The sequence below is a fragment of the Dermochelys coriacea genome, chromosome 3 (assembly GCF_009764565.3).
Source record: "Dermochelys coriacea isolate rDerCor1 chromosome 3, rDerCor1.pri.v4, whole genome shotgun sequence".
Classification (NCBI taxonomy): domain Eukaryota; kingdom Metazoa; phylum Chordata; order Testudines; family Dermochelyidae; genus Dermochelys; species Dermochelys coriacea.
The window spans coordinates 64,907,383-65,151,175 of NC_050070.1; the positions used below are offsets into that span (position 1 = coordinate 64,907,383).

The 243,793-nt window shown below is 39.8% G+C and overlaps 3 protein-coding genes across 19 annotated transcripts; 1 reads left to right on the top strand and 2 right to left on the bottom strand.

Moving 5' to 3' along the window:
* Nucleotides 1-11,801: 11,801 nt before the first annotated feature.
* Nucleotides 11,802-124,954, bottom strand: UBE3D (ubiquitin protein ligase E3D). 8 transcript variants are annotated; one of them, XM_038397236.2, is made up of 10 exons: nucleotides 124,562-124,954; nucleotides 122,086-122,282; nucleotides 119,221-119,311; nucleotides 110,978-111,209; nucleotides 106,503-106,572; nucleotides 101,331-101,400; nucleotides 100,189-100,297; nucleotides 92,218-92,387; nucleotides 58,078-58,216; nucleotides 11,802-14,183 (listed from the first exon to the last, which is right to left on the bottom strand). In XM_038397236.2, the coding sequence occupies exons 1-10, from the start codon at nucleotides 124,621-124,623 to the stop codon at nucleotides 14,163-14,165; spliced, it is 1,161 nt and encodes a 386-aa protein (XP_038253164.1). In that variant the 5' UTR covers nucleotides 124,624-124,954; the 3' UTR covers nucleotides 11,802-14,162. The 8 variants fall into 8 exon arrangements, with proteins under 8 accessions (XP_038253164.1, XP_043366499.1, XP_043366498.1 ...); XM_043510564.1 differs by lacking the exon at nucleotides 11,802-14,183 and adding an exon at nucleotides 51,694-52,062 and having other exon boundaries at nucleotides 124,562-124,776; XM_043510563.1 differs by lacking the exon at nucleotides 11,802-14,183 and adding an exon at nucleotides 57,516-57,578 and having other exon boundaries at nucleotides 124,562-124,777.
* A 7,698-nt stretch (nucleotides 124,955-132,652) lies between these two features.
* On the top strand, nucleotides 132,653-219,937 carry DOP1A (DOP1 leucine zipper like protein A). 7 transcript variants are annotated; one of them, XM_038397691.2, is made up of 38 exons: nucleotides 132,653-132,864; nucleotides 149,298-149,489; nucleotides 151,721-151,902; nucleotides 153,804-153,974; nucleotides 156,926-157,115; nucleotides 157,839-157,937; nucleotides 160,322-160,421; nucleotides 162,916-163,025; nucleotides 165,515-165,623; nucleotides 167,210-167,330; nucleotides 168,494-168,613; nucleotides 170,234-170,348; nucleotides 171,618-171,851; nucleotides 174,806-175,424; nucleotides 178,419-178,693; nucleotides 181,191-181,343; nucleotides 185,654-185,754; nucleotides 186,946-187,205; nucleotides 187,890-189,879; nucleotides 189,994-190,105; nucleotides 192,072-192,254; nucleotides 193,966-194,091; nucleotides 194,606-194,740; nucleotides 195,549-195,604; nucleotides 197,296-197,400; nucleotides 198,413-198,479; nucleotides 202,022-202,166; nucleotides 202,458-202,537; nucleotides 204,212-204,321; nucleotides 205,036-205,185; nucleotides 205,611-205,672; nucleotides 206,472-206,624; nucleotides 207,938-208,074; nucleotides 209,880-209,935; nucleotides 211,853-212,017; nucleotides 214,667-214,796; nucleotides 217,129-217,188; nucleotides 219,342-219,937. In XM_038397691.2, exons 2-38 carry the CDS (start codon nucleotides 149,352-149,354, stop codon nucleotides 219,645-219,647), a joined length of 7,425 nt encoding a protein of 2,474 aa, XP_038253619.1. In that variant the 5' UTR covers nucleotides 132,653-132,864; nucleotides 149,298-149,351; the 3' UTR covers nucleotides 219,648-219,937. The 7 variants fall into 7 exon arrangements, with proteins under 7 accessions (XP_038253619.1, XP_043366504.1, XP_038253627.1 ...); XM_043510569.1 differs by having other exon boundaries at nucleotides 132,736-132,864; nucleotides 162,943-163,025; XM_038397692.2 differs by lacking the exon at nucleotides 132,653-132,864 and adding an exon at nucleotides 146,038-146,123.
* PGM3 (phosphoglucomutase 3) lies at nucleotides 216,679-240,051 on the bottom strand. Of its 4 annotated transcripts, none has more exons than XM_038397704.2 (13): nucleotides 239,875-240,051; nucleotides 233,748-233,966; nucleotides 232,880-233,064; nucleotides 232,188-232,255; nucleotides 231,037-231,170; nucleotides 230,634-230,829; nucleotides 226,597-226,754; nucleotides 225,639-225,722; nucleotides 224,522-224,620; nucleotides 224,072-224,188; nucleotides 222,976-223,098; nucleotides 222,525-222,698; nucleotides 216,679-221,708 (listed from the first exon to the last, which is right to left on the bottom strand). In XM_038397704.2, exons 2-13 carry the CDS (start codon nucleotides 233,949-233,951, stop codon nucleotides 221,619-221,621), a joined length of 1,632 nt encoding a protein of 543 aa, XP_038253632.1. In that variant the 5' UTR covers nucleotides 233,952-233,966; nucleotides 239,875-240,051; the 3' UTR covers nucleotides 216,679-221,618. The 4 variants fall into 4 exon arrangements, with proteins under 4 accessions (XP_038253632.1, XP_038253631.1, XP_043366508.1 ...); XM_038397703.2 differs by having other exon boundaries at nucleotides 239,773-239,912; XM_043510573.1 differs by lacking the exon at nucleotides 239,875-240,051 and adding an exon at nucleotides 236,601-237,791 and having other exon boundaries at nucleotides 233,748-233,953.
* Nucleotides 240,052-243,793: the final 3,742 nt, after the last annotated feature.

Consider the following 243,793-nt stretch of genomic DNA (forward strand, 5'->3'; position numbering starts at 1 on the left):
CCTCTGCTGATGAGCTCTGCATGGTCACCTGCAGCTTGCCACACTGGCCAAACAGAAAATTGAAATTCAAAAGTTCGGCGGCCTTTTCCTGTCTACCTGGTCAGTGCATCTGAGTTGAGAGTGCTGTCCAGAGTGGTCACAATGGAGCACTCTGGGATAGCTCCCGGAGGTCAATACCATCTAATTGCGTCCACAGTACCCCAAATTTGACCCAGCAAAACCGATTTCAGCGCTAATCTCCTTGTCGGGGGTGGAGTAAGGAAATCAATTTTAAGAGCCCTTTAAGTCAAAAAAAAGGGCTTCGTCATGTGGACAGGTGCAGGGTTAAATTGATTTAATGCTGCTAAATTCGACCTCAACACCTAGTGTAGACCAGGGCCAAGTCACAAAGAGGTTTGGGTAGAATACAGATTATGTGGTACCCCTTGACCCTAGATATTTTTTTACTAATGGAGGATTGCTTTTCAGTATGAAATTATCTGATGTTTAAAATTAAGCTGTTAATGTAACTTTCTTTTTAATATATATATATTTTTGGATGTATTAAGTGTCCTTGAATAGTGCCTTGCAGATATTTTGGCAGCAGTTTAAGTAGTGCATGGGGAGCCACTATATTATTCTAAACAAGTAATATTTGATTGCAATTTCTACAAAAATGACATCATGAGATCTGTGTTTGTTGCTCTGCCCTACTTCCTGATCCATTGTGATCAGTTTCCCAGTATAAAGCTGTTTTTTCTGTCAGTCCCTGCAACCTCAGCCTGGAATGGAAAAGTCCAGCTAGGCAAAGATTACCAAGAACAGATTCTGCATCAGAAACTATTTAACAATTTGGCTGATAACATGTGATCAGGGGGGAATCCATCTCCCTGCACAACCTCACTGAAGGCATGCACACTGACCACAGACCAACCCCTATGGGGGATCCACAGAAAAATTAATGCGAAGGCTACCTTAAATTCTCTGGAATCCTCTCCACATCATCAGTGCCCTTTGGGAGAGGGAGGATTACTAGGGAAGCCATCGCAAATCTGCATGAAAGGATCCAGAGGGATGCAGGTGAGTAAGCAAAGGGATTCTGAAGGGATGGAGCTGTGCCTCCAGAGGAAGTGTAGACTGAGAATACTGAGTTGCTTGCTCATTCCACAGGAAACAAACCTGCCCCCAGTAGACTAATCCAATAATATGTGCATGGAGAATCCCAGAAGAGGAAGGATCAAAATAGGCTTGTAACACCATGAAATTGATCCACCTGCTAAAAGCACTCATGAGTGTAGGACAGAAGGGGGCTTTTTTTTTTAAATCAACACCTACAAAAGTGATAATCACAAGGGTTTTGTACAACTAGAGTGTTACTTGGCTTCCATGACTTAACTTGTGTTTATGCACATTTTGGATTCCTCAGAGTTGGCAAAATGATGCTCAGAATTAAAAAGCTCACAAGCTTGTTTAGTAATTCTATTTCCCACTACTATTTTTAAACTTCCTTTACAATCAGTGCACAGGAGATTTAAGCTGAAGGACATTTTCTGCCAAGAAGAGAAGAGGTTTTTATGCTGTTTTGACTCTTGTATGTGCAGAACACAAAACTCTGATGTCTTTATAATGTTCTCATGCCTTTTTTCTCCCCAGAGCTCTTATAGGTTTGCTTCATTGTAGTTGGATTTTTAAATTGTTCTTTAAGATCAGTACAATAGTACTGCATCAGATCTAGAACTAAATGGCCAAAATAATGACACAATGAAGTTGGTGTTTCTTTCTGAGGTTTTATCTTATTTATACATGATATTCAATCATTCTTAATGGCATTAGAGATCTTGATGAATGGCTTGCACAAATAGAAGATTATTATAGGCTGCATTTGTGAAGAATACCAAAGAAAAGAAAATCCCAGTAGCTATGCAGAGTCACCTTATAATAAGAATTCAGGTAGGTCGGTGTGTTTCACTATAAAAGACAAACTTGTATCTTTCAGAGTGTTTCCCTGAAGATGGGCACATAACTATTCATTGTTAACTCTGTAGCTTCCTCACCCTGCCCCTCTCCTCAGTACTTTCAGAGTACGCAAACAGCACAGGAAAATCAGTGAATGTGACAAATCATTGTAAGTCTGTGGAGGACAGAGATAGGGGTTTTTGCCTACGATAACTATCCATCCTAATCCTCTCGAAGAGGGATGCATATCATAGGTAATGAAATTATAGTAATCTTATATTTTGTAAATTACCTTTCATCCCATAGGAACTCAACATGCTTTGCAGACTTAAACTAGCATACAAAATGTACACAGAAAATGCCACTGAAATACAACTATATTCTGGCAGATAAAATAGCAATAGGTTAACACTGTACAAAAATACTAAAGTACAATTTGTAGCAAGAAAGGGATACTGCAGGGGGAATTCTAGGCAGGCAGAATGCAATTAGAGGTGAAATCTCAACTAGACCTCAGGGTTAAAACCCACATTCCTGTGGAAATCCCTTGGGATCTGTAACAACCATAAGTGGTTGGGACTTCATATACACAGAGAGATACATAGATTAATGACTCTAGAAGCCTTCGTGCTTCTGCTCTCCTAGATATTTAGGGCTCAATGATGTCTCTCCCGAGGGTCAGTTGCATTGTGGAGGGAGGAGTAGTGTGGTCAGATCTGGAAATAGTCAAATACTGCAAACACTTTCCATGAATACTTGGGTGATGCCTCTGTCAAATTTGCTGTAGTAGTGGGTGGCCCTTTCTATTAATTTTCTGTGAATATTCATGTGAAAAAATTTTTGGTCACTGACAAAGGAAGCCTCACAAATACCCATGTGAATGGTGACTTTCAATGGTATTTCTTGGTATCCTGAAGTGTGTGCTGAAATGGAAAAAGGGGAAGGAAAAGAAATGCAAATGAAGAGAAGCAGCATTGAGGATGTGGGGTTGTGCCTGTAGGGAGGCAGCAGCAGTGGTGTCCCTAACCTGGTAGCAGCAGGGTGCAGGGACACATCTGGTAATTTGGCTGAATGCCTGGAGTACAAGTATTATACAAGAACTGTATTCAGGTAGGAAATGAGCCTCATGGGATGCAGGCTTCCAGAATTGCCTGGAACAGTAGAATCTACAGATGCTTGCCATTTGGCAGCCACTAGGCCCCAGGCAACAGCGTCAGTGGGGGAGAAAGGGAAAGGAAGAGTAACAGCAACCAGGAGCACCCCAAGAGGAAGTTGGGGGAACAGCAGCAGGTAGATGTGGTGGAGAAGCAGGATAAAGGCCTCCCCCGTTGCATCTGATGCCAACATTTACCAGGTGCTCTCATAAACTACTAGGATTTAAAGAGCTGTTGTTCAATTTTATTTCTAGCTGCACTGGTTGTTGTATTTGTAGATTAGATTGTAAATTCTGAATTACATTGTAAACTCCTTAGAGTGGTGACTGTTTCTGCCGATGTGTCTATGCAGCGTCTGAATGGGGACTACGAACACTACATAACAATATCGGCAAAAATCATTCCAAGTCATTTGGAAGCAATTATTTTGTAGAGACCCAAAAATGCCTCTTCTGGGTCTGGACAGTATAGCAGGAAACACTAGCTGGCCCTCCAGACTAGGGCACTGATAGACACTTTATACCTAGCTAATCCCTGCACAGATTTAGTGCGACCCCAGCACACCCACATAGGACAGGCATAATTTTACCTCTCAGATTTGAATGGAAAAATATATTTGCAGTTTTATACTTTACCTAGCTTCTTTACTTAAAAAGGGATTTTCCTAGCCCATCATTAAGGCTGCAAGTCTGTCATGGAGATCACGAAGTCATGGATTCTGTGACTTTCTGGGACCCGTGTGACTTCTGCAGCAGCCACTGCAGCTGACCCCAGGGCCGCCTAAGCAGTTGTGGCAGCCTGGGGCCAGCTGCACCAGCCCCAGGCAGATGTCCCAGGGTCTACCGGAGAAGCAGCCATACTGGGTGTAGCCCCAGAGCAGTGGTCCCAGGGGTCACCCCACCCTCACCGAGCAGCAGCAGCACCTGAGACCATGCCCCTCCCCCCCCAACCCAGAGCAGCAGTGGTGTCCCAGAGCAGCAACGGCACCCCGAGGGCTCCCAGAGCACCTAAGATATAGTCATGGGGATTTATCATACAAGTCTGTGTAATTCATGGGCTGTGAATTTTTGTTTATTGCCAGTGACCTGTCCATGACTTTTACTAAAAATACTCATGACTAAATCTTAGCCTTACCCAGCATCAAACCAGTTCACACAATTCAAACATTTTAAAGTACTTAAAACTTTTTACTGAAGGGAAACAGTAGTACAAATTTTAAATGGATTAATTCTAAGTCATTGTGAGTAAATATAAGGTGTTGCAGAATAATAGAAAGCAGAATTTTGTAGACAATCATAAAATCATGATGTCACGATGCCTGGAGTGGCTCATGACTGAGAGTGCTAACCTCAGGGCAGACTGTCCCGATGCTAGGGTACAAACCTCAAACTGGTTGTATGTTCTATAATTAGATTTCACCAACCCAGTAACAAATGTGAATTCCTGGATCACTGTAATAGTCTTACCATGGAGTCACAGACAGTCCCCTTGTGCTCTCCAGTCTATCTTGCCACATAGGCAAGCTGGACTTAGTGATAATTGGTCACTTACAGACAAACACACAAAGTACTCAGGTTGCTCCCAGTCCCAAGAGATCAGTCACTTATCCCAGATCAATTTGCACCTTAGATCTCACACCAAAGACAAACGCTTGTAGCCAATCCGGTAATAAACTAACTAAAGTTTTATTAATTAGGAAAAAGAAATGAGAATTAGTTACAGGTTAAAGCAAGCAAGCATATATATACACATAAGTGAGTTTCAGTCTGTGATTCAAAAGGTGACAGAGTTGTAGTAATCTGTCAATTCAAAATGTCTTTCAGGGCTAACCCATGCCAAGAAGCAAGGGGATCGCTTTGCTTATGTTTAGGAATCTTTGCCTCTCAGAGTCCAGACAGCAGAGTTACAGCTGCTCCTTGTCAGGGATTTTTATCCCCTCCACCCCAAAGTTCAAGCAGAAGGGATGAGTTCATACATAGATCTCTCCTTCCTGCAGAGTTAGTAATGCAGTTAACAGAGCCTCTGTCCTCTGATGCTATGCAATACCTTATTGGCCTTCAGTGGGCCATCTTGTATGCAGGATGAGCACTGTCCCTTAATTAATGCTTCTTCTCTTGTTTGGGGAGTTACACAATTACAGAGGTTTACAATGCAAACACTCAGTATAACTTTATACCATGGGCTACAGAGGTTATAAGTGGGATCAATACACGCAGTATCCTACAAGTATTTTATAAGATTTAAATATTATACACATTCTTAGCATTATCAACATAGATATTAGAGTTGATAACACAGGTAAGCAAGACTGGTTTCCAGCTATGCATTTGTAAATGTTCAGTGAAGTCCGGGGCCCTGGCATGAGCTGGCAGCTGTTCTGCCAGCATCATAGAATCATAGAATATCAGGGTTGGAAGGGACCCCAGAAGGTCATCTAGTCCAACCCCCTGCTCAAAGCAGGACCAAGTCCCAGTTAAATCATCCTAGCCAGGGCTTTGTCAAGCCTGACCTTAAAAACCTCTAAGGAAGGAGATTCTACCACCTCCCTAGGTAACGCATTCCAGTGTTTCACCACCCTCTTAGTGAAAAAGTTTTTCCTAATATCCAATCTAAACCTCCCCCATTGCAACTTGAGACCATTACTCCTCGTTCTGTCATCTGCTACCATTGAGAACAGTCTAGAGCCATCCTCTTTGAAACCCCCTTTCAGGTAGTTGAAAGCAGCTATCAAATCCCCCCTCATTCTTCTCTTCTGCAGACTAAACAATCCCAGCTCCCTCAGCCTCTCCTCATAAGTCATGTGCTCTAGACCCCTAATCATTTTTGTTGCCCTTCGCTGTACTCTTTCCAATTTATCCACATCCTTCTTGTAGTGTGGGGCCCAAAACTGGACACAGTACTCCAGATGAGGCCTCACCAGTGTCGAATAGAGGGGAACGATCACGTCCCTCGATCTGCTCGCTATGCCCCTACTTATACATATCATATATGGTTCATCAGCAAATAGGCCTAAATACGTCTACAAACTCCATTTGCAATAGAAACCTTGCTATTTCCTTGACCTATCAACAGCATAAACTGTGACTGATAATATCTAATGTCACTAAGATCACATAGTGTTATAAAGGGAGATGTCAACTATTTTTAGAGAATTCAGACATATCAAAGTAATGAAACTCCTCCAAATAATATTAAATACATCCACATTTAAAGCATTCTATCAAAAGACATTGTACTGGGGATTATAGTGTTGAAAATTTAGCTGTAGGCTAATAGTTTTGGTATATGCCCACAATCCATCCTCTCCTGGGTGTAGCACTTAAGATCTTATTCATAGTTACATAAATCACAGAGAGTATAAATGCATTACAGGTTAAGAGAGGGAAATAACATCATCTTCTAGCAGACACTTGGAACAGAGGCATTTCACATATGTGCTCAAATGCCTAGCAATTGTTAGTGGAGGCTAAAATAGTTAGACATTTTTAATAAAACAGCGTATGGTGAATTAATGATCTAACTATCAATCTATGTATTTATAGCATCTCATAACCTTTAATGTATTTTATCCTCACACCATCCCTGTGAGGTAGGAACGTGCTAATGTTCCCCCATCTTACAAATGGGTAACTGAGGGGCCCAAGGCAAAACAGGGAAGAGAGCAGAGAATTGAACTCAGATCTTCAAGTCCCAGGCTAGTGCCATAACCACTGGACTATCCTTCTGCTCTGATCAGAAAAAATGTTGGTGTGAGAGCTCTGGAGGATCATTTGCTTCCCATTTTCTAGAGAAAGAAAGCAGTGGCCAGAGCATGACAAGCTTCCCCGAGTGTCCACCAATGAGCATCATCTCTTTTATGAAAGAACCATGTCTAGGGATAAAAGGGGGCTTAAGTCTCCACGCCCACTCTATTCTTGATCTATCCGCTGAGACTACTAGGAAGGGTAAACGTGATTTATTTAGGGGAGGGCAAATTCTCCGTATGATTTACTTGTACATATACTACATAGACTAATCTTTTTAATATATGTATTTCATATCAAAATGTCTCAGGCTGCCCTTTTCCAAACAAGATGGAAAAAAATTAGAGAGAAAAACAACAACAGAGATCATAGAATCTGAGGGTTGGAAGGGACCTGAGGAGGTCATCCAGTCCAACCCCCTGCTCAAAGCAGGACCAATCCCCAATTTTTGCTCCAGATCCCTAAATGGCCCCCTCAAGGATTGAACTCACAACCCTTGGTGTAGCAAGCCAATGCTCACACCACTGAGCTATCCTTCCTCCAAGATCAAGCAAGCACAAGTACACTACATAGCTACCAACTGTGTTTTGGAAGTTTTCCAATATGTGGCATGAGACACTATGCCACATGGTACACATGAAAAACATGGCAGCTAGACACTCCCTCTAAATAAACTGCCTTGGTAATAATGTCTGAGGCCAGCCATAAAGCACACGCATGGCTTTAAACTGGTGGCTCAGGGTGTGAGGTCATCTCCTAGTGGATGTACTAATAAGCATCAGATTCGAATAAATTTGTTTTGACAAAGAATCAGCAGTTTTTGAATACCTGGCATGACCAACACCTAAAGAATTATACAAATGAGAGGCACTGTATAGCTGAGGACTTAAAAACCAACCAATAATATTTTCATCATAATCATAGAGAGAGTAAATGATTGCAATGCTTCAGATAAGATTGTTTCTAAAGTTCATTTGGCCCAAGGAGGTCACTAAGGGAAAGCTGCAGTGGTCAAAGATGAGAAAGAACATGCTCTGATGTAATTTGACATTGAACAAGCATTGACAGGTTAAAGTCCACAGATATTTCTGACAGGTAACAGCTCCCTCAGGATGGTGGAAGTGGGTGACCGACAGTTTGTACAAAATTCACCACCTTGTCCACATTTTGTGATTACGAATCAGTTTTTGTTGACAGAGCTCATTTTTCATTGCAGCATCTTGGTCTCCAAGCCTGTGCCAAACTGTTCTAACTTCATCAGTGCAGTCGGGAATCCATTTCACAAAACTGCCTTTTACTGAAGAGAGAGAGAGTACCAAAGCAATGTAATTCTGCAAAACATTAAAGGAAAGGAAGGAGAGAAGCCATCTAGAGAAACTAGTGCAGCTGGCTCTCAATTTTCTAATAAAACAGCCCCCGTATCATGGTCATGGAAGATGAAAATTATTTTGCTCCTGTGATCATAAACTTGATTTCTGGCTGTGAGCAGCTATGACAATAAGATTACAGAAGAAACTGCTGAGTTATATATTACTGACAGTATTTGGTGGAAACGGAAACTAGTGACATGTAGATTGGTAAAATCACTGAATATAAAACCCCTGATTCAGCAAGACTTTAAGAAGACTACTCATGCTTAAAGTTAGGCCAATGTTAAAAGCCTTGCTGAATTGGGGCCAAAATCTAGAAGAGGGGAGAAGATGCAGATTTTAAAGTTTCATAATTAAACAACCAGTGTTTTCATATATTTGTGAAATAACTCAGTAGTATATTTTAAAAATATACCCGCCAGTCACATGGTGGTACTGAAGAAAGAATCATATATAAATATTCTATTCACAAATTATTCACAAAATTTCTATTCACAAATTTAATCCCCCCTCACCCACCCTCCCTCACCACCACCACAACCATCAAAGATGCTTCTTCACAGTAACTGTAGCTGTCAGGAAAAAATTTGCAGGAGTAGGCAATAATTCCCTTTTCAAAAAAGTGGTTTAGTTTATTTTACTTTTAAGCATATTCTGGAGCCCGCTGCTGCATCATGCTTACAGGTATACTACTGGGTTCCCCCATGCCTTGTTTGCTTTGCTAAACAGAGAACTGCATAAATGCCAGATCTGCCACAGCTGTGTTTGCTGGACTGGAACATTGCTCTTTGTCTATTGAAGATAAGAGCTCGCAACAGACAAGCCATGTTTGCACATCACGGGCTCAAAATATGATTTTAATAATTATCCTGAATCAACTAAAATAGTGGCTCAAACCGTCTGAATAGCCATGTATTTAAAAAGATACCCTTAATTTAATGCATTTTCAGTTTGCTTCATCAATTCTGGCAGATGTGTTCCAGCAATTTAACAAAAACACTTTTCTTCTTCAGCGACAAAGCACAAGCTGTAAATTGTCCCATACTCAGATTCCTTTCAAAGCTCAGACAAAGGACCATGCTTGCTCTGCTCTTATTAGGTCCACATTAATCAAAACCCGGTAAAGGGCATGTCTGGTAATCTGAGAAAACAGCCTACACTAACTATACAATTGGATCACTGTGCGTCTCACCCTTCATATTAGCCACAGACAGTGCAACAGCTGACAAAGTTGCTAAAGCAGTTCGGAGAAGAGCCAGGACACTGCATGAATTTGTAAACTCAATAACCCTGTTAATCTATAATTTAACCATCCAGCGTTGAAAGGCATTGACTGGATTTCTCTTTCCCCTCTACCTGTTTTATAGCCAACACCTTTCTACAGTGGTCAGCAATTATGAGCTGTACTGACCCTTCAGGCCAATGGCATGATGATCACACTTAAGCCATGTCTCCTTAGACATGCCCCATGCCCACACTACCATTTTTTATTCTACACTGTTGAAGGCAAGAAAGAGGGAGCACTAAGGGCTTCTGACTTATGTCTATCCAGTGCAAAGGAACTGGTCTAGGGAGAGATCCTCAGCTGGTATAAATTGTCATTGCTTCACTGAAGTCCTGCCCCCCACTGCTTGTCTTCACTTGTGCTGGTATTTAATCTCCACCCACACTGATGCTGGTGTGAAGCAACTTGTCATCCTGACTCACTATGCACAGCAGGATCAAGGCCTCTGTGATGCTTAGAAAAGTTTTAAAGGAGAACATAGTTTCAAATTATGAATGAAGCTTGACACATTTTTAAAGGACAGGTTCTATATTCAGATTTAGATATTTTTTGCAGCTCTGCCAGACCGTATGGTTATGTTTGTAAAATGCATAGAAATCCTCAGATGTAACGTAATAGAAAAGGACAAAGTGGCATTTTACAATTAAATTAAAACCAATTTTATACATGCTCACACTTTAAACGCTGTTTTTATCTAGATTTATTCGAAGTAACAGTCAATTAACTGTTGAAAGACAGCACAAATATGGAAAAGGGAACCGACAAAAGCATGTTAAGGTACATCTACACTGCAATAAAACATTTGCAGCTAACCCGTGTCAGCTGACTCAGGCTCGCAGAGCTCAAGCTGCAGGGCTATCCAATTGCAGTGTCACATCCAGGCTTTGGTTTGAGACCGGATGTCTACACTGAACTTTTATAGCTTCTCAGCCTGTGATAGATCACAGGCCAGCCACAGGTGTTTTACTGCAGTATAGACATACACTGTGTGTTTAACCCAAAAATGCTTCTCTGTGGAATCACTCTATTTATTTTAAACCAGAATTGAAATGCTTTATTTTATCTTGTAACTAAGGGCTTGTAGGTATTGTGCAAAAAATATATTTTTTTTGTTCATGTGTATGAGGTCTTCTGATGTGCACCTTTTATAAACTTGAAAAATAAGCAACATTTCTATTTTGGACACATATAAACGTGGAATTTAAAAGATGACATTAGATTTACCATTAATTGTGAATGATCACAAGGATGTTGTGACAAGAAGTAGTGTGCAAAAATAACCTGCTCACACGAAGATTGCCATATTTTTATAAAGCATTATAATTAATGAGTTTTAAAACGGCAACAACTGGACTCATCAGGATTCAAGTACACCAGTGCCTATGAAAAAAGATTAAAAAAATGCTGAAAGATTTAAAAGAAAAAAAGTAGACAACTTGTCTATATAAACAGTTACAAGCTGAATAATGCATCACCTATCATCACAATGAATACTCGTAAGGGGACATTATTGACTTTTCTCCCCTTCTTCTGAATACTGGCAAATAAACTTATTTTCAGACAAGAACACTTCTGATACATTTATACATTACTGTATGTGGGCTGATGTTTTCTGGGTACCTGTCCAAATAACTTAATAATTGCAGGAAAGATAACTCAACCAGAACCAGAAATGCTTGTCTTTGGCAGCTCACAGCCCTCACCTTTCTAGTAAGTGGGACGAAGACTGGGTTTAAAAACAAAAAAAGATTCCTGAAGAACATGGCTTTGTGAGGCTGCACATTTGGCCTAATGCTACCTCTGTTGTCTCCTCTCCCATATACTTTCCCAGGAATCCTTTCAAGCTGAACACACTAGAAGCATGACATTTCACTGTGATATTGTACAAGGTTTTCTGAGAGTGATAAACTAGCCAGGAGGGGTTTGATTTATATTTATTTATAGTGCCCCACTTCATGCAGATTTTTTCTTCTGTATTGCTGATAAATCAAGTTAATGATTTGCCTGCACCTGCCATCTCAGAAACTCATTTGCCATTAGAAGTATATTAACTATTTATGTCCCTAATACCATATTATGTAGGAGAAACTGACACAATGACAGATTTTAAACATACAAAGCATAAATACTCTCTGGAACAGATTGCTCTATTGATGCAAAATCACAACAGGGGGCATTTAAATAGGAGGAAAGTGGCTTTACAATCACAGTGTAGCAATCTGTCATTTCAGTGTTTTCCCTCCTTGATTGGCCTAATCATATTCTGGAAAGCAGAGACCAGCATACAACAGAGCACAACAAAAATGGAAAAAAATTAGTGAAAAATTTTTATTCATAAGAGAAAAATCAAAATGACTCACCATTGTTATACAGACAAATTGTCATGGAAGTACAAAATATAGCCCCAGAATATATATGTGAAAAATTCCACACTTCCACTTTTATTTGAATAGTTAAATCTAAAATGAGGAAAAGTAGGATAGAGCCTAAACTAGTTGCTGAGTGGTCTTAACCCCCACTGATATCCCATATCTCACAGGAGATGCTCAGCATTTTGCAGTATGTGTTAGAACAATATTATTGGCAAACATGTAAAGGAAGTGCTGTCTTCTCCTGGAATCTCAGTGTTTTAAAAGAAGCTCTTTGTAACAAGAATCTCTCCCTCTAAACCCATTCCTTTTAAAGAGTTGCCCTTTGACAAGCTCACAGCTTTCTTATTTCTTAATTGTTTGCAGTGGAGTTGTTGCTGTGTTGGTCCCAGGATATTAAAGAGAGAGACGGTGGGTGAGGTAAGCTCAAAAGCTGTCTCTTTCAGCAACAGAAGTTGGTCCAATAAAAGATATTACCTCACCCATCTTGTCTCTCTTATTTCTTAATTGTTTAAGGAAAAAAACAGCCTGTACAAACAGGATTTCTTCCACTATTTTCAGTAGAAATGCTTCTCCCAAGCATCTTCAGGACATAAGAACAGTGAGACTGGATCAGACCCAGGGTCCAACTAATCCAGTATTCTGTCTCCAAAAGTGGACCGCACCAGATGCTTCAGAGGAAGGCACAAAACAGAATAGACAAATGTGGGCTAATCTGCATCCTATATTCAGTCTCCTCATAACCCTTAAACTTAGAGATTAGTTTAAAACCTGAATCATGGTGTTTAATAACTCTAACCAAAATGTATGGTAGCATAAACTAGTATAACTCTGGATCATCTAGTTATCCATATAAATGTGTGACCCATTTTTGAATCGTGCTAATTTTTGGCTCCAATGGCATTCTGTGGCAATCTTGAGGACACATAAGAAAATAGATTAAAGTTACAAAATGGGCAGAGTTCTGAATATGTGTTAATACAGGGCTCAGATATACAATATAAAAGGGATCCGCAATACTAATTTTCTCATACAGTTCAGCCATATCCTTAGCTTAGGCAGAGTACAGGGTGGCTGCTGAATTATGGTAGTAGTAGTGCTTATGCAGAGATGAATAGCTCATCTTTCCCTCCGCTGCCCACACATATATACAAATCCTCTCTGACACTCTCTCTGCACAATAGGGACCAAAGTGATTACTGACAACTAAAGAATGAGAGGTCCACTCCAAAACTGGAAACAGTGCAAGGTTATTTGTTCCACATGGAATGCATTTGGTGGTATCAGTCCAATTACAAGTAGATAAGTGTCTACAACACAGAAACTGCCACCAACTCCAATCAGCACTAACTCGCTTGTCAACTTTTGTTGACAGTCTCATAAGAGAAAGTACTGAATGGGCCATAAAGACTGAACTATTCCATAGATATGGTCCCTCCAAGCCAGGATTGAGGCACCTAGGAAAGTTTAGAAAGGGCTGCGTGGGGAAGTTTATGTTGTCACAACCTGAGATGCACGTACTTTGCAAACAGAGGATTTCTATCTCCAGGATTCTCAATTTAGCAACTTCTATGAGGCCTATTCCAGACACCCTTCTTTTTGTAGTTGCAAGATCATTTCTTTTAAGTAATCTCAAAAACTTTTTGTTTGTGAACTTTAACTAATGCATTATCAATTTCATTCAGTTTTACATAGGGTGCAGGCATGCAAATACTACTTTCTCTCTTGATTAGGGAGTAGGATTTAATATGGAAATAATGTATATTCTACATACATAAGGTTGCTGGAAAACAACAGTTTACATATTACAGTTCTAGTTGTCTGATTACCTCTGCCAACTCAAAAAAGTGAGAAAAATGGTAAAAGTTGCATATATATTTCTTAGTTGGAATTCACTATATTAAATATTTGATACCCTCTCCTGGCTGCCAGTTCTTCATTTTCCACATAAAATATATAAGTTACTATAAACCACTGCTCCATCTAGATAATTGATTTCTTCTCCCCTGATGATTAAGAGGTCATCATTAAGGTCACCCCAGCCATCAGACACAAGTCACTCTCAGAACTCCAGTCTTGTACTGTATGCCTGTCTGAACCAACTTTCTCTGTTATTGGCTTTGCTCTTTCAAAACCAAAAATCCAAAAAATATCAAAGCTAAAATAATAATTAAATATTATGTTGAGGTTTTGCACCCTCAGTGACTCTTGCTGGAAAGTCACTCCAGTGGAAACAATCCTTATATTTCTGTATTTTATTTGAAGGTTAACTTGAGAATAATTTTCAGTTAATATGTCTGGATTCTTCACATCTTCAAAAAGGCAACCTGTAAAAGAGAACAAAACAAAAAAACAACTGTTAGCTTCAGCATGGCGAGAAAAAGGACTCCTGCAATTCAAGAAACGTTGCACTTATCACTTCACAGAAAAATACATTTACCCAAAGCTGTGCAGTACTTTTCCCAAAGAAGTGATTGTTAAATGCTGAAGATAGTTTTAATATGTTTATTCTACTTTTCTGTTTATCCCCTTAATATTCTCAAACTCACTTTTCAATGCTTGCTGCTGAATTAAATCAGCTGTAGGATTTTTCACAGTTGCAACAAGGATTAGCAAGATTCTCTGGTCTGTATTTATTTCTGTGAGGGAAAGTCATATGTGTACACATTTTTGTCCTTGCATCAGAAATACAGTTGTTTCTAAATAACAAAAGTAAAAGGTGTTCATCTTTTCTAATTTAAAAAGACATTTGACTGTGTTCTGAAACTGGTTTTGATTTTAATCCCTGATATACTCCCCATTTTGCCCAAAATATTAGCTTTTAATGTTTTAAGAACGTTGTCTCTATCTGCTATGAAATCCTGACCTCATCAGAGTTAATGGAAAAACTCATTCTGATTTCAAAGTGAATAAGAAATAGTCCAAGACACATCTGTGATGCTGCATAAAAAGGAAGATAACTAATTACACTAATACAGTCACCACTGTTATAAAGTTGCAATAAATCTTGTACAAAGTATGTCATGTAAGGTGTCAATGGAAAAGTTATAGACTGGTAAGTATTATTATCCTGTTTAAATCCATGTATCATCTTTGTATATGAAGTTATGAATATTGGCTAAGACTTTGTATCTCAAACATGTTGTTTCTTGGGTGGTGCCCCAATACAGATTTGCATCTAAACTAGGCAGCCTGCTCGATGGCCCATTAAGGACAATCAGCTTACCCAGTGAACCCCTCCTGAAGATGTTTTAGAAGGCATTGAGGCAATGGCTACCCCGTGATTCAGCAAGGCACATAAGGACATGTGATTTAAAACTCCATCTTTTGCCAGTAACTTTCCATACACTTGGGCTAAAAGTATAAAAGGAGACAGTGACATCACTTCTTTGTCTTCAATTCTGCCCCATATCTTTGGACACGATTTCTAACAAAAGGAAGCTTTGGACAATGGACTGATGACACCCAATCTATTTGAGTGAACCAGAGAGAATTACTATAAGGTAGCAGATTTAACATCACTGCTATTATCCTGACCTGCAAACTCTGAAATAACTGTAATGTACATGTTTCCTTTAACCAATTAATAACTCTTATTTTCTTTTTGTATTAATAAACCTTTAGCTTTTAGTTACTAAAGGATTGGCTACATGCATGGTATTTGGTAAAATCTCTCTCTCTATATATAAGTAAGTATATATATTGACCTGAGGGAGTGGCTGATCCTTGGGATTAGAAGAACCTTATATACGATGAATCTGTTTTTCAGTAACCTCTCATCATAAAGATCAGATGTCTGGGTGGGGCTAGGGGCTGGGCTATGTAAGGGGACTGTATTTTGGCTTCTTGTTACCCAGTGTGGTGATGCAGGAGCTCACTTTTGTTACTGGTGTGATGAACTCTAATGCTAGAATGACCACCAGTTTTAGGGTCCACACACCAGGCACACTACATTTTTTTTTTTTTTAACAGAAAAATCCTGGAAGGAGGAAAACTACATGACAAACACTGCATGGAAAATGATGCACCTTCTTCCCTTTGGTGTGCAGGGCTAATGGCAATACAGAAGGGACAGAGTGTGTAACCTGCCAAATACAAAAAGCCCAAGGATTTGTGGGAGTAAATGGGCCGATTCTATTGGCTATTGGTTCATCTCCATGGAGTGGCTTTCCCTCCATGTTCTTTTCAGCCTTCCTCAGAACTGGCAACCTATACTAGAACACATTTAGAATGTGATGTTAAACAACTGGGAACAAAGTATGAGCAAAGTGGACCTCCAGAGTAAGCAAAACAGCTAACTATTAAACTGGGGAAGCTTAATGCTATGCTGATCAAAAAGGTAGTTCAGAAAACGCATTAAAGCCACTATGGAAAGATGAAAAAGCCAATAGGGCATTTAGCATATTGCTGAAAACACCCAGCGAACAGAACTGATGTCTCATAAAAACACAGCAAGAAGAAGAGTCAATAGACACATGCTGACCTTTTTCCTCCATGCACCTTGCAACTCCAATGGATCAACTACACAAGCAATTACAGCTCTAGTAAAGCTCAATATCATCTTGGGTTTGTAAATTAGACTACATGTATGTAGGTGTCATGCTGATCTTTAATCCCCAGACTGTTTGATACTGTATTTAAAGAATGTACTAAATATGATGAACTGGCAGGGATTGAATATAGAGCTGCACAGAATAAAAGATTTCTTTCTGATCAGATGGCCAAAGGAATACTCAAAAGACACTCAAATGTTTGCTTTGAATCGAGAAATGTATGCCAGGAGCCAATTATTCATGGAGATGTTGCCTGGACAAGATGCAGATGGTTTGCTCCTCCCTCTTCCTAGTCTAGCTTGATTTTATGCCAGTGCAAACTGAGCACAAATGTTGTGATGAATCAGATAGGATTGCCTACACGCTAAAGTTGTTTCACTTTAACTTTACAGTTGTAGTTAAATGAGAAAGAACTTAAGTACATTTCCCCCTGTGAAGTGATAATGAATAGGGGTTGTATTGGAATGCCATGTACACCTGTGTATTTTACTGGTATGAAACATATAGGTATTAGAAATCCTGTGTCCCTAACCTTTAAAAGCACACACTCCCCTTTATTTATGCAGCATTCTTTCACTTTGGAGTGAGTAAAAAGTAGGAGCAGTTTGAAAGTTTGTGATCCCCATGATTATATACTGAAACTCAGCTTTTGACTGAGGTGTTTTTGTGTTTTGATGAAATAAGCATGTAGCTTAATCTCTGCTTCCTAAAGCTGATTGCCTCAAAGAAAGAACTGCTTGTCCTTTTCTTAGCAAAGAGGAGAATTCTCTACAACTCCATCTCCCTCAATTCAGACAGCCCTTTTGCCTCCACTGCTTGTAACTTTGGCATCATTTTTGACCTTTAACTTTTCTCTTACTCCTGTATCTACTGTCAGCTCCACAGAATTGCCTACGTACTCTGAACACACAAATCTTGTGTTTTGTTTAAATACATTGCTCATCTAGCTGGAGCCTTGCCTCTGCTCATCTAACACCAGACATCCTCTCTATCTGTTCTATCCAGAATGGTAATACGGTGCAAAGAGATTTCTTTCCAGCAGCTTCTGCCTTCTGGAACAGTCTTCTTTTATCTCTCTGGCTTATTGAGTCTCCATTGCTTTTCAAACTTTTTCTACAAATAACAGCTTTTCTCCCTCACCTATTCCTCTTAATTTTTTTGTTGAACCTATGACCAGATCCTTAATTTATTCATTATGGAATGCCTTTACAACACTGTATTCTGGTGTTCTTACTAGACACTCTGTTGTATTCTTTAACTCTGTGAAACACTTTGAGATTACAGCTTGTATGAAAAACATGTGCGGAATAAAATGTTATCAGAAAGTTTCAAGAAGGTCTAAAATTAAACTGCACGGACATCTATTTCTTCCTGAGCAAACCAGTATTGCTAACACTATCTTTAACTATACATACATCTAAAAAACGTATATTAGCACCCAATTGTTATAATTTTTTTAAAAGTACGAACAACATTAAAGGTCCAGCAATTACCCCTGTCATTCCCAACTAACACCCAATCTCTTATAAAAATTAAGGCAAAAGTTTAAAAAAATTGACAAAACAATTTGTCTGGCACTAGGGTTACCAGACATCCAGGTTTTCCCAGACATTGCCTTTTTTTTTTTTTTTTGAGGCTCCGTCCTCTGTCTGGACAAATTTATCAAACAACAGGAATTGTCCAGGATTTTTGCAGAGCAGACACTGCAACTCAGAAAGAATCCCGATTGGTCCACTTCCTGATTGGTCCCTCCTCTGCATCTGTAGCTGATTGGGAGACAGCTGCTGGATCCTGCCCACCCAGGCTCCATTCCCAGCCCTGGGGAGGGGGTCCCACAGAAAGGCACTGACTGACTGCTGTCACTGCATCCCAGACTTGCACTTGCCAGCATGACAGAGTGACACTGCCCCCAACTTCAAGTGAGTACCCCTGCTACAGGTACCTCCTCCAGCTTCCCCAACTGTGCCCTCCCTCTAGATCCCCCACCCCAGAAGTGTTCTCTTTTTGGGAACCTGAAATATGGTAAACCTATCTTGCATTGTACGCTGAATTTGGTTAGCATTCTGGCAGACCACAGAAGGAATCAAGTCCCAGGGGCATAAGATCTCTAGTGCAGATAGAGATATTAACCTCAGGAACTAATAGTGAGATCAGCCCAGTGGCTCATAACTGCAAGGGAACATGGAGAAAGAGACTACTTAGGGCTTTGTACTTCATGACTAACCATGTTGAACTGTGCCCAGAAATAAACAGGATGCCAAAGCAGGTCATAAAACACTGGTACTATGGGCTCATAGCTATTTGTCCCACTGAGTGACGAGTGTTGGGTTTTTTCAGTGCTAAGCTAAAATAGGGAACATTGCAGTAATGTAGTCTGGGGGTTACAAAGGAAATGATTGCTGTGATGAGATCTACATTTCAGAAAGAAATGGTCACAAACAATAGGACTTCAATGAAAAGGCACTATCTGCCACCAAGATTGGAACAACAGCATCAACGGATGGAATACGATCATGAAATTGCAACCAGATTGCTGGTGGTCTGGCACATAGAACTAACATAAGTGGACTCACTATCTAGTTAATTTCTTCCTACCTATCACCATCATTTCCCCATTTTATCTGGATTCATCTTAACCCAGTTTATTCCAATGCATTTGTCACAGTCACTGGAAGAGTAAAAAATGGCAGCTTCCAGTTGTGATGACAATCGAAGAGATACTGACTCTTGGTAAATACAAAATAAGCCACCTTTCTTAACCTTCTGAGAATTTGTGTCAACATTTCTGCCATTTTACCATTTACAATAAATTCAAGCTGGTGTGATTTGTCTTTTACCTGTATGTATGTACGTATGTATATGGCTGTGCTGCACTACACTATGTATCTATAAAGAACCTGAAAATGGAGAGTTTGTATTCATTCATTATCTGAAGTTGTTACCAGCTTCTTGTACTGTGAAAACTAGCAAGATGCAATGCTGAGACTTCACTCAATATTGTGAAATAGAATAAAATTATAATATTTTGAAACAAATAGTAGATTAAAGCAATTTTTCTTGGCACAAGTAAGGATACATAGAATACAAACTCTGCATTTAAAAGATGGCTAATATAAACCAGATTTCAGAGTAGCAGCCGTGTTAGTCTGTATTCGCAAAAAGAAAAGGAGTACTTGTGGCACCTTATAGACTAACAAATTTATTAGAGCATAAGCTTTCGTGAGCTACAGCTCACTTCATCGGATGCATTTGGTGGAAAAAACAGAAGGGAGATTGATATACACATACATAGAACATGAAACAATGGGTTTATCATACACACTATAAGGAGAGTGATCACTTAAGATAAGCCATCACCAGCAGCGGGGGGGGGAGGGGAGGAAGGAGGAAAACCTTTCATGGTGACAAGCAAGGTAGGCTATTTCCAGCAGTTAACAAGAATATCTGAGGAGCAGTGGGGGGGTGGAGTGGGGGGGAGAAATAACATGGGGAAATAGTTTTACTTTGTGTAATGACTCATCCATTCCCAGTCTCTATTCAAGCCTAAATTAATTGTATCCAGTTTGCAAATTAATTCCAATTCAGCAGTCTCTCGTTGGAGTCTGTTTTTGAAGCTTTTTTGTTGAAGGATAGCCACTCTTAGGTCTGTAATCGAGTGACCAGAGAGATTGAAGAGTTCTCCAACTGGTTTTTGAATGTTATAATTCTTAACGTCTGATCTGTGTCCATTCATTCTTTTACGTAGAGACTGTCCAGTTTGGCCAATGTACATGGCAGAGGGGAATTGCTGGCACATGAGGGCATATATCACATTGGTAGATGCGCAGGTGAACGAGCCTCTGATAGTGTGGCTGATGTGATTAGGCCCTATGATGGTGTCCCCTGAACAGATATGTGGACAGAGTTGGCAACGGACTTTGTTGCAAGGATAGGTTCCTGGGTTAGTGGTTCTGTTGTGTGGTTGCTGGTGAGCATTTGCTTCAGATTGGGGGGCTATCTGTAAGCAAGGACTGGTCTGTCTTCCAAGATCTGTGAGAGTGATGGGTCGTCCTTCAGGATAGGTTGTAGATCCTTGATGATGCGTTGGAGAGGTTTTACTTGGGGGCTGAAGGTGATGGCTAGTGGCGTTCTGTTCTTTTCTTTGTTGGATCTGTCCTGGGGTAGGTGACTTCTGGGTACTCTTCTGGCTCTGTCAATCTGTTTCTTCACTTCAGCAGGGGGGTATTGTAGTTGTAGGAATGCATGATAGAGCTTTTGTAGGTGTTTGTCTCTGTCTGAGGGGTTGGAGCAAATGCGGTTATATCGTAGAGCTTGGCTGTAGACAATGGATCGTGTGGTATGATCTGGATGAAAGCTAGAGGCATGTAGGTAGGAATAGCGGTCAGTAGGTTTCCGATATAGGGTGGTGTTTATGTGACCATCGCTTATTAGCACCGTAGTGCCCAGGAAGTGGATCTCTTGTGTGGACTGCTCCAGGCTGAGGTTGATGGTGGGATGGAAATTGTTGAAATCCTGGTGGAATTCCTCAAGGGCTTCTTTTCCATGGGTCCAGATGATGAAGATGTCATCAATGTAGCGCAAGTAGAGTAGGGGAATTAGGGGACGAGAGCTGAGGAAGCGTTGTTCTAAGTCAGCCATAAAAATGTTGGCATACTGTGGGGCCATGCGGGTACCCATCGCAGTGCCACTGATTTGAAGGTATACATTGTCCCCAAATGTGAAATAGTTATGGGTGAGGACAAAGTCACAAAGTTCAGCCACCAGGTTAGCCGTGACATTATCGGGGATACTGTTCCTGACGGCTTGTAGTCCATCTTTGTGTGGAATGTTGGTGTAGAGGGCTTCTACATCCATAGTGGCTAGGATGGTGTTTTTAGGAAGATCACCAATGGATTGTAGTTTCCTCAGGAAGTCAGTGGTGTCTCGAAGATAGCTGGGAGTGCTGGTAACGTAGGGCCTGAGGAGGGAGTCTACATAGCCAGACAATCCTGCTGTCAGGGTGCCAATGCCTGAGATGATGGGGCATCCAGGATTTCCAGGTTTATGGATCTTGGGTAGTAGATAGAATACCCCAGGTTGGGGTTCTAGGGGTGTGTCTGTGCGGATTTGTTCTTGTGCTTTTTCAGGGAGTTTCTTGAGCAAATGCTGTAGTTTCTTTTGGTAACTCTCAGTGGGATCAGAGGGTAATGGCTTGTAGAAAGTGGTGTTGGAGAGCTGCCTAGTAGCCTCTTGTTCATACTCCGACCTATTCATGACGACAGCACCTCCTTTGTCAGCCTTTTTGATTATGATGTCGAAGTTGTTTCTGAGGCTGTGGATGGCATTGTGTTCTGCATGGCTGAGGTTATGGGGCAAGCGATGCTGCTTTTCCGATGAAGTGAGCTGTAGCTCACGAAAGCTTATGCTCTAATAAATTTGTTATTCTCTAAGGTGCCACAAGTACTCCTTTTCTTTTTGCATAAACCAGATTGAGTTTCTTGAAAAGGACTCAGTACACTGTACTATCTGCAACAACAACAAAATTCTTGTGTAAACTATTCAGAAAACTAATTATCTTGACAACTTAGTTTGTAGATCACAGTTGTTTTGTATGGTTACTTCTCTTTCATAGCATTCTTCTTAGCGTATGTGCAACACGCCTCAGGTGGCATGTGACCAGGATTCATTACTGAATTTTGTCCACTGGTGGAATCATTAGCTTCCCCGGCCCGGCCTGGGTGCTGACAGGGACTGCGTGAAATACCATGTTTGCAGGCTTTGGCAAGATTATCTGTGGTGATCCCTGATGAGGCTAATAGTCTGTGTGGCTCAGAAAGGCAATAGGATGATAGATGGGGCAAAAACTCCCACAAACCCACAGATCTCTAGTTGAGGAGGTAGAAGAAAACTGCAACATTAACTTTTTTGATACTTTATCGCTGCTAAGGTGCATGAGTACATCTACAATGATTGTGATACCAACATATAAGATATAATTCCTCCTGTCATTGAACAAATAAAGGGTGGATATTATTAGTTTTTTCCAGCTTACTATTATTGCATTTTATAGGCTTTCCCTTGAATCCATAGAATTTAATAAATTTTAATCTTTAATTTGTATGTATTCTACATAATTTATTGTATTTAAAATATTGTAGGTAATTGTTAGCTATTTTTATGATTTCCCGGTGTTATTACTCTTTTGTTGTTGGAGACATCAAATATTCTGATGATACTGTGGGTTTTTTTCATTCAGTTTGGTAATATTGTAAATGCAGTCACAAAGCATTCTTTTCTAAATTTTACTTTCTATTACACAGCAGGGAAATACAACAATACAAAAAACAAAACAATACAACCTCTACTGGGAAGTATTTAAATGCATATAATCTTCTCCAAGGAATAAAATGGTCAAATTAAATAAACACATCAACTGTAATGATATTACCAGTACTACGTACTGAAAGATAGAAGGAACCTGCATTGATACAAGAAAAAAAAATCTATCTCAAGTTTTGTATTGAAATAATTGTTGCTTCTCTTTCTTGTTTCTGTCCTTCCCTTTTTCTGCTAGATCTCTAGAGTGGCCCCACTGAAGTCAGTTGGAGTTCTGCATTTTACTTCAATGGAACCAGGTTTTCACCACTAGTCTGGTTGTCTCTGACTTTTCCATTAAGATTATTGATTAAGTTGCTGTCTCTGTTCATACAGATAGCTAAATCAGGAGCAAAGGTGGAAAGTATACTGGGTTTCCTGGCCATTTGAGAGTGAGAGTCAGTAGTTTAGAGGATTAATATCTTCCATCGTTAATATTTTCCAGGCTTTGTGGAAACCCTAAAAATGTTCAAATTTTTTCCAACAGAACAAGTTTTTTTTAATTGGAAAATGCTGGTTTGCCAGAATCAAAATGTTCTATGGGAGCATGTCGATAGGATGAAACTTTTGAAAGAAACCCATTATGCAGACAGGTTTCCCTGGGCAGTCGTCTTCTTGGGTAACCAGGTTGGTGGTGGTCCAGCTATTTGCCTGGAATATTTAAAAAATTTCTATTCCATTGAAAAATTTGCATTTTCAACTTCTTATTCTGATGCAAAAAACTTTTTTTAATGCAAACTTTTCCACAGGACAAAAATTTCAGTTTCTGCGCAGCTCTCCCATGTAATAAAGCCCATGGACATGTGGAACTTTCTAATGTGGTCCTACTGTAATTGTTGCAGACAGCAAGTGGATACTGAGCAGTTGAAATACTGGCATTCAGATTTTTCCATTATATCCAAAAAGTGTCATAGTCTTGGCTTATTCGTTGTCTATATTCAGGTTATGATTGATGCAAATTCTTTCCTAGAACAATTTTAAGATAAATCCTCTAGATGTGTCAGAAGACACCAAGTATTCTGCACCTTCTTAATTAAGGTCTAAATCCTATCTAATTCATCACAACATTTGTGCTCAGTTTGCATTGCATAAGATCAAGGTAGACCAGGAAGTGGGAGGAGCAAACCATCTGCATCTTGTCCAGGCAACATCTCCATGAATAACTGGTTCCTGGCATATACTCTCAATTCATGTTCTGGAAATACATTTGCAAAAACAAAATGAAAATGACTTTGAAGGAATATTATTTAACTGTTAAACCTGAACATATGCCCACCTCATTCTGTCTCCAGTGAATGCAGGGCCCAATAAAAAGGCAGCTGCCTTTATCAGACTAAAGTGCTAGAGTAAGCAGTTATTTATTACCTTAGTATCTATGAAACTCCTTCCTTGGGGTCTGCACCTTGGCACAGGGGGAAGGCTTGTTTGTTTCAGTGACCCTGAAAACTATGCTATGGAAGTTTTAACTCTTTGCAGGACCACCCAAACGGACAGGTCAAAGGGTAGGGACCAGTGGAAAAGCAGTCCATGATCATCCAGGAAGGGGTTGAGCAATAGCAGCCAACAACCTGTCCTTGTAAAAAAGATGAGTTATAGAAATACAACATAGCAGCCATTCTGGCAATCAGCATGACAGACAGGGATGACAGAGCTTTGCTCATGCCCCAAGCAACATCTGATGGCTTGGGAAAGATTCAAATCTGTGAAACTGCTTTTTGGAAGTGCACAGACATTTCTAGATTTGAACGTTACCATTTGAAAGGAGTGGGGCATATTTAGTACTAGGACAGTGAGAATAATGTAGTAATCAAACACATGCCTATGTTAACAATGGGATTACTTTCCTCAGGTCAGCCTCCTGATAGCATGCAAAGCTCTGATCCAAGCTACACCAGCTACAGGGCTGCTCTAAATTGTGCTCTGACTATCCATTCTCCAGGCTCTGGGGAGAATATCAGCAAGTTATGTTTGGCTTTGCTATGTCCCCACGTTCTCCTATGCCAGAGAGGAGACAAGCAGATGACAAGAGTGCCCTGAAGTTCACTTTTCACCTCTGATGAATCACAGACAGAAATTACAACATCTGAGGAGAACTGCTCCAGGTTTATGCTCAGATTGGGAAGTTTCATGGCATACTTTGAACATAACGCACCGATGATCCAGGCCCTAAGTATGTATCAGAATATGAATAAAAGTTCTTTTCATAATTACTTTATCCCTGGCACTTACTTCTGCCCTAAGCAAACTGTAGAAGGATCAGCTTGCGCTCGTAGGGCCTGATCCACCAAGGATGACAGGATCATGCCCTTAGCATGGTAAAGCCAATCTAATTGCTTTACTTCTAACAACAAACAGAATTTAAAATACAAAAATATTACATGAGGGACAAGATACCATGAAAACCTCCATGAAACAATCTTACAAAACCACTAAAAAGCGTGGCTATTAAAAGGACACTGCCAGTTTCAAATGAGTTCCAAACACTGGACCTTATAAAAATATAGTTTTACAAAACCTAGGACTAACAGAAAAGTGTCAATAATCATAATCATTTTTTCATTCCAATGGCATTGTGTACTTTAACAAACTAATCTATTTCCTTGAAGTATCAGGAAACTAAACATTACAGCATTGTGCTAGTGCAGGGGAACACAGACATGAAATTAAATAGAAACCAAATAGAAACAGACGTGATGGGACTAAATAGGCCTGATGGGTTACAAGTGGAGGGAAGGAAAACCCAGATCATTTGGAGTTAGGAGCAGGGCTTTATGATATTGTTCCATCATTCCCCCCGTCACAGTGGCTCAGCTGGTGCTCCAGATATTGGAGGGAAAGGAACCCTCTGTGAGATCCTTCATCCACCCAGCCTCATGGGAATTTGAGAAGTTAATGCTGACTCTATCAATATTAATTTACATGGGTCCATCTGTTACACTTAAGCAATTTGGCAGCAGCACCTGTGGGAACCCAAGGGAAGCATATTTTTGTCAGAGCCACACTGTCATGGAGCCCAAAGAGAGGTTGGATGCAGTGCAGAGCCATGGAAAAGCTGGACCTCAGTAGATCTGCTACCTAAGCAGCCAAATTCCCTGCTGCTTCTGCGAGAAGAATGAGGAGGGAAAACTCCACATTCCAGTGGGAAAGATATGAAGGGAATCCCACAAGTGCAAATTTGTGCTGTTTCCTGTTCCCTGGAGCAGGGATAAACTGTGTGAGAGACAATATGACCCAGTTACCGTAGTTCCATTGTCCAAACTGGGAGACAAGTAAAATGTAAACAAACAACCCAGTGGAAAATAAAAGAGATTTCAGTTGTAATTTCTGCAAGAATTTTTTTTAAAGTATGATTTTCAACCTGATAGTGTCCCTTTAAAATTGAATGAAATAAGTCAGTCTATAACTAACATACATGCTTTCAACTTATCCCTCTTAACAGTGTTAATTTCTCAGAAGTATTGAGTTACACTAGGCTGTTTGTACTTGCGATATAACAAAGGTAAATATGAAACAGAGAGCAATCCCTTTGAAGTTCCAGGCTGCGCTTTTTGCCAACATAATAGCAGCATGCTGAAGCATGACCAAGCTTTATAAGGAAGTCTAAGAGCCGCCAAAAGAATAGACAAAAGATCAATCTCTACTGGCTTTTATTTTACATCAAGACAAAAGTCCTTGCAGCATACTGGAAAATATTGTTTAAAAATGTAAATGTTTTAAGGGAAGGATAAAAGTGATTTTTTAAAATCCAAATTTAAATGGCTACTAACCCTAACTATTTTTATTTTGTATCATTCCCAACCCCCATCGTTGACCTGTTCCCATTTTCTTTCTAGAGCAGCCATTATTCCTGGTAGCATGTGTTATGTAGAGAGGCACAGATAGAACAACAGTATTTACTTTTGTTAGACTTAAATACAAACCATGGATATAGATGAAACTTGGTGCTGATGCTGCATTGTAATTACTGATCTAAATCCAACCAGATTAAAAAAAAAATCCACAGAATTTAGGATTTTCCTTCTCAAGATCAGATGCCATTTGCTTTATACTGTTATGAAGTGCAAGCCTCAGCTAATCATGCACTTATTAAGCAGCAATTATTTTCTACAGCAAATGATTTAAACTGCTGTAGAAAAAATGTTTGCCTGAGGGCACATGTGTGGGGGCAGTCTGAAAAGACACGTTTAACGAAGGCTCTGTTGAATCCCAGCAGTTCCAAGCCAAGTAACTTGTGCTTTGCATTCTTGTGCAACCTTCTGTTTTAGTTTTCCCCTGGGACAAATACCAAAGCAGAAACTTATCTCCTTTATGAGGGCTGTTTCAGGGAGGGGAAAGATGGCAGCTGTGCTTCTGCTGTGGTATTTAACTCTGGTCTTAATGGCATTTAAATATGTAATGGAGAAAAGAATGAAAGCCCTGAACAAGAGACTAGACATGGTTCAATCTTTTTTAAAGAAATGGACAAAAGGAAGAAAGATTTTGCAAATTCAATTCATGGATTTAGTATGGAGATCCTGGGCCAAATTAATGGAGTTGTGTCTGTCAGAGCTCCTTTGTGGTCTCAGGCCGCTAACTGCAACCTCTCTTGAAGTGGGAACCTATGTTCCTCTCCCCCCAGACCAGGGATTTAGATGCCATTCCTCCTGCAATTCACTGTGATCACCTGAACAAGTCTAAGGCCATGTCTACGCTAGCACTTATGTCAGCAAAACTTTTATTGCTCAGGGGTGTGAACTCCTCCCCCACGGCTTAAGTTTTGCCGGCATAAGCACTCGTGTGCACAGTGCTATGTCAAAGGGAGACCACCAACATAACTACCACTGCCCATCGAGCTCTCTCCCGTCGGCATAATGCAGCTACATGAGTGCTCTTACAGGAGCACAGTGGTAATGGTACCATTGTAAGCTTTAAGTGTAGACATGGCCTTAGTTTAGTTCAGCACCTGCCTCCTGTTCTCTTTCAGGGCCAATGACAGGGTTAACCAGTGACCAATCCACCTTCGTAAAGCAAACCATTCAGAACAAAAACTTTTACAGAGAAAGCACATCATAAAAGAATAAACAGCTTACACACATTCTTATCTGGCCATACTGATAGGTTTTAAAGTCCTTCAAACCCTTTCTGCAGGGTATGTGCCTTCTGTCCCAGTGCCCACTTCTGCAAGAGCTAAATTTAACCCCACAAGTAGTACAAGTTCTCTGTATTTCAGCCCAATAAGGAAAATAAGACCCTTCATGGAGATATCCCAGAGAATGTGGACTATGCTCGTTATCACAGTTTTCTTTGTAAAACTAGATACCTGACCTTGCTGGGGCTGACAGACCGAACCTGTTAAGTCTTATTTTTTTCTTGAAGGCTACCATTTAAAATACCACTCATAAAATAAAATCAATGTGAGTGGCTTGTAGAACACTGCACATGTATAATAGTATCCTCAAACACCCCAGGATAAAGAACATGTCATTTTGACTGTCTCTTCCCTGGAACACCAGAGGGGATAGTTTAATGGTCTAAGCATCAGGTGTGGAAACCACAGGTTTAAATTCCAGTAGGGTCAAATCAGCTCTTGCTCCCTCCTAGGTAGATTAACAGAGTACGATGGATGTTATGTGTGTGCGTGGGGGGGGGGTGTCTAAAACCAACGTGCTATGAACTCTATATAGACATTAGAGATCCCATTCACTTTTTGTAAAAGATGGGGGCTTGCCCAGGTGTGCTGTGCAGTGTGCCATACGCTGCTTATTTGCATGGCTGCTACTCTTGAGCCCAGGTGTGGGTGCCCTTTGGTGGTTCCATGTGCATGTATATTGTGAAGTATTCCAGGCTTCTCTGGATGAAAACTGCTATCTAAATGCAATTTATTGTCACTGTATTCACTGTCACTGTATTCTGCGTCATGCCTCACAATAATTAATCACCCCACAAAAATCAATCCTCCTCCAATCAACGTCCATCTCCATTACCTCTTAGGGTTCAGGGACTTCTTTGCTGTAGCTGGAGGCTCAGTTCCCTGGCAATCCTACTGAGAGCATAGTTTCCAAAGGGAGGGGAGATTGCTGGCCCTACAAGATCTCCAGTTCCTGCTCTGCAGCCCCAGGTCCTCAGTGACGGGTAGGGGCTGGGAGGCAGAGAGCCCCTTTTAGGGCCAGGAGGAAGAAGACCCTTTCTGTCAGTTCCCAGTTCTGCTTCTTAACCCTCCCTGAAGCAGCATCAGATTGAGATTCTTATTATTTTTGTATGTAACCAGTGAAGAATCTGGAGATAGCAGAGGATGGATTAGCAGTCCGGAAACAGAAGTGGAAAGCCGAAGTCTCTCACTAAAAGATGGAGTTTAGACAGGTCTACAAACTAGGTCAAATTGAGAGTTGGGGACTGGTCATTGCATCATCAACATGCTCATAAAATCTAGAAACAGGATTTGTGGTTCCTCAGACTCTCCACAGAACAAGTCCTTTCAGTGTTACATTAATCCTGTTATCAGTAAGGTACTGCACTGACAATATATCAGAGTTATTTGATATTAACGTTTGGGGTCAAAGTATTTTTGTGTTTTAACATTAAATCAAAACCTCTCTCTCTTTACTCCCCCCCTCCTCCAACTCAAACTATTTGTCAGAAGTTCATTTGTCCAGGGATATGCTGAGGACACTGGTTTCACCATCTTATCAGCTCTTAGTGATGCACACTATAGAAAAACCTAAGACAGATAGGTAACACAGATGGCTATTATAGTTAATTTGAGGACCAGCAGTAGAGGTCACACCCAGGGCCATACCATCTTTAGATTTTAGATTGGCCAGACAGTTCTTTCAGATTATGCTAAAGTTGGATTGACTATTTAAGGGAATCTTAATAAATTTGTATGGGTGGATTTCATTTTATTTGTTTACTATAATATTCCAGCAAATATGTTTACATCAGTTAAGTTGTTTCTTTAACTTGCCATTTCTGTCTTTCATTTCCTCTCCTTCCCCATAAATCTGAAGGCTCAGAATGTGCACGTTTATTCCACTTGTTTCCCATTCGATCTGACTGCCAGTAAAAGCTGTAATAAGGAGCAGGGAGATACAGTGATGTGAAGAAAAGCTGTTTGGTTAATATTCCACCTGCTGTTGGCACAATGAGAAAGGGTCTAGTTTATTTTTATTTCCCCACAAAGTGTCTCATTACATCTGAAATGAAACTGTGTGCTAAAGACTGAGGGCTGAATAATAGTGTAACATCTCTTAACCTCTTATTTGTTTGAGAGTTGGTGATGCTCGTAAGAATGATAAAGTTTTAAAAGGCTCTGCTACATATAGAAATATTTGATATAACTTGGGCTAAAAATAAAGCTATTATAAGCCACCTGTGACATTTGCATGTAGCCCAATTTTTAGCCTCAGTTTCTGTATGCCAAATTGAGACACCAAAGAGCTGATTTTAGAAGTCCTGAGGATCATTGCAAGAGAGTAAATGTGGATATCCACAACACCACAATCAATTTTTATAGCGCAACCATGCTTTGAGAAGAACGGAACTTTCTTCTGCAACACTGTTAGAAGGGAATTCTAGGTTTAAGGAGCAGCATGGAAGAAGACATGGACATGAGCGAAGGAGCAGGATACAAAGGGAAAGGTGTAGTGGGAGGCACTGGCAGACCAAAAGGAGAGAAAGGAAACAGAAGGAAATGAGAGCAGACCAGTAGACAGGATAAGGTTGTGGAAGAACAATCACAAATCTATTTTTTTCCACAATAAACCAAACATAAAATTAAGTTCCACAAATAACAGACTAGAAAAAGTACTCTGACCTACTGTGATATATTAGGTAGAGCGTTGAGAGTGTCATTTTTATGGCGGAAAGGCCTTTCCTAAAATAAAGGTTTCCCCTAAAGATGACCAGACTCTGCATTCACTTTAACTCCTTCAGAAGTTTGTTCCATGGTTAGATCCCCTCGACTGGGAATGCTTTATTCCCCATTCACACACTCTTGTCTTGGACTTTATGATCTGCACTGTCCCAGAGGAATGCAGGTGTCATGGTGGTTCATAGATCTAAAGGACACCAGAAGTTGCACCATGATGGAAGATTCTCTTCCGTTTGCTTTGCAATTAGACAACGTCTGTAGTTCTAAGACTTCAAGTCCCCACTGCTTTGCTAATGGGATCATCACAGATCTGAGTGTAATGAGCTAATTCTCCCATAGATAATGTACTTTCAAGAGATGCTTGGAGAAGATGCACCCTTAAACACAATGAAGTCAAATATAATTATATTAAAACTCCTTAAAAGGCAAAAATCATCCAGCATGGACAACATAAAATAAACATTTAATATCTAAAAACTGCATACTAAACTGCCTAATGAGCCATTCCTCATGCCACTGAAAGTTTTTAAATAGAGAATAATAAAAAATGACTTTAATAAAACTTAAATACCCATTACCAGAAGTCACATAGTGGATTCTGTCTCAAGAGTAAACATGTTTGTTCAGAGAGGGAAAGACAAAGGTAATAGACAACGAAAGAAGAAAAGCAAGAATTCATTCTCTCTTTGATATGGGTGACTGATGTTGCAACAACAGCTAAATTTGTCTGTGAGTAAAAATCTTTTTTTTTAAAGTATAGTGTGTAGGATGGAAAAAGACATGAACAAGGCAGAAAGACAAGAAAGGAAAAGAACTGAATAATATTTTATGGAATTCTCATTTCTTAGTCTGGTTGTGAACTTGAGCAAAAGTTCTTTGGGTTTTCTTAAGAGAAAAGGAATTTAATCACTTTGCTTTACAACTCTGGAAATGAAGCGTTCGACTGGGAATGGGCATTGGAGCAGGAAATTCACATGTTTGAAGAGTTAGATTTGGGATGCTTTCATTTCAGAGGGATTGCTGGATGGGTGCAGTTACACTCAGCACCCCAGGACTTATGCAAAAATCAGCTAGGGCATAGTCAACTGTTTCAGTGGCGAATTTGACTACATTTCAAAAATATCCTGAGAGTATCCTGCACTACAATAGTCTGTTTGACTTGGAAAATCTGTTCCCTCTAGACCACCTATAATTAGCAATGGATGATGCACACTTGGAAGACAAATATAGACACCGCAAAGGTGATGCATCACAGCCTGAAAATAATTAATGCTCATCCTAGTAATGCTACCTACACCAAGTGACTTTGGAACAGTTTACCAGGCCAATAATGTCACAAAGGAATGGGGAAATAATTTTTCATATCCACAGAAATAGGTCACCATAAACATTATGGTATATGAGTGAAAATAAAATGCATTTTGTGACAAGATGTACTCATTATCACACAATATAAGACTTGCATGTGGATTTTCAAGGCACTCTAGCCACTCTGCTTCAAACATGAGAGACATTTCAAAACAAAACAGATAATGAAGTAATTAAAGTGATTTTGCAGTTAAAAAAACATATACGTCATTCAGGAACCGAACAGCTCAAGAGGGCTGTGCGCTATGTAGAGACTGTTGCCTCTAGGTTACAGGTTCAAATCCAGTCCAACACACAAGTTACCCAAAGTCTTTACTATTTGTTCAGCAGTTTATTATCATGATTTGCATTACAATGGTCCCTACAGGCTGGACTTACATGTGAAGAACATTTGTAATCCGAGCCCAGCTCTTACGGGATAGGTGCCCAAATTGCAAAACAACCACCGCCACAAACAACAGCCTTGTTAGCAGTCCCAGCAAGAATTGAATGAATCCTGAGGTCTGAAACATTTGTTCACGCTTATAGGTGGTCCTTTTCAGGTTAGCAATGAGTAAGGCCCTACCAAATTCACAGCTGTGAAAAATGCATCATGGACCATGAAATCTGGTCTCCATCATGAAATCTGGTCTTTTGTGTACTTCTATTCTACACTATACAGATTTCACCAGTGTTTCTCAAACTGGGATCCCGACCCAAAAGAGGGACACAGGCAGGTCACAAGTTTATTGTAGGAGGGTCGCGGTATTGCCACCCTTACTTCTGCACTGCCTTCAGAGCTGGGTGGCCTGAGAGCGTTGGCTGCTGAGCAGGGGCCCAGCTCTGAAGGCAGTGCTCCGCCAGCAGCACCGCAGAAGTAAGGGTGGCAATACCGGATCACGCCACCCTTACTTCTGCACTGCTGCCTTCAGAGTTGGGCGGCCAGAGAGTGGAAGCTGCTGGGCCAGAGAGGCCCCGCATCTGAAGCCAGCAGCGCAGAAGTAAGGGTGCCAATACCATACCACACCTGCCTTCAGAGCAGGGCTCCTGGCCAGCAGCTACTGCTCTTTGGCCACCCAGTTCTGAAGGCAGTGCTGCTACCAGTAGCAGAGCAAAAGTAAGGATGGCAATACCATGACCCCGTGCCCCAATAACCTTGCAAACCCCGCCACAAGCCCCTTTTGGGTCAAGACCCCTACAGTTACAACCCTGTGAAATTTCAGATTTAAATATCTGAAATGATGAAAATTATTTTTAAAATCCCATGACCATAAAATTGACCAAAATGGACCATGAATTTGGCAGGGCCCTAGCAATGAGGCTCAGTTAGCAGGTCAATGCATTGTTTACTTGAATACAGTTTCGCTGCATTAATTTTAAATGCTATTTAGAGTGAATTAGCACATTTAAAAAGCCTGGTTCTTAAAGTATCACAAGGCACAGGGAGTAAAAAGTTCTGGAGGTTTTGTGAACACCAAAACATTTCTGAGTTCCTCCATAACTACTCACATTTTGTCCTTTTTTTAGGATCTTACAAAGCTCTGGAAATTCCAGCTACTCTCACCAATTAGCTCCTTAGGTTCCTTTCCATACCAGGTTCTTTGATTTATTAGAACGATACTCTGATTGCTTATTGGATAAAAAATAAAAAGCCTCTAGTAAAACATTGCTCTGAAGAAGCCACCTTGACACACACACACACACACACACTTCCTCTCTCTCCCTCTCCCTCGTGTTTTTTCCTCTTTTTAAATTTTTCATAGTTTGTTCTTTTTGCTCACTTCCCAGCAGTTCAATTTTCTCCAGCTTCAGGCAATCACAACAATTATATCTCACTATTCTGTGACCACTTCTTGAACTGATGTAATGCTAGAAATAGTATTACTCAGAACAAAGCTAACGTTTCTCTTTCACAATGTGGAATTTTCCAGGTTAGGGTTGCCAATTTTGGTTGGATGTATTCCTGGAGATGTCATCACAGGACATAATCTTTAATTCCTGGAGACACCAGGCCAATCCTGGAGGGTTGGCAACCCTATTCCAGGTTCATTTTTTAATCTTCCTTTTTACAAAGCATTAATGACAGTCAATGATACTCAGTTTTTCCAGGTCTTCTTCCTCCTTCCATACTCACTCTTATTTACTCCTTTTAGTATCCAATTTATCACTCAAAGACAAGTTTATAATGAATAAATTGTACGCTAGTGTCATAATTCCCTAAAGGTATCATTCTTCTGCTTGGATTATTAAACTACAAAATAGAGACTTTGTCAGAGAACTGCAATCATCATAGCTTGTTTGACTGACCTAAGACTTCATAAGTACCATGTAAAACACTTTCCTTAGAGAGGTCACTTACAAATGCACTATTAAAACATTATTTAACTGTATTAAACAATTGAACCAGTTTTTAAAAATTCAGTCATTGAAAACTATTGTATCAAATATGTCAAATATATCAAAAAAAATCGAAATACAAACAAATGATTAACTAGATATTGACAAGCCTGTTACCTGGATATGGTATCAGATAAACTACACTTAATTATAAACAACATGAATAAAAAACCACAAGCTATTAAAATCATCAAAATTATATTAGCCATTTTTGTTTTGTAAACATGAAGAGCTGGCAAACATTTAAAATTAATTTATATGAAATGTTTGTATGAAAAGCCATTCTCTTTAAAATAACATTTTATTTACCTTGTGAAAGAAATTAAAAGGTATTTTGTCTTCAAACTGTAAAAACAAACTTTTTTCTGAACTCTTCCTTTACAATCAGTTCCATGAACATCCATACACTGGCACTGCAACTTTAGTGATTTCATGTTGAATGTTTATGTGTATATAGGTATTTTGCAAGTGTATATCAAAATACATATACTGCAAACATATACAAGTTAAACTGAATACACAAGTCAGAACATGCTCTGGCCTTTCAGTCAATATATTCTATGATAATATAAAGGATAATTATTCCAAGAACCACGTTTATTATTTTAGCTTGCTCACTTTAAGGCAAAATTCTGCTACTCTTACTCACAGCGAGTAGTATCTTATCCTGCAATGTAGGAGTAGGTACTATAAAGTAAGGTACTACAATCAGTAAGAAACGATGTCAAAATCTGTCCGTTAAATATTTTCAAGTCGCATTAACTTGGTGTTCAGACACAAGTTATGCTTTTTAAAATGTATGTATGTATCAACTAGAGCAGTGGCTCTCAACCAGGTTTCATGTACCCCTGGGGGTATGCAGAGGTCTTTCAATGGTACATCAACTCCTCTAGATATTTTGCCTAGTTTCACAATAGGGTACATAAAAAGCACTAGCAAAGTCAGCACAAACTAAAATTTCATACAGACAGTGACAGACTTGTTTATATTGCTCTACATACTATTTATATTTATATTCCAGTTGAGTTATTTTATAATTATATGAGAAAGTAAGCAGTTTTTCCAGTAACAGTGTGCTGTGACACTTCTGTATATTTATGTCTGATTTTGTAAGCAAGTAGTTTAAGTGAGATGAAACTTGGGGGTACACAAGACAAATCAGACTCCTGAGAGGGGTACAGTAGTCTGGAAAGGTTGACAGCCACTGAACTAGAGTATTCTAAAATATGTATTTGTCATCTATCTTAAGTACGTATATGGCCCCTAACACCATAGTATCTGAGCACCTCACAATCTTCCATGTATTTATCTTCACAATCCCGTTGTGAGGTTGAGGAGTGCTATTATCCCTATTTTACAGATGAGGAGCTAAATCAGAGAAAGTCTAGGTGTGTCTATACTGCACACTAAGCCTGGGTTTTGATTGAGATTTGAGCCCAAGTCCCCCTTCTGTCCACACACAAATCAGTCTGATTCGGGTCAGCAAATGCTCATGACTCATCTAGTACCCTGTTAGGAGTGCGGGTGGGGTGTCAAGAGTCCAAGTCCTGCTGAGACTTGGGTCCAAGCCCTGTCATCTTTCAATATGTATACAACTCAAGCTGCAGAGCTGAATCAGAAGGTATGCAAAGTGCAATATGGACATGTTAGCATGGCTGTGGGACTGAGGTCCAGCATTTGTAAACACAGGCTTATAATGCCCAAAGTCATCCAAGAAGTCTGTGGTGGAGCAGGAACTTGAACCTAGGCATCTCAGATCCTAGGCTACTGCCATAACCACTGGAATATCTTTCCTTTTCGCCACTTCGGTACATTATATATTCTTTTGCACAACTGAAATAAACAAGGGGCCAGATCTGATGCCCTTAATAGCATATTACTCCAGTCAATGGGACTCTTTATGGAATAAAGTATTATTCAGTGTGAGTAAGGATATCAGAATTTGGCCCAAACCTATGTCTACAGATTTACATTTTTAGCTAGAATATACTAAACTTGTACCAAAAGCCTCTCCCCGTACTGACTATTTGCATAGCAATTAATTGTTCATCTTGAATGCTTGCCAATTTTTACTGGTTTTGTACCATGAACATGTTCACCTCAAAACCAAATGCACAGTATTATATATACATACCAAGATGAACACATATCTGTGGCCTGATCCTGCAAACACTAACATGCATGAGCAGTCTCTCTGAAGTCAATGGGACTACTTGCATGGGAGACTAAAGGACATAGGATGTTCCAGATGTATCACTTTTTAAGTTCTCTATAATCATTTTTTTCTCATTGGCTTTCTGTTGCTTAAATCTCAGAAGAGATTATTCCAAATATCTCTTGTTCATTGTTTTAATTTGTTTTATTACTTCTCTAAAATCACAAATATATTGTATATACATATACACAGGCATACGCACTATGCATTTGTTTTAATGCTCTGGCTGATCTACCATTTCTAGTAATAAGTAAAAAAAACCTGTTTTCAAAAAATTAAAACAGACCTTTAACACCAGGAGTGAAATTAAGTTAGTTAACTGTTAGGAGCATGAAGCATTAATTAAATGAACTAGAGAATTTCCCCTCATGAGGAACATTTATTCAGTGTAATTACATTCCTTCTATTCAAAATCTATACTTATCCAAGTGTAAAATATAACATTATACCAATAACTGCAGAGTATAAGCAAGTACTTAACTCTAAGGATCTATTTTTTCTAACAGACCGAACACATTAAATCACCTTCACTGTTTGAAGTATTCAAAATAGTGATGGAAAAACCCTTCCCTTAACCAGCAACTACAGTTCCTAATTCATTTTTCTAACAAATACCCAGCTTTAAGAGACTAGCTCCAAGTATTTTCTTGCGAAGTTCATATCCAACGGTGTTAATGAGAAACTTTCACTACTATTTCTCCACAATATATCCAGCTAGCTAGTTTACTCATTTGCATCTGTTCTGCACCACTGAAGCCAATGGGAGTTTTGACATTAACTTCAGTAGGGTCAGGTCCTTGGCTAGGATGTGGGGATAATATCACAAAAGTTTTAGGTAATAATGCATAAACAAAATACATCAAAACAACAGGAAGTTAGTGACTATGGCTATGATTTGCAAACCTAGAAGCCTAAAACTAGACTCCAAATCTATATTAGAGCACCAAATATGGCGACCAATTTTCCAAACTGCTGACTTCAATGGGAGCTGTTGGTGCTCTGAAACAGAGGAAACTTTCATTTAGGTGACCAAGTATGGATTTCATTATTCAATTTTGAAAATATGAGGTTCTCAAACTTTCTTTTCCTCGATGGGCTCCTTTTCCAATGCAACGTTAATCACAGACCACCAACTGAGAAACTGACGGACAAAGGTATATGTATACTTCATATAAACATGTACTGTTACTAACGCTTTAAGAAAAAGATTTCAGCTTAGCAGCCGTGTTAGTCTGTATTCGCAAAAAGAAAAGGAGTACTTGTGGCACCTTAGAGACTAACAAATTTATTAGAGCGTAAGCTTTCGTGAGCTACAGAAATGCATCCGATGAAGTGAGCTGTAGCTCACGAAAGCTTATGCTCTAATAAATTTGTTAGTCTCTAAGGTGCCACAAGTACTCCTTTTCTTTTTTTAAGAAAAAGAGCATCAGAGTACTTACAGATTTCAGTGAGATGGGTGTGCCTGTTTCTTACTGCAGAGTCTATTGTTGGTTTGATTGCTGGCATTTTGAGGACCCCCCGTTCAATCTCTAAGGACTCCTTGCGGTCCAAGAACCCCAGTTTGATAACCGCTGGGCTATTATTTTCAAGGCTGAAAATGGCTCTGAGTCACTTATAACTTATTATGAATTGTGACCTTTTGGGCTGAAAATGTTCATGTTTGGTTTCAGGCCAGAAGGAAATGATTTTGGAAATTTTCATAACCTGAAAAATGGCTCAATAGATTTGTATCTCAATGGTGGGGGAGGAAAAGGGTGTATTCCAGCTGCTACATTTTCAAATACTTTCTTCTGCACTTTAACTCCTAAACAGAAGAGCGAGACATTGCCAAACTTGGTTTCTACATAATCCTGTATTAAGAATGTGAGCTTTGCTGAGGAAACTTGTTTGTGAAATAATAAGATTACTGATGTTTGACTATAACTCTCTTACTGGCAGTTCTTCAACTTCAGAAGTGTGTACCTGGGTATATTTAACTCTTCTGTAACAGAGGTTTTCAACTTATTACAAATTGTGGGCAGCGTATGTGTTGCCTGGTCAGCAGGGGCCTGGTGGCAGGGCAGCGGCTGACTGGACTCCAACCCTGGACACCCGCCGCACAGCTGCCCGGAGCTCGTGGGGCTGGGCAGCTGCCCGGAGCTCGTGGGGCTGGGCAGCTGCCCGGAGCTCGTGGGGCTGGGCAGCTGCCCCGGATTCCCGCCCTGAAACCCCGCACCCCACCACGTGAGGCGAGCTGGCTGCCCCAGAGCTTGTGGGGCTGGGTGGGAGCTCCGACCCCAGACTTCCGCCACATGGAGCGGGCTGGCAGCCCCAACGGCACCGCACTGGGCAGCCCAGACCCCTGCGTGCCAGGCAGCTGGGAACCTGGCTGGACCCTGGCTCACGGGCTGCCATTTAGCATACAGCTGAGTTTGGCCGCAGTTGTGTGCTAATTGGGCCACGTGCGGGCTGAGAACTGCTGTTCTATAGGCTAATATTCACTCCTGTGCAGAGACCAGTAAAAGGTTTAGTCACCACTTAAGTCTCACTAAACCCTTATTTTAATCTCGTTTTCCATTAGCTTTAAAAGTATATAAACTACTGCATGGATGACAGGACAAAGACTTAAACAAGGTTTAGTTAAGGAGAAAGGGTACTGAACTCACTTATACTGTGCCAGTATTTTATGTCCTCCCTCTTCTGAGAGTATATTTTAATTAAATACCAGGAAAACAGTAAATTGCCACACTGGATCAGGCCCATAGTCCATATAGTCCAGTATCCTGCCTCCACTAGTGACCAGCTCCTGATTTTTCAGAGGAACGTTCGAGAACCCTTGCATTAGACAGATGTGGAATAATCTGTCCCCACTTTAGGTCTTCTCCTAATTCCTTTAGTCAGGCTTAAGACCTGAAGCATGGGATTTAATAATGCTTCCAAAATTTATGTTAGCATTAAAGTAGTAAACCAAGAGTATGCAGAGTTATCTATAAAAGTGTTTACTCCCTTTCTGAATCTTGATAAATTGCTGACCCCAATTACATCCTGCAGCAGTGAGTCCCAAAGTAAATTACTTGCTGCGTGAAAAAGCATTCTCTTCACTGGGTTTCCTTTCCTTTCTAAAGGTAAACAATCCTAGTCTTTTTCCTCTCCCTTCATATGAATTTTTCTATTTCCCTACCCATTTCCATTACTCTTATGAATCCCTTCTAGTTCTGCAATACCCTTTTTGAGATGAGTACACGATATTGCAGTCCACTGACCATTTAGAATGACTTTCTTGGTGTGAGGGCTTAAAAAGGGCTTGAGAGGTGTATGGGTTCTGAGCTTGTCCTCTGCATAGAGGTGAATTTCTCCCGTTGGGCTTTACTTCCTCACAGCACTGTACAAATCATCCATGAATCTTCACATGCTGTAACTTCAACAGAGTCACACAGATATGAATTTGGACTAATAGGATTATCTTCTGGGATGTTCACAGGTTTGAAAGATCATTCCACTATACGACTGCACAGTCTAATATAAATGATTCAGCTAAAAATGTACATAGAAGCGTGAGGGCTCTTATCAATACAACAATGTGAAGTACTGCTCATTAGTCTTTTCCTATCATTTTATCCGCTCTTTATGTCTTTGTGTCATCACCTGCACAATAGTTAATAGCTTTGTACATTAACAATATAACGGACTTACATAAATGTATTGTAGATGTACATGTTAACCTGCGGATGGGTAAATTATGGAAGTAAAAATAGGGATCAGCTGAATGGGGCTGAGTCTTGATGCTTGAAAGAAGAGACATATTGGTCTGAATATGCCTCATCTGATAGCATCTGATTTTTACAAACAGATTTGTGTGATTAGTAATTGACTAGGAGATCACCAGGGCCAGACTCTTCTCTGCTCCAGTGCCTTCTCTCGCCATAGTTCCTTGTGTCTGTGCTATAATCACCCCAAAGATCCTACTGCTGGGTCAGGATAGAAGCTGCTGCTGCATCTTTATACGAGGGCTCAGAAGTAGGCAGCACTTACGTGTCCTGATCCACTTGATAACAGAGGCAGGTGAGGAAAAAGTTTAACTCTGAGGCCTTGTCTGCACTAGAAAACTAGGTTGGTTTAAACTCATCCATCGGGGGATGTGAAAAATTCACCCCCCTGAGCAGCATAGTTAAGTCAACCAAAGTCCCCATGTAGACAGCACTACATCAATGGACTAATTCTTCCGTTGATCTTGTTACCGCCTCTCCGAGAGATAGATTTACCTAGGCAGTAGGGACAATCCCTCCTCTTGGTGTAGGTTGTTTCTACAGTGATGCACCAAGCAGCACAGCTGTGCCTCTGTAGCATTTTAAGTGTAGACAAGCCCTGAGTTTTCTAATTTTTGCACAATAAGTCTCAGCATTGAGGCTTCTTTCACTAATTGGCACATAATATGGACACATTAAGTGGATTTAAAACTGCCTAATTGTTTGGTCTCAATGTAATTAAAATGGGTACTCATTATCAAACAGGTGTTTCTCTAGTGGGGTCCAACAGGGATCAGTTCTTGGCCCTATGCCATTTTTATCATTGACCTGGAAGAAAAACATAAAATCATCATTGACAAAGTTTGCAGATGACAAAAATTGGGGGGAGAACAAGTCACTGAGGGTACATCTACATAGCCCGTGGCAGCAAATCTCAGAGCTTGGGGCAACAGACTTGGGCTCAGGAGGTTCAGGTTTTCATGTCTGAAATATCTGTGTAGATGCTTCAGCTTGAGCTGAAACTCAGGCTCTAACACTAGGGAGGGGGGTTGGCTTCAGAATGTGAGCTGCAATATCTACACAGCTAGTTTGGTGGAAGCCTGAGCCCCACAAGCCGCAGTTGACCTGGGCGCTGAGATTCGCTGCTGTGGGCTGTGTGTTGACATACATTAATACAGAGCTACCTGGATCACTTGGTAAGCTGGGCACAAGCAAATGGTATGAATTTTATTATGGCCAAAGGTAAATGTAGATATCGAGGAACAAAGAATGTAGGCCATACTTACAAGATGGGGGACTCTCTCCTGGGAAGCAGTGACTGAAAAAGATTTGGATGTCATGGTGAATAATAAGCTGAACATGAGCTCCCAGTGTGATGCTGTGGCCAAAAGGGCTAATGAGATCCTTGGATACATAAACAGCAGAAGCTTGAGCAGAAATAGAAATAGAAATTCACTTCTGTATTTTGTACCAATGCAACCGCTGCTGGAATACTGTATCCAGTTCTGATATCCACAACTAAAGAAGGATGTTGAGAAATTGGAGAAGGTTCAGATAAGAGCCAGGAGAATGATTAAAGGACTAGAAAACATGCCTTATAGTGATAGACTCAAGGAGCTCAATCTATTTAGTTTAACAAAGAGAAGGTAAAGGGGTGACTACCAGAGTCCAGAAGTACCTACGGGGGGACAAATATTTAACAATAGGCTCTTCACTCTAGCAGACAAAAGTCTAGCATAACAAGATCCAATGGCTGGAAGTTGAAGCTGGACGAATTCAGACTGCAAATACAGTGCGATTTTTTTTTTTGGACAGTGAGGGTAATTAACCGTTGGAACGATTTAAGAAGAGCCACGATAGATTCTCCAACACTAGCAATTTTTAAATCAAGATTGGATTTTTTTCTTTTTAAAGATATGCTCTAGTTCAAACTGGAATTATTTTGGGGGAGTTCTATGGCATGTGGTATACAAGAAGGCAGACCAGATTATTACTGTGATCCCATCTGGCCTTGGAATTTATGCATTTTATTTGCTGTTAAGTAAGTGTACTAAAAGTTCCTGGGTTAAATCCTAGGAGTTGATAAAAGTCCCTTTGACTTCAGTGGAACCAGGATATAGCCCACACTTCACAATATGTTGAAGAAACGCACTGTTTTGGGGGCAGGGATGCAAGAAAGGGAAGAGCCACTAAACAGAAATATTTCTAACACAGAAAGTTCTATAGCTAATATTTAGCCACATTCTAAGTATCACCTTTAAATAGGAAAAACAGCTACCGCAAATGGAATATATCCACAGGATATCCATAAGGAATAGACATTTGTGATTAATTTAAGTAGTCACTAGCTACTGCTCTATAAAAATACAGCTGAAAATGCATTTACTCTCTGTGACAGTAAAGAATGCAACTTAAAATAAGTTTTTTCTGTTTGTTCAGCAAATCTCCTACACTTTTTTTAAAGTAGTAACATTTCGCATTGTTATACAGAAGAAAACATTTTGTCCTTCTCAGCTTTTCTGCCTTTCTTTAAAGGGAAGAGACAAGTGCAACTAAACACTGCAAACATTAAAAGCTAGTTACTAATTACTGAAACAGAAGAATTGAGTTACATGAGTTTCTGCTTAAAAGATACAAAGGGGCTAATCCAGTTGTCCCAGGTGATGCAAGAGGACACATGTCCAATACCTCTCCATCATAAGCCCACTGAAATCCACTTTTATCTTAGTTTACACCAAGGAAACAGAGTAAAATGGTATATAATAGAAATGAGAAATGTATGTGGACACAGATCATTGCTGAAAACCTGAGAAAGCAAAATGAAGGAAAAACATGAAGAGGTTTATTGGCCATCTTTTCAAAGCTCCTAGCTGAACAATATGGAGCCATAGACTGTCTGGAAAGCGATTCATGAGAAAATAAAAATGTGTTGGCCAAATTATTAAGTTATCTGAAATTCCACAAATAACTATGTTCAATTTTGATTGGCTGGAGAATCTCAACATGGAAACAAAAAAGGGTATCAGTAGTTTGGAGGACCAACAAGCAAAGAACGTTATATCCAACATTAAATTATCTGTATAAAGTATTTGATGATATAGAGAACAAGATTAGGAAAAGAGTCAACCACTAAGACTAAAGGTAAGGTCCAACTGTGTGCAGAAGATGATCCCAAAGCTTCTGCAGTCCTATCATTTCCAGCATCACTTATCATAGGGAAGTGCTCTGCGATCTGGTACTCATCCCAGGAGTGGGCCAAGCAGCCAAGACAATTACATGTCGTGTTCATAAGCACGATTAAAGACTACATTCTCAGTTACTTGATTCAACAGGGCAGAATTTTTTTCAGGGCGCAAGGTATTTAAAAAAATACTTGTAGATAATTTCCTCTTATCTACTTTTCAGGACCAGATTTCAGATTTTGTGTTTCTCCAGCAAGGGTTGATAGCATCGCTATTACTGAAATAAGCTCCCTGATCTGTTTGTTATTCCTACAAGCATGGGTATCATAAAAAGCCTGGATTGGGGTCTCGGCAGGTAGGGAAAAAAGTATCAAATTTGAGTCTACCAAGTGATTAGTTAATATATTAATAAGTTTTTGGATATTTATTTCCTTTCCAAAAAACAAAAATCAGTTCACCTTTAATGTGTTAGGCTGCTGCTAAGCAGAGCAAGAGAAAGGAATGTTAACCCAAGTGGCCTGACAAAATCCCAATGATTATGTCTGTCTACCCAAAACTCTTCCTGCAGTTTCAATTGGCTATGGCCTTCTTAAACTGCTGCATGTTGTTCTGTGCATTATTAAATGGCTACCAGGCTTTACCTTAGGCACAGCAGCTTCTCCATTGAGAATGAATTAATCCTTGTGTATTAGTGGGCTTTTTTAATACTTAACAGCTGTATTGTCCTTTCCTGCATAAAAACCCATGGAAAAAAACCCCAAATGCTCACTTGACAGGCTGTAAAATGAATTTACTATATTGGAATACCTCTGTCTCCTCTCACACTATTATGTATAAAAGCCTTTGAATTAGAGAGTCATTTTATCCTCTCTTTTGATGCTGCTGCTTAAGAAGTCATTGCATTTATAATTTTCCATTACTGATCACACCAGCATACCATTTAGAGAGGAGGAAATTAGTGCCCAATCCTATTCACAGTATAGTCTGTGGGAGTTTTCCATTTACTTCAATGGGAGCAGGAATAAGCCATTGGCAAGGCAGGTTGGCCATCTCATCTCTTGTATCTTTCTTCAAATCCTTCCCTCACTTGTTGGATGGTCGATTCCTTTTTGTGTTTCTTCATATACTTCATGTCTTTTCCCGATTCCAAACTTTAGTTTGTTTTCTAGCATCAACCACTACATTTATCATCATCTATCAATCACAGATCAAGGACCAATGATTTAAATGAGGATGATGTGATTAGATGACAAGATTCCTAAAACTGCAATGAATGATGGACTCTGATTTCTGATAGCAGGCAAGTTATATGTATGTCACTGGAGGCATTATGTCAAGGCCATGATAAAAAGCATCACTCCAGATTCATCTTCAACTGACAGTCAAGAACAAAGAGCTTTAATAGCCCATCTTTCTTCCACAGTGCACTTTACCATAGCCAAATTGCTATTCCATTTCATAACTACTACATATGATACTTGGTTGTATGCCCTTTTAATTTGTTTATTTCTCCATTTGATTCTTTGAAGACCTGTCATTACCACTTCGCTCTTCTTCAGATGTTGTGGTCTCAAACTCCTCAATGTCTTGTCAAGCTGCCTTGCCTGCCAATACAACTCTGGAGTTGAGCAGCGGCTTCTTTTCACCAAGACACATTTCTCAAGGTCCCTGTAATCTACAATAAAATTTGCCCCATTATGAACTACAACAAGTTGATACAGTTGAATACCGGTGTTTTCAAAGCATCTTTTACTCTATTCAAAAACACTACAATGAATACATCTCTTTTCCATATGTTCTAGAATACCCAGACTCTTAAAGGAAGCAAATTGCAATATAGTGTAAGCTTCTGCAACGACTATCATCCACGCAGCACATATCAAGTATATGAAACATTAAGGAGAAGCCTTCATTATGGAGTCATTGCTTTATAATCTAAGAATGACTTATTACTCCCCATAAATTTTATGGCTGAATAGCTTGTTATATATGGATCTCAGGTCAGATCTCTGTGCAGTGTTGACTGGCAGACTGTAAAATACCCCTCACTTAATCAGTCTATTAATTCTGAACTTTCCAGAGCTAAAACTAGCTTATAGGAGGTAAACTTCTGGGAATAGAACCCCGAATAGAAATAAGTTATCTATTTCAGTGGAACAGGTACCACATTCCTTCACAGAATCACAGACATGTAGGGCTAGAAGGGACCTCAAAAGATCACATAATCCAGCCCCCTGTGCTGAAGTAGGACCAAGTATGCCTTGGTATGATCAGGTATATAAACTCCACACTGGGCCTGAAGGGGTTAAAAGGCAATGCTGGGTCCAGGTAGCCCTGCCCCTCTGGGCCCACCAAGCATGCACTGGCTGGAGGAGCCGGTTAAAAGGGAGCTCAGCAGCCCAAGTAAAGGGTGGGTAGACAGGCTGCAAAAGGGAAGGTCCTTCTCTTGGAAGCTAGACAGAAGGCTGAGTCTGAGAGGGGACCACAGAATGGGCAAGGCCTCCTGGCAGCACCTTCCCCAATTGCCACCCCTTTTGAGAACCAGCAGATTAATTGTCTGCAGGGCCTCACTCCTTTGGACTCTCTTGTTTGTTGAGAGACTGTTTGGACTATAGGTAGGAAGTAGCCCAGGGCACTGAACTTGGACTTAGATTCATAGATACTAAGGTCAGAAGGGACCATTCTGATCATCTAGTCCGACCTCCTGCACAGTGCAGGCCACAGAATCTCACCCACCCACTCCTATGAAAAACCTCACCCATGTCTGAGCTATTGAAGTCCTTAAATCATGGTTTAAAGACTTCAAGGAGCAGAGAAGCCTCCCTCAAGTCAACCATGCCCCATGCTACAGAGGAAGGTGAAAAACCTCCAGGACCTCTCCAATCTGCCCTGGAGGAAAATTCCTTCCCGACCCTAAATATGGCGATCAGCTAAACCCTGAGCATATGGGCAAGATTCACCAGCCACATACTGAAGAAAATTCTTTCCTGGGTAACTCAGATCCCATCCATCTAATATCCCATCTCAGGGGATTTGGCCTATTTACCCTGAATATTTAAAGATCAATTACTTACCAAAATCCCATTATCCCATCATACCATCTCCTCCATAAACTTATCAAGTAGAATCTTAAAGCCAGATAGATCTTTTGCCCCCACTGCTTCCCTTGGAAGGCTATTCCAAAACTTCACTCCTCTGATGGTTAAAAACCTTCGTCTGATTTCAAGTCTAAACTTCCTGGTGGCCAGTTTATACCCATTTGTTCTTGTGTCCACATTGGTGCTGAGCTGAAATAATTCCTCTCCCTCTCCTGTATTTATCCCTCTGATATATTTATAGAGAGCAATCATATCTCCCCTCAACCTTCTTTTAGTTAGGCTAAACAAGCCAAGCTCCTTAAGTCTCCTTTCATAAGACAAGTTTTCCATTCCTCGGATCATCCTAGTTGCCCTTCTCTGTACCTGCTCCAGCTTGAATTCATCCTTTTTAAACATGGGAGACCAGAACTGCACACAGTATTCTAGGTGAGGTCTCACCACTGCCTTGTATAACGGTACTAAAAGCTCCTTATCCCGACTGGAAATGCCTCTCCTGATGCATCCCAAAACCGCATTAGCTTTTTTCACAGCCATATCACATTGGCAGCTCATAGTCATCCTATGATCAACCAATACTCCAAGGTCCTTCTCCTCTTCCGTTACTTCTAATTGATGCATCCCCAATTTATAACTAAAATTCTTGTTATTAATCCCTAAATGCATAACCTTACACTTCTCACTATTAAATTTCATCCTATTACTATTACTCCAGTTTACAAGGTCATCCAGATCCTCCTGTATAATATCCCGATCCTTCTCCGAATTGGCAATACCTCCCAGCTTTGTATCATCTGCAAACTTTATTAGCACACTCCCACTTCTTGTGCCAAGGTCAGTAATAAAAAGATTAAATAAGATTGGTCCCAAAACCGATCCCTGAGGAATTCCACTGGTAACCTCCCTCCAACCTGACAGTTCGCCTTTCAGTAGGACCCGTTGCAGTCTCCCCTTTAACCAATTCCTTATCCATCTTTTGATGTTCATATTGATCCCCATCTTCTCCAATTTAACTAATAATTCCCCATGTGGCACGGTATCAAATGCCTTACTGAAATCTAGGTAAATTAGATCCACTGCATTTCCTTTATCTAAAAAATCTGTTACTTTTTCAAAAAAGGAGATTAGGTTGGTTTGGCACAATCTACCTTTTGTAAAACCATGTTGTATTTTGTCCCATTTACCATTGACTTCAATGTCCTTAACTAATTGCTCCTTCAAAATTTTTTCCAGGACCTTGCATACTACAGATGTCAAACTAACTGGCCTGTAGTTACCCGGATCACTTTTTTTTCCTTTCTTAAAAATAGGAACTATATTAGCAATTCTCCAATCATTCGGTACTACTCCTGAGTTTACAGATTCATTAAAAATTCTTGCTAATGGGCTTGCAATTTCAGGTGCCAATTCCTTTAATATTCTTGGATGAAGATTGTCTGGGCCCCCCGATTTAGTCCCATTAAGCTGTTTCAGTTTTGCTTCTACCTCAGATATGGTAATATCTACCTCCATATCCTCATTCCCATTTGTCATGCGACCATTATCCCCAAGATCCTCTTTAGCCTTATTAAAGACTGAGGCAAAGTATTTGTTTAGATATTGGGCCATGCCTAGATTATCTTTAACCTCCACTCCATCCTCAGTGTTTAGTGGCCCCACTTCTTTTTTAGTTTTCTTCTTGTTTTATATAGCTATAGAAACTTTTACTGTTGGTTTTAATTCCCTTTGCAAGGTCAACTCTACTCAACTTTTAGCCTGTCTCACTTTATCCCTACATGTTCTGACCTCAATTAGGTAGCTTTCCTTGCTGATCCCTCCCATCTTCCACTCCCTGTATGCTTTCTGCTGCTTCTTAATCAGCTCTTTAAGATGCTTGCTCATCCAGCTTGGTCTACAACTCCTTCCTATGAATTTTTTCCCCTTTCTTGGGATACAGGCTTCTGATAGCTTCTGCAGTTTTGATTTAAAGTAATCCCAGGCCTCCTCTACCTTTAGATCCACAAGTTCTTCAGTCCAATCCACTTCCCTAACTAATTTCCTTAATTTTTGAAAGTCAGCCCTTTTGAAATCAAAAACCCTAGTTGCAGATTTATTTTTCTTAATCCTTCCATTTAGTTTGAACTGAATTAGCTCATGATCACTTGAGCCAAGATTGTCCTCTACAACCATTTCTTCTATGAGGTCCTCGCTATTCACCAAAATTAAATCTAAAATGGCATCCCCTCTAGTCGGTTCAGCAACTACTTGATGAAGGAATCCATCAGCTATCTCATCTAGGAAAATCTGAGCCCTATTATTATTACTAGCACTGGTCCTCCAGTCTGTATCTGGGAAGTTAAAGTCTCCCATGATCACGCAGTTTCCATTAGTATTTACTTTATTAAAGACATTAAAAAGGGCTCTATCCATATCCAAATTAGATCCCAGAGACCTATAGCACACCCCAAGCACTATCGTAGGAAAGGCTTTACTAGTTTTCTTTCCCAATGTAATTTTTGCCCAGACGGACTCTGTCTTATCCATTGCATCACTTCTTATTTCTTTACATTTTACCTCATCATTGATGTACAATGCTACTCCACCCCCTTTACCTTTGTTTCTGTCTTTCCTAAACAGCACATACCCTTCAATGCCTGTAGTCCAGTCATGACTACTATTCCACCATGTTTCTGTTATCCCTATAATATCTGGTTTCACTTCCTGCACCAGTAGCTCTAGTTCCTCCATTTTGTTACCTAGGCTCCTCGCATTGGTGTATAAACATCTTAATTTTTGCTGTTTGGCCTCGCTCACATTTTGTACCCTATTAGGCACAGTCATTCTACAGCCAGTATAACCTATTAGACTAGTATCCACACCGCCCTCGCTCCTTATATACATTCTCCTACCTGACTTGCTGCAGGGAGGACCCTTGCCAGTGATGTTTCTCACTGAGCCAGGACCCAGGTCCCCCTACCACTTTTAAAGGCCAAAGCCCAGATGTGGGTGGAAAGTTGAAGATTTCCAGCTTAAGGTCACAAACAGGCACCTCTACTGCCCTGACAGAGGGGCAAGAGGCCAGAAGCTGGGTGCATTAACCACTAAGCTGTCTGGCCCTCCAAGTCCCCTATCACAATTGGTTTTAGGTATCTTTTAATTCCTTAATTTAAAACTGCCTGAAGTATGCAAGTGAAGTTTTGTTTGTATAAATAGTTGTGGGAAATGGCGCAAACATTCTTTGAAAAGTAGATTCTATGCTTTGTCCAGATAAAACAGTTTCTTTGCAGTAAATCACAAAATTCTGCAACTAGCAGCAGCCTGAGGTTGTGATGATGAAGCTATGCTAATTGTGTCTATGTTAAGCCCCATACAGACAGCATGGCAAAGTCCTAAACATACCTTTATGGAGAGTTCCTTTCTCACTGTTTCAAACAGGACAATGAATAGTTAACACAATAGAGACAGAGATGTTGAAAAGTTCCCTAGAATCTCTGACGTAGAGAGATTTATTTTATTTATTCAGACTAAAATATAATATGGAGAATTGACTGAACCATTTCCAACACACATACCAGCATGTGACAATTACCATTTGCCCATGACTTCGGGGAATGGTGATAGACAATAGAAAACTAGAAAACTACCATATTGTAATACAAATGCTAAATAATTAGAATATAACAACTACCTGAACAGGTTCTGAAATGTGGGGAAAATGACTAACAATTAGAACCATCTTAATGAAAACGAATATGAAACTATACCAGACATAGCTCTAACATCATTCGTTATTGTGCATCAGGTAACATGAACTCTAATCAGACCAATCTATTCCGGATTTTTACAACCAAACCTATACTATTCTTGTCTAAAAGAACATTAGTACTTTTTCACGTGTTCCGAGAATATTGTTTTCGAAGATGTCACTAAATGACAAAATTACACTTAATCTTCCAAATTCTTTTTCTTAGTGTGCAAGCAAATATTCAGTCCTGCGACAACATGTTCTGTGTTGTTATACAAGATTCTGGGTAGAAGGAGTAGGGTGAAGAGAGTTGGAGTTAGGCTTAGATTTCTGAAAAAAGGGAATTGCTTGTGTGCTTTTGGTAACCACCTCTCCTCCAGGATATGTGTAAATAAAACAAGTTACATTTAGAATTTACCCACACTCCATGTCACTGATTTCTCCTTCTCTGCAAAGCTGACCTGAAAGGCTATGGACATCTGGTACTGCTCAGCAAAGGGGTGACGCTATAATTTGGTTCCTGATTCTGGATCCCAGTTTAGGATTTTATTGCTGCTTTCTGAACTCTGATTCACCGTTATCATCTCAAGTAATTACAAGAAATGGGCTTAGCCAACTGCGAACATGGGGGGCTGTAGACACCACAAAAATTGAGGATTTGGATTAATAAAGCAAGAAAAACATTGAGCTTGGAACAGAAGCTTGTTCATCTCATTTTATTAAAAATGAACAAATTTAATCACATAGAAAGCAATTCATTAAATCTATAGTCAACAACTTTTTTTTTTTAAACTCTGGACCCTTCCCCCGAAATATAAAGTTGTGTATGGCCCTGGAAAAACATGTTTTACATACAAAGTATCGTCACACATTAAAAAATTGATGGATGGCTCTAACAGTTGCTCTAATAAATGTTATGGAAAAACTACAGAAATATCAGAGTTTGAGTGATGATCTAATAAAATCAACTTAATAAAGTATGATAAAATGGTAGAGGCACAAAAATAGCATCATAATCTCTTAATTGAACCTGGAAAACTCTCTCAATCTTCATAGAAATATTTAAAGTAGTATAATTCTTCCAGTATTGCTTGTTACTTCCAGTGGTGGCTGGTCATCATATTACCACTTCTTTTCTATTTATTCTGAAGTGTTTTTATGCAGTACAATAACTTTTATTTTTTTTTTAACAAGTGTAGCCTTTGTAATTGTACTAAACTGCAAAACTGATGTTTGCATGAAAGATATAAAAGTGAGGTAATATACGGCATAAATCACCATAAATGAGAAATAATCAAACTTAAAAAGAGAGTACACAAGTGTTATCTAAATCCTCACAATAAAGAATTTATTTGCAGATGTAATGCAAGAGAGAGTTGAGGATTTTTTTGTTTTAGATCATTTACCACAGAAAATATGGTTTAAGAGGGAACAATAATATGGTTCCAGACAAGATTAAGTCTTATATCATCCCCTGTAATACTGATACCTTGGCAGAATTAGCTGAAACCAGCAAAAGGTTACTACAGCAAGGGCGTCCATGCTGGGCTGCTATAGCCAAGATAATCTTTTTGGAGCAGCCGAAAGAGACTGGCACTAATATTATTGTTATTTCTCACTTTAAGAGCGATTTTAGCAAAACTAAAATATACAGTCACTTCAAAGAAACAAAACTGAATATATGGATATCAAGGAAGCTACGTTATGTGTTTTAACACCAGTTTCTCCACTTGATTATCAACACTGGTTGAGAACTTCAAAGCACCTTTGCAGTCAAGGAGATTTAGAAATGGAAATTAATGGAATGTCTCTCTAAATCCCCTAGATAGTTTTGAAAATCTGAACCATTTTCAGTAAATGAATCAAAAGGTATGGATCCAGATGTTTGCAAAATATAAACATTCACAAGTACATACATAATAGAAAATATCTCCATTCCATTTTATGGCAGACTCCATACCTCAGTAGCTATTGGTAGGAACGCCCAATTTTAATTTTTTTTTTTTTTTTTTAAAACAAGAGGTGCAAGATCTGTATAAATCTACTTCATTTTCCTTTCTGGTATGGGAGGGTAGGAGACCCATTTTTAAGTCAATTTCTCTCCCCAGTCTTCATCATTCCCTACTTCACTGCCTGTCAACCATCTTGAGCAGCAGTAGCAACAATATCGTTTTTCCCTGCCTCCAATGTTGCTTCCCAAAATGTTTCAAGGCAGCAACAGAGTCAATCTTACAAGAATATGGATAAGTTCACTTCTGTGGCTCAGATTGCTCAGGAGGAGCAAGAAGAGTGAAACTGACCACATCCTTCAAAGTTTTACTCTGCTATTGCTCCAGAAAGGACTGGAAGAAGTAACAGAAGTATCTACACATTTCCTCTCAAAGAAATTTTATTATTTGTGGGAGAATGTGCAAGTGCTTTTTATAAGCTTCAGGTGATGGGAAGCCTCTAATATATCAAGGCATACAGTTCAATTCAGCCCCTGTTGTGCATATATATTACAGAACATACTAATTCTGTATCTATATCCATTCTGTAATAATTACTGTACAAAATGGAGTTATCAAGCTATAATGAATGAACTTAAAAATTCTGATGTTCCCTAAGTAACTTGTTTCTTGAGCTACCAAATGTTACTGTGCATTACGAATTAAGAAATAAATTACAAATAAAGAGAACTAAATATTTCCCTATCAACAGATAATTCAAAATAGTTACAGGTTTAAAACAATAAATAGATTAAAGTTTTTTTTTTTTTAAGGATGCTAACTATTATAATCACTTAGTCTAACCTCCTGCATGACCACAGAATTTTAGCCAGTAATTCCTGCATCCAGCCCATAGTTTATGGTTGAGCATGAGCATATATTTTAGAAAAAGACATACAATCTTGATTTAAAGACTTCAAGTGATGGAGAATCCACCACATTATTTGATAAATTTTTAAAATAGGAATTTATTCACCAGGACATACTGCTGGCTGAACCTTAACTATAGAGGTACCATTATGATAAATAATGCAACAAGGTGAAAATGATCCTTTTGTACCATCAGCTAATTTCTCTTGTCAGAAAGGGCTAGTGCAGCTACAAACTTTCCCTTACACTGAATTAAACAGAAAAGAAATTCTAAAATTGTAGCAAATGAAATGCTGACATCGCTCTATAGTCCTTAAAACACAACTTTCTTTCAAATTCATGCAGCTATAAAAATAAATTAAAACAAATTCAAAAAGCAATCTGTTTAACTCCCAGAATCACTGTTACAGTCTATGGCCATAAGAGCCGATGCTTGGTACTGAAGCCTGTTTTTCCACAATAACAAGACAGAGAAATATGCTAAACACCCCCATATATCATCATAAGAATTCAGTATATAAGACATTTTCTGTTCAGTGTGCTGGAATTCAAAGAAAGGCAAGATACGTTAGCAAAACATAACAGATTACTTGTCACTTTAAAGCATCTCCCAGCATTAACTGCTTTGTGCTGTACGTACAAACTTACCAACATATCTGACCAACTTTTATGCTCAGAAGTAACAGATGAACAGTTCAATAAGAAAGCAGATGATGGGTCAAATGGGTGCTAGCTATGGGCACTTCCCATTTTTCAAATAATATATGAAGAAAAGTTCAGCCAGATAGTAAAGCAAAGAACTGCCAGCTCCTGAGGGAAGAGAGGCAGAAAGATCAAGAGTATAGTGAGCTAAAGCAGTTTTCTGAACAATGTATATGAGCCCAACAAAGGAGGACAAAATAAGGCTCACTGCAAGCACAGGATAGGAAACTTTACTCATAACCTTCTGAGTCTTACTCCTCAGCCCTTCATAAATCCCCTTTGTACTGCTCCAGAGGAATCCACAGTTGGCTCAGTGAGCCCTAGAGCACCTGCAGGCACCCTTGGTAGAGGAGATGGGCCATGGGTTTGTCAGGGACAGAAATCAATGTTCTCCAGTAATCCTGGTTGCTGAAGGGGCTCCTTGGAAGCAGTTATCTACCAGTGCAAATTAAAGCAGCCCCTGTTGCTGGACTAGGTGAGCCAATGTTTAACTTTTTCCTCTTTATTCCTGCCACGCACTTGTCTTCCTATGTCAGCTACAGACAACAAAGAATTTCAGTGCCATTACACAAGAATGAAGAAGATACGACCCACAAAAACTGACAAGAATTGATGTTCTGCTCACACGCAAATAGGCAATGTGGAAACCTGCTGTAGTGTATATACTTGATCAGTAAATTCAGACAGCTAGTGTTATGATGCCTTCTGGTGCACTCCTGTCACATGCAACTTCAGTGATACAAACCACATTGAAACATTTTCACAGGGTCATACCAGAATGAAAAAATATTTTAAATATTATTTTGCTAAGCGGTGTTAAGCAAGCAGTAGCACACTGCTAGAAAATAGAAGAAAATTTATAGTGAGCACAGATATGAAGACCACTAAACTGGCCCCAGAGAACTCTTTTAGAGCACAAGGCAGAACAGTTTATTATTGAGATTATTAGCAATTAAGCATATTTCCTTTGTGTGCCTTTTTATACCCAGACGTAATCCAATCCATACTTATGCCAATCACATTTATACGGTCTTCAACATTGCACTGTAACACAGAGAGGATTTGATGCAAGAATCTACATCCTTTACACAAAATTTGGTCTCTGTTAGCACTGGGATTTGGAAAAGATTACTTTATGTCCATTACTTCCGAAAGCTGAATACATGAATCACTCCTATGCTACAGATGAAATCAGGTGCTAACTTGTACCTTGTCTAGGTCAGCAATTAGGGATTCAGAACTACCTACTGCATATTTTTCTAAATCTACAGCAGAAACATACACGTATATTCTGTGAAGAAAATACTCTGTTGAATAAAACATTGACTTTCTACTTGGGATGGCTAGATGGGTTGAAACACCAATTGTTGAGGCAAGAAGAAATTTTCCAGGTTCTTTTCGGCCCAATTCCAAAAAGATTAACTCTATCTACTTTTTAAAAAAATCTGTCAAAATGCTTTTGTAGACCACTGACAATCATATATTAAAGGTGCACTGCAAAGGAAAACAAATATTGGTTTTGCCCTTTACTTCTTCTTAATGACATTTAAAGTATGACTGTCTTGTTTAACAAAATAACCCAGTTTTTTCCACACTGTGTTTAAGACTCAACATCCTTTTCCCCCTCATTCCGGTCATAGGGTACTTCACCTGGTGTGATATCACTATTCAGGACTCCTGCATATCTTGTCAGTTTTTTCCATGAAAGGTATGGAAGAAAGGATATAATATTCCTGATATCTGTGGTGCAGAAGGTGAACAAGCAGCAGCAAAATCAGAAAAAACTTTCTGAAAAATGAATTTGAGGCAGATTTAAAAGAAGCAGCTGATACAGGAAGGCAAGCAAAGAGCATAGACAAAGGGTATCTTTAGCATGAAAGACTAATGTTAATACTATCATTAGAACAACAGGGTGGTGACTGCATCTGCATTTTCATTAGATTTACACACAAAGTAAGGTTTCAACAATTTACTAATAGAAACCATTAGCCTTGCAGTGCTCAAATCGGCAAAAGCACATGCTTCGAACTAAGCAAGTGAACAGCCCCATTGAAAGTTAGCCACATCGGAATGCTTCACTGGATCAGGACATAAAATTAACAAACAAGGACTCTGGGGGAAAAACATGTTTCTCACGTGCACAGTAATATTTGGAAAATGAATTTACAAATAGATCACCAACAACTAAAAGAATTCAACCGGCATCTCAGGAAAGAACCTTCTCTAACTCCAGATGCCATAGTGAACTTTGGCAACGCGAGTATAGGATAGGAGTATAGGATATGCCAAGGCTCTGATCCTGCAAAGAGACATGCACTTGTGCCAGTGCTGAGTACCAGTGAAATCAGTGGGGCCCAAATTAACCATACCAGTGCACTGAAATCAACAGGGCTTTCCAGAGGCGCAAGGATTCTTCATATCAATCTTCAGGATTACAGTGCAAATTAACACCACTAGCTACTCTAAGGGCCAAGTCCTGAAAACATTCACAACGTGAGTAATTTTACTCACAAGGGTAGTCCTATTGAAGTTAATGGGACTAGTCATATGAAGGCAGGTACTCACATTTTTTTCAGGCATAGGCCCTAACCTTCTGTCTACAAAAGGGATAAGATATTTCTTGAATTTACTAATCCATCTTTCTCTGGGTTTGCTAATCATTTCTCCATTCCCATCTACATCCAGATAAAACCAAAGAAACCTCCCACTACAGAATCTCAAACACTAAACGCAGAAATGGCGCAAGGTGTATCCCATCAGCATACAAAAACAGACTTTCATTCAAACTATTTCTTAATCCCAAATAAAACTGGGAAGATTTTACCCCATATTATGGGCAGTAAACAAGTTATATGAATGTTCACTGTTTAACAGGAAACCCAGATTGTTCAACTGCATCAATCTATTAAAAAAATTTAATTTTGCAATATCATTCCACCAGCATATAGAAGATTCCTCAGTTTTATGATCCAAAAAAAAAAAAAAAGCACAATTCAGTAACTGTTCTGACCTTGGGTAAAAAAAAAACACCGTTCTGAAATAACCAGCAATAACTGCTGTTCACTCAAGAGTTCAAAAGACTACAGACCCCTTTTAAAGTTCACAGAGGGTAGATGATAAGCCAATTAAAAAACTGCATGTTTAGTTATTTCACAACTCAGTGGGCCAGATCTTCAGATGGTATATATCAATTTAACGCCATTACAGTCAATAAAGGTACACCACTTTACACCAGCTGAGGTTCTGGCCCAATATTTCATTTATGGGCATTTCTTTTCATTTATTTATTTTGACCTTAACAACGGTAAACACAATTAGAAAGAAATCTCAGTAAAACAGAAAAAATAGTTTACATAAATTACTTAAACTATAGAACACAATTTTAGGTTAACTCCCAAATCAGACATAGATTTAGATATATTTATTGACCTAAACCAATCAACTGTTGATTCATATAATTGATGGACTGAGTCAAGGATAGACAAAGAATATTTTAAAGGAGGCTGAATTAATACATTTTATTATCATGAGTTAAAATGACTATATATTTCATTTGTAAACTGTACATGCTTATTCGTAAAGAAGATAAAATTTATACATGTTATATTATCTTTTCTTCAATAATTAGAATAATTCTAATAATTCATTAGAAATGTTAAAAGCCCCATGTCTTTCACTGGAGAGGATTTGGTGTTGTGGTTTGGTGTTGTTGAACAGTAATCTACAATAGGACAGATTGTGACCATTTCACTGCCATGCACATGCACTTACTTGCATGAGCGATCCCATCATTCAAGGGAGTGATCACCCAAGGAAGTAAGGGTTCATAATCTGATTCTTTGTTATTACCACAATTACTTTAATTTTCTTTTTTATAAGGGCTTTGACATATTGCTGTGTTTTAATGGAATTGTACTTTAACTGTTCTACCTATTCAAGATTCCCCTTTTTAAAAAGTCATTGGTGGCATTTATTTAAACATGCTCTTTAGCTTGGACAGTTTAAAAATCTGCTATACCTTCCCACCTTGGTCTAAATATTAAAATTCTGGGGAAAACTGCATACTAAAAAAATTAATTATTCATTGCTGTATTTAGTATTATGACTAGCTGTGCAGCTCCAACTAATAAGCCTTTAAGTTGAAGGGTTTTATGAATCCCCAGGGGCCTGCTCTTTCCTACAGATAACATCTCTATATTGGATGAAAAACAGCTCATTACCTGGAAGGAGTTCATGCAGCGTAGTGAAGGTGGCAGACAAGCATTACTCAAACTCAATATCAACAACAATTCCAAACATGTTTTTGATGGAAATGTTAGAGGATGAACTCCAATATCATTTTCCCATGCATCGGCAAGGCTGGAAAGTAACAAGAAATCCTGTTAATTAATTCATATAAAGTTAATTCACATAAAATACATAGTGCACAAAGGGTTCAAACAAATGCTAAAAAATACTGTATTGTTTTCTATACCCTAATAGTTCTACTTCATGTGCATATTCCTTTAGGAGTCACAGGTCAATATATTTTCCTTACAAGGTGGTAAATGTGAGAGGTATTTTGCTATTATCACCAATTTTACAAAAAGATACATAATAAGACAAGACAATTTAGCACCCATCAGAACAATTCATTTTTACATTTGTAATTCTAAGTTTTAACAATATTCTGAATCAGATCGCAACTGTCACTGCCAATTTCCTATCATACAGTACTTTTGCATATATAATATTGCAAAAAGAACAGCTAGTATATTATTAGGAATCCTTTTTATTTTAGCCGGTAGCAAAACTGTCACTCATCACTGATGAAAAGGTAGGAGGGCTAGGACTCTAATGCCAATTGATTTTTTATGATATAGCAATGGAACAAATCTACACCAACCAAAATCAACCCTAGTTTACTTTATATGGCTTTCTGGTTTGAATATAAAATGCACTGAAATTCTCAGAGCTAATCACACTCAAGCACAGAAACAGCAGCCAACAATTTTTTTTTGTAAATATTTTTGCCAATTTACACTGAGGAATAACAGATTATTTCAGCAAAATCAACTCAGAATGCCAGCACAACCAGTTTGCAAACGCATGTTAATCTAGGCTTCCTTTTCTTCCATGTAAGAACTGTCAGATCAGATTAATGGTCCATTCAGTCCAATAATCTGTCTCTGACAATGGCCAGTACGATGCTTGAGAGCAAACTGCAGTTACAGATTTAAATACATATTTTTATTAGCAGGTCAGCCACTTCATTCTTGTATTTCTTCAGTGTTCCTGGAAACATATCAACCAAACCTGGTGACAGGTTGCTAGTTTGTCCCTCCTTTTTCAAACAGCTGAATCTCTATAAGTACCTGAAAAGAGCAGGTACCATCCCATCATTCTCTGTGGCACAGACCAAGACAAACTCACTCACTCATTCATTCAATCTGTAATATCCTTACCTTCTTTAATTGCTCCCTTTACCGCTGGTCCTCTAGCTGACCCACTGATTCTGTGACAGACTTACTGCTTCTTATGTACTGAAAACATTTCTTGTTATCTATTTTCTCTTCACACTCCCTCTTAGCTTTCCTAATTTCCATTTTATGTTTTACCTTCCACGGTTTATGCTCCTTTCTATTGGCTTCTCAGGGATGGGGATTTTTACTTGAGAAATACCTGTTTCGCTTGAATGGCCTCTTGAACCTTTGCATTTGACCATACTGTTTTCCTCCCCCCTTGCCTCCTTTTTCCTTTTTTGTTTGGAAGTAGGGAAGATTCCAGTGGCTCTATTATATACACTATGCTGAAGTAGCTGCCATACTGCATCCAAGGATTTTAACTTTCTCAGTTTTGACTTAAGTGATTTTTTACTTTATTTTAAATCCTCTTCTAAAATATGTCAATGTGCTCATTTCTGGAGATGTTTTTTTCCACAAGGATGTTGGGGAAGTTCTATGGCCTGTGTTATACAAGAAGTCACATAGGATGATCAGAATGGTCCCTCCTGGACTTGGAATGTATGACTGTATGGATTTAATTATAGAGTGGTACAATTATAGTTACTTCTTAAACCAACTCCTTAGTACTCCTTAGGATTTCTTAGTACTAAATCAGGAATAACGTCTCCTTTTGCATGCTCTCAGACTGATCCAAGAAAGCATGGTTTACATTGTTGAAAGTTGTTTCTCTAAACCTTCCCTGATGTGACATTTGACCATTTATATGTGGTCAGTTACTACTGTTTTATTAGACTTCTGCTTCTTTGTTCTTCTTCTGCTCTCTCACTCAAGGTAGTATTAAAAAATGTTTTTCTTCTTCTGTAATTGTCCTTGTGGATGAAAGAAAAGCTCCTCTTTGCTAAAAATGGAGTATTTCATTGTTTTCTAATACAGTTATTGATTTTACAGAGCCTGTTTTTATTTTGCATAGACTAGCTGTCTCAACTGCCATCTAGGAGAAAGTATTGCTTGCTTTCACGTCACTAGCTCTGGAAAAGGCTCAGTCGTGTGAGGTGAGTGCCTCCTGGGAGGTACTAAGCATCTAGTGGGAGCAGCATCCCCAGGAAGCACTCTGCTCCTTGCAGGATCAGGTCGAAGACACTAACACAGAATGAGTACCTCAACACTGTTCATTATTTATATTTCCCTATTTCGACTAGTGTATGCATCTCACTGCTACTGCCTCTTCTGTCACAAAATGCCATGAAGGTGAACCAAGATTAGAAATGGATAATAGAGGGGTATAAACACAAGTCCCTAGTTTGGACTAAATTTTATGATGGGAGAACTCACCGCTGAAAATAAACCTGGACAGTTGACATGAGTCAAGTTTAGAAACCAACCCCCAAAGCAGGTTGATATAGTAGAATGTACTCAACAAAATGGTTCTGAACTAGAAACAGCACACATCTTGAGTTAAGCAAAAAGGACATGAGTGTGCTTTGCAGCTGGACACTAAATCCTTGCTTCTAACCTTATACATTGTTATAATTCAGTCATGCCTGTCAGCTATTTCCTTATTAGGAAAATTCTTCCCAGTCATAAGTTAAAAGTAAAATCACTAGCTTTCTTAGCTAGAAGCACCATTTACTGTAAATATTCAAAAGGAGGTAAAAAACTCCAACTTAGAAATCAATTAGAATAGTAGAAATTAAAAGTAGAATATACTGTTACTGTAGAGATCAACTAGTACACTCATTGGAAAAAAAGGCTTACATTTAAAGTAGCAAAGGCAATTTTCCAAATTACTTGAATATACTGAGGTTAGCCCAGTGTGAATTTCCAGATATCACCCAAAACAAATTCTTCTACTTTACCAAAAATATATTAATTACTCTCCAACCTCTTATTATAAATTCTTTGCTTCACAGATGACTGGATTCCCAATGAACGTTAGTGTGAAGGGTTTATTTATAAATTTGTTCAGATATGGTTGGTTACTTATAGCAGATCTCAGTCTTCATGTGACATCTCTTTTTAGGGGAAAGTAAACTTTTTAAGAGGCTTGCCACAGAACTTAAAAAATGTGTGTCATTACCCAAAAGCAATACAGCATAATCTTCTTAATCAGGCGGTTCAATATTGGGATGTCTCTCTGGGCACCTATGTAGTATAGCAACAGGGAATGGCAATGAATACTGCTTAATTGGGATAGTATTAGCATGAATTAGATAACACAGAAAGCAGCAATGCATGCCTTAGCAACACAAGCTACCACAAGTACATGAAACCTGTCCTTCACTCTCCAACAGGCTTCCCATCTATCAAATCAAATTCGAGATCTCAGTCCTTTATCTTCAAGGCATTCAATGGTCTGGGCCCAGTACAAATGAAAGATCTCTGAAGCTCTGGGATGAGGACCATAGTTGACAACTTGGCTCCTTAAGTACAATGAAGCTGTCCATTGCAAGGATAAAGCTCGTTTATGCAAGAGTAAGAGCTTTTTCTGGGGCCACTCCAAATGCAGTGCAACAACTTTCACAGGATCTAGGGACAACCGCCAACTGTAAGGTATACTTCTTTGACCTTGCCTACACTCCCCCTCTCAGCACAGAAGACATAAAAAAATTAAAAAAAAAAAAAAAGAAATAAAATAAGAACTGCACATAGGTTTCTGGAGAGAACAAAATCTGTCACATGACAAATGCTAATCACATTGCTTAATGCACTTCCAGGTGGTGCACCAATACTATAGTGATGAGGGAGGTATAAAAGTCTAAATGGGGGCCCACAAGACTACTGCTTAATCGGGGCCCACAAGACTAATGCTATAAAGTATGTTTATTTATGCTTTGATCTTTTAAAATGGAGAATAGAAAACAATAATTAAGAAATAAAAAATTAAATGCCATGAACAACATTTTACTCTTTTTTTTCCTAATAGTTTTGCATATTGTGCCTTTCCAGAATTTTCTCTAAGGGCTTCATTCCTGCAGCAGGGATTCAAGTAGTGATACTGTAATCATGTTACCATACTGGGCAAAAGATACAAAGCAAGGAAAATAATGTTGCTGTTATATGTATGACAGAAAAAGGATTTAAAACAGTAAGAGATTTTTTCAAAGCTGTCTCAAGGATTTGTCTGTCTTCAATGAAAATGAATGAAAGATAGTGTCTAAATCACCTAAATTGCTTTGAAAATGTCAACCAGTATTTTCTGATGTTTAACAAATTGATTCTAACAGCAAATGTGAATTTCACAAAAAATGAAAATGACTATTCAGATTCAACTAGTGGTGAAACTGTCAAAGATCTTCAACCAAAACAGCTGACCAGACTCTTTAGGTAAGCACATCCAACTTTCTATACTCCAGAGAACAATGATATCATGCCAATAGTAATTATGGGTTATACCGTGTGAGCAGCTGAGAACCCTCTATTCCCAGTTTCGTCAAAATAAGACTCAGAAGAAGCTCTCCTCAACCTGATAGAGCAAGATTTAAGATATCAAAATTGTGAATTATGTATTTATTCTGTCATTCCCTGAACCCACATAAGAAGTTGTGACAAAGTTCCTCCTTTACCTTGGTGGGTTTTGCACTTATTAGCGGATTTGCTTGCCTCAGAGATTCACGGCAGCCCTCAGTTTGGCCATTTTCGTGGCTAAAATCTGCTGTTTTACTCAGATAATCTCATCTCTGGCCAGCCTGGGGAAAAGTAAGGAGAACAATCCCCGCAGTCTCTGCTGATCCACCATGTGGGCCGGAAAACAGCCCAGAGACTTTCCCCTCTGGTGGAACCCACAGTCCAGGTCAACTCCTCCTTTGTCTGATCAGGAGTTGGGAGGTTTGTGGGGAACCTGGGCCCGCCCTCTACTCCGGGTTCCAGCCCAGGGCCCTGTAGACTGTAGCTGTCTAGAGTGCCTCCTGGAACAGCTGCACAACTGCTACAACCCCCTGGGCTACTTCTCCATGTACTCCTTCCTACACCTTCTTTATCCTCACCACAGGACCTTTCTCCTGGTGTCTGATAATGCTTGTACTCCTCAGTCCTCCAGCAGTATGCCTTCTCACTCTCAGCTCCTACTGCCTCTTGCTCCCAGCTCCTCGCATGCACGCCACAAATTGAAGTGAAGTCCTTTTAAACTCAGGCGCCCTGATTAACCAGCCTGTCCAAACTGATTCTAGCAGTTTTTTCTTAATTGGCTCCAGGTGTCCTACTTAGCCTGACTGCCTTAATTGGTTCCAGCAAGTTCCTGCTTGTTCTGGAACTGCCCCTGTTACCTTACCCAGGGAAAGAGATCTACTTAATCTGGGACGAATATATCTGCCTTCTAACATGCTCCTGTAGCCCTGGCACACACATATCTGGAGTGTGCCAGGCTGCAGCCCCTATTCCAGCTCCTCACCAATATTTTATTATGTTTTTGGTTGCACTTTTCTCCTCATCTTCTTATTTATGCACTCCCTATCCATGGCCCCACAAAGTCATGGGATCTCCTGGTCCTAGCTAAAATGGCCATCTATAAAACCAGAGTGAGGAGGTTGGCCGATGGAGTCTCCTGTGACTGTGGGGCCTATTTCTGATCCTCGGTCCGTTCACGTATCCGGGCAGAGTTCCTCTGGGCAACACCCACTGACTCCCTTGACACCTTTGAGGAGCAGTGGGTGCTGTCCGAGGTTCTCTGCTCGGGGTCCCCGTCCGGTTCCCTTCGTTTGACCCTTTGACCACACTCCTGTCCCTGTTATTTCATTAGTTGTCCCCCGGATAAAATTAAAAAAAAAAAAAAACCCACACACACTCCTGTAGCCATCTGGCCTGACCGTGTCACAAAGTGTTAACAGACAGATGAAGTCTCGCTCCCATCAATACGTGGAAAATGTGCACACAGTCACTAGTCTTAAACAGTACCTGCTTAAATTCCCTTGCACATCACTAAGAGATCAGACCCTTTTATGTTTCAAGTCAAGAAAAATGTTACTTATATCATTGGAAAACCTGCACTGGACTTTGTTTTGTTACATTATTTTTCTCTCAGGTATTTACATACTTTTTGGAGCATATCAATGGCAACCATCTTTCAGCCAAGGAAGTTTGGGTGCAACTACAGAACTCATCATCCTCAGTAATGGGCCAGAAAAGTTGCTTTTGAACAATATGAGGCAATCCCTTCTTTTCCCAGCTTTCCGCTGTCACAAATCAAGATCACTGTGCTGCCTTGGAAATCATAGCCTATGATACTCTAAGGAGTGGTAGACCATGACTGAGAAATGAACCAAGTTTTACATAAGGCACTGCTGAATGCGAGCACCAGGGCACAGGAATAGTTTGACTTCTTTGGCTCTAATCTTACTACATAAATTGTATATTTAGGCTCCGGTGCAAAAAAAAAAAAACACATAAATGAGACTATGCATGTGCTTAAAGTTAAGCAAGTGCTTAAGTGCTTTGCTGAATTGGGGCCTTACTGAAAAATCTGATGGGAAGAGCTAACAAATGCTCAGTTCTGACTCTCACACTTCATTAGTACTGAGTTATCTTTTCCACCATCCATAGCACTTTTAAAGGATAGGTGACTTTACTGAACTAAAGGACAAGCTTGTTAAGTAAAATGTCTTTGTTGCCTTCATTTTTAAAGCAGTTTAATCGAAAAACAATTATGGTATGCTAGATGTGAAAATACATTCAATATGCTAGGAGGCTACATTATTCACACTTTTAAGTATGATTATTCTTGAAATGATCTGAAGATGGCATAAAATTAATGCTGATTTGTTAGTCACTAAACTCTTGCCAACGTTTAAATGATATGGAAGACTAATAAATGCAATTCTTCCATAAAGAACCTGCAAACTAAATTCCTCTGCAAATGTTTAATTTCAAGAATGGAGACACTATTTTTTTTCTAAACTAAACATCTGCACTCCAGTAGCAGCCCAGTTAATTCTTTACCTTTATGGCAGGAAGGAAGTAACTTATTTGCAAGTACATAGACTTTTACTAGGATCTGAATTAGTTAACAGAGTACCCTGGACCCAAGAGGATTTTCCCTCCCATAGAAGATCATACCTGTTGAAATGTCAAAGCATAATGAAGATGTGACAGACTTGTCTCAAAAGGATGGGGGAAGGGAAGTGGAACAGACCAATAGGAGGGAGAAGACAAAAAAGGACCTGCACCAGGAGGGTCTGACAGGAGCTGGGCATTCTACAGAGGCAGCATTCTTGGTATTAATGCGGCAGCATGCTTCTTAGGACATGTCTACGCTTACCGGGGATCGACGCTGCAATGATCGATCCACCGGGGGTCAATTTAGTGGGTCTAGTGAAGACCCACTAAATCGACCGCAGATTGCTCTGCTGTTGACTCCAGTACTCCAACGGAATGAGAAGCATAAGGTAAGTCGATGAGAGAGTTTCTCCCATTGACCCAGCACGGTGTAGATACTGCAAAAGGTTGACCTAAGCTATGTCAGCTCCATGTTATTTACATAGCTGGAGTTGCATAACTCAGTTCGACTAAGCCCCATAGTGCAGACCCTAAGTTCCTATATCTTAGTTTCTCAGTTCATCACTCTGGGTGCAGAATTAAGATAGTTTGGTGTATCTGTGAATTTCTATACTTTCAAGTCATCTTGATCATTCTTTTAAAACATTCTTCCCATTCAGTTAATGATACATATTCTCAACAATGGTTAGGCATACCTTATTGTTTCTGGGAATATATATTTTAATTGAGACAATTTGGGTGTCTGGACCTTGATTAAAAAAAAGGTATCAAGTGCCCTGTAAAAAAGAATTTAGCAGGTTTAAAACATTTTATCCTATGAAATGTAAGTCCTAAATGAATTTTCAGCTTGTCGCAATTAGAAAGGACATATTATTTATATTAAGAAAAGGGGTTTATAATGAAAATTCAAACTTAACCTGACTAGAGTAACATCTGTTCATTGCTGTAAACTCCTTTCAGAAAGTCTGGATTTCACAGACATAAGAAAAATCAAGTTGATAAAATGTTCTTATAACTTTTCAAATGGTCCTATAAGTATAATTTTGCCATTTGCTTCAATAATGGGTTCTATGATTTAGAACAATTCTAAATTTTACTCATAATTTTCTAATTTCTAACAAAGCTTCAGAAAATACATTAAATACTTCTCAGTGCTAAAAACTACAGTAAGAAACTGTAGATTCTAAAGTATTCTGTTTATATTAAATGGCTTAATACAAGTCTCAACTACATCCATTTTCTTATATTACATGCATTTTTAAATTGTTTGTTACTTCTCAAAGTATTTTACCTAATACAGTCATCATTTAGGAGAAGTCGGACTCAGAAAAATCAAACCGTTACATCTCACCTGCAAAGTATAAAGTAAATCTTGCTCACTTTACTCATGTGAGTGTCTTTACTACCCCCAATTCTGCTCTTAGTTATTCTGGTGTAACTTCATTAGTTTCAAAGGAGTTTCTCCAAATTTGCAACATTATAAATGAGAATAGAATTTGGCTTGCAGACATGAAATTTTGATTCCAATAGGATTACTCATATAAGTGAAGAAAACTGAAATGACAAGAGGAAATCCCTGAATCTGGGATGCATCATCAGTTCCAGATCATGGACGTCAAGTCATCTTACCACACAGTTACATCCTAAGACACAGTAAACAATCACATTAGGAATAGTGTTACAAATTTAGCAATCTACTTGAATTAGTACATTTTAAATGTCAATTTGATCTAGCGAATAAAATGTTATAAATCTAAAAATCAATCCCAATATTATATATTGTTACAAAAACCGCTGATGTTTTTACACTGAAATGAATCTCAAAAGTGGAAAGGGGAAAAAGAAAGCGTGAATTCCTGTAATGTAGGAGGCATAGAAGGCAACTGAGGAGCAAAGCACAGAAGTGTATATGCAAAACAAGGAGTTCTGAACAACAAAGCTGAACAGATCCTTGTATATAACTATTTTCTTTCCTTCCTTTTTTCAATTGTCATTCATGATTTATTTCCCTGAACCTAATTCTTAATTCCCAGCATCATTTTTGCCTAGGTAGATACAAAAATAGAACTTGCACTTTCTTTTAATTCAGAAGCTCTGCTACTCAGAGCCTACAAGAGCAAGAAAGTGCAAAAGCTCAGCTCCTACTGGGCACTGGCTGAAGGTTGTTGCGTCTGCTCATAAATATCTATGGTATGCAAAGTTATTGGCATAGTTCCAGAGTACAATGTAATTTGCAGAATTCCCAGCAGTGAACCAATGTGCCTCCCATTAAAAGGGGAGCCAAAGTACTCTCATAATGTTGTGTGGACAGTGATTTACAATGTGCTGTCTTTCAATTTAATGTGTCTGTTCTGTGAAGAAGAGGCAAGGCTGCTATGCTTTTAAGTCACAACTTGTTGAACTTCTTGTTGAAACAATTCCAGTAGTTCTGACTGGAGCCGATTCAAACATGGACTACAATAGCTGCATCACTGCCAAGGAGGAATGGGATAGTCAGTGATAGAAGGTGGCACTTTGGATTATAGTTGCACTTTTGAGTATCTAGGATTAACAAGTATTCAAGCATTACCCAAAGCTGCATTTTTCTTGCCAGCAGTAGGGTATATATATCCACAGCTCAAAAGGAAATGGTGGCATTTTCTAATTCCTTGAAATGTTTTCCTCTTCCATCTAGTACCATTTCATTCTTTCCTGGATACATCTTAACCTATGTGAGAACAGCTGGCTTGTTATTTCCTTAACGTATGGTAATAACTGTAGACTGTGCTGTCTGGAATGGATGAAAAGACAAAGGAGCATGTCACTGACACACTGCTAACGTCACAACCTGTATCATAGAATGAAAGAAACATAGGGCAGGAAGGGGCCTCAAGAAGTCATAAAGTCCAGCCCCCTCTGCAGAGACAGGACCAAGTAAACCTAGACCGCAGCCCAACCAACACACAGCTGCGACCCATTTGACATCCTCAGGGCCATACAGGTAGCAGATTTATAATGTGTGGATGCAGCCCATGTAACACCTAGAGAGCTGCACATGCAGCCCACAATGGTAAATAGGCAGAGAATCATTGACCTAGAGACCACCCCGACAGGTGTTTGTCCAACATGTTTTTAAAAACCTTCAAAAAAAAAAAAAAAAAAAAAAAAAAAAAAAAAAAAAAAGGGAGATTCCACAATCTCCCTTGGAAGCCGATTCCAAAACTTAATTTCCCTTTTAGTTAGAAAGTTTTTCCTAATCTCCTTTGCTGCAGATTAAGCCCATTACTTCCTGTCCTACCTTCAGTGGACATGGGGAACAATTAATCACAGTCCTCTTAACATATATGAAGACAGTTAACAGATCCCCTCTCAATTTTCATTTCTCAAGACTAAACAAGCCTAGGTTTGGGGGCTCTTTTTTTTTTTTTAAACCTTTCCTCACTGGTCAGGTTTTCTAAACCCTTTATTATTTTTGCTACTCTCCTCTGGACTCTCCAATTTGTCCACATCTTTCCTAAATTGTGGCACCCGGAACTGGACACAGCAATCCAGTTGAGGTCTCATCAGTGCTGAGTAAAATGGGAATATTACCTCCTAGGTCTTACATACAACACTTCTGTTAATACACCCCAGAATGATATTAACCTTTTTTGCAACTGTATCACATTGTTGACTCATTCAATTTGTGATTCACTATAACCTCCAGATCCTTTTCAGCAGTACTACCACCAAGCCAATTATTCCCCATTTTGTAGTCATGCGTTTGATTTTTTACTTCCTAACTAAAGTACTCTGCACTTTTCTTGATTGAACTTGATCTTGCTGAATTCAAACTAATAGTCCAATTTGTCAAGGTAATTTTGAATTCAAATCTTACCCTGCCAAAAAAAAAATTCTTGGTGTCATCCACAATTTTTTAAGCACACTCTCCATTCCATTATCCAAGTCTTTAATGAAAATATGGACCAGGACTGACCCCTGTGGGACCCCACTAGACCATCCTCCAAGTTGGACAGTGATCTCTTGTTAAATACTGATTGAGTGTGGTCTTTCAACCAGTTGTGCACCCATTTTATAGTAATTTCATCTACATCCATTTCCCTAGTTTCCTTAGGAGAATGTCATATGGAACTGCATAAAAAGTCATACTAAAATCAAGATACATCATGTCTACTGCTTACCCACATCCATTAGGCCAGTTACCCTGTCAAATAAGGAAATTAGGTCGGTTTGACATGATTTGTTCTTGACAAAGCCATGCTGGCTATTCCTTATAACCCTATTATCCTCGAGGTGACTACAAATTGATTGTTTAATACATTGTTCTAGTATCTTTCCAGGTACCAAAGTTAGACTGACAGGTCTATAATTCGTTGGGTCCTCTTTGTTCCCCTTTTTAAAGACAGGTACTACATTTGCCCTTCTTCAGCCCTCTGGGACCTCACCCATCCTACGGGAGTTGACAGAGATCATTGCTAACAGTTCTGAGATTTCTTCAGCTAGTTCTTTAAGTACCCTATGATGAACTTCATCAGGCCCTGCTGACTTGAATATATCTAACTTTTATAAATATTCTTTAACCTGTTCTTTCCCAATTCATTCTCCCTTGTTGTTAATATTAATTATGTTGAATAACTGGTCACCATTAAACTTTTTAGTGAAGATGGAAGAAAAATAGGCATTAAACACCTCAGCTTTCTTGATATCAATTATTAGCTCTTCTTTGCGTCTAAGCAGAAGACCTACACTTTTCTTCATCTTTCTCTTTATTTCTATAATGTATTTAAAGAACCTCTTTTTATTTCCTTTTATGTTTCTGGCTAGGTAAAACTCATTTTGTGTTTTAGCCTTTCTGATTCTGTCCCTTTGGAGTTGTGCTACTAGTTTGCACTCCTCTTTAGCAATTTGTCCATGTTTCCACTTTTTGTAGCATTGCTGAATGATTTTCAGGTAATTAAAGAGCTCTTGATAGAGCCCTATTGGCTTCTTTATATTCCTCCTATCTTTCCTTTGCATCAAGATAATTTGCACTTATGCATTTAATATTGTCTCCCTGAGAAACTGCCAGCTGTCCTGAACTCCAATTTCCCTTAAGTTTTCTTCCCAGCAAATCTTGCCTACTATTTCTCTCAGTTTCTTAATGTCTGCTTTTTTGAAATCCATTGTCTTTATTCTGGTGTTCTCACTTTTTGTGTCCTTTAAAATCATTAAATCTATCATTTTATAACCATTTTCACTCAAATTGCCTTCTCTTTTCAGATTCACTACCAATTCCTTCCCGTTCAGAATCAAGTCTAAAATGGATGTCCCCCAGGTTACTTCCTGCACTTCTGAAACAAATAGTTGTCCCCAGTACATTCCAAGAACTTATTGGAAATTTTTTGTTTTGCTGTATGACTATTCCAAAAGATATCTAGGGAGTTAAAATCCTGCATTTCTCCCCAGATCTTATGTTTTGGATATTTCTGTTTTGTGTTCGGATATGCCTGCTCTTCCTGATTTGGGGGTCTGGTAGTAGACCCCATCATCATATCACCACTATTTTTTACCTCTTTTATCTTTACCCAGAGACTCTAAACTGGTCTGCCTCCCACCTCCTGCTGGACCTCAGAACAAGTGTATAGTCGGGCCTCGATTTACACGGTATTTTTTGCATGGTTTCAGTTATGCACAGTCATAAAATTATGACCTTCTATTTTTGTACATAGTAAGGATTCACTTTTACACAGTGCAGCATGGTTCCCAAAATGCACAGATCACTGGCATAGCCAGAACGGAACACTTGGGTGGGCCCCGTCTTCGGGTGGGTGGGTAACAATGGAGGTGGGGAAGGGGAGGCAGGAAGGATGGGCAGGAGCAATCAGCACTGCCTCCAGCTGGCCTTGCGGGGGATAATGGACCTATCCCCCCAGTCCCAGGTGTGCAGCCGCGGAATAATGTCGGGGCGTGGGGGCTTGTCCCGCTCCGCCCAGGGCTCCAGCCGGAGAGTGGGGTCAGGAGCTTACCTCGCTCCACCTGCTCTGCGTTCCAGCCGAGGAGTGGGGTCAGGGGCTTGCCCTGCTCTGCCTGCATGGTATTCCAGCTGGGGAGCAGGGTCAGAGCGCAGGGGCTTGCCCGCTCCCTGCCTGGAATGCCAGGTGGGCAGAGTGGAGTAAGCCCCGGTGCTCCAACCCTGTTCTCAGGAATGATATATATGAGACTAGACAATAGTAAATTGGGGGCTAACACCGAGGGATTTCTTTTTAAGAAGATCTAGACTAATATGTCTTTCAGGGAGATTGGAAGAATATCAGTCTCCCTGACAGAATGCACTCTGTTACAGCAAGGGGATGAGGCATTCCTTGCTAGTTTTGATCAGCCAGGTGTGCCACAAGTCTCAGCTTGCACTGACGTCTTTCAGTATTTCTAATACTGCAACTCCATCTGCTAGACTGGGATATTTTTTAATTCTTCTAGTCCTTATGATTGTGGAGAGGATTTTCCAAAATGTAAATTAATGTAGTGATTTCTTCCTGAGTCTGCTGTTAATCAGAGCTTTCCCAAGCAGCAGTAGAATCAATATATTTTTACACTGCTGCTGCTTGGAACTTCTAAAAGTAGCAGTGGAGAAGCAATTATATTGCAGCCAATATTTTAACAAGAGGTTCTCAAAATTACTCCCCTTTACTCAGTGAAACTCTCTGTCTTATAGAAGCATGTGCTCAGAGACAGGAGGAGAGAAAGACTGGGGAACCTCTTATTTACTTCTTCCATTATATGATCTCCAAGATTAAGTCATCACCAGTCAGTATGATACAGTAATGCATAAAAAGCAGGGCTGAGCTTCGTTATACACAAGGGACTCCAACCCTCCCACCATGGGGTGGTTGAATTTTTGCAAGGAGTTGCCATATGTTTCTCCCAGCACACAGCTGCAACAGAAGTAAGTGCAGGAGCAATTGCCCAGGGGAGCAGCACCTAACGAATGGACCCAAAGAGTGGGAGAGTAGACCATGCTGTTATCAGTAAAACTGCAGTCTCTCTAGCCAGCCCCTGGGAGCAGTATTTGAGTACCTCACAAATGATGGTATAGCCTACAAAGGCAAGATGTCCAAAAGAATGAAAAAAATGTACCTTGAAACAAGTAGAAATGAAGAAACCACTGATGACATTATAAATCACATAGGAGTACCAGTACTATGGAAAGAGGAAAGGATTTTAGAGGATGGAGAGGGGACATTAACTCTGCAGTTTTTCCTTTTCTAGTTTGATTGACAAAGTCACTCAAGATGACCTCAGAGTCTTTTGTAAAACCTGTATTAACGCTGCAAGGTTCACTCTGTGGAAAGTATGCATGTGCTGCTTAATGGTTAGCTGCGTAAGCCAGATCAGCCCAGTGGTGCACCTCTTCAGAAAACCTTCAAAATCATTATAATGGGCTGCTAGGTCTACTCAAGTTAAGATTTATGGGTTTATCAAGTGGAACATTATGCAGTGTAACCTTTTCCACACCCCACTATTAGGTGGTGCACAGCCAACCTGCATGCACCATCCCGTTGTGTGTGGAGCAATCCATATTGATGAATACCATCCCTTTCAGCAGATACTCATTATATATCCCTTCAGAGCCACATACATAGAAACCTCAATGAATGGGATCCTTCACAGTGAAGATACAATGTATTACTGTATTTTACACTGTCAAGGTCCCAAATAAGGTTTCTGACATTGACTTTAGAAAATTTGCCTTTTTTTGAGTGGCTTATACCCTTAAGGCTTTCCAGCAATGATGCAGTTTTATGGATTTTCCTCCTGCTAAAAGGAGTTTGAAGTTTGAGAAAAGGTTTACTGTGGAATGTCCTATGCAACGAAATCTGGACATGCTTGCAGAGGTGATGAACTCAGCTTCAAGAGATTGCAATATCAATTTCCTTGATGCTTCAGCAGTCCTGCTGGATGATTACAGACTGGAATTCATCTGTTAGTTTTGAAATGTTAGCAAGAGAGACAGATCATGCAATCTTTGGTGCTAAGGAATAGGAATATGAATAAGAGGTTAGAGGCAAAGCTTATTCTGAAACAGCAGACAGTGGGGTGAAAATGGTAGATACCTACACAAAAATAAATATATAAAAAGAACTGATACGGTATAGGCATTTATTAACATCAGTCTGCTACAGAGGATAATGTTAGGAATTAATAATTCATTGAGAGAGGAGGAAATGTGAGGGTGAGGTTGTGGGGGGCGGAGGGGAAGGTTAGAGTAAAAAAAAATTATATAAATAGTATTTTCCAATAGAGAGATGTCAAAAATCAATGACAATAAATCTACTGATTTAAAAGTGTGTTTGGAACTTTTCATCCAACTGCACACTGGATTTTTATGAAGTCCCTTTTTCTTAAAAATCCTCATCTGGGATTTTACTTGTTTTAATTTCACCACTTTATTTTAGATCAAATTTGTTATGTCCAGGCCCTGCCTGGAAAGGGCTTCATTTCCTGACCTACATCGGCGGTTCAAAGGTGTAGCTAAGAGGATAGTGTCCCAGCAACTACATTCCTCTTTAATTCTCCATTCCTTACAGATCCAGCAAAAGACAGCTGAGGCAGCGCCCCCAGCTAAAGGAGGCCCCAGGAGAGAGGTATGTGAAAAGAGCACCTGAGGTCACAAGCCAAGAACAGGAAGTAATGTAAAACAAAGAGGACCCTGGAGGTTGTGTGGATGAAGAGAAAGAAGTAAAAAGAAAAGGAGTACTTGTGGCACCTTAGAGACTAACAAATTTATTAGAGCATAAGCTTTCGTGAGCTACAGCTCACTTCATCGGATGCATCTTTGTTAGTCTCTAAGGTGCCACAAGTACTCCTTTTCTTTTTGCGAATACAGACTAACACGGCTGCTACTCTGAAACCTGTCAGAAAGAAGTAATTACACAGGAAAATACAAGTCTTCTGCTAGGGCTTGAGGCAGGCTCCTTCCTACCGATTCCTGCTACTGGTGTCTCAAGTAGTATCCAGCTCCTTCTTTTGACATGGGTAGTAGTATTTTTCCATCACCAATTCCTCTAACCCAGTGAAATGGCCTTAACATTCAGGATATGCTGTCAGTGTAATTCTTTTACAGTAGTTGTTAGTACTTACTTAGGCAAAGTATACTTAGTGGGAAAAATAACTTTTTTCCTTGATTTCTGCTACACTCCATTCAAGTCCCGTTCAACTCCTAAAACACACTGCTTTGTCTGAGGAGAAACTGCACTTTGCATGGCTACACATACAAATTTTTGTGTGTTTAATAAGGGCTTAGATAAGTAATCTTAAATCCCAGTGGGACTCATTAAAGCAACATCATAAAATTTTTACACTTGCATATGAATGGGGGTTGGGGGGGAAAGTCTACCTAGCAGTTTGAACTCATGCTGCCTAAGGGAAGTGATTCTTGAAATTCATGTGTCTAACTATTTGAAATGGATTTATAGTAGCCAATTATGATAAATCATTGCAGAAGCTGACTAGTAATAGATTATTTTCAGACAAGGTAGTCCATTTTAAATACACAAAATACAAAACCAAAGTTTAAATAATACTAAAGCTGATCATCTCTTGCTTATGCAAATTGTAAGCATGTAGTTCACCCCTTTGGGGCAGTTAAATGCTAACAGTTTTACTGTCCAGTGGATTTGTGTGTACGTTCCTCCCACCCTGTAACATTCTACATCTGTTTAGTTTGGTTCTTATCTATAGCTCAACCCCTCTATAATACCTGAGCTTCCTGATGGAGCCCTGAAGATCCCTTTACTTCTGCCTTCAGGCCCCCCACTCCATTTTACATCCTGTGTCTTTACCCTCCTCCTAGTAGAAAATTTGAACAAACTCCTCATGGATTGGGATCAATTCCACATTGCAGGCAACAGACTACTTTATGCTGTAAAAACAAAAAAACACACACACATATACATGAAGTATATTTTAGTAAACACCCTAAACTAGTATCACACTGTTACACACATAGCTGTGATAGAGCTCCCTCTGGATTGACACTCACCAAGATCTTCTATTTGGAGCCCACCTCACTGGGCCCCTTGTGTTTTAAGCCTCCTGAGTCTGAACAGATCCCAGGCATGGCCCTGAATGGGGTCTCTAAACATACTCTCAGAGGGCATATCCTCCGTCTTGCATTTCCTTCCGAGAGTTGCAACCACACAATCCAATTCCCTTGCCCCTGGGATCACTGCTGAACCTTCAGGCTCTCCCATAGCTTAAACATACCCTCTCCCAGACCTCCAGCCATGTGGGCTTTCTGGGTTTACTATTTACTTCATCAGGGGCACATGATAGTGAAGTAAAATAGACCCACAAACAGACCTTCCACAGGATTCTAAAACAAATGACTCTTTACTTAGATAGCATGAGAAATGCACAGACGTAGACAAAAACACTTGTATGCATTTCCCTGACTCGGGTTCTCTCACCACTCTGGAGAATTCTTTGGGCTTGGGAATAGTCTTCTGAGGAGTCCAGGTTCCCCTTTCTGCACATGGCTTCTCCTCTGAATCACGGAGTCTCTCTATCTCTCTCTCTCCCCCTAGGTCAGCTAGCTTCCATCTTCCTCAGCTGGTTGCAGAATTAAACAGCACCCCACTGCTACAAAAGCATGCCTCTTTCCTGACTAACCTTCCTGTGTGTCTGAGAGTCCTTTTCATTTATATGTCCCAGCAACTACACCTTTCTTTGTTTCTTTGTTCTGCTGCTGGGGATTTTCTGCACTCTGCACTTCTCCCTCCCTACAAAAAAGATGGAGGAACTAGTCTCCTAGCTTCAGCCAATCCATTGCCTCAATATGTTTCCACCTGAAGAGGCAACCATTAAGGTTTAACATCCCACCTCTAGCCCTGGTTCTGCAAACCTGAAAGCAAGTGGTGGAATCCACATACACCGAGGCATTCCATGATGCAGCAATTTCCTATCAACCACCAGAATTCATTAGATATACACAACTCCCCCAAATCATCACACACACTATTTTAATAAGTGTTCTTCAGAGAGAGAGTTTATAAAGGTCATTTGGCCATCTTTATGGATACCACTGAAATTGCTCAATGCATAAAAGAGGAAAGAAATAGTCCTCATGAAGCTTGTTGAAATCAGAAATACGAAGTGCATGCACTCGTTGATTTTTTAAATCTTCATATCCATATCTCAAGGTTTTGATTACACACACACATCCCAAAAGTACTAAAAAGAAACAGAAGTGTCCTCTTTACTTCTGTAGAATGAAGATATTCTTAAATTATAAAATCTGTGACATTCCCCTCTGGTGTTATCCGGACCAGTGATCTGCCAGGTCACTCCAATCCTTGAATCTGGGAGCCAGCCTTACCCTGCTCTGCTGTGAGAACCCCCACTCCTGAGTCATTCATGCACAGCCTCTGGCATGTAAGCTGCTCCTTGGATTGTGCAACCGAATGACACTAGCCAATACTGCCGGTCCCAGACACAATCCTAGGAACCTCCGTCTTGTAGTGTCCAATTATGCCCGCTGGATGCTGCAAGCTTATATGAGTTCATCAATTTAATGAAGAAATTGATATGTACCAGGCTTGTTATCCCAAGAGGAGCCTCTGACATGCTTCAAACCAAATGCACTGCTTCAGGAAGAATAAAACAAATACATTTATTAACTATAAAGATAGATTTTAAGTGATTATAAGTCCAACCATAAAAAGTCAGATTTGGTCAAATGAAATAAAATCTAAGCTGATCTTAACACTTTCAATGCCCTTGCAATCTTAGATGCTTCTCACCACTGGTTGCCTTTCAGCCAGGTTCTCCCCTTTGATCAGGGTTTCAGTCGCTTGGTGTGGTGTCTGTAGATATAGGTGAGAGAGAGAGAGCGAGCGAGCGCATGGCAAACGTGTCTCTCTTTTATCAAGTCCTTCCTTCCCTCTTGGCTTTGCCCCCCCCCTTTCAGAATCAGGTGAGCATTACCTCATTGCAGTTCCAAACTGACCAAAGGAGGGGGGGTGACTCACTCGAGAGTCTAACAGATCCTTTTGTCACTGCCTAGGCCAGCATCTTTTGTTCCTGTGAGGCTGGGCTGGGTTTGTCCCATACCTGCCCTGATGAGGTGTGAACTACCCTTCTGCTCTTGGAGAGTTTTTGCCAGGGCTTATTTTAAGCCACGAGGACACGTTTTCAGCCTCATAACTACATACATGAAATTATAACCAGTATCATCACTATAGCAACCATGCTCAGTGCATCATGAGCCTTCCAAAGACACCCAACATGACAAACTTTGCATTGGATACCACACAATCATTTTATAAAAATGAACATGGGCGTGTAAGGTGTTCCCCCGAGGCACAGAGCGTCACAGTATCTTAACATGGAAATTTCAGTTAAGTACTGGTATAACTTCAATAAGACAAAATAAATTTCTGTTTAAAACAAACAAAATGAAACAAAAGACAAGGTGCAGACTCGGGACACATCCCTGCATACTAATTTTTGACTGACCTACTCCTCTATGCAGGAGCCTTAATTCATACTGTCTCAGGTGAAAGGCTAGGAATTAGAACTCATGAGTTCTTGGCTCTCAATCAAAGCTGAATTCTGTAGCTTTCTGAAACCTGCCGTGCTCCCCCAACTTCTTTCCCTGCAGCCCCTGAGTTTTCCCTGAACACCTCTCATCAATCTGCTTTCTTAAGGAAATCTGATTAGATGAGAGTCCAGTGATCGACCACTATACAGGATTCTCCACTCCTCTCCCTTTTGATTATTGTATTGAAACTATTTGACTGAAATAGCCTCTCAGGTAGCAGTTCCTCATCAACTTTATAGCCTGGGAGAATTGATTCCTTTCTTCCTCCAGGATTCTCCCCCAAACCCAGAAATCCACCATTACTGTGCCAAGTGCCTAAGGTGGGTACTGGGTCTCTGGATTTTGGCCTAAGCTATAAATGAAACTTGAGTAAATCACTTGTTCTCAAACAGAATAGGTCCCTTTGAATATAAAATGCCAGAAAAATCCCAAGCCCTGATTTTCTTCTCTAAGACGTTCTTCAAATGTTTAGTTCCAAGGACTACTTTATAGGCCTGGATTAATGTGACTTTCCAAATAAACAAACATCATCATACAACAGCAGCATTCCCGCATAAAATATAGTGAACGAATGGAATCATTCCCTAAACAACTTCTGAAATTAGCTGTGATCAGACTGAAGTTGTACAGCATCTGCCATTCTTCCAATTCCCCACTTTGCCTTATTGATACAGAAATTAAAAGCAAACTAAAATTAGTAACCTAAGTTATTTTGCCAATATAAGTAGCATTAGTTTATGCAGCCTCTGGGAGTTGAATACAATAGAAATAACAAATATTGATTAATTTAGAACTAGGCAGTATTTTGGGGTTCTGTAAATCAAGAATTGAGCTTTGAATAGTTCAGTCAGCAGTCTGCCTAACAGATTTATATAACATGTAATATAATTAAAGGCAAGTTTTATTTTATACTCTACACTCATTAAATGATTCAGCTATCAAACTCTGTTACCTAGACATTGCTATTTGGATGATATTATTGGAGTTATGTATTTACAGTTGCCATATGTGAAACAGAGTCCATATATCTAGCTGTAAACACCCACAAACTGTAATTTTATGAGTATACTACAAGCTACTATATCTTGGCTCACAACTACATAAATTACAATTATAAAAGTACCCTTGACATAATATCATTGTCACATTTAAACCACTTGGGCTCTCAAAAAGCAGTTTTGTTAATAATGTGGAATAAATATCTATATACAGATGTCACATTGCTGATCTTCCAGCAACCCGCCCAACAAAAATTCCTCCAAAATAGTCACTAAGGAAACTGACTAGCATAGGCAGTATCAATTTAGGGTTTAGGATCCAAAGTCCATTTTTCGCTCTGAGTTTTTAGTATGATTGTAGACTTAACTACTGATGTTGCAGGTGCTTTAGATAGATTTTAAATTAACTTCCTAGCAGTGACCAATGGTTATGTAGTTTTTTCTTCACTATATTTTCCATCCTACTTTACACTTCTCCTATCCCAAATTCTGATGCTAATGAAAAAAAAGCCATTAAACTTAGTGGCATGAGAGGAGATCAAACTGTACTTACTTAAATTAAGATGTTTCATTTAGAATATAATAATCTCTAAACTATATGCATTAGTAAGGAAGAATGATAAGGGATATTTATAAAGAAGAATGAATTGCATTTTTGTTCTGCCATACATAGTGAGATAAAATCTTGCTTTGATAGGAAAACTTGATAGCGTATCTTTTTTTTAGTAAGATTAGCATACAATAAATGATTCAGCAAGGTAGTAGTCACAATATTATTTTTAGAATAATAATTAAAATGTATATTGCCTTTTATATTTTCAAAGCCCAGGCGAAACAGTTAGTCACAGTATCTAGTGAGATGAGTAATGATGTAATGTATGAACATCCCCTATTATACAGATTTGGATATAGGCATACAGAAGATAAAATTTTCAAGAACACCTAAGTGACTTAGGAGTCCAAGTCAAGTTTTCAAAAGTGACCTAGGAACTTAGGAGTCTAAGTCCCATTGACTTTCAATAAGTTTAAATTCTTAAGTCACTTTTGAAAACAGGGCTTCGCTGTCTTTGAAAATCTTACTCTAAGTGACTGTCCTAATGCCACACAGCAAAACAGTACCAAAGCTGGCATTACAATATGAGTTCCTAGCTCCTAGCCTAGCAATCAATAAGACCATGCTCCCTCTCTAAGGGCTGGTATACACTAATGCTGTAAGTCAACCCAAGGTACTCTACTTCAGTTACATAACTGAAGTCGATGTAACTTAGGTCGTGTTACAGCAGCGTCTGCACCACGCTATGTGGACACGAGACACTCTCCTGACAACTTATTTTCCGCCTCTTGGGAGGTGAATTATATTTGATGGCAGGAGAGAGCTCAGCCATCAATTTAGCTTGTCTTCACCAGACCTGTTATATCAACACCACTGAATCGATCACAGCAGTGCCAATTTAGCCGGAAGTATAAACAAGCCCAGACCTGACACAGTGGACAAGGAACTGCCACTCTCTACAAATGGTCCTCAAGGTTTTGTCCCAACAATCTTCTTCCCTTTAATTTGTGATACTAACATTACTGAACCTAGTTAAAATTTGACAGAAAGAAATCAAAGCAACAAAATCATAATACTTAAGCTTTTCTATAGCACTTTTCATCTGAAGATCTCAAAGCGCTTTACAAGGAGGTCTGTAAAAAGATAATTATCCTGATTTAAACGGTGGAAATACATACTGTAACTAACGCCTGGTTCCAAAAATAAAAAAGAATGAAGATCCTTGCTCAATAAGTCTGTCAATTGTCAGTTTACCTCATTTTCTGCAAGTAGAGTTACTGAAGGAATGCAGATAGACATTCTACTCCTGGTTCTCAAAAGGAAAAACTTGTGCAATATTATAGAATTTAAATAACAGGACTCAGACTGAATTAGAACTCACTTTAGAACCTTCAAATAGATGAATTACTGTACAGTGATTTCTGAAAGCTATTAGAATAAATAAGAAAACTGCTTCACAAATAACTATACCTCAGTTGATGAAGACTAATTGGAAGAGAAGTGAGAAAACGGAGCAAATTTCTGGTTTCTCATTATCAAGATATCCAGATGGAGGTAGCCTTCCCAGAATAAATAAAAGAAAGAAATCAACATCCTGAAACCCAGCAGTTACAATACAAATTTTAAATTACAGCACATGCATCTTGATGTAATCATAACATTGTAGTGATAGTATTGGAATTCAGGTAGTTCCTGGCTTTCAGCCACAAACTCAAGCCATGTCTATACTACGAAAGTACTCCGATTTCACAGAAGTTGATTTTTGGAAACAAGTGCATGCATCCACACTAAGCACAGCCACACTAAGCACATTAATTTGATGGTGTGCGTCCACAGTACCATGGCAAGCGTCGACATTCTGAGCGGTGCACTGTGGGTAGCTATCCCACATTTCCCGCAGTCCCCGCTGCCCACTGGAATTCTGGGCTGAGCTCCCAATACCTGTTGGGGCCAAAAATTTGTCACGGGTGGTTATGGGTAAACGTCTTCAGTCAACCCTCCCTCCCTCCGTGACAGCAACAGCAGACAATCGTTTTGTGCCCTCTTCCCTGGATTGCCCGAGCAGACGCCATAGCACAGCAAGCATGGAGCCCGTTCAGCTCACCGCAGCAGTTATGACCATTGTAAACGCCGTGCATTATCATGCAGTTTATGCAGAACCAGCACCTGAAAAACCAGGCGAGGAGGCGATGGCAGTGATGAGGACATGAACAGATTTCTCTAAAAGCACGGTCCCTAGCAATTTAGAGATCATGGTGTTACTGGGGCAGACTCATGCCATGGAATGCCAATTCTGGGCCCGGGAAACAAGCACAGAGTGGTGGGAGTGCATAGCGTTGAAGGTCTGGGATGATTCCCAGTGGCTCCAAAACTTTCGCATGTGTAAGGCCACTTTCATGGAACTTTGTGACTTGCTTTCTCCTGCCTTGAAGCGCAAGAATACCAAGATGAGAGCAGCCCTCACAGTTCACAAGCGAGTGGCAATAACCCTGTGGAAGCTTGCAACGCCAGACAGCTACTGGTCAGTCGGTAATCAATTTGGAGTGGGCAAATCTACTGTGGGGGTTGCTGTGATGTAAGTAGCCAATGCAATCATTGAGCTGCTGCTATCAAAGATAGTGACTCTGGGAAATGTGCAGGTCATACTAGATGGCTTTGCTGCAATGGGATTCCTTATCTGTGGTGGGGCTACAGACGGAACGCATATCCCTACCTTGGGACCGGACCACCAGGGCAGCCAGTACATAAACCGCAAGGGGTACTTTTCAATGGTGCTACAAGCACTGGTGGATCACAAGGGACATTTCCAATATCAACAAGGGATGGCCGGGAAAGGTTCATGATGCTCAAGTCTTGAATTCTCCCCCCCACCCTACCCCTTACTGTTCCTCAGACGTTCTTGTTAACTGCTGGAAATGGCCCACCTTGATTATCACCACAAAAGATTTTCCTCCTTTCCCCCACTCCTTCCTGCTAGTAATAGCTCATCTTAAGTGACCACTCTCCTTACAGTGTATAATGTAAAACCCATTGTTTCATGTTCTCTGTGTGTGTGTGTGTGTGTGTATATAAATCTCCCCACTGTATTTTCCACCAAATGCATCCGATGAAGTGAGCTGTAGCTCACGAAAGCTTATGCTCAAATAAATTTGTTAGTCTCTAAGGTGCCACAAGTACTCCTTTTCTTTTTTTCAGAAAATAACTGTTGGGGATGTTGAAATGCCAATAGTTATCCTTGGGGACCCAGCCTACCCCTAAATGTCATGGCTCATGAAGCCATACAAAGGCACCCTGGACAGTAGTAAGGAGCTGTTCAACTATAGGCTAAGCAAGTGCAGAATGGTGGTAGAGAGTGCATTTGGATGTTTAAAGGGTCGCTGGCGCAGTTTACTGACTTGCTCAGACCTCAGCGAAACCAGTATTCCGATTGTTATTGCTGCTTGCTGTGTGCTCCACAATCTCTGTGAGAGTAAGGGGGAGATGTTTATGGCGGGGTGGGAGGTTGATGCAAATTGCCTGGCCGCTGAATACACACAGCCAGACACCAGGGCGGTTAGAAGAGCACAGCAGGAAGCGCTGCGCATCAGAGAAGCTTTGAAAACCAGTTTCATGACTGGCCAGGGTACTGTGTGACACTTCTGTTTGTTTCTCCTTGATGAAAACACACCTCCATGGTTGCCTCTAAATTCCCTGTAAGCCACGCGTCCTCCCCCCTTTGATCACAGCTTGCTTGCAAAGGAAATAATTGTTTAAAAAATGTATATTTTATTAACTGATTATAAAAATAGGGAAATAACTCACAATGTAGCCCAGGTGGAAGGAGGGCAGGAGGGAAGGAAAAGGCCACTTTAAAACTTCTTGAATGACAGCCTTCTGTTGCTTGGGCTGTATACTGGGGTGGAGTGCTTGGGTGGCTGGATTTCAGCGCTAATTCCCTCATACAGGAGGAGTACAGAAATCGGTTTTAAGAGCCCTTTATGTCGAAAGAAATGGCTTCGTTGTGTGGATGGGTGCGGGGTTAATTCAATTTAATGCTGCTAAATCCGACAAACTCGTAGTGTAGACCAGGCCTCAAGTCTTCTAGTTCATGCTGCTCCTCTGAAGCTAATAAAACCGTACGCATTAGTACAATTTCTGGAAGTCACGGTTAGAATCTTAAGAGAGAAACAGACAATAATGCTAAAAGAACACAATAAAAAGGGGGATACAGCATCAGTGCCAGAGCAGTAAACAATTCAAAGATATTTTAAATATATGCTGGAAATAGAAAGTAAAATCATCAACAACTTTTTGACCATGAAACTTTTTCCAGCACACATCTGTAAAGAGAAAGTTGTAATTTTCTCTAACTGTCCCCTTTCATTCAAAAACCATTTTCTAAAACCAGCTCGTGGTCAAACTGACATCGCTAACTTAATTTTTTCCAGTTTTCTTCATGTATTTTTGATAGCCCTTTAACTTCAACACTGTTTAACATTATTACTCTCAGCAGTCAGGCAGTTTGCATAAGATGTTATTTGCCAACAACCTATTACTCCACAGGAAAACCTCTTCCATTTTCACAGCAGATATTTATGAGAAAGAGCCTTGCTGAGAGGAAGGTGAAGAACATCCACATAATAACATACCCAGTGGGAAAGGATAGCTCAGTGGTTTGAGCGTTGACCTGTTAAACCCAAGATTGGCCTCCTCAAGGATTGAACTCACACTTAGGGATCTGGGGCAAAAATTGGGGAATGGGTCCTGCTTTGAGCAGGGGGTTGGACTAGATGACCTCCTGAGGTCCCTTCCAACCTTGATATTCTATTATTCTATACCCTTCATCAATAAATACCTGAATAAGAAACGATCAGAACGAAGGTACAAAACATGCTTCTCCAACAAGACTCAACAGCATTTTCTAATACTCTTTTCATAGGTGGTACGTCTTTCCTGTGTAAGTAATTTCAACAGATTTATTATCAGTGTAACAGTAGCTTGTACAGGCCCCAGTAAAGACAGTCTGTGCTCAGAAGAGCTCACAATCTGAATAGATAAAACAGAAAGGAAATCTACATGTTCATTTTAAAGATGGAGAACTGAGACAAAGATTAAGTGGTTTGGCCAGAGAAATGAACTGCATCCCAATCCAGTATCTTAACAAGATCTTCCTTCTCTCTGACTCATCTTCTTCTGCTTCTTTTTCTTAAGACAAAGGAGGCTTTTAGTGAATCCTTTCACATAATGAATCAGTTAAAATGTTTTTTCCTTCCTCCCTACTAACCGTTAGAGATAGAACATATTATTCTGGTCAACTTTCATTAGCAAAGTACATGCAATGAAACTTAAAATGAATTTAATTTTTGGCAACTGTTCTACTGTTAACTTACAGGGATTTATTCTCCCATTGATGCACAAGAGATTTCCTTGCCTAACCACCACTAATGATGGAAGAATATTCCCTGAAAAACGTAACATGGGATTTAGATACTTGACAGTATTATCTGCAAAAAAAAAAAGCACCATTAGATGAATGTGTTGAAAAAGACAGAATAAAAGTATTACAATACCCACTGGTATTTGAGCATCTAACTGTGTCTTTGGAACAAATACTTTTCTAGAAGACCAGTATATTCTTGGAATGGATTAGCAAATTAATTATTTAAAACCCTAAATTCAAATCCAGAGTATTAAATAATAATATAAATTTGACAAAGCTCTTCAGTGTAGGAGCTATGTCTTCTAATGTGTTTGTACAGTACCAATATAAGGAAACCTCACCCCTGACTAACTACACTACAAATAATTAGAAGGAAAATATTAAGTTTTCTGTTGCCACACTGCTTTTCAATGTACCCTAGGCATACAATTAAAGAGAAAGGAAAAACAAACATTCTAAACCAGCACAGAAACAAGATCCTTGAGAGAAGGCAGACCAGAGCCTAGGTGCTGGAACTAGGGGTCCTGGGGGTGCAACCACCCCCCAGTCTTGAAGTGGTTTCCATTACATACAGGGTTTACAATTCGGTTCAATGACTCTCAACACTCCTGCTTATAAAAACTGTTTCAACACCTCTGGACCAGAGCAATAATTTTGGCTTCTAAACTTTAATAGGAAGAGCTATGAGGTTACAAATATAAAGGAGCAAACTAAAAATTCAATTCCATCCCTGAGGGTTTATGTGCTATAATCACAGCTCTCACCTCCAGAAGGCATCCTAGCATCCAGGTTCGGCATTGCAAGGGTTGTCTCAGTCTAGCACCCCCATTAGTTGGTTCTGGTGCTACAACAGTCTGCTGTCCATGGCCTAGCCCTCCAACCATTCCACTGCTCAGCCCACTCCCCTTCCTAGAGGTTACCCAAAAAGTCCAAAAAATAGTAAACAAGATCTAATGGCCTTCAATCCCAGTCTCTATCAGGTCTTTGCTTCTTTTATTCTTGACATCCACGATTCCCCTCTTGGTCCGGGGAAGAGCTAGGAGAATCCAGGCCTGCAATTTCACAAGATCTGCAGATTCTGTGGCCTTCACCTTGACTTTGTGGTTCATCATGGCTTCTCCTGAGGCCAGGTATGGAAGCGTTTCCTAAAAGCCAGCCTCAGGTTCTTCTCTGCAGCAGTAGGATTGTAATTTCTACCAGTTTTCTCTGCCCCTTGCCTTAATATAGCCAGTCTCTCTCTCCTCTCAACAGGAGTTTCCCCTTATCCCTTTTTCTGGGACTGGGGCTGTGGCTTGGCCCTCTTTGCCTTAAGCCTGGTCTACACTTAAAAATTAGATCCATCTAGCTACGTCATTCAAGGTTGTAAAAAATTTGCACCCTGAGCACCATAGTTAGTCAACCTAAGTCCCACAATAGATGTGGATATGTCAAAGGTAAAACCCTTCTGTCATCCTAGCTACTGCCTCTCAGAGTGATATAAACTGCAACAATGGAAAACCCCTTTCCGTTGATGCACAAAGTGTCTACACTATTGCGCTACAGCCGCAGCAATATAGCTGTGCCACTTGAACATCTGTAGTGTAGACCTGGCCTTAGAATAATCTCTTTTTCCATCTTTCAAGCAGGAGTTTCCCTATAAACTCCTGCTCCAGAAAGAGGAGCGTCTCTCAGGCCATCTACCTTAGGTTAATCAGCTGCAAGGCTTTTGCCCGCTCCCTTCAGCTAAACACCCTTCCCATCTAGACTTCCAATCTCAAAGATTCATCAGGCCAGCCTTCTCCTGTCAGTGTCTGCCCTGCTATGAGGAAGGAGGCAGTTTTATGCTGTTCCACTTTCTCCCAACTCCTTCCCAATTCGTAGGGTGAGAGGGGAGGCTTGCCCCAACCTCTGTGCAAGGCTCCTGACACTGGGCCCTTAAACATACAGGAACAGGATTCCCTCTCCAAGCACTATTCAGTCCTGAAGCTGCTTTCTCACTATCCCTATCTTCCTATAGGATCTTTCAAACCCTCCAACAGCCATGACAGGTGGTGGGATGGGCTGACAACTAGGCACCATTGCTGTTGATGGCAGACTACCCCATCACACATGTATAAATGTTTTTGCTTAGGCAGGGTTTCCGTATAAGGTAACTCGAAAGCATGTAGTGAATGGAATGGATAAGCATAAAGTCACTCAAAGTAGTGGAAAGAGGAGGGGTACTTTGTTTTTGATTTTGTTACTTTTCTTGCAAAGTATCCTGTACAGATTTCAATAGGATCATAACTGGGCTCCAAGATTGCCTCTAAAAACAGCCCAAGAACTAAAATGGGAAGAGAAGAGAAACACATTTCTAGGCTCTGTATTCTAGTAAAATTAAAAAATTCCTCTTATGAAGGTACTACACTGGCAAGTGAACTTTTTTCTCACTTTTATATATATTTATTTAAGTAGACAGCCCTCCCAACCACCAGCAAATCTCATTCAAAAGTCTCCTTCTATTATGTATTCCATATGATTTATTTTCAGACTATGGCCTCAATGGCTACTTTATTCAGATCAGCAGAAACCAAAAACAATGCTGAGCAAATAAAAATATACTACTGTTTAACTCGGACGTCCCAATGCTGTTCATCTCCGTATTCATTGAGTTCTACCGCAGTATACTCTTTCAAGTCAACTTTTTAAGAAAAACCGTAAGTGAACCACTAATGTCTAATTTAGATGAGTTTGTGCACTGTGCTTAAACACAAAAGCTGTAGATCTTTTATTCCCAATTATTCTTAATTTTAAACAACCTGAGTAGAAAAGTAAGAAGAGATTGTCTTTTTTCCCCTCTTCATTTTATTTTAAGAACATTTGTGCCAAACTGTTTTTAAAAGCAAAAGCAAAAAAACAAAACAAATGTCATGCAAAGAAGTTTGAGTACAACTTGTTCAGGGGACATTTTCTTCATCTTATCTGCAAATCACTAAAGAAAACAGTTGGGGATGACTGATTCCCGGGTACATAGTAGACCATGACTGCATACAATAAATCCTACAGCCAATTACCAGGACACAGTTACCTGCTTTTACAGTGCTATATAAGTGCAAATTATCATTAACCTGTCAGATGCAAGTAAAATACTAGTCAACTTAGAACAAAATCACAGGTCTCCAGACACACTTGAATGACTGGGAGTACTAATATTATAACAAGTAACTCTTATGTAGTGCTTATCATCAGTAGATGTGAAAGCATTAGCTAAGTCGTTGCAGTTTGTTTCCCATATTTATATATAGCCAGTTTTCATGCCTGTCCTGGAAGCTCCAAGTAGGGAAATGTAGCAAAAAATGACTGGATGGGGAACACATCACAGTGCCCCTAAAAGGCTCAGACAGCACCACCTTTGAACAGCTGAGCCGGAGAAGTTCCTTAGCCACACGTTCCAAGGTTCAGGACTACAGAGTCAAACAACCGGTGTGTAATTTACTGCTCTGGAGAACACTTTGGGATACCACATACATGAAAAGGGCTACAGCATATGAGAACAATCCTGGTCTACATCATGCAACAGTTCTTTTGCACCAGTGAGAGATGTGAAGTATGAGACTGAAACAAAGAGTATTTTAGAATTCCTGGTTTACAGACTGAGGAAAATAGACATGTTTTTCTTTTGTCTGTTAAAAATATTTTAACTGGAGCATTAAGCACAGAAGATGACATAAAGCAGAGGGAATCTGAAGTCTTCAGACAAGAAAAAGACAAGCAATAAAGTCATAGTAATATCCCCTGAAAATCTGAGTAAGGAGAGATGTTGAGAAGGTAGTTAGGTTTATATGTTTTGTTTTTCTGCATGGATTCTGAAGGGCAATTAGTCACATGCTCACATAAGCCAAGTTCTTCTGATTTCAACTCATGCTAAGAGGAGAAAAATGATAGTAAAAAGGTAACATTCCTAAGTACTGAGCAGCTCAAAAAAAAAAAATAAATAAATACAGGGAGATCTTCAGAAACCAGACCCATAAACGGACTGTGCTATTTAAAGTTACTGACATCACACATTTTTTAAAAAAAACTAAACCAAATGTTCTAATATGGAAGATAAATTGGAACAATTGTTACTGTTGTCACCCCTCATCTTCTTTCTGTGCTTGATATTTCTGACAGGTGAGTCAGAGTGTGCTTTCCAAGATCTCAGTCATGCCTATTCGGTAGCCACTGAGGGTACATCAACACAGAAAAACAAAACAAAACAAAAACCCTATGACAGCAAGTCTCGGAGCCAGGGAAAACTAATTTTGGTCCGCACTATGGGACCAAAAATAGTAGTGTACATGTTTGGGCTTGGGCTGGAACCCGGGCTCTGAGATCCTCACCGGGTTTCGGCACTCCAGCTCCAGCCTGAATGTCTACACTGCTATTTTTAGCCCCGCAATGCAAGCCCGAGTCAGTTAACCCCAGCTGTCAGACTTGCTGCCACAAGGGGTTGTGTTTTGTTGGGCTGTGTAGATGTACCCTGAATAACCCCAAAGATAAATGCTAATTAATCTTTGGAAATAGACTTTATACCCAATCCACTAGAGAAAGAGAGACACTTGTACATACTTCTGGCAGTAAGGCCTCAAATAAAGTTCTGTGATGGAGCCTTTGACAGAAAAGAACCTCCCTCTTTTCTAAACTCTGACATTTCTCTTTGCCTCCGCATCCCTAAATGATGTACATTCTTGATTTTGTAAGCAATCCACAATAGGATTTGGATATCAATGTATCCAAACTGCAAGTGATTAAGTATATATGGCTGTTATCTATGCATTAAGCCAAGGTAGATAAATCTTCTCTTTGATACAGAATAAAAAATGAAAATCTGCTGAAAATGAAAATATCTACTACTTCAAGTTTTCAAGTCATTGATATATAATTTCTTCTGTTTTGAGAAATTGCACTGATTCCAGCAGTATTCCTCATTTGAAGTTTAAGCAGTATACATGAGACTACTATAACAGAGATTTAGGGCCACTAAGTAGCGTCTATATCACACACAGCAATATGTTTTCCAATACCTTCTGCATTAATAATTTTAATCATCATCACATCACTCTGTAGGAAAACAATTTCTCCTCCACAAATAAGCACTGCTCAAAGTATCTGAGCATTCTTTCTATGAATTAGGTGGAAGAGTATGTTCAAAATATTCAGTATTTGAATTGTTTTTATGTATATTTGGGAATGCAGTCTCTATACAATTAGCAGAAATACCATGATGTATATCACAAATTCTCACAAGTTTTTGAGAGGTTCATATTATAAAATATGAGAGGTTTCTTTTATAAAATATGATCACAAGATATGATATTTTCTGGTAAGTTTTATAATACCTATTTAATCAACCACTTTTTTTCCCTCAAGAGTTTAAGGGAAAAACAAACCAATCCAAACCACTATTCATACATGCTTTCTGCTCTACCATCATAGAGCCAATAGATGAAATACGAATTACCCAACAAATCCTATTCCGTCAGCTGTGCAAACACCGAAGTAATTGGTGAATGTAATATTCTAGCAACTTTATCCGCCACCAGTTACAGGCTTAAATATAAAATGTTATTAAAAGCGTGATTGCAGCCTTAACTAAATATTACTCTGGCAGTGTTTTTCTTCCATAATTGACACTTCAGAGCCTGAAGAAGTCAAATGTTTTCTTTATGCAAACTCTAGTAGACTTGGACATATCCAAGAAAAAACAAGTATACAGCATTCTGTTTGAACTTAAAAAAAAAAAAAAAGAATCTTACCATTAGATTCAAAGCAAGTTACATTTACACACACACACACACACACAACTTGTAAAATTATATTTGAAAAACACTTAATTGTAAAACTCTTTCACATTACTAAATAATCTACTCCTAATTTACTATTTAGCAAGAATATGGAGTGGTATCCTTACACATTTATATTTTTATATATGTTGCTCATGCATATTTAGGCCATCAGCATGCTTGTTTACTGTAACTATTGCAGGAAAAGCATGTGGAATTGAGGATCTCTTGGCTTAAAAATAGAGGACTTTAACAGACCATACGCATAACAAGGCATCGTTTCAGCGCAAAGGGTTAACACTGAAGCTGCAACAGATGGATGAAAATTTCAAAGTTGAAATTGCACAGAGGGGGTAGGATTGCCACCAGGTAAGGACAGGCAGAAGTATCACCACTGCCATCCAACAGGCATTCTCCCCAGGGGAGAGCAGCTTTAAATTCTGGGCAGGACACCACAGGAGTCGTACAGGTGGAGGATACCAAAGAGATGTGCTGAACTGACATATGTTGTGTTTGCCCTGACCCTGCCCTGGTCAGCTTTTCACACTTTATGAGCTGTACTAGCTAGTTCCAGGCCCCCAAATGTCGCAGCAGTTTGTGGGCATCTTGTGCCAGTGTGTTTGTCTAGCTTCAGGTAGACTTTCCATTTCTTGGAACTCACATCCTGGGTCCTTCCAGCTTCTGCTGGTGGAAGTCAGGGAGAGAATCAGGCTCTGTGTGTGTGTGTGTGTGTGTGTGTGTGTGTGTGTGTGTGTGTGTGTGTGTGTGTGTGTGTGTGTGTGTGTGTGTGTGTGTGTGTGTGTGTGTGTGTGTGTGTGTGTGTGTGTGTGTGTGTGTGTGTGTGTGTGTGTGTACACAATTAGTTAACATGAAAAAAGAACCATGAAAAATAGAGCATATTATGCTTCATCAGGGCAAAACAATTAGCTACCTATATTGTAATACTAATGTAGGTCAATTAATAATGCAATTCTGGCCCCTACATTTTCAAAGTGGGGTGCAGGAATTTAGTCATCGGATTCTCATTGGCTTAACACAGGAATGGGGAACCTACAGCTTGTGGGCCAGATCTGGGCCGCTGCTTCATTTCATCCGGCCCGCAGCAAGTCTCCACGCTGCCAGGCCTCGGCGCTCACCCTGGCAGGGCTGGAGCCGCAAGCAAACATCCTCCCGGACTGTGCACCCCAATCCCCTGCCCCAGCCCTGAGCCTGCTCCCGCACTCCAAACCCCTTGGCCCAAGCCCAGAGTTACCTCCTGCTACCCCAAACCCCTCATCCCTAGCCCCACCCCAGAGCCCACACCCCCAGCTGGAGCCCTCACCCCCTCCCGCACCCCAACCCCCTGCACCAGCCCAGAGCCCCCTCCCATATCCTGAACCCCTCATTTCTAACCCCACCCCAGAGCCTCAGGGAAGACCCAAGCCTCCACCTCCCCTCACATTGCGTGGCTGTGTGTGGCCAGCAACTGATTTTTTCTGTGGGCCAGTGGCCCGATAGAAAAAAGATTCCCCAGCCCAGGTCTAAAGTGTACCTAGAAGGCTCATTAGAGAAACACTGTTGTTATGGACTGTGAACCCAAACAAAGAACAGAACTTAATAAAAGAAGAGTTGATACTTACTCCTTATTCCTGTTTTTAATGCAGGGATGATAAAGAACTTTGACCGCATTCCATGTGCCTGAAGACCTTGAATCAGGCCTCAAATTATCTTCAAAAAATGTAAAAACAATGCTGGATGCTGAATTTCCCATAGATTCCACCAATAAAGTGTCAGAATTTAAAAGCCACATCTGTGGATAGAAAATAGTTTATTTATAGAATACACCAGCAGCTAGAACTTGTTCTGTTACTCCGGATTTAAATCTGACCTGCTATGAGTAGGTGACATTAGACCACATAAATCATGAAGCCTGATGTTTACTAGAGCATGACAATTTAAAACTATATTCTAACAAATCTTTAATGGATGTGAATTAACATGTTATGTTAAATAATATTAAGTGTTCAAAGTGCTGTAAGCTCCAGTGGAGATAAATCAAGGGTTGTTTAAACGATGCAGAATTTCTTGTGATCAGTGTTAGGAGCAACAGAACTGTGAATCTGCATTTCCTTTGTGGCAGTAGCATGTTCCCTTTGCTAGAAAAAGAACAGCCAGCGAAACATTATTGCTCCAGTAACTAATGGGTGATTTTTCTAATTTTATATTTCAGTGATGTGTCAAGCAAATGGTGTTGAAACAGTCAAGTCATGAAGATAGGACAGCAGTTGAGAGATTTCCCACTGGAAAAGCCAAGGAACGAGAGAAAGCGAGAGGATTTAAAACAGATTGGATAGAGCTAAAACAAACAGAGAGGGAATGCGTAGCACATTAGAGTTTACTAACGATGAGACAGGCTTAATTAACAAGAGTGGCAAAGGCTCTAGCCAACACTTGTTTGGAAAATAAAACTAATAAAAAGAGCTGATAATGGGAATTAGGTTTCTCCATACTAATTGCTGGCACAACAGTGCTGGAAGTCTATATTAAAGGAAAATTTTGAGAAGTCTCAATTCTTTTCACTGTATTATTATTATTAATAATAATCCAATCACTGAATGTTTGTGTTGTGTTACTTTAAGACCCCAAACAAGATAAGGCACTGTTGTGCTAGGAACTGTACAAAACCATTCCTGTCTCTCCCCTTTTCTTCATCTATTCATTTGGCTGTGGCAGTAGAGAGACATGAGTTGCCAAAATGGAATTAACTTTCACAAGTGAGCTAACAGAATTTTTTCGTTCTCTTTGAGCATATTATTTCAGTTTGCTTTGTATGTCACTCATTAAACGTATTACTTTGTACTGTCCCAATTCCAATTGTTTTTCCCCAAAGACCTAGTTGTTCTTTGAATTGGCAGGCAAGTTTAATAGGATTCTTTTCTTAGCTACTTTTAGCATTCACTTTGATGTATCTTTGGACTCTTATACACAGTATCTAGTGTACTTATAAAAGTAGGAATTAAGTGCTGCTATTGGTTAGTTCATGCTAGCCTTTTGCTTTTGGAGACCTGGGTGACCTTCGATTAAGACAAGTTAAATTAAGTTTGGTGATAGACTTATTGCAGCCCTGCTAACAGGTTTGTTCACATCAGATAACACTTACTATTTGATATAACTGAGCACAACTATTGCAGGTTGTCAGAAACCCAGTGTTAGAAAACCATGCAAGGCTTTTGTAAAGAAGGAATGAGAGACACTCTCAAAGATGTCTGAGGAGGAGACAGGGAAAGAGGAGACATACTTTATACACTAGTTAATTGTACTGAATTTTGTTCTAGGAAGGATGTGGACAAATTGGAGAGAATCCAAAGAAGAGCAACAAAAATGATTAAAGGTCTAGAAAACGACTTATGAGGGAAGACTGAAAAAACTGGGTTTGTTTAGTCTGGAAAAGAGAAGATTAAGAGGGGACATGATAACAGTTTTCAAATACATAAAAGGTTACTACAAAGAGGGAGAAAAATTGCTTTTCTTAACCTCTGAGGATAGGACAAGAAGCAATGGGCTTAAATTGCAGCAAGGGCTGCTTAGGCCGGACATTAGGAAAAACGTCCTAACTGTTAGGTGGTTAAGCACTGGAATAAATTGCTTAGGCAGGTTGTGGAATCTCCACCTTTGGAAATTTTAAGAGCAGGTTAGACAAACACCTGTCAGGAATGGTCTAGATAATCATCCTGCTATGAGTAAAGGGGACTGTACTAGATGACCTCTTGAGGTCCCTTCCAGTTCTATGATTCTATGATAATACAAATCCCTTACTCACAAATACCAACACTCACCACATATGTTCTCCCTTCCCTTTTTAGAGTCCTTGTAGAATCTTCAGAAAATTAATCCTGGGGGAATTCTGTGCCACTGCACAAGCACAGAATTCATATCTCCTGCAGATTTTTTTTCTCAGCAGAAAATACATTCTACCAGAGATGTGCTGTAGTTATACCTTTTATCCATCAGGGGCTGTTGTGGCACCAGAATAGAGAGCAGCAGCCAGCAGCTGGCTGCATTCCTCACAGCAGGGCCAGGTTAGGAGGCCTGGGATATGGGGCAGGAGGGCGGGGAGATGGGCACACAGGGCTGCTGGGGAGGTCACAGACTGGGGTTCAGAAGGGCTAGTGGGGGGACAAACTGGGGGAGGGGCTGAATGGGAATAGGGGTGCAGGGCCACATGGGGACAGGGTACAGGGTTACATGAGGACAGGGGAAGGGGGTAGCTGAGTGGGCATGCAGGGCCACATGTGGACAGGAGTGGCTGAATGGGGGCCCAGGGACACATGGGGATGGGGACAGATGTTCCCAACTGAATGGGAGAGGTTAAGGGTCAGCCAGGGTCTGCCTGGGGGAGGCTCCCCAACAATCCCTCTCCCCCAAAATAACTTGTTTCATACTTCTCTAACCCAAACCAACAACCCTCCAGGTTCACTCCCAGGCTCCTTTCCAACAATTACTTCCTTCTCCCTCAGCTCCTCAGTTACCTCTGATTCCCCCAAGCCTTTGCACTGCTTCTGAGGGGTATGGGAAATAAGTTTTGTTAAGTTCTGTATTAATATGCCTAGCAAGGAATCTGACAACATTTTCTGAAACTTTTTTTTTATCATCTGTATTGTTACAGACATACTTGCTGACAGGCATTTTGAAATAAATTACCAAAATAATTGAAACTGGCATGATTATATTGTGTTATTTTAACAAATAAAATATGCAGAATTTTGCAAAATGTTAAAAGATTGTGCACAGGTTTTTTAATTTTTTGGCACAGAATTGCCCCAGGAGTAGAAAGTGAATAGCATCCTTCACTCTAATCTAGAGGATACACCATCAACATATGTCTACTCCTTTTACAGTTTCTTTTGCACCCTCTTTTAGAGATTACTAATCAGTTTCACTTGGCAGCTGGACCCATCTGAAAAGTGCTTCTGTTTACACATTGTAATACTGTGGGACAGAAGCCACAGATTACAACCACTTTGTCAAAGCATGTCTCATGTTAGCAAAGATCAAACAGATTTGTACTGATGTTTGAGTATGCATTATATAGCAGAAATCTGAGACTGTTGGAGGAAAGGCACTATTGGTTATGTGAGAAATTTCTGCATCTTCTAAGCCTGTCAGTTTCTGAACTTATTTATTTTCTTTCAGCATTTTCCTTTTCCCCAGCATTAATTATTTTATTTCTGACCTGGTTGTTGACCTGTATAAACAGTCCCAAATTCAGTCTCAGTGTTCTGATACTAAGCATTTATGCATGTTACTTCTGGCTAATATATCTGTAAATTTCGATCTGAGCTTTCAGCTATTTTATGGATACTACATAGATTTTTCTCTTCCCCATGCAGTATCTGGATTCCCAAATTTCCTTGAATTTAACACTTGGTAAGAAAAAAACTGCTACAACAATACTTAAAAAATAAAGTAAATTTAGAACTTATCAACAGTGTCCATTTGAGAGCCCTGGAAAGCAACATACTCTGTACTAACAGAAGGGTTACCACCTTGTGTAATAAAAACCTAAGAAAAAACAGTGTTAGCTTCCACATACAGTCCTGCTACTGTGCCACAAGCATGACACAGAGGGACCACCATCTGGGTCGGTAAGGTAAGTCAACTTCTATGCCCATTCAGTCTCACTACTCTGCTCAACATGACAGCAAGGATGCAAATTAGAGTCAATTACGATGGTGATTTGTATAACAAAAAGACATTTATCCTGTAGGAATTGGATTGACACATTTCACATAGACCGATGGACTTAGATATGAAAGAAATAGGTGCCTCAGAAATATGTAACATAAAGAGAAGTGTTACAAGAACTTTCAGTGACTCTTAGACTGTGTGATGCTGTATAGAATATGTAAGACACTTTATGATATTGATACCAAAATTATAAAATTGTAATGAGTCTTACCAGATATGTAGGGCCCTGCCAAATTCACAGTCCATTTTGGTCAATTTCATGGTCTTGGGATTTTAAAAATTGTAAATTTTATGATTTCAGCTATTTAAATCTGAAATTTCATGGTGTTGTAATTGTAGGGATCTTGACCCAAAAAGGAGTTGGCGGGGGTGGGGGAGGAGGTCCACAAGGCTATTGTAATGGGGACTGTAGTACTGCTACCCTTACTTCTGTGCTGGTGCTGGAGGGGTGCTGCCTTCAGAGCTGGGCGTCTGACCAACAGCCGCTGCTCTTCAGCCACCTAGTTCTGAAGGCAGCACAGAAGTAAGGGCAGCAATATAGCAGACCCCCCCCCCCCCCCCGCAACTCCTTATTGGGTCAGGACCCCCAATTTGAAATAACACTGGTCTCCCCCGTGAAATCTGTATAGTATAGGGTAAAAGCACACAGAAGACCAGCTTTCACAGTCCGTGACGCATTTTTCACAGCCTTGAATTTAGTAGGGCCCTACAGATATGCCATGGAAGGTTTCAGTGGAAAAGTTATAATTCATTAAATATGATAATCACGTTTATATGTAAGTATCATCCTTGTATTGTGAGTAATAAACATGTATGGTATATTTGCATTTCAAACTTGTGTTGTGCTTCTGGGTGACACCTGCCCCCCATCCCCTTCCAAATAGATTGGCATCAGCACTATCCAGCCTGCTTGATCGCCTATCAAAGGCGATCATAAAAACAATTAACCCATTGAGAGAAGGCAGGGGTTACACCCATGAGTCAGCAGGACATGTAGGGACATGCCGGTGGACAAGGGGCTCTGCTTTTCCATGCCCATGTGCTGTACGTTGTGTGGGACAAAGGACGTCCAAGCCACATAGCAAAGGATATAAAAAGGCAGCTGCATCTTCTCCATTTTGTTTTCAATCCTGCTTCCTACCTCTGGAGTAACTTTTCTACAAACTGAAGCTCTGAACAAAGGACTGAATGGCCCATCCAAGCTGTGGATATGTTCCAGAGGGACTTTCCAGCCAGCAAACTCACCAATACTGCCAATACCGAACCTGAAATCTGGACTTTGAAGTCTTATGTATGTATCTGACTATTTAGGGTTTTGTTATCCCAAAATGTATTCATAACCTTTACTCGTGTGTGATATTTATTTGCCAATTCAGTCCCAGACAGTGAAACTTTAAATGCTTGGGGGGCTCCACTATCACTGCTTTAAAATCAAACCTTGCTGAGCCAGCGTTTTATGCTTACTTAGAATCTGTCTTTGTTAATGCCTGTAATGCTGTTAATTGGCAATTTGTTCTTATTTGTAACCACTTTGCAATGCAGCACCATTTTGTACACAAAATTCTTTTGTGCAAACAAATTGCAAAAAAATCTGTTGGACCTCTCCTAGTGATTAAAGCCCACTCACCCCCCCAAAAACCGATTACTTGAAGTTGAGATATCTCACATCCACCAAAACCTTAAATGTTCAATATTTTCTTGGTGTAGACAGCAGTGTGGCATATCTATGGTACTCTTCCTAAAAACAAATGTTTTTTTAAAAAAAAGTTTCTGCATTTAAACTAATTGTGCCAATTAATGGGGAAAATATTGTTACCCAGTGATTTCTTGTCTAGGACTGAACTCTTCCCCAATGTGAGGAACTGACTCCTTCCTGCAAATACCAAAGACCATTTAGACTTCTCCACAAGGCTCCAAAGTCTGACTACGTGTCTTACATGAGAGAAACGCTTATAAAACTATATTGAAACATTTAATTCTTATTGCTCAATAAATGTAAATTCGGAATAGCAACGTCTTATTCAGTTGTGTTAATTAGGTAAATGGACCTTGGTTGGGTGTAGTAGAAAAAGAGGCTGGTCCTAGAAAGACAATTAGGTAAACAAGTATCCTTTGGATCCTCATCTTACCCACAATCCAAGATATTTGGTACACAGTGAGCAAGAAGCGAAAATCAGTAGGGAAGGAGAGAGAAGCAGAACAGAACCTGTTTGGCTGAGGATACAATTTCATGAGTCCAAAAAACTTAAATCTCTAGCACTATGACAAATTAAAGTAGGTAACGAAAATATGCCTGGTTAGCCTGATCATACCAGGACTTGATTCAGTGTACAAGTATTTATATGGGAACAAATATTTAATAATGGGCTCTTCAATCTAGCAGAGAAAGGTATAATAAGATCCAATGTCTGGAAGTTGAAGTTAGACAAATTCAGACTGGAAATAAGTTGTGAATTTTTAACAGTGAGATTAATTAACCATTGGAACAATATACCAACAATCGTGGTGGATTCTCCATCAGTGACCATTTTAAAATCAAGATTGGATGTGTTTCTAAAAGATCTGCTCTAGGAATAATTTTGGGTAAGTTCTATGGCCTGCATCATTCAGGAGATCAGACTAGACGATCCCAACTACCCCTTCTATAATCTATGATCCACACATTCCACAAGCGCACAAAATCAGCAGGGGCAAGGAATTGAGTTCCTCGTCCTCTATTATGCAAACATTTCTGAAATACAAGAATGCATCACTTAGGGAGCCCAGATCCTCTCTTTCTGAAAAAGGGGGTAAAAGAATGCCATATTTCTTGCCAATATACCATCAGCTATTTAAAGACATGGGAGAGTATCCTGGACTTTCTGCCTTTTGAAGTGGTTTTAGGCCAATTTTTGGGCTCAGCCCTGGAGAATCCCCACTTGGTGAAGTTGGTTCGGCCCAAGTTGAGTCCCAAGTGTTGAAGAGAACTGAATAGCTCTTGTAAAGATGTCACCAGAGAAGTCTTGATTAGCATTGGAGGATGTAGAGATCTCAAAGCACTACTTATTTCCCTGAGAATCTAAGAGTTCACGGACTGAACAGCTGTGGCAGACCTCCCCACCTGTGGCTTTTAAGAGGGCCTCCTCATAATGGGAGCACCTCCTGGCTTTCTCTCTTCTATTAGTGTGGCCTGCTGCACTATAATGGGGATAAGGTGAGTGGAGATAAGATGGTCAGCGACTGGTTCTGTTCAGGGGTCACAGCCCCATAAATTTTGGGCCCCTCTGGGGAAAAGAAATGGAGGGAAATGATTCTGGCAGTGCTAGTTGAATTAAGAGTTAAAAGATAGGATGGCAGAGGATAAGGCAGAACACTGAACTGCTACTCTGATCTTCCAGAGACAGGATTAATTGGGATAAGGACAGAAGGGATGTGCCCACACCCCAGAGGTCCCTGGACAAGTCTGAGCTATTTCCAACATTTCCAGGAAGAGGGGTGCAGCCCAAGTGTATCAGATATAAGACTCCAGAATATTTTTTAATTTCCTCAGTCATAAAAATATTGTAAACAGACAAGACTACATACTTCTATGTAAACAGCATAGCTGTGTACAGTACTTTGGACTAACTGCTTGAGACTTCAATGAGCTTTAAGTCTAAAAAATTCAAGTGGGTTCTTAACTTCCATTGCAAACTAAAAACTAAACTAAAAAGAAAAAACAGAGTCAAAGGCAGGCAGGCAGGCAGAACTGATAATTTTGAATGATCAATTCCTTTTTCTCATTTCCCTTACACACATAAGTAAGCACATAATAACCAATGAATAAATGTCAGGAGTTCACACTCATGAATATATTTCTCTACAATTATAAGAAAATGCCATACCAAGATGTAGACTTTTCCATCATGTCCTTGTATTCTGAATCTAAATGTGCTTCTGGCAGAGGACAGTTCCACGAGACACTGAGCTATAATGCTCTGTACAAACTGAGACCTGTTTTAAAATAAATCAATCAATCAGTCTTCACAGAATGTTTTCATAGTAACTATATTTTACAAAAACTAGCCATTGATACCCAGGGAGCCCCAAGTAAACTTTAAATATATAGCATCTAGGTTTCTCCATGCTGTCAATTCCACTACAGTGTGGCATGGAAATAATGCCCCTAGACTTAAGTCATTACTGTATGGAGATAGAGCTTCTCTCTCTTCACCTCCATCTCTGTCTTCCTGTAACAAGAATTGGAGTATTTTCCCTTTTCTGCATAATAAAAATTGCCATACTTGAGTAGACTAATGATCCATATGGTCAAATGTCCTGTATCTGAACAGTCCAATGCCAAATGCTGCAGATAAAGGCATAAAACCCCAATACTGCAATTTATGCACTATGTGTACATACAACATACAAGTAAATAATGATGTACATATTTGAAATAGCTTTAAAGTTTGCAGAATGGAACAGTAACTCTCTTCACAGCAGGCTATATTTTATGGTAACCTCAACATAAACTGGATTGTCTGAAAATAAAAATGAAAAAAAAAAATGGAAACTACAAGTATTAGCTGAAATTAAAGGCTACACAGACAGGACAGAAAAAGTGTGATTTAGATTGTCAGATACCATCTTGTAATTAGCAATTATATGAAAGCATAGCATAAATTTAGCAAAGTAACAAAGTTTGTTTGACTTTCGGTGACTAAATATGCAATGTAAAAAAGTTAAGGTTCCAACTACAAAGTTATTTTGGCTTTCCGTAATGCCATCTGTACTTTATGGTATACAGTTTACAACAAAAAGAGTAATATATAAAGCTATGCCTTTAATGAGAAAAGAGTTCACAAGATACAGCAGGTATACTATATGGCTGAGTTAAGAGTGTGTTTGCATTTCCTAACTTTGTTATTTTAATAGTGCATAATATTTAATTAAATACCAAAAAAGTAACTATCCAAAAAGTTTAATCTTTACCACTCAACAACATTGTTACAATAGCCAAACTGGACACATTATCTGATTTCTATACCTTGGTATCATGTCAAAATGTTTTCCAGATGGCTGAATAATCATCTCAGTGATGTAATATTTTGTAGTCCCTAAAAATCAGACAAAAGGAAATTTTTAAAACTCAATGAAACAGTACACTTATTTTCTACAGTAATACACTGCATCACCACAATCACTAAACTCTAGATCAGCATCCAATTAAACGGTGGAAGAGATGTCCAAATTCTTGTTTTGACATGTAGGAGGAGGAGCTGGGTAACTGGCAAAGAAATCAGATATGGCCAGAAGGAAATATCTCTTTAGCTCTTTTTGGAGCTAATCACAAGATCAATATTTTGCCATCTGTATCATTCCCTACTTCACATCAAGCAGAACTATTTCGCCTTCTACCCCATATAAATTCAGAGTAGGCAGGAGCCAAAACCCCTGTAGCGATCATTTTAAAAATATGTAATGTATTTAAATGTTTGCTGATACCAATTAAAAACTCTTGTCCATTATTTATTATTGCTGCGCAAACCTTGAACAAGAAATGAAAAAAACTTAATGAACTGAAATCAGTGCAACTTATGCCGTACTTCAGTATCCTCTACCAGCCAATGATTTCCCAGTGAACAACAAACACAGGGCTTTAACAAGAGTAAACTCAGGGGACTAATTCTCTTTTCTGCAAAAAGAATGGAAACAATTCTTCTCTATAACAAAGTTAGGTTTCCTCAGGACATTGGCCCTTTCTGTATTGATACGTACAGGACCCACACCTGAAGTGCAGACATTTAAAAAAAAAAAAAAGGTCAGAAGAGGAATTGCTTCAGCTTTGCAGACATAGCTGCTTCCATCGAGGTCATCTTTTTCTTTTAAAATATTTTTGTAGGTATAAAAGAAAAATATTGTATTTATAATATAAACACAGATTGTATTTTACAAGGTATTTATAGGTTGTTACATAAGTGCAATTATTAAGTACCCAATTCCATAAACATAAACAAAGATAATGTTTTAAATGAGGAGATAGAAAAACCTTTTTCTCCCCACAGTTGCATCATATACACTTTTGTACACAAGCAGCTAGTACAATATGGCTAGTTCCCAGTACAAAAACAACAAGTACACAAACTGTAGCATTGCTATATGTCTGCGAGCAGATATTGCAGATCTGGGGTTTCTTGCAGGTAGATGCATGGATATCTGGAGCAGAGTTATTCTGCATGATTATCAGTGTCCCAGTTCAGTGCCTTTATTTGTCCTTGAATGCTAGGGACTAAAACCTAAAGACTTCTGTCTTGTTTTAGGACACTGGGATTTGAGCAGAAGTTTGTTTCTTCTATTGTCTGGAGCAACAAATCACAATTTTGGGATTCTCTTTCATGAGAACTAATCTGGCAATACACTTCCTTGTGGCTATTAATAGTCTGAATTAGCATCATTATTTATTATGAAGGTTTGAGGAGAGTCCCTTAGAACCTTTTTGCTTATACCTTTGCTTAACCTTTTGCTTATACCAAAGTGTGTGTCAAAAGTTCCATGTAAGCTTTTATGCTTGTGGGACTAGACTATTCAGGTATACAGGCAGTCCCAGAACGAGCATGTGCACGCCTGGTGAATCATTTGCTCGTATCCTTTTTAGCAGAAATTGCGGCTGAAAAAGTTCATGTTGTTGGCAAATACAGAGATGTAGAAGTAGTACATGACTTGTCTATTTCAGCATCTTTCAGCACTGCTTAGAGTTTAGCGACTAGCACTGTAGATCTGACCACCTGAGCCTATGCACTGTATCTTTAAAGTTAGACACTGGTAGCTGTATGTCTGCTCAGGCAGCTGGTGTGGAGACAGTAGTAAAAAGAGATAAAAATTCATATTTCTAAAATCAAATTTTTGGAAGTTGTATGGTTATGCTATTTGTTCAAAGGATTTCAGGTCTGAGAATGACGTAAGTTGATCTAAGGAAGTCAGTTTATTCTCTAGCCACCAACTGATTTTTTCATAGAAAAGGTAAAGGGAAAAGTCTGGGATTTTTGGCATATATATTAGATGAGCCCCTCCCAATCATTTCCCCATGCACTGAAGCACAAGAAGCGCCAGAGCAGCAGCACTCCGTGATGCACTAGTTTGGCTAGAAATTCCTGTGCAGGGTCTTCAGATCATAGCTAGCCCTTTTCTGCAGCAGAAACAGGGTCAGAGCCTCTGTCTGTCTGCATCTGTCATTTCTTGTCTCAGACTGAAGTTCTTTGGGGTACGGACCATCGTTTGTTCTGTGTTTGTACAGCACCTAACACTGGGGACCCGGTTCGCTACCAGGCTCCTGGCACTCTGAACAACAAACAACACTTATTTATGGCTCTGTTCCCTACATTCCCCCCGACTGCGGCCTCAGAGATGGGGAGGCTTTCTCTGGGCCAGCAGTGAGCACTCAGCCTCCTTGTGGGCTTAAGAAGGGCATGGTTTCCGATTGGTTAGACAGAAGGATTCGATATAAGCCTATCGGCTCCTGCACACACCTGGAAAGCACTTATAAACCCTTGCCCTTGCTCTGGGGCACCATTCTGCTCTAAGAAGAAAAGCTTCCCCTTCCCTGACCCAGGATTAGAGCAGGACCAGGTGTTGAGCCTTGATCTGGGCATCATGCTAGTCACCTTTTTGGGGCAGGGAAGGAATTTTCTCTCACTGTCAGACTGGCCTGGGCAGTGTGGGTTTTTAAATCTTCCTCTTAGAAGCCCCAGGATCTAGAAGGTAAGTGAGGTTATAAAATTCATTTTGTCAAAACTTGGCAGGTGTCCATTACAGGTATTCAGTCAGTAGGATGTCTGGTTCCCTGATGAACCAGAACTGGAAGCAGATTAGAAGGCATCTCCTAAAGAAGGCAGGTAACAGGGCTGGGGCTTCCAATGTCTTGCACAGTGAGGAGATAACCACCTCTTCCCCAACCCTTTAACTCTTGTACGGGGGGAGGGGGGGCTGGGGGGTCCAAGCAATTGTGCTGGGACCAATAGGGTGAAGGGCTGACGGTAGTCCTCCAGGAGGTGGAATGGAGGAGAGCTGAAGTAGCTCTTCACCAGGATTACAAAGGATGGATGATCTCCACTGGCCAAATAGTTATTGTCAAATAGTTCCCAGATGTGTTACTTAATAAAAGCTGTGGCCTAGTTAAACCACATTTCTAGTTAAACCACATTCTAGTCTTTCTTTCAGTGTTGACTGGGATTTGCAATCCAATTAACTGAGACTTAAAATAGTTTTTAACCAATGTTGTTATCCATGTTGTCATGGGTGCCAATCAAATGACAATATGACCTAAAACAGAGCCTCATCACAGAATCAGTGTGATGCAGTAGCACATTTAGCATAGATAGGTCTCAAATACAGAGCCTACTTATTCTACATTTAGTGCAGCACTGACATCTTTCCTTTTTACATTTGTCAGTCCCGTTGTAGGAAACGAAAAGCTTAGTGAAAATAATAAATAACCAGTCTGCAAAACGCTTCCCAGGACACCAGGAGATCAGCCCAACAATTTAGAAAGTAAAATTTTAAAGTAAATGTCAAGCACAAAAACTGAAAGCAGAGGAAAGTTTTATTTTACATTTACCCAAGGTGGTTGCCACCGGATTTTTACTAGTAGTGAGAGAAATTTGATTGAACAAAAACAGAAGACTCAGAAAGCAACTAAAGCTGCCACGCATTTAGGACAAATATATTTTACAAGGTATAAGAGAGCGTGTAGATTGCACTAGTTTAAACTTCTAGTTAAAACTAGTGCCCCTGCACTGAAAGTGAGCAGTTATGCCCTCACTCCGCAGAGTGCAGCAGTGGAAAGGTTTAATACATACACTGAAAGTAGGAAAAATTTAAAATTAAAAAGAAACAATAGGTAAGGATTAAAAACCAAAGTAACAAAAACAGCGGCAGTTAATGTAACAAAAATCAGAACTAACTATGTCTAGGTAATGCCTATCTATCTATCTATAAAAATGAACATTTATAATTATTTAATGGAACTGACAGCCTTCACCTTGACCACACTGCTTATATGACAAGTCCTTTTTCCCACCCTTTTATCTGTCTTTGTCTGTATAGATTTTTAAGCTCTTTGGGACTGAGGGACCTTATCTTCCTATAGATCTGTACAGCATCTTGCACATTTTATATTCTTTATAAAATATAATGTAATATAAATAAATAATACATACCATTTCCAGGCAATAAACTCAAATATTTATATATAAAATTACAGATCTATAGATATACATACCAGTATTAACACAGTCTGGACACAGACATTATGTACTCCTATTTTACAATATGTTTTTGCAAACATACTCCTCTGTACATTAAAATATTGTCTACAGGACAATTAACTTGAACATTTAGTCTATATTTTTAAATACACTAAGATCAAATACCACAGTACTTCAATGTTAATTTCTTATAGATTGATCAATTAAGGTGACTAATAAATTTCAAATGAATCAACTTCACAAAGTTTTTGTCAACTTTTGAGCTATGAGACTTTATAGCCTTCTCTTCTGTATTAGTTATAGTTGATAGGAAGTAGATTTTTCTTCAAAGAAATTAACGTTTGCACATGATTGATAAAAAGTTTATTCTACCATATTTTGTTTAGAGGGACTATTTACGAAAGACAAAGACTGTATACTTGAGCTTATATTAGTTATGTAGTTCAGACCTAATCTATACACTAAACAAAATTTACTAAGGTACACAAAGTATACATTCCACGATTAATTGCAAATGTGTCCATGATACTCTATGTACACATCTTTTTGAAACTAAATATAAATACTTGTGTTCATATTTAAATCTCTAACGATTATTTCAGCTCAGAGTTGTTCATATCACAACTCTGGGTCTCTGCTACAAATCCACTTTATAACAGAGGAAGCAGCATGGTTCAAACATATAAAAAGGAATACATTCATTTTGCTAAGTGTTAAAATACAGAGAACAATATGGCCAGATGCACTACATAAACAAGAATCAAAATAAATTACTGGGGCCAATAACCTCATAGTTTTGACAGTGAAAACAATCTCACCCTTTCAGAAGTGAAGACCTTCCCCACACAGGAATCAACTCAGCATCCTATTGATAAATTATTTTTCTCCAGAAGTTTTAACCTCTAGTGTTTAGTGAGTGAGCCAACAAAGTATCGTTTTGTTTGTGTAATCCATACCTGATGATACTGTCTCTCCCAGCATTGCCTGGCAGCGCTTACAAATTACTCTAGCATTTTCCTTTGATTTCTGTAGGACAAGAAAAATGTCATTTAAATGTCATTCAACTCTTCTGACAAAGAATGTATAATTTTAAAATACTCTCCAGAGTGCATAGTGAACTTTATACTTCACTCCTCAGAATATTTATGTACATATAGATGTGTCTTAACTATTTCATTCACTGCAGCCTTCTAAATTTTCTGAGTTACTGAGAAGTTGTATGTTTGATTTAAATCTTCCACTACCCTTATGACACTGTACAAATTAAACCCAGAGTTCATATTTAAATTGAATATTGTTTAAAAGATATAACTGAGTGCCACACTTACCTTCATTCATACTATTTCATTAGCAAGATTTGTGCATCTAGTATCTATACAATCAGCATTATACCTGTTCATCTGGGGTATATGTGCAGCAAATATGTTTCACATGGCATTTGTCTAGGCTTAGAAAAGTTTGAAAAAGAAAACTTTCAACTTGAAAAATAATATTGAAGCCCGACTAACTTGTACCTACACAGAAAAGTAACATCTAAGATTATTATAAATAAAACAAGTGAAAAAAAAAAATCTTTTCCCCATTTATTGTATGTCCCTAATAAAATATGGTCACCATTTTCCATTGTTTCCAACTGTAATGAAGCCACCCTTTCAACCAGCATACCTCTCAACTTTAAAGCTTTCATGTGTGATATAAGCCACCAAAATGTATGATAAATGACCAAATGCAATTTGTGTGTTGCTGCCTACTGTACCATAAATGACATATCTTTTTTCATAATAGAACATTTTTTAAAAAATGTTTCCTCATTGTGTGATGTAAATGTATGACCTTAGATTGTATTATAATTACATCTAGGAACAAAGAATGTAGGCAATTCGTATAAGATTAGGGACTATATCCTAGAATGCAGTAAGTTTAAAAAAAAAAAAAAAAAAGGACTTAATGGTAATGATAGATTACCTTGGGAGCTCATGCTGGTTATGCTGTAGCTAAGATCATGAACATGGTCCTTCCATGTATAAGAAGAGAAATATTGAGTAAGAATAGAAAAGTGGTATTACTTCTGTATACAGAGTTAGTGAGACAGTTACTGGAATACTGTGTCAAGTTCTGGAGTCCATACTTCAAAAAGGATGTTGAAAAATTAGAAAGGGTTCAGAAAAAAAGCTACAAGAATGATTCATAGTCTGAAAAACGTATTTTATGAAACTCAATCTACTTTGATTAAGAGGTGACTTGATCACTGTCTACAAGTATCTACATGGGGAAGAGATTTCTGACAGTAGCTCTTTAGCTAGCAGAAAAAGACATAAAATCCAAGGCTGAAAGCTGAAGCTAGACAAATTCAAGCTAGGAATAAAGTACAACATTTTAACGGTGAGTGTAATTAACCATGGAACAACTCACATATAGACAGGGTGGATTTTCTGTCACATAAAGCCTTTAAATCAAGAATGGATATTTATCTAAAAAATATGCTATAGCTCAAGTTATGAGTTTGATGCCAGAATTACTGGGTGAGATTCTTTAGCTTGTATTGTGCAGGAGATCAGACTAGATACTTATAGTGGTCCATTCTGGTCTTAAAAATGTATCCACCTGGGAATATTAGAGTTCTGGGTTCAATTCCTAGTTCTGCTAAAAGAAACTTTATGTAATCCTTTAGTTAATTTATTAGTGAAATGGGATTGCCCTGAGTCCAAAGGTAGGACTGCACAGGGTATAGATAAGATTTAAATTCATGATCTCCTGGCTCCCAGATCTGTGTATCTTCTCATGGACTAAACAATATTTGGATGGAGATGGGAACCTAATTCAACTCAAACATTATACATTTGAGAATTCAACTTGCCAGGTGAAAGTGAGGCTGCCTATTAGCTCTTGTTTCTAATGAGACTGAATCACCGCTGCCCTCAGTGAAGACAGCTACTTCCTATTTCCTATGATTAGGACACTGAGGAGATAGTCTACGCTGCAAACCTCAACTGAGCCAGGAAACACCGACCAAGATTCCAGTGGGAACGCAAGGGTTGGGAATTCTCTAGCCTCTGCTGACTTGTTACAGCCTTAACAGGATACATTACATGAGAAAGCTGGATCCCATTGTACTGGAGTTAGAGCCAATAAAGACAGATGCACAGTTCATACCCTTTCCCAAAGCCTGCCCCTTACTCTCCCCCAAAAGTTGTGGAGTAGAACTTACTTCATTTCTCTCCTTCTTTCTGACAGGGAGTAAGGAGGCTGGGTTTCTTAACACCCAATAAATGAAGGCAGGGTCAGGGAGCTATAAGCACAGTATTCCTTAGATAACTACTATTTGAGAGCTTTTTCTGCTAAAAGTTACATGCGGTGTCTGAGAATTGTGCAGTATGGTACCTGAAAATACTGAGAACTCAGTGGTTTCACTGCTTGAAGAAAAAGGATGATATTTTTAGCCAGACTAATTAAATCAATATATCTATGTGACAACTTGCAGCTGCTGGCAATCTGCAGATGGAGGCAGATCCTCTCCTAATATTTTGTGTGTATGTATGTTTCTATTTCTAAGGATCCTTGATATCGTCTTAGGGAAAATATTTTCCCCCCAGAGATACTATTAGAATGCTGTGTGACCATGTGACATTTAACTTCCGTGTTACATCGTTAGACTAAAATGTGAGCAATATGTTTTCCATGGCATAACGTTGTCTTTGTCCCACAAGAGACTGCAGAGGATTGTTTAAGTATCTCTGCTATATTTCTACTACTGTTTTGGTCCCAGGCAAACCAATGACTTATGCAATTAAAAAGGAACTTTCATACTAATGCAGACTGCATGACTATCTTATAAAATGAGAATGTTAGTGCCGACAGCAATCTGTGTTGTCTGTTACTTTCTATAACATTTTCCATATTATGGAAGAATTTTGTATTTCAATATGAATATTTCCCTGATTAGTCCAGTTTCTGCTTGATCTTAAGGTTATGCTCATTTGATTGTCAACTGACTGATGCTAGAAATCGGTGAGTGCAGACATTAGAATTTCAGTGCAAGCGTGATACAAGGTTTTCAAACAACCAAGTAACAAATCTTGAAATCAAGGTAATTTTTAGGAAGTGAATATGGAGATTCATCAGATTCAAAAAAATCTTCAGGTGCCTCTTCACTGAAGACTTGTCTCATTTCTAATGGAGTTGGCACGACTACACTGGTCTAAATACCAGTAGTCCAGTGCATCTAAATGAGCCATTTTGTTTTGGATGCAGCTGCCCAATGTCTACACCTGCAAGTGCTTCAGCTGCACCCCTCACCCTGCTACCTCTCTCACAGTCCCCCCTTGCACTCCCTGTGGAAGCAGTTGCTTGTGGGAGATTTGACAGTCCAAGGGATTGTGGGAGAAGGGGGTTGTACTGTCCTAACTCTCTCGGAATCACAACTATTTCAGCAATGTATTCTAAATATAGAGCTGTGCTGAACAGACTGAGATTACTCTTTGTTCAGAGAGAGAGAGAGAAATTTCTGCTAATGAATCACCTAGTATCTCGAGAAACCCAGAAAAGGGCATGGAAGGTGTTCAGTCAAGCATGGGAAGAGGCAGAGACTGAGACCGACAGTGTATGGAATTCATAGTGCGACTCACTGAGAGGCTCAGCCTGTTTAATCCTAGCCTAACAAGCCCAGTAAGTTACTTGAAGGCAGTATTTGCCAGGCAAGTGCAGCTTTTGCATCAGTACCACGACAAAGTGGTGGGACAAAGATATTCCCAAAACATGGGTCCATCTTTGCATTGCTAACCCTTGCCCCCTTGCATTGTGGGAACATAAATATGATATCTGGACCCAAACCACATCCGGATTTTGACAAGTTCTTGTATAGCCAAACTGTTTTGTTCATATTTACTTCTCAGTGTCCAGCAAAGTTTCAGCAAATGTAGTTACCCCTCGATTCCACCCATTCTTAGCTTTTGGGTTTTATTTTGCTATTCTTTGATTGACATCTTCCTATCACATCACAGGTACAGTTTTAATTAACCACCATCTGATTATACAAAGCCTGTAGCACCAAACACTGTTTCCATTTCAGTCAAATCAAGGGTGATCCAAAGATTTTGCTTCTTCACTGTCTGACAATATGAAATCCCATTTTGCTTTACTTGGTCTTCTTTGCAAGTATTAGGTTCTCTGAACAGTATTTTCACAATGATTCCCAAGTGTGTTTCAAGGCAGAGGTTTCTGAATCATTTCTTATGTATCTAGGTGATATTAAGACTACGAGCAATTGTTCAGAAAATGCTAGAATTTAGTCTGGTTCCTAGACAGTAGATGTCAACAACTCTACAGGCCCAAACTTTATAAAGATCTTTCACAGAAATGTCCTCACCCCAAAATCAAATTAAAAAAATAATAAAAGTCACGCTTTGAGATTTATTAAAACAAAATACTTTACCCATGTAGAGCCCCTCTCAGAAGCAGAATGTTCAGTCTTTGAATGGACTATTTCAGTTCCAGGCACATGTGACTCACTTCCTGAATTCACCAGAAAGTAAGTGTGTCCAAGAAAACAGTCATTATTCTGAGGATGAAGAGTGCTGTTGGCAAACGGATTGGGGTGGCAGCACCACTCCTCAACCAAAGCACTCCAGTTTTCACTTGGTAGGGGAAGAACTCTGAGAAACGTCCTAATAGAGGAAAGAAAACAAGATATTTAGATTCATAGATACTAAGGTCAGAAGGGACCATTCTGATCATCTAGTCCGACCTCCTGCACAGCGCAGGCCACAGAATCTCATCCACCCACTCCTATGAAAAACCTCACCTATGTCTGAGCTATTGAAGTCCTTATATCATGGTTTAAAGACTTCAAGGAGCAGAGAAGCCTCCCTCAAGTCAACCATGCCCCATGCTACAGAGGAAGGCAAAAAACCTCCAGGGCCTCTCCAATCTGCCCTGGAGGAATATTCCTTCCCGACCCCAAATATGGCAATCAGCTAAACCCTGAGCATATGGGCAAGATTCAATCTATTACAAGCATTTCTAAGGCACTTGTCATCAGTGGGTCTGAACACACTTAAAAAAAAACCAAGCAAACATGAGATTCCCGCTAAAAGAAAGAGCTGGCCTCCCCTCCTCCAGTAAAAGGCACATACTTATAGATGTTGAAGCCCATTGGATGAATTCTGAGAAGCCAATGGCAGTGACTCATGACAAGATTATTTGGGAAATGGCTGCATAAACAGGAGAATCTTACATCATGCCCAACAAACGGGTGGAAAGACTCAGGTTCAGCCTGATCTCAGCGATTATACTACCAAAATTGGCATTGACAACTAGTGAAGTAAACCATGAGATAATAAATAAATACATCAAGTCATAGTCATGAAAAACATAATGTGCATTTTAAAAAACTCTCTTTAAAAAGTTCTCGTCTCTGTCTTTTACATCAGACGTCCATGCAACATCAATACAGGTCTCTCTGCAATATACACTCAGCAAGGTCAGTTATGTATTCTGAAGGCATTCCATGCTCACAGGGAGGCAATCAGACTTTCAAGTAAAACAAAACAAAAAATAAAAAATGCTATAGTGCTTTTACTTGCACTGGATAATGCAACCTGAAGTTAGACGCAAATTAAATTTGCAGATGTCACACAAGTCTCAGAACACCTTACTATATTTCATGATGCCTCAAAGCCAAAATACACACACACACACACACACGTACGTATTCAGGAACAATTCCATTTGTCTGAAACACCTACACATTATTTTCTTGCATAGTTTCTGCTTTGAACATCTGGCCTATGAAATGTAACACTTAAATTTCTCTCTCTTTTTTTTTTAAAATAGTAATTCTTCTCTTATTCCTCCTCAGTGCATGCTTTTATGCCTACTTTAATAAAAAGTCAAATATTTGAAATACACTAGTTACTCCTTAAACCAATATAATCCAAACATACATACAGAAAAATGTTTCATAACATCTTCTTGTTTTTAAATGGTCATATTATCCACAACCTCCTAAGCCTGACCACAATTACCCAGATGTGTTCCTCTAGTCCCACAGATGTGGTGTTCTTCTTAAGTGCACAGAGCTATCAGTGGATTCCTTCACTCATTTACAGTGAAGCAAATTCTACACTTTTGCCCAAATGCTGGACAATGGCTAGATGAACAGTCACTTCCAGACTTCCCGTGTCATTCTCTAGGCCAGGGATGGGCAAACTATGGCCCGCGGGTCGGATCCAGCCCATGGGATTGCTCCCCGCACTGCTGCAAGCCCCGTGCCACTCTCAGAAGCGGACGGCACCATGTCGGGGGGCTGGCGGCAGAAGGCCCTGTGCATTGCCCTTGCCTCCAGGCACCGCTCCCCACAATTCCCATTGGCCGGGAACACTTCCCGGAGCGGCGCAGGGCCAGGGCGGGCAGGCAGGGAGCCCCGGTGTCCTAGCCCCGGTGCACACTGCTGCCACCCCAGAGCCGCTTTAGGTAAGCAGCACTGGGCCGGAGCCCAAACCCCTCCTGCACCCTGCCCCCCAACTCCCTGCCCTAAGTCCCCTGCCTGCACCTCGCACCTCTCCTGCAGCCCAACTCCCTGCCCTGAGCCCCGTTGCACCCCGCACCCCTTCTGCACCCTTGCCCTGAGCCCCCTCCCGCACTCTGCACCCCTCCTGCACTCTGCACCCCTCCTCTGCCCCAATCCCTTGCCATGAGCCCGTTCCTGCACGCCGCACCCCCTTCCACACACCGCACTCCCTCCCACACCCCAACCCCCTGCCCGGCCCTGCATACAATTTCCCCACCCAGATGTGGCCCTTGGCCCAAAAAGTTTACCCACCCCTGCTCTAGGCTGTTTGTTACAAGATTTTGAGGCCATTCTTTGAGCTTCCTTGTGTGTTTTCCCTCATGCCTATCTTTCTCATTCTGCTGCCTTCTATGTACAGTTTCTTGTCTCCTTACTTAAAGCCTCCACTTGCAATTTAGCCTGTTTTATCACTTTAGAAAAAACCCATATAAATTTTCAGTTAGCTCACAATCTCTGAGCAGATGTTCACATATTTTCCCATTGCTGCAGTCTACCACCTCCATGTCTCTCATCAGGAGGTCTCTTAAGAGGCCAATACTTTTTTGGGTACCTTCTTGTGCCTTCTGTATTCTTGTGCAGAAGTGAAATATTTCACAGGTTTCCTTCTTTCTAGATAACAATAAATTTCAGATTGTGTTAGCACCTTATCAAAATCAATATTGTCTGCAGATGAGAGCTGAAATATATTAAAAATCTATTTAAAGGTCAGCTTGTGACACCATGACTCCCCATTATTCACCACGGTCATGTAATTAGGACATCTTATACAAATTATGCCTTTTGAGGTGTCATTCTGAAAGTCTTGATCTGCCAGACAGTAATACTTCATTGGATTGTATGCGCTATTGTCGTTGTGAAGTAATGAAGTTTGGCTACATGTGTGTTGCTGAAACTGAGGTTGAAAACACCCACAAGCAGTCTCCCAGATACAAGAGTAAAATGGCCAAAAATGTTAATGGGTTATTGAGGAAATGCACACAAGTCAAGGATTACCCCAGAAACCGTGTACAATAAAAAACCTCTCAGAGATAGCACTACACAATGGGAACAGTTTGACCCAGGTCACAGCAAAAGAGCTTTCCAGCAAGTGGGGAGAAAATATAAAGGGGTAAATTTTGAGGGGACCTCACTCTCCCTGCAACAACACACCTAGAAACAAAGACTAAACTGTGGGACATGATGGTCCCAAGCTAAAGGATTTTTAGCCTATGTATGAAAAACAGGGAAAGCTAAGGCAACTTGTGCCTTAAGAATCTTCCAGCCTGTTTATCATTCAAGGTGAGAATTTGCTAATTTATATTCTACCTATCTAGTGTGTGAAGCTCAGTTTACGGTTGTTGTTTATTTACTAAAGTAATCTGCTTTGTTCTGTTTGCTATCCCTTATTGTCACTTAAAATTTTCCTTTTGTAGTTAACAAACATTTCTTGTTTATACCAAAACCCAGTTTGTGCAACTCATAACTCGGGGGGGGGGGGGAGGGAGAGGGGGAGGAACTGTGCACATCTCCCTCCACATTGAGGGAGGGAGTGATTTTTATGAGCTTGAACTGTGCAGATCCCTCTATACAGTGCAAGACAGTATTATTTGGGGTTTATACTCCAAAGGAGGTGAGCATGTGAGTGCTGGGCAATCCCCTAGCTGAGTCCTCCCACAGAGAGCTGATCGCAGGTTCTATGTGATTCTACAGCTGGGTGTGTCCCTACTTGTGTGTGTGCTGGAAAGGGGCTTGAGAACCTCAGAGCAACACAGATTAAGGGAAACACAGGCTGCTGGGAAGGTGGGCTCGGTGGGACCCCAGCACATCTGGTGGCACCCTGAAAGAGGGGTCCAACCCATCACACAGCTATCCTTTCAAACTTTGTAGTGTGGTTATGACAAGGCTTGGCAAGCCAGTCAATTGACCACCTATTATTTGACCACAGTCAAATACTGTCAAATGTTCCAGCATGAATGTCTTGATACAGAAGGCAGCCTACTTTTTTGATTGCATCATAGTTTCATTCTCTCATTTTTTAGAACGTCATTGTATTACGTTTGGCATTTTTCTGAATTAAAGTAACTTTTTTTTTTAAATTAGGCATAAGTAACTTTCTAAGACTAAGCCTACTGGAGACCATCAAATCTTACTGTTTTATTTCTATTCTAATAAATTAGTGCTTTAAAATATTTGATCACTTCTGACATTATCTTATAATATTCAACCAATATTTGTCCCATCAACTGACCAGTTTTTTGGGGGCTTGCCACATGCCCTATCCTATCTTCCTTACTGCTCTCAAATCCGTCCACTCCTATGACTACATGGTGTTCTTTGCTTTACAGCAACAAGAGTTGTATTTAACAATTATATTTGTTTTCTTCAAGCATTACATACCAGAAACCAACAAAGCCTGCTGTAAACAGGCCCCTGTCAATGTCTGATCTGCACCTGCAGTCCAGAGCCCCCACCTTGCCTTCCCAGACAGAGACCTTTAGTCTCCACCAAGTACACAACACAGCCTTACATAACAATAGCAGCTGCAGCGTTGCCACCACTTGCCTCATACAGGGGGCTGCAGAGCCCTCCTAAACAGGCCATCTACCCTCTTGGCTTAGCCATCCTATGCAGAAATACAGCTTTTCTATTACATTTTGGGCCTTGTACATCTATCAATGGGAAGCCAGGATCTGGGCCCTTATCTGTCTCTAGAACTGGATAAATGACATCAAATTAATGCAGCCCTAGTTCAGTTTTAGAAGAGTTTGAATTGTTCTGAGCAATGATTCACTGAAGACCATCTAATACAACAACCCCCATGGGCTTACTGGGGTCCAGTCCCTCAATGGGACCCCACGCTATTGTAAGGCTCTACTCATCCTATATTGGAAGACTTTCAGATTTTCTTCTCTCTTTTAATTTATATAATACCCCAAAACTGCAGTCCAACATTAACATTATTCTTTAGAAAGTATACATTAAAATCCCTTCCATTGAAAATCTATTTGCATTATAAAATTGAAAAATAAAATTGGATGACTTTATGTAGACTACCCCGCCCCAAAAACCCTCACTGAATTTAGAATAATATACCTTTCTTTAACATAAATTAAGTAGTCAGATGTTTGCTCTACACATAAAACGTGGAATTCAGTCATAACAGTAAATGTAATGCAATATTAAAAAAAACTCCTCTATTCTGCATTAGATTTTTCAATGCACATATAAAACACTTTTGTAGCCAAAATAATTTTTTGGCCTAATGGAAAGGGTAATCTCCTTAAAAGATAATTAATGAAAATTAATTTAAATTACATTCTGCTCTGCTCTCTGAAAGCTACTGAATAACAGAAGCAAAGCCCTGAAAGGCATACTTTGTGTCTATAACCTCCTCTTCTACAGTATAATCAGGAGGAAAGAAAGAAGCATCCTGAAATCTCTGCAGCTTTCAAGCCGTGGAAAAATCGGACAATCTTTCCTCCATTGGGTCCTGTGGAAGGGGCAGAGGGCATGATTCTGTATCTCTGGAGAGCCATGAAACTTGTGGAAAGAATCAGGCTCTAACTCAGTGGATCTCTGATCATCTGCAAGGAAGACCTGCCCTCCACACAGCTCTGCAAGCTTCTTTCCCCCCTCAATCTATGTTATCAGAAGCTGTCAGACATCTGCACACTACCCCTCTCTCTGGTGAGGCCAAAGCCAGAGAGAACTAACGTTGTTTCTAACAGCATTAACTATAATACTGACTTCAGCGTGGAAATAAGGCAGTGTGGGAAAGGAGAACACCAAATACAGTGGCAGCTACCCTGCTCCATCCTGCCATATCTTCCAGATCTGTGTAACCCAACCAAGCACCAGAGGCTTCCTGAAAGGAGAAAAGCATGGCGGAGAGCCACTGCCATGCCCCATACACTTCACCCTTTTATTCCAATTTGATCTCCTGTGTGCTTGTGCGTGGAGAAGAGTGCAGTATCCATTCACATGCATATAGTAAATGAATTAAAATTTGAAACAATGTTTATTTGGGGATGGAAATGCCTGATAGCTTTCAACTGAAAATACCACAAATACTACGGACAAGAACTTAAGAAGTTCTGGTCATTTTTAAATATATACAAATAAAACACAAATTAGCTGCTAAAATACTTCATATGGAAAAGCCATGAAATCATCATTTGGTTACACTAGAGTAAGTCATAAATCAGTACAGTTAATGGCAATATAATAGAAACAGATTACATCTGAATTGCCAATTTGAATGTTAGGAGTGACACAGATCCTAAGAGATAGCAAGTACATCTGTTAGAATGTGCACACGTTCAGCTAAAGCTGTCAAATTGTTCATCACAACAGCTAGACAACCCAGCAACTCTGCACTAAAATTCACATGCAATATGCAGACTTTGTAAGAAAGAGATAAGGCAGACACACAAAGTTCAGATACATCTTACACACTTCAGAAGGTTCAGGGCTGCTCAAATCTGGGAAGCCAATTTGGCCCATTTAGCAGTAGGAGTCCAATAAAAAGTTCAGCTCGAGATATTAACTTTCCCAAATTTGGAGGAGTTCGGATCTAGAGTTTTAAAATCTTGCAGATAGGGGGAATGGGAGAGGGTGTCCTAACAAAACAGATGTTACTGGTTGCAGACCCCATCCTCCACATGCCAAGCTTCTTCAACTCCTGTAGTAGAGAGTGCTCAGCATGTGGGGTTCCACAGAATCACACTGACCACTTCAGAAAAAAATCTCTTCAGAAAAATTATATTATACTTCTTTATTATGATGACTCTATAACCTTCAGGGCAAGGGCTAATTTTACCCTTTCTCTGGGAGATAAAAGGAAGCTTTCCACCAATACCTACTCTGGTTGGTCACACTGTAAGTACAAATTGTTGACAAGGGAGAATTTATAGGACAGAATGAGCAGAATCAAATAGGATTCCTGAAATGCAGAATGTTACAAAAAGCATATATACGTTTACATTAAAAAAGTGATCCTAAAGCTATAATTAATTAATAACCATTAACATCTTAAACAAACAAACAAACGATCTCTTTGACTTAAACTTTCCCCTATTTGCAATATAAAATACTGAAGTGCTTTGTTAGCGTAGGAGAACCAGAAAAGGAAACTGACTAATAAATATACTTACCTCTTATCTATGGATGAAAAGCCCTATACCTCAAAACACAGAAGAGAGTAAGACTCATCATCCTCATTCGACAGATGGGAAGTCTGAGGCACAGACAGACAAAATGGCTTGCCTGGTACAGTGCAGAGCCAGGAAAGGAACCCAGATCTTCTAAATTCCAGTCTAGTGCCCTAACCACTGAAACACATTGTCTCCCCTAGTCTCTTATTATTTTCCACTTTGAGTGACATACCAAAAGTACACAAATAGCATAAATGATGAAAGATTTGTTTCAGATAATTTCACTTCTAAATCTCTGGTGTACACGACTAACAGGTGAGGAGGCTTTTAAAAATATGACTTTTAATTTGTCCATCTTAGTGCACAAGTAACATTAATAGCAACCACTGCTAACAGAATGTTAGGAAACATTAGGAAAGAGATAGATAATAAGACAGAAAATATCATATTGCCTCTATATAAATCATGATATGCTCACATATTGTATACTATGCAGACGTGGTTGCCTTGTCTAAAAAAAGATATATTCTAATTGGAAAAGGTACAGAAAAGGTACATCAAATGAAATTAATAGGCAGCAGGTTTAAAACAAACAAATGGAAATATTTCTTCACACAGTCAATTTGTGGAATTCCTCGGCAGAGGATGTTGTAAAGGCCAAGACTATAACAGGGTTAAAAAAAAAAAAAAACTAGATAAATTCGTGGAGACTAGGTCCATCAATGCCTTTTAGCCAGGATGAGCAGGAATAGTATCCCTAGCCTGTGTTTGCCAGAAGCTGGGAATCAGTGACAGGAGATTGGTCACTTGATGATCACCTGTTCTGTTCATCCCCTCTGAAGCACATGGCACCGGCCACCATCAGAAAACAGGATACTAGGCTCAATGGACCTTTGGTCTGACCCAGTATGGCCATTATGTTCTTATGTTATACAGCTTTTATTAAGATACAACATATAAAACTGTATTGCTTACCGTTCTTTTATTATGATTTCACCACAAGATTGACAGTAAAAGATGCAACTCTTCTGCGCCTTCAGACTTTCACTCAAAGTTGAAATTAATTCTACAGATATTAAAGAGGACATAATAAACGTCAAGTTCCTGTTGAATCTACATAAATTTGCACATAAAAAACTGTGCATCTACTCATTAGCTCCAGAAAGCTAAGATTCTAACTACTACAAGCAAGAAGAAAAATATTGACATTCCACACACCAAATTCTTTGTACACTTCTGCTTACAAGAAGAGAACAGGCAAGCAGAGCTGAAGGAAGGCCCATATGCACAGCATCTAGCATTTACTGTGATGTATACATGCTGTATTTGAATGGTCATTTTTAACAGTTTTGCAAGCTTCATGTTGGAGGGGCTGAAGTCGTGTCAGGGTCAAGAGGATCCTTTTAAAGTTACATTTAGATCAAATTAAGTCTTAACCTGGTTAATGTAAGCTCTACTGATTTCTGGTTTTGCTGTGTGTGGTGCCTCCCTTAATTTACCACACTAGATAGTTGTGGGGGGGGAGGGGAAGGGGAGCGGGAGAGAAAGAGCAATATTCTAAACTGTCAGCCAGATACAGGTATATAACATAGCAACAAAATATGCTCGCTCTCTCTCTCTCTCAAAGAAAAATGACAGTTTCCAATATAGCAATACCCTCTGCTGGCCAGCAAAGAGAAAAACACTACAACTAAAGCCAGTTCAGACAGCATATTTTCCCAGTTATAACAGAAAACTAAAAATAATCAATAAATATGACTGAATCAAGACAAAGCTGTGTGTATCATTGCGGACAAATGAATTTGAACTTATCTGATGTGATGCAGAAGTAGCCAGCATATACTACATTTTCAAAACTGGAGGCGTAAGTTGCCATAGTGAAAAATTAGGGCTGTCAATCGCAGTTAACTCACGCGATTAACTCAAAAATATTAATTGCAATTTAAAAATTAATCGCGATTAATTGCACTGTTAAACAATAGAATACTAATTGAAATTTATTAAATATTTGGGATGTTTTCTACATTTTCAAATATATTGATTTCAATTACAACACAGAATATAAAGTGTACAGTGCTCACTTCATATTTATTTATTACAAATATTTTGCACTGTAAAAAAAGAAATAGTATTTTTCATTTAAATTAATACAAGTACTGTAGTGCAATCTCTTTATCATGAAAGTTGAACTTACAAAATGTAGAATTATGTACAAAAAAAATAAGCAAAAAGAAAAGGAATATTTGTGGCATCTTAGAGACTAACAAATTTATTTGAGCATAAGCTTTCGTGAGCTATGAAGTGAGCCGTAGCTCATGAAAGCTTATGCTCAAATAAATTTGTTAGTCTCTAAGGTGCCACAAGTCCTCCTTTTCTTTTTGTGAATACAGACTAACATGGCTGCTACTCTAAAAAAAAAATAAGTGCATTCAAAAATAAAACAAATGTAAAACTTTAGAGCCTACAAGTCCACTCATTCCTACTTCAGCCAATCACTCAGACAGACAAGTTTGGTTACAATTTGCAGGAGATAATGCTGACCACTTCTTGTTTACAATGTCACCTGAAAGTGAGAACACAGTTAGCATGGCACTTTTGTAGCTGGCATTGCAAGGTATTTACGTGTCAGATATGCTAAACATTCGTAAGCCCCCCGATTCTTGGGCAACATTCCAGAGGACATGCTTCCATGCTGATGATGCTCGTTAAAAAAGTAATGTGTCAATTAAATTTGTGACTGAACTCCTTTGGGGGAGAATTTTATGTCCCCTGCTCTGTTTTACCCTCATTCTCCCATATATTAGCAGTCTCGGACGATGACCCCAGCACATGTTATTCGTTTTAAGAAAACTTTCACTTCAGATTTGACAAAACACAAAGAAGGTACCAATGTGAGATTTCTAAAAATAGCTACAGCACTGGACCCAAGGTTTAAGAATCTGAAGTGCCTTCCAAAATCTGAGAGGGATGAGGTGTGGAGCATGATTTCAGAAGTCTTAAAAGAGCAATACTCCAATGCGGAAACTACAGAACCCAAACCACCAAAAAAGAAAATCAACTTCTGCTGGTAGCATCTGACTCAGATAATGAAAATGAACATGCATTGGTCCTCTCTGTTTTGATCCTTATCAGAATGAACCCATGTCCTCTGGAATGGTGATTGAAGCATGAAGGGACATATGAATCTTTAGCGCATCTTACACGTAAATATCTTGCAGCACCAGCTACAACAGTGCCATGTGAACACCTGTTCTCTCTTTCAGGTGACAATGTAAACAAGAAGTGGGCAGCATTATCTCCTGCAAATTGTAACCAAACTTGCTTGTTGGAGCAATTGGCTGAAGTAGGACTGAGTGGACTTGCCAGCTCTAAAATTTTACATCGTTTTATTTTTGAAGGCAGTTTTTTTGTACATAATTCTACATTTGTAAGTTCAGCTTTCATGATAAAGAGATTGCATTATAGTACTTGTATTAGGCGAACTGAAAAATACTATTACTTTTGTTTTTACAGTGCAAATACTTGTAATCAAAAATAAATAAAAGTGAGCACTGTACACTTTGTATTCTGTGTTGTAATTGAAATCAACATATTTGAAAGTGTAAAAAACATCGAAAAATATTTAAATTTATAGTATTCTATTATTGTTTAATCGCTTGACAGCCCTCGTTATTTTCTCACCTTGTTTTTCTCTCATATGTTTGAAATAACTTGTAAAGTCTCAGATTATCTGTAACCAAAAATTATATTTTCTAAACAATGGCCTTGATTTTCTTCTTCTCAAGGAATTTAGTATACAGTGTCTAATCAAAGGAAAACAAAATAATTGGTCACCCTTACTTGTATTTGAATCTGCTTGAACTTGCAGCCTCACATGTAAACCATCTCCAGCTATATATTGTAGTCCTCGACAGGAAGAAGGAACGATCCTGACCTCTGCAGGAAAGTTGATCATCTTGCAGGCTTGACAACTTTTTATCTCTAATGATCCTGGAGCCACTGTAATATCCACTGGCAAATTTCCTGCTTTTGGCTCACTAGAGATATAAAAATTTATGTGTATTTTAAAGCAATTAGAAAGGAAGCTTTACAATGAGGGTTTAGTAGTCATATATAATGTTGACTTGTTTAAGCAAACATATTTTCTCAAAGTTGAAATGCTTCTGACTTTTATTTATTTAAATGTTGTGTCTATGGATGATGCAATGTTTTGTTGAGTCCAACATTAAGAACTGTATATGGATTAAAACTAAAAATGAATGCATGCTTTTCTACAATCCACAAATATTTGTCTCCAAATTAGTACAAAAAAGATTTATTTATTGGGAAATAAGACAGCAATGTAACTGTTTTTCTTTAACCTAAAACCATGAAACAAACTGTAAAGGAAAACATAGTTTTAACTGTCAAAAATCCCAGTCGCATATCAGAATCAAAATTACACAAAAATGAGAGACTAAGACGTTTACATGTTTAAAAGATAATGTGGGAGGGGCCACAATAATTATAAATAAAATGTCCAGTCTTGCTCCCATTTAAATCACCAGCAAAATTCCCATCAAATTGTATGTGGATAGAACTGGGTCCAAAGTATCTGAACTTGAATTCCTTGCACTCATAAAATTCCCCTGAACCCTCAGAGTAGATCAAACTAGAAAAGGAAATGATCAGTTCCTAATGTTAATAACTGCCTCCCAGACAATACTATCAGGGAGGCAGAAAAATTAGTTAATTAGAAGAAACCAACATATTTAAATGTGGAAACTGTATTTTGCAGAAAGAAAAGGAGTACTTGTGGCACCTTAGAGACTAACAAATTTATTAGAGCATAAGCTTTCGTGAGCTACAGCTCACTTCATCGGATGCATTTTGCATCCGATGAAGTGAGCTGTAGCTCACGAAAGCTTATGCTCTAATAAATTTGTTAGTCTCTAAGGTGCCACAAGTACTCCTTTTCTTTCTGCAAAATACAGACTAACACGGCTGCTACTCTGAAACCTGTATTTTGCAGAAATCACAGAGGAAAGCGTCACTTTTAATACTTTCTGTATAGGTTTGATGAGCCTTTGAAATTCATTGGGCCAACTTTTTCCAAGATTCATAGCAAGCAGTATGATATTTATTCATTTTCATCCACATTTTACATGTTATATTACATATGGAACGCATTTTGCTGATTTCTGCAGTCAAGATATTGCACTTCACAAATCAGGCACAGTGCCCACATAGTAGATTTTGCAATTTGCATTTGCAAATGTTATTGTTGAAAGTTACTTATGTATTTGTTGAGGGAAGGAAAGGCGGGCAAACAGGTTCATTTGCACTATGAAGTTTGGAGTTCAAATATATGAAACAGAATCAGATAAAAAGAAAAGGAGTACTTGTGGCACCTTAGAGACTAACAAATTTATTAGAGCATAAGCTTTCGTGGGCTACAGCTCACTTCATCAGATCAATTACCTCAGTAAATACATAAACACCATCTAAATATTTTTCAGTTGACATGTAATGATTTTTAAGATTAGAAATTACATTAAGAGTAAAATTAGAAACTATAAAAAGAAAAGGAATCCTTGCGGCGCCTTAGAGACTAAGAAATTTATTTCAGCACAAGCTTTGGTGAGCGACAGCTCACTTCATCAGATGCATTCAGAGGAAAATACAGTGAGCAAGTTTTATGTACACAGAAAACATGAAACAATGGGTGTTACCATAGGCACGGTAAGGAGAGTGATCAGGTAAGGTGAGCTTTTGCGGATACAGACTAACAGGGCTGCTACTCTGAAACCCATTAGTCTACTTTGTCAGATTAGGCGGTGCTGGGAGTAGCAGCTGTGCATTCACAAGGGGAACGGCGAAGGAGTGTGATCATAGAATCATAGAGAATCATAGAATATCAGGGTTGGAAGGGACCTCAGGAGATCATCTAGTCCAACCCCCTGCTCAAAGCAGGGCCAATCCCCAATTTTTGCCCAGATCCCTAAATGGCCCCCTTGAGGATTGAACTTACAACCCTCGGTTTAACAGGCCAATGCTCAAACCATTGAGCTATCCCTCCCCCCAGATTAGGTAACCACCAGCCCAGCAACACGAGGAGGGTTGGGTGCATCAAAATGCCAACAGGACAGTAAAAGTTTGGGGGGGGGCGCACGTTCTTATCACCCAAGCGGTTGCACCTGAATCACCCCAGGTTCCCCACCATGCTCCCAAAAGCCCCGCGAGCAGGAGCTACCGAGCAGGCGCAGCCAGGCAGCAAGGTAAGGGGCTCGCCCCGCGCAAAGAGAGGGACGCGGGCAGAGTCGCCCCTGTGCAATACCGGATAATCAGCAGCCCGCTCTGCATCCTCCGCCTGATCTCCAGGAAAGCGGACTCCTCCATGTGGGCGCCGCCGGCAGCTCTCCGCCCGGGCCCCTGCTGTTACGGGGCTGCGGAACGCCCCCAGAGATCGCCCAGGCCACGCCCGGCCAAGCCGGCGAGCCCACGTGCAGAGGGGACGGTCTGAACCCAGCCCCGGAAGCTCTTTCCCCGAGGCAGGCGCAAGAGCAGAGCAGGCTCGTGCCGCCCTCCCTGCCGCCCCACACAGCGCCCTCTGGCACTGCAGTGCCCGCCACGCTCGCCGCCCAGAGATAAGAGCCTCCCACAAAGCGGACTTCGCCGCTGGGAAGTGCCCCGCGATCCCATCCCAGGAACAGAGGGAGCTGTTCTTGCTTCCAGTAGCCAGCTTTGAGTGCCACTAGTTGCTCTGTTCTGCCAGTTGAGTCACCCACCTGCTGCAAGACCAGAACATATTCACTGCTGGGCTAAGAAATGCTTCTGCACCTGAAAAAAGAAAAGGAGGACTTGTGGCACTTTAGAGACTAACAAATTTATTTGAGCATAAACTACAGCTCGCTTCATCGGATGCATTCAGTGGAAAATACAGTGCGGAGATTTATATACGCACAGAGAACATGAAACAATGGGTGTTACCATACACACTGTAAGGAAAGGTTTCAGAGTAGCAGCCGTGTTAGTCTGTATTCGCAAAAGGAAAAGGAGGACTTGTGGCACTTTAGAGACTAACAAATTTATTTGAGCATAAGCTTTCGTGAGCTACAGCTCACTTCATCGGATATTCGCAAAAAGAAAAGGAGGACTTGTGGCACCTTAGAGACTAACAAATTTATTAGAGCATAAGCTTTCGTGAGCTACAGCTCACTTCATCGGATGCATTCAGTGGAAAATACAGTGCGGAGATTTATATACGCACAGAGAACATGAAGCAATGGGTGTTACCATACACACTGTAAGGAGAGTGATCACTTAAGATGAGCTATTACCAGCGGGAGGGGGGGAGGGAGGAAGAAAACCTTTAGTGGTGGTAATCAAGGTGGGCCATTTTCAGCAGTTGACAAGAATGCCTGAGGACCGGGCGGGGGGGGGGGGAATAACATGGGGAAATAGTTTTATTTTGTGTAATGACCCATCCACTCCCAGTCTCTATTCAAGCCTAAATTAATTGTATCCAGTTTGCATATTAATTCCAATTCAGAAGACTCTCGTTGGAGTCTTTTTCTGAAGTTTTTTTGTTGAAGAATTGCCACTCTTAGATATGTAATCGAGTGACCAGAGAGACTGAAGTGTTCTCCGACTCGTTTTTGAATCTTATAATTCTTGACGTCTGATTTGTGTCCATTTATTCTTTTACGTAGAGACTGTTCAGTTTGACCAATGTACATGGCAGAGGGGCATTGCTGGCACATGATGGCATATATCATATTGGTAGATGTGCAGGTGAACCAGCCTCTGATAGTGTGGCTGGTGGGATTAGGCCCTATGATGGTGTCCCCTGAATAGATATGTGGACACAGTTGGCAACGGGTTTTGTTGCAAGGATAGGTTCCTGGGTTAGTGGTTCTGTTGTGTGGTATGTGGTTGCTGGTGAGTATTTGCTTCAGATTGGGGGGCTGTCTGTAAGCAAGGACTGGCCTGTCTCCCAAGATCTGTGAGAGTGATGGGTCGTCCTTCAGAATAGGTTGTAGATCCTTGATGATGCGTTGGAGAGGTTTTAGTTGGGGGCTGAAGGTGACAGCTAGTGGCGTTCTGTTATTTTCTTTGTTGGGCCTGCCTTGTAGTAGGTGACTTCTGGGTATTCTTCTGGCTCTGTCAATCTGTTTCTTCACTTCGGCTGGTGGGTATTGTAGTTGTAAGAATGCTTGATAGAGATCTTGTAGGTGTTTGTCTCTGTCTGAGGGGTTGGAGCAAATGTGGTTGTATTGTAGAGCTGGAGGCATGTAGGTAGGAATAGCGGTCAGTAGATTTCCAGTATAGGGTGGTTTTTATGTGACCATTGCTTATTAGCACCGTAGTGTCCAGGAAGTGGATCTCTTATGTGGACTGGTCCAGGCTGAGGTTGATGGTGGGATGGAAATTGTTGAAATCCTGGTGGAATTCCTCAAGGGCTTCTTTTCCATGGGTCCAGATGATGAAGATGTCATCAATGTAGCGCAAGTAGAATAGGGGCATTAGGGGACGAGAGCTGAGGAAGCGTTGTTCTAAGTCAGCCATAAAAATGTTGGCATACTGTGGGGCCATGCGGGTACCCATCGCAGTGCCACTGATTTGAAGGTATACATTGTCCCCAAATGTGAAATAGTTATTGGTGAGGACAAATTCACAAAGTTCAGCCACCAGGTTAGACTGCTCAGGAAGGAAGGGATTGCAGGAATTAAACTTGTGTTTATAATGCCCCCATATAATTTTACAGCGCTAGAGAAATGTTTTATAACAACAGTTAAATCCCAATTTGTTTTTAAGAACATTGGAGGGAGAAGGAAGGGAAGTTTCTTCTTTGCCTAAACCGTGTAGCCAACTTTTTTTTTTTTTAATGCAAGTCTTGCATATGTGGTGTTTTTCTTAAAGTAGGGTCTCCTATTACTCCAATTTTTTCTCTTTTCTATATCTAGCAGCCTTCCTTTGGGCTGAGTCCTGCTCCCTCTGAAATCAGTGGGCTTAGTATTGGCCCTATGTTTTAACTTCCCCTGATTGGTTTGTCTACCCCCCCCATAAGCTACTTTTAATTCTTTTTACATGTTTGATTTTCTTTAAAATACTCTTTTTAAAAATCCCCTTTCCTTTTGTGATTTTACTTTCTTCTCCAATATTCATCTTCAGTGTTCTTCTCTTGTTCTCTCCAGCTCTTAGGCCCCAATCCTGCAAATAAATGAACATGAATATCTTCACATATGTATGTAGTTCCACTGAATTGAATGGGACTACTCACATTTGTAAAGTTATTCACATTGCAGGATCAAAGCAATAGTCCTCTCTCTGCTCCATTTCAATCCCAGCAATAATTTTAATTTATAGAGACTAAGACCAAAAGAGACTAATTCTAACCTCCTCTATATCACAGGCCATTACATTTTGAAGGGCCAAAATCCATGTGCTGTGGATGTAAAATCTTGACTACGGTTTCTGCTAAGAACTTTTCATACAGGTCCGGATGAAGACTGGCTAACAAAGAACAATACATAGCTAAGAGAAAGCTGGAGTAAACAGATAACCTTGTGTGTTTCAAGTCAGTAAGTGTAGTCAGCATAACTCCGAATGTAACTGGGCGTCCTTATCGCAAGTTATAGACACATGAAGCACTGAGAAAGGCCTCCCGGTTACTCCCTTATGCAGGGTGGAAATAGTGATACAATACTCCTCAAATCCCTGACAGAGTTTGGGGAGAGGCCTAATATGATTGACATGAGTTATGACACCCTCCCCTCACAGATGTATGCCAATCTAGCCCACAGAAATGAAAGGGTAAACTCAGAGGTGAAAGTAAGTCAGTACGCCCCGGTATGGCGTACCAGGAAGAGCCGGTGCATCGTACTGGGGCAGCCCGGCTTCCCCAGGGGGCAATTTAAAGGGCAGTGGCTGAAGCCCCAGGCCCTTTAAATTTCCTCCAGAGCCCCGCTGCTGGAGCTCTAGGGTAGCGGCTGCGGGACTCCGGTGGCTATTTATAGGGACCGGGGCTCCCCTGCTTCTACTGCCCCGGCCCTCTAAATAGCTGCCAGAGCCCTGCCGCCGCTACTCCAGGGCTCCGGGGGCTATTTAAAGGACTGGGGCGGTAGAGGCAGGGGAGCCGCAGGCCCTTTAAATAGCCCCCAGAAACCTGGGGTAGCTTCCCCAGGGCTCCGGCGGCTAATTAAAGGACCGGGGCAGTAGAAGCAGGGGAGCCACAGACCGTTTAAATAGCCCCCAGACCCCGGGCTGCTGCTGCTACCCTGGTGGGGGTGGGGGAGGAGGAGGAGAAGGAGAAGGAGGGGGGGCACTTATCTTACAGGGTGGGCTGAGGCTGGCTCTGACCCCTTCAGCCCCACCCCTTCTGCCCTAGGCCCCGCCCCTTCCAGGGGCCAGAGCTGGCCCCAGCATACCGGTAAGTCACCCGACTTACTTTTACCCTGGGTAAACTTATGAACAATTGTTATTGTTAAGTACTAATTACTCCTTTTTTGCTTTAAATCTCCAGGAATGTCAACTATTGGTCAACCGGGAGAACTGCTATCTCATTCCCCTGGACCCCAAAATTAGGATTTAACCTCTACACTTTAATAGACATAGTTTGGGGGTAATTACCTGTGTGTCAGCAATATGTTAATTTGAGCCTTGGGCGGAGCCATTATGTAATCTTTTAGACCATTGGCTTATTGTGTTTATCTTGTCTTGCTGCTAGAACCTATCCACGGGCTTGGGAAATCCATCCCCATCGCTTCTTTCTTCCCAATGAGCACCCCATATAATCTATTGTAATTAATTGTTCTGTAGTGTCTTTGAGCTTAATAAGCAAAGTGATACTCCACCAGCACTATATGAAATAAACTCCTGTGCTTGACTCTACATGGTGTGGATTACTGTTCCTTCAAATTTTGCCCCAGTATGCATGTATTGAGCCCAATAACTTGTTAAATAGCTTATGTTTGGCTAAAGCATATCTTCCAGAAATGCATCTAGTCTTGATTTAAAGACCTCACGAGATGGAGAATCCACTCTTCCCATGGTAATTTGTTCCATTCGTTAATCACTCTCACTGATAAAAATGTGTGCCTTCTTTCTAATTTGATTTTTTTCTGGCTTCAGTTTCCCGACATTGGTTCTTGTTAGCCTTTCTCTGCTAAATTAAGGAGCCCTTCAGTATCTGACATCTGTTTCCCGATGAAGACACTTCTACACTGTAATCGAGTTATGTTTCACTCTTCTTTTTGATAAACTAAACATACTGAGCTCTTTAAGCCTCTCATGGTAAGGCATTTCCTCTAGTCCTCAAATTATCTTTGTGGCTCTGTCCTACACCCTCTCCAATTTTTCAACATCCTATTTAAAATGTAGATGCCAGAAATGGACACAGTATTCCAGTATTTGTTTCAGCCATACCATATACATATACTCCTAGATGTCTGTGTTACTCTCCAAAATGGATGAATGATAAAAAGGGTGAGTAGGTCAAAGTGAATTTAACTTCAAATGCAGGTGAGTTGACAGCTAGTAAGAATATAATTTGTAAAACAGAATTTGGGGCTCTGTTTTACTTTCTCGGGGGATAATGGGTAATCCAAAAGGGAAACTCAGAGTCTTCACCACCCTCAGCTCTATTTTCTTAATGACTTGCCAAGAGCAATGTCTGACAAGTACGAAACCTGATTTGTTCATGTCACAAACATCACCCGTATAAATGTTTTGTATAATACAACATTAGTGCAATGATTCTGTTCCATCTATGAGTGAATGGAGTATAGTTCACATTTGTCAATGGTGGTAATTTGTGGAAATGATAGACGAAGAAATAAATTTTTTATTTCAGAAATGCCTATATGGTAATTTTATGTGTTATTTATTTCACATATGGAATTAGGACTACACATTATCACAGCTGCAGTGGGTCCATTAAAGGCCCACTCCTGAAGCCCAAGTACAAATCCATAAAGCACAACCACAGACATCCACATCCGTCCATATACCCATATACATAAATCTGTAGAAACTGACTCCCACGCACAGATACACACGTATTCATGTTACACAATTAACATGCACTACCACATATATTTCCACATTATTTATTATTACAATTGTTTATGCCTAGAGGCCCAACTAAGATTAGGGCTCCACTGTGGTAGGTGCTGGACATACACACAAAAAGAGAGAGTCAGCCACAAAGAGTTTATAATTAAGGCTGCAAGACTGTCACGGAGGTCACGGATTCCATGATTTTCTGTGACTTCTCCTGCGACCAGCAGCAGTTTGGGTGTGTGGGAGGGAGCTCAGGGCTAGGAGTAGGAGGTTGGGGAGTGCGGGGAGGTGTCTTATCTCAGGGTGGGGGGCTCTCCGGCTCCCACTGGCATGGTCCTGCAGCTCCTCCTAGGTGGAGGGACCAGGGGGCTCTGCACGCTGCCCGCAGGCTCCACCTGTGCAGCTCCCATTGGCTGCAGTTCCCAATGCAGCCAGCGCTTGTGGCGGGAGCAGCGTGTGGAGCCCCATGCCCCTCTGCCGCCTAGGAGCTGCGGGGACAAGTGGAGCTGGGTAGGGAACCCTGTCGACCCTCCCACCCCAGCACCAGTGGGAATCCTCGGCCGCACGCCACAGCCCACCCATTTCCCCAAGCACCAGCATCTGGGCCACCTCCCCCAAAGCACCTGCAGCCTCACTGCCCAACTTTTAGTAAGGAATATATAGTAAAAGTCAAGGACAGGTCATGGACTGTGAATTTTTGTTTACTGCCTGTGACTTGTCCATGACTTTTACTAAAAATACCCGTGACTAAAATGTAGCCTTATTTATAATGTTACTTCTGGGGGAATTCTGCACCAAAATATTAAAAAGTCTATGCACAATATTTAAAAATTCTGCATATTTTATTTGTTGAAATAAGAAAATACAATCATTCCAGTTTCAATTATTTTGTTAATTTAATTCAAAATACCTGTCAACAAGTATGTCAACAATACAAGAGCAGAGAGTTCCCCAGGAGCAGAGAGTTAAAGAAACCCATACAATCCAAAAAGAAAAGGAGTACTTGTGGCACCTTAGAGACTAACAAATTTATTTGAGCATAAGCTTTTGTGAGCTACAGCTCACTTTATCGGATGCATGAAGCTCACGAAAGCTTATGCTCAAATAAATTTGTTAGTCTCTAAGGTGCCACAAGTCCTCCTTTTCTTTTTGTGAATACAGACTAACACAGCTGCTACTCTGAAACCATACAATCCAGTCCCAGTTGGCATTGCTGGAGGAGGCTCTCTGCATCCCCCAGAGCCCAGACACCTGCACTCCCATTCCCCCAGAGCCCAGCTGTGGGGCACCCCGCAGCCCAGATACCCACAGTCCTTTCCCCCCAGAGGCGAGCCATGGGGCATCCCCCGGCCCAGACATCACCATCCTCCTCTTCCCCTCAAAGTTCAGCTGCGGGGCACGCCCCAGACACCAGGTGCCCCCGCCCCCCACAGAGGCCAGCTGTGGGGAAGCTTCCAGAGCCAAGCCACGGGGCAGCCCGCAGACACCAGCCTCCCCCTCTTCCCCGCCCCAGAGCCCAGCCACAGCACAATCCCCAGCCCAGACACCAGCACTTCCAGAGCCTTTACTCCCCCAGCTCCTTCACTGTCGCACCCGGCGACATGGTGTGCTGAGGCCCGGCCCAGCCCTGCCTCTCCCTTTGCCAGAGCTGCCTAGGTCTCCCAGGCCCTCTCCCATCCTGGGAAAGTGAGGATCAATGAGCGCCTGGCCTCCAGCCTTCCCAGGCTGGGCACTCCGCTCGCTGTGAGCTGGGCTCTGCAGAGTCCAGCAGCCTCTAGCGGCAGCCAGGAATTCTGCAGGGGAAACAAAGATTTCTGCAAAACTCTGCATTCTGCAGTGGTGCAGAATTCTCCCAGGAGTCATTTCATGTAGCTAGACAAAGGTGGGGAGAAATGCATGATACCCTGGCTCTTCTGCTTTTACTAGTCAAGGACATTTACTTTTTAAGAAATAGTACTTTTTTTCGAGTTCCCTTCTCTTTTAAAAACATTATGAAATGAACACACACATTTTATGTTATCAATTTTTGTGTGCACAAGCTAACAAAAGGATTAAAAGTCAAAGAGTTAGGCTGCAAATTTTATTTAAAGAGGTAGACACATATGTGGCAATACACCTTCCTACACAAAGACACACAGTCTCTTACACACCTACACACAATGAATGCATGCACACACTTGTCCACCCAGAGACATTTTTTCATACACTTTCTTACACACAAGGCATAGGCAACAGACCTCCCCTACACGGAGATACAAACCGATGCACATCACACAACAGAGCACGTACACACACTTCCCCTGCGTGCATACACACACTTCCCTACAGTCAGGCATACAGGGAATGCCCACAGCCCTCGCCCCGCTACACAGAGACACGCTCTGTCACACATGCACCCACGCTTCCCGCCGCAGGGGGCAAAGCGCTGCGCTGCCAGAGGCCCGGCAGGGGGCGCTGTGGCGCAGGCGACCTGATGGGAGGAGGGGCGGAAACGGGAAGCCGCGCTGCATGCTGGGAGCTGTCAGCGGCTGCTCCGGTGTTTTCCGCTGTCGGGCTCTTCCGGCTCTTGTCGCCCAGGTAACCAGCGCCCCGTCCCGGTCGCGTTCCCGGGCTTGGGCACCGCGCGCTGCTTCCCTTCCCACTCCCCGGTTTGTGCCGCTCGGCGCGTCGCGGGCTGCGGGCGCGGATCAGCTGGAGGCCGCAGCGGCCCTTTACCCCTCCCGGCCCTGCCTCGGCGAGCGGAGAGGGCGCTGGGGACGTGCGCGGCGCGGCGCGGCCCGTCAGGCGAGGGGGGCTCTCCGGACACCGTCCTGGGGCTGGGGCCTCTGCTACTCCCCCTCGCGCCACAGCCGGACCCTCCTCTCCCCGTTTTGGGTGTCCCCCGCTCCCCATCCCTAATCCTCCCCGCCTGGGTGTTTCACCCTCCCTCTCCGCCCCCTCTGGATGCCCCGTGACACCCCCCCCCCCGCCCTGGATGTCCCCCTCCCTCCGCTCCACACCTGACCTTCCCCGCCCTGGGTGCCCCCCCTCCCCTTCTGCCCAGTGCCTCGGTTGTCCCCCTCTTCCCGTACCACATCCTGACCCACCCTGGGCGCCGCACTTGAGTTTCTCCCCTTTCCCCCCCTCACCCTGGGTGTCTTCCCCCTTTCCCCGTGTGCCAGGCCCTGAGACCCCCCCCCTCCCCCGGTGTGTCCTCCTCCCTGCACGCTACTGACTCTCGTGCCAGCCCCCTCCACCTCTCTTCCCCTGTCCTGCGTGTCCCCACTGAGGAGGTCCTCCTGTGTCTCCTCCACTGCCCTGGGCGTCGTCCCCTGCCTCCCCCCGTAAAAAGGGGAAGGAAAGTAATCCAAAATAATGCAATAATCTGTGGAAGGGCTCCCTGTTCCCCGGTGGTCTATGATTTGCTTTCAACTCTTTTCTCTTGTTGGTGCAATTCAAGGCAGTGGTTTTAATTTGTAAAGCCCTGTATGTTTTGTGAATTATCTGCCTTTCTCTCTCCCCCCGCCCCCTTGCATGATTGCAATTGATGAGATCAGCTAAAATGATGCTGTTAGTCCCTGGATTTGCCCCTGCAGAATGTCTTGAGGGTAGGATGCCGAATGGAGGAACATTTGTGCTGCAAGAGCTGGAAGCTATTAACCTTCAGTTCATAGTGCAAAGCACATTTTTTGGTCAAATACCGGCATGCTTGTGGATATTGATTGGCACGGTTTTTCCTATGATGTTTGGAGCAGTACAGGATTTTGTGGCTGGGTGTGCTTTTACTGCAGGCTGTTTAAATTTAAGATTTGCACCTGGATGCTAAAGTGGGAGATGCTTCCAAAAACACCAAATTCATTTATTATAAGCTTTAAATTTTAAACTTTGTTCTTAAAGAAACAGTATTTGTATAGTAATCAATCACTTGTTTTGTATTAATGTTGCAGTGGTGCCTAAAACGTGCTGTACGTATACTTAAGAAGAACCATGAAGAGGTTACAATCTGAGGGACTCTACCTTTATTGTAACCAGGACATTTGTCAAACTCACTCTGTCGTCTTTCATTAATTATCATGAACCTTAAACTTTGCACTTCTCTATCTTTTATGTGAACATGATAGCTTAATGTTCCAATTGTAATTGCTGCTTAGAGCAATACTTGCATTCTAATTCTGAATGTATATGAGACAAAAGAATGTATGAGGTGGAAGGCAGCCATTTAAACAGCAGTATTTTCAAATTCCTGCACTATCAAAAATAATGTCCTGAAATTATATTGAAAATAATAGGGTTTAATTTTGTTTGAAAGTTTTAGCCAGTGTCTGTGGTTGTTTTAAATACTTGCATCAGTCTGCTTGGCAGTTCGATGTACATCTCTGGCATCCAGTGGCTGCTGGGGTAGAGAGATGCTGATTGGCCAGCATCTCTCAGTTCCTTGGATTTAACTCAACACAAGGGTCATATGGAGCCTTTGACAGCTCCGTTCGAGCAATCCACCTGAATTAGGAATGGGAACCCAGCCTGAAAGATGCTGTGCATCTTGCTGTTTGCCTGTTTAGAGGATGAGGAAGAAATATTTTTCTCCCATGGGCCAACTAGTAGAGGACCAGGGAGATTTTTTTTTGCCTTCCTTGCGGTACTATCAAGCCACAATGGATTAAGTGGGAATGTGCTTAGTACCTAATTGAGGTACTGGGATGGAGTTGCTTGTTAATCACAACTTTTGGCCAGTTTCCAGTGCAGTTAAGTGAATAAAATGAAGGTAAAAGATTTGGGATTTTGATGATGGGTCTTGGGCTCATGTGATGGGTGAGACCTTGTGTCTCTCATGGGTCAAAGTCTCCACCCTGCTGACCCTCTGTCCTCTTCATGGGAGGGGAGCAGTCCTAGGACTCAGAGAGAGTTGAATCTACCCCAGGTTATGGGTTATATGGCAAGGAGTCCTGTAACCCTGGAGCTACCGATGGATTATACAGTAAGGAGCTCTGTAACGTTAACACTGGAACCAATTAAATGCCCGGTATAGGAGAGTATGGGTGATGGGTTAAAGTTTAATAAAAGTTGCAACCTGCTGCTTAATTCCATGCGTCTGTCCTCATTTTGCTGCTGCATCCACATCAGTAGGTAGTATCGTTTTTTTGCAAACTGAAGCTACATCTACACTACCAGTGCTACAGCTGCAGCTATGCTGCAGTAGAATAGATGCTTCCTACATGAACTAATGTTTTGTTTTTTTTTCCACTGATGTAGTTAATTCACCGTTCTGAGAGGCAATAGCTAGCTGGACTGAAGAATTTTTTTGTGGACCTAGCTGTGTCTATAGTAGGGTTGATCTAACAATAGTGCTCACAGCGTGAAATTTTTCACAGCCCCGAGCAGCGTAGTTAGGTTGATCTAATTTTTAAGCAGATCAGGTGTTAGGAAAAAAAATATACCAGTTGAGATACAAAAATATTTAATAGTCTTCAAAATATTCAAAAATTTAAAATAGTATCTCCTTTATTTAAGCCAACTCTGATGTATCAGAGTTTATGGTTGATGGAATGTCAGCTGCATAGTGTGCTTGATTCATTTTACTGTAAATGGGAGTTGGCATTCCGTGAATTCAGGGAACCTGGGAATGAGAGCTGGAGGACGGTTTAGAATCCTAACTTGCTGCCTTGTTTGCCCTGGTTATTAGTGGCATTCAACACATTGTTTAATGAAATGCCAGTGAATGTTTATATAATGCAAAACTGCACCTATGCTACCTCTTTCCCTGGCCCTTTCATGTTAGAAATTATTTTGTGATGCTATATTGTAATGGATGATCACAGTAACACCTTATGGAAAGTGACAGGTTTCAGTGTAGCAGCCGTGTTAGTCTATATCCCCAAAAAGAAAAAGAGGACTTGTGGCACCTTAGAGACTAACATATTTATTTGAGCATAAGCTTTTGTGAGCTACAGCTCACTTCATTGGATACATCCAATGAAGTGAACTGTAGCTCACGAAAGCTTATGCTCAAATAAATTTGTTAGTCTCTAAGGTGCCACAAGTTCTCCTTTTCTTTTCACCTTATGGAAATTAACTCAAGCTTACTTTGTTTGGTTCTGCTTCTGCCGAGCCACTGAAAGTTTGTTCACTGAGTAGTCTTCTGCCAATTTCACTCTAATGGCACAGCATAGATTTTAGATATGCAGTGACCAGAAAAGACCCAAAAAGGGCATAGGAAGAGGAAGAATGCAGACCAGGTCGAGAAAAGGTTTAAGGAAGTGGGTGGTGGTAAAGAAGAGACAGCCCCAGAAATAACCAGGTGTGAGGAGTAGAGCATGGAGGGGGACAATAAAATGGAATTGCATAATATTCAAGTGGAGACTGTTTGCGTTTCTTTTGTCTATCCGATTAGGAGATGAACACAACTAAAAAATCTCTTCTGTTTTTTTTTATTTTCTCCATTTCAAAGTTTATGGGAGGAAAAGGAAATGATATTTATATCAAATGTATTACCGATCTCCTAAAAGCAAAAATGAAAATAAAGCACTGAACCATTCAAAAAAGAAGTTTAACTACCACTACAGTGCTATTTTAATTTTTCTATTTTAAACAGTTTAACACTCTCTCAGAGATTTTAGAACAAGTGGCAGAACCGTCTATTGACTTGTGAAGGATCTCAATAGATTTCCTGCCAGAAAGTTCTGCTCCTGTAGAAAGGAAACAAATGTTGAAAATATACATGCTGTACTTAGCAGTCTTTACTAACTAATTGTATAGATCCTGATGCATCAAAGGATTTAAGCAGGTGCTTGACTAAGAATATGAGTAATCCCATTATGTCAATGGGACTACGCTTGTGCTTAAGTGCTTTGGTGGATTGAGGTCATAGTATCAGATGTAAACATGTAGTGAACTAACCCGAGTTAGTTTTAGTGTCCTTCCTTTTTGGATTCAGTTTTAAAGGGGGATTAAAAAATTGTGGAATAATTGTTTGCCCAAGTTCTAGTCGTAGAAGAGGTCAGATAAAGATTTACACTCTAATAATCCATGAGTAGGATATATGAATGAAGTGCTCTGCAAAACAGTCGCAATCTAGAAAATGTTTAGGAACATGTCGTATGTGATATAATTTCTTAATAAAAATAAATGGTTTGGTAATATTTTGGCGCAACAAGATACATAAAATAGAATGTTGGGCAAGGTGTTTGTCCATGAACACGTTTGGAGGTTCCAAGAACATACACAGTTTTTTTCTTTTGTTTTTTTTTTAACTACTAAGATAAAATAAGGCTAAGAAATATGACTTCTGGCAAAATGTGTCAATCAATGTGGGGAACATACACACTTGCCCTAAACAAGTGGAAAAAAAGACTTCTGCCTCACTAAGCTTCATAGATTTTTTTTTCTGTGATGAATCCAATGGTTTGCATAAATTGCATATATAGAGAAAATGACTGAATGCCAGCTGCTTAGATGGGGAAGAAGTGAAACAATGCACTTCAAATGCAAACTCTGATATGGCTACTTCGAATGCAAACCTAAAAGTGATGAGGATTAAAATCTTTAAATTGTACTGGTTCCCAGTATGACTTTATAGTCTAGGTTTAAGATATGATGATGTTTGTATTTCCTTAAACAAAATCAGAAAGACACCCACAACTTTTGGAATTTTCCCAAAAATATTGGTGCAATATCCTAATGACAGTAAAATTGGAAGAGAGAATATTTCAGCTTTGTTTCCTTGCCACCTTCTTTGAGGTACAGTATTGAGACATTCAAGAGGTAAAGGTGAAGTGGATTTGTTCCAATTCAGTAGTTGATAAAAATGTTTTTTCAACCTTGAAAGAGATATCAGGCCCATTTGATGAAAGGTTAATCTCACATCTACCCAAAATTGCATATTATGAAAATTCACTGACAAAGCTACGTTAATACAGAGTTACGGTTGCCTGGCGGCATGTCATGCTCTTCAGAACATCATTTGCAAAACTTAACCCTCTGAAAACTAGGAAATAGAGTTAAGGAATAGAATAGCTGTTTTTTAATAAATGAGTAATATATGTATGAATATGATCCATTTCTGAGTAGCATCTGCTCTTACTTTATTCCAAGGTCGGATTGTTAAACAGTGGTTCAGTATAGAATGCTAGTGGGCGGTTGAAAAAGATCCCCATCCATACACCTAAGTTAAAATGTTTCAGCTTCACAGAATAAAGTATAGATCAGTTGTTAGCTGCTGCTCTGTCAACCAAGGACCTGTGCAAGTGATGTGTTATTTACATTAATATATCTTGAGGAATTTCTAGGGATGTAAGTAATGTTTGTTCTTCCAGAGTGTTGAAGTGATGACCACTGATAACTTTGAGAAGGGAGACAGGGATATTTAATATTAGAATTGGTCAGTGGAATTGTTAGGACAGCAGTCTGGAGATTTAATTAGGAGGACGTGGAGGATTATATTTAAGGAAACAGTGGAAAATGCCTTTACAATGAAATATAGGTCAAAGAAGAAATTTAAACAATATTAGTAATCGCTTTCCCCTCCCCCCACCGCGTGGCTGGTATCAGGGAAGATCCTTGCTAGCCAAATGCGAACAGCTCAGCACCAATGGCCCTCCCTCCCACCGCATGGCTAACTGCAGGGAGGATTTCTTTTCAGCCACAGGCAAACAGCCCAGTAGGAATGGCCTCCTGTGAATGTCCCTTAATCAAATTCGCCTATTTCAACCAGGTTACCATGAATGATATCACTCTCCTGAGGATAACACAGAGAGATAAAGAACGGATGTTGCTTGAATGCCAGCAAACACCAGGACCATATGCTGCCAGGCTTTGTTATGCAATGATACCAGATTACTTGCTACTCGCATGGCATGGTAAAGTGTCCTACCATGGAGGACGGAATAAGGCTGCTCTCCTCAGAAACCTTCTGCAAAGGCTTTTAGAGTACTTCCAGGAGAGCTTCATGGAGATGTCCCTGGAAGATTTCCGCTCCATCCCCAGACACGTTAACAGACTTTTCCAGTAGCAATACTGGCCACGAATGCATCCCAAGTCCTCAGGGCTACTTAATCATTAAAAAATGCTTGCTTTTATAACATGTATTATATTTAAAAAGGTACACTCACCAGAGGTCCCTTCTCTGGCTTCATAGGGTTGGGAGGGTATTTCAGTCAGGGTGATAAAAAGATCCTGGCTGTCGGGGGAAACGGTGTGCTGTGTGCTTTCCCCAAGCTCCTCGTCCTCCTCATTTTCCCCATCTGCAAAATCCTCAGCCATGGCAGAGAGTATCCCATCCTTGGAGTCCACGGACAGGGGTGCGATAGTGGTGGCGACCCCCTCTAGGATTGCATGCAGCTCAGCATAGAAGCGGCATGTCTGGTGCTGTGTCCCGGAGCGTCGGTTTGATTTTTTGGTTTTCTGGTATGCTTGTCTGAGCTCCTTAAGTTTCACACGGCACTGTGTTGCGTCCCTGATGTAGCCTCTGTCCCTCATGGCCTCTGAGATTTTTTTTAAATGTTTTGGCATTTCGTCGTTTGGAATGTAGTTCTGATAGCATGGATTCCTCTCCCCATACAGCGATCAGATCCAGTACCTCCCGTTCGGTCCATGCTGGAGCTCTTTTTCGATTCTGGGACTGCATGGTCACCTGTGCTGATGAGCTCGCCTGGCCAAACAGGAAATGAGATTCAAAAGTTCCCGGGGCTTTTCCTGTACACCTGGCCAATGCATCCAAGTTCAGAGTGCTGTCCAGAGTAGTCACAATGGTGCACTGTGGGATAGCTCTCAGAGGCCAATACCTTCGAATTGCATCCACACTAACCCTAATTCGAAACAGCAATGTCGATTTCAGCGCTAATCCCCTCGTTGGGGAGGAGTACAGAAATCGGTTTTATGAGCCCTTTATGTCAAAAAAATGGCTTCGTTGTGTGGACGGGTGCAGGGTTAATTCGGATTTAATGGGGCTAAATCCGACATAAACTCGTAGTGTAGACGAGGCCAAAGTAGAAAAGACAGAGGGTGGGAGAAAGGAAGTATTGTTATTCTCATTTTAGAGATGGGGAACTGGAATCAAGTTTTCAATTGGAAGACTAATGTTTTCATTTTATTATTTTATTTAATAAAGTGTATAATACTGTTTAATACAGTTTTAATACTATGCAAAACTGTTTTTAAAAAAGGGGAAGGCGAGGCTAAATATCATCCAAGTGTCACAAATCTTTTTCTTCTCTTTAAGAAGATGACTGCTGGCGATTTCTGGATTTCCCACTTGTAGTGAGAAGTCTGTGGGCACTTATTTTGCTCAAAGCAGTGGGAAATGTGCTTTGTTTTTTTTTAAATGTAAAAATAATTATTACATCTCTGAGTATTTGCTTTAGTTTAATCATAAAAACGTGTTGTGAAGCTAGAAGTAGGGAAGTTAGTGCTGAAAGTGTTTGAAATATTTATCCTAGTTATCATCATGTGAGCTGTCTTATTCTGCTCAATTAGGTATTGGTTAATTAGTTATTTATTAGCCTCAGTGAACTCTTATCTGTTAATACCTGGACTCTGGACCTTATAAAATGGCTGTTGATGATTTCCTGGTCTATTCATTCTCCCTGAAGCATCTGACATTGGCCACTGTTGGAAGACAGGATACTGGGATAGATGGACCTTTGGTTTGACCCAGTTTGGCCATTCTTATGTTCTCCCTCAGCAGGCTAAGCAGAAATCTGGGGGACACTTGACCCTACATGCCTCCCCATGCATCGCCTATGGGATTAATGAGTTACAGATTGTTGTAATAGGCCATAAATAGAGCATCTTTATTAAAACCGTGATTTTTAGTGTCTAGCAAGGTTATGAATTTAAAAGTATTGTGCAGGTTTCTTTTGAGGATGGGGACTGGTAGGTCAGATCTAGAGTTTTCGCTCTTGAAAGTTTGTCTCTCAAGATGGTCCAATAAAAGGTATTACCTTGTCCACCTTATCTCTCTTACTTAAAATGTGGAATTCTGCCCTAGCTAAACTTCAGAATGGTCTTCAGGGGTAGTTCTAAGTAAAACACTTTGTAGTAATACAACATGGATGTGAAGTAGCCTATTGTGAGGACTGTATCGGAAAGGAAAGGGAGCAACCCAATCTCTTGGTCAGCCAAAGACAAAGAAATACTTTAGTTGCCACTGATACCTAAAAATCTAGACACGTTCAGAAGTTTAATAACACTGGTATTGCAAAACACTTACACAAACATTTGTCATAAACCCTCAATAAAAGGAGAATGCACAACTCTGGCTAGCTCCTCCAGTTCCTTCTACCAGTTAGCATCACATAAGGATTAAATTTAAGATACAAACCTAGATGAAAGCTACCTATATTGGATAACACACTGAGAAAGAGGAGACTATTAATTCTAGGCTTTCTTGAAGAGTCATAGAGCTGACTATCAATTTAATAATATTTTTGGCTGTGGCCAAAATCGCCTCAGTATTTCCCTGTAAAGGCGTGGGAAATTTCTGCATGCCCTCTTGTGGCCAGGTGTGGCACTGCAGGGGAGCCCCACCTTATTTTCCCCAGTTAGGCATCATGAGAATCATTTTAGCAGAGCTGGGAAGGGAGAACCCAGGACATAACAATACAATAGCATGTCTTCTTTAATAAGGTTTCAGAACAGGAGCAATTACAATAAACAGCATGTAATGTTCTCACCTCAGGACCCTGGTTCAAAGCTTTCAAACTTAGTCATCAAAGTGTCTGAATCTGGTTAGACTAGTCTCCTGGATGCTGGGAGAAAGAACCCTCTCCCTTGTTCAGATTCCTGTTTAAATAGCTCATCCTAAGGTTGGGAAGGCCTCATTGATTACATACTAGACTGTCCTGGCTATAGGATCCAGCTTGTCCCTTAACGAGATAGGACACTCCTAGGTAAGCTAACGTACAGCTTATTGAACAGAAGAGGTGATAACATGTGATGATTCTCAGGGCACCCAGGACTGTGAGTCACCTTGTTACCCCTTCTCTCCAGTGTGAGGGAATATTGCTTGTGCTTACCTGGGTGTCAGCTCCCTGATACCACCAGGTTGTTAGCCATCCAAGCACTCTCCTTTGGACTCTATCACCACTTACTTTGCCTTGCAGGTTAATAATAGGTGCATCCCTGGTGAAACATTTCCCGTCATGTCCAGCCTTTTATCCGCTGAACACTGACAGTAATACCCAGTCCCCTGTCCCCAAAATAACAATATACACATCAGTTTGTACTATTCAACCCAGGATCAGCACCTTGCTTCATATCAAAGCTCTTAGGTATATTTATAGTGAAAACAAGGATATGTTTATTACCAAAAATTCAAGATTAAAGTGATAGTGAGCAAGGGTATTAGAAACAAATGGTTAGATATAAAACAAAATTGCAAAAGGACTAAACTTAACCTCCTGACTAAAGTAGTTTTATCTAACCCAATGTCGTCTTCAGCTTTCCAGACAAACCTGGCTGAGATCCCATTTTCATAAATATAAACACACTGCCTGTTTACTTCCTAGGTTTAGGTTGCAGAAGTGTCTTGTTTGCCTCACAGATATAAGCCCAAATCTTATTGTCTTTTTACACAGGCAGTATAACCACTGGTGGTTTGTTTTTCCTGTGTGCTGCTTCCTTGTTGACTTCACATCTCTTACTAACTTCTGACTTTGTATGTAAATGCAAACTAACACGGCTGCTACTCTGACAGGTTTCAGAGTAGCAGCCGTGTTAGTCTGTATTCGCAAAAAGAAAAGGAGTACTTGTGGCACCTTAGAGACTAACAAATTTATTAGAGCATAAGCTTTCGTGAGCTCCAGCTCACTTCATCGGATGCATTTGGTGGAAAAATGCATGTTTTCCACCAAATGCATCCGATGAAGTGAGCTGGAGCTCACGAAAGCTTATGCTCTAATAAATTTGTTAGTCTCTAAGGTGCCACAAGTACTCCTTTTCTTTCTGGCTGCTACTCTGAAACCTGTATGTAAATGGATATCATTGTTTGATCTTACAATGCTTAATTTACATTTTGACAGAGAGATGTACATTTCTGACATCCTGTTTGGAGAAAAACCTGTTTTGTACCCTGCCTTGATACAGACTTCAGTATCATTTATTCAGTATATAAACATAATTCCTTACATAGTGTTTGTGCATACATTTCAGAATGATATTAATAAGTAGTAATCCTGGCTTTGATAATGTACGTACCAGAATCAAGATATTCCTGTAACCCCCTTGCCAGGTGGCATTAAGGGGTTCTTGGATCACAATGGAACACTATGAGGCCCTGTGTCTGAGGATCTTTGGGGAGGATAAATAGTGGTTCTGAAAAACAGCATGGTTCTTCTAAAACAACCATGTCTGCCCTTACCTGGTGTCAGAGGAAGGTGACATAATCAGTGGTGTTAAGGGATGATCACTAAATAAATAACATGGACAAATAACATATTAAAAGGAGATCCACAACCAAAAATAACTGTGGTTTTCTTGTCAGACTGACAAAAATCTACAGGTATCCAGAATTGGCCAGTCACTGTTTTGTTAATAACTTTCCTCAAGAATGGGATGTTGGTGATAGGATCAAGACTGTTAGCGTCAAGCAATGATGACTTGAACATACCCTCAAACTGTGGTTTGTGGGTCTATTTGGCATCTTTCGTTTCTTAAGAAGCATTAATAATCCCCAGTGATAATAGGCCTGGGGTTCTTTCTGTTGACAGTTTACCAGCCATGAAATGGAAGTGGGTTCATTTAAAAAGTAATTGAATAGATTTATCTAGAATGTGTGGGAGACTGGGAGAAACTTCATTCTGAAAAGACTGCATATGTTCCCCCTCCTCTGGACGCTACACCTACAGAAAGAGACAGATTGCTCTGTCTGAATGATCATAACAGTAAAATAATTAGAAAAATCTTCACAGAGATAGCTGGCTCTGCTACTGAGTGAAGAGTGCAAGAGACAAGCAAATAAATAATTTGTTTAGTGTTGTATGTTTGTGAACGTGCAACAGAGGAAATCATATGTTTTCCTTAAGTTATTTTTGTTTGGGCCATCAAATTTAATTATATATTTGGTTCAACTTTCTAAGTTAGAAGCCATGAACAAAACAAAATATGGTATTGGGGTGGGGGGGAAGGAACATGTTTCTGTATTAATAATGTGAATTAAACACAAACATAGTTTTATGCTGTTATTACCTGCAATGGCAAGAAATAAAAGAAGTAGTGTATCACATTCTAAGAGATTAACTGTCTCCACACATTTTGGCTTCATTAACCACTTAATGGAGGCTAATTTTTTTAAGTAGGGAATATGAGAAAAAGTAGTAAGTTCTGCATGAGACATATTTGCTCCATTGCTTCATTTTAGTAGACGATACTATTACTGAGCTTTAATAATGTTGTATTGATTTATTAGAACTATACAGTTTGACAAAAATTTTGTTGCATCTTTCCTTTAGTTGTAAATCAGTGCAAAGAAAAAATAGTCGTTAGAGTACATGATAAAAATGAAAAATAAAAAGGGTAAAAACGACATTGTGATACAAGGCCTTCATGCTGACAAAAATAGAAATGGAAGAACAAATACATTCCTTATTTCTCACAAATTAAAGTGAGACTGTAACGTTATTTTAATGTTATTTTTTCTCCTATTGTACATGTTGAAAGATTTATTTGAAATTATAGAATTTTCTTTTAAAAAAAGACAATAAACTTTAATCATGACTACTGTATGCAAGTTAATGGCAAGAGTGCGGTTACTTTTACTATAAATTAGGGTATTTTAAAAATAAGTGGTACGGGGAAGCTGGGGTCTGTTATTGAAAAGACTATGCAATGAAAAAAGACAAAACTTTCCCTGGGGATGGTTAGTTTCTGTGACTATAATAACTTGCAGTTATTATGTAACCTGCCAGATCAAATGTCCCAGAGCTGTTCAGGGACAGTTCTTTCAGGTCACATTATAGTTAAACCAGGCCTTCTCTTGAATTTGTATTTATGCTCAGGGTAGATGCATGGAGGAATATTGGTAAAGGTATACTGAAATCTAATCCATTCTAGATTCAGAAGACATTGTTACACTATATTTTGCTGTATTGACACTTCAAATAATAATGGTAATGCTGTACAAAATCAGTTGTACAGAAATCACATTGGGTAAATGTTTTAATAATAACAACACTTACTAGGTCATTAGTAGCTGAAGATATTATTTATTCTGTTAATTTTTCAGAAGAAATAAATAAAACTCAACATTAATCAAATATATAATGGGTTGAAGAAATAATCTTTATCTAATACAGATTATTTTGATAATTCAGTATAGTAGTAATTTGGAATAAAATATCCTAATAGAGGATAAATATGGAATCTTAAGGAAACTTAAATTGATTTTTCCCCCATATTTTTGATTTTAAAATAATTGTGATTGAATGTAGTGCTAGTAAAAGGAACTGGATTTATAGCATTGTAGTTTCTTTATCCACAGAACATGTATAGCACATACAGTGGTTAGTGAAAGCTTTCTCCACATTGACAAGGTAGAGCAGGGACGTGAGTCTCAGGCTAAATGAGAGAGGGTAAGGGAAAGTGGCTCTATTACTGAATATGATAAAGTAAAATATAATCTATGTGTTGTAATTATTTGCATAATTATGAAGAAACCTAACAATGCACATATTAGCAATTAATTAATACTATAATTTCATTAGTGTCAAGTAGTGGACACTTGACCAATTTCTAAATATGTAGATTATTTAATTACAGGCTACTAATTGTCATATTTGTATAGGGAAAAGAGCCAGGAAGATATACTGAACTGCTGATATTTAAGTCAGAAGTAAGGTCTCCAGGAAAACGGACACATTGTTCTTTAGGTAACATATAATAGTCCTGATCTTCTGTTTCTAAATAAGAGTCCATATTCTTTGCTCTCACTCTTTCACACAAACATTTGTGGGTTCGGGGGCGGGAGCCTGGACGGGAAGCCAAGCCTCTCTCCCCACCAAAATATAAGTGGCTTTGTTGTACATAACATGTAGCTGGATAAAGAAGATGCTGAAATATTTTTAACCTAAGAAACATTTATTCACTGTGTCAGTTCTTTCCTCCATTCCTCTGTGCTACTGCTAAAGTCTGAAAAAATAGGAAGCCTGCTGCTTTTGTATGTTTATTCTTTCTTCTCTTTTACTGTTAATATTTTATTTCATTCTTGGAGATCAAATATTGACAGTCATTATATCCCTAAGACTTTATTCTCTGCGTAAAATGGATCTTTTTCCGCATTTAATTCAAAGCAAAGATTGTTAAACAAAATTTCATAAAAGGAATAGAATTCAAGCCCTTAACTTCAATGGGGAATCCCAGAATGCATAAATTGGCACTCTCATTGAGCATATTTGCTTCATTAAACATTGGTATCATGCTTTCCTCTTCTGTCCTGCCACAGAGAAAATAAAGGACAATCATCATTATTGTTCCATCCACCAGGCAGCAAGGATGCAAAAGATTTGTGAATCCAGCCTTTATATATAGGCCCCATCTGTCCCATGTCCCTTCCAGTTCGTTAGCCTCCTTGTATCTAGAAGCACATTTCTGCTTTCTTTCTTTCCTTCTTCCTTAGTTCTCATTCGTGTTTTATTTTCTAGGAATAAGAAAGAAAAAACTAACAAACGGAGGGCAGGGGAGAAAGAGGCTCACAAAAGGAGGACAAGGAAATAGATAACCAAGTATTCCCATGATCCTGGGGAAGAAAAGACAGGTGGAGAGAGTATGTTGAAGACAGAGCAGAGAGTTATCCAACTAGATATTTATTTGTTTATTTTTATGGTCCCATTGCCGTGATATCAGAGATCAATACCGGAGTCCTCCACCTTTCACCAGGGTTCTTGGGGGAATGGGGTAACGCCTGAATGATTTCTCATTGTCACCAATCTTGCCTTTCTCCTGGGTATTTGAGTGGTATGCTATCTCCTAACTGCAGTGAAAGAAGAAATCCTGGGAAGACTAGCTCAGCTCGAATCTGGTGACATCAAACGCCTTGGCAAAATTGACTGGCTCACCTTGACTGTATCTGCTAAGTTCACTTGGTTCAGCTGTTGAAACCTGTTTAGCTGTGTCTTCACTGAGTATTATAATGGAAGCTTGAAGGTACAACTTTCTCCCTTTCCCCCAGTTACTGAAAGAGCTGAGAAAAATTGGCTGAGACAGAGGTGGTGATATTGCTTGCTCTTGGGTAGACTCACCACTCATGTTTTTCTGGCTTGATGAGCATGATGATTAATCTCCCTATATGTATCCCAAAATACGAGATTATCTTTCCTACGGCTTTGTTCTCTTCAGTTACCCAGTCACCTGAGGTAACTGTATTGAAGTTTATGGAATAGGGTTCCACAGAATAGGGTTTCTTGCTGAGATTGCTAAGTGCCTGGTGAATGGCATAAAATTCTCCACATTCTATGTCCACATCTTGGACAATAAGAAGACATTTATTAGATAGTATAATTCAAGAAGCATTAATTTTCTGATTCCTTCACAATGTTTTTGACTTCCTCATAACAGTTTCCAAGGATTTATACCTTTGCTGTATTCTTCGTCTTAGGTCTTGGGATATTGCTTTCCACCTCTACATTGACTTTTCCGCTTTCAGTTATTTCAGAGGCCTTTACTTTGCTGTAATACACTCCCCAGTAACTCTCTCTGTTACTTCACAATGGAAGCTTAATAGGAGCTGTCTTTCAAAGTAACTTTTTAAGTTGTAATCACATCTGCTAGGCCAGATAATGAATGGAGTTCTCTTATTATTACTCCCATCTTCAGTTTTACACTTGAGGAATGTGTTTTTTTGCTGTCTACTGGACTTCATCCTGAAATTGAACATAGAGTTACGTCAACCAACTCATTGTCCTTCCCATTCTTTGCTCTTACCCAAGACAGAAAACTGCATTTGTTGGATGTGAAATCTGTTATGTAGTGAAATTTATGTCATTTGCAGGAATTTAGAAACCTTAAGTCTTTGTGTGTGTTTTGTGAGCTATCAAGCAGAAAAGACTGCGACAAAAACTGCAATTGCCAGGTATGTTAGAGTAAAATTACACTAGTATAAGTTGTAATTCCCAGAGGGTTTTGTGGACAATACCAAAGGAGCAGTGGAGGAAAAAAAAAGAAAAGAAGATTAAGTAAAACTAAAATATGGATACACAATATAAGTCCTGTGATGGTGTGTCAGAACATTGTTGTAACCAGGGAATCCCACCGAGTTCAGTGTAGACCACTACAACATGCTGCTAAAACCTGTGATTACAAAATGCTATTTAACTTGTACCTGTATGCATAGACTTACTTTATACAAAACAGTATACAGTAATCCCTTTTAAAAGTATAATATATGGATGCAGGTCGTGACAAAATATGTCACTAAATTGGAACACCAAATGTGACATAAGTAAATGTTAATGCCCAAGGGCAGTTCTGAGAACTATGCAACTGTGTTGCATACGTATGTCCTTCATTTTTTTTCTTTGCACAGGCGGTGGTTCAGAAAGATCGATTACTTCATGGAAAGCATGGTGGCAAATTGTTCCAATGATGGCTCAGAAAGAAAAAACAAAATGCAGAAATATAATTTTATTACATAATATATGGTTGTGCGTTCATTGGTTTGAAATTACAGTGTATAGCATATTCTGAACTGCTGGTTGTCATGGGTATGAAGCTTTCAAACCTGTTGCTTCATTTAGAATTATAAACCTGAGGAATTTTTTTTTATGAAAATCTTTGAATAATTAACATGACTGGATAATTCAAGATGACAGGGTGAACACAAACTCCTTTCAGGAAACACATTTAATATCTGTGCAAAATAATATTTTTGTACAAAATACACAGATTGTCCTAATTAGTAAACCTAACTTTATTCTCACACATCTGTAAAGGTTTCTACAGGGACAGGATCTAGCCTCTATGATGATCACAGGCTCTTTGCATGAAATTTTGTATCTATAATTATTTTAATATTATGAAACTTGAAAAAAGTGTTCACTTTTTTACAGCTAATGATTTTACATGAATTGCAAGCTGGTATCTAGTGGGGACTCTGTGGGAGGATGAACACGGAGGAGGTGGAGCTACTGAGTGACTCCAAGTATAGAAACTATGTAGCAGCGGTTGACAAAGCACTGAAGAACTTTGAATACTCCAGTGAATGGGCAGATTTGATATCAGCACTTGGAAAGTTAAACAAGGTATGACAGTAGCACTCTTTAGAAGAGGCAGCAGATGTATGGGAGAATAACATAACATAAAAAGATAAGGTTTTAACAGTCTAAGACCTAAAATATTATTAAACTGTTGGAAAAATAGCTTAACAGGTTAACCTCCACATAAGTTAAATTGCTCAATGAACAGAAATTTCGGCGGCGCTAACAAGCTCTTTGATGATGGACACCGCTTTTTCTTGTTTTTTTCCAGACCGCTGTTTGTTTCTTCTTTCTTCCTTCCTGAGATCACCCCTATAGTTCCCCCACCATCTCCACAATTCCTCTAATTATAAAGAGGAAGCTATAATACACTAGGGAGGGATCTTTCTGTCCATACCCCAGATATGCTTGCCTTTATGCTGACCTCTCTCATGCTTCCAACCAGACAAGATGGTCTCTCGCTCCACACAGTAGCCCCATTTGGTTCTCTTCTTGTTATTCTTCCACACATACTTGTCCCCTTCCATCCTGGCGGTACTGATCAACTCTGGAAGGAATTTACAAAGTATGTGTTTATTAAACCAATTGTGTATCAATTCATCCCCAAATAAAACAGCTAAAGACATAATCCTTGCCAAAACCAACAGATTAAAACAAATCTGAAGTCTCTAGTACAAGCATTTTTGGTGCACTCATGAACCAAAAAATGTTAGGAAAAACCCAGTTCAGTTTTTGAATCATAATATTTCCAAAAGTCTTTTCTAATTTGCTCCAAATTTTAACTACAAAATCACAAATTTTACCATAGGCTAAGATCAGGTATATGAAATTCCATGGCAAGGGGTAGGATAGTGCAGCTAGAAATTGGGTTTATAATGGGAAGATAGGTTCAGTCCAATTAGTAATTCATTTTCAGTAGGATATACATATAATTTATATCCCTTGAAATAATTTAGTGTGGAGTATGAAATATTTTGTAATTTTCAACTTTATTATCTATCTATCTATAAAGCTTACAGGCAAAAGATGTAATTTTTGCTGCTTACTCTGTGGGTAATCTGGGACTAGAAAACTGGATAAGAAATTTTTATCCATATTTCTAATGATTTTCAGTAGAAACTATTACTATGATCAGTGAGAAAGAAAGCACCACATTTTTCACAGGAGTACACTGAAAATCCTTCATTCCCTTTCTCTTTTGTTAAACTGGTGTAGCTTTGTTTATATTTAATCCCAACACTTCTAAACTTTTTAGAAAAATTAATAATTTACTCTAATTTACATTATTGGACCAACCCTATATTTCTCATGCCCCCAAAACTATCAGTGAGAGTTTTGGATGAGGCCAGGATACAGGATTGGACTATGAACATGGTTACTGCTTTGTCAATTAGTCAGCAAGATAAAAATATGTAATAACTCAGTGTGCTTCCGTGGCACTGCACAAACATAGGCCCGGATCCTGCAAGAAGCTCCACATGGGCAGCCCCTTGTGTGCTCCCATGGAGCCTCATTGAACACTGTTGGGTTCCATGTGTGCCCACAAATCAGCCCCTGTGGAACTCCATAAAGGACTGGAGCCTCAAACTAACTGGTCTGAAGCACTTTTATTTTGCTCATTATATCCTGTGGAATATTGAAAATTTGGGAGTACTGGTATGGTTGATGAGGACTACAGTGTAGTCAAGTTGTATAAAAAAAGCTTTAACTTTATTTTTTAATGTTGGTTATGGTATTCTCAGTATATTCTTACACTACATAATGATGCATTATTAACAGAAACACCCAAAAATGCAAATGCAATTCTAAATTCCAATATCAAAGGTAACTGTGAATTCAGTTATTTCACTTCTACAGTTTTTTGTTTTGCACACTGCATCAATCTATGCTTCTTAAACAGCAGCTGTTGATTTTTGCCTGGAATAATTTTTAAAGGGGTCACAAACAGTCCTTTTTCTGGTGAGTTTCCACTGGCAATCTGTATAGGCAGCTGGAGAGTTTTAATTTCTGTCTCGAAATACCACCGTGATAAATGTGCCACAAAAACATGAATAAAATAGAATAGACAAACTTTAACTGTGGGCCCTGATGTAAGTGAAATTGCACAGATTTACTCAATTTCACTTATGACAGGCATAGAGTAGGCCTCAGGGTAGAAGACAGTAGAACAGTTTATTAAAATTGAAATGTGGGACAGTTTTGTTTGTTTGGGTCATGGAAATATATTATGATGCCCAAGTGGGATATTTTTAATTGATTTAAATTTTTCTTGACAGGTTTTACAAAACAATGCAAAGTACCAAGTAGTACCTAAAAAGCTGACTATAGGCAAGCGTCTAGCGCAATGCCTTCATCCAGCCTTGCCAGGTGGGGTTCATCGGAAGGCACTTGAAACATACGAGATTATCTTCAAAATCATTGGACCCAAGCGTCTGGCTAAAGATCTTTTCCTGTACAGGTAAAAATAGTTAAAATGTCATTAACTTTCAGATTTTTAGTTCATTTAATGTAGTTTAGAAGACTTTCAGTTTCATATTTTAAACATGTTTTTAAAAATTCTATTCTGATGGACAATATATGCTGGAGCAAAATAAGCCCTTTAGCTGCAGCATCTTGCAATATGACAAGTTACAGGCTGATGATAAACCCAGTATCCTGTAATCTAACCAAAAACACCACTGCTAATGCTCGGTGTAGGAAGACAGGCTCCAAGGTGCTGAGCATCTCCATTAAAGGTGGCCTCAGCCATCTAAGGATCAAGTCCTTGAAGGACAAGCAGTGGCTTTTAGACAGAAATATTATCTGGAGACCAAGACAAGAGGGTATTTGAGAAACAACAAGATACTCTTTGGTTGTTGAGAGTGATATGGCACTTTATATATATATATGAGGAAAGAAAAAAATAAATTTCTTTAGGCAACTTCATATTTTTAAAATATTTTCATTTCTATCATGTTTGAATAACAGTTTCCACAAAGTTTTCTTTTCATTAGGGATTGTTGAGCTCTCTGAGCTCTTATGTCAGTGTGACTCTAAGCATAATTTTTCCTAACGTATACTGATTATTTATTCATTCAGGGTCTGATCTATGACATCAGTGGGTTTTTGAATTAGGCCCACAAAGATTCTGAAAAATAAAATTGTGTTCAGAATTCTTCTGTTTTTTACAGGTTGGTAGTAATTTATGAGATTTGGCAGAGACAGTGAAGATGTATTTTTGTTAGTTAGAAAACCTCTCTTTTGTTCATCAGATTTAAAACTGACTTCTGTTTTCCTGAAATAGTTATAGAAGCAGCAATTGCACATAGCAAATGTAGAAAATCACTTAAAGACACCGAATTATAGAAAGATCAGATAAAAGAACATCCTGTGCTGTTAAAGGGATCAACCCAGTGAAAAGATTATTTTTTTATATGTAATCCCAGTTTTTGATCATTTGGACAGCAATCATAATCGGAGAATGAACCATAGCATTAGCAGTCTTCCTTGTGTTTGGCTCTGTTTAGTTAGATTTTATTGTTTTGGAATGGGGGTATAGAGAACGGGTATTAGTTTATCATTCTCAAAATGGGGGAAAAACCCTCATAATGGGAGCAACCTATTGTTCATTTACATTCATTCAATAATTTTTTTTCTTATGTTTATAAAATTAAACTTTCCTTTAACCCTTTTTAACATTCATAAATGCGTAATGGGGCTATTGCTAATTTGAGGACTCATTTGTGGGCTGAATATCTGCAATCAATGGATACTGTGTTTGTTTTAAAAATTAATTTGTGTGATATTTGTATATTTATTTTGTTTGTCCTGCATCTTATTTTTGCAAAGTACAAGATCATAGTTTTTATTATAGGGAAATAATGTTCTGTACTTTTTAACTTCTTCAAATTAAAAACATTAGTTCCCATTATGCCATGTCTACACTTCAGTGTTTTCCTTATAAACTTGAAGATGCTTTACTTGTTGTGTTTTTTTCATTTGATGATTCTTTTTCTAGTATCCTGCATTTAAGATTTAATTTTCCAGAGGTGGATCAGTTAAAATGATAATTTTTTTCCCCAGTCTTACTAAAGTAGTTCAGTTTCATCTTGTTATATACTTGTTACAAGTCACATGCTATTCTGTATCTCCCTTTCTTGATAAGACTGCATCAAATCAACTAGGGGCCTCACTGTACCAGTCTATTAACCTGGGACACGCTTATCACCATAGTGGCTCTGTGCCAATACAAAACACTAAGATAAAAATATATTCTTGTGACAGTGCTGAGCACTGCTATAACTGTTTTGTGTGACCTAGTTTAGGGGTGTCACATAAATAGCTTCCTGAAACAGTATTATTATATTTTATTATTTACAGTTCTGGGCTATTTCCTCTTCTTGCCAATGCTGCTATGTCTGTCAAACCAGCATTACTCAGCCTGTATGAGATTTATTACCTTCCCTTGGGAAAAACATTAAAACCTGGTCTGCAAGGATTGCTAACTGGGATTCTGCCTGGTTTAGAGGAGGGATCAGAGTACTATGAGAGGTGAGGATATGATATACTAATATATTTGTACAACTAAAATATTGGTTTTTAATTTTATGAAGTGTTGAGTTTTGCTAATATGTTAAAAAATAGATATTTAAGTAATAGGTTTTATCCAGAAAATGATGTAATCAGAGATAAACATTAAGATGATATTTTTTTTAAAAGTTCAGAATATTATGTTAGAAGAAAGAGAAACTACTAATTAATGGCATATATTAAAAATAAATCAAATCAGGTCGGCCCCAAATTGAACTCATTTTACAGTTTTAGAGATATGTAATTGTTATAAATATAAAGGGAAGGGTAACCACTTTTCTGTATAGGGAACTATAAAATCCCTCCAGGCCAGAGGCAAAACCCTTTCATCTGTAAAGGGTTAAGAAGCTAAGATAACCTCGCTGGCACCTGACCAAAATGACCAATGAGAAGACCAGATACTTTCAAAGCTGGAGAGGCGGGGGAAACAAAGGGTCTGTCTGTCTGTGTGATGCTTTTGCCAGGAACAGATCAGGAATGCTCTTCATAACTCCTTAAATTAGTAAGTAATCTAGCTAGAAATGTGTTAGATTTCCTTTTGTTTAATGGCTGGTAAAATAGCTGTGCTGAATGGAATGTATATTCCTGTTTTTGTGTCTTTTTGTAACTTAAGGTTTTGCCTAGAGGGATTCTCTATGTTTTGAATTGATTACCCTGTAAGGTATTTACCATCCTGATTTTACAGAGGTGATTCTTTTACTTTTTCTTTAATTAAAATTCTTCTTTTAAGAACCTGATTGCTTTTTCATTGTTCTTAAATCCAAGGGTTTGGGTCTGTGTTCACCTATGCAAATTGATGAGGATTTTTATCAAGCCTTCCCCAGGAAAGGGGGTGTACGGCTTGGGGGGATATTTTGGGGGGAAGACATCTCCAAGTGGGCTCTTTCCCTGTTCTTTGTTTAACACGCTTGGTGGTGGCAACATAGGGTTCAAGGACAAGGCAAAGTTTGTACCTTGAGGAAGTTTTTAACCTAAGCTGGTAAGAATAAGCTTAGGGGGTCTTTCATGCAGTTTCCCACATCTGTACCCTAGAGTTCAGAGTAGGGAAGGAACCTTGACAGTAATACACTAGAAAATGTATTTCTTCCATTTTAGTGGGTCCCCCCCCCCCAATGATTGTTTTACCATTTACAAACTTTGAAAACATATAGGTATAACACTTAATCTTGGTCCAGAATATAACTCTAAATTAAGTGCAAGGTATAGTAGTCAAGAGCAATAGGACCTTCTCTTCAGTTTACACACTAAAATTCCTATAATAGTATTGACCTTTCTGAGTGCAATGTTTGTTTGAATATAAGTTTGCAGCAGTCAGGCCAGGGAGTGGCAGCTCTTTCTATCTGGGGAGTTCCAGCCACAAACAGGAGGCGAGGAGTGTTGTGATATTGTGGACAAGCACTGTAGACCATGTGCAGCTAATGGTGGGATCTTGTCCCTATGGAGGATGAGAGCACACTTAGTCTTTGGAAAAATTTCTCTAGTTTTTTCAGGCTAAACTCCAATGCAAGTATTATAGACTCTCCAAGTAGGGAGCTATTAATATGAAGTTTACATATTCTTGATATTTCAAGTCCCAAAACTGTAAAACTCTTAACTTTCATAGCTTGAGTCCAGTAAGAGCAATGGCTCCTATCTGTTTCTTTGACATGTATATATGTTGAATTACAAAAGTTGGTGGGGAAAAAATAGCACAAAAATGTAGATTACGTCATAAGAAGAATAGAGAATGGTTTATTTTTTTCTTCCAAAACAACTTTGTATTGTGGTCATGAGTTTTGCAAATGACAAGGCATGCTAGGGTGTATCTACAATGTAGTGAGACACCCGCGGCTGTCCCGTGCAAGCTGACTCAGGCTCTTGGCAGAAGAATGCTGGAGCAATTTTTATAGTAGGGATGCTGAGAGCCATTGAACCAAACTGTAAACCCTGTATATAATGGAAACCACTTCAAGACAGGGGTGCGGTAGCACCCCCAGCACCCTTAGTTCCAGTACCTGTGTGTGGCAAGGTTGCCAGCACTCCAGGATTGTCCTGGAGTCTCCAGAAATTAAAGATTAATCTTTAATTAAAGATTATGTCATGTGATGAAACTTCCAGGTATATATCCAACCAAAATTGGCAACCCTAGCTCGTGGGTCTCGGGCTAAGGGGCTGTTTAATTGTACTATAGATGTTTGGGCTTGGGCTGCAGCCTGAGCCCCAGGAACCTCCCACTCCCAAGGTCCTAGAGCCTGGGCTCCAGCCCGAGGCCCCAGTATTTGTACTGCAGCTAAACAGCCCCTTAGCCTGAGCCGCTTAAGACCAAGTCAGCTAGCACGGGCCAGCTGCATTTTTAAGTGCAGCGTAGACATACCAATGGTGTAATACTTCAGTGTCGGCATTGATTCAAGTATTTTGTGCTGCGATTCAAGTCCATACTATAGAAAGAAGCTTCTCTATGATAAAAATTTAGGTTCAGCTTTTACATAGGGTCAAGCTGATCTTAGCCTGTGTGAAAAAGTAGTTGTCCATGGAATGTACTTCATAAGTACTTTTGTCCATATAGAAATTGTGAAGGATGTATCTTGCTTTGTATTTTCTTTTTTAAATTTTGTATTAAAATCAGTGCCAGACACATCTCTCTTTCAGTGTTAATTCATTTTCCTATTGCCAGTGTGTAAAGCTGATATTCCCTATAGATTGTGTTATTCTTGGAGGTCTCGTAGGTTAATATATATTACAGTGCATTGCTTTCTGCAGCAAAGAATCTCTGTCTGCAGTATTTTGCTAAGTATTGAACTTTACATTGATTGCTGCTTGTGTACATACAGCCTGATATAATGTTTTGTAAAGCAGAAAATGTTTAGTTTCCAAAGGTCTGAGCTAATGCAACCTCTCTGTTCCATTGACCTCTTTTGTCACTTGTGCTGTAGAACCAACACACTGTTGGAGAAGGTTGCTGGTGCAGTCGACCAATCAGCATTCTACAGTGCCCTTTGGGGTAGTCTTCTTACCAGTCCTGCGGTTCGGTTACCTGGAATCACATATGTCCTCTCCCATCTAAACAGAAAGCTTTCAATGGAAGATCAGCTCTATATAATTGGCAGTGACATTGAGTTAATGGTAATATGTTCATTCGTTAGTGTAAGGCTCATTTACATAACTATACAGCTTCCAGAGGTTTTCTGATGTCTTCTCAGTCTTTGAAAATAATCTTTACAGAAATAAATAAATACATTTTGTTTATTTTTAGCACTAGTTAGACTTAGGGCGACCAGATAGCAACTGTGGGAAAAAAAGAAACGGGGTGGGGGTAATAGGTGCCTATATAGGAAAAGTCCCAAAAACTAGGACTGTCCCTTTAAAAACGGGACATCTGGTCAACCTAGTTAGGCTGATATAGTATGCATGTTAGATGAAATTTCATAATTTAGATTTTAAAAATTGCTTAGTGTTTTTAAATTGGCCATTCATTACACTTTTCAATAAAAGTAGCAAATTTCATGTTGCTTCTTAAAAAATGTGTAGTGAATTACTTTGCTGATTTAAGCTAAATCAAGCCATGCATATATTAAGCAAAGCTTAAATGCTTTCTGTGGTTAGTAGAAATTGTGCAAATTATATATGTCTTCCATGTTTTCATAATTTCATTTTTTATGTGTGTACATTGTTTACATTATATCTAATTTTGAATGAGGTTATTTTGATTTCTAAAATATTCAGTATATTTAATAAGAGGACTGAACAGACATCTGTTTTTGAGGGATGTATGTATGTAGTCTTTGAAATATAATAAATTACGTTATTTTAATTACAAGTCTGTTTTTAATGGCAATGTTATTTCAGGTGGAAGCAGTAAGCACATCAGTGCAGGATTCCAGTGTATTAGTACAAAGGAGCACATTAGACCTTATACTCTTCTGCTTTCCATTCCATATGAGTCAGGTAAAATTTTAATATAAAATAAAGAAATATATATCCACATACTCTTCCATGTATATATTGTTTTGCAATCAAATGCTGATATTAAATCAATCTTTATTAATGGCTTTCTCCAAAATCAGAATAAATAGAATGCTCTATAAGAGAATCTCTCTCAAGTAGCTTGTGTGTTGGCATACAATGATCCCTGTCTTAGGCTCATTGTGTTTAATATGTTGACATTTTACTGGATACAGACGGAATATAAGAGAAAACATTATTTATAGAAACTTTTTTTTAATGGTTAGAGATGGGATCTGCTCTATTAGACATTCCCCCGCACAATTTCTAATTGAGTAGAAAACAAGTTATGTACTCATTTGTGAGTTTTCAAGTCCTCAGTATTGGAGAACTAAAAATGAATAGTTAGGCATCCTAAGGAGTTGGTAATGGGAAGGAACTTTTCACCTTCTAGATCACTTGGACAACTACAGCCCAGTTCAGTAGTGACTGAAATTTAATGCTTGCTGGCAGTCGTAAAATGATTTTGTGGGCACAATTTCATTCCTAGGATAGTTGCTTTGTTTTGTTTTTAAATAAAAATACCTTCCTGTTGGCTCCTGATGAGCACTTTAAGGGAAATAAGTGATTGAGCATGCTTGGAGACCGAACTACTCCCTCACTCCTAGTGGTGGTCCTTCCACTTCGGGGTTTAGATAGCACTGCAGCTGGGTAAAAGTTTTTTGATTAATAGATTTGTTTTTGGAAATATGCATTTTTTCGTGCTCTAAAACTATTTGCAATTTTGGGTCTAAATTTGGGAAAAATGGAAAAATGTGAGAACTATGTGTTTTGACTTTTCTTTTCAAAATAGTGTTTGAAATTCTAATACGGCCAATTTTTAAGATAAAATATTCCCAAAGAGGGTAAAAAAAAAACCCACTTGAAAACAGCCAAATCAAAATGAAAAAAATAATAAACATTTAATTTTGAGTTGACTGAAACAATTTGATTAACTTGGAACAAATTGAAAAAGCAAAACACTTGATTTTGAATTGAACTGAAACATTTTGGTTGATTGGAACTCAAATTTTATTTGTCAGAGGTATCCATGTAGTACCTTTCTTGAGAACTAAAATTCACATAAGCTAGGGCTTTTTAAATACTAATCAATGAGGAGAAAATTATTTAAGACTGTATCTTCTGGGGATTTTTTTATTGCATTTTAATCAGTTTGCTTCATAGAATCATAGAATCATAGAATATCAGGGTTGGAAGGGACCCCAGAAGGTCATCTAGTCCAACCCCCTGCTCAAAGCAGGACCAAGTCCCAGTTAAATCATCCTAGCCAGGGCTTTGTCAAGCCTGACCTTAAAAACCTCTAAGGAAGGAGATTCTACCACCTCCCTAGGTAACGCATTCCAGTGTTTCACCACCCTCTTAGTGAAAAAGTTTTTCCTAATATCCAATCTAAACCTCCCCCATTGCAACTTGAGACCATTACTCCTCGTTCTGTCATCTGCTACCATTGAGAACAGTCTAGAGCCATCCTCTTTGAAACCCCCTTTCAGGTAGTTGAAAGCAGCTATCAAATCCCCCCTCATTCTTCTCTTCTGCAGACTAAACAATCCCAGCTCCCTCAGCCTCTCCTCATAAGTCATGTGCTCTAGACCCCTAATCATTTTTGTTGCCCTTCGCTGTACTCTTTCCAATTTATCCACATCCTTCTTGTAGTGTGGGGCCCAAAACTGGACACAGTACTCCAGATGAGGCCTCACCAGTGTCGAATAGAGGGGAACCATCACGTCCCTCGATCTGCTCGCTATGCCCCTACTTATACATCCCAAAATGCCATTGGCCTTCTTGGCAACAAGGGCACACTGCTGACTCATATCCAGCTTCTCGTCCACTGTCACCCCTAGGTCCTTTTCCGCAGAACTGCTGCCGAGCCATTCGGTCCCTAGTCTGTAGCGGTGCATTGGATTCTTCCATCCTAAGTGCAGGACCCTGCACTTATCCTTATTGAACCTCATTAGATTTCTTTTGGCCCAATCTTCCAATTTGTCTAGGTCCTTCTGTATCCTATCCCTCCCCTCCAGCGTATCTACCATGACTTCCACTTGATAATCAAAGTGAAATACATTGTAGTATGGTGATAGACTGTTAATAGAGGCAGCAATTTGCTACTATGGTTGCAGTGTCATACAGCATTTTAGTAGGTGGCTAATAATAAATAATAATCTCACTTTTTGATTTCCTAAGACTCAGAACTTTGTTCTACTTCATTGCTATGAATTCAGAGGTTTCAGGAAATTAAATAATTTTTATCCGGTGAATACTTATCCATTAGCCAGCTACAGATGTCCCTTTCTGTGGTTAAACTACAGTAATATTCCTAATTTCTTCAGGCAACGCGCCCAGACATGATCAGAATTTTGTCAGCAGCCCTTCATGTAGTACTACGCAGAGATATGTCACTCAACCGAAGGCTTTATGCCTGGCTTCTAGGTAAGTTTGTACTGAATTTGATAATTATCTGTTTAGTGGCAGAGAAAGGAAAGTACCTGGTAAAAATAATACTGGTAATGGTGAAATCTTATGTATGTGACTTGATAAATAAAAATCAGTGTTTATTATGTTCATGCTATTTTTATGAGTACAACACAGTTGCCACCAATGTATTAGACCATGCAAAGAAAGTTGTATGTACCAGATTTTGATTTCATCAAAAGTGACTTATAAGAAAACTATTACCTTTTTGTCAGCACAGCCATGTGAAAAAGTCCATGATAACAATATTCCTTGCTATATATAAATTATTTATATATTTCCTTATAGTGTAGGACCCATAGGCCCTAATCAGGAATGGGGCCCATTGTGCCGGGAGCTGTACATGTTAAAACACAGTCCCTGCCCCAGAGAACTAACAATCTAAATTAAGACAAGACATAAGTCAGTGTAACTTACATGTGAAGTAGGAAGGGGTAAGGAGAATGAAGGGAACAATGATTCATTGAAATATATTTGAAAGTAAAATTTTATATTAACTCCCTGATTCCACAAACACTGATATATGTGCTTAACTTTAGGTATGTAAATGTATACAGAATTGTAGCCTAAATTAGCATTTCTTAACCTATTTTGGGTGGCTGCCATGTAGCTAAAAATGTCTCCAATGGTTAAAATAGTGGATGCTTAGCATCACATTGTATAATAGTTTTCATCTTGATATTATGCCAGTTGGTCAGAAAAAGAATTAATGAAGAGCTATGGAAAATGTCTGTTCCAATCAGTTTAAAAAAATCTTTGACTATCAAACCAATATCTACTCATGATAGAAATTGGTTTATCTTCTTTTTTTTTTTTTTAAATACTGCTGATGAAACTCATGGTCATGTTCTGCCAGATGGGTTCATTCAGCAGGAAGATCAAATATTCCAACTTCAGTTAAACACTTTATTTTCCTACCTATTTCACAGTTCAAAGCCTCTTTTTATGAGCTGCTACTTGTCTTTTTCAGGAAGACAAGGAGACACATTTATATAGGTAGATCATTTCTCTAATTTTTCCAAGTAAAAGGAAATTGCATTTAATAAATTTAAAAAAACAAAACAAATTAAGGTTGAATCTAAGTAACTAACCTTTTTTCTATAAAACAGAACTTGAAACTTCTGCAAAGAATGTTGAGAACAACATTTGATGCATCTTTCTGTAACTCATGGTGTAACTTCACACTGTTTTCTTAAAATTATGGACAGCAGATTCCACAGCTATTCCATGTGTGCAATTTCCACTGATGTCAGTGTGATTTCAGTAAATGGAATGACTGCATAGTTCAGCATGTACAAGTGTTGCAGCATTAGCACACAAGTAGGCATGTCTTATATTCTGTACAATTATATAATCTCTGTTTTCCATTTAATTGATCTGTATAGTTTTTATTAATATAATAATTTTTCTTTGAGTTACACAGTGTTGTGTTGCTGTATTTTACTAATGAAGATTCTGCTGAAAATATTAAACCACTTCTTTTAACTAAGTGGTGAGGCTCTTTTAGTACTATACTTAGTATAGTACTTGCATATCTATTTTTAGCTATTCATCATTATTTTTCTATCTTAATGTACAGTTTTATGAAAATTAAATAGAAACAAAAATCTTACTAAACCTTTTAAAATTCAAGTCAGTTCTCCATAGATGTCCTTAATACTAAAATTTATTTTCAGTTGAAACTAAATGACATGCATCCTTTCTACTTTTTCTTCTGTTTTCATCATTCTTGAGCAGAAAATGTGAAAACCACTTCTGAAGAAATTTTGATGTTTTCAGCAGCTTGTTTTTTTTTTTTTAAAAAAAAGCTTATCAGGAAAATGTTGAATTTCTGTAAGAAAAGATTAATTGTTCAGAGAGGAAACTAGATATTTCTTTCACATAATTTTTCAATGATCAAGTTGGTTTCCTTAGCATATGAATCTTTTTATAAATGATTTAATAGTTAACTTTGATATTCCTTTTACATGTATAAATAATTTAGAATAACAACATTAGGACAATAGCTTCATTGGCTTTGGTCTCTGCGGTCCTCTAATGTTTAAAATCTGCTACAATCTGCTACAACGTTCAATAGCGTTAACTACGGTTCTTTGTAATTGTAGTTTCTGTTGCTACAGTACATTGACTTTGAAGACACATGCTGTAGAACATACTGTATTTTTTGACATCTAAATTTTTCTTGTCAAAAGTAATGTAACTATGTAGCAGTGTGTTCAATGAAAACTAAAACTCCAGAGTGTAATTTGCTGTGCAGTCAGCTTAATACTTTATTCCATTTAATTAGATTCTTTTATTAAACTATTTAAAATGGTCTTTCTCTTGCCGACATTACTTGGACTACAAATTGGTAAGTTATCAGTGCCAGTATGTTGATCCACTGTTTAAAAAATTGAAGAAGAAAACATAAAAAGGTAAATATTAATTTGTCATGTCTTTTGTTTGCTTGAAGGTTTTGATAACAATGGTGCTATCGTAGGACCTAGAAGCACAAGACATAGCAATCCTGAAGAACATGCCACTTACTATTTCAATACCTTTTCTAAGGAAATGTTGGTCCAGGTATCAATAATATGTTTTTTTTTTTAACATGGCACTTACTCATTATGAAACTATTCTTTTCATCAATATAAATCCTTATAAACAAAACTTATTATAAAAATATTCTTTCTGTTAAGAATTGTCTTGATAAAAATTGCTGTTTCCTCATCCACTAATTGATCATGTCAATATATTCATGTAATTTTGTCTTTTTATAAGGACATTTTAGAAGCGCTGCCTTTTTGTAATATATCCTTGTCTGTAAAAGAAATAATTCTTCTAGTACTCTTAGATTTCAATGAAAAGCTTAGTGTGAAACATTGGCTAGCACTCTCCTCTTTAAAAAAAAAAATATTAATCCCATCTCTCCTCTACTGCTTCCTCTCTGTTAGCCAGAGTAGCACTTATGGAAGGTATTGATTGACAGCAAAGCAGACTGAAGTCTACTTATCCACAGAACAGATTTGGAGAGGCTCCCTTCTCCCTTGTACAGATGACAAAAATGTCCCTCCCTGTCTCAGTGGTGGGGGGAGGGAGTTTGGTTAGTCTGGCAGGGGATGACCAGTCCCCACAATGGGAGAAGGGAGAGCGCTTCCCCTGGTGTCTGGTACACGCAGAAATATGCCAGGGAGGGGGAGGCTTTTCTGCTACCTATTGGCTGGCTGACTGGAGGGTAATGATGGAGATAGTTGGCTTCAGAACCTTCCCCCCTCCATTTAAAGCATTCCTGGGCATCTGGAGGCAGTCTTGCCTCGATAAATGCCTCACCCTCTCTTCCGGTAGTTAAGGTATATGGAGATGTGTTTCAGGGTGGCTGTGGGTCAGACCGACCACCAGTTTTGGGGATTAGGAAGGAATTTTTCAATTGAGCTACATTGGCAAGAGTCCAGTGGGGTTTTTTGCCTTCTTCACAACATTTTGGAGGCACAGTTAGGTTAAAAGGAGTAAGAAAGAATGGGAACTCTAACATTAGGAGTTAATATAGAAAGGGTTAGGTCATCTCATCTTGTCTTGGCTGGTGTCCATTGCGAATAAAGGCTAAAAGGGCCAACTCCCAGATGTAATGAGACTTTGGATTTGGCTGGTCTGTTTGCCTGTGAAAAGGGGAGACTGTAAGTCTTCACAGGCTGAGGTCCTCCTGGGAACCCACTGCCCTCCTTGTGGAGGTGAGGACAAGATGATTCATAAGTGAGCTGAATCCTAGTGGGAGGCTAAAGAGAGTTGACCTTGAATTATGGTTATATGAGGAAGTCCTGTAGCCCTGCACGGGGCCCAGTGAAATACCTGTTTGTGAGAGGGAGTGGGTGCATACCACCCCTTGCCCATTGTTAAGGTAATAAAGTTATGACCTGCAAATTAAATCCATTCCTGTGTCTTTCATTCACCTGGATGTCTTTACTGATGCCTTTATCCATTTAATCTTTTCCTTCTCTCATGATGCTAGAAAGGGTGTCAATATTTATACAATCCATTTCCATTTTTTCTTAGCAGTCATGCTGAAGGTAGAGGATACCTGTTTTTCCCAATAAAGGGCAGAGCCCACTTGTATATTCTTTCAAGATCTTTCTTAAAGGGCATGACAAACACTAGCATATTATGTTAAAATTGTCATCAACAGCAACTTACTACCATTGAAAAGCCTTTCAAAATGTTGATTGCTCCTCTCCTCTTCTTTTTTTGCCAGTCTTTTTTCTCTTCTTTTGTATTTTCTTCTTATTTTTGGACTTGCTTGTCCTTTGATGCCATGTCTTGAAAAGTCTGCTTCTCTAAAAGCATGTTCAGGTGTAGAAGATTTTCCAAGATACTGTGTGATGATACTCACCTCTTAGTAGATGGAAGATCAAACCCTTTTTCTGTCTCATTCCTTCTGTCTTCTCTTCTCTTTCTTCTTTCTCCTCTTCTCTTTTTTAGAAGCTGTAAAAGAAATGCACTAGCTCCTACTCACATTGCTGTGCCAGCAGCAGAGAGAAACTAAATGATTTCTCAGAGTCTAGTTAGTTTTATTCTGCATCTGGCGGCATGGAATAAAGTACTTCAGTGTAGGAGTTCATTGTTTTCCCTTCCTTTTGAAGCTCTCGTTGCTATTTGTTCCATACAGTTGAGCTAAAGAAAATAGTCTGACAGCCAACATGCATCCTGAATAGATAGATTACTGTTTTATTTAGCCCTGTATTTAATTTTTTTTACCTTCTCAAGTAGCTACATCATCACTTTATACCCCTTGTTCATTACCCTTAAGAAATTTTGAGTAAGCATCTATTTATGCTACTATACTGTGTGTTCCCCACCTTTCTACAAATATTAGAATATGTTCCATTTCTGTGGAATAGAATGTGATGTTATCAGCAATAAGGGGAAAGCCTAGGTATGGAGAATGAGCTGCAGGGAGGTAAGAAATCAGGGTCTCTTCTACTGTGAGTAATTCCCCTTTTTGCATGTTTTCATAATTGCCTGCTTTCAGAAGCTGTTCTTTTCTTCTTGATTTTCTGATCTGTGTATGCTTTTTATAGGCAATGGTGGGAATCTTACAAGTTAATGGACATGGAGAAGAGAGCACACTGGTGCAGGACCTAAAACCTTTTCGGATTTTTATCAGTTTACTGGACAAACCTGAACTAGGTACTCTCATATATTTCTAACCTTAAATATATTTTTCATTACATTTTGCTAAAAATTATAAATGATTTTGGTTGACTAGCATATAAAGCAATGTTCTGGATAACTTCTTAAGCGGAGGATATTAACGAAGTAGTAGGTATGTTCAAGAAATGTGCAGTAAATAGATGGTAGAGTTGGACTATATAGTGTCTTCCAATGTAATCACATACTACTTTCTCACCTCCCCCCAAAAACCTAATTGTTCTCCTCCATGCAGTAAATCTGAAGTTAAAGTAATACTGAGAAGTAGTTTAGGCCCCAAAATTGATCTTCCCAAAGTTATTTGGATCTTGAAGGGTATGCTATTTAGATTTTTAATCCTCTAAGAAAAACAAACCATAGCCACCACACTGTTACAGAGAAATGGGAAAAAATCCCAATAACTACTGCTCATGTGATCCCAAGGCTCCTTGCTCATTATCTCAACACACACACGTTTTGAAATATTAAAAATGTAATATCACATTTTGTCTAGTACATAAAGAGCTTATCAGTAAGAATTGATTGGCTTATAAAGGATGTAGTCATTTTTAATAAACAAGTAATTAAATTCCTTAATATTTACAAACATTATCCACAGTAAGTGGAAATTAAAAGTGGGGGGATGTGGAGAGATGATACATATGTATGGAATTTTGCCAACATGATCCACATATCTGTTCTCACTTCACTCAATCTTAACATATGCAGTGTCAATAACATTTAAAATGCCTGGCTCAGAAATCATGAATGACTGAGAAGACGTCAAAGTCTAACTATATTTTTTTTATCATATAGTTTGGCTTTTCAGTCACCCATAATTTCTGAGCCAGACAGTTTAAATCTTACTGACACTTCACACAGTAAGATATAATGAAGTAAGCACAGCTGTGAGGATCATGTTGGCAAATTGGTTTGGCAGATTCAACACAGACTTTGCTCCTGCAGCAGTCAATGGTAGTGTTCCCACTAATGTGAGCAAGATGAGGCCAAGAGAAAGCACAGAAAGCTGTTCTTCTCCTTTGAAGACAGACCACTTTGTGAACTATTGCAACTCATTTCAAAGTCAGATGCTTTTCTTAAACCTCAGGAGTTTGTTGGAATCTAATGTGAGTCTGATGCAAAGACTGTCTTGCACACTTGTAGCCAAAAATGGAGAAGAACCCACTTCAAATCACTGAATCAGAGTAAAGATGCTTAAAATATTTTGCTTCTAATTTTTTACCTTACACTGTCAGGTAAATTTTCATCATGAGGTGTCAAGGTTTAGCTTTATGAGATAAATTTAACTCGCTAGGATTCACACGGATAATTTCCTGCACATCCTATTGAATAGCATATTATTGTATAAAATATATATAGTTTTAAATTCTACTATGCATAAGAATGCACAAAATATAAGTGGGATTCTGTTCAGCTTTGTAAGTTATCTGAGTAAAAGTGATTTTGTGGCTTTAGTAAATGAAACTGTAGATGCCAATGATTTGGTTAGGGTTCAGATACTGATCATTGGAATGTCCTTAATTTTACAAGGTTGTCATTGCAGCTATTTCTCATGGTCATTTTAGGACCTGTAATCTTAGAAGATGTATTGATTGAAGTATTTAGAACATTATATACACAATGCAAAGCTGAGCTGGATCTTCAGATGGAACTTTCCTTCAGCAAAGATCACACACAACTAAGCAGGTAGAGTACAAGGAAAAGAATATAACATATGCTTCTTCTTTAACAGAAAATAATATACATTTTAAATATAAACATTAATAAATAGTAGAACTTAAATACTGTTTGTTGCTGAATGCATGCTAAATACGCAGCGATATCTAGGAGCCTGCTCCTCTGAAAGGAAACGCAAAGCTCTCATTGATCTCAATTGAAGCTTTTCCTTGGGACATAATGGAATGGACATCTATAGTGGTTTTTTTTAATGACATTTACTGTGCTAATAAGGTACCAATATCAGTCACTTTATTTTTCAATTGTTTACTGTAAATGCACATTACTGGTGTGAAGGCAGAACTCCATGTGAATGCTGTGTGTTATGGAAGGGCAGGAAGAGAGTTCTAAGAGCTCTCCCTTTCCCATGTTTGGCACTCATGAGAAAAAGCAGTGAGGGGTGGGAGGCTGGCGGGTGAAGTTATGTAAGGTGTCAGCAGAGAGAAGAAGATGATATGAGTGGGGAAAGTGACCCACTCCTGCCACCACTACAGATATGGCTGAAACTAGGGAGCAGCAGGTGGGCTTCCCTTATGTCACTTCAGAAACATGAAGAGAAGCTGCATCAATGAAGCAACAGAAATTGGGTGGCTGCACAGGCAGAGAGCCTCTGATCTGCTCTTGCACACAAAGAGAGGCAACAAAAGAGGTCTAGAACAGATCTCTCTGGATTTTGGAGGTGGCAAAGAAAGAGAAGCCATTGGGGGGAGAAAAAGGGAGAGCAAAACTAAGAGAGTAGGGAGATCAGGAGAGTGGAGTTGGAGAGAGAGGCAGCTGAGACAAAGAGGGAAACAGAATGTTGGAGGAAGACAGGGAAGGGGGAGAAAAATAAAATAAAGAAAAATAAGAATGAAAATTGGAAACCAGATCCAGTAAAAATACACAGAAAAGGGAAAACAGATCTGAGACAGAGTGGGATGAGCAAGAAGTACGGCAACCATGCAAGGACATCATGTAAAGAGCAATAGTGCGTGCCCAGCTGAAGAGCTGCCATTAAAGGAGAGGGAGAAAACCAGTGTGTTAATATCAGCATTGTAGTGAGTAAATTCAGAATTATATGCCTTTGCATAACACTTAAATTACAGCATAGTAATATATATTAAATTGTACTACTATTTTTTATTTTATTTTAGCAAATTGAGGGAAAATAAGAAAACTGCAGAGCTGATTAAAACTGCCAATCTTCTCTTTAATTCCTTTGAGCCTTATTATATGTGGGATTACATTGCTCGTTGGTTTGAAGAATGTTGTAGGTAAGTTATATTTAATTGCTGTAAATGTAAAATTGGAGTTGGCTTTACATTTTTTGGTTTGTGTATTGACAGGGAGGTGGACAAGATGTACTAATAATTGTACTCCACTTGCAAAAGCTTGTCTATACTAGAAACTTGTATTGTTTTAACTATATCCGTATAGTTAAAGGAATGCAATCTCCCTAATGTGGATGCAGTTATATCAGTATAAAGGTAGTTTGTTCTGGTATAGTTATTCCTGCATGTGTCTACACTAGGACTTTCACTGGTATAACTATTTCAGTAAAAAAAATTCCCACACTGTAACCAAAGTAGATAAACCAGTAAAACTTTGAAGTATAGACCAAGCCTAATTTCTGAGATTCAGATTATTTTTAGTTCCCTTGCTTGATCTGGGAATAATCAAGGTATTGATATCTTGATTTTAGTAAGAGAAATCTTTGCAGAGCTCTCTTGTCTTCCTGCCACTGCCTCTTCAGCATGGATAGGTAAATTCCTTTGGAAAAAGTGACAAGAAAAGGTTTTGGGTAGATTGTTTCACACTTACTGTCCATGTTATCCTCCTATAAATTCATTATCTGTAGCATATGATATATTTGACTGGATTAGGTAGAAATGTTCTTTTTGTTTTTGTTTTTGGTGTATGTTGTTGGGTCTCTTAGCCTGTGTCCCAAAAGGGTTTTGAAAATGTTTCCCCTGATCAACAATCTGCGTGGCTAGCAAAAGATGTGCATCAGTGCTTACAGTGCTTCTACTCTTTACCCTTCTGTACTGTACAGATCTGGTCTTGAGAAAATACTGTAGTCATATCTGGAGAGATCGTTCCTCACAGGTGTTCCTCTTTTTAGGCTCTGAGTTGTGGTCCTTGTTCAAATTTAAAAAACATTTAGAAAATTAGAAGGTATTTTCACTGGCTCTTGATAGCCTTTCAAGGCAATGCTACCTCCTCAGAATTATGGCAAAAGGATCCTTGAGAGACTCTCAAGGATAAATATATGAATGTAAGTTACTATTTATACGTGGGTATTAAATTTCATCTATATGATGATACTCTGCACGGAAAGCTATTTTTCCCACAGTGGGAATTTTAATTAGAAGAAATCTGTGGATTTCAGACAAGGACTTTGAGAGCGCTATAGATAAAGGTGCCAGTCTGAGGCACAGAATAATAGCAACTTCTTCAAAAGTATGACTTTTCTGAAAACTGAGATGAAATTGGTTACTATTTGGTAATATTTACCTTTGGTGGGGAGCGGGATTTCTTCCATTTTGTTGCGTTTTAAGCAGATTCTGAATTTCTGAATGAAAGAAAACAGGCAACCACCAAGTAAGGGGAAAATGTATGGATTTACCAAAACAATTTCCTGTAGCCCAGCCTTGCTTATGTGTGTCATGGCACACAATGGTGTGATTGCCCTTCATAAAATATTGAACTTCCTTTTTATTTCAGATATATAAGGATTGTATGGTTATCTATAAACTGTTTGTTGAAGAAGGAACAACTGGGCTGCTACTTTGTTCTTATGCAGCATCCTTGACGTACACACCTGTGAATTAAGTTGTTACTTTAATCATGTCATATATAAACAAAACCAACAATAACATATTTTAATTTCATAGGAAGACACTGCATGCTAGACTTCAGACTGGGCCTGTAGGTGGTAATGAGTCAACTGAGCTGCCCCTGACCAATTTCTGCCTACTAGTGGATTTTTTGTTGGATATAGTTTCTTTGGTAAGAATTCCATTCTTCATTGGTTGTAGGTATATGAGAACACTACTTCTGTACTCTGATTTATAAAGCACTTTTGAAATTTGAATTTTGGATTTTGTCACATAAACAAATCAGTCTTTATGTTCTTCTGATGCGTGAGCCTGCAAATTCTGTTAGCTTGTTTGTCATCTGATTCTATTTTGAATTTTATGCCATCTTTTCCTTCTCTAAAATTTACATTGTATTAGTTACAAATGTAACCTGTTGCGTTGGGGTTTTATATGATAAATAGTTAGATGATGCAATTCATTGGGTGCTAATTGTTCTGAATGTCACAGTAAGATATTTATCTTCTTTTATCTATTGACATTGCTTTATTTGATGAAGACTGCTAGAACTGTTTTTCCTGTATCTGTCTTCCCTCCTCAATTCTTCTGCTTTCTTATTTCAAAGCCTACTAGAAGTATGAGAGTGCTGTGTCAGGTATGGCATTCAACCTGTTTTTCCTTTAGTTATTAATGATTTGATACTTTTCACTCTTAAATCTGTATTTTGAGAATTTAAAATACAAAGTGGACTGGGGGTAATTTTTTAATCCTATCAGTGTTACAAAATTCTTTGTAATCTATTTGTAGTATAAATGAAGGAGATTTAAAATTCTGAAAACTCTGAGCATATTCAATGATTAAACATGTACTGAAAAACAATTCCCTTTTATCCCTCATAAAGTTAATGCATAGAATATCAGATTTGGAGGACTTCTAGATTTTATTTGCCACTTGCATTGTTAAGAAGCTTAGAATAAAATTAACTGTATGTGATAGTTGTACAGTAGAACCTCAGAGTTACGAACATCAGAATTACAAACTAACTGGTCAACTGCATTCCTCATTTGGAACCAGAAGTATGCAATCAGGCAGCGGCAGAGACAACAACAACAATAAAAAAGCAAATACAGTACAGTATTGTGTTAAACTGAATATATATACTAAAAAATAAAGGGAAATTTAAAAAAAAGATTTGATAAGGTAAGGAAACTTTCTGTGCTTGTTTCTTTTAAAGTAAGATGGTTAAAAGCAGCATTTTTCTTTTGCATAGTAGAGTTTCAAACTTGTCTTAAGTCAACGATCAGTTGTAAACTTTTGAAAGAACCATGTTTTGTTCAGAGTTATGAACAGCCTCAATTCCTAAGGTGTTTGTAACTCTAAGGTTCTATTGTATAGCTATAGTAAATACATTTTAGGGAGGGGGTTATAAGACACTTTTTCAATTTCATCATCTTTTTGTTAGGAGACCTACATTGAAATACAAACAGAACATCTCCCTCAGTTGTTGCTCAGAATGATTTCTGCATTGACAAGCCATCTTCGCACTTTGCACTTGTCTGAACTAACTGATTCCCTCAGGCTCTGCTCAAAGATCCTTAGTAAGGTTCAACCTCCGCTATTGTCTGCAGGTACAGATGGTACTCTGCAGCTTCCAAGTGGACACAACAGCTCCATCAAAGAATGGGAAGATAAAAAGGTAATCTGTTAATATCCTTTGCATCCTTTTTTGTTAATTTTGTGTAAAATGTGGGTTTTTCAAAATAGGGTTAGCTCAGCTCTGCTAGTATTGAAGTCAGTGGGAAATTTCGCTAGTGATTTCAAGTTAGGTCAATGCTGAGCACTTTCAAAAATCTGACCCATCTTCTTCTGATGAATTTGTTAGTATAATATTGTATGTCTCCTCAGGTTCTTTACCATTTTTCTCAGTCCTGTTTCCACCGTTTTTTTAAGTTCAACTTGTGCTATTTTTAGTTTTACAGTAATTTTTAAGTTTCTTAAAACATGCAAAAGCAGCGAACTGTAGATGGGAAAAATATAAAATGCCTTTTACAATAAAAATGTATAACAATAAATGTAAACCTAATTGAGCCTTGATTAATAAAAACATTGGAACTGTTCAATTAATTGCAGATGAAGGCCCCGATCATTCAAGGACTTATACATACTTTTTAACGTTAAGCATATGCATGTCACTTCAAATTCAGGACCTAAGTAAGAATTAGAGACCTCGTGAGAAATATTTGGATAAATCTCTAAGCCAATATATAAAAACTCTAAAGGCTGGATCCAGTGTCCACTGAATTCAGTGGCAAAACTTCCATTGATATCCATAGGCATTGGGTCAGGCATCACAGTCATAATTTCCTTTTACCATTTGGAGATAGTTCTAAAGCTCTTAACCAATGCCTTATTATAAATTTGCATAGATCAGATAAATTAGTTCTTATGAATTATTTTAATGTTTTATCAAATATGTATACCTCAAAATCATTTAATAAACAAAGAGAAGGAACAAAAAAACCAGCAACTGTTTCTATTTCAAACAAATTTCAGTTTCTAACAGTCGGGAATGAAAGTAACTTAAGGGACTTACCGGTATGCAGGGCCAGGGTCCTGTGTGTGTGGGGGCCCTCAACCAGAAGGGCTGGGGTGGGGCGGAAGGGGCAGGGCCTTTAAATCCCTGGGCCCTTTAAATCGCCACCGGAGCCCTGGGGCTCCCGGCCGCTGCTGCTACCCCGGGGCTCCGGCTGCAGTAGCAGTGGCCAGGAGCCCTGGGGCCTTTAAATCACCACCAGAGCCCCATGGTAGCTGGAGCGATGGCAGTGGCCAGAAGCCCTGGGCTCTGGCGGCGATATAAAGGGCCTGGGCTCTGGCCGCTGCCCAGAGCCCCAGGCCCTTTTAAATTGCTGCCCTGGGGAAGCTGCCCCCTGCCAGTATGGTTGGCTGTGTACTGGCTTTTGCTGGTACGCCGTACTGGCTTACTTTCACCTCTGCTATCAGCTTACATTTCTAAAAAATCTTGCAAGTGATCAATTTTTTTGAACTAAAATTTACTAAGTCTTACACAACTACAAACGTATTTGAAGGAAATCCCACACTTTGATTTTATATATATTACATATTTTGGGTACAGGAGGGAAAGATGCTAGGTACCAAGTTTTATGCTAAGAATCTAAGAATTTATGCTCTGTGTTGAGAGACCATCCCAAGTTTTTAATACATTAGATTTTGATTACTATTTATAATATTGGAATTAAAACTCTTAATTTTGTAGAGAACTTAGAATGACTTATTAATAATTAATGGTATTTTTTAAAAGTATGCAATTAGGAAAATTTGTTTGTTTTTTTAATAATTCTTTTAATTCCTCATTTTTGGTTCCAAAATTCAGCTGTTTTCTCTTTTTTGAAAGATGCCTTGACAATCTGTAGTATTTTATACTATGTGAAACAAGTTCATCCTGGTTAAATAGTACAAATTAACAACAACAATAATAATAATCATGAAGGTTTGTACCAACTATACCAACCAATTGTAGGTCAAAATTCATTACTATCTTTAATGTAATTATTTGAGAATTGGCATTCTATAAAACTATCTCTTGATTGTAGAGAAATTTTACCTCTTCCCACTCTTTCAAGTCCTCTCCAGCCTCTCTCTTGACAACTCCCTTCATCTCCTTCACCCACTTTCATCATTCCACCACCCTTTCATATTGCTTCCTATGTCTGGAACAGTTTTCCAGTTAACAGATGACAAGCTGCCAGCTCCTTTATGTAAGAAAATTCTAAAACCTAAACATTCCAGGAAGTCTGTCAGCTAAAATGACTATGCAGCGTTACTGTAGCCGTGTCGGTCCCAGGATACTAGAGAGGCAACGTGGGTGAGGTAATATCTTTCAACCCTTGAATGGTCCCTTACAATATGTGCTAACTGCTTATGCTAAACTATCTGTTTGATTTTGTATTTAGTCATGACGCTCTTAGTACCTTTCCCAGACCTGAAGAATAGCTGTGTGTAGCTCAAAAGCTTGTCTTTTTCACCAAAGTTGGTCCAATAAAAGATATTATCTCAACCATCTTGTCTAGCTAAAATAACTGTAAATTTTAGTGCCTTGTCTTCGACTCTTTAACATTTCAGGATATTTTTCAAATGACTTATAATTTTACCATGTTGATCTCTTCTCCCTCAATCCATATTAAAATATAAATAGTTTGTTTAAAATCTTCTTAAAATGCATATATTTCAGTTGATAGACAATGATATCTCCTTATAGTTGACATGCTGTGTAAATATACTTTTTTTTGGTGTTTTAAAAACTTGATTTTGACAGGAAAATGTATGGAAGGGATCAACAATAAAAGTATATAACACATAATTTAAAACTTTGTAATAGAACAGAACTAGGGTTGCCAGCCCTCCAGGATTGTCCAGGAGTCTTCAGGAATTAAAGATTAATCTTTAATTAAAGATTATGTCATGTGATGAAACCTCCAGGAATGTGTCCAGTGAAAACTGGCAACCCTAAGGAGAACTCAAAACTGCCATTCTTTTCAAACTAGGAAATAAGTTAATGATTTCTTATCACTAATTAGTGACATTCATTTTTACTGTTTAATCTATAGTTATCTATACTTTTATCTCAACTAGTTGCCATCAGTTTCACTTGAAAATCCTTATGATGTATTCGAAGATGGTGAAAATCCTCCAAGCAGTCGATCATCAGAAAGTGGATTTACTGAGTTTGTACAGTACCAGGCAGATACAGCTGATGACATTGACAAAGCATTGAGTGAAGGCCATGGAGCACCTGGTATCCCTATTATAGGTAGCACATCCTCAGAGACTGAGACAGCATCAACTGTGGGATCTGAGGAAACCATTGTACAGCCTCCTTCCATAATTGCACAGGGGTCAGCAACTCAAAGTGGGAAGATGATCCAAAAGACTGCAATGCAGTGCTGCTTGGAGTATGTCCAACAATTTTTAACTAGATTTATCAACCTGTATATAATTCAGAGTAATTCCTTGCCTCAGCCCTTGGCAACAGAGCTTCAAGTGGACCTCACTAGAGAGCAAGGACAATCTACAAAATGGGACAGAGAATCACAAGGAGATGCTAAGGGGAAAAAAAGAAATAAAATGCCAAAAGAATACCTTTCTGCCTTTATTGCTTCATGTCAGTTATATCTTGAATGTTCAAGTTTTCCAGTTTACATTGCAGAGGGGAACCACACATCAGAATTACATCCTGAGAAATCTGATTTTGGTAAGTAACATTTTCTTACTTTCTCCTTTTTTTCTCGTATATTCAGTTCTTAGTTTAAACTGTTCTTTAGAAAATCTGAAAAGTAGTTGGAGTCTTTCTATATTTACATTGTTGCTTGTTGTTCCTTGTAGGGACATAGATTTTTTTTTCTTTTATGACTTGGATTACGTTTTAGAAACTCAAATATTTTTTAATACAGTTACATGTATTAAAAATCACATCAAAACATCAATTTTCTTGTATGTTTTGAGTAATGAATATGTATTACACGGAAGAACCTTAGAGTGGAACTCAGTTTCTAGATTCTGCTGTCCACACGTGAAATACATAATACATGGATCCATCAGGGTTCTTTGTTACTAGTGTTCTTCTTGTGCCTTGGAATGTATTTACACATTGAATAGATATATGGAATAGTGACAAGATTACATCAAACATGCCTTTAACTCTTTTTAATAGTTTAGATTTTTATCCATATTTATGCCCTTTGAAACAAATGTATAACAGTAAGTTATAAATTTCAGTTCAGTAAAATTTGCACTACCCAAGAGTTTATTTCTAAATTTATTTTGCTGTTGTAATGTAGTGTTTAACATTAAGGTTGTAAGTGCCCGCTGACAACATTCACAAATTTTACAGGTACAGTTACTGAACTGAAAAATTAGGCATAAATTTGCATTATAATTAAATGCCTTCTCTCTGACATCTGGGATTTTGTTTATTCATCTTTGAAACTTAAGACTGTTTAAATGTAGCTTTTTGTTTTTGACTTGTGGTAGAGAGCATTGCATGGTGCTGAAAGGGCTTTTTATGGGAAAGAATCAGTGCCCTGTAATTAGATATTAGGAAAAACTTTCTAAGGGTAGTTAAGCTCTAGAACAGGCTTCTAACGGAAGTTGTGGCATCCCCATCACTGGAGGTTTTTAAGAGCAGGTTATACAAACACCTGTCCGGGGTAGTCTAGATTTACTGAGTCCTGCCATATCACAGGGGGCTGGATTTGATGACTTCTCGAGTTCTCTTCCAGCCCTACATTTCTGTGTTAGACTTACAGACTTTAAGGCCAGAAAGGACCATCGTCATCATCTAATCTGAGCTCCTCCACATTGCAGGCCGCAGAACCTCACCCACCCACTCCTGTAACATGCTGAGTTACTGAAATCCTCAAAGCATAATTTAAAGACTTCAAGTTACAGAGAATCCACCATTTACTCTAGTTTAAACCTTCAAGTTACCCGGGACCCATGCTGTGGAGGAAGGCAAAAAACTCCAAGGGTCTCTGTCAATCTGACCTGGGAGAAAATTCCTTCCCGATACCAAATATAGCAATCAATTGGACCTTGAGCATGCCGGCAAGACCCACCAGCCAGACACCTGTGAAAGAATTCATTGTAATAACTCAGAGCCCTCCTCATTAATGTTTCGTCTCTGACCATTGGAGATACTTGCTACTAGAGGTCACAGATGGCCCACAGGCCATTGTAGGCAATCTCATCATCCCATCCCCTCTATAAATTTATCAGGCTCAGCCTTGAAACCAGTTAAGTGTTTTGCTCCCCATCACTCCCTTATGAAGGCTGTTCCAGAACTTCACTCTGCCTAACCTTGTTGATAGCCAGCTTATATCTATTTGTTCTTGAGATGCTTGGTTTGGTCGCAATCCTTCCCAACAAATTTGTCACCTTCCTTGGGATACGGGCTTCAAATAGCTTCTGCATCTTTAACTTAAAGTAATTCCAGTCCTTCTCCACATTCAGATTCTTGAGGTCTTCAGGTCAGTCCACTTCCCTAACTAATTCTCTTAATTTTTTAAAGTTTGTCCTTTTGAAATCAAGGATCCTAGTTACAAACTTATTTGCAGACCTATTTTTGTTTATCCTTCCATTAGTTTAAACTGTATTAGCTCATGATCACTTCACGATAATGAAGGAAGAATGTGAGTAGGTAAATATATATATTTGTGTAAAATATGGCTTCATGCTCAGTTTCTGAAGAGGTTTTTACTTGAGTCCAGTTCACATTATGAATTTTGCATTGTATTGCAGTAAGTTTTTTGTGTAAATTTAGTGAAAATTGACAAAAGAAACCATGGAGTTATTTCTGGAACAAAATATTAAGTTGCAAGATTTTATATTTCATTATAGCTTTCATGATAATTTCCTGACAATAGTAATTATGTCAGGAGAACAAATAAAAGCAATGTGCACTCTAGCATAGTATAGAAATATAGTCCTCTCTAAAAGGTGTGAAATACATTCAACCCAACTATTTTTGAGCTAAAATTGCAAAGAATATGTTTGCTCTTCTTTCCTTCATATTCAGTTTTTATGTCAAAGGTCAGAATACGCTTTTCTCTTAAGAACAGAGATACTGAAACTGATTTAGTGATGCTAGGATTGACTTGCGATCTTTTACACATTTGTAAAATATAGTGATCTAATGCAGTGTCATGTTGAAAGCAGGACAATTTGTGTTCACCTCACCTAGAATAGAGGAAAAAATATAGTACATAAGAGCTTATTGTGTTTGTTTATTCTTATCATAAGAAAATGACCTTGCTGTTCTGTGCATTATATCTTCTGTTGTCTGTTTTGGGGATTATGTTTGTTTGGCACATTGACTAAATGTAAAATGCCATGTATATCTTCTGGTGCTATATAAATTAGTATAGTAATATCACATTTATAATTTGTTAGAATGCCTTTTCATTTGTTAAATTTTACATAATTTAAAAAGGAGGTATGGCATTATGGTGTTTCAGTTCTTTTTAGCTACCAACTTTATTAAAAATAAAGAGAATTATTGACACTACAAATCATTTTCTCAGATAAGTATTATGAGAGAGGGTTACAAATATAGATGTTAAAAGAATACTGCAGAGTTGATTTACTATAGGTTGTGAGGTATAGTAGGTATGCAGAATGGAAGAAAAATTAATTGCAGTACAACAATTTCACTTGTAATGGAAAATATTTCCTTTTATTTTCATTTCAGACTGTGAACAAGTACAGCCTCCTTTGTGGCTTCAGACTCTTATGAATGCTTGTAGACAAGCAAGTGATTTTAGCATTCAAGGTGTTGCTATTTCTCTGGTAATGGACTTGGTTGGATTGACTCAATCTGTTGCTGTTGTCACTGGAGAAAATCTAAACAGTGTGGAAACTGCACAGCCCCTTAGTCCAAACCAAGGAAGAGTTGCTGTAGTTATCAGGCCTCCTCTTACTCAAGGCAACCTGAGATATATGGTTGAAAAGACAGACTTTTTCAAGGTAAAGTAATCATCTTACTGCCCATGCATTTATTTCTTGTGCATTAGTTTCTTTAGACTGTATTTTCAGCAACAAGAAGACACACTTTCTTTCTAAGTCTGTATCAACAGCCTTGCCCTTCTTATACTTTCTTAGGTTATGGAATAAAACTTCCTTACTGGGTGATATGACAATTGCTATTTTCTGTTTTACTCTTCAAATTAAAATATTTAGCTACTAATACTAAAGGTAGTTCCACACAGTGTAGGTATAAACAGCTGATTTGAATTGGTCTTTTGGAAATGAAAGAAGTGAGTTACTAGACCTGAGAAGATGATGTGAGAGGTAGCCAAGACATGAAACTGAGGGAAAGTGTTCTGGGTAGATAGGGGTTTAACAAAAACAAGAATACTAATGCCTAGGGCTGTCACTTAACTGGTGTTAATGCGTCCGATTAAGGCACAGCACAATTAATGCGTTAATTTTTTTAACTCGCTTTAATCTCAGATCCTCTGGGTGGGAGGGCAGCATGAACTGCTCCGGAGAACCTGTCTGGTCAGGTGCAGTAATGCAGGCCGCCACCAGAGGGTGGGAAGAGAAGAGGCTAGAGAAAAGACATGGTTCTTATCCTGGCTCCAGTGGAGGAGTAGAGATCTTGATACTCCCCACCCCCACTCCGGGTTACCATATTTTTTTTTTAAGTAAAAACAGGACGGCCAGGGCCTCACTGGAGTTACCCACCCCCTGCAGGGCTCGCCCAAGCCACCCTTCCCATGCCTCCCGGGGCTGGGGCTGGCGCTGGCGCTGGCGCTGGTGCTGGCGCTGACTCTCCCCCCCCCCCCCCCGCCCCAACTCCATGCTGCCTGCATCTGGGGCTGAGTCCCATGCTGCTCATAGCTGGGGCTGGGCTCCTGCTCCCCGAGCTCTGCGCCTCCCCCAGCTGAGGCTGATCTTCCCCCCCCACCCCCGCGCTCTGTGGCTCCTCTGGCTGAGACTGATGCCCCTCCCCCCCAGCTCTGTGCCACCCAGTGGTCAACTCTGAAGCCAGCACTGCCTGTCAGCAGAAAATTTCTCTACTTTCCTGCTGGCGGACAGTGCTGCCTTCAGCTGGTCGCCAGGCTGCAGCTGCCACTGTCTGCTCTGCTTTGCAGCTGGGATAAGTACCCTGTTTTGATGAAAAAGTAGGGACGGATGGGACAGAGCGGAAAAAGGGGACCGTTTTGGCCAAAATGGGATGTATCGTCATACTAGCCAGCCCGGGCCCTATTGTTCAGGCCGACCCCTCTCTCCCGGGACCAGCTCCCCTGCATTGTACCCTATTGCTGCTAGCTGGCTGCCACTCAGGAGGTACCCCACCGAGAACATGGGCCTGGCGTGCTCAGCCTCCCTGCACCAGCCTCTCCTCCCCTGCAGTATGAGAGTCCCTGAGGTAAAATCCACCCTCCCTTGCAAACAAGGCCTCACTCAGCTGAAGGGAGCCCACCTAGCTCAGTAAAAAGAGGCAAGCCCAGTACCAGAAACCATTTTTCCAGATGCAGCAGCAAGACACCTTCCTCACCCTCCTACTGCACAAGTTATTGCTTGCTGTTCCCCATTGACACCTCCTGTCCTCCAAGGCCCTTGTCCTGCACAAGTCATTGCTTACTTCCCCTTGCCCCTTGTCCTCCTGCAACACTGAATACTTGTTTGTCTGAACAAGTGATTGGCTGAACAAGAAGTAGGACTGAGTGGACTTGTAGGTTGTAGAGTTTTACATTGTTTTATTGTTAAGTGCAGTTATTCTTTTTTACATAATTCTACATTTGTAAGTTCAACTTTCATGATAAAGAGATTGTACTACAGTACTTCAGTGAGGTGAATTGAACTTTCTTTTTTACAGTGTAAATGTTTGTAATAAATATAAAGTGAGCACTGTACACTTTGTATTCTGTGTTGTATTTGAAAATGTAGAAAACATCCAAAAATATTTAAATAAATGATATTCTATTATTGTTTAACAGTGCGATTAATGTTTTTAATCGGGCAATTAATCATGATTAATTTTTTAATTGCTTGACAGCCTTACTTATGACTTATGAAATCTGAACTGTTTTTAAAATTATTTACAAAAGAAACATCTTAATTTTACATTATAATTGCAATATTAGATATAGAATTTTGGAGACAAATTACACTAGCTCCACTCTTGTGATTTAGGAGGTCATTAGAAATCCTCAGCAGAAGAATATTCTGTAGTAGGTAGTTAATTATCATAGTATTGAAATATTCTACTTTTACAAATGTAAACTATAAGTACAGCATCCTTAGAGTGAAATGTTATGGAACTTTATACAGTAGGGTATTGCAGTGTTTTTTGGCTTTTTTGTAGAGATACAAGCAATGCATAATCACATAATTTCCCCCAATTGTTCATATTTTTCACTGACACTGCACATGTCCCTTTCATTGTGTAAAGCTAGTAATTTTTCAGAAAAATACAAGATATTCATTGACTTAAAATATATTTTCATTTACAAAGCATGTAGCTTTAACTCTGTGGGACCAGTTGGGTGATGGAACTCCTCAACATCATCAGAAGAGTGTGGAGCTCTTTTACCAGTTACACAACCTGGTTCCATCTTCTAGCATTTGTGAGGATGTTATAAGTCAGCAGCTGACCCACAGAGACAAGGTAAATCTTCCCTCTTGTTTGTGTGATTATTAAAAGGTGAGTTAAAGGAACCATCAGGAAATGTAGTAATAGAGTGACAATGTGCGAGTAAGGGACTTGGTAGCCCATAAGACAGTTTGAGCTATTTCATGTATATGTGCATGTATATACACATGCTGATATGTAAAGAATTATAACATGTTTATAAAATTGTGAACTCTCACAAATCTTCATCTCACCTTTCCTTTCTGTCCCTTCATCTAATTAATTTATGATCCCATCATGGTAGTGTCTGAGTGCTTCATAACCACTAATTAATTTATCCTCACAGTGCCTCTAAGGCAGAGGAAGTGTTATTGTCCCCATTTTTCAGATGGAGAGCTAAGGCGCAGAGAGTTTTAATGACTTAACCAAAGTAATACAGAAGGCTGTGGTGAAGCTTGAGATAAAACTGAGATCCGAGTGCCTGAGTCCTAGGCATAAATCCTCCTCCTTTCCAACTCAGTCTCTGCCCCCTCCTCCTTCCCTTTGCAGCTCTCTCTCTCTCTCTCAGTCTAGGCCCACTCTTCCTCCTGCTCTATTCTCTTGTTGTATTCTGACCAACATTATAGCAAACCCTATAATTTCTGCTCCTTCTCCAATAAATTTGCCTTGATAAGCGATCTATTTGTTGTCATGTTCTGCAGTCTCCACTTCATTTCTCTTCTCAAAACTTTTTACTCTTTCTCCAATTTAGCTTTTCTCATTGCCATGCCTTCCATAAAGATCTTTTGTCACTCCTCCTGAAACTGCTGGTAGTGGTCCCTCCTCTCTTCATTTAGTTATTTACAGACCCCCTCACTTATTTTCCTTTTGGGCCCACTTGATTTTGGTCTCTTCTATTCTTGCTATCCACCTTCTTTTTTTGGTGGTTTAGAGGTCTCTGTCTCTTCTGTCCTCAACCCTCTTGCCTTGGGTGGCTTCTAATAAGCCGCCTGATATATCTGCATCTTTTATTATTGACTCATTGTCTACTTTGGGTTTCTTTTCTCTCTAGGTTCCTGTGACTCTGACTTCCTGGTTCTCATTCTGCCTTTCTAACTCATTCAGCATCTCCTTTGATGAGCTTTAAGAACTGATGTAAAGATCAATCAGTGCCATTTGCAGTGTGTAACAAGAAGTTTTATTACAAGAACTTCTCTGCATGTTCTTGATCACTATGTATAGGCACTTTTTTCATTTAACTGTTTATATATAGAGAGAGCATTCTTGTAACATCTCTCTTCCTAGAACAGAAAGTGAGCAGTTTCAGTTAACTATATAGTCTTTCAAATGATTGAGCAACTTGTATCCCTTCCACTTTGTGTGGTTCCAGCCTGAGTCCCTTTCTTCTCTTGCCACTTGCCCTCAGGAGATTTCTGTGCTGTTAGATTTTGTGGCATTACCTTTACTAATAACTGTGCATTGCTAGTAGGTGAACTAACCTCACAGTCATTGCCAGTTTCCCCTGCATCTGCATAGTTGTTTGGAACTCACCTGGGTCAACTCTTGAGAGCAACTGGTCCCTGGTTGCTTGTAGGAAATAACAGTTGGGGCTATAGAGTTGTCTGCATTCTACAAAGTATGGTTAGACTTGGCAGAATTAGATTTTTAAAAAAAAATTCAATGGCTAATATAGATGTTTAAAAATAAATACTCTTTTCAATTTTTCTTTATTTAAACTTTCAGAGTTGCAGGAAATTATGGGGGAAGGGTCAGACAATTGTTTAATAAAATAAACCTTGAGATTCAAAACTTTATAACTGTTAAAACACAATATGTCAATATCACATCAAAATGTACAAGTAAATATCCTTAAATCAAACTCTTAAATTCTCAGGCAGCATTTTTCTTCCTGTATCAGTGGAAATATGTTTTTTCTGTTTGTGTGTGTACGGAGAAATTGACATGTAGTGATAAAAAATCTAATCCTTTCAACCCTTGGTGCTACTCTTTGTACCTACCTTCCATCCTTTGTCATTGTCTTTAGGTGCTGGTTGAACTTTCTACTGGCTATCCTATTAGAAGTTCAGAGAGCTCTTTTCTAACTCTGTCATAGTAGTATTTGGCTTGCTGATGACACTTTTTAATTTTTCTGTTACCTTTTCTGCTACTGCTGGCTTCAAAAGTTTATTTGCTGCAGGCTGTAATCAGTGTGTGGTGTGACATGAGATTGTGTACTGGACTGCTGCCCTGACTTTCTGTTGGTATATTTCTTCAATCCATTACTGCTGTCCATGGGTCTTTATTATCCCACTACGCCTTGCTTAGCAATTTCTCTGTAATCTCAGCAGCTACTTTTGCTTTGCCCTTAGACTGGCTGTGTTGCAGAAAGGATGTGATATTTTCAAATTCTGCTGATGCTGCAAATTGTGCAAATTCCTGACAAGCAAAGTGAGGTCCATTACCTTTAATAAGTCTCTGGAATTCCATTCAGGCAAAGTGGGCTTCACAGCATTCAAAGACTGAAATTGTTGTTGAATTTAAGGGATCTGTTTCCAAATAATCCAGAGAGTCAATCAATCATCACCAGGTATACTGTATTTCTCAGAATACATTGGTCTATTCCTATCTTGCTCAGTCATGTTTCAGAGTATCGTAAGAAGAGGTGGACAATTTTATTTGGATGAATAGTTTATTTGCTGAAAAATTCAGCTTTGGCTGACCCAAACCATCCCCAAATTTGACCCCACAGTTTCATTTTTCAGAGCTAGCTTCAGAAAGCAGTATGTGGTTGTCTGTGTGTGCTCTGCTATAACTGTCAGCCCACTGGTTAGGGGTCTTGCCTGGGATGTGGAAGACCCAGGTATGAATCCCCACCATTCACTGGGTCAAAGAGAGAGTGAGAATGAAAATGACTCTGTTGCTTGGTGATTAAGGCACTCTCTTGGGAGAAAGAAGATATTAATTCAGACCTTGTCTCTGTCCGATTCAAAGCATGGACTTTAATCCACATCTCCCACCTCCCAGGTCACTGAAAAATACATATATTTCTTACCTTTCTTTGAAGACCACTCTTTTTTTTATTCTTTTAGTCTGAGTTTGCCATTATTTTGTGTGATGCTGTATATCTTACACTGTTTCTAATGTTTTCAAATTTGTAACTGTTTATTTTATTCACTGCTGCAGTAGATATCAGCAGCATTAAGTTCCAGTCTTTGTTGTTGCAACATGTGTTCTGATTCCATTATTTTTCATGCCTACAACTATATGATTTCTAATAAATTTGTCTGTAAGTGTGCCAGAGTTACAGGACAAGTTAACTGGTGTGGCTTGGTTGCGTACTGGTTTGTAGTTTTGAGTTTCATTTTGATCAGATGTATGGAAAATATACTTCTCATATATTATAATTTGTTTAGGGACAAGTATTTTTCTAAAGCATCTAAGACTTTATTTACATCTTGCTTTTCTTCATCTGCCAGCTATAAGTGCTGACATATAGGAAAGCAGTCCTTACCCATTGCTTTATTCAGAGTAGCCATTCCGCCTGCTTTCTTTGTTCAGTCCTGCAGCCATTTCACAGTTTGTCCATGAGGCTCTGAAGCAGCTCCGTTTTTCCCCATTTATTTGTTCCATAGCAGGGAGTGGGATAGTTGAGTCATTACTGATGTCACTGAGTGCCTCTGGTCAGCCACAACAAAAAGTTAAAGCAGTAAATACTTTTTATTCTGACACCATATTAAGAACTGATATAAAGAGCAGCCAGTGGAAATCATCTACTGTACTGTGCACAAGTTTTATTGGTCCTACAAAACCCAGGAACTATGCTACATATTCTTGAGCACTGTCTGCTGGCATCTAATCAATTAACTATTAACAATTTACTTATATTCAGATGAAGACCTCTTCTAACACTCTTTATCTTCCCCTCATGCTGACCTCTGTTTGTCCCTCATGGTTCTGTTTTCAACCCCTTCTCTTTTCCCTCTTAACTGTGCTTAGATGTCTTTAATGCCATGGTTTTTAAGTACCTCTTCCATGAGGATGATTACTGTCTTTTTCACAAGCTGAGCATCACATTTTCCTCCTAATCTCTATCACCTCTAAGAAATGCATTTGTCCTGGATATTAAATGTTCTTATTTTTTAAAATTGCACATAGGTTGGGTTTTTTTTGGGGGGGGGCGAGGGGGGTTTGCAATGACAATCTATTCTTTCCTCTCAAGATTGGTAATAAAGAACCATCTTTAGGTAAAAATGAGAAAATGGAGAATCTGACCTAAAACCATGTTTCCATTCTTGTCTAGCTTTCCTTTCACTGCTTTCTCGGGGGAATGATAGTCAATTTGATCTAGCCTATGTTTTATTTTACAGAAAATAAGGATGGAAGCTCATGCAAAGTTTGCAGTGCTTTGGCATCTCACGAGGGACCTTCATATTAACAAGTCTTCTTCCTTTGGCCGTTCCTTTGACAGGTTGGTTATAATTAGGGCCCTACCAAATTCAAGATCCATTTTGGTAAATTTCACAGTTTGAGATGTTTAAATCTGTGTTCAAAAATTATCTCACCAAACCCACATCACTTGCCTCAGCTTTCTTAGCTAGGATTGTGCTCATACACACAGATTCTTTGTGTGAATGTGATGAAAGAAAATTAATTTGAATGTTGTACCCTTTACGTACAACTGTGGAACAGCACAGTGAAGTGTTGCATTTTATCTTGCATTTCTTTTGGAGCTACCTATGTTATTTATTGCTGAAGAGAAGATGGTAAATTTTGTGCACACAGTAGAAAAGCTGATGAATATGTACCACAGAATGGCATAAAAATGTTAAAGATGATTAGGGGCTACTTGGTGTATTAACTAAGAGGTAAGGCAACTGTTAATTTTCTCCCCTGGAAAGGGCTCTCAAGACCTAAGATAGGAAAGGGAGAAAATGATGAAAATAGGAACAGTGTTATTGTCAAGTAAACTATATTTCTGTTCTCAGTCCTTGAGGATAACACTTGTAGATAATAATAATTTTATTTTCGCTGCAACCTCATTTACAGATTTTTAGAACTGTTGCTGTTATTTATATTGCAGTGTCACCTAAAGGGTAACCAAGTTAGGGCTTCATTGTGCTAGATGCTGTACAAACACAGTAAATGAGAATTCCTCTATTTTTTGATCTGTCTTTACTGTTAGTGCTATCTGTCTTTTCTGTTGTTCTAGAATATGTAAATTTCACTTTTGGATGCAAAATTTGAAAGAAGCTTCTCATTGATTCCAAAGAAAATGCCACTTATGTGAAACAAGCTGTAGTCAGTATGTTTTGGGGTACTCATCTGAACAAACCTAATATATTACTATTGCTCAATACATAGGTTATAAAGAATCATTGCAATCACAGCAGTGCAAACTTAGAAAGCAATATATTTTTTGAAAATCTGAGTAGAGTTTTAATTACACATCTCAACATTCCTCATGCATATATGAAAGGTTAGTTGTTGCTTGCTAATTATTTTGAGTGAAAGAGAGGAAGTACACTTGATATTGAGATAGAAAAAGCAAATAAAGCTCACTGACAGTGGACAAATATTGAAGTTTAATGTAGATTAGATTAAAATAGATTATATTCTGTAATAGCAACATGTTAGATTTATTCCTGTTTTTTCCCCCCAGGTCTTTGTTCATCATGCTGGACAGCCTTAATAGCTTAGATGGTTCTACCTCGTCAGTGGGGCAAGCATGGTTAAACCAAGTTCTCCAAAGACATGACATTGCAAGAGTACTTGAACCTTTGCTTCTACTGCTACTCCATCCAAAAACACAGCGAGTTTCTGTGCAACGAGTTCAGACTGAGTGCTACTGGAATAAGTCTCCTCACTACCCTGAAGAAGAAACTGAAAAGCACTTCATGCAAAAATTTAGCTGTGGTGATGGTAAGTACTATTTAACCCCTTCAAAAATTCCTTAATAACTAACATTTTATTAATTTAAGTATATATAATATTTTATGTATTTTTATCCATATAACATGAAACAGATGGCAGAAGAAACACCATGCGTGATTTGCATATTAAATAGTTTTCAGAACTGCCAGCATTTAGGATCCTGGTAATGATTATATTCTCTTTCCAAAAAAATTTTTAGTCTCAGTGAAAACTTCTCTGAGGGTTCAACTCTGCAGCATGCCAAATATTTGGAATACAGTTAAAACAACTTTTCCCTTGTATATGTCACAGTTTCAGGGTTAACTGCAGATTTCACCTCCACCTTTACAGCTCCTTGAGGGCATCCACTTGAGGTTTCAGGCTTCTTAGGAGTAATCTCTCTCAGTCGGAGACCTCTGTCTCTCTCTCTCCAGGGGTTTAGACTTGCTTTGTGCTGTTAAACAGTCACCCCTATCCACTTTAGAAGTGGGTGATGGGTGAAGCTCTGCTTTATACAGTTAGTAAATGGACATTTTAAGTTGCTTTACGATCTTTCAGGATGAAAGGTGCAAAGTATAATAATTTTATTTAAATGCAAGTTTTTATAATTTCTGCTAAATCTCAAGTTCAAAGTAAACCTAAAGAAAAACTATTCATAGGCCATAACTATTTTTTTGTGATTTCTTTTTTAAGCATTTTCTCACATGCCTGTTAGCCAAGGACAACTCATTACACCTAAAGAAAACAATGAAAAACAACTTATCCTGGATGAAATGGAGAACTTCAGTCTCACAGTCAACCCTTTGAGTGACAGACTTTCCTTGTTAAGTACTAGCAGTGAGACTATTCCAATGGTGGTGTCTGATTTTGACCTTCCCGACCATCAAATAGAAATACTCCAGAGTTCGGACTCTGGCTGTTCACAGTCATCTGCTGGAGACAACCTGAGCTATGAGGTGGAGGCAGAAAGCCTCAGTGCTCAGAATAGTTCTCAGACATTGCGAGAAGACTCACCTGATGAAATTGTGCACCAGGTGGTTATTGACTTGATATGCAAGGTAGTAAGTGGTCTTGGAGAAGAGACCGAATCCATTAAACATGATCTGCATCCCGATGATGCTTCATCTAAATTCAGTACTTTAGATCACTCTGAGGAGGTTTCTAGAAGTGAAGATAAAAATATTCAAAACAGCCAGAACAGTTTATTTGGTGATGACCGTTCTCAGTTATTATCTGCTTCAATTGAGACTGGACTTGAAAGACTAATGGATTCATTACCTTGTACTGGAGTAAGCCCTCAGACCCCCTCTGACCTTACTTTCAGGTCAACAGATGCAAAATCTGGACAAAGAAGTCACAGTAGTATTCAGTTCAGCTTCAAAGGAAAACTACCAGAAAAAATATCAGAAAAAGAAACTATTGTTAAAGAGGCTGGTAAGCAACCAGGAGCAAAGCCCAAAGTGAAAATAGCCAGAAGGAAAGATGAAGACAAGAAAAAAGCACAAACAGAAAAGCTTAAACAAACAAGTATTTTCTTTAGTGATGGTCTTGATTTAGAGAATTGGTACAGCTGTGGAGAGGGAGAAATTTCAGAAATAGAGAGTGATGTGGGGTCTCCAGGAATACGAAAATCTCCTAGTTTTAACATTCATCCATTATATCAACACGTATTGCTTTATCTCCAGTTATATGACTCCTCAAGAACATTATATGCTTTTTCTGCAATCAAAGCAATCTTGAAAACAAATCCCTCTGCTTTTGTAAATGCCATCTCTACTACCAGTGTCAACAATGTATACACTCCTCAGCTCTCCTTGCTTCAGAATCTTTTAGCCAGGCATCGAATATCTGTTATGGGCAAAGACTTCTATAGTCACATTCCAGTGGACTCTAACCATAACTTTAGGAGTTCTATGTACATAGAAATTCTTATCTCTCTATGTTTATACTATATGAGGAGCCACTATCCAACTCATGTAAAGGTAACCCCGCAAGATCTAATAGGAAACCGCAATATGCAGATGATGAGCATTGAAATTTTGACACTTCTCTTTTCTGAATTGGCAAAAGTAATAGAAAATTCTGCAAAGGGCTTTCCTAGCTTTATTTCAGACATGTTATCCAAATGCAAGGTTCAGAAAGTGATCCTGCACTGTTTGCTATCTTCTATCTTTAGTGCACAGAAGTGGCACAATGAAAAGGTAGCTGGTAAAAACATAGTTGTTATTGAAGAAGGTTTCTCTGAAGACAGCCTTATCAACTTTTCTGAGGATGAATTTGACAGTGGCAGTACTCTACAGTCACAGCTCTTAAAAGTGCTTCAGCGACTAATTGTCTTAGAGCATAGAGTAATGACTGTGCCTGAAGAGAACGAAACAGGCTTTGAATTTGTCATTACTGACTTGGAGCAGATTAACCCACAGCAGCCAATGACTTCACTTCAGTACTTACACTCCCAACCAATAACCTCTCAAGGCATGTTTCTCTGTGCAGTAATAAGAGCTTTACACCAACACTGTGCCTGTAAAATGCATCCCCAGTGGATTGGCCTAATCACTTCTATTCTGCCTTACATGGGAAAAGTTCTGCAAAGAGTGGTAGTTTCTGTGACCCTCCAACTTTGCAGGAATTTGGATAATTTAATTCAGCAGTATAAATATGAAACAGGATTATCCGATAGCAGGCATGTATATACTTTTTTTCTTTAGCAAATTTGATCATATATTTAAATGTTTACTTAGCTGTGTGGATTCACAACAAACTCAAAATTCACAACAAACTCAATGTTGCATTTTAGGCCGCTTTGGATGGCATCAATTACTCCACCAGATATGATTCTTACCCTGTTAGAAGGCATCACAACAATAATTCATTACTGTCTACTTGATCCATCTACACAGTATCATCAGGTAAACTTAGTCAAGCATCTGAGAGGCTTCTTATGTCACATTTGTTAAATTAGAGTGTATGGTCTACATTCGGAATGCTTGTAATGTTGCATTTGCTCTGAATTTAAGATTGAGGTGCTTGTGGGGAAAATATTCATAGAATCATAAAATATCAGAGTGGGAAGGACCTCAGGAGATCATCTAGTCCAACCTCCTGCTCAAAGCAGGACCAATCCCCAATTTTTTTTGCCCCAGATCCCTAAATGGCCCCCTCAAGGATTGAACTCACAACCCTGGGTTTAGCAGGCCAATGCTCAAACCACGGAGATATCCCTCTCCCCAATATATATTCAATATATTTAAATCATAATGAATTATTTTTGGGTAAAAATTAGGATTTAGAGAATTCTTATAAGAGAAAGCATTATTCATTGATAACATATTGTATACAGACCATAAAATTTTCCAATCATTCCATGCATTCTCCAAAGATTCAGTTGTCACAAAGCCTTATTCTTGGAGTCCATGCTCCTACACAAGAACAAGGGTGGGAATTCCTCCACCTCAGAATTAGCTCCAGCAGCCAAACTCAACTGTGGAACTTTACCATTGGTGCCACACTTTGTTGTTCCTGAATATGGTTGGGTTCTGTGTTCACCTACCTAGTTAACTCTGCTACCTGGATTTACCCTCTTTAGAAACAAAACTTTCTGTCTGAATGTCCATTCTAGTGTCTCTTCCTGCTAGCTTGAAGCTTTGTATATTAGCAGCTTGTCTTTTGGCTCTGACAATATTTTGTAGCTGCAACTGGGTGCATAGTCTATATACTGGGCATTTGGCCCTGAACCTAATGGACCACTTTTTCTTGTTGATTGTTTAGCTTTATTTAAATATATATTTTCTATCCCTTTCCCCAACTCTTTTCAGTAGTCGCCATCAAACTACTTATTACCTCTTTTTGCAAGTAGATAATGTTGTTATGGTATTCATTATAGCACTAATTCTGAAGTAATGTTAATCACTTGCAAAGGCATTTACAAAGATTTAAATATGATCACTGTAGAAATAGAGATGATAATGAAAAACCTTCAGAATATGCCCCAGTCTAATCAATAGCATTTTTAATATATCCCCTACCAAGTTATCTATGTACCCCATGGATAAGTACAACCTTTGCTTGGTATGCCTTGTGAAGGATCATGCTGGGCAGGATCTGCTTGCAGGATCAGCTGGAAGGTGTCACTACAAACCCTGTGGTCCTGGATTAAGCACATTCCGCAACACTTCCGATAAATCCATACAGTCAGAAATACCACTGGGTGTCAAGATTTTGTGTTAGCACTAGCTACATCAGCAGATGTCTATGGGGATAGGTGAGGAAACTGTGCTTTAACATCTTCCAGCCGTATAGCTCCACTCAATATGCCAATGTCATATTTGCCTACTGTAACACTGAATTTCTTATATGATGCTTGGGAATAAAGCAGTAAACAGAGGCCATTGAGTATGGAAAATACACTGGTTAGTTTTGACCAAACTAAAATCTCTACATGCATTGTAATCAGAATATAAAACTGTAGGGTAAATCTCTCTACATTCTGAAAACTCACACTTTTTTATTTATATATTTCAATAAATCAATGCATCGTACAATAGATATTAAAGGTGCTACTTTATTATTTGAGAATGTTCAAGCGTACACTACAAAAGGAATATGCTTCCTATTGCTCCTTAAAAAATGTATATTAATAGACACATCATGCCAGAGGAATTGAAAAGACATTAAAAAAAATCTGATTTTTCATTTTCTTACTGTTATTCAGAACAAACAGGGTAAACATCTTACAAAAGCCTATGTAGATGTTCATCCTAAAATCATAGTATAAAATGTTTAGATGTACGTTGTTGTTTCTTAATTTATATCATTTTGCTAATGCTAGTATGTAGATATTTAATGCTGGGTTGTTGTTTTTTATAATACGTCTAGCTTTTGGTTAACGTAGACCAGAAACGCTTGTTTGAAGCACGCAGTGGAATCCTGTCTATCCTTCATATGATCATGTCGTCCGTGACTTTGCTGTGGAGCATACTGCACCAGGCAGATTCTTCAGAGAAAACAACTGCTGCAGCAGCTGCATCTGTTACCACTATTAATCTTGGATCAACAAAGGTCAGAACATCAGGAGTAACATGGTTTGAATTGTGCATGGTTACTTTTGTCAAACCAAATCTAACTGTATTCCATTAAAAGAAAAGGAGTACTTGTGGCACCTTAGAGACTAACACATTTATTAGAGCATAAGCTTTCGTGAGCTACAGCTCACTTTGTAGCTCACGAAAGCTTATGGTCTAATAAATTAGTTAGTCTCTAAGGTGCCACAAGTACTCCTTTTCTTTTTGCGAATACAGTCTAACACAGCTGCTACTCTGAAACCTGTATTCCATTAGTATTTCTTAGAAAAGTCTTTCAACTTTTGCAATACCTGAGTTGTCCCCAGGCTAAGAGGGGATGGGCAGCCAGTTTATAATTAGTTTACAATTTACTTTGTAAAATGTATACGTTCTGAGAAAAATATTATTCTCTAGTTAGTACTGTACTGATGACATAACATCACCCATGAAAAATAGCTGAAGCAGAGAGAAGGGGAAGTTTTCACATTGTAAACCATTTAAAATACCATTTTATATCTCTAAGGTTATAGAATATTTGTTTAAAATCTTTACAAAAATCTCACAATATATTTCAATAAACACTTGATCTGACACGCTCATGAGGTTCCATGCTCCATCCAGCTCCTGTTAGTGGCATCATTGTATGGAGAGAGAACATATCATATCACAGGCTGGCGACTGGAAAGAGTAGGTTGCGGACTGGAGGAATTGAACAATATGGTATTTGAGGAGTTTTTCAAAGTATTCCAGTAATATGCTTGATGTCCTGCTTTGCCCATTTATTGGAGTCAGTTCAAACTCTTCCTCTATTGAAGGAATTTTGTGTTTTTGTAAACAAATTCAGGTTATCTGATATGATACATGGATTTTAGTGTGATTTCCACATAGTCGTCATGTTACTTTATGTGCTACATACCTGTTCACCTTAATATACACAGTATTATTTTTTGATGTATGTATAAAAAAAGGGATACCATGCTACAGGTTTTTATAACCTATCCATTGAAACTAATGGCATTTAATTCTCTGTATTGTCTTTCTATAAACACCTGCTTCCTGGTCATATTCATGTTGGCAAAAAGACTCTCTGAAATCAGTCTCCTTACAGAAGGGGTGACCCATACTGCATATTTCACGAAGACAAGATCATCCTTTATACTCCAGAATAATTAATTACCTAAGTTTAATACTTCCATACATCACAGATTGTTCTCTTTTTATTTTGCCTGAAGCTTCAACGCTCAAGAGCACTTGTCATATGCTGGATGTCAGAAGAGCTGTTAAGATTTATCTTGATTAGAACCAAACTAATTCAGGACAATATCTAGGATGACCTTTTCTGTACTTCATCCCATTCAATATAAATCCTTTGGGTGCTATGACAATGGCCACTTCAAAGCCAAGCATAGAGTTAATATGGTTGGATAAGGAGTTACTGTAAAGAACTTTGTATGATCTTTTTAATGCTTCAGTACATCTTTGGAAGCAGTTACCTGAATGAGTGCAGAAGGGGCATTGCTAAGCTCTGGAACTCCATATAGAAGTCTACGCTTGCCTCTGGTATTTGCAAGTAGAGAAGTGCTGCCCAAATATTACAGAATAGGAGAGGGATCGTTCTCAGAAATTTTCCAGTGTGGTCTGACAGTCAGTTATAGTATAAAGTTTGGATGCTTGTTTCAATGTGTGCACATTCTCTTTCTGTGTTTCAGAATTTGAGGCAGCAGATTCTTGAATTGTTGGGCCCAATATCAATGAATCACGGTGTTCACTTTATGGCTGCTGTTGCATTTGTATGGAATGAGAGGAAACAAAACAAAAACACTTCTAGAACAAAGGTATGTGAATGTCGCTAGTTGACTTGGCTACTTGAATAAATGGTAATCTGATTTACTGGATTTCCACTATCTGTCTTTAGAACCTACTTTAAAAAAATTCAGGCTAAGATTTTTGGGGTCAAATGAAACATTACGCAAATCCTTTTCATAAGTGCATTTATGTTTATGCATGTGTCTGCATGGTCAAATAACCACACATTTATTTTAGAATTGAATAAAATTGTTAATTTTTTTTATAATAGGATTTTTTTAAAACCCATTATTGTAAGTGACTAATATTTAAAATACAGACTTCAAAGGAAAGTGACGGTCAATGAATATTTGGTAAACTATTTGTCCAAAAAATTTCACCTACGTCTCGTTCCTACAAGTTTTTTTTTTTTTAAAATATTCTTAGCTTCTCATGCATTGTCCTTTACTTTGGAAAACTATTCTCATCAACTCCTTCTACACTGGACAACACTATTAACTGTAATAGTAAGCATTACATATGGCATATGTTGGTCTTTTCCAGGTTATTCCTACAGCCAGTGAAGAACAGCTTCTACTGGTAGAGCTAGTTCGCTCTATCAGTGTTATGAGAACAGAGACTGTTATACAAACAGTAAAAGAAGTTTTAAAGCAGCCTCCAGCCATAGCCAAGGACAAGGTAGGAAAATCACAGAGTTGTTGCTAGTTCATTTGATGCTATTTTAGAAGTGATAAATTGTACAAGTACTCAAATTGTCCTGAAGAAACATGCTACCCATGTGCTATAGGTTGGTAACAGCTCTCCTCTACCAAAATCTGTTTCTGGTAATTTCTTCTTAATCCTATTGTGTGTAGAAAACCATTTTTCTTCATTTTAAAATATATTTAGTGAAAGATGCTAGATTGACAGCATTTGAATTATATAATCAATCGTGTTTCATATTTCAAAAATAAGCAAGTTCAGGTTAACAAAGTATCTGTGCCACCTGTACAGTATCATATACTGATTTAAAATTCACTCTTTTGGATACCTACTAGATAGGAGGATTAATCATATTTGACTCTTTTTTTTTTTCATGGGGGCTAAGATATTTTTAAGGCTGGGATGCCCCGGAATTCCCATTCTTTTCTCCTTTGTTATTGCTTTTGAAAGGCCTCGTATCATCTGTCCAGTTGAGGGAGGTCTAGATGTGATCTCTGGCCCCTCAGCCTGTCAGTGGCGTTCTGTGATTCAGCTAGGGTGGAGGGGATAGAGGAGAGTGCTTCAGAGTAACATTAGGTTTTACACGGCTAAGATTTTTGCTGCCCAAGTGTAACACTCAGACAACCCTCTGAGTGCACTGGAATTTAATTTGACCTCAAGCTATCCACTGTTTTGTTACCTTTTGAAACCTGGTAATTGGTTCAACACCCACGGTTTTTGCTGAGGTAAACAAAAAGACAAAAGTCAATTTCTTCCTGGTGACACTGATTTCTTGTCTTTCTAGAAGCATTTGTCATTGGAAGTCTGCATGCTGCAATTTTTCTATGCTTATATTCAAAGGTAAGACAATGAGGCTGTAGATCTTTTATTGTTTTCTTTCTGTATCATCAGTCAGTAGATAACTATGAAAGAGAATCTGGACATTTTATATCCTTAACAGAAAGTTGCCTCCCTCTGATTTATTACAACAGACTGAAAGGTTACATGAGAAGAAAACAGTTTTCTTCATTTGTAATCTATGAGCTATATCCACTTAGACTGAGCATTGCAATGCCTAACTTCTAGGCACACTGACAACAAGTAGAATCCACAGTCCTGAGTTAGGTGCCCAGGCTCCCTAGACAATGCTTGGGGAGAATTAGGCACCTAAGAATGGGATGCACAAAGCCAGCAAGCTAAATGGAGAGCTGCCTAAGCTAGCCATTAGAAAATACTGAAGACAGAGGTGGAGCCTAAGCCCTGCTCCTCAAAGGGAATTAGGCACATAATGGGAGGCACCTCGCTAGGGATTTATAGCCATGAACCCTCTCCAAGAGTTAGGCACTTCAGCCAGGTCAGTCCTTTCTTGCAGAAAATGGAGGGGGAGGAAGAAGTGGAGATGTCCCCCTAAAATTCAATAGCTTAGTGTTAGAACACTCACCTAGGACATCGGGGCTCAGATTCCCTCTCTGCCTGTTGTGGAGTAAGAACTTGAACCTAGGTCTCCCACCTCTCCAGTGAGTGCCCTAATCACTGGGCTATAGGGTATTCTCTCAATCTGTCTGGAACTGTTCCACTTTGTGTAAATAAATATTCATTGGACTAGAGAGAGCGTAAGATTATTCTATAGCATAGTGGTCAGGCACTTACCTGAAAGACCCATGTTCCAGTCCCTATTCTAATGAATATTTAATTATTTATACAAAGTGGAACAGTTTCAACAGAGAGACTGAGAGACCTGCCCAAGAATACCTTATGGTTAGGGCACTCCCCATGTAGATAGGAGACCCGAGTTCAGGCAGAATGGGGATTTGATCCTGGGTGAGTGCTCTAACCACTTGGTTATTGGGCATAAATACACTACTAGAATGGTTCCTGATATGGTAGCGATGCTTTGATAACACCTGCCAGATTGGGCCCCTCAGGTGAGATAGGCCTAGTTTGTGGATCTCACTGGGGTTTAGACATGATCTGGGTATCAGGAGTGAGGTTGCTTTGTGCATGTCCACCAGCAGAAACATAGATGGAATTTAGACACCTACAAGGTAAGGGGGCAGCTGAGTGGAGGTTTTAAGAATCCAAATTTTGGAGTTAGGTGCCTAAAGTGGCAGTTATGCACCTTAATTCATTTGTGGGTCTAGCTGGTTTGTGTTATTTTATATTATAGATGAAAAGGGAATCTTCTGGGTTCCTCAATTCCCCCTTTATTTTTCATTCTCTCCCCTAACTGGAAAGGCCCACAGCAAACCTCTCTGCAGCTGAGGAAGACTGGACTCCAGATTCATCAGCACCACTTCAGTCATTGGCCAGAGAGGGTATCTTTTGAATACAACGTTCTTCCCCCTATCTTCAGAGTCTGGCACATTACCTCCCCATTTCTATTGATCTGTGAACCAAGTGGGTGAGACAGGACCTAAATTTTTGATCTCCTCCATGTGAACAGTGCTTTTGGTTGGCACTAAAATTGGTGTTGTCAGACAGGAGAGATGGGAGAATAGAAAATTTGACACTTGACATGATTTTATCACTTTAACACTGTCATCATCTTACAGGATTCCAGTGTCCAGCTTAGTAGACAGCTGGGCAACACTATTGCTTCTTCTGAAGGACTCTGTACAACTCAGTCTTCCAGCACCAGGGCAGTTTCTCATACTTGGGTGAGCAGTTATACTTACAATTTCGAACAAAATTGTGATACCATAAATGTAAAATTATATAAAGGGCGAGTGTTTAAAATCTTGATTTAATTACTTGGAGTTTTGAATGGAGAAAAATTCCTATTTCCTAGAGACCTTCTTGGCAAAGATTTATCTTGAATGCAGTATCTTACTTGAAAGAATGTTGATCACATACAAATGTTGATTCTTGTATTGTTCCGACCTTTTTCTGGAAGAAGCACTTCTGGTATGAGTGTACTATCTCCATCTTCATCCAGTTCTCAGCTTCCCTCAGTCACACTGCCAACGGTGTGGTAATTATGAATATTTGTGATGCTAGTTTGTGAGGTCTCCCAACACATTTTTTCCATAGGCCATCAGAGAGCCATTTGATGAAAATGACTTTTTGTCACTTTCACCTGTGGTCAAATTTAAATAAGAGACCTACATATGTCAAACTCCATATCTCATTATTAATCCCCTCAGCTTCCAGAACTCTCTAAACAGTAGTTTTAAACATCTAAATTTACTCAATAAGTCACTCTTATGACTATTTATTTTGTATATTTTCCTATCATGTGAAATAGGATTAATTACCAGCCCAGAAACAGTTTGCTGAACTTCAGAAATAAAATGCTGAATAAGGTCATTTGTGTTAAGCATTGAACAACAATCTCTGTAAATTGTAGTAATATTGTAGTAAAGTGTTAAACCAAATAGTCACAAATTAATTTTGTCCAAAAACCTCTCCATGAAGATATTGTGGATGGATTCCAATGTTACATCTACTTGAAAACTATTTATTATACAAATTGTCTGTAACGATCAAAATAAATTTCAGACATTTGGAAATGAGTTTTGGAATTTTAGCAAACTAAGGGAAGTAGCTGAAGTTTCAACTAATGTGTACTGTGCATGTGAATTTGTCATGGAATTTTTGCCTGTTCTAACATAATGCAATATTTTATTTTAAGATTATCATCAGTATTCATTTAATATATTTTCTTTTTAGTGTTCTAAATGAGTTTATTATGAAAAACCCGAGTCTGGAGAATAAGAAAGATCAAAGAGATCTTCAGGTAAAAAATATGTTTTTGTATAAAGTTAATGTTAAAATATTCTTCAGTAAATGCTTAACTGCTGAGAGTACAGCATATCTGATCTTCCCTGTACATTTAAAAATAATATTTTTAAGCAACTGATCTTGTTATAATGGCTTTTTTATTTCCTTTTGTAGTTTTTTCTGTTGCTTATAGTTGTTATATTTTTCTTAATACTGTATTTAACTTAAAATTTTCTTGCTGTAACTTAAACCCGTTGCTATTTATTCTGTCCTCATTATTAACATTTCTCCCATCAGTCATCTTTCTGTGGACTGAGCCTTGCCTAGTTTTCTTAATTTTATGTCACAGTTCTTATTTTCTCAACATTTATCACTTCTGTTGCTGCCCTCTCAGCTTTCTAAGCTTCATTTCTTTTTTTAAAAAATGTTGGAACCCAACACGGAATGCAGTACTCCAACTGAAGCTATATAGCACTAAGCAGAGATTAATTACCTTGCTGCTTGTACTTGAGGTACTCCTGTTAATACAACTTGGATTAGCATTTTATGTAGAGGCATTGCAGTTTGGACTCATGTTCAGTTTATGATGCTCTCCTAGAACCCCCAGACACTTCTCTATGGTACTGCCACAAATCATCATTCATCTAGTCTATGGGCAAAACATGCAGTCAGATATGCATGTGCTTGCTGAATCAAAATATACCTTAAGTGAATTCTCTTGTGAGCTTGAACACTTGACTACTTTTTTTGTAAAAAGAAAAGGAGTACGTGTGGCACCTTAGAGACTAACAAATTTATTTGAGCATAAGCTTTCGTGAGCTACAGCTCACTTCATCGGGTGCATTCAGTGGAAAATACAGTGGGGAGATTTATATACACAGAGAACATGAAACAATGGATGTTACCATACACACTGTAAGGAGAATGATCAGGTAAGGTGAGCTATTACCAGCAAAGGGGGGGGGGGGAACCTTTTGTCCTGATAATCAAGGTGGGCCATTTCCAGCAGTTGACAAGAACGTCTGAGGAATGGGGTTGGGGGATAAAAATGGGGAAATAGTTTTATTTTGTGTAATGACCCATCCACTCACAGTCTTTATTCAAGCCTAAGTTAATTAAAAAGAAAAGGAGTACTTGTGGCACCTTAGAGACTAACAAATTTATTAGAGCATAAGCTTTCGTGAGCTACAGCTCACTTTTTCGGATGCATCCGATGAAGTGAACTGTAACTCACGAAAGCTTATATGAAGTGAGCTGTAACTCACGAAAGGGTATGCTCTAATAAATTTGTTAGTCTCTAAGGTGCCACAAGTACTCCTTTTCTTTTTACGGATACAGACTAACATAGCTGCTACTCTGAAACCTAAGTTAATTGTATCCAGTTTGCAAATTAATTCCAATTCAGGAGTCTCTCGTTGGGGTCTTCTGGCTCTGTCAACCCCTCAGACAGAGACAAACACCTACAAGATCTCTATCAAGCATTCTTACAACTACAATATCCACCTGCTGAAGTGAAGAAACAGATTGACAAAGCCAGAAGAGTACCCAGAAGTTACCTAGTACAGACCCAACAAGAAAGAAACAGGACGCCACTAGCCATCACCTTCAGCCCTCCAAATAAAACCTCTCCAATGCATCATCAAGGATCTACAACCTATCCTGAAGGACGACCCATCGCTCTCATAAATCTTGGGAGACAGGCCAGTCCTTGCTTACAGACAGCCCCCCAACCTGAAGCAAATACTCACCAGCAACCACACACCACACAACAGAACCACTAACCCAGGAACCTATCCTTGCAACAAAGCCCGTTGCCAACTGTGTCCACATATCTATTCAGGGGGACACCATCATAGGGCCTAATCATATCAGCCACACTATCAGAGGCTCGTTCATCTGCGCATCTACCAATGTGATATATGCCATCATGTGCCAGCAATGCCCCTCTGCCATGTACATTGGTCAAACTGAACAGTCTCTACGTAAAAGAATAAATGGACACAAATCAGACGTCAAGAATTATAACATTCAAAAACCAGTCGGAGAACACTTCAATCTCTTTGGACCTAAAAGTGGCAATTCTTCAACAAAAAAACTTCAAAGACAGACTTCAACGAGAGACTGCTGAATTGGAATTAATTTGCGAACTGGATACAATTAATTTAGGCTTGAATAAAAACTGGGAGTGGATGCGTCATTACACAAAGTAAAACTATTTCCCCATGTTTATTCCCTCCCCCTCTCACCCCCTGCTCTCCTGCTGACCATCAGCTCACCTGACCTGATCACTCTCCTTACAGTGTGTATGGTAACACCCATTGTTTCATGTTTTCTGTGTATATAAATCTCCTCACTGTATTTTCCACTGAATGCATCTAATGAAGTGAGCTGTAGCTCACGAAAGCTTATGCTCAAATAAATTTGTTAGTCTCTGAGGTGCCACAGGTCCTCCTTTTCTTTTTGCGGATACAGACTAACATGGCTGCTACTCTGAAACCTTTTTTTGTGTTTCTGTGTGTTTTTTTGTGTTTCTCCTATCATTCCAAACCTGCTTAACTCCTGATCAGAGTGCCTAAGACGTTAGCTGCAAAGACGTATTGTACTGCAACAGTCATGCTGTTTACCATCTGAAATCACTTTCCTGAACAACTTTCAGGATCATGAGTTAATTCATGTCTGTGATAGAGTAAGTTATTCTTTCATGTTAGGTGAAAAGGCATGCTGTGGGGGGAGAAGTCTGTTACACAAGCTTCTTAAGCACATTTGTATACCATATACGACATACCTTTACTTCACCTGCGATCATTTCAAAAATGTTGCACCTCCCATTGCTTTAATTTTGAATGTAAACTCTTTGTGACAGTAAACAGTAGATAGTCCAGCAGAGGTCACATGTTCTTTGACCTATTTGTGATAGGTGATATTTTTGAAAAAAGTAATCCAGGATTATGAAATAATCTTTCAAATTATCCATTGAGAGCTTGATATTTCAACAGAAATACAAAAGTGCTTCATATTAAAAGGGGGAAAAAAAAGAGTTTAACATCCAGAAGAGATTCTGTGAATGGACACAGCACACTTAAATTTTCCCAGTCATAGGGATGGCTATTGAATAAACCTTATTTCTGTGGGGTTTTTTTAAATGAAGATGTGAAAACTATTGCTGCAATCAGATCCATACAGCCTTCCCCTTCTTACTCATAGATAAAGCCACTAAGCATATAATTGTTTCATTTTCCTGATTTCAGACCACTTCTGTAATTTATCAGAATTATTTTGCATTTCACTTCTATCCTCTAACCTTTCAACTTCATACCTTCTACCAATTTGATGAATCAATTGGCTAAGATCTGTTCACCTCATCCTCCAAGGAGTATTTATCATTGCTGATGTTGAACAGAAGTGAATCCAGAACAGAACTCTATGATATCCCATTCTATAATTCCTCTTCCCCTGACACTGAGCTAATGAGTATCAGTGTAGACAACATATCTCAAGATAGCCAATTTACTCTTTTACATGAGGTTCTTTACACATTTGTTTCTTGCTTTCCAATAGGATGTAACTCACAAAATAGTGGATGCCATTGGTGCAATTGCTGGTTCTTCCTTGGAACAGACTACTTGGCTAAGACGAAATCTAGAGGTCAAACCTTCCCCCAAGATAATGGTTGATGGAAACAACTTGGAATCGGATGTTGAAGGTGGCTTATTTTCCCATTATTCAAAATAAAACATTGAATTAATTTATTGATTCCCTTCACGTTACTGAAAAATGACAGATTTTATAATATTAGACGTTTGCTAAATCAGTTTCAGTGCTGTTGTGCGGAGTACTGAGCTATATTAAACCTAATGTACATGGTGAAACAAAAAACAGTCAATTTTCTATGTCTTGGAATATATTTATTTTTAAATATTTATTTTTGTAGATATTGATATAAGGTACATAGTTTCCAAAATCAATTGTCTCTTGTTGTCACTTTTTCTTTTAGATATGTTGTATCCAGCTCTGGAAACCTCAAATATAACTCCTTCAGTTTATAGCGTCCATGCATTAACATTACTTTCTGAGGTAAATGTTTCTTCAATTATACTACATGCTGGTTTCTTATAATACAGAGGGACATAGAGAGATTAGAAACACGCACAGAAACATGCACATGAGATTCAATTCAGAAGAATACTAGTTAAATATCTATGGGAAAAATAATTGAAATGTATATGCACAATGGGGAAAAGAAATGCATAAAGAGGCCTAAGAGTGATAATGGACAGCAAATGTATACATTAATTTGTCATTTTGTTGGTTATTTGCTAAGAACTGGCAATGTTCTCAATGTTGTACCATTATCATTTGTGTGGTGGTGCTGTCCATAGGCCCCAATCACTCTCATTGGGCTGAGAACAAAAAGTGACCATGTGATCAGAGAGTCATTGAGGTTCAGAACAGTGACTACCGACAGATGTCTAATAGGCAAAATAATCCTCATATCTGTCAAGGGGTTCCTGTCATCTGCCCTGACTTCTGTCCTAGACATAGTTATTTGTACGATTTTGTTAATTTGCTGTATTAGTTTGTGGTGATTGATAGTATATTTTATTTGCATTTTGTGGGGAAAAAAGGAAAATTTGACAGTAGCCATTGAAGTCAATGGACACAGGTTCCTGCCATGTGCCAGGGTATTAATCTTTGTAATCCTGACATGTTATACATGTGCAGTGACTTGTACCAGGGTTTGCTGGAAGAAATTGAGTGAGGAATTTGGGGTGTTTGGTAAGGATTTTTGTGACAGGGTTTATGTTATATAGGCATAATATGGATGAATTTATGTGCTGGTAATTGTGAGCTAATGCTTATATTTTGTGGGCTATGCTATCGTGCAGGGGTTGGCAACCTTTCAGAAGTGGTGTGCCGAGTCTCATTTATTCACTCCAATTGAAGGTTTCACGTGCCAGTAATACATTTTAACATTTTTAGAAGGTCTCTTTCTATAAGTCTTTAATATATAACTGAACTATTGTTGTATGTAAAGTAAATAAGGTTTTTAAAATGTTTAAGAAGCTTCATTTAAAATTAAATTAAAATGCAAAGCCCCCCGGACCGGTGGCCAGGACCCGGGCAGTGTGAGTGCCACTGAAAATCAGCTTGCGTGCTGCGTTTGCCACGCTTGCCATAGGTTGCCTACCTCTGCTATAGTGTGTCTTAGCTGAGAGTTCATGTATTTTTATTTTTAAATATATAGTGGATCTTTATACTTCGTTTTTTAAATTTTGTACAATACCTCAGATTTGATAGCTTTTGTATTAAATTTGAATAAATTAATAATACTTGCATAGTTGCCACTCCCCTTATCCGTCATAGCAGAAGTGTCACAGGTTAAATGGGCATGGAGATTTACCCAAGAAATGGCCCTTCATTGGGAAGAAAGTTTAGAAAAGTTTACAGCATAATCACCTGTGGATGGATTTAATTGTATCTTAAGCACTAAATTCACTTTATAAAAGAGAACCTACATTTTTTAAAAGGGAAAGATTTTATAATGTATTTTATTTTCTAATTTTAAAAGATTCAATATATTTAAGGTTTGGGAAATATTGTATTGAAGAACATCATGCAGAAAAGTAACAGTATAAATATAATGCTCTTTTGGGGGTTATAAGAAGTAAGTTTAAAAAAGCCAGGCCAAACACTCCTCCCCAACAGCCACCTTAAATTCGTCAATTTCTTGCTTCTTATGTCTCATAGGTTTTGGCTCATCTGTTGGATATGGTTTTCTACAGCGATGAAAAAGAGAGAGTTATTCCTTTGCTTGTAAATATTATGCACTATGTTGTGCCCTACCTCCGCAATCACAGGTATCATTACAATTTATGTAATTCAGACCTCAGGTCTACTGGAGTTTGTTGGATGTTCTGCATTTCAACTGAATCAGGCTGCCTATTCCATGGCACTACAAAGACAGGCAGATAAGAGCGTGAATGTGACAGACTGTCTGACTTCCCATCAAATTCCCTGGAGCCTGGATGAAATATATTGAGCTGGAAGCAAGAATTCAGATTTCACAGCCTTTCTTACTGATCAAGGCTTCATGCACTAACTCTCAGAGGCAATCAAGTATTAGCCCCGATACTTTATAAATAAGTTAACAGAGAGGTGGCAAAAGGTCACTTCAGATAGAGTCTGGAATAGAATCCAAGTTTCTAACATGGCAGAGCCAAGTCTTACCTGTTCAGCCACATTTTGTTTCAGATCTAATGTGCCAGATATATATGCTTTGGATTTCCTATCTCTAATCACACTCTCATGTCAGAGCTAGGGATAAGAATGCAGGATTCCTGATCTCCAATATTCTGCTGCCTTCTGAATTAGTTGTACAGCTATTTGCTAAAGTGTTAGTCAGATCCCTTTTAGTGGCTGATCCACAAAGAGGATAACAACCTCTCTTGCGGCACATATGAAAAGTGATTTTAATATGATGTTTTAAAACCATTGTTTTCTGGATATATATTCTTAACTTTTTTAAAGCAGTGATTTAAAAGATTTCATGCTGAGTTGCGTTTTCTTTCCAGTGCTCACAATGCACCCAGTTATCGAGCCTGTGTTCAGTTACTGAGCAGTCTTAGTGGGTATCAGTATACAAGGAGAGCATGGAAAAAGGAAGCTTTTGATCTTTTCATGGATTCCAGCTTCTTCCAAATGGATGCTTCTTGCGTTAACCAGTAAGAATTTTTCATGTTTGTATCTGTTATTGTAAATGTTTAGCATATAATGTATTGAGTTACACATTAAAAACACGGTGCAATGTGAGCCAGATATTGCCAAAAAAACTTCTGTGTATGTGGGTGCATACAGATTATGACTTTATTGTTTGTGCATAGATTATGAAATTCACATATTCAAACCTTATTTGTGTGCACAAATTGAGTGCAAATGATTTTGTATTTGTAAACCTATCATATACATGAATAAGAGAGTACTAAAATTGCATGCGCAGCCAGTTTCTAAGGAAAATTTGAAATTTGCTGTAGAAAATTTGGTCCTGTATGTATTTTTAAATTTGGTTAAAAGAACAGAAAATTTTTTTGAATAAAAATACAAATGTCTTGCTTTTTTAATTATACATAATCATCCTCTTTCCTTTTAGTTGGAGAGCAATTATGGATAATTTGATGACACATGACAAAACTACGTTTAGAGATTTGATGAGTGAGTACTAACTCATGTATAATAATAATACTTACTGTTTATATGTTATTTTATGTTTCAAATTACTCCATGTTAACTTATGTACAATTCATTACATAATTATTCAGGAAAGACATTTAAAAAATCCAAAATAAGTATTTCTTGAAAACTTTTTGTTCAGGATTTTAAATTCCACTTGAAAATTCCAGTAAAATGATATTTGTAAGAAATGTTTGAATAAAGCAGTGTTTTAATTTATATTTCTTCTTAAACTACTGGCATTTTGGAGAAAAGGACACTGAATTCCTGTCTACCATACCAGGGCACAATTTCTTTGAAATAAATGGAGGTGTCCCTCCTTGTGCCAGCAGTGAATTTTACCCTTTATGTGAAAAAGTTTATCAAGCCAGTACTATGTCCAGTCTCAAAATGTCATTAACCATGTTCTAACTTGAGGAAAAAGATGATTATAGAGTCCTGCAGAATGACCATTTCTGATTAACAATTTATTTAAAGATACAGAGCCAGATTCTCCTTTCAGTTATACCGCTACAAGTAGGTGTGCCCCAATATAACAAAGCAGAATTTGGCCCAAATTATATTTAACATGAAGGCAATGTGTATATTTGCCAGTTTTCTTTCAATATATGTTTCTTAAATATGCTTATTTTGGTTAAATAGCACCTTACTTATATGTACAAATTACACAGTTGACTTGAAAACTGTCTTTATACTTCTGGTTGTATTCATGTGATAAAATAAATGTTGTCTTTCTTTTACTATTAAAGTGTGCCTCAAGATAGTACCTTTTCTCTCTTAGCACGAGTGGCCGTGGCTCAGAGCAGTTCACTCAATCTGTTTGCTAATCGGGATGTAGAGTTGGAACAGCGAGCTATGCTCCTGAAGAGGCTGGCTTTTGCCATTTTTAGTAGTGAAGTGGACCAGTACCAGAAATATCTTCCAGATATACAAGGTCAGTAGAAATTATTATTTACCAGAATTTCTTTTTTAAATAAAAATGATTGTTGCTGAAGAAAACTTTGTCATAAAGTAGATCTTTTCTGGGCTCTGGTATGCATTATGCACTATCACCGAATTTCATTTTTAACAGTACTCATAATAGAAATCATAATGGAATCTATGGGCCTGATCCTGTTTATATTGAAATTGTTGACAAAATTCCAGCTGCTTTCAATGGGAGCAGGATTTCAAATGATAGTCGAGCACATAGGCTTGTTGACTGCCAGTTAACTTCCCACTGCATCATGTTACTTATCTGTCATCTTATCAATTGGTCGATATCCCTGGACATCCTTTAAGCTGTTCACTTACATGGTTCATAGGCTCACATGCCCACCCAATGTACATTCAGCTAGGTAGGTGTGTGTAGGCTTAGATGAAAATATTGCAGGTTCTATAAATTCTTATAGCTGTTTATTCTGCTCTTCTGTTACTTTGTCCAGTAATTAACATAGGAGGTTGTTATTGCTTCTTGTTTACTCTTTTGTAGGAAGTAAGGGGGAGAGGGCTCTTTTTTTCTCCTCTGATGTGTTGCAGATTGTTATGACAGCTTCCTTCTAGGCATGATGTCTTTGTAGGTTATCATGATACACTGTGATTCTTCCTCCAATTGGGTAGCTCCATAATCTTCCTTGTCCACTTGTTCCATGATTTGTATTTTGAAGCTCCTTTCCAATCAGCTAGTAATTAGCTGTAGGTCTGGCCTGTTCATGACATTTGGTTGTTTTTCTTGTCTGAACTGTGTGTGGACAGTGTGGACCTTTGCTAGTTGAGAGGCTACCTCTTTACTCGTTGGATACTGCAATGTAGGTGATGAGCTAGAACTCACAGTAATCAGGTTTAAACAAAAAGCGGCTGAGGACAGAATATTCTCCATGTAATATACAGTATAGTAATAGTACAATATTTTAACATGGTAAACACGAGTTACTCTAGCTCTTACCACATATCTTTTGCTAGAAATAGAGGTCACACCTTTATAATCTGTTGTTCTTATCTTTGGAATGAATCAAACTCTCGTATAGATAAACAATGTAATGTAGCAGAAAGTTAACATAGGGAACAAATAGGGGTGTTTTGTTTGTTTTGCAGCCATATAAATATTTGGTTCACACACTTTATTTTGGATATTGACAAAAGGAATAAAATATAGTTACTTATATTAATATTAAAATATATTTAACTCTAACAAGAATAAACTGACTGGAAAACTAAAAAGCTAAAATTATTATAGATTGAGGAATCCTTGTTGGCTTTCTGTTTCAGAAAGGCTGGTAGAAAGTCTCCGTTTGCCTCAAGTGCCAACCCTTCACTCTCAAGTGTTCCTGTTTTTCAGAGTATTGCTTTTAAGAATGTCTCCACAGCACCTTACCTCACTTTGGCCTACCATGATCACTGAACTGGTGAGTTGTACTTAGCATTCATGATTTGGAAAACTGATGGTGCATAGGTAACTTCATACTTGAACATCTGTTTTAGTTGCCCCAGGGAAATAAGTTATAGTTACGTTATGTATATTTAAATGTACAATGGTCATCATTTAAACTGAATGCTGACTTGTTTGCACAGTCTTGATAACATCTGTTTCCTCAAATCAAATAAATTGTCTGTATGGCTTATGCGATCAGTTAAGCCATACAGAAAATATATATTTTTTTTTGAAAATTTCCAGTCTCTGTTTCTTCCCTGCTCCCACTTGCATTCTGAAGTAACTTTGCACCTCCCTCAATGTTCATTCCTTCTTTGCTCCTAAATACCAGTTCATTTCCTGCCAAAGTAAGCTTGCTTCCCTCCAACATTCCTGCTTTCTCACTACTTTCACTTGCTTCTTCCTTGTGGATGTCTTACCAGTCATTTAGCCCCTTCTGATGCTGATGACATCAAGTAGAGGGATCTGAAAGACTTGTTATATTGGTAATCAGTGGTGACTGACGGCACTTTATGGCTATATTTTTGTAACCAGACACCTGTACGGCCAGACCTTTGGCTCTGTTCTGTCATCTTTTTGTTACTCCACCAGCACAAATGAGACAGAGCAGTGCCTTTAAATGGCTAATTGAGGATTCCTCTTGTGTGGGATGTTTCAGGAATAGAAGTGGTTGATGGCCAGAGCACCCTGTAATCCATTGATTCTTCGTTAGCAGAGTGGCCCCTCGAAGTGCCATTACCAATTGGCTTACATTAGAGCAGCACTGAGGTGTTAAATTAAATTCTGAATTTTGCTGGAGGCTAATCTGAACCCTGGTTGCACCCAGGGAGAGGAAAGATAGCATAATGAAGTTATGTATCTTCTTGTTCCATGCAATAAATGCTGATAAATTAGCTAGAAAAAGGTGTTCTAAAGATTATGAGAATATAATTTTGCAATAAATATGTTTCAAATAACTTTGGAGAATAGCAACGATCTAAATATTAAGTAGCACAATTCTCCCTTGTGCAAGATATGCTCAGAAGAGATGATGTGGCTGTCAGGGGGCTGGTTACAGCTCCTTGATTACCAAGTTGCCATAGTCTTGATATAAATTAGACCAGTCTTGGGGTTGCTCTAATTTGATACAGCTGACTGTGGTCCCTGAAAGATCACATTTCATCTTAGAATTAGCACAGGGTACTGGGGCTCCACTCTTGCTTCCCTACACTCCCATCATATCCTTTGCTTCCCTGGCACATCTCCTCTTCTGGAAATGCAGGAGGATGGCATAGGAACTTGTTCTGACTTTACACTAGTTGAGAATCCCCTCCACTGTGGGAATTGCCAGCTGGAGAGTGGCAGCCAGATTACTTTCTCTCTGTACTATTCAGGCAGCAAAAAGGGATGGAACAATCATTGAGAATCTGGTCCTATATGGCCTAGTAGGCTGATGAGTGATTTCATTAGCCAGGGAATGGAAATAAAGCTCCAAGTCTCAGTCCTGTTAAGGCTCTTTTCTCAGGGCTTGTGTATTATTCTTCAAACACTCACAAAAATCAACTAAAAAACTGGGCAGTAATTCCCCGGAAGCTTTTCCTGCTTTAACCAGCCTGGAAGGGAGAAAGCACAGTCTTCTCCTTAGCTTTCCTTTGACCCAGCTGCTGCTTTTTTTATACTTTTCTCTGAGCGGCCATGTGACCAGCCAGGACCTGTTAACCCTTTTCAAGCTGCAGACCTTTACCCTGAGACAGTCCATTACAAATAAAATGTTTTTAAAATATAGAATTTTACCTTCAGGTACAAGTGTTTTTACTGATGGAACAGGAACTTACTGCTGATGAAGATATTTCAAGGTAAAATTAAATTAATTTCTGCTCATTTGTTCAATTTTGTGATACCCTATAGTCTTCTGAAGTGCAATAGGACAGCTGTATTAATATGTTTGTCCTAGAAAAATTGTTCAAATTCAAATGAAGAATATTTGACTCTTACTGCAGTACCAGGAACATTATATTTGGACTTTCTGTTTTAAAACAAAAACAAAAACCTTACCACTAACTACTAATAAATAACTATGTTAAATCATGTAACCACTTTCTCAAGAATATTTTGTACTTCGGCAAATAGTCCCATTGCAGTCAGTGGCTCTAGTTGCATGATTAAGCTTTACATGTTTCTATAATGCATAGTTTGGATTATTTTACATGGGGTCTATAAGGGTATTATGAAATATAATGAACATTTGTTTTGAAATATTTAAAAAACATGAAAACCGTATGTTTCTAGTTTTGTTGTCCATTCCCAGCCTCTCCTCCCCCACAGTTTGTATAGTCATAGCTTTAGAGCAATGGTGTAGCCAGGACAGGATACTTAGGTGGGCCCCAACTTGGGGTGTGTGGGCAATGACAGGGAGCAGGGGAGGGGCGGGCAGGAGGGATCAGGGCTGCTTCCTCACCATCCTCTTCAGCTGGCCTTGTGGGGAGCGATGGACACGCTAGCCAGGGACCCTTTGGGGCCCAAGCACGCACCCTGGGAGTGGGACATGGGAGCTTGTCCTGCTCTGCCCACCCGGCGCTCCAGCCGGGGAGTGGGATCGAGGTGCGGGGGCTTGCGGGCGGGCAACGCCCGCCATGTCCCAGCCCTGCTCCCCGGCGGGAGCTTCAGGCAGGTAGACGGAGCTGGGCAATTTCCTGACCCCGCTCCCTCGCTGGAGCGCCGGGCGGACGGAGGGAGCAAGGCAAGCGCTGGGGCCAGAGCAGAGCCAGGGCTGGGGGTCAGTGGGTCTGGATGCTAACTGGGTGGGCCGTGGCCATACCCCTGCATTCGAGGCATATTTTTCAAAAGCACAAAGGGGAGATACGAGCTCAGCTCCTGTTTGTGTTTTCTTAGCTTCCTGCTAATAAATTGTATACTCAGTTGCTTGACCACACTTTGGTAATTATGAAATATACTCAAGAGACCAAATAACCAATGTCAGTCCGTTTTATTAATATGGCATAGGAAATAGGTTCTGTACGATACCAGTCTCTGAAGAACAGTCCCATCCAGTGATGTTATATTCACCTTAGGCAGAAGGTGTGCTCTCCAAGTTACACTTTTTAGCTGATATTATTCATATGATTTTACAAGTGACACATCTCTTTACACATCACTAAAATCCAACCCATCGGTTTGTCCCAGTTCCCTAACTTGTACTGTTCCTTCCTCATCTTTGTTTTGGATACTAGTATTCCAGGTACTAGTCCATGAAGGTCCTCCCCTAACTTGTACTAAGACAGAGAATGAATGTATCTTGATTTTGACAAGTTTCTTATCTGTTTATGCCAAATGCTTACTTCAGAAAATGCAAAGAGTTATGGGATACTTAGCATAAGTGAACAGGACGAAGGTGTAGAGCAGTTTAGGCTACATCACTGTCACAATATTTGTGCTTAATGTTATTGGTGCTTAATGCATACTGATATATATGGTGCAGATACTAGATATTATTATTATGATATATATTTATATACTAGCCAGCATATATTAGGCAACATTCCTTTTATGCCTTTGGAAATCTCTATCCAAATATAGTTAAATCCACATAAATGGCATATTAACAGTCTCCCACTTAAGCTGGATGGTTGGTTGCCTGCCAGGAACTAGATTCCACATGGTAAATTAAAGATCTGCATCTTTGTAAACCAAAATGCTTAAGAGAGAACCATCCCATAATGGTGGAAAGTCATTATGACTATCCTGTACAGCTACTCATTATACTTTAATTTTAGAACTTCGGGCCCATCTGTTGCTGGCCTAGAGACAACATACACAGGAGGCAATGGCTTCTCCACATCATACAACAGCCAGAGATGGTTAAACCTTTACTTGTCTGCTTGTAAATTTCTGGACTTGGCCCTGGCATTGCCATCTGAAAATCTTCCTCAGTTTCAGATGTAAGTAAACGGAGATAAAATAGTTTTTGTTTTTGAAAGTCTTGCTGCTGTCTTGTAAAATTCTAATTTTTAAAACCTTTGTTTCCTTTCTCTTTTCTAATCCCCCTTCATGTCTTAACCCAGAACAACAGATTACATTTTCCTTACATAAAGACTTAGAATACTGTGGTGTAATATTTCCCTATATTACAGTAGCAAAGCTATGTTGTAATTAAGGTATAGATGGCTATTCTATCCTAACTCCTTGTATTTCAGTGACTTAGAAATTTCATTTGGGCTGAAATTTGCCATGCTTGATCGTGGCCCAAAGGTGATTTTTTTTTTTTTTTTAGGAAAATTTGAAGATTGACTGTCCTGTTGTTTTTAACTGTGATGTAAGACACTGACAGCCCGTGCATCAGCTGAGAATTGCTAGAGGACGGGAGCTCTGCTCTGGCTGCTTTATTCTCTCAACATACCTTGTACTGGAAGGTGTAGAAGTCAGCTCTGCCAATTGTATGCCAGTTGAGAAATCCCCTCCGCTGGGGTAATTCTCACCTGGCCAGCTATGGCATGATTACGTTGCCTTTGTATTGCTCAGGCAACACACAAGGAATGGAACTGGGGTTTAACAATCTGGTTCTGTTTTCCACATGCATTGTAATGGGTGTATAGAGGACCTCATTTATCCCTGGTCTACTTACATTTATCTGAATGGAATTACAATATTCATAATTTTATTTGTAGCATTTAAAATGGCTTCTGGTGATAGTACTAATTGTACGAACTTATTACAGGACATAATCTATTTTTTGGACTAGAATTGTTAGCAGAAAGTTCAGTGTATCTGTTTTTGGAGTAAGGAGAAGATGGATTGTTAGCAGAACATCTGAACGTCTCGGTCCTTGCCAAAAAGAAGCCACACACAATATGCTAACCTTTTAAAACGGGATCTGAAATGTTTTTCTAAAATAAATGTAAACTAAGTTCCAAAATCATTAACAGAATACACATGTATCTTTAAAAGTACAGATATGTTTTAAAAGTGAACTAAAAGGGTTTGTTTTATCAGCTCTAAACAAAAAACAAACAAGCAGGTTTTCCTCTTTCCCCTGACTTGCTGACATTTCATATGTCTAGATCAGAGCTAGGAGGTGCATACCTCCTTTAGCTTTAAGTGTCTGAAATATGCACTGTGCTAATAGGAGAGAGACAGGGCTCTGAACTCATATCTTTATGGATAAGCAAAATAAGTAGTGATCAAGTAGTGCATTTTAAAAATGATTTCTTTATTTGTAATTTTAAGGGTACTTGGGTATCTTGCTTTTGTTAATTTTCAAGCATCCAAAAGTATGCTTACATGCCTCTCAGAGACTAATTTAGACAGTATCTGTTCAGAAGACCATACAATCTAAACTTGACACGAATCCTGCATGATCTGCCCACAGGAGGTTGCTTTTTGGAGATTAATGGCCTAGCCCTTCGTTATGGTGTCCATCGGTGTAAATTGCCCTCTCCAAGATTCAGATGGGCTGGTGAATATTAGCCCTACCTGAAATCTGCCTGCAGAAGCTAAAAGATGGAGGAGTTGTTACTTGTCACCCACTGAAGATCCCAGTGATGGGGCATCCAACCCCAGAATAAAGCAGGATGTATGACTGACTGTATATCCCAACTCTTGCCTTTGGGTGATTCAGAGGAACTGACTCCTTGCCACTGCATTTAAACAGAATTCCCCTGCAGAATTCAGTCAGCTCTAACTGCCTTGTTTGTAGGAAGAATATGTGGGGTGAAGGAGAAATTTGGCTGTGCACATTGCAAATCTGTCAAGGTCCACCAAAATTCGTAAGCCTATGATGATTGTGTCACTAGAATTTTGAATCCACCCTGATTTTCTGGGTAGGTTCAGGGTTCCAACTGAACTGTTCACATTGTCCTACTTTCTGTTAGTAACCAAACCATATGACAATGGCTTTCAGTGAAGGATTTTTAATAGATAATTTTCTTTGTTCATTACTGTGCATTCATAGAAACATTTTAGTCTTATTGGATCAGACATTAGTCTGTCTTGTCCTGCCTCTTGTAGCTAGTATTTGATTATTGAGGGAAGGTAATTTCTTCAACTCCTACTACAGGGCATGATGCACCTAATCAATTCTACAGTGTTGTGTGACCAGAGGCAGAGGCTGTTGGCTCACGACTTGGTTTTACCTTACAAAAGAGCTTCCAGACTTGTGGCTGAACCAAGAAAAGTACAGCACTAATTTGCAAATAAACAAAACTACCTCAGGTGTTTTGTTGCACATTTCAAAACCACTATAGGTTTTCTTTGGACAGAATAGTGACCTGAGTACCATTTTGCTTCTCCTCCTCCTCTTCCTTTTGCTATCCTGAATTGGTCCTCCAATTGTCAGTGAAGAAACACAAGAGGGAAAAGGAAACACTTTTATTTTCAGTATTGCTGTAGTCTCTTTCTCTTTTTTGAAAATGGCATCTATGATACAAGCCACCTTTTCTTCCTCTCCTGAAGGAGCCTAATTTTTCTTTCTTTATAAGGAAATCTGACAAGGTTTTATAGATCCCTCATTTTTATGATACTACATGGGGTTCTAACTAGCTTAAAAGTCCCCTGTTTGATATGAACAACCTGTGACTGTTTCCTTTTGACAGGTATCGGTGGGCTTTTATTCCAGAAGTGTCAGATGATTCAGGTTTGGAGGTACGAAGACAGGGCACACATCAAAGGGAATTTAAACCATATGTGGTACGATTAGCAAAACTGCTGCGGAAAAGAGCAAAGGTATTTACTTTTTCCCTGTTTTGTTTTACTTTGTAAAGCTGCATGTACAGTAACTAGCAGCACTGTTCACTTTTCTATACAAAATTAAAGGGGCACTGCCAAGTGTGCTGGCATGCCTATGTTTGAATGAAAGTCTCAAATCAAAGTGAGTCTCAAATAATGACAAAATATTATTGGGTATTTGAAATATACTTTGTTCATTAGTTATGACATAGCCAATTACATCTTTTGTCATTAATAAAAGATAATGAATAAAAATTATACTACTGTACCCTCTAAATCCTAAATATATTTTAATATAAAATCCAACCACTTTTTAGTAGCTATAGCTGTTTATAGACAATTGTATGATAATTTACCTACTAAAATAGAAAAGTGTTTCAGCTCCTGGAAAATGCTCACAAATATCTAGAAACCAAACTTTATTAAAAAATAAAGTAATTTGTCTTAAAACTAGGCAGAGCCATGAAGGGCTGGGTTTCTAGCTTTGTAAGGCAGTTTTAACACCTGAAACCAATAAAAGCCAGTTTTAAGTCTTCAGGCAAAGTAAAATATGTGTTAACAGAAGTGGAAGATTTACTCAACTGGAGATATGAACAGGATAAACATGTAAACAGCTGGTGCTTGTTGTTCTCCTGGTGGCCTGAGAGAGGGAGGCAGGGAACAATGGCAGCAGCTCTGAGAGGGAGAACTCGGAGGAATGGAGGAAAATGGGTTGGAGTACTTTGTGAAGAGGGAGAAGAGCTGAAAGGGAGAGGAGCTCTTTCAGTTTTGCCAGTCTTCCATTATTCCAGTGGGTGAGGGTGGGCAGCCATCACCAGTGGAACAGAAACTTTTTGGAGACTTGTCCTCCATCCCCAAGCAATTGCGCCATTGCCTTTCCATTGGGATTACTTCCACTAACACTTTTATAAAACACAAACAGCAGAAAGAGATCAAGAACTACCTATGTTGTTGAATCTCTTGCTGGCTGGAAAGTGAGGGATTGAGCAGAGGGCCAGCTGACGTGGGGAAAGCTGCCAAATCTTTGCGCTTATTGCAGAAAGCTCCCACTGCTGCCACAGAGTGGAAAAAACACTAGATGGTAGCTTTGAAAACATTTGCCGCTACTAGGGTGGAGATGAAACTGAGAACAAGGGCAAAGACTGCAAGGGGGAAGGATGGCTTTGCAAGCTTAGACAAACGATAAAAGAGACAGGAGAGGACATTTCAAAGTTTTGCAGGGATGCTAACTTTGAGTTTATTCTTGGAAGCCCATCTGAATATTGTTACACCCCCTGGTGATGGCATATGTTGGCATACTGTATTTAGCCTCCAGGAAAATTTATTTCTCACTGAACTGTCTCTTTTGGGGGGGAGGGGGCGGAATATTGCTGTAAGTATTTGCTGTGTGAAAATGTGTGGGGTAATTTAGTGTTGTAGGTATATATGTAGCATTAAACCAAAGGCTCAAAACCTACAGGAATTTCAAGCAAAATATGTGGTGCAAATCAAGTCTCTTCATTCTTTGATGAGCTAGGAAAATGACCCCCATAAGCTCCTCTTCCCACAGTGCAATGCTAATCAGATTTAGTCTGTATCCTTATATGAATTGTTAAATACTGTATATTTCTTGCTTGATGTTTGAAGGTATAGTATTCTTCATCGCTTAGGCATATGATGCATTCCAAAATAGTCTCTCTGACTGATTTATAATAATAATTCTCTGCTGGTATGTACTGATGTTGAGATCCACATTTTTTTTAAACTCATTAGCTTTCACAGTGTGTTTCAAGAACTTACAAAGTTTCCGAAACTTCTAGAATCCTCTAGTCAAGGCAGCAGTTACAAATTGTGAACCACAAACTGGGAGTACAAGGGTGAGAGGAAAGGGAGTGAGATAATTAATACCAGCTTCCAGTCTATTGTTTCTTTCTAATTGCAGTGGAAGAATACTGATGAAGATAGCAGTGTGTTTCTCTTGCAGTGTACAATTTATTGGCAGGATGTATCACTTGAGCTTACTTTAGCTTCAGGACACCTTGACTGATAGCGAGATTTATGCAGTTTGATGTTCCTCAAGCTCTGGAGACTGAAGGAGGTGCGTTCAGTCAGCATTATGACAAGAAACAGAAAAACATACTGGAATTTCTTTCTGTCATTAGCCTCCTTCTCCACACACTAACTCCACAGTCTGATATCCCCAGGTTATGACTGAAGATAATGGGCCCTTTTGGGACAAGAACTTCTGGTAAAACTCAACACCCAAATTGCCAACTACAAAGCCTTCATGGCTAAGTATTATTTTAATTTATGGAACACGGTCTGAAAGTTCTCCTCTTTCCTTCCACAGGACAAGCAGGAGGACTTTAAAATGATGATTTTGGAGGGAGTGGAGATGGCCAAGCATCAGGTGAGGGTGGCCTTTGATGCTTGAGTTGTGAAACAAAAACTTATTTGTCACCACCTGATGCTCACAGCCATGTGTGATATCTGGATTTCAATAAGAAATGCAAAATGGGATAACTCTCTTCAGAGGACAGAGTTAAGGATATTTGGACGAAGACAAAGAAATAGAGTCCTAAATACCTCTATTTATGTAGATGACTACAGAGAAGAGTATTTTTGTTCAGCCAGCTTCTCTAAGTAAAAGGGATTTCAAGAAATAGATTTATTTGCAAAAGGAATACAACCATCATAGAATTTAAACAACAAAACTGCTTCTATCACACATCAGAAACCAAGCACATACCTGTGTTCTAATTTCTGTGTCAAATTATCTGTCATTTACCTATCAGACAAATTAGTGGAATTTGCTTAAATACCAAGGTGAAGAAATGCCACAGATGGATTTGTACTTCATTGATCATATCCAGACAGATTAGTGTAATCATAGATGCACTTTGGTTGACCACTTCCAGCACTATTCCATTAATGTTTGTAATGATTACATGGTGGTTATTATTTTTGGAACAACTCCATCCAAAAGCGTCCACCTTGAGGCAATACTCTCAAAATCAACTATGTAAATTCCCTTCCTCTCTGAATACAAAGCTAATGAAAAGGTGTTTTGGGTTTTTTGTAATCAATAATTTAAGTTTTAAACCTATTTCTCCAGCTGCACTGGCCGAGACAAAGTTATGACTTGGGCAAAGTAGTAATTTTTTAAAAAAGCAGGGGGTCAGCAACTCATTCTGTATTAGAATTCTGGATCCTCCTTGCTCTGATTTATTACACAGCCTGTTTTTACTCAAGAAATTTTACCAAATAAGTGGCACAGTTTTAAGTCACATCAGACAAGAGAGAACTAAATCGTTTCACTGCCGAAGAAAAATACTAAATTTAATATATTGTCCTGCATTTTGAAGACTTTTAATATAATAGAGATGTCCCCATAGGTCTTAGTTTCCAAAAGATGCTTAATGTTATTTAAAGGGTAAAAAATATGTTGTTCATAGAATATAATATTTTGAGTAAATCTGTGGCTACCCAGAGGCCGAAACATGAGTAGACAGTAAGTAATGCTCTTCTCACACCACCTCTTCTGATTTTCACATCCCCTGATGTTAGGGGCTTCTCACATTGCTCTCATGCCGTCTGCTCAGGTCCCATGGTGTTTCCTTTGATAATTCTACATTCTCCACTCATTCTGAATGTGCTACAGCCACAATGGGAGGGGAAGCACAGATCAGAAGCATTTTAAGACATGACTCATTGACGTAGTGCTTTTCCTCTTCGTCCCTCCCTCAGGAATAAGCACCAACTACTGGTACAATACAGCTGGGTACATCTGCTTTGTGGCAGAAGGAACACTGCCAATATACTGTACTGCAGCCACATCCTCTCAAGTGTTGGCATAGTCAGGGTCGTTTTGTAGCTTAGGGTATAGTGATAATGGTAATTTGGATCAAAAGGGGAACTGATGGTTAGACTACAATGTAATGCACAGTAGGTATTAATGCTATAGAAAACCCTAAAGGAGGGCTATATATATACATTTATGCACACATCCTTCAAACTTTTGGCTTATGACTGCTGCCTTTAGTGGTGGGGTTCCAGAAATTTCTTCTGTCAAACAATGCCCAAAGTATGCATAAGTAACCTAAGTCTGTGGACCATGTCTTCTGAGACACATACATTTCAGGTAAGTAATTTAACTTTCATGATCTGTGAGAAATGATGTCTGTTTAGACTCTAAATGTCAGACATATATTAGCAAACATTATTATAGAAATAAATGTCTTTGCACGATGATCTCCTGAATAGCGGGACTGTTGCTCTCCAATAAAAATGTTTAATTTCTATTTTAACGTCTCTGTTCTGGGATTTGTATCTTCAGTAATATTGGCAACAGGCTAAGATAAGACCACTGATGCCAAAGAACAAGTCTGCTTTAGTAGATGACTTAGTATATCTCTAGGATATGACTGTTCCAAGGGGAGAGGGCAGCATTTAACAGCTGTTCTGCTGGTAACAATGTACAGAAATGTTTTAATCTCTTATTGTCCTATGTATTTTGCTTTTGGGTGTTGTTCTGTATTATTTCATATTTATCTGTATTTACAGAAAAACCCAGAGGAGGACAGCTCAGGGAAAACATTGAGTTGGGAACCAGGTCATTTGCTGTTAACTATCTATACCGTCCGCAGCATTGAGCAGCTTCTCCCTTTCTTCAATGTACTCAGCCAGGTTTTTAATAGCAAAGTCACAAGCAGATGTGTTGGACACTCAGGGAGCCCTGTCCTTTACCCAAATTCTTTCCCCAATAAGGACATAAAAATGGAGAACCAAAAAACATTCTCCAGCAAAGCAAGGCAAAAAATTGAAGAGATGGTTGAGAAGGATTTTCTGGAAGGTGTCATAAAAACGTGAGCTGTAACTGGTCCTATTCAGCTTAAAACTAATGTAATTGTTTAAATGAAATGCTATATCCTTCAGAGTTGTATAGTTTTCTTTTCTTACTCTGTATGTAATGAATACTTCAGGTTCTATTTAATTTAAATATTTGTAAATATGAGACCAATTCTGGATGTGGCCTGAAATCAAGTTTAATTATTGTTGGCTCATATTGATTATGGTGCCTAATATTTACAGTATCTGTGTTTTGGTGTGTCGAGTTCTGTCTTTAAACAAACTACAAAATACAAGTTGCACATTTTTCACTTTGTTTCCAGTTTCTTTGTGTTCACAATTTCTCTAACTCCTTAGAAGTTGCTGACATGCTTTTCCTCAGCCATTGTTAAACTGGCACTCTGCTAGTTCTCGAGTGATGGGCCTGGGGCTTTTTCACCGAGAGTTATGCAAATGTACTATGCGCCTACCCACAGAGTTTATATAGGCATTAAAACAAAAGGTGCTTTGCCTGTGCTGAAGCGAGCATTATCAAATCAGAACACATTACGGAGATGGTTCAGTTACACACTGTTGCTATCTGCCACTGTCCAGTAGTACATACCCTTCAATATTTCCTTGAATCACATGAGACATTTGTTATGAAACAGAGTCCCCTGAGCTTTAGCCCCAAGCTTCACTTTATATGCATTCAAGAAAGTCTCAGCTAGTACAGATTTTCTTCAGGGAGTAAGGGGAAATGATATTGACATTGGATAATGTTGAACAGCAGCTTCTGTCCTGTGGCTGCGGTTTGAAAGACTAATCTGTCCCTAGTAGAGGATACAGTAATTTTCTTCCTACTGAGGTATAAATGTGAGCACAGAAATCTCAAAATGAGAGACAAACAGAGCATGGAATTCAGTAAGAGATGGCTTCAATTTTTAATAGTAAAGAGTGAAATAATATCAGGCTGGGAAGAGACAAGTAAACTAGGACCTAAATGTTAGTGGTGTCTGCCATGTGGTTACAGTCATTTACACAACATTTGTGAAATACAGCTGAGGTGCTTTAAAGACCACTGTTTCCCAGCTGTGGCACCTGTCCTCAAGTGCTCTTTCAAGTTTTAGAGGCTATCACTGGCCTGGTTAGCAACATAAGGTCTGCTCAACATCAGTTAAAAGGGAAGTGACTATACACTACCTCAGCAAGTGTGGAACTACAGAGCTGTATGATGATATGCCTGTGTGCTATTTTGGCCAGTAAACAGCCAGAACTCAAATGAATAAATGCTTGCAGAAAGCAGGATTCTTGTACAAGTCAGTGTTCTGGCTGCTTTCAAAACTGAATGACAACATACTACTGCAAACTAAACTAAAACAAGGGTTGTAAAGTCTCATAGCACAGTGCCAGCTTGTGGATACTGTATGTATTCTACATGAAGAGAAGGTAGAGTAGGAAAAGGAGGTTAGAGACAATTTAGAAATTCTCTTTAAGACACTAAATCCAGTTTCAGCAGTTGTAGATGTAATAGGTGAAGTTCTCTGCTTCTTTGGGAATACAAAAGGTCTAAATCTCTTGTAGTGATGTGCAAACCTTTTTCATGAACAGAGTGTGTGGCTTAGAGAATAGTTCTGTCTTCTTAGCAGCAGTCAGGAGAGGTTTCTCACACCATCTTATGATACAATCAGTTTGGGTTAGCAGAGCAGCCAGTGGGTAGGGTACTTACAGTGGGCATTATGAGAGCTGGTTCCTATTCCCTGGTTGATTAGATGAAGCATGTCACTTGACTCCAGTTCTAGTACCATACTTTCAGAAGCAAAAAGGTCCAACAAGGCTTAAAAAAATCCCAATTCTCTGAGCAGCAGGAGTGTCCCATTAAGGATAAGGTATAAGAATATTTAAAAAAAAAATCAGGAAGTTTGATTTGTTATTGCTGACTTAAGTTCATGCTAAAGCGGGCGGGGGACACAATAAAAGCGGGTTTAGGTAGCATGACCAAGGCTTTCCCCTTCAACATACAGGCTGAGGTGGTTCTCCTATTCCACCAGCTAGATGGTAAACAGCCAGGCTTACTTCATGTGCAAGGGAATCTGCATTCTCCTATAGATAGTTAAAAGAAAAAAGGGAATAGTTATACTATGTGGTAAGCATTGTTCATTTTATCTGAACTTTAACATTGATGACTTTGGGGCAGGGTGGGGTGGTTTTTTTTGGACATGTGTATGTAGTGCTCGTAGAAAGCTGTACATTTGAGGCTCGTACATCAGTTAATGTTATCAAGCAGCAGTATAATTATAGCAATACAAGCTTTCCAAAGATGCCTTCTCTCCCCTGAAAAAGTTCAGTTTCTACAGCCACTTATTCCTTGGTTTCTTATAAAATAGCCAAAGACTGTCAGTTATTATAGGGTTTGCTGTAGTGGTGTCCTTGTTGCCATGGGGGACCAGATCACAATTACTAATTTTATTCCACCTAAGAGCCATGAGATAGGAAGCAGTGAGTCACTGACAGCTTGGGCTGGATTTGAACCACTATGCGCTTGTCAAGATTGGGCACAGGAAGGAGATTTTCTTTAAACATCACTGAAAATGTATTTAAACACACAATGTAAACAGGCTTTAATGTCTTTAAAAGTCATGTTAGCTGGTCATGGTAAAGCATAGGCTCATCCCTAGACTCAACAAGGGGCTTAGAAATATTTGAAAGAAAAAACACAACCCTAAAATTGCTTCATGTATCTAGCAGATTAGAGCTCCTTTATTTTCTTCACATTCTGAAATTTAAGTGAGAAGTGCCATCAATATACAGGCTCTCTCGCCTGCTCCAATCACCCCAGTTCCAATGGTGCTGTCTCAGAGGACTTCATTGCTTAAAACAATACAACTGCTGTAATGTGCAAATTATTTCAGCTCTGACCTGTGTGTCTGCTTCAGAGTATACGCGCACTACATCTTCTGTTCCTGATGGGCGGACAAAAGCTCGTGACAGTCTGTACTTCTTTACAAGTTCATCAATTTTTTCTTGTAGTCCTGGGGGTGTAACAGCACGTCTCTCAGCATCTGTTGTGTCAATGACTCGTCTGTCTGCAACCTACAGTGGTAGGACCAAACATATAAAAAGCTACCCTTCTAAAATTAGTTTCCTGTGGGGCTGCTGATTTGTTGCCTCAGTAATTCTCCCTTGTTGTCTTTGTCATTTCTCCTAGCTGGATTTGAATTACAGTAAGAATATCAATACAGCTTAGACAGTTTCATACCTTCAGTATGCAGAGGGGAAGGCCAGCAAGTAGATGAATGCAGGGAGGGTCTCGAGAGAGAGACACACACACACACCACTAAACTCTGGTCAACGTTACAGTATCACTAACCTTAACTTTCAGCTGTCGGTTGGGAAGATCTGTGTAGATGGCATCCCACTGTTGCACTGTCAGACCCTTTAGAGCCAAGATTGCTTCAATCACTAGCATGTCTGAGATGGCATCACCCACAGTCTATGAATATGAAGAAAATAAAGGCATCTTCAATGAATTAAAAAATGCAGGCTATTTTGTTGAATTTGCTCAAACAAATCTAACAAAAAATAAATAAATCTAAGGAGTCACTGAAAATACAGGAAGATTACTGGGTGACTGTCAAACTTGATTTTCATTACTAGGAGCCGTGGCAGGAAGTGAAGAACTAGAGACCATACAGCATACTTCACTGGAATGCTAGTTTTACTAAAGATGAATTCTAGTAGTAAGATTAACTCCAATAAATGGGAGGTCAGATTCAATGAGGACAGGTGACTTGTTCCCTCCCAACACTTGCTCTGGCATCAGAACTCCACTTAAAGGTGACCTGCAAAGGATAATTTGAACTTGTGCCTTAAAGGAACCACCTCAATAAAGCGGGATGCTCTCACCATATGCCTATTCACTCCTTAGCCTCCAGGATAAGACAACCAAAAAAATATCAGCGTCCACATGGATACAAGGGCCTATGCATGCCATCATCTCACTTCAGATGAAAGTTACTTTTGGTTGAATCACACCAGAAAGGTAACAAACTAGTAATGAGATGTGGGTCTGAGGTGTCATTCTCCAGTCTCCCAAACCATCCAATCCCCTTCCTCTTCTCTAGCTACAAGCGCAGACTAGATGGAAGTTTCTGCCTTTGTATATGTGGCAATCTTGACATCTTTCAAAGTGAAACGGTTACTATTCAAATAGATCTTCCTTTAGTAGTGCAAGTGTGGCGATGGGGGTTTTTAAAAAGAGAATAGTGGGTTCCCATAGCTGTCTGTTTAGCCTGGTAGGATGTTAAATTAGGTCATCTCCTTCCATTTGCCTAATTTGTCATGGTATGCTGCCTTCCTCCACATGATTTTCTACACACTCCTCCCATCCTGTCACTCAACACCCCAACAGTGTTAGCCCCCTGCCTCAGAAACAAAGCACCCGATTTTTACATTTCAGCTCTTACTTGATTAATCAGGTCAATGGTATTTTCAAGCATCTTCGCAGCTTCTCTTTTTTGAGTCTCCTTTTCTTCTTTTGCCATGCGTCTTATTTTCTCTTCAGCAGCTTTACTAAATAATACCTAGAAAAAAAGATGACATAATAGGATGTATACCATCAACAGACATCTCTAAACAGTACATACAATAAATTTGATCTGTTATGCCAACTAAACCCAATTAGTTGTCTCTGGTTTTCACTTCCATGAACTCCCATGTTTAGAATACTGAACAGTTAGTTGCGGGGGAAGACAAGAGAGAAGGAGAGGTGATTAGCAGATAGGGGTAAGCGAAAGAAGTTCTATTTGGATTTGGAAAAATGCTACTTATTTTCAAGTTAACTTGGTTGCTAAGTTTTATACATACTGGCTTTAAAACTCAACTAACCCTATAATGCCCCATATGAAAGTACTTACTGTGCCATGCCCATTTGCCTCAAAGTAAACTCCAATGTCAAATTCCTGGGCCTTGTGATGCAAATGCTTTACTCCTGTTTTGGTACAATGAACAGGCACCTACAACCCAGAGATGCAATAAAAGCATAGACAAAGTGGCATGAAGTCAACATCCTGAGTAAATGGTAGGAACACAGGATTAAACTGTTTCCACTTATCTGCAAGATTAAGCATCAGGAAACTAGCTACAAGCCTTGATGGATGATGAGCATTTAGTACATATACTACTTTTTGTAGTCAAAGTGATTAACTGAAGTGATCCAATTCTCACTGCAGACCTGTTGGGTAAGTAGCTTCCTCTTTTATCTTCTCATTACTGATGGATAAATAAGATTAAGGGTAGTTACCCAAAGATACATGGCCTTGCACTGCTGAACCCCCGCCACCTAGTGGAATTCTCAGGTGCCCAAAGCTCCACACACTATGCATGGGGAGAGTTGTTAGCCTGAGGAAGGGCTCCTCAGAAGTTAGGGAGCTGCCTGTGCAAGACAGGATTGAACTGAAGATCAGAGAGATGGTGTTCAAGTGCCTCAACCCACTCGGAATTCTCTACCATGAGCCCTGTCCTGGAGTTCGCTGCCTAAGCCACATCAGCTACTTCGGTAGTCCATGCTCACGCGGCCAAAACCCAGGCCTTTTCAGGGGGGAAGTGGGAAGACACTATCTAGGAAGGCAACTGAAAGGCAGCTTCCTAGAAAGCCTCACTAAGATGATGCTGCTCTAATATCAGGACCATAAATAATGTTTTAAGGCGATCAGGCCTAATCCATTTTCCTCAGCTGTCTCAGTGTACAACAGGCTCTGAAGCACTCTAAGGGTCAGGAAACTTAGATGATTTTGTTTAGCATTTTCAACCCAACTTTTAAAGTTGGCTAGAACTGGTACTGAAGTTCCTCCTTCTTCCTTTAAAGTCTCATTTATCACCAAGAACTTAAATAGTTAATGAAGTTTAAAGCAAAATAGGTTTATTCCATCTTAGGTCTGCCTAGTGTCCATCACTGTAGTACTTTACTGATGCTTTTTTTTAAAGGTAGGAAGCAATTGTGAAGGAGATGGAGAGAAAAAGATTACTTGATACCTTCATGGTTTCCTCAAGATAACATGTAGAGCTTCCATTAGCATATGCTGTTTGTACCACTGCCATCTTTACAGTTTGTCCTACCTGAGCAGATGGAAAAGTAAAAGGCTTAATGGCACACACAAATCTTCAGAAAGGCACAGTATAAAGGAAAAGCTAAACCAGGATTTTAGTTCAAGATGAGAATAGAATATTTAATGAGGTGAAAGACTTTCAACACACAGTATCTGTTCTCCTGCCAGACTTCCAGAACTTTGACACATTTGGGAACCTGAAGGAGGTAGTGGCTCGGTTCATAGGACACAGAACTTTCTGACATTAAATCACTACTGTGAACCTGGCAAAGGCCAGTTCCAGTCAAAAGTGGTTATCCCAGATATTGTGTCTGTAGCCCCAGGAGAAATGAGTTTATGTCCATCAGAGAAACCGACACTAACAGGAATGTGCCTTGGCAGGGTAGTCTCAGAGGCACCAAGGACCAAGTAGATATGGAGACTGGAACTGCTCTTTTTACTCCCAGTGGAATTGTATGCTCCAGGTCTGTCTATGCAGCACCTTTCACAATCAGTAAGAACACGAGAACGCTTCATAAATGCATTCCAAGGTAAATCAAATGCAAACTGGGTTCTCAGGAATTTTCCAAAAGGAAGGGGAGGGTAGGATTGCCTTACCTCAGGTCAACATGGAGTTAAAAGGGTGAAGAAGAGAAGAGGTAAGAAGACACCTCAGCTTCTCAGCAGTAAAGTGAAATTTAAAAGTAGGGTAACTTTTTTCTAGTCAAGGCATCATAGTTAAGAGGTTTTTTTTTTTTTAAATGTAATTTTGCATCGGTATACGGCTTTAGAAAGAGCACCTGTCTGCGTACATATGCCCAAGGCAACCCCCACCTTCATTGGGTGAGATGTATGTTTTACAGTTTTGGGCAAAGCAAAACCCTTTACTGTATAAGTGAAGTTACCTTGATAAGAAGTTCTTTAATGAAAGTGCTAATTAAAGTTGCTATTTTATCTCCATCCACAAGATGAAAATGGCCAGCAGTATCATTATAGTAATAAACAATTCTGTCTGCATCTCCATCAAATGAGCAGTATCTTTCATTAGGTTTGATTTCTAGTCCTATACACATGGAAGTAAAAACAATTAGATATGGACTGGGAAGCACAGCTTTAGTTAGTCTAAACATATATATGTGAAGTCTCAAGAAAGAGATTAGTTATACGCTAATTAGTTATACAATTAGTGTATAGTTATACACTATACACTGCACACTCTAAATGTGCAAAAACTTTTAGTAGTTGAGAGCAAGAAGTTGATTTTATTAAGTAAATCCTACCTTGAACTCTTCTAATCAGGGAAGCGGCACAGAATAGAAGTTGCAAGGAAAAAGTGCATCTTCAGTTTGAAATGAAAAACTGAAAATTCAGTCTCTATAGCTATTTATTGTTATACCACCTTAAAAAGGTCAGGTTACAAAGTCTATATGAAATATGGTCTCAGAGCCACTCCTAGTATATTCTGTTAAATAAGTAACAAACAGCAATTATGGCACCAAAAATAGAATCCAGCCCTCCCAAATGTCCACATCCCTCAAACACATGCCTAGCCACCACAGAGTATACAAGGAGCTGCATCATCAAGTCATCCAAGTCAGAAACCAGAAACATCTAGTACTCCCTTCGTAATCCACAGATGTGAGCCAAAGCCTGCAAAATGAGACAGAGAGACTTCACTACAGGGTGGAAGTAGAAAAATTGGGAAGCAGCTAGATGATGTCAGCTTGGTGCATGCTGCACCATAACCAACCCTTCCCTCATAAGACCTCCTTTACAGACTGACTGGAATGAAGACATGGCATCTAGTTGGTCTAAATCCATAAACCTCCATGCGTCTTGCTTCAAATTCAATCCTCTTCTACTTGAGTAGAGTACTATTCATCAGCATTTCCACAAAGCGATTATACATGGTGAATCCACTACGCTTTCTTGGCCTCTTGCCGTGGTTTTTCCTCTTTATATCTCACTGTCTATAGGGTGAATGGACATTAACCCTTCTGCATCAAAGGTTCTTTTCTTCAAGACATTTTTCATCACCTGCTTTAGGTATGTTCTCATTTCTTCCCTCGTGTGTCCCCTTGTTAATGCTAGTATTAATGAGAGGGAGTTCAAAGCGTATCAAGTGAGCCCACACTTCGATGAAACCTTTTGACCATTTAATCTACCAAACTGGTGTTATATGGCAATGTTTTTTGGTGGAAGACTCTTGGATACTACGGGCTTCTATAGCATCCATTATTAAGATTATATATTAATGTTTTGCACCACTTTGAGATAAGTGGATCTGCTGGTCATACAATACATTGGCTCAGAGAGTTTGTTTTGCTCTTTATTTTCCAGGGCCAAAACTGTTTAATACTCACTAAAAGAAATAGCCATGTGACAGACAGCCAACAGCTACTGCCTAGCAATATAGTGCTCAAACAAAGATTTACAAGGGAAACTAGTTATTTTTCTCCCGGACTTTATGATCCTTCCCTTGTTAGGTCATTAAGAGGAGTTAGGAGAGCTAAGAGGGAAGTAGGAAGTAAGAGAAGGATTCTCTGGGGACTTTCATGCTAAAGAACAAGGTTTCTTGATATCCTATTGCTTGATTTTAGCGATGTCAAGAGCAGAGCTTCTAAAGAGGGAGGATGGGAGCGCCAAGCCTCCTCACCCAATGCCAGAATCTCTTGCAGGAACAATCTGGTTCCTGCGTGAGAGAAGAGCAATACTCAGCTTTTATCCTCTCAGTTACTGAGACATTCCATCCAACTCCTCCTCCCTTTGCCATCCCTTCTCTCAAGTAAGTCGACACCTGAGTGAGGCAGTGCAACTGCAGCTGGCAGATAAATTAGCATGTCCAAGGGGCATGGAAAAACCTTAGACCAAAGTTTGAATGTGAACAACTAAAGACATAAACGCACACCCAGTTAGCCACCTAAACAAAAGTGGCCGAGTTTCAGGCCTCCTGTGTTCCTAAAGATTTCAGTGGGGAGCTGTAAACACTCAGCACTTCAGTGAAATCAGGTACCTAATTCTGGATTTACTCTCCTAACTTAAGACACTCGGGTTTGAAAACCATGGCCTTAATTTCAGTCTATGGATGAAGAGGCACCTTACCCTATGAAGGGGCAATAGCCTTCTCTCCCCAGTTTGTGCTAGAGCAGAGGTGGGCAAAACTATGGCCCGCGGGCCTGTCCTGCCCTTGAGCTCCCGGCTGGGGAGGCTAGCCCATGGCCCCTTCCCTGCTGTCTGCTGGGCAGTGCGGCAGTGTGGCTGGCTCCAGCCGGGTGGCGCAGCTGCCAGTCCTGCTGCTCCGAGTGGCATGGTAAGGGGGCGGGGAGCAGGGCAGTTGGCTAAGGGGCAGGGGGATCTCGGGAGGCGTTGGATAGGCGGAGAGTCCTGGGCGGCCTCTCAAGGGGTGGGGCTGTGGATAAGGGTCAGGGAAGTCGGGACAGGAAGGGTTGGATAGGGCGTGAGGTCGCAGGGCGGGGGGAGACGGTCAGAGGACAAGGAGTAGGAGTTTGATGGGTCAAGGGTTCTCAGGAGATGAAGTCAAGGAGGGGGGTGGGGGCCAAGCTGTTTGGGGAGGCACAGCCTTCCTCACCTGGCCCTCCGTACAGTTTCGAACCCTGATGTGGCCCTCAGGCCAAAAATGTTTGCCCAACCCTGTGCTAAAGTCTGAATCTAAAATAGCAGCTACTGTGTCAGGGAGTGAGTGGCTATGGCGATCCCAGCAGTGGCTAATATAAAAGTCATACATAGGCAACGGGTGGAGCCCCCTTTAGGGGAGGCTAGTTCCCGGGCTTCACCCGTTTTGCCCATGCCTCCTCCTCCTCCCCCCCACAGCCTGAGCCCTGAGACCCCTGCCTCTCCCCCCTTGGCCAGAGGCCCGAGTGCCTCCCAATCGGGGCCCTAGGCTGGTTGAAGCCCCAAGCCTCCTGAAAGAGCCCCAAACCAGCCTCAGCCGCGCTTCTGCAGACCCCAAGCTGCTGCAGGGAAAAGCCTTTCACTCTCGACCGAAGACGCTTTTGATATGCCCCATGCAGGTTCCGGGGCGGCTGAGGACGCAGTATGTACTACTCAGCTTCCTCGGGTCATCAGTCATCTCTCTGGAGTCCAGGGAAGATTACTGATGAACTCAGGAAGGCGAATAGCACCTACTGCCTCCTCAGCCGCCCCAGAACCTGCATGGGGCATAATAAAACAAATCCCCCCCCCCCCAATAAAAAAAACAAACCCTGCAACTAGGTGTCTGGTGGCAGCGGCAGCACGAGGGGAGACAGAGCCCCCCCGGTCCATTATACCCACAGCCCATGAAGTCAGACCTCAGAGGTGGCCTCCTGCAGTTTCCCCAGTTGACAGTTAAAAAAAAACCCAAACACAAACCGAAACTGAGCAAGACCAATTTTACAAGAAAACTGAAGCAGCAGCCTGGAGTTCACCATGAGCTAGCAACTCCAGTGAAGGAGGATGGTTCTACAGCAGAAAACAGTATATCCTTAGGAACCCAATCCTCAAGTCTGGTTAATCTCTCCATTTTTAGAAGTTGTAACCCATGGTTTTATTTTATGCACCTTGCATGATTTGAGCTAAGTCATCTCTTTACAAACCTATCCGAGTCAGATAGTGACAGGATATCCTTTATCCTAACTGTTTCTTAAAATCCTTCAGAAATTCTCTGCCACGGTTCTGGTGCTCTCAGTTACGTTCATTCACTTTCGTTTGTCAGGACATGCACAAGTTCACTCTGGTCCTTAAGCTTAGAGTAATCTCTTATTACTTTGATGATTTACAGCATTAAGGAGTTCCACAAAAATCAGTCACCTCCTTCTGGGTGACTGCATGCATTACTATGTTTCTGTGCAAAGTCCTGTGCTTTGAAAGCTATTACTGAGTAGGCTGCTTAACACAATTTGTACTCTAAAAGGGTTAGAAATGTAGATTGCTGATTACATACCCAGAGGAGGTTTCTGATGAACTTTCACAAAGTCTGCACCGCATAAATGATTGAGTTTCTCTTTGGTTCCATCATTATATAGGTGAATTAGCAGTTTCTTTGTAAGGTAACGTTCCATTTCCTTTAGTTTCAGGGCTCCTATACCATTTGCACAATCTATCTTCAGACACATCTGGTCATATCCAGAGCTGGAAGCCTTCACACAGGAAAGGGGAAGGAGAGGTGTTAAAGTGAACTATAATCTGGATAAAAATCAATAGCTCTCTCAACTCCCCACACCAGGAGACAAGCAGGTCTGAAGTGTTTGAGACATTTTTTAAACTTGTACACAGAAAATATCCAGTTTGCACATTTACATGAATATAAGCAATGAATTATTTAGAGTGAATGTAACAGCCCTTACTTGTTTTGTCAGCTCCCCAAAAGCTTTGGATAGTTTCTGGTAGTAACCTTCCACTGTTGCCTTCCCATAGTGTTCTTGAGTATTTTGACAGCAGACCATGTAATGCAGTTGTGGTGTTGTCACCAGACCATAATCTGATATAAAACAAGTCACAATATTAAAAAGAATAGAAGAGTCATTCCTGTTTAGATTGTTGTTCACAATGTTAAAGAGACAAGGTGGATGAGGTAATATCTTTTTTTGGACTAACTTCTGTTGATGAAAGAGACAAACTTTTGAACTCTTCTTTAAGTCTGGGAAAGGTATTCAGGCCCGGTCTACATCAAAAAAATGAGGTCAGTTTAACTACATTCGTCAAAGGTGTGAAAAATCCACATTCCTGAGCAGCACAGTTAAGTGGACCTAAGTCCCCGTGTAAACAGTGCTAGATGGCGAATCTTTCCCCTTGACCTAGGTAATGTCCACACTGAATTGCTACAGCAACACAGCTACAGGACTTCTGCTGTAGTGTTTTAAGTGTAGACAAGCCCTCAGATTGTCACAGCTAAATACAAGGTGGAACAGATTAGTATAAGTAGTTAAATATTCTAAGAGACCATACAAGGTCAAGTGGACTGTTAGCATCCCTGCAGTCATGGGACAAAAGAAGTGTGTGTGTGCGCACACGTGCATGCATGGGAGGGGGTGAGAGGGGGCACCTGTTAGTGGGTTACAGATTGTTGTGATACAACCATAATTATAGTGTCTTTATTAAAGACCATGATTTTTAGTATCTAGAAAAATTAGGAATTCCCAGGTTTGTCTTTTCAAGGTGTCACAATACATTCAAAAGATGAGCTCTGTGTAGCTCAAAAGCTTATCTTTCACCATAAGAAGCTGGCTCAATAAAATGTATTACCTCACCCACCTTGACTCCTATTTAGAGACATGCAAAATATTTCCTAGAATATATGGTAAGAAACTCATCTGAAAAAAAGTTCTAGTAAAATTATATAGAGAAGTAGCCTCTTACATTAAAATCATCCCAACACACACAAATTCACTATAAGCAGCAATGGAAATGGCATCTGAGCTACAACTTTGGGTCTATGTTATATTTCACACTTACATAAAAACTTCAATATAAAGCATAAGATTAAATGTCAACATACCATGATATTGACCACCTAGAGCAGACACACCATCTATTACTGATTGTGAAAGTTTCTCACTGCTAGGTCTGAAAAAGAATAAATACAATCACCATTAAATGCATCCGATGAAGTTAGGGGTAGCTCATGAAAGCTTATGCTCAAATTAATGTGTTAGTCTCTAAGGTGCCAAAAGTCCTCCTTTTCTTTTTGTGAATACAGACTAACATGGCTGCTACTCTGAAACCGGTCAGTCACTTTTTAAACAAACACAATGCAGAAATACGAACCTAGGCCTCACTTCTTTGGCGAGATCTGCACAGGTGAGGAAGTCTGCCAACATGGATCTCAATGCAGAATCAGAGTCCCATGTGACATTAAGAGAATTACATAAAGATTAGGCAGCTGATGTAGTAATGGTATCACTAACACTAAAAGACCCAATCTAATGCCCTCTGAAATCAAGGGAGGCCCTTTTGTCCTCTTCAGTGGGCACTGGATTAGGCCCAAGAAGCATATTGTGTGTGGAGAGTTAAACATGGTACTGTAATAGGTAGATTTAAAATGAAACATGTGATGTGTGCTGTGCTGCCCTTATGTAGAGTCTTCCATTCTATGCATAGAAATTCCAGCAGATATACCTGCCTGTGAATGCAACCTGGGTAGTTCAATACAGTCAATATATAAATACATCTACATCATTTTACAATTACCTGGTGTCTCTACCAATAAAAACTGAGGCATGTTCGTGCAGTTTCACTGCTTCTTTCTGGCAGATCTCAGTCAGTATGCTCTGTATTTCTTGCTCTTCTGCATTAGCTAGGTAGGTAGCATATTCTTCCCAGGCAGAGGTCAACATTTCACCCAGAGGATCGACCAATTTTACACCATTGTCTTCCTTAGAAGAAAATAAATGTACTAAGTCTAAAAGTGAGAAACCCAGTAGTCTCTTTAAAGACAGAAGATAAATGAAGCCATAGTGATGTATCTATATTTAGGCCTGAAGTGTTCCTAATAAAAGCTACCAAACAAATCCATACCCAGCCGAAATCAGTAATATAATCACAATATTAAGTTACTATTTTTTCTGGCAGTTCTGTAAAAAAGGATTAGTTGATATCAAAGTGACAGGCTTCGCGTTCCATAGCCTCACATATCCTAAGAGCAGCAGATAAGTAAAGCAAAAACTTCACTTGTAACTGTTGCTTCGTGAAAGAAAACGTCAACTTAAGAAAAAGAGATTCAGAGTTTGCTGAAAGGGTTTGATATCCCTCAGATGTACTGCCAGCTTCTCATGCTCATAAGGTCCCATATTCTAACGGTTTTCCTTCCAGAGTGAAGGGAAGGAAAAACTACAAGCAAGAGTGGGGGTACGAGTTTGTGTGGCAAAATAGCTTCCAGCATGCAATTAGTCTTATTTGTGGTCAATGGGACTATTCACATGGTTAAATTAAGCACAAGTGTTCACACGATCTGGCCTGTAAATGCTTTCAGTCTCTGCCAGCTCAGAAATTTTGACTCTCCTTTGGCTGATATCATCTATTTTCTTTTAACAAAGGATACAATCAGAAATATTCTTACTTCAGGATTGTGAGATGCTGTAACCATGACTCCAATAGTAGATTTGGTATGCCTGGACCTTAGTACTGCCAGCAAACCCATGCGATACATGACATGATCAAGATGTCCTGCCTTGGTACGAAATCCAGCAGTTCCATACTGAAGGCTAAGTCCAGGTGGTTTCAGGTGTAATGCCGAGTACTTTGCAACTGCCTCAAAATCCATTTCTATAAAAGGAAACTGTACAGATGTTGTTAGTAACGGCTAAAATCACCATAATAAACTTCTCATATTACACATACCTTGTAAATCCACAGATATATTGAAAAAACAACAAGGAGTCCTTGTGGCACTTTACGGACTAACAGATTTATTTGGACATAAGCTTCCATGGGCCCACAAAAGCTTATGCCCAAATAAATTTGTTAGTCTCTAAAGTGCCACAAGGACTCCTTGTTGTTTTTGCTGATACAGACTAACACAGTTACCACTCTGAAAAAAAAGAAAAGGAGTCCTTGTGGCACCTTAGAGACTAACACATTTATTTGAGCATAAGCTTTCGTGAGCTATAACTCACTTCATCGGATGCATTTGGTGGAAAATACAGTGGGGAGATTTATATACACACACAGAGAACATGAAACAATGGGTTTATCATACACACTGTAAGGAGTGATCACTTAAGATGAGCCATCACCAGCAGCGGGGGTGAGGGAGGAAGAAAACCTTTCATGGTGACAAGCAAGGTAGGCTATTTCCCGCAGTTAACAAGAACATCTGAGGAACAGTGAGGGGTGGGGTGGAGGGGGAGAAATAACATGGGGAAATAGTTTTACTTTGTGTAATGACTCATTCATTCGCAGTCTCTATTCAAGCCTAAGTTAATTGTATCCAGTTTGCAAATTAATTCCAATTCAGCAGTCTCTCATTGGAATCTGTTTTTGAAGTTTTTTTTGTTGAAGGATAGCCACCCTCAGGTCTGTAATCGAGTGACCGGAGAGACTGAAGTGTTCTCCGACTGGTTTTTGAATGTTATAATTCTTGACGTCTGATTTGTGTCCATTTATTCTTTTACGTAGAGACTGTCCAGTTTGACCAATGTACATGGCAGAGGGGCATTACTGGCACATGAGGGCATATATCACATTGGTAGATGCACAGGTGAAAGAGCCTCTGATAGTGTGGCGATGTGATTAGGCCCTATGATGGTGTCCTCCTGAATAGATATGTGGACACAGTTGGCAACGGGCTTTGTTGCAAGGATAGGTTCCTGGGTTAGTGGTTCTGTTGTGTGGTTGCTGGTGAGTATTTGCTTCAGATTGGGGGGGCTGTCTGTAAGCAAGGACTGGCCTGTCTCCCAAGATCTGTGAGAGTGATGGGTTGTCCTTCAGGATAGGTTGTAGATCCTTGATGATGTGTTGGAGAGGTTTTAGTTGGGGGCTGAAGGTGATGGCGAGTGGCGTTCTGTTCTTTTCTTTGTTGGGTCTGTCCTGTAGTAGGTGACTTCTGGGTACTCTTCTGGCTCTGTCAATCTGTTTCTTCACTTCAGCAGGGGGGTATTGTAGTTGTAGGAATGCATAATAGAGATCTTGTAGGTGTTTGTCTCTGTCTGAGAAGTTGGAGCAAATGCGGTTATATCGTAGAGCTTGGCTGTAGACAATGGATCGTGTGGTATGATCTGAATGAAAGCTAGAGGCTTGTAGGTAGGAATAGCGGTCAGTAGGTTTCCGATATAGGGTGGTGTTTATGTGACCATTGCGTATTAGCACCGTAGTGTCCAGGAAGTGGATCTCTTGCATGGACTGGTCCAGGCTGAGGTTGATGGTGGGATGGAAATTGTTGAAATCATGGTGGAATTCCTCAAGGGCTTCTTTTCCATGGGTCCAGATGATGAAGATGTCATCCATGTAGCGCAAGTAGAGTAGGAGCATTAGGGGACGAGAGCCGAGGAAGCGTTGTTCTAAGTCAGCCATAAAAATGTTGGCATACTGTGGGGCCATGCGGGTACCCATTGCAGTGCCACTGATTTGAAGGTATACATTGTCCCCAAATGTGAAATAGTTATGGGTGAGGACAAAGTCACAAAGTTCAGCCACCAGGTTAGCCGTGATATCATCGGGGATACTGTTCCTGACGGCTTGTAGTCCATCTTTGTGTGGAATGTTGGTGTAGAGGGCTTCTACATCCATAGTGGTTAGGATGGTGTTTTTAGGAAGATCACCAATGGACTGTAGTTTCCTCAGGAAGTCAGTGGTGTCTCGAAGATAGCTGGGACTGCTGGTAACGTAGGGCCTGAGGAGGGAGTCTACATAGCCAGACAATCCTGCTGTCAGGGTGCCAATGCCTGAGATGATGGGGCGTCCAGGATTTCCAGGTTTATGGATCTTGGGTAGCAGATAGAATACCCCAGGTCGGGGTTCTAGGGGTGTGTCTGTGCGGATTTGTTCTTGTGCTTTTTCAGGGAGTTTCTTGAGCAAATGGTATAGTTTCTTTTGGTAACTCTCAGTAGGATATTCTTATCTGTTTAATTCAATACAAGTCTCAAAAGACAGATAGAAACAAGTAGCATTTACATGAAAAAAGCTTTTACTTTTTAAGGATGTTTATTTGTGTAGTAATAACATATTTTAAACAGCAACTTAATCTTGGAGAAAATCACTTGAGGGTTTAAATTAAGTCTACATATATTCATGCAAGATAGGGATTTTTTATGTTTAATTATTGTTAGAGTCAGGGTTATTAGATATTTGAATTTAATATAACCCCATGTAGAGGGTCCACACAAAGACATTCACACCCCAAAGCTAATGATGGGTTTGCAGAGGAAACACCAGCATTATAGCCCGGGAAGGAGCCTCCACCTACATTACCTACTTTAAATGGAGTCTCTGTCAGCCCCACAAGCCAGTAGAGAGAGAGGGAGAGAAAGAGACTGGACCAAGGGGGGGATTCTCAGTTACGCTGGTCCAGTGGCCCTAGTGCAAGTGGCAGACAGAGACAGCATTTCCTATTCCAGACAACAGCAGGCAGAGGGTATTTTGGCTGCAACACCAGGCCAAACTCTCAGTTCAGTAGTGAGCCAGATTTCCTTCCGCAACATACTCCAATCATGTGAAGTCTATTACTTCTTTTTCTTCTTCTTCTAATATCCAAGCAAAATTATTATTTGTATTGTGGCAACTCTTAGGGGCTCCAACCAGAGATCAGGGCTCCACTGCATTAGGTGTTGTACAAAGACAAAACCAAAAGCATCCCTGCTCCAAAGACCTTACCAACTAAGATTATGTCTACACTGCACACCGTACAACAGCACGGATATGCCACTGCAGCCGCGCCGTTGTAAGGTGCGCAGTGTACTCCCGGTGATAAAATAAAACCACCCCCAAAAGAGGCAGCAGATTCGTTGCCAGAAAAGCATTTCCTGGCAACTTAAATGCTGTCCTCACCGGCGCTTTTCATCATTAAAACTTTTGTCATTCAGAGGTGTGTTTTTTTCACACCCGAGTGACAAAAGTTTTAAAGACGAAAGCATAGTGTAGACATGGCCTGAGAATAACGCAAGAAACGTGTGGGTTCAACTAACAGACAAGCAGAATACGAAGTAACAATGGAACAGTACTGGTAAGCGCGATAGGAATAACAGCACAGAAGTTGCCTCCATTGTTGACTTTTCATCAGATGAGAACGTTAAGAAGGGATTGGAAATCAGGGAGGTGGCCTTGCACGCCTTTATGGGAGACAGCAAGAAGGCGTTCATTGGAAAAACATAACTACTGGGTGACGCACGCTACCACAGCTAGCACACGGGAGACAGGAGACCACTGCTCAATACAGGATTACCAGGTTTTCCTGGATAGGGCTTCTTTTTTGGTTCTCCATTCAAGCACATTTTTGAAATAGGAACAAATATCCTTCGTTTTTCCTTGCTCGTCCTTTTTCCTTGCCTTCGGAGTGGGCCGGCCAGAGACCGGCGGCGGCTGCTGTCCGGGTGCTCAGCTCTGAAGGCAGCACTGCAGCCAGCAGCAGCACAGAGGTAAAGGTGGCACGACGCGGTACACTATGGTGCTAATAAGCGATGGTCACATAAACACCACCCTATATCGGAAACCTAATGACCGCTATTCCTACCTACATGCCTCTAGCTTTCATCCAGATCATACCACTCGATCCATTGTCTACAGCCAAGCGCTACGATATAACCGCATTTGCTCCAACCCCTCAGACAGAGACAAACACCTACAAGATCTCTATCATGCATTCCTACAACTACAATACCCACCTGCTGAAGTGAAGAAACAGATTGACAGAGCCAGAAGAGTACCCAGAAGTCACCTACTACAGGACAGGCCCAACAAAGAAAACAACAGAACGCCACTAGCCATCACCTGCAGCCCCCAACTAAAACCTCTCCAACGCATCATCAAGGATCTACAACCTATCCTCAAGGACGACCCATCACTCTCACAGATCTTGGGAGACAGGCCAGTCCTTGCTTACAGACAGCCCCCCAATCTGAAGCAAATACTCACCAGCAACCACACACCACACAACAGAACCACTAACCCAGGAACCTATCCTTGCAACAAAGCCCGTTGCCAACTCTGTCCACATATCTATTCAGGGGACACCATCATAGGGCCTAATCACATCAGCCACACTATCAGAGGCTCGTTCACCTGCGCATCTACCAATGTGATATATGCCATCATGTGCCAGCAATGCCCCTCTGCCATGTACATTGGCCAAACTGGACAGTCTCTACGTAAAAGAATGAATGGACACAAATCAGACGTCAAGAATTATAACATTCAAAAACCAGTTGGAGAACACTTCAATCTCTCTGGTCACTCGATCACAGACCTAAGAGTGGCTATCCTTCAACAAAAAAGCTTCAAAAACAGACTCCAACGAGAGACTGCTGAATTGGAAGTAATTTGCAAACTGGATACAATTAACTTAGGCTTGAATAGAGACTGGGAATGGATGAGTCATTACACAAAGTAAAACTATTTCCCCATGGTATTTCTCCCTCCCACCCCACCCCTCACTGTTCCTCTGATATTCTTGTTAACTGCTGGAATTAGCCGACCTTGCTTGTCACCATGAAAGGTTTTCCTCCTTTCCCCCCCCCTGCTGTTGGTGATGGCTTATCTTAAGTGATCACTCTCCTTACAGTAAAAAGAAAAGGAGTACTTGTGGCACCTTAGAGACTAACAAATTTATTAGAGCATAAGCTTTCGTGAGCTACAGCTCACTTCATCGGATGCATGTGAGCTGTAGCTCATGAAAGCTTATGTTCAAATAAATTTGTTAGTCTCTAAGGTGCCACAAGTACTCCTTTTCTTTTTGCGAATACAGACTAACAGGGCTCCTACTCTGAAATCTCCTTACAGTGTGTATGATAAACCCATTGTTTCATGTTCTCTGTGTGTGTGTATATAAATCTCTCCTCTGCTTTTTCCACCAAATGCATCCGATGAAGTGAGCTGTAGCTCACGAAAGCTTATGCTCTAATAAATTTGTTAGTCTCTAAGGTGCCACGGATACTCCTTTTCTTTTTGGTATTGCCATAGAAACGGTACCTCCTTCCTCCCCTCCCCCAGGCACCGACTCCATGGGCGCTCAGCCGGTCCCGCAGCAGGCGGGGAGGTGCTGGGGGCGGGCAGAGACAGAGGGGGGGCGGGGCGGGATCCTTGGGGAAAAGGGGCAGAAGGGGGGAGGGACGGGGGGGGGCGGAGCACTCCCTGGAGAGAAGAAAGTCAGCCCCAGGGTGCCTGGCCCCGTCCTGTGTTCGGGGCCTTTACACAGAGAGACCTTGCTCCCCCCTACTCGCCCCTGGGGGCTGACACCAAGCGGGAGAGGACAGTTGCCAGTGAGCGAGGGGAGCGCAGAGAGGCCGGCGTGACGCTCCCCAGAACCGGCGGCAGCGGCGGCGGCAGCAGCAGCGAGCCGCCCCCCCCCCCGCCGGGACGCACGCCCAGCCCCGCTCACAGGGCGAGGGGCCCATCGCTGCCACGCGATCCTGCCCAGCCCCCTCCGCCCTCACCGAGCCTCGCCGCGGACGCAGACTCCGCCGCCCAGCCCAGCGAACCGCGTCCCTAGACCGCGGCGCGAGCGCCGGCCGCCGCCGCAGCACGGACCCGCCTACCTGGGCCCCTCCCCCCCAGCAGCCGCCGACGTGGCTTTCGGCGGCCGGGCGGCGCAACGCGCCCCTTTCCGGATTCCTGCGCAGCCACACCCCCCGGACGCCGCGCGTAGCCAATCAGAGCGCGGCAGCCTGCCGGCCCCTGAGCGGGATAGCCCCGCCTGGGGACCTTCTCTCGTCGCGGGGGGCGGAGCTCCGCCCGCAGGTCAGCCGGGATGGGGCGGGGCTAAGCGGGATGGTGCTGGTGTCGAGGGGGCGGGGCCGTGGGACGGCGCCCTGGCCCCGCCAAGGGCGGGGTGTGGCGGCACCTAATGGTAGTTGGGGCCCGGTGATGGGCGGGCGAGTCCCAGGCGGAAGCGGGCGGTGGGTGGCCTTGCTCTCTGGAGGAGGGCAGCGGGCTGGGCTGGAGCACGGCTTGGGGCTGAGGTCTTGGGCAGAGTGGCCAGTTCGCCCATTTTGTTGTGAACCTTGCAACGTTTGGCGTTTTTCTGAAAGCTCCAGCTCCTGGAGTCAGGGGGTGGGGGAGAATTTTGACTTCAGTTTTTTTCAAAGAAAAATAAACTTTCTGCTCCGCCTGGTTTTGGGTAAAATGTAGAAAACGTGACCCTGTGAAGAAAGCCTTAGGGTGGGCAAACTTTTTGGCCCGAGGGCCACATTGGGGTTGCGCAACTGTATGGAGGGCCGGGTAGGGAAGGTTGTGGCTCCCCGAACAGTCTGGCCCCTGCCTCCTATACTCCCCCTCCCACTTCCCGCCCCCCTCAGAACTCTGACCCATCCAGCCCCCACCACCTTGATCCCTGACTGCCCCCTCCAAGGACCCCTGCCCCAACCGCCCCCTGGAACTCCACCTCCTATCCAACCCCCCCCCCCCGCTCCCTGTCCCCTGACTGCCATGACCCCTATCCACACCCCCACCCCTGACAGGCTCCCCTGGGACTCCCACGCCCATCCAGGACTCCCACGCCCCCTCAGGATCCCTGCTCCTAACTGCCCCCCTTTTCCCCATCCCCTGACCACCACCACCCATACCTCCGCCCCAACCACCCCACCAGAACTCCACCCCATCCAACCGCTCCCTGTCCCCTGACTGCCCCAGGGACCCCCTGCCCCTTATTCACCCCCGCTCCCTGCCCCCTTACCAGGCTGGAGCCAGCCATGCTGCCGCGCTGCCCGAGAGGCGCAGCAGGCCAGAGTGCTGTCTGCGCTGCAGTGTAGCTGCGAGGGAGGGGGGATACTGGGTGGGGGACGGGCCGGGGGCTAGCTTCCCCGGCCAGGAACTCAGAGGCTGGGCAGGATGTTCCCGCAGGCCGGATGTGGCCCATGGGCCATAGTTTGTCCACCCCTGCCTTAATGCAATAGGCAAATGTAAAGACCTCAAAATCTCATGATTTTTATACTAGTTTTCTGGACTTTTAGGGTCTCATGAGCAGAGAGCTCTGTGACATTCTTAAATTATTTTAAAAAAACATATTTTGGGAAATTTCTCTATTCTGATAAATTTTCAGAATGGAGAGAGGTAACTAGTGGTGTTCCCCAAGGGTCAGTCCTAGGACCAATCCTATACAATTTATTCATAAATTATCCAGAGAAAGGGGTAAACAGTGAGGTGGCAAAGTTTGCAGATGATACTAAACTGCTCAAAATAGTTAAGACCAAAGCAGACTGTGAAGAACTTCAAAAAGATGCCACAAAACTAAGTGATTGGGCAACAAAATGGCAAATGAAATTTAATGTGGATAAATGTAAAGTAATGCACATTGGAAAAAATAACCCCAACTATACATACAATATGATGGGAGCTAATTTAGCTACAACTAATCAGGAGAATGATTTTTGGAGTCATCATGGATAGTTCTCTGAAGACGTCCACACAGTGTGAAGAGGCAGTCAAAAAAGCAAATAGGATGTTAGGAATCATGAAAAAGGGGATAGAGAATAAGATGGAGAATATCTTATTGCCCTTATATAAATCCATACCGCGTACAGATGTGGTCCCCTCATCTCAAAAAAGATATACTGGCATTAGAAAAGGTTCAGAAAAGGGCAACTAAAATTATTCGGGATTTGGAATGGGTCCCATATGAGGAGAGATTAAAGAGGCTAGGACTTTTCAGCTTGGAAAAGAGGAAACTAAGGCAGGAATATGATGGAGGTATAGAAAATCATGAGTGATGTGGAGAAAGTGAATAAGGAAAAATTATTTACTTGTTCCCATTATATAAGAACTAGGGGCCACCAAATGAAAGTAATGGGTAGCAGGTTTAAAACAAATAAAAAGAAGTTCTTTTTCACACAGTGCACAGTCAACCTGTGGAACTCCTTGCCTGAGGAGGTTGTGAAGGCTAGGGCTATAACACGGTTTAAAAGAGAACTGGATAATTTAATGGTGGTTAAGTCCATTAATGGCTATTAGCCGGGATGGGTAAGAAATGGTGTCCCTAGCCTCTATTTGTCAGAGGGTGGAAATGGCTGGCAGGAGAGAGATCACTAGATCATTACCTGTTAGGTTCACTCCCTCTGGGGCACCTGGCATTGGTCACTGTCGGTAGACAGGATACTGGGCTGGGTGGACCTTTGGTCTGACCCAGTACGGCCATTCTTATGTTCTGTTCCCTCTCCTCCTGGATGCATTGGGTCCTCCATCTGGAGGAATGGGAGGTCCTGGGAGGAGATCAGGTCCTGCCCCCGGAGGGGTGAGAGGTCCTGGAGGGTTGCGGGGGGTGGGGTGGGGTGTTCTGTCCCCAGATAGTCAGGAGGCCCTGGGAATGGGTGGGTCAGATTCCGTCCTTTGGGTGGGAGGATTGAAGGTGGGTGATGTAGGCCCTAGGCAGGTGGTTGCAGAGTACCTCAACCTGCAGTGGTATCTCCTGTCCTGCAGGGCTGGTCCCATTTCCCCACTCCAGGCATTGCAATCTGGTATATGGGATCACAGTGCCTCTCACTCAAGTTTGGCCTAGCCGCCCCCATCATCGGGGAAGCTGGACCAAACCTAAATGGCGCTGTGTCTCTGTGTGGCAGGTCACAACACCCAGACCGAGAAGCTGGACGCAGCCACTGCTGCTGGGTGAGTTTTTCATTTTATGTCATTTTAACAGATGTTTTTCATTTTATGGTGTGTCATTTTGCATTTATGAAAAACATAGGGTTCTACTCATGAGTTTTGGACACTTTGGGTTGGCAATACTGTTGACAGCTCCTTCTACCAAGTGTCTCCTGCTGCATTTCTGTCCTCGAAGGTAGGCAGTAACTGACCAGTGTTGAAACTGACTTAGCTGACAAGATGGAGATGATCCAAACCAGGAGTGGGCAAACTACGGCCTGCTGGCCACATCTGGCCCATCAGACCATTTAATCCGGCCCTCAACTCCCCTCGGGGAGTGGGATCGGGGGTTTGCCCCACTCCGTGCAGCTCCCAGGAAGCAACCGGCATGACCCGCCTCCGGATCTTAGTACTTGGAGGCGTGGCCAGAGGGGAGCTGCAGGGGTGATGCCTGTGGACGAGGCAGCGTGCAGAGCCACCTGACTGCACCTCGGAGCTGGAGGGGGAACATGCTTCCAGGAGCTGCTTGCGGTAAGCACCCAGAGCCTGCACCCCTGAGCCTTCCCCCGCCCGTGCCCCAATCCCCTGCCACAGCCCTGATCCCCCTCCCACCCTCCAAACCCCTCAATCCCAGCTCAGAGCCCCCTCTGGTACCCCAAGCCTCTCATCCCCAGCCCAACTCCCACATCCTGAACTCCTCATTTCTGGCTCCACCCGAGAGCCCGCACCCCCAGCCGGAGCCCTCACCCCCTCCCGCACTCCTACCCCCAATTTCATGAGCATTCATGGACCGCCATATAATTTCCATATCCCAGTGTGGCCCTCAGGCCCAAAAGTTTGCCCACCCCGATCCAAACCCTCTGTTCCCCATTGCTGCACATA

Excerpts from the sequence above, each read along its gene's own strand:
- UBE3D (XM_043510563.1), bottom strand. The coding sequence starts at position 124,623 with ATGGAGGAGTCCGCTTTCCTGGAGATCAGGCGGAGGATGCAGAGCGGG. Across the intron at positions 92,388-100,188 it reads ATGGAAAAGTCTACATCTTG|ATGTGGCTTTTAAATTCTGA; the intron begins GTATGGCATTTT and ends TTCTATCCACAG. Across the intron at positions 57,579-58,077 it reads GCTGCATGAACTCCTTCCAG|ATTACTGTTCAACAACACCA; the intron begins GTAATGAGCTGT and ends GTCCTATTGTAG.
- DOP1A (XM_038397691.2), top strand. The coding sequence starts at position 149,352 with ATGAACACGGAGGAGGTGGAGCTACTGAGTGACTCCAAGTATAGAAAC. Across the intron at positions 167,331-168,493 it reads GATCACACACAACTAAGCAG|CAAATTGAGGGAAAATAAGA; the intron begins GTAGAGTACAAG and ends ATTTTATTTTAG. Across the intron at positions 209,936-211,852 it reads GCTGATGAAGATATTTCAAG|AACTTCGGGCCCATCTGTTG; the intron begins GTAAAATTAAAT and ends CTTTAATTTTAG.
- PGM3 (XM_038397704.2), bottom strand. The coding sequence starts at position 233,951 with ATGGATTTTGAGGCAGTTGCAAAGTACTCGGCATTACACCTGAAACCA. Across the intron at positions 226,755-230,633 it reads TCATCAGAAACCTCCTCTGG|GACTAGAAATCAAACCTAAT; the intron begins GTATGTAATCAG and ends CCATGTGTATAG. Across the intron at positions 221,709-222,524 it reads ACTCTGAAGCAGACACACAG|GAGAATGCAGATTCCCTTGC; the intron begins GTCAGAGCTGAA and ends AACTATCTATAG.